General features: G+C 40.9%; 8 protein-coding genes across 17 annotated transcripts in view; 6 read left to right on the top strand and 2 right to left on the bottom strand.

Moving 5' to 3' along the window:
- Positions 1-9,306: 9,306 nt before the first annotated feature.
- Positions 9,307-42,528, top strand: HJURP (Holliday junction recognition protein). The gene is made up of 23 exons (XM_063393827.1): positions 9,307-9,524; positions 10,380-10,446; positions 13,251-13,312; positions 14,245-14,272; positions 17,127-17,182; positions 17,747-17,786; positions 20,748-20,806; positions 21,920-22,018; positions 22,753-22,813; positions 24,573-24,628; positions 25,189-25,228; positions 28,190-28,248; positions 29,361-29,459; positions 30,185-30,245; positions 32,021-32,076; positions 32,635-32,674; positions 35,634-35,692; positions 36,502-36,600; positions 36,912-36,972; positions 37,915-39,521; positions 40,036-40,099; positions 40,267-40,354; positions 42,392-42,528. The coding sequence occupies exons 1-23, from the start codon at positions 9,441-9,443 to the stop codon at positions 42,435-42,437; spliced, it is 2,991 nt and encodes a 996-aa protein (XP_063249897.1). The 5' UTR covers positions 9,307-9,440; the 3' UTR covers positions 42,438-42,528.
- A 3,557-nt stretch (positions 42,529-46,085) lies between these two features.
- LOC134548780 (T-cell receptor-associated transmembrane adapter 1) lies at positions 46,086-94,688 on the bottom strand. 2 transcript variants are annotated; one of them, XM_063393829.1, is made up of 6 exons: positions 94,503-94,688; positions 51,890-52,000; positions 50,288-50,324; positions 48,876-48,937; positions 47,504-47,562; positions 46,086-46,340 (listed from the first exon to the last, which is right to left on the bottom strand). In XM_063393829.1, the coding sequence occupies exons 2-6, from the start codon at positions 51,990-51,992 to the stop codon at positions 46,086-46,088; spliced, it is 516 nt and encodes a 171-aa protein (XP_063249899.1). In that variant the 5' UTR covers positions 51,993-52,000; positions 94,503-94,688. The 2 variants fall into 2 exon arrangements, with proteins under 2 accessions (XP_063249899.1, XP_063249898.1); XM_063393828.1 differs by lacking the exon at positions 94,503-94,688 and adding an exon at positions 57,225-57,490.
- Positions 94,689-111,134: 16,446 nt separating this feature from the next.
- Positions 111,135-121,222, top strand: SH2D1B (SH2 domain containing 1B). Its single transcript, XM_063393459.1, has 4 exons — positions 111,135-111,645; positions 114,876-114,939; positions 117,178-117,346; positions 120,495-121,222. Exons 1-4 carry the CDS (start codon positions 111,407-111,409, stop codon positions 120,533-120,535), a joined length of 513 nt encoding a protein of 170 aa, XP_063249529.1. The 5' UTR covers positions 111,135-111,406; the 3' UTR covers positions 120,536-121,222.
- A 1,160-nt stretch (positions 121,223-122,382) lies between these two features.
- CIP2A (cellular inhibitor of PP2A) lies at positions 122,383-148,834 on the top strand. 2 transcript variants are annotated; one of them, XM_063393826.1, is made up of 22 exons: positions 122,383-123,530; positions 124,527-124,674; positions 125,940-126,052; positions 127,946-128,040; positions 128,658-128,754; positions 129,693-129,815; positions 129,960-130,102; positions 130,816-130,891; positions 131,847-132,077; positions 132,566-132,725; positions 133,568-133,709; positions 134,438-134,537; positions 135,447-135,565; positions 138,072-138,264; positions 140,476-140,550; positions 140,633-140,743; positions 141,470-141,666; positions 143,537-143,650; positions 145,508-145,590; positions 146,085-146,224; positions 147,270-147,470; positions 148,457-148,834. In XM_063393826.1, the coding sequence occupies exons 1-21, from the start codon at positions 123,429-123,431 to the stop codon at positions 147,438-147,440; spliced, it is 2,733 nt and encodes a 910-aa protein (XP_063249896.1). In that variant the 5' UTR covers positions 122,383-123,428; the 3' UTR covers positions 147,441-147,470; positions 148,457-148,834. The 2 variants fall into 2 exon arrangements, with proteins under 2 accessions (XP_063249896.1, XP_063249895.1); XM_063393825.1 differs by having other exon boundaries at positions 147,270-148,834.
- A 22,563-nt stretch (positions 148,835-171,397) lies between these two features.
- On the top strand, positions 171,398-215,149 carry MYH15 (myosin heavy chain 15). 2 transcript variants are annotated; one of them, XM_063393821.1, is made up of 42 exons: positions 171,398-171,488; positions 172,544-172,647; positions 173,146-173,289; positions 174,735-174,891; positions 176,296-176,323; positions 177,189-177,292; positions 178,596-178,609; positions 179,162-179,254; positions 180,538-180,601; positions 180,694-180,792; positions 182,651-182,754; positions 183,169-183,307; positions 183,902-184,020; positions 185,085-185,234; positions 185,540-185,710; positions 186,813-186,992; positions 188,293-188,425; positions 190,219-190,286; positions 191,448-191,535; positions 191,761-191,878; positions 192,106-192,229; positions 192,904-193,040; positions 193,415-193,670; positions 194,101-194,343; positions 194,976-195,152; positions 195,663-195,808; positions 196,395-196,485; positions 197,495-197,884; positions 198,863-198,989; positions 200,116-200,234; positions 200,715-200,911; positions 201,943-202,292; positions 202,886-203,010; positions 205,769-205,884; positions 207,839-208,031; positions 208,705-208,908; positions 209,896-210,021; positions 210,408-210,578; positions 211,083-211,187; positions 212,471-212,566; positions 213,082-213,219; positions 215,019-215,149. In XM_063393821.1, the coding sequence occupies exons 1-42, from the start codon at positions 171,398-171,400 to the stop codon at positions 215,034-215,036; spliced, it is 5,817 nt and encodes a 1,938-aa protein (XP_063249891.1). In that variant the 3' UTR covers positions 215,037-215,149. The 2 variants fall into 2 exon arrangements, with proteins under 2 accessions (XP_063249891.1, XP_063249892.1); XM_063393822.1 differs by lacking the exons at positions 171,398-171,488; positions 172,544-172,647 and having other exon boundaries at positions 172,950-173,289; positions 177,189-177,282; positions 178,592-178,609.
- HHLA2 (HHLA2 member of B7 family) lies at positions 191,737-228,372 on the bottom strand. Its single transcript, XM_063393824.1, is given in 8 exon segments — positions 191,737-191,973; positions 195,032-195,080; positions 222,152-222,217; positions 222,220-222,360; positions 222,363-222,404; positions 222,849-223,166; positions 224,281-224,374; positions 228,217-228,372. Coding segments are annotated over 7 exon segments (654 nt in total). The 5' UTR covers positions 224,318-224,374; positions 228,217-228,372; the 3' UTR covers positions 191,737-191,972.
- IFT57 (intraflagellar transport 57) lies at positions 228,365-241,368 on the top strand. The gene is made up of 11 exons (XM_063393823.1): positions 228,365-228,567; positions 229,937-230,099; positions 231,205-231,323; positions 232,211-232,301; positions 234,066-234,134; positions 234,694-234,816; positions 236,890-236,961; positions 237,533-237,664; positions 238,562-238,624; positions 240,342-240,408; positions 240,935-241,368. Exons 1-11 carry the CDS (start codon positions 228,389-228,391, stop codon positions 241,111-241,113), a joined length of 1,257 nt encoding a protein of 418 aa, XP_063249893.1. The 5' UTR covers positions 228,365-228,388; the 3' UTR covers positions 241,114-241,368.
- Positions 241,369-258,546: 17,178 nt separating this feature from the next.
- CD47 (CD47 molecule) overlaps positions 258,547-264,034 on the top strand; it is a 21,943-nt gene continuing 16,455 nt past the window's right edge. For 2 of the 7 annotated variants that reach the window (XM_063393816.1, XM_063393813.1), the window contains exons 1-2: positions 258,551-259,281; positions 262,479-262,829. In XM_063393816.1, coding sequence (XP_063249886.1) covers positions 259,236-259,281; positions 262,479-262,829 — 397 coding nt within the window. In that variant the 5' untranslated portion in view covers positions 258,551-259,235. Of the gene's footprint in view, positions 259,282-262,478; positions 262,830-264,034 lie in introns of all 7 variants that reach the window. The other 5 variants (XM_063393814.1, XM_063393815.1, XM_063393819.1 and 2 more) reach the window with 5 other exon arrangements.

Here is a 264,034-nt window from a genome sequence, read left to right as displayed (position 1 = left end):
AGAGAACAGATAAAAATGGCTTTTTGGCATCTGGGGAGTAGCGTTGTGATGGAGAAAAAATTTTACTTACGTATGTGCTACTCATGCTGCTTGGTTTAATTTCTTTCATTTCTGCTTTGCATTAACATTCAAGGCAGACTAAGAAGAATAATCTTCCTTTTTACTGAAGAGATATAATCAAGCATCCTTTCCTACATGTCTAAAACAGAGACATCTGGAAATGAGAGCCATGGTGCAAGGGGGCCTTGTGACACTATTCCCATAACAAGACTCTTCTAATCACTGAGAAGCATTTCACACGTTGTGGTAATTTGCAGTAAAAACTGCCACAGATGGTGTTAGTTAACTTCTCTAGAGTTTGGGAGATTAGTATTTGGCTACAAGTTTATCTCTGCATGTTTCTGTGATACTGAAAAGAGCGCAGAGATGGAGCAGCCCAAATAAGCAAAATTTTTCCGAAAGGAAATTTTGTTGAGAGTCAATATCACTACAACCTCCATAGTAATATGGGGACCACATACAGTGAGCTGTATCAATCCAGCTCTAATTTCTCCTTTATAAATAATCCTACTATATAGCTGAAATTTATTCCTGATCAGCTGTTGTTTCTCCACACGCTGCTGATCCATGTAATCCTTTAAAACACATAAGCAAAACGTACAACTCCTTCACCAGCAGCTCCTTTGCTCTCTCCCAGCATCCATCTCCTTGCTGAGATGATCTCACCCCCCACTCCACCGTATAGGTCCGTGTTGACCTTACCAGACCTTATCTCTAATCACAGAGGAACATCTAAGAAAATAAATGTTAACCTCATGCATCATAAGAGTAAGGCAGAAAAAGCAATAATTTTGTTTTCATTCTGAATTATTTGATTTAATTGTGCCAAAAAGCAAGCTGTCTCTTTAACTGAGCATATTGGGTTAAGTTACAGGGAGCACAACATTCATCTTGTCAAACACACAGCTCAGAGTCACACAGCAGGCACTAGGGGTGCTGGATGATGCGAAGCACCATGGTGTAACAGTGTAGACTGGGAACATGTCCTCAAATGGGGCATTTCCAAGCACAGGTGCCATTAGGAAGCACTGTCCTGGCTTGTGTAGAGGGTGTACATCTGGAGTTAGGGGTGCTGGACTATGAATCCATGAATCCATCTCCATGAGTGTGAGATGCAGGGTTGGATAAGTGAATGTAGGCAAGGGGCCTCAGGACACCACAGCTCTGCAGAGCTCTGTGCTCTGGACTTGCTACTTTAACTGTTTCCTTCCCAGATAAATCATAAGAAGAATTAGTTTATATCTTCTTGGTTGCTTCTTGGTGTTGCTTATTGTTTTTTTCTCAAGTAGAAAGATGCTGTTCCTTCTTCTTGCCTTGAGAAAAGAGCTTCCATGCATCCACACTGTGTGCATCTGTTGATGATTCAAGACTTTCATGGCTTTCCCTGTTCCTCTTGACCTTTCTCCTAATTGTATCTACCTGCACCCAAGCTACCCTTACCAATGCATCACACGTTTTTATTTTCTACCCAGCACTTCCTGCTAGGTCTTTCATCCCTTTTCAATTTTTTTTGCACCCCAATTTTTCAGCCAATTTCACACAAACACTATCTTAATTTTTAGGTATTCACATATGAAATTTCCTTCCTTGAAGAGATCTCACAGAGGCAACTGAAGGGTGGGGGGCAGAAAGAAGGACAGAAAATCAGAACTCCACGTACCAATGCAACTGTCCTTTGCATCTCAGAAGTGACAGGCCAGACAGAGAAAATTGAAGCCTATGAGTGCAGACAGGTTGAACTCCTCATTTTGTGCTTCATAGTCATCAGGAGTCAGAGTACCAAGGCAAGCTATGTAAAGCTATGCCATGCACCGACCCTGTAGCCATGAACTCCTACAAGCTTTGCAAAGGGGAAGGATTCACAGCGCACCCTTTTTCAGGTAGGATATTGTCGAGCTGTTCATGGGTTTAAGGTCTTAAAAGCCAAGAGCAGTTTCAGGTTAATAAAAGGTTGTTTATTATATAGTCCCGAAGGCAGAGAGTTCTAAATGTGGTCTTACTAAAAGCTATGAGGCTTGAGGTCCCAGCAGGACCATGAGAACAGAGGCAGCTTCCCAGCCCACAGGAGAGAGAGAGAGAGGGAGTCCCTGCCGCAGAACAAAGGCAGTTTCCCGGTGCAGAGGGGGAGAGACCCACTCCCAAGCAGCGTTCTCAGCAGCAGCCACTGCAACAGCGAAAGCGCCGGCAGCAGCCCAAGAGATCTAGTGCCTGACAAAGTTCTGAGCCCCATTCTCTCTTGCTGTAAATGGTGAAGAGGGTGGACCGATTAATCGAAGCACCGATGAATCGATGCCACTGCCCCCGAAACAGGGGATTTTTATCCATAAACCATAAACGCATACTCATATCACTATCTATAGGTTACCCAATCGGCTAAGGACACAGCTCTAAAACATTCTTTCTATACCAATCTAAACCTAATTTTGAAAGAACGTAAAACTACAAAAAACTATGAAGGTTGGTATCAAACCTTACACAAAACCTAGGCATGTAGCATACCTATTAACGTAAAAAGCTCTATCATACACCATATCTATTAATGTAAAATGTTCTATCTCATTCACATAAAAATTGTACCTGCTATATCTACCACTGTGAGCGATGTTCTACCTTGTTTTTGTTATGTTTTGTTTAAGTTACCAGGCCTTAGGGCTCTGAGCCCTGTGCTGGCTGACTGATTCTTAAGGCACTTAGAGTATATTTACTTAAAACTAAACCCCAAACTTCTACTTCACATTTACATGACTTAATGCATTTTAATTTCCCTAAAGGTTGTAATTTAACCCCTGCATTTTCTCTCTCTCCCTGGAGAGCCCAGGGAGGGATCCAACAGAATATAAATCAATTTTACAACACACAGGTGTACATACCACATAACTCTGACTTAGCCAGGCACCTGCTATACAAAAAAACCTGAGAACACAGCAGCATGTTTGAGGACTTCCTGGTGTGTAGAGGTGTCCATGCCCTGTGTAACCCTGCCATCCTTGCTAATGCTGCAGTCTCAGTGGTTTGGCAGCCCGTGAGATACCACTGCCCTGGCTATATTTACATCTCCCTTTGCAGGACAGACCCAGCAACACCTGACTTCCACAAAGATTGCCTCAGATGTAAGAGAAGCAGAGGATTGAAAGGGGAAGGGAAATAGTAGCTCAGACACAGCTCTGTTTGGTTTTGTTCTCTACAGCAGTAGAGAACTTAGCTTAGAAAAGTGAAAGTCTTCACAACCAGTGCCCAGAAAAACAATTTCCTGTTTTCTTCTGGCAAACACCACTTCTGCTCTTTAACCCCATAGAGCCTCTATAACCAGACACTGCCACAGCACTTGTGCCATTCTGAACATGGCCTTTCACTCCCTGCATACAGTAGTTCTCTCAGCCAACTGTAAATGTTTACGAACAGTTTTCTAATTAAGACATAGTCACATCCTTGTAATGAAACCAGTCTTTTCTAGCTGAGGAATCATTGGAAATTCATCTGATTTTCGGGACCAGGCAGATGTTGTTCAATCATGAAGACCAAATATTTATTCTGGCCACTCCAAAAGTACCTTGTGGGCTAACACTGGCTTGCCCAGCTCCCTGTTAAACAATTGCAAATGAGAAACATTCATGAAATCACAGCTTGTTTGTGGGTAATTTGTACACTTGGTGCAGAAAGCACCATGTATCTCAGCTAAATCATTTGCAATGAATAATTCCACCATTCAGTGCAGATGCTAAGCATTGGAAGCCTATAGAACATTATGGAAATGCATCTTCCATCCTCAGGAGATGGGAGAATTTTAATTCCTGGCACTGAAGGCAGGCTTGAATGAGAATATGATTAAACTTTTACAACTGCTCAATGTTTTCTTGGCTCAATCAATATTCTTTTCAATAAGTCCTTGGCCCATTTCGGAAACACAGCCAATATTTGTTGTTCAGTAAATGGGGTTTTATTCTTCATTCCCACTGATCTGATCAACAGAATGACATTGATCACAATAAGTGCTGTGTTCAAACATTTTATAACTATTTAATGGGCTCGTGCAGGACAGAGGTTAGGTTGCAGTGATGATTACAGCACATCTCTTAGTGGTCTCTGTTACAGATGAATGTGCTTTTATATCACCTCCAATGCACCCGACTGCAATCATCCATTTGTGCAAGCTGGCAGGCAGGAATGGGGTCACACGCAGTGGTTGCCTCCTTTCCTTCAAAGGGAGATAGAAAGGGACATGACAAGCAGCCACACATGCCTTAGGAGGATCAGCATCCAGGGGGGAGATCCTGAGCCTTCCGTTCTGACGTGTGTGGGAGCACCCAGGGGAATTGGCTATAATTAGTTAGATGTTAATACGGTCAAGCAGGGAGATGTTAGCCCAGAATTTAGGGTGCACTTACAGCCTACTCACCGATGTGCCAACAGCATGTGCACAACCCTGGGCAAATCATGTAACTCTGGGCCTTGGGTTTTCTGTCTATCAAGGCAAGGTTAATAATTCTTGCCATGTTTTGTGAAGCAGTTTGAATCTGTGCAAGAGAGGTATGATGTTATGGCATTTGTTCAGCACGTTAGTGACACTCAGTTCTTTGCCAACCCAAGCAAGATCTACAGAGCTACTTCTACAAAACACCAGGGAGAGTGAAGAGTCTGGAGCAAAAGTCAATTCTGACAGTTTCAACAGATGCTGAAAACTGAGGACAGTGGTGAGTAGTGAATGGGACAAGAATTGCTCATTCCTTTAAAGGAAATTCTCACCCTTTGCTCTAATGGTAATACAATTCTATTAGATCAGATTCCTGAGCTTTGTACCCTGAGTCCTAAATGATTAAAAATTACTTTTGTTCTCACTTCTGCATTCCCACATAAGATGGAAAAGGATTGACCATTTCATAGTGATTGTTGTCCTAGTGATGGCTTATTCCTCTATCCACAGCCAGAGTAGTTGAATTCAGGGCCTGTATTTATAAATGAGCTGGCAGTCAGACATATTTCAGTGGTCAGAAGGCTTCAGAAATAACCAGGCTATAAAGCAGAAATAACCTGGTGTAGGTTGAGTCCTGTCAGTAGCCAAGCATCCACATGCACGCCAGGACAGAGAGAACTGATAGAGAAAACCTAAGAAAACTGAGGAGTCAAGATAAAGACAAGTAAGTAAGTGACAGAAGGGGGAAAACAATCCTGTGAGAACTAAGTGATGAAAAGCAGTGACTCACTATTTCCCACAAGAGAATTCTCCAAGTAATGGCCAACAGGAAAGAAAAAAATCCTCATCTTCTTCTTCTTCCTCTACCCCAGGTTTTATTGCTAAGCATAACGTTGTGCCACATGGAACATCCCTTTGCTCAGTTCTGGTCAGATGTCTTATTAGGTCTCCTAATTTCTTGCACAGGTTCAGCCTACTCATACTCACTGGAGTGGGGGAGGAGCAGCACAGTGGGGAAAAAAGCAAAAGCCTTGTGGTTGCAATCACTGTTCAGCAATAGCCACACAACACACAATTATTGTTTTACCAACACCACCTCCTTCAGCCACAAACCCAAAACCTAACACCAAAGGGCTGCTATGAAGAGTTAGCTACATCCCAGCCACATCAGAACCAAAAAATGAAAATAGTGAAGTCCCATTCTGGCAGAGGAATGATTAGACTGGAACTAATAAAATTACTCCCAAACAAAATTACACATGCTCTTGACGACTGGGGACAGTACAAAGCCTTCAGAAAACAAGCGATCCAGCAAGTGCAGCCTTAGAGCCTGCTCCAAATGTGCTTCCAGAAGCACTGCACACGATTTTCAGAAACAGGGACCTAAATAATGTTACTCATCCCAGGACTGTGATTGGAAGCTCAGCAACATTTTTGACTTGACAAGCAAGATTTTTGATGCCTTCCTGATGGCCAAGTGTGGTTGTTTTTTTGTTTTCTTTTCTTTCATGCTTTATATAAGCAGTTATGGAGTGCTTGGGTGTGTTTAATTATGATAAGGTTTGGAAACATTTGTCTGTGTAGCAGACACTCATGCAGGGACTGCCTTATGTGAAGAAACTAATTTATGACTTTGGATGGAGTTGAAAGTAAGGAGGAATAAAATAACGCTTTCCCTCCCACCTCTCAGAGAGCAGGGAAGGCAAGGCTCCTTGTAGAGGGAATGATACAAAGTGCCTGCTGCAGCACCTGGCCTGTGCTTTTACTGTGGTGTTTTCCTGGGATGCTCACGCTTCCCTTTTCCACAGCTCTCCTGCATGCCTACAGCTGCTCCCCCCTCCACACTCCTCAGTGTTTTTTTACAGTCTCTGAATCTCTAATTATATTCACTGGCTTGACGCAAGCTGAGCTGTTCAAGGCTTTCTGGAAAAGAGCAGTTATTTTATGCTTTCATCCTCCCTTGTACAAAGACAGAGAGCAGCATGCAATCCAGAAGAAATACACTGAAGAGAGAGGTGCTTGTCATTTCAAAAGTCAATATGAAGTTTTGGCTGTATCTGAGGATCAACATTTACAGAAAATAGATGTGTAAATTCCCTTTTATATGGTTCTTCAGAGGTTGCTTTCAGAAAATTATTTTTTATTCCAGATGCCTAGGTAGTCAAGGATACTGACTGACTGGAGAGAGTTCAGAGCAGATGTTTCATTTTTTTTAAGTTATGAATGGATTAAAGGGATGAAATACAGCTTGACAATGGACTAAATGATGAGCTGGGGAGGACACAGGCCTCTCCACACATGAATAAACAACATGAATAAAATCATTACACATAGCAGTATACCACAGGGTGAACAATGACATACTCAACTCAGAGCCACAAATTATTCTTCTACAAGTCAAACTAATCAAAGAATAGTTGAAGTTAAAGCTTCTGTCGAACATTTCTGTACAGACTTACTCAACAGAAAGGCAGATGTAGTGCTGGCACAGAACAGAGGGTGAGCCTCTGGTGCTATGTAGGCACCGAAGAAGTTTTCTTCTTGAAATATCCTGTCCTGTATCATATTAATACTTTCTCTTTTCTAGCAAATAATGGCACAATGTTCACTGTTTACTTATTACTAAATAAACAGTGAAAATTGTGCCATTTTCTTTACCTTGTCAACAGTTTGAACCACAGTCTTGCTTTGCACTCTACATAGACTCACTCAAGCATTAGCTAAGTTGACTTTGTGGTCCTCAAAGTCATGCAGTTTGAATTTTTTTGGTTATACCTTATCAAATATATCAGTTACTGCTGGTTTAGGACAGTTTTCATGCACAGCTGCTGAATGTCAATCTCATTTTCTTGTAGGGGTGGTAGAAGAAACTTTGTGCACTTGAGTGCTCCTCTCACTTTACTGAGGTGTACATGAATTCAAAACAGGCAAAAGTAACTTCTGGATAAAACTGAAATAACTGGATCATACCCTTGTTTTCCTAGCTTTGTGATTACCTCAAATATAAAATAAGTCAGGGGCTACTTCTATTCTTTCTAGTACAAATTTACATATTAAGGAATTAAAAGACATTAAGGCTGTAAAGTGCGTGAGTCCTAAGCTAGGAAATGTCAGAGGAAAGTAATTAATCTCATCCTGTGCACACACTGTATTTCAATCTTAAGTTATCAAAGCACTTCAAGAGGACCACAGAACTCCACCATGAAGGCCACCAGTGAAAAACAGAGATATTCTTATGCTTCTTTTCCCCCCACAAGCAATGTAATGATCCTTTTTTTTTCCCCCACATGATTAGCACTTTGAAAATCAGAAGTATGGAATAGTTAGTTATCTCTTATTTGCTTTTATCCTTCTCTAAATGTGGGGCTCCAGGTCTCATTCTCTGCACCTCATGTAAAGCTTGCCCTGAGTATGTATAGATTTCCTTGTCTACTAAGAAATCCCTTCTACTATTCCAAATTATCCCAATAGCTGACCATGTTGAAAGTTTCACAGAAATTATATTTCATCTATTCAAGGGAGTGAAATTAGTAGTATATTTTACTGATGGGAAAGGAAAGATTATAGGGGCTTGCTTCAAACTACTAAGTGCCCATCAATTTTGTCAATCAGCAATATAGAGGTTCTAATTTATTCAGGGTAGGTACACTTTCCCCCGTATTTTTAACTCTTAGGAAGTTTATACAAGCTTTGATACATTCAAAGCACAGCTTCCATCAAAGTGAATATAAAGAGAAAGCATTGAGAGCTTTGGCAAATCTACTCCCAGGTGCGTATCAAGAAAATGAAGCCTACAGAATTAAGACATTCCTCAGTGAGATTCTGGGTTTTCTAAGATGATTTGTCCTGCAGTCATCCTGGTGGAAATACAGTGACAAATGTAGGAGTGGGACCTGTTGGGTCACCTTGAAATTACCGCATTTATCTTATCTTTTCCTGCAAGCTGAAATCAACACTTCTGTACTCTTCTAGCTGGCTTGCTCAGCACACACATGTGATTTAACCACTGAGTGCAGTACTTCATGCAGCGGTGGCAGAAAAATCATACCCTGAAAAATGGTAAGGCCTTAATGAAGAGCCAGAAAAAGGGCAAGACCTGCCAGAAACAGGGTAACGCCTTAGTACAGAACTTGTCAGGTGTGAAAACTTCACATTCACATACTAGTAAGAATGCTTAATTGTGGATGAAATTATGTATTTTTCTGAAGTCCTACCACTTAAAAAAAAAAAATTAATACAACTGAATAATAGGTAACTAAATAAAGATCAGCTTTAAACAATAAAGGATTGGGAAATTGCATCTGCCTTACTTGAAGAATAGTGGGAAGGAATGGAATGGCATCCAAAATACCAGTGCCAGTGGGCAGTAGCGCTTTGGCTTTGGCAGCTCCACTGGCCGCCAGAGGCCTCCAGCCCACAGCCTTAGGGGACCAGCTGGAGGGGACTGGGGAGGGCGTCACTGCCCGCCACCGAGCACCAAGCCGCGCAGCGCCTACTCCTCCGGCCGTCCGCGCCGCATGCCACACACACGCCACGCCCTGCAATCTCCGCCGGGAGCTGCGCAGGCCGGAGGCCCGAGGCCCCTCCTCCCCCGGGGGCGAGTCCTGCCAGCGGCACACGCGACCCAAGGGGAGCCCGGGGCCGGCCGAGCCTCCGGCCCCGCAGCCAAAGGAGGGCCCGCGGGCAGCCGCTGTTGCCAGGTAGACCAGCGACCCCGCGCCCGCCTGGCTTGGCGCCCAAAGACGGGACTTGGAGGAGGGGAGATCGGCACTCCGCAGCCCCAGCAGCCAATCAGGATACAAAGCCCGCCCACCCTGCGTCTGGATTGGCTGCAGCGCCAGAACTGATTTGAGGAAGAGCCAATCGGAGGCGGCGAGTGGGGCGGTGACCCGCTGTTTGAATCGGGGCGGGAGCGGCCGGTCGCGCCGGGGCGAGAGAGGGGCGCCCGGCGGCCGGAGCGGCCCGCGGCATGGAGCGGGATGAGGCGGTGCAGGAGGGGCTGCGGCGCAGCAACGCCCGCTTCGTGGCCTCCATGAACCGCATCCTGGAGCGGGTGAGCTATGGGGCCGGGGTGGCCGCGGGTTCGGGCGTGGAAGCGAGGACTGAGAGCGGCGGTGCCGTCTGTGCTGAGCCGCGCACTCCTGAGCCTTGGCAGCGGCGGGCCGGCAAGAGCCGGCTCCGGGAATACAGCCGCAGAGCGGACCCCTGGGACTGCCAGTGCTGGATTCGCGACCGAGCCACAACTGCGAGCCGACTCGATAGCGTCCTTCACCCCGATTAGCTTGCTTTAGACGGGGGCTTTCAATGAAACTGCAGGGAGTGGGGGACTCCTTCTGTGACTCCCTCTCCCTTGAGGGCCATTTCGTGTTTAAGGTGTGGGAATGGGCCTCCTCCGTGCACAGACGCACGCGTCTATCCAGGGATACGGGCTTTTCCATTCGGGGGATGTTTTGTGCTGCCACCGGGCTAAATCTGGCTCTAGAAGCTTTTTCTCGACTAGTGGCACATTGGCTATTTCTACGTGTTGCTGACGTAGCTCTTGACAGTTGACGTGTTGTCTACGTAGCTGTTGGTCTTAGGTGGGGGCTGCTTTTAGTTTCTACAGTGGAAGTTTGGGTGAAACTGTACGAAAGCGGCTTAGCTGCTTTTGGAAACTCTGGAGCCCTGTTTTGGCACTGGCTGGCTGACGCGTTGAGGCTGGATGGCTTGCACACAGGCTTAAAATACACCGGTGTCCTCTAGGAGTTAATATTTCCTGATTGCTGACCTCTAGCTTTAGCCAATAAAATAACATACTGATAACCTCATGTTTAGGATAAAACAAAAATTGTACTAAACTGCGTAAAACAGACTTTAAAGATGTTTCTTTGATCGTTTGTTCTACTATTTAATGCTTCTTTTTATTTAGTATAATCGTCCTTTTGAAGATGATGCACTTGTTTCCATGGCTACTCTCACTTATGATACACCTGACGGTAAGAACTCCTTAAAGATACAACGTTTACGTGCTGTCTGTTGAGACTTACTAAAAAGCATGCAAGTGTTGGCAGCTACAGAATATTTAGGTGTGACAGATATGGAATTTTGTTCACTAAGGTATGGTATTTGGTATAATGCCAAGAGTTTATTCCTATGTGCACTTTTAATCTATTGCATGCTCCGCTTTAGACAGCAGTTATTAGCAAAGTTCAGGATAAAAATGGGTAATGTGTGGGTGACTTGTAAGGAGACGAATCAAAATGGAGAAGACTGAAAGGAAGCAAAGGTATGGAGGCATTAGCAGGAGTTGATATGCATGAATGGATTGTGTATTTTCATCTCCACTTAGTATTCTGAACACTGCTCTGATAAATTCCTGCTATGCCAAACATCAGGGTGGAGTAGGTAGACAGTCTCTTTAACTTTTCACTGAATGTTCCCATATGGTTAGCAGAAATCTAACCCCTGTGGGCCAGTGACAATATTTATCCAGTTTTTCATTGTAATGGTTGATCCATTACAGAGCAATAATGCTTATGGAAAGCTCCTTGAGAAAAAAACCCTATTGTTTTAAAATACATTGCTCAAAGGTTTAGTTGGGCTTGTGACTTAGTATCCTGGTGGCTTTTCTGGGAAATGAAGTGTTTCTGGCTGGTTTTATTATCACTGAAGTGAGGATTATGATACCTTGTGGTGGCTGATGCTGGCTAATTGCCAGCACACCTATGGAAAAAAATCATTCTCCTCTGCTACAGCTGAGGAGGGGGAAAGAACAATTAAAAAGCTGATGGCGTTAGATAAGGATTAGGAGAAAACCACTTTAAAAGGTATGAAGGAGTATTTATTAATAGGATTATCAAAAAGATGATAATGAGAATTAAAACCTTTAGAATACTTTTCTTCCCCCTGCTCCTCCCCACCCCAGCTTTTTTTTCTTTCTCACTGACAGCATAGGAGGATGAAAACATGGGGGTTTTGGTCAGTGTGTCACTTTTAAAATCTGTTTTCTCAGCTCGTTTAGGGAGAGGAATCTCTTTTGCTGTGCCATGGGGTCCTTTCTTTGGGAGAGAGTTTTCTGTGAACTTTTCAAATGTAGTTTTAATTTTTACGAGTCATAGTCTCACCTGAAACCTGCTTCAACATTGGTAAATGGGCAAAGCAGTCTTCTCACATCTGCTTTTCTCCCCTGGGCCATTAGTTCATGGGGCGCAATTTTTACTGATGAGTTCTAATATAAAACAAAGGTCCTCTGTCTCTGGAAGCAAGGGTTCTGTCTCTGTTCGAGCCTCTCACAACATCACAGCTTCTCAGCATTTACACGTTTAAGTGTGAGCACTTGTTTTTTTCATGGGCTGTGAGTGAATTCTCCATTCTTCTATGCCCTTCATAAATTACAGGGGAATAATTTGTAATATTATAGTTTTCACCACAGCTTGTAGAAGAATTTCAGCTCAGAGGCCCAGAGCACTTCTTCCTCCCCCTCCCTCCTCTGAAGCAGCTTTAGTGTGACTATGGTGTTTTCTTCACCTTTCCCTTTTTTCTGATTCGGGAGAGAATTGGTGTCTGTAGGTTCATCTGTTCTCAAGTTCTATCAATTGAAAAGATTTTATAGATATCTGCAATGTTAAAAGGTGGATCCCGTCCGGGCTCCGCGTCGGAGAATTGCTGGTTGTCTCTCGCCGCTGATCTCGGGGTCCCCGCCAGCTCCATTTCACGCCCTCTCTTCATGCGGGGCACCGGAAAGGAAAAGCTGCTGCCGCCCTTGCCCTTTTGTCCACAGCATGGCTGGCTAAAAGTGAATAAAGTTGTCATTGCAAGCCATGCCGAGGTGGCACAGGCCGTCTGCCGCCGCCCCGGTCCTGCCCATGTCGGTGCCCCTGCCCCGGGGCCGCTCCCGGCGCTGCTCCCGGGCCGGGATGGCACCGGTCGGCCCCCTCACCGCTGCTTGGAGACCGTAGAGAAAGAAAGCTTTATTCAGGGTTTTTTGCTCCTTCGGTGTATTGTCACAGAAACATTACCAGCTTCTCTAATTGCCTTAGCAGCATGCCTATTCTTAGAGCCAGCCAGCGATTAGTTTTGCCAGGCACAGAAGAAGCTTTTAGAGCTCTTGCCAGAAAAGCACTTCTGTGACAGCTTTTTCTCTCTTCACCAAAAATCAAGCCCTATAAAAACTACCACATACATAAATTGCCATATTAGTTCTTGTAACTAACTGGACAGACCTGGGAAGTACCAGCCGTGCACCAAAGGGTTTTACAGACTGGCATGCTTACATTTTGTATATATTATCCCTTGGGAGAGGGAGGAAACATTCATGGAGTACTGTAATAGACAGCGTTGGATTTCTAAAAGTTTGGTTATGGTTTTGGGCTAGTGACCTCTGTTCAATATGGAATGAATATGGATCTCGGTCATGTAGAGCCTTAATTTAAGCTTTAACTAACCTCGGCTACCAGGTAGTCTGCATTCATCATCTAAAAACTAAAATCACTTGCCCTTTTTTCCCCTCTTCATAGCACATGGGGCTGTAATGCTCTTTGGATTTTAGCTCAGTCCTGTTAGACTCAGTATGTGGTTATTTTTTGCCATGCCTGACTTCTCTGTTAACTTGAGTTGCCATATTCTCCTGGTTTGTTTTCCTCTAAATTTTTATTTCAGCAAATGTGATGGAGACTGTTCAGATTTGATAATGCTTTGTTATTCTGTAATATGTTCTTAAGTATTTGTTTGGAATGATAGCCAGTGTAGATGGTGTTATAAGAAAAGATGTGTTAATATTGTTACTTTTTGTTTTTTCTAGGACCAAAACCATGGGGGCAAGTGTCAAGGAAGGATGTTAAAGAATGGAAGAAAATATTTAAGGTATTTATTAATACAGTCCTACCATGTAGCCAAAAATGCAGTAATATTCCTTCATGTATGTATAGATAAATAGGATTATATTCTAATCTTGCTGTGCCTTATAATCTTTTCAGAGATATTAATGAGGTCAACATCTGCCTTAAAATAGGATTTTAGCACAGTTTAAGATTTTCAGATGTATTAGACTAAAATAGATGACCATTTATCAGTGGTTTGCAGCACTTGTAAACCAGGAGAATTTATTTTATTAATTGCTGTCTGTTTGGAATGTGTATTTTTGGAACCCATCAGAATGTTTTCAGGGAAGTTAATGCATTGAATCAGTGTATCTTGGTTCAGGTAATCAGCTCTTCAATTCCACAGAGCTTCCTGGTTTCATCTTTAGTTTCTTTTTTTTTTTTCCCTGTGAAATAATGCCAAAGTAATTAAAGAATCTTTTGCAGTCTCACCAGTCAGTGTGTCAGGTAAACCCTGTATGGTGTGCCTTCATAGTTAACACAGAAGCTGTTCTCAACCCCACAGTGAGGGCATGAGGAATGAAATTCAGTCCAAGGCAACAAGAGTGGATTTATTGGAGACCAAAAAAGGCTGTATTTATGGTTCCTTTGCACTCCTGGTAGTACCTGGCGCACAGTCTACTAACTATTGCTGCACAAATTTCCCAACTCGATCCATTAGAGACTAAGGGAAATTCCCTGTCCTAGCCTCTTATGTGGACCAAGGTATGTTTTTGCAGTGATTTTAGCAGAAACAGTAAGGGTAAAAGTGAATGATAGGTAAGTTTCACTAGATACTTGTGGCTTTTCTGGTCAGGCCATGGGAAACCTGAGGAAGTGAAATGGTTGTGTGATGTGGGCTATACCAAAGTAAATAAAGGCAATGGTTAAAACTATTTTGCTAATCTTAAAATATTCTATTTTTTTTTATTACAGCATAAGAAACGAAGTCAAAGGAATAGAGGTAAAGTATTTGAAAAAAACCTGCTGTAAATTAAGAGTCTTGACTTAAAGGAAGATATTCAGGTTCATACTAAACCCTTTAGGATACTCAGTTTTGGGTGAGAAACCATCTAATAAATCAGTAATACTTATGTAAATAAAGATTCAGAAATGTAATTTCAAATATTTAAGATGAGTAAATACATTATAATCCATGGAGCTGTCATAACCAGTTGACTAAAATAAGCATCCCTTATCAATTAATCAAAGAATTCTTTGTTGTATTTGTCAATTTTGTCTGATAATCAGTAAGTCTTAAAAATTCCAACCCTGATGTAAATGCACATAGTGGAGAAATGAATGTTAGCTTGTTGAAAATTACTGGCTAAGTGGGCTTATAAAAAAATATGTACTAATAGAATCTCATGAAGTTGCATAATGGGCTGATTATTCAGCATACTCAGTGAATCAGGATGCCTCCAGGAAAAAGTAGCATACAGTTACTTCATTGGAAATCAAGATCCAGGATAGAAATCAAAACCAGTCTGTACACCAAAGAGTCAAATGATACTACTTAGGGGAGTGTGTGACATCTGAACATTTTTCTGAAAAGGAGCTGTATGATCCACTAAAATGTATATTTCTACTGGGAGAAATGATGGGTGGGGTGGTTTCCAGTGTAGTACTGAGAAAGGGATGTTGGGCTCTGTTCTCTCAATGTTTTGAAGTAGAGGGTTTTTGGTGTTATTTTATGACATTGATTGGAGTAACTTTTATTTGGAGCACCAGAGGACAAAGCACTGCCTAGCACCTCTTTTCCTCCAGAACACTCCCAAAAACTCTGTCCATACGGGAGTCAGGTACAGGCTTTGAATCAGCCCAAGAAATGTAAATGCAGAGCTGGGAGAGATGGGTCTGGTAGAAAAAGTTTCAGATGGTCTAGACCTTTACCTCTTGCTCCATTTAGCTGATGGGGCCAAGTGGTGCAACAGTTTGCCTATAAACTGTGGTAAAGCTATTTTGTGAAAGATAGGATATTTGGAGTCTTTTAGAAGAAATATTTTGCTAGTCTTTGCTAATCACATTCAGGGTTTGAATGTCTCAGAAGCTCTTAAAGAAAGGAGTTTGCTTGGAGTTCTTTAATGCTACAAAGTCTTGATCTTATTTATTTGAAATTTAGTGTGCTCCATTTCAGATGACACAGAGAAGCAGAAAAATGGGTAATAGGTATTTTTGCAACTTCTCGTGTAACTTGAGAATAATATTATTTGATTTTATTTTAATTTATCCTATGGGAGAAATATCCAAGTAAACAGGAAAGTTAATTGAACAGCTTTTCTTGCAAGAAAACAAGCCTGCATAGATTTGTATTTATATGTACTCCATAAAAAATAGAACCTCATCCATTTTATCCAGCCACATCTTGCTCTGTCTTTTATGTGAAGCAAAAAGACACATTTGTTAATATGTGTGCTGTCTGGTTGTGGTTGCTGTTAACCTTAAAAAAAACCCAACCCACACACCTAAAACCTTCAACCCAAAAAAAGATTGTTCTGACTTTAGGTTATTAAAACTAATGCACTAATTACTCATTTACCATTAAGTAGACCTAAGTGTTTTTTAATTAAGATACATAAAGTTTTGTGCTATTAAGTGTAAACATTGAACATCAAACCAGATACCTATTAATGAAGCTCTCCCCTTGGAATATAACTTGTGTTGTTTTTCGAACTCCTACTTTGGTATTTTGTTAGATTCCAGTTTTACTATTTCGATAGATTGTCCAGCACTCTAATCAAGTTTTACTGATTAAAATGATGATCCTTGACTGGTGGGCTTTATGCTTTTTATCTGTGGCAGCTCTCAGTAAGGGAGGACTAGGTATGTTAATTTTCACCCTCCAAGAGAAGTGATATTTCTGTGATATATTAGCCACTTAAAATGGTTTCTTTCCTTGAATTTTTTTTTTGTAACTAAACATCCTTTGTGGTGTTTCCTAGACCTTGCTCAGTAAGGGATTTCAGCTGGACACTACTGTGTTCTTGTGATTTCCTGTGTTACAAATCCAGATATGTTTGGAAAATACACTATTCAGCTTCTGAAAAAATATATTGTATAGGAAGTATTACAGTAGTGTGTTTTGCAAAACAATGAAGATTAATTTCCAGGGATTGTTACAACCTTAAGCCACAGCCTTTTAGTTATGTGCTTGATGAATTTTATGAGAATATAGTTTTATAGCCACTGGTTGGAAAACTGTGCTTAGAATAATTATCAGTGGTCTGAGTTCAGACTTGAGGGAAACCTGGGGGATTTTTTTACAGGATTTCTCCTGTGCACTTTGTTGGTTTATACTTTATTTAAAAAAATGACAGAACAGAGGGTGCTCTTGCTTAACTCTCAGATGATACCAGGTAGGGTTGAGCACTGAGAAAGCTGTCTGACAAGTTTGGGCTCAAACTTGAAGTAAAATTTGTTCAATTTCATACAAAAAACTTCAGAGTAATAGACTCCTTTTGCAATAATGAAATGCTGAAGAGACAATTTTGAAACCTGCTTGAGCCAACCAAGTATATCACACTGTGCTGTAGAAATAGCACACACCATGCTAGAAGATATGCACAGGTGCCTTGAGCATAAAGCACACAAAACAGGTTTTCTACAGTGACAGAAAGTGTGCTGGAGTGCTTTGGTTTGTGTTTCACAGTCATGTGATTGGCCAGAGTGAGTCAGAAGAAGTAACCAATTACTGGAGGCGCTGGTGATAGGACACAAATAGAGGGGGAAAAAAAGACTTTTAAAACAAAGCTAACAAGAGAGGCTAAGAATTATAAAAATAATAGAACTTTCATTTTTTTCCTCCCATTCATGCTAAGAAATACCAGAGCAATGCAGCAGTGATTTTGAAGATGAACATTCAACAGAACATCAGGTATGTGCGCCGCGTTGCATCTGTTTCTAGGGAGTGTTCCAGGCCAGGCTGGATGAGGCTTGGAGCAATGTGGCCATCACAGAGGGGCTGGTACCAGATGATCCTTAAGGTCCCTTCCAACGCCAGCCATGCTGTGACAGCCTCTTTGGGAAAATGTATTTATGTAGTCAAAAGCAAAGAAAATCTTTTTGAGCAGCTGGTCCTGTAGCACCATATGAGTCGTGGATTTCAGCTGAATTATTGGAAGGGGCAGAGAGAGCAGTTGGATATAGGCTTCAAGTGCCTTTTTAGTTAGGCAATATGTGGGTCTTAACATTTTAAATTATTATTTGTAAAATCTGTGGTCTAGAATGGTGTCTTTTGAGTCAAAGTAAGTTTGTGTATAGATTTGTTAATAAAGATGGAGTGGAGTGATTGAGACAGAATTTGTGGAATACAACTGTGTTTGTTTCACCCCCCCTTCCCCCAAAAGAATATTTAGCAAGTAGAGAAAGCAGAAAATTCTAGGCTAGTTAATAGAGCTTAAGCTACCAGGTATTAAAATTCCTTCTGTGTGTGTTTAAGGAATCTTCTGAGAACACTGCTGTGGATACATCAGATTCAGGTGGGCTTTTTAAATACTGCTTATCTACCCTCTTTATAGCTTTTTCAGAAAATTGCAAATAAACTTTTCGTCACTTTCTGATACAGTAAAATCAGTTTTTATACATGTTCTGTAGCCTTTCAGAAGGTAGAGACTAGGAATAGCAAGAGTTGGAGGTATGGGTAGTTCTAGGAAATCCATATTCATCTTCCTCTTTGAAATTTCAGTCCTGATTCCCTGCTACATTGGAAAGTCAGTGTGGAATATGTTCTTAATAAAGAAAGGAATGGAGAAATAAAAACCTTGGCCTTTTAGGTGTCAGGAGAAGTTTTACGAGTAGTTTAAACAGACACATGTAATACTGGGGGAGAGGTAAGCAGGTTTGCAGTCAGTTGCAACAGTTTTCCAGTAGTGTTCGTAAATGTTTTGACATCAGTCTTGGGAAGTTTTTTGGGGAAGTCTTGACCTTACATTCCCCAGTAATTATTTGATTTTGATTACATTAATTAGTGGCAACAGTCTTTGACTGGGTTTTTTTTTTCTTTTTCAAATATTTAAAGCTGGTATTGCTCAATATTTTTGATTCCTGAGCAAATAAAACCTTCTACTGTTTTTCATAAATCAAGCTACATCTGGACAATAGCCAGTAGTTAATGGCTGAAAGAGCAGTTGCAGTACAGTATGATTAGCTTGGAGCTGAAGTTCATCTTGGGGCTTGGGGTATGGATAGCTTGGGGTTTGTTCATTTGCACAGCGGCCTCTAAGGCTGACAATTCCCTCTCTGTTGAGGGAAATGTTTCCTACTATCGTTTGAGGGGATAATTTCAAGTAATGTTTGAATGAGAAAATAATTTCTGCCAGTTTAAAAAGCATGACTTTTTTTCTCAACCTGCTCAATGAAAGATGGGGAAACTATTTCAGTGGCATCTGTAGCTTGGCTTCTCTACGTGTCCTGTGTCTTTTGCACTTGTGGGATAAATGAGTGAAGTGCTTCAGACCCAGGTAGTTTATAGCTGCATACAATAAATTATCCACTTCTCCTCCTCCTCCTATGAACAGTCTATGAAGAGACTGGAGAGGATTTGTGGAAAAGTCCGTGAGTTCCAGCTGGCTCCAAATACTGTAAGATGTAGAAATTAGATTCTTTGGGATATGGGATTGGATTTCTCACATTAAAAATGGAGTGCACCGTGGTGTTTGGGATGTGTAGTTTTTTGGCTTGTGGTTGTTTTGGTGGATTTTTGGGGGGCTTTTCTTCTTGCTACGGTTTTGGTGGTATTTTTCATATATCAGAGGTTACCAGTAGAGCGTAGGAGCTTAGGAGAAAAATCCATCTTTAGCTGGTTCAGCTACAGTTTTTGTTTTGGCAGGTGTTTTCCATTTTGAGTGCTCAGGCACTACTTTACACTTTTCAGTGAAGGCAGAGTTTCTTCCAGGTTTTATACACTGTTTTTGAGTTGGAAGTATGCAAAGCCTGTCTACAGCAGGTAGGAGCCAAGTGGAGCAGCTCTAACCTGGACCTGCAAGTGTTAGTCTGTCCTTAGCAGGGAAGGCAATCAGGGCTACCCTCTTTGCTTTCGTGGCAAGTGGCATGGCAGAGTAGATCTGAACCATTACTTGTATCTAGCAGGATATTATCCCAGAAAAATGACTGTGTGGAGAAAGGGATAAGTGAGTTGTAATGTGGGTAATAATAGTGTTTGGATGCATCTCCTGTGAAATAGCTTTCTGTGTTATGGGTCATATTTCTGAGAGAGAAAGGTGCAAGGTTTCTTTTTTTCCTCCCTGTTCTGCCTTTGAGGTGCAAAGGTGTTGCTGAATTTCCCTTTTGGCTTTTAGAAACACATTTAGATTCCGTGGAGGGAATATTTTATTTTTTCCTTTCTGTGCCATGGCCCTCTGCTAAAAACTGAAGATCCAGTGATTTGAATGTATGATTGCCAGTACATTGAAGATGGACTAATGTTAGTTTTCTGAGGATTCACCTTTAGAAGGAATATTGCCCCTGTGTACAAATCAAGTGATTCTTTGATACAAGCTGTTTTCTAACAATCTATAATTGGCATGATGGAGTGAGCCATTGCTGGACACAGGAGTTGTTCCCTTTATCTCAAGAATTGCCCATTTTTGCAGCAGTCGAGTCTGTTCATCTTGATGAACATTTAGGAAGCAATCTGACAGGTTTGTGCCCAGTTCTACTGGAGGAAGAAGATTGTGTGGCAGAAAGAGTAACAGCGATTTCAGAATAGTCTGACGAGGCAGTGCTGAGTAGGCATCATAACCAGGATCTTTTTCACTCAGGGTTGTTCTCCTTTCCTTTTGCCTTTCCTCTGGTGAGTCCAGAGAAATTCAGAAATCATGGTTTAAATTGCAGTCATATATTTTATGCTCATGCATGACTCATTTAAGCTACTAAGCAATTGGAAGGTCTGGCTACATCTAGAAAAGAAGTATTTTGTTGCTTTTCCTTCACAAAATTATCCATAGAATAACTAAAAACTGAGTTTGAAAGATTTGGACTTGTTTTTTCATACTCCCAAGTGTGCCTTATTTCTCACTTTGTGCGTTCTAAGGTGGTCTTGACATTAGGAAGCTGCTAAGAGAAGGTGTGATAGAAAGTCCTTGCTGTCTTTGTTGGGACATTTAGGAAAATAGCGTTACTGAATAATGAATCTTACAGAGCGAGAAAAGGAGCTTTAAAAATATTTTGCTCTCTGAAATGTTTAATGTAAATCTTAAAGAAGGGATTGCAAAGAAGTTTTCTTTACCCTGCTTTGCTCCACTCAAGTCATTTATGAACCCACCAACCATGCTTTTCCATTGGAATTGAAATAGAAATGTAGTACAGCTAAACTCTTTGTAGGGTAGAAAACCATTTCCTAGAATGAAAACAGTGTAGTCAATAACTTGCACAGTGTGTGTTTAAACACATCTGTTTTGAATTCAACTATATTTTATTTCATGTTTTCCTTCAAATTGCAGGTGAAGAAAGAGAGGAGGTAGGCTCAGTAAGAAGAAAATTTAAAGACATTCAGCTTCAGGTAAAAATTTGGGCTTCCTTCTATATTGTAATGCTTTTGTGTTCAATAGAAACTATTAACTATTTAAATAGTTTACACATGCCTGATGAGTTGATACAGTCAGCAGAAGACTTGATGTGGTCTGCATCTTCATGGCTGTTTTTAGCAAAGGGGGGTTCAATAAGTAGTGTCAGAAAGAGCAATGGCAAGTGAAATTGTTATCTTGGTAATACCAATGTGCCAGGGAAAGCCATACAACGTACTGCATCAACAGGCAACCCTGGTTAAGGCTTTTAGAGGTGAGGACAAAGGGAAACCAGTTGGGCCATAAAGTGGAAACACTTACAAAAGGTATGGTCATTCAGCTGAGAGTCTAGCATAAATAGGAAATGGTCCATGTGAAGTAATGGCTGCTGGAACAAAAGCAGGCTGCAATCTTGTGCTGTTGGTTCCCCAGCTAGACTATGGCCAGGACTCCGCAGAGCATTTACAGTGTTGAAGAACAATCTAACAGTCTGGGTGTGCAGCCCTTTTAATCCTGTGTTCTGCTTGCTCAAATAGCATTGCCAGAAATGGGATTTACTTTCCTTACCTGTTTAGCATTGTGCTGCTGGCCTGTGTCTGACACCAGCTGATCCAATCTGCTTAAGAGTGTGACAGTTTACCTAATGAATTGCCTTGTCTCAAAGTTCTCCTAGATTTTATGTAGAGAGTCATTGCAGAGTAGACCTCAATTTGCGTATGACTTCTCACGGGATGTTAAGAGTATGTGTAAAGATTTGCAGCTGTAATTATCAGAGCTTTGTAACCATTTTCCTGTTTTTCCTTTATTTGGGTGACTTGTTGCTTTGTTTTTGTCAGTGGACCTTGAAGCAGTGTGTGCTCTTGCCTGAATAAACTTGTTAATTATTCCTTTTTTTATCTAGCTTCACATCTAGTTCCTTCTTGGGATTTGTGAGGGTTTTAGGGATTGGGGAGAGGGCTTTGCATAAAATGTATACATGAAAAATAAGTTGCTGCTGGTGCCATATCCTCATTTGAAGAATACTGGCTTGCAGTAAATCTGAATGATGAGTTTGGAGTTGTCTGTGCCAATAGTTTCTATGTGTTTTCATCATTTTATTTCCCTCTAAGAGTGTGAATGTAGATGAGGAACAAAGCCTGGTGAAGGAAAGAGTTCAAGTGGATGTGATCGTACAAGGTGATGAGAGAAGAATTCCCAAATGGATAACGGTAACATATTTCTCCTATTCTGAGTTATTAGCTAGTTAGAATAAAATAAGGGCTCTGTAACTGAGTGGCACAATGAAGTGTAACACAACTTCTCTGTTGTTCTCTCATGGTTCTTGTGCTTGGTGTCAGTGTAAATATTAGAGGGTCTTGGGGTTTTGACAGCTTTGATACATAAGGAACAGAGCAAATGATGTACACATTTATTTTCACTTTCTTTTACTTTTAAACTTTGTTCTTTGAACCTTGATGTGCAGGTTGGTCTCTGACCTGTAAGTTTTCCCAAAAGTCTAAATCTGAGCTTTGTAGAGAGAGACAAGAATTGGCTTTGTTTAATTTGAGGTGAGGAAGATGAGAGGTGAAGTGTTGTGATACAGGGTGCAGCTCCTCTTTGCTGCTGTAGCTGCCAGAGATGTCTAGATTATTCAGGGGGGTGTGTGTATCTATATCCATGCAGAGATTGTTGTATCTGGAAAAGGGATCAATACCTAATGTAAAAGTTGAAAGAATGATGAATAGCTTTCCTAATTAAACTAGTAATTCCTACAAGTTGTTACTGAAGTCTTGGACTCAGTGTTTTCCATTTTGTCTGAACTTGGCCCAGCCCCTAAAGGCCCTAACTGTACAAGGCCCAGAACAGCAAGAGGAGAGGGAGTCACAAGTGAGGTTTGGATGTTACCTTTAACATGCAAAAAATTCCCAGCGTTAGATTGGTTTTTTCTTTATTTGTCTTTCAGATAACAACTCCAAAGTCCTCCAAAGATCATCGTTTAACTTCTCCAGTGCAAGAAGAGTTTGGTACAATTAAGTCTTTTGTGTGTTGGTCAGAGATATTAGTTGCAAAATGTGATTTTATTAAAATTCATTAGAAAAAAGAATCTCATTTCTTGTAAACACAAAGGCATTATTTATCCAGCCAAAAAGTTCAATAGGCTGAATTTCACAGGGAGGTTAGAGATGATTTTGCTTACAGCAAAATGTATTTGAAAAACAGAAAATGAGTAACTTGTGTACGTAAAAACAGTTTTTCTTACATAACCTAAGAAACAAATATACATAGTTAAACAATTCAGCAGCATTAAGCTCCCTGAAAGCAATATTTCTTAGTTCTGCTTACTGTAAATTCAAGGAATGTTATACAGTGGCTTTGGGTCAGCTGTTAACTTGTAGTCAACATGCTACTTGCTAGTAAACTTTCTTCAGAAGCTTTCCAGACTTAGTGCAAGCCTAAGAGTTTTGGTGTATAATATTTTTGGCTTAACAACTACAAAAATAAGCACCCCTTATCAGTTAATCAAAGAATTCTTTGTTGTATTTGCCAGTTTTGTCTGATAATCAGTAAGTCTTAAAAATTCCAGCCCTGATGTAAATGCACATAGTGGAGAAATGAATGTTAGCTTGTTGAAAATTACTGGCTAAGTGGGCTTATAAAAAAATATGTACTAATGGAATCTCATGAAGTTACATAATGGGTTGATTATTCAGCATACTCAGTGAATCAGGATGCCTCCAGGAAAAAGTAGCATACAGTTACTTCATTGGAAATCAAGTTCCAGGATAGAAATCAAAACCAGTCTGTACACCAAAGAGTCAAATGATACTACTTAAGGGAGTGTGTGACATCTGAACATTTTTCTGAAAAGGAGCTGTATGATCCACTAAAATGTGTATTTCTACTGGGAGAAATGATGGGTGGGGTGGTTTCCAGTGTAGTACTGAGAAAGGGATGTTGGGCTCTGTTCTCTCAATGTTTTGAAGTAGAGGGTTTTTGGTGTTATTTTATGACATTGATTGGAGTAACTTTTATTTGGAGCACCAGAGGACAAAGCACTGCCTTAGCATCTCTTTTCCTCCAGAACACTCCCAAAAACTCTGTCCATACGGGAGTCAGGTACAGGCTTTGAATCAGCCCAAGAAATGTAAATGCAGAGCTGGGAGAGATGGGTCTGGTAGAAAAAGTTTCAGATGGTCTAGACCTTTACCTCTTGCTCCATTTAGCTGATGGGGCCAAGTGGTGAAAGAGTTTGCCTATAGTCTGTGGTAAAGCTTTGAAAGAAAGTAAGTATTTTGTGAAAGATAGGATATTTGGAGTCTTTTTAAAGAAGTATTTTGCTTATCAAATTCAGGTTTTGAATGCCTAAGAACCTCTTAAAAAGGAGTTTACTTGGAGTTCTTTAAACTACAAATTCTTGATCTTTTTTATTTTAAATTTAGTGTACCGCATTACAGATGACGCAGAGAAGCAGAAAAATGTATATATAGCACACAGTGCTTTAGAAATGGCACACACCATGCTAGAAGAGATGCACAGGTGCCTTGAGCCTAAAGCACACAAAACAGGTTTTCTACAGTGACAGAAAGTGTGCTGGAGTGCTTTGGGTTGTGTTTCACAGTCGTGTGATTGGCCAGAGTGAGTCAGAAGAAGTAACCAATTACTAGAGGCACTGGTGATAAGACATGAATAGATGGGGAAAGACTTTTAAAACAAAACTAACAAGAGAGGCTAAGAATTATAAAAATAATAGAACTTTCATTTTTTCCTCCCATTCATGCTAAGAAATACCAGAGCAATGCAGCAGTGATTTTGAAGATGAACATTCAACAGAACATCAGGTATGTGCGCCGCGTTGCATCTGTTTCTAGGGAGTGTTCCAGGCCAGGCTGGATAAGGCTTGGAGCAATGTGGCCATCACAGAGGGGCTGGTACCAGATGATCCTTAAGGTCCCTTCCAACCAGCCATGCTGTGACAGCCTCTTTGGGAAAATGTATTTATGTAGTCAAAAGCAAAGAAAATCTTTTTGAGCAGCTGGTCCTGTAGCACCATATGAGTCGTGGATTTCAGCTGAATTATTGGAAGGGGCAGAGAGAGCAGTTGGATATAGGCTTCAAGTGCCTTTTTAGTTAGGCAATATGTGGGTCTTAACATTTTAAATTATTATTTGTAAAATCTGTGGTCTAGAATGGTGTCTTTTGAGTCAAAGTAAGTTTGTGTATAGATTTGTTAATAAAGATGGAGGGATTCAGACAGAATTTGTGGAATACAACTGTGTTTGTTTCACCCCCCCCTTCCCCCAAAAGAATATTTAGCAAGTAGAGAAAGCAGAAAATTCTACAGGCTAGTTAATAGAGCTTAAGCTACCAGGTATTAAAATTCCTTCTGTGTGTGTTTAAGGAATCTTCTGAGAACACTGCTGTGGATACATCAGATTCAGGTGGGCTTTTTAAATACTGCTTATCTATCCTCTTTATAGCTTTTTCAGAAAATTGCAAATAAACTTTTCATCACTTTCTGATACAGTAAAATCAGTTTTTATACATGTTCTGTAGCCTTTCAGAAGGTAGAGACTAGGAATAGCAAGAGTTGGAGGTATGGGTAGTTCTAGGAAATCCATATTCATCTTCCTCTTTGAAATTTCAGTCCTGATTCCCTGCTACATTGGAAAGTCAGTGTGGAATATGTTCTTAATAAAGAAAGGAATGGAGAAATAAAAACCTTGGCCTTTTAGGTGTCAGGAGAAGTTTTACGAGTAGTTTAAACAGACACGTGTAATATTGGGGGAGAGGTAAGCAGGTTTGCAGTCAGTTGCAACAGTTTTCCAGTAGTGTTCGTAAATGTTTTGACATCAGTCTTGGGAAGTTTTTTGGGGAAGTCTTGACCTTACATTCCCCAGTAATTATTTGATTTTGATTGCGTTAATTAGTGGCAACAGTCTTTGACTGGGTTTTTTTTTTTCTTTTTCAAATATTTAAAGCTGGTATTGCTCAATATTTTTGATTCCTGAGCAAATAAAACCTTCTACTGTTTTTCATAAATCAAGCTACATCTGGACAATAGCCAGTAGTTAATGGCTGAAAGAGCAGTTGCAGTACAGTATGATTAGCTTGGAGCTGAAGTTCATCTTGGGGCTTGGGGTATGGATAGCTTGGGGTTTGTTCATTTGCACAGCGGCCTCTAAGGCTGACAATTCCCTCTCTGTTGAGGGAAATGTTTCCTACTATCGTTTGAGGGGATAATATCAAGTAAGTGTTTGAATGAGAAAATAATTTCTGCCAGTTTAAAAAGCATGACTTTTTTTCTCAACCTGCTCAGTGAAAGATGGGGAAACTATTTCAGTGGCATCTGTAGCTTGGCTTCTCTACGTGTCCTGTGTCTTTTGCACTTGTGGGATAAATGAGTGAAGTGCTTCAGACCCAGGTAGTTTATAGCTGCATACAATAAATTATCCACTTCTCCTCCTCCTCCTATGAACAGTCTATGAAGAGACTGGAGAGGATTTGTGGAAAGGTCCGTGAGTTCCAGCTGGCTCCAAATACTGTAAGATGTAGAAATTAGATTCTTTGGGATATGGGATTGGATTTCTCACATTAAAAATGGAGTGCACCGTGGTGTTTGGGATGTGTAGTTTTTTGGCTTGTGGTTGTTTTGGTGGATTTTTGGGGGGCTTTTCTTCTTGCTACGGTTTTGGTGGTATTTTTCATATATCAGAGGTTACCAGTAGAGCGTAGGAGCTTAGGAGAAAAATCCATCTTTAGCTGGTTCAGCTACAGTTTTTGTTTTGGCAGGTGTTTTCCATTTTGAGTGCTCAGGCACTACTTTACACTTTTCAGTGAAGGCAGAGTTTCTTCCAGGTTTTATACACTGTTTTTGAGTTGGAAGTATGCAAAGCCTGTCTACAGCAGGTAGGAGCCAAGTGGAGCAGCTCTAACCTGGACCTGCAAGTGTTAGTCTGTCCTTAGCAGGGAAGGCAATCAGGGCTACCCTCTTTGCTTTCGTGGCAAGTGGCATGGCAGAGTAGATCTGAACCATTACTTGTATCTAGCAGGATATTATCCCAGAAAAATGACTGTGTGGAGAAAGGGATAAGTGAGTTGTAATGTGGGTAATAATAGTGTTTGGATGCATCTCCTGTGAAATAGCTTTCTGTGTTATGGGTCATATTTCTGAGAGAGAAAGGTGCAAGGTTTCTTTTTTTCCTCCCTGTTCTGCCTTTGAGGTGCAAAGGTGCTGCTGAATTTCCCTTTTGGCTTTTAGAAACGCATTTAGATTCCGTGGAGGGAATATTTTATTTTTCCTTTCTGTGCCATGGCCCTCTGCTAAAAACTGAAGATCCAGTGATTTGAATGTATGATTGCCAGTACATTGAAGATGGACTAATGTTAGTTTTCTGAGGATTCACCTTTAGAAGGAATATTGCCCCTGTGTACAAATCAAGTGATTCTTTGATACAAGCTGTTTTCTAACAATCTATAATTGGCATGATGGAGTGAGCCATTGCTGGACACAGGAGTTGTTCCCTTTATCTCAAGAATTGCCCATTTTTGCAGCAGTCGAGTCTGTTCATCTTGATGAACATTTAGGAAGCAATCTGACAGGTTTGTGCCCAGTTCTACTGGAGGAAGAAGATTGTGTGGCAGAAAGAGTAACAGCGATTTCAGAATAGTCTGACGAGGCAGTGCTGAGTAGGCATCATAACCAGGATCTTTTTCACTCAGGGTTGTTCTCCTTTCCTTTTGCCTTTCCTCTGGTGAGTCCAGAGAAATTCAGAAATCATGGTTTAAATTGCAGTCATATATTTTATGCTCATGCATGACTCATTTAAGCTACTAAGCAATTGGAAGGTCTGGCTACATCTAGAAAAGAAGTATTTTGTTGCGTTTCCTTCACAAAATTACCCATAGAATAATTAAAACTGAGTTTGAAAGATTTGGACTTGTTTTTTCATACTCCCAAGTGTGCCTTATTTCTCACTTTGTGAGTTCTAAGGTGGTCTTGACATTAGGAAGCTGCTAAGAGAAGGTGTGATAGAAAGTCCTTGCTGTCTTTGTTGGGACATTTAGGAAAATAGCGTTACTGAATAATGAATCTTACAGAGCGAGAAAAGGAGCTTTAAAAATATTTTGCTCTCTGAAATGTTTAATGTAAATCTTAAAGAAGGGATTGCAAAGAAGTTTTCTTTACCCTGCTTTGCTCCACTCAAGTCATTTATGAACCCACCAACCATGCTTTTCCATTGGAATTGAAATAGAAATGTAGTACAGCTAAACTCTTTGTAGGGTAGAAAACCATTTCCTAGAATGAAAACAGTGTAGTCAATAACTTGCACAGTGTGTGTTTAAACACATTTGTTTTGAATTCAACTATATTTTATTTCATGTTTTCCTTCAAATTGCAGGTGAAGAAAGAGAGGAGGTAGGCTCAGTAAGAAGAAAATTTAAAGACATTCAGCTTCAGGTAAAAATTTGGGCTTCCTTCTATATTGTAATGCTTTTGTGTTCAATAGAAACTATTAACTATTTAAATAGTTTACACATGCCTGATGAGTTGATACAGTCAGCAGAAGACTTGATGTGGTCTGCATCTTCATGGCTGTTTTTAGCAATGGGGCGTTCAATAAGTAGTGTCAGAAAGAGCAATGGCAAGTGAAATTGTTATCTTGGTAATACCAATGTGCCAGGGAAAGCCATACAACGTACTGCATCAACAGGCAACCCTGGTTAAGGCTTTTAGAGGTGAGGACAAAGGGAAACCAGTTGGGCCATAAAGTGGAAACACTTACAAAAGGTATGGTCATTCAGCTGAGAGTCTAGCATAAATAGGAAATGGTCCATGTGAAGTAATGGCTGCTGGAACAAAAGCAGGCTGCAATCTTGTGCTGTTGGTTCCCCAGCTAGACTATGGCCAGGACTCCGCAGAGCATTTACAGTGTTGAAGAACAATCTAACAGTCTGGGTGTGCAGCCCTTTTAATCCTGTGTTCTGCTTGCTCAAATAGCATTGCCAGAAATGGGATTTACTTTCCTTACCTGTTTAGCATTGTGCTGCTGGCCTGTGTCTGACACCAGCTGATCCAATCTGCTTAAGAGTGTGACAGTTTACCTAATGAATTGCCTTGTCTCAAAGTTCTCCTAGATTTTATGTAGAGAGTCATTGCAGAGTAGACCTCAATTTGTGTATGACTTCTCACGGGATGTTAAGAGTATGTGTAAAGATTTGCAGCTGTAATTATCAGAGCTTTGTAACCATTTTCCTGTTTTCCTTTATTTGGGTGACTTGTTGCTTTGTTTTTGTCAGTGGACCTTGAAGCAGTGTGTGCTCTTGCCTGAATAAACTTGTTAATTATTCCTTTTTTTATCTAGCTTCACATCTAGTTCCTTCTTGGGATTTGTGAGGGTTTTAGGGATTGGGGAGAGGGCTTTGCATAAAATGTATACATGAAAAATAAGTTGCTGCTGGTGCCATATCCTCATTTGAAGAATACTGGCTTGCAGTAAATCTGAATGATGAGTTTGGAGTTGTCTGTGCCAATAGTTTCTATGTGTTTTCATCATTTTATTTCCCTCTAAGAGTGTGAATGTAGATGAGGAACAAAGCCTGGTGAAGGAAAGAGTTCAAGTGGATGTGATCGTACAAGGTGATGAGAGAAGAATTCCCAAATGGATAACGGTAACATATTTCTCCTATTCTGAGTTATTAGCTAGTTAGAATAAAATAAGGGCTCTGTAACTGAGTGGCACAATGAAGTGTAACACAACTTCTCTGTTGTTCTCTCATGGTTCTTGTGCTTGGTGTCAGTGTAAATATTAGAGGGTCTTGGGGTTTTGACAGCTTTGATACATAAGGAACAGAGCAAATGATGTACAAATTTATTTTCACTTTCTTTTAATTTTAAACTTTGTTCTTTGAACCTTGATGTGCAGGTTGGTCTCTGACCTGTAAGTTTTCCCAAAAGTCTAAATCTGAGCTTTGCAGAGAGAGACCAGAATTGGCTTTGTTTTGATTTGGTGGTGAGGAAGATGAGAGGTGAAGTGTTGTGATACAGGTTGCAGCTCCTCTTTGCTGCTGGAGCTGCCAGAGATGTCTAGATTATTCAGGGGGGTGTGTGTATCTATATCCATGCAGAGATTGTTGTATCTGGAAAAGGGATCAATACATAATGTAAAAGTTGAAAGAATGATGAATAGCTTTCCTAATTAAACTAGTAATTCCTACAAGCTGTTACTGAAGTCTTGGACTCAGTGTTTTCCATTTTGCCCAGCCCCTAAAGGCCCTAACTGTACAAGGCCCAGAACAGCAAGAGGAGAGGGAGTCACAAGTAAGGTTTGGATGTTACCTTTAACATGCAAAAAATTCCCAGCGTTAGATTGGTTTTTTCTTTATTTGTTTTTCAGATAACAACTCCAAAGTCCTCCAAAGATCATCGTTTAACTTCTCCAGTGCAAGAAGAGTTTGGTACAATTAAGTCTTTTGTGTGTTGGTCAGAGATATTAGTTGCAAAATGTGATTTTATTAAAATTCATTAGAAAAAAGAATCTCATTTCTTGTAAACACAAAGGCATTATTCATCCAGCCAAAAAGTTCAATAGGCTGGATTTCACAGGGAGGTTTAGAGATGATTTTGCTTACAGCAAAATGTATTTGAAAAACAGAAAATGAGTAACTTGTGTACGTAAAAACAGTTTTTCTTACATAACCTAAGAAACAAATATACATAGTTAAACAATTCAGCAGCATTAAGCTCCCTGAAAGCAATATTTCTTAGTTCTGCTTACTGTAAATTCAAGGAATGTTATACAGTGGCTTTGGGTCAGCTGTTGACTTGTAGTCAACATGCTACTTGCTAGTAAACTTTCTTCAGAAGCTTTCCAGACTTAGTGCAAGCCTAAGAGTTTTGGTGTATAATATTTTTGGCTTAACAACTACAAAAATAAGCACCCCTTATCAGTTAATCAAAGAATTCTTTGTTGTATTTGCCAGTTTTGTCTGATAATCAGTAAGTCTTAAAAATTCCATCCCTGATGTAAATGCACATAGTGGAGAAATGAATGTTAGCTTGTTGAGAATTACTGGCTAAGTGGGCTTATAAAAAAATATGTACTAATGGAATCTCATGAAGTTACATAATGGGCTGTCAGAAATTGAGCTGATTATTCAGTATACTCAATGAATCAGGATGCCTCCAGGAAAAGGTAGCATACAGTTACTTCATTGGAAATCAGGTTCCAGGATAGAAATCAAAACCAGTCTGTACACCAAAGAGTCAAATGATACTACTTAGGGGAGTGTGTGACATCTGAACATTTTTCTGAAAAGGAGCTGTATGATCCACTAAAATGTATATTTCTACTGGGAGGAATGATGGGTGGGGTGGTTTCCAGTGTAGTACTGAGAAAGGGATGTTGGGCTCTGTTCTCTCAATGTTTTGAAGTAGAGGGTTTTTGGTGTTATTTTATGACATTGATTGGAGTAACTTTTATTTGGAGCACCAGAGGACAAAGCACTGCCTTAGCATCTCTTTTCCTCCAGAACACTCCCAAAAACTCTGTCCATACGGGAGTCAGGTACAGGCTTTGAATCAGCCCAAGAAATGTAAATGCAGAGCTGGGAGAGATGGGTCTGGTAGAAAAAGTTTCAGATGGTCTAGACCTTTACCTCTTGCTCCATTTAGCTGATGGGGCCAAGTGGTGAAAGAGTTTGCCTATAGTCTGTGGTAAAGCTTTGAAAGAAAGTAAGTATTTTGTGAAAGATAGGATATTTGGAGTCTTTTTAAAGAAGTATTTTGCTTATCAAATTCAGGTTTTGAATGCCTAAGAACCTCTTAAAAAGGAGTTTACTTGGAGTTCTTTAAACTACAAATTCTTGATCTTTTTTATTTTAAATTTAGTGTACCGCATTACAGATGACGCAGAGAAGCAGAAAAATGTATATATAGCACACAGTGCTTTAGAAATGGCACACACCATGCTAGAAGAGATGCACAGGTGCCTTGAGCCTAAAGCACACAAAACAGGTTTTCTACAGTGACAGAAAGTGTGCTGGAGTGCTTTGGGTTGTGTTTCACAGTCGTGTGATTGGCCAGAGTGAGTCAGAAGAAGTAACCGATTACTGGAGGCACTGGTGATAAGACATGAATAGATGGGGAAAGACTTTTAAAACAAAACTAACAAGAGAGGCTAAGAATTATAAAAATAATAGAACTTTCATTTTTTCCTCCCATTCATGCTAAGAAATACCAGAGCAATGCAGCAGTGATTTTGAAGACGAACATTCAACAGAACATCAGGTATGTGCGCCGCGTTGCATCTGTTTCTAGGGAGTGTTCCAGGCCAGGCTGGATAAGGCTTGGAGCAATGTGGCCATCACAGAGGGGCTGGTACCAGATGATCTTTAAGGTCCCTTCCAACCAGCCATGCTGTGACAGCCTCTTTGGGAAAATGTATTTATGTAGTCAAAAGCAAAGAAAATCTTTTTGAGTAGCTGGTCCTGTAACACCATATGAGTCGTGGATTTCAGCTGAATTATTGGAAGGGGCAGAGAGAGCAGTTGGATATAGGCTTCAAGTGCCTTTTTAGTTAGGCAATATGTGGGTCTTAACATTTTAAATTATTATTTGTAAAATCTGTGGTCTAGAATGGTGTCTTTTGAGTCAAAGTAAGTTTGTGTATAGATTTGTTAATAAAGATGGAGGGATTCGGACAGAATTTGTGGAATACAACTGTGTTTGTTTCACCCCCCCCTTCCCCCAAAAGAATATTTAGCAAGTAGAGAAAGCAGAAAATTCTAGGCTAGTTAATAGAGCTTAAGCTACCAGGTATTAAAATTCCTTCTGTGTGTGTTTAAGGAATCTTCTGAGAACACTGCTGTGGATACATCAGATTCAGGTGGGCTTTTTAAATACTGCTTATCTACCCTCTTTATAGGTTTTTCAGAAAATTGCAAATAAACTTTTCATCACTTTCTGATACAGTAAAATCAGTTTTTATACATGTTCTGTAGCCTTTCAGAAGGTAGAGACTAGGAATAGCAAGAGTTGGAGGTATGGGTAGTTCTAGGAAATCCATATTCATCTTCCTCTTTGAAATTTCAGTCCTGATTCCCTGCTACATTGGAAAGTCAGTGTGGAATATGTTCTTAATAAAGAAAGGAATGGAGAAATAAAAACCTTGGCCTTTTAGGTGTCAGGAGAAGTTTTACGAGTAGTTTAAACAGACACGTGTAATATTGGGGGAGAGGTAAGCAGGTTTGCAGTCAGTTGCAACAGTTTTCCAGTAGTGTTCGTAAATGTTTTGACATCAGTCTTGGGAAGTTTTTTGGGGAAGTCTTGACCTTACATTCCCCAGTAATTATTTGATTTTGATTGCGTTAATTAGTGGCAACAGTCTTTGACTGGGTTTTTTTTTTCTTTTTCAAATATTTAAAGCTGGTATTGCTCAATATTTTTGATTCCTGAGCAAATAAAACCTTCTACTGTTTTTCATAAATCAAGCTACAGCTGGGCAATAGCCAGTAGTTAATGGCTGAAAGAGCAGTTGCAGTACAGTATGATTAGCTTGGAGCTGAAGTTCATCTTGGGGCTTGGGGTATGGATAGCTTGGGGTTTGTTCATTTGCACAGCGGCCTCTAAGGCTGACAATTCCCTCTCTGTTGAGGGAAATGTTTCCTACTATCGTTTGAGGGGATAATATCAAGTAAGTGTTTGAATGAGAAAATAATTTCTGCCAGTTTAAAAAGCATGACTTTTTTTCTCAACCTGCTCAGTGAAAGATGGGGAAACTATTTCAGTGGCATCTGTAGCTTGGCTTCTCTACGTGTCCTGTGTCTTTTGCACTTGTGGGATAAATGAGTGAAGTGCTTCAGACCCAGGTAGTTTATAGCTGCATACAATAAATTATCCACTTCTCCTCCTCCTCCTATGAACAGTCTATGAAGAGACTGGAGAGGATTTGTGGAAAAGTCCGTGAGTTCCAGCTGGCTCCAAATACTGTAAGATGTAGAAATTAGATTCTTTGGGATATGGGATTGGATTTCTCACATTAAAAATGGAGTGCACCGTGGTGTTTGGGATGTGTAGTTTTTTGGCTTGTGGTTGTTTTGGTGGATTTTTGGGGGGCTTTTCTTCTTGCTACGGTTTTGGTGGTATTTTTCATATATCAGAGGTTACCAGTAGAGCGTAGGAGCTTAGGAAAAATCCATCTTTAGCTGGTTCAGCTACAGTTTTTGTTTTGGCAGGTGTTTTCCATTTTGAGTGCTCAGGCACTACTTTACACTTTTCAGTGAAGGCAGAGTTTCTTCCAGGTTTTATACACTGTTTTTGAGTTGGAAGTATGCAAAGCCTGTCTACAGCAGGTAGGAGCCAAGTGGAGCAGCTCTAACCTGGACCTGCAAGTGTTAGTCTGTCCTTAGCAGGGAAGGCAATCAGGGCTACCCTCTTTGCTTTCGTGGCAAGTGGCATGGCAGAGTAGATCTGAACCATTACTTGTATCTAGCAGGATATTATCCCAGAAAAATGACTGTGTGGAGAAAGGGATAAGTGAGTTGTAATGTGGGTAATAATAGTGTTTGGATGCATCTCCTGTGAAATAGCTTTCTGTGTTATGGGTCATATTTTTGAGAGAGAAAGGTGCAAGGTTTCTTTTTTTCCTCCCTGTTCTGCCTTTGAGGTGCAAAGGTGTTGCTGAATTTCCCTTTTGGCTTTTAGAAACACATTTAGATTCCGTGGAGGGAATATTTTATTTTTCCTTTCTGTGCCATGGCCCTCTGCTAAAAACTGAAGATCCAGTGATTTGAATGTATGATTGCCAGTACATTGAAGATGGACTAATGTTAGTTTTCTGAGGATTCACCTTTAGAAGGAATATTGCCCCTGTGTACAAATCAAGTGATTCTTTGATACAAGCTGTTTTCTAACAATCTATAATTGGCATGATGGAGTGAGCCATTGCTGGACACAGGAGTTGTTCCCTTTATCTCAAGAATTGCCCATTTTTGCAGCAGTCGAGTCTGTTCATCTTGATGAACATTTAGGAAGCAATCTGACAGGTTTGTGCCCAGTTCTACTGGAGGAAGAAGATTGTGTGGCAGAAAGAGTAACAGCGATTTCAGAATAGTCTGACGAGGCAGTGCTGAGTAGGCATCATAACCAGGATCTTTTTCACTCAGGGTTGTTCTCCTTTCCTTTTGCCTTTCCTCTGGTGAGTCCAGAGAAATTCAGAAATCATGGTTTAAATTGCAGTCATATATTTTATGCTCATGCATGACTCATTTAAGCTACTAAGCAATTGGAAGGTCTGGCTACATCTAGAAAAGAAGTATTTTGTTGCGTTTCCTTCACAAAATTACCCATAGAATAACTAAAAACTGAGTTTGAAAGATTTGGACTTGTTTTTTCATACTCCCAAGTGTGCCTTATTTCTCACTTTGTGAGTTCTAAGGTGGTCTTGACATTAGGAAGCTGCTAAGAGAAGGTGTGATAGAAAGTCCTTGCTGTCTTTGTTGGGACATTTAGGAAAATAGTGTTACTGAATAATGAATCTTACAGAGCGAGAAAAGGAGCTTTAAAAATATTTTGCTCTCTGAAATGTTTAATGTAAATCTTAAAGAAGGGATTGCAAAGAAGTTTTCTTTACCCTGCTTTGCTCCACTCAAGTCATTTATGAACCCACCAACCATGCTTTTCCATTGGAATTGAAATAGAAATGTAGTACAGCTAAACTCTTTGTAGGGTAGAAAACCATTTTCTAGAATGAAAATAGTGTAGTCAATAACTTGCACAGTGTGTGTTTAAACACATTTGTTTTGAATTCAACTATATTTTATTTCATGTTTTCCTTCAAATTGCAGGTGAAGAAAGAGAGGAGGTAGGCTCAGTAAGAAGAAAATTTAAAGACATTCAGCTTCAGGTAAAAATTTGGGCTTCCTTCTATATTGTAATGCTTTTGTGTTCAATAGAAACTATTAACTATTTAAATAGTTTACACATGCCTGATGAGTTGATACAGTCAGCAGAAGACTTGATGTGGTCTGCATCTTCATGGCTGTTTTTAGCAATGGGGCGTTCAATAAGTAGTGTCAGAAAGAGCAATGGCAAGTGAAATTAGTTTTTTAATCCTGTGTTCTGCTTGCTCAAATAGCATTGCCAGAAATGGGATTTACTTTCCTTACCTGTTTAGCATTGTGCTGCTGGCCTGTGTCTGACACCAGCTGATCCAATCTGCTTAAGAGAGTGACAGTTTACCTAATGAATTGCCTTGTCTCAAAGTTCTCCTAGATTTTATGTAGAGAGTCATTGCAGAGTAGACTTCAATTTGCGTATGACTTCTCACGGGATGTTAAGAGCATGTGTAAAGATTTGCAGCTGTAATTATCAGAGCTTTGTAACCATTTTCCTGTTTTTCCTTTATTTGGGTGGCTTGTTGCTTTGTTTGTTTTTGTCAGTGGACCTTGAAGCAGTGTGTGCTCTTGCCTGAATAAACTTGTTAATTATTCCTTTTTTTATCTAGCTTCACATCTAGTTCCTTCTTGGGATTTGTGAGGGTTTTAGGGATTGGGGAGAGGGCTTTGCATAAAATGTCTACATGAAAAATAAGTTGCTGCTGGTGCCATATCCTCATTTGAAGAATACTGGCTTGCAGTAAATCTGAATGATGAGTTTGGAGTTGTCTGTGCCAATAGTTTCTATGTGTTTTCATCATTTTATTTCCCCTCTAAGAGTGTGAATGTAGATGAGGAACAAAGCCTGGTGAAGGAAAGAGTTCAAGTGGATGTGATCGTACAAGATGATGAGAGAAGAATTCCCAAATGGATAACGGTAACATATTACTCCTATTCTGAGTTATTAGCTATATCCATGGAGAAATTGTATCTGGAAAAGGGATCAATACCTAATGTAAAAGTTGAAAGAATGATGAATAGCTTTCCTAATTAAACTAGTAATTTCTACAAGTTGTTACTGAAGTCTTGGACTCAGTGTTTTCCATTTTGCCCAGCCCCTAAAGGCCCTAACTGTACAAGGCCCAGAACAGCAAGAGGAGAGGGAGTCACAAGTAAGGTTTGGATGTTACCTTTAACATGCAAAAAATTCCCAGCATTAGATTGGTTTTTTCTTTATTTGTTTTTCAGATAACAACTCCAAAGTCCTCCAAAGATCATCGTTTAACTTCTCCAGTGCAAGAAGAGTTTGGTACAATTAAGTCTTTTGTGTGTTGGTCAGAGATATTAGTTGCAAAATGTGATTTTATTAAAATTCATTAGAAAAAAGAATCTCATTTCTTGTAAACACAAAGGCATTATTCATCCAGCCAAAAAGTTCAATAGGCTGGATTTCACAGGGAGGTTAGAGATGATTTTGCTTACAGCAAAATGTATTTGAAAAACAGAAAATGAGTAACTTGTGTACGTAAAAACAGTTTTTCTTACATAACCTAAGAAACAAATATACATAGTTAAACAATTCAGCAGCATTAAGCTCCCTGAAAGCAATATTTCTTAGTTCTGCTTACTATAAATTCAAGGAATGTTATACAGTGGCTTTGGGTCTGCTGTTGACTTGTAGTCAACATGCTACTTGCTAGTAAACTTTCTTCAGAAGCTTTCCAGACTTAGTGCAAGCCTAAGAGTTTTGGTGTATAATATTTTAGGCTTAACAATTACAAAAGTCATTATTTTCATCATGATTTTTGAAAGCAAAATCTGCAGTTGTACTAGCCAAGTACAAAGCTTTCAAGGAACACGGATTAAATGTAGCAGAGCCTTCTGGATAAGGCTGTTACTTTTGACCAGGAGTCATGATGGGCTACAAAGTCTTCCTCTGCTATGAAAATCTGTATATTATGCTGCTTTGAATAGTGGGGTTTTTTCCAATACATTTATTTTTTTTCCTCTATAAGATGTGAATTCCATACAGTTAGGAAGTCTATTAATTTTTTTCCTAATTGATTGCAAGTTCATCATCCATTTAGCCTGATACTAAAGCCTAATGAAATATACTATTACTGTAAGGCTATCTGGATCATATGCAGTTGTTTTTACATTATAGAGTATATTACTGGAAGTGCCTTAATAGCTTTGGATTTTTTTCTGACTTCTGTTTTTTGACTCGTGGTTTTTGGTTTTTTATGAATAGGCAGTCAAGCTGCTGTTTGCAGAAAGAAGCTGGAGTTGTCAAATGAACATTCTTCATCCAAATACCAACAGTTACAACATTCTGGTGTTCCCATTTCATCAAATAGAATAGCCTCACTCAGGCAGCGACCTTATCCAGGACTGAGCACGACTTCATATGATAGTATCCATGGAGAATACCAGCCTGCACATGAGGGATGCTCCTGGAGCAATACAACCCTTGCAGACTTGTATCCAGCAATGTTAGAGACATTTACACAGCACATGGCAAAGCACTTTCAGAGAAAATGGCTCAAATACATGTTTGGACACTTAAGGTCCAAGAGACGGCGTTCTAGAAGACCAAAGCTCAATGTCACTGTAGACAAAATGGGAGGGTCCAGAGCCTGTAAACTAGAGAAAGCACTTCACAGCATACATAGCTCTAGAAGTGAAGACAACCAGAATACAACTTCTGTAAATGAGAGCAGAGAATTCTGTGGTGACAATTGCCTCATTAGTAATTCTTCTGGTCTGGTGCCTTATGCTTACACTGATAGAAATGAAGGCAAAATGGGCTACTCTAACTCAGATTTAGAACAACATTTGGTATCTGGAAAGGGCCAAGAAGTCTGCAAATACACTGCTTTTCCTGATGTTATGGATAGAATGGGAGAGACATTTATAGTTGAAGATGAATTACAGACTACTGCCTCACCAAAGAATTCAGAATACACAGAAAGTGAAAATCTGGCCTACAGACGTTTCTCAGAACCCAGTTTAATAACATCTACTGGCAGTTCAGATTCAAGAGCGTTTCATCTTGGAAAAGAGAAGAAGACTCAGAAAACTGATTTTTGTGTTGGTACCTCAGAATTGTGTTCAAGTGCTTGCAGTTCCCATGGCAATAGTAACAATTCTTTACCTATCACAAATTGTTCTCCTGCAAGATCATCAAATACTGTGTTTAGAAATCTTGAAAAAAGAATTCCTGAGAGACAAACTTTTTTCCAGCACAAAGACTCATTTTCCTCCTGTTTTATGAAGCAGAGTCCTTCAAAGAAGCCCGATAAATACGAAGATGCATTTGAGGAGCTCTACTACAAAGTGTGTTCTGAAGAATTCCAAAAGTCTTTGACATTGACAAGACCTCTTTTAAACACACAGAACCTTGAAGAGAAAGGAAGATTAGTGAAGAGTAATCTAAGTGATTTTGGGAGGTCCATTAAACAGAGTGATGCAAGATTTGACAGGGTCTATGACAAATTGTCTGTTCAAGGGAACAGGAGGGAGTCTGTTCCAAATTTTCCTTGGTTTCAGACAGTTTCAAATTTCAGGAAATATGAAGAAATACAGATCCCAGAAACTGTAAATGCTCTTGTTAATTCTCCTGTCCGAAGTTACTCTGCAATTTTCAGAGTTAAGAGAGCAGGAAATTGTGAGAACAATCTTCCTTGTTCACCAGTAAAGCGACTGAAAGTTACACCAGGACCTTGTTTTTCTTCAAGGAAATGTCAGGAGATTTCCCACAGTAAAAAGGGTAATCCTCAGACAGCTGGCATGGATTTTTTGAGCACCTACAACTGTAGCAACCTCAGGTTTTTTGCAGACCACAACTGTCATTGTCAGGTATTTAAGAACCTTGGGGAAAAAAATTGTGCACCTTTAGATATTTGGAGAAGGGCTTAAGAGTGGATTAGAGCTACAAGCTGTTGGATAGCATAGTGATAGTGTTAGTGATAGCATATTTGTGGTACTTTTTGGTCAGCAGGGGTGTGTGACAGCTCTGGGAGCTTGGGGATATCGGGTCTTCTGGATCATGTGAGGACGCTCTCTATACCTAATAAATTTGAAATGGTTCTAAATTAAAGATTTGATTCCATTTTAGTAGACAATGTCACTGGTTAAAAGGGTCTCAAGTAGTGACTCAGTTATGGTGTTGTCCTTCTGAAATGATGACATGATTTTATGGATGGACAAGGTGAAGCAAACCTTTTCATCTTTATAGGGTTTCACAGGAATCCTTGAACTTGTTGATTTAAATCAGACACTTATTTCCAAATTCACAGTTTTCTCTTCGGAGGCAAACTGTGAAATAGTATATTTTTTTCATTAATGTTACAGGTTGCTGCTTTATTTTCAGGGCTCTGGATCTCATGGTTCTTCAGATAAAAGTTTTCATGGTATTGCTGGCACTTCCCTGCAAGGTTAGTTTTGGACACTGTATTAATTTGCACAAGAGTATTTTCTTAAGGAAATTTGCCCATTGAAGTATTTCCAATGTTTAAATAGGCTGATCTTTAAACAGCATTCTGTAATGTTTGTGCTACTCAACATTGTTCTTGCCTTTTTCATCCCCTGTTCTCCTCACCAGAATCTAGGACTGCTGGTTCGTGCTCTGATTGGCCTGGGACAATGGGGAATTGCAGCTGTCTCAGCAATGTGAGGAAGCATCAGCCAAGGTAATAATACTAGCTTCTTTAAAAAGAGATTTCAAAATGAATTCTTACTCCTCTATGCCTGCATTAAAGATATGGAGGTGACATGCATACTTGTAAAATGAAGATGAGTGTGGGAGAGCCCAAGCTCATCACACCTGCAGAGCTGAACACTGAGAGGCAAGTGTCTGTGGGCAAAACTAGCCAGACTCCAGCAATGGGAGCTGCTGAGCACAAGGCAGTAAGAAGACCTGACTGAATACCTACTGTAGTCCCTATCGGGTGTTCATTGTAGAGGCATTTGTTATTTTAGATATGCTATGAAATTGTTTTGATTGTGGCTGTGTGAGCTGACAAGTCCTCTCAGAGGAGTGCAGCATATTGTCCTTTTAAAGGACTTGCAAAAGTTTGCCTCTGCAGTTGGACATCGTTACCTGCATTTTGGCTCTGTAGACAAGCAGTGGCTCTGCTTGGAATGTATCTGAGATCCTCTCTTCCTGCTATTGTCACTACTGGCAGTGTTTCGATCTCTGGAAGCAGGACACTCTTTCCAGGCCCTGAATACTGGCCTAATAAGTCTGTTTTTCTTAGAAAATATGTAACTTTTAAAGGATTGGAAAGCTTCAGATCTCTTGGATTTTTACTTACTAAATTTAATATTCTAAGGATTTAAAAATCATTAAAAGCTCTCTAAAAAATTCCTAATTTTATTTATCGAAACATTTTTGATGTGCTTTTTTGCCATAAGTGTAACTTGTCACCACAAGTTATGCTGGCTTTCCAAACAGTCAAGAAATGCTGTGATTATGCTTGAGATGATCATACAGCTGATACCAACATTTTCTGACAATGTTTGAATTAGAAGTTCAAAGGGAGGCAGAAAGCACTTTTAAACTACCTCTGTGGAGAATTTAACAAGAAGCTTGAAGATGTGAAAAACAGTTCGAGTTTAAGCAAAGATGGAATTGAAATTTAGAGGCATGTATTACAAATGCGTATAATATTGATAAAGACTATATTTGGATTATTTTTGATCTAATGGAAGATTGGAGGCAAGCTGATGAGTATGCAAGGACATTTCTGTGATGTTGAGTATGCCCACTTAGCTGAGCAAAATACTCCTCAGTTCGTGGATTGCCTTTTGTTTTTCTCACTACGTTATCCTGTCTCCCCATACAAAATAGCCATTCCTGTAATATTTGTATTGTTCTGAAGGAAAAGGTTTTTCTTTCTTTAATGCCTATAAGTGGAGAAATCAAGATTTCAGAGTTTTCTTCCAAGTCATCTGGAATAAAATCTATTTCGTTATTCTTTAATTACACAAGGACATGTTTGCTGATTTGTAGCCAAAATGGACTCTCAGCTGGAAAGCTTCCCCGAGGCCTGTGGTGTGATATTTTTAGCTTTGTATGGTTCCCAGCAGTGAAGCTTTTTAATGGCTTCAGATCCCTCAGAAGTTCAGTGGTAAAACCATGTGGCAAAATGCTGTATGTTATAATAAATGGTTGTGAAAAGAAAAGGAATATTGTTTTTCTGTCTGGAACCAGATTGCCTTTATCTAGAAGATGATTATGAGAGAGATTTCTGAAAAGGAAATGTTCTTAACTAATGCACTTTTCTTCAGCTCTTGTGTGCATGCTGTCCTACAGCTTTAGTGCTCTACTTAATTGTCAGATGTAAACCAAAATAGTTCAAGATATGAGAGAAAATTTAAGCAATTTCTTAAGTAATATGCAAGGTTCTCACTTGTGTCTTTAACTTTTAACTAGTTGTGAATATATTCCAATATTGCATCTCAAAGTTTAATAGATATACATAACCTAGATTAATGTAGTAGCACTACTGAAGCATTAAAATGACACAGCATGAAAAGCTTCCTCTCCATCTGAAAGCACAGAGGAAATCAGACAATCCTGCTGCTGCTCACAGTCAACATGGTCAGATACCTTGCTTTGATAATTTGTTTCAATTTCATCCTGTTCATTGGAGTTTCAGCAAATACAGTGGTTTTGTGTAATTTACTTCATAATCTAAACAGAGGTTTTGGGGTTTTTTCTTTAGGGTATACAGAAAACTAAGCTACACTGATGGGAGAGACCAATTATAGGAATCCCTTGGATGATTCACTGGTTAAAGCTCACCAAGAAGCATTCATGGACTGCTACACATAAAACAGTTTTATTTCGGTTGGGTTTTATTCCATGTTGTTTCTTCAAGAATCAAGCATTTATAATTATATGTAAGCATATAGTTCTGGCTTTCTTGTAACATAAATCTTTGGGAAAGGGTTTGTCCCTTTTGACAGGGCACTTCTTACTCAATTTATGGGTAAGTTGGAATTTTATGTTTGACAGTATTTGTAATAACAGAATGTGATCTGCATTCTTTTTGTTTGCTAATAAGCGTTGGTTCTTACTGTATTAATAATAACAAACAAGTTCATTTACCTAAACTGCTGCCTATTCATGCTTTTAGGATGTATCAATACAGACCCAAAATCACTGCTATATGCTATGACTTAAATCTGCTATGCAATGTTACTGTTAAATTTTCCAAAGTTGATTGTTCAATAAAATTTTATATGTTTTAGTAGATTTGATAATTGTATTCTGTGTTTTGACAAAGTTCTACTTGGCACAGTATATGTTCTAAATAAAAAAACTTCTGAACAAATATCTGCCTTCAACATTTTTTATTTCACCTATGTGAATTCTCAGGAGGAGTTTTTATTACCTGCATGAGCAAATCCATGAGAATGAGCATGAGGGTCCCACAGGTTTTCACTGCTGTGGCCTTTATTGACAAGAGGATTGTCTTAGTGATAAGTGTCAGATCAGGTACTTGCTGTTTTGTCAGCACTACCCCTTGTTAGATTTCTGAGCTTCAGACAAAGAAGAAATTGGTTCCCTTTGGCTTTGCTTTATTTCCAGACACACAGGAGGGTTTTATTTTAGTTCTTAAAACAAAAATCTTGTTATCCCAAGTATTGTTCTTAAATAGGACTAGAAGTCAGGTATAGTGAGGTTTTCTCTGCAATAAGAACTTCTGCACACACATTCCATCCTTTGTAGTTTGGATATTATGTTTCTTTGCATGACAGCAACAAAATATAGTCTTCTAGAAATGCTCTTAGGGCTCTTTTTTCTTCTTTTCCCAGAAATGGATGCGCTGTAGGGAATATGTTTTACAGAATATTTTCCTGTTTGATTTGTTGAGGTAATCATTTTGCAGTATTTCTTGATACACCAGTACTGGGAGATTGCATAATTCATTGTTTTCTGTTCTAAAGTAACTTGGAAGTCAACTGAAATTGGGTTTTGGACCTGTTCTGAATCTAGATATGACTTCTACACAGCAACTTTAATGCAGCTCACACAGGTAAGGAAGGTAGGTTTGTTTATTGAACATAGCAAAATCGCCTCCGTGAAGATTACTTTGAAATAAAGAGCTGATTTTGGAAAATCTTTAAGTGTTGGAAGATAAGATCATGCCAATGGCATGTTTTGGGTGCTAGCAGTAGCAAAACAGGGAGAAAGAGTTCCTATTTTTAGAGTTGATCTTCCTCCACTATGTGAGTCAGCAGACCCATAAAAGTATGATGTAAGCAAAAGTCTATTGTTTTCCCTAAGGATATTGTTTAGCCAGGTACATCTGCCATGATTATCAAATGCTATAATTACAGCTGGAATACATCTGTCTCAACTTACAAAGATGTCAATGGTGCTACCTGATCTCTTTTGAGTTCCATTCTGCCCTTCCAAACAGTTTTGCTTTTTCCATCATATTTCGTCTTATTTATTGATTCTTTACTGTTCCTTTGAAATAGTACTTGAATGCTAGGCTTGTTGTTAATAAAACAAGCTTTACACTGCTTCTCTTTGCTGTAAATTTTTCATTAAGGAACAGTGGAAATACAGATGAGGTTACTGAGACAGTCTAAACCTAGAACCTAGCACTTTGTCCTATGTTGTAATTAGTTGAAACTTGCTTTATACATAAAGAATTTACTTAGTATATGATTGTTTATGTAGGTTTTTCTCTAATGTCATGAAGATGGAACAATATTGAACATGTTTTTTCATGTCAGGATTCAGTAGTCACTTGAAAACTGCCCCAAAACTCCTTAAAAAAATTAAGTTGTTCAATTGCTTATTTAAGCAGATGGAGGGTAAAGAGCTAAAAGAATAAAGCTAAATTTGAATGTGGCAGCATTACAAATGCCTTGGAAATAGTTGAGAGGCTGTTAAGGATCATCCTGTCTGAGAGCCACAATCAATAATTTATTGGAGGCAGTGATTAAATGTGGAAAGGAAGTGTGTGTGTGTATATATGGAGAATATTTACAAAAATGCCCTACTCTTTGAACAAACTGTTGCAAGGGAAAGCAGCTGACGAAAATTAGCATGAACACACAGCTGGACTAAACAATAAAGACAGAATAGAAAGGAAAGTAAATGTACGTAAATTCCATGAAGTGAACTTACTGTTATATGTACACTCAATGAGAGGAATGGGTACCTCATTTCCATTAAATTAGTTATCAGATGGAAATGACAGATTGAATTTAACCATTGATTCTTTTAATTTTTTTTCATAAATCGGTCTCATTCCTTGATATGTCCATCCATATCTGCTGTTAGAAGGTGATTTATTTACCAGAGGTTCTTCGACATGCTTTTTTGGCTCTCTGTACTATGGGCCTTTTGTTTCCAGGTCTATCTCTTTCAGGACTTGACACAGTTTTAGGGCTCTGTGTGCTTCAGTTTTAAGCTCCTTGGCACTGCTCTGTGTGGATTTTAAAGGCTCCAATATCCTGATTTTTTGAGAAAGCAGAAGCGTCTGACACCTAGAGGCAGACATATTACATGAACTTGCTTTATTATTTCCTGCTGCAACTACTTAATGACTCCCAGAATATAAAAATAGATACCCACTCTATAAAACTTTCCATTTAGTCTTCAAATGAATGTGCACACGGTAAGTGAAGGGTTTGGGGAAATAAAAAGCCCAACAGGAATGTAAACATAACATAGAGTATTAGAAGGAAGAAATCTTCCCTAGATTTATTGTTGCAGATGGTTTGATAATATCTCTGTGGACCCTTGAATACAGCTGTGTATAATATTACACTAGTAGAGGAGTTGAGATTTGAGATATATTCTAATATTGTTAGAGGAAACTAAAGATATATAAAGATACTGCTAAGTCTCATGAGATGTACAATTACTCCTTTACATCAGCAGTTAAATTACTCTCCAGTCATTGCCACAGACCAGTCACAGTCAGAAAGTTCACAGTGTGGAACAGCAGACCAGTTCTTAATGGGTAAAACTAATCACCAAGTGTGTGAGTACAGAACAATCTCATTTCAGAAGTATTGAAGTTATTATAGAGTAGTTGTACTCTGCTAGAGCTCTGTAGACAATGAAGGGGTCTTTTAGGACTGCTTGAAAGCTGATGATTGTTTAAAACAAGATCGATTCTTACTGGAATCACTACCATGTGAATGCTGAGCTGCCAGCTTCTGCAGCTCTTTCGAAGTGTCTTCAGAAGGGCAGATCCATCTGAGTGGCAGTCTGGACCTATGTGTTGCTTAGTCTATAAGAATGCTTGGCAGACAGTTTGGAACACTTACCCATTCATACCACTGCTTAGTATGTCAGCTTTGTAGAATATTTTCTCTAATCGTTCATTGTTCCTCCAGAATGAAAAAGCCAATGTCACTTTATGGTTACATATTTGGTTCATTACATATTCAGTTCTCCCCTTTTGCTTTATGAATCAAGCCCATTAATCTGATGGGATCATCATGAATGGCTTCTACTTTTGCCGTGTTTTCGGCAGCCAGCTGCTCACTGTTGAGGTAAATGCTAACTTTGGAAGCCACCACGGGGTTAGATCTTTCTTCATCCTCCTCTAATGAAGGATCTTTCTTTCTCCTTGGTTTTCTGCATTTTCCCTTGACACTGTGATTAAGTGAGGCATAACACATCTGGTTGGCAGGCTCCACCTAAAAGAAAATTCACTTTATCTTCACTAGTTATCTTTGCTTTACATTTATACCTAAGACTTGAAGTATGTCTACACTCTAACCATAATTCTGCCTGAAATTTGCCTAACCTAGCTGTAAAACAGCTCATTAAAAGTAAAAATTATTAAACTGTGGGAGAATGGAAAACAGATCAATATAATAATATAAAATATAATAAGCTAATGATAAATGACTCAGAGTGGCAATATGGAAAAATTCATCAAGGTATCATTGGAAAGATTCTCTGGGAAGGAGGGAAGCTTATGTAATAAGTCCGGGTTCTTCGGGATGCAAGACATTATTTGATCTGGTTTTCTTCTCACTTTTTTTATTTTTTGGTTAGAATCCAGTTATTAACAACATTATTAACAGGCTTTGTCTATGTGGAAAACCAAAAATGGATGATTCTTGTCAGTATCTACTATCCCATTTCCAGTGCAAAATGTATTTTTGTGTCTTTTCCCTGGTTTTTTGTGCTTTTCAAGCCAGACCGTCAATGACAATTGATATTGGAATGTCTAAATTAAAAAAGTTGTTATTTACCTGCTGGAAATATTCTGTGAAAGAGTCTGAAAATCAGTCCTTATGAAATACATAGCAATCAATTCAGGAAATTGATGCTAGGAATGCTTCAATTACAGGCAAATTTCGTTTGAAGCTTGCATGCTTTTAGGCATACAGGTATCTCAACAAAGCACAAATCAATAGAAAACAATCTTTCCCTGGTTAAGGCAGATAGATTTTGCACTGGACGGGAGACAGCCAGTCATGAGTATCATGTGATGCAGCTTCTGTTTCCACTTGTTTGATAACTAAACCAAGTAAAATTAATTCTTTGCATAAGCCATTGGCATGGATGCAAATTTAGTTCCACATGATCTGCCTGCCTATAGCTGAGCTTTATTATGCTGTATTGCATGGAACCGAACTGTATAATTATGCTTCCTTATTAATGACTAAGACTGAATGGAAGGTCAAGTTTGTACTGAAATACCTTGATGAACTGAGACACTAATGCATGGTAATTTTTGTGAGAGTGTGAATATTTTTTTTAATATATCGTTATAGGATAAATAAAGGAACTCTGAGATAGACCATGTTATTACCCTAATTCAGAAATCCAGAACTAAAATTAAAGATACCTGTAGCTGGTTAACTGGTCTTTGAGGTTGGGACTTCATCTGCTCGTAACAACATTCTTCTGTAATTCATCAAAGTAGAAAAATCTTTTTATTAAGATATGCTACTGAGTCTTAAAAGATCAGACCAACAGATTCTCCCTGTTAGAGAGTGCACCCCTCCCCCCCCCCCCCAGTTTGCTTTGGTAGGATGTTTGTGTTTGTTTTGAAATCACACACAGATCTCTCAAATTATAGAGAGGTAAATAGCTAAGAAATTCAAACACATACTGTGAAAATTAAAAACCTTTTGTGTTCACATGAAGGAGAGGTTTGTCATTATTCACTGTACAGGAGTCATTTTAGAGTGGTGGGAGGACTTCTTGCAGTTAAGAGGTAGCCACATACTGATGTATTTTTCAGCACAGGCAGCCTTTTCTTTGGCTGAGAAAGACATTGTGAGTTGCAGCAGCTGGTGATTAAATTCTATTCCTGAGTCTACTTGAATTTTGTGTAAATTTGGTTCTAGTTATTTTCTCATGTTATATCTCACTTTAGCCACCAGTAAAACAGATTACTTCCTTACAGTTTTCAGACTTTACAATGCCACTGCATTTGAGTGTTGACTTGATTAAATTCATGCAAACTGTGTATGAAGAAGTTGGGATTGTTTGGACTTTTTTTCCCTGCAGTTCAAGTGCTTTAGTTTTGCTTAGCCTCAGTTAAGGCTCACAGAAAAAGTTGCATTCTCGTTGCTTAAATACTGCTTTAACTATAAAAGGGCTTCAATAGACAAACCCTCGGCACATCTGGCTCTCGCTGCAGTTACCTGATTACAAAGTTACAGCCTTTAACGTGGTGTCTCTCTGCCAAGGGTTGCTAACTTGGGCACAGTAAAGCAAAGCCAGGCTGTCTGCCCACCATTCAGCTGCTGGGCTTCAGCACATTTGTCACTGGTGCTGGTGACATGTGGATAGCCAGGTAGAGAGCTGGTGTGTGTTTGTTTCTGCCTGCTTCTGTGGGAGCACTGACCTTGGACCGTGAGTAATGTGTGTTTTAGATTGCTTTGATAGGCATGGATCAAGCTGTTGTTTCAGTTAGTGCAGCTTTACATTTAGACAAGTTCTTTGTTTTGAGATACGTGGCTGAACAGGACCATATGGACTGTAAAAAATCAAATTTGGTGTGAGATCTGTTCTTAGAAGTAGTAGTGCAGTATGAAGGTTTGCACTTCCATCCCAAGTATATTTTAATAATTTCAATTATATCAAGAGTTGAGAAGATGTAGATTCTCAAGTTTGCCATTAGAGAAATGCAAAATATGACAGTTTGTAATTTTTAAATCATACATGCTTATAGCCACTGAATAGACACATCTTCCTAAAATGAAGCTTACCTAAAGTATCTTGATTGAGATTGCCATAAACTGGATAATCTTCTGAGTGATAGCCATCATAGCTACAAGGGGAATGAAAAAATACTTTTAATTCCCAAAATATGCTTTATTTAGCACCTCAATACTCTATTTCTGTAAATATTTTATGCACATATGCAGATGGTGTGTGTATATCTATATATAGCAGATTGTTTATGATCTTATAAACAAGATCAAAAATATCAGAGGGGCAGAAATGGCAGTGTGGATATTCTCAGGAGAGACTGGTTACCTAGCCCAGAACTGAACTCTCCTTTCCTGTAACATCATTAAGCAGAAAGCTAATCTCAAGACTAGTAAGCTACAGTTTGAGGTAGGCTAAGAAATATTAATGTTTAGTGAAAGGAACCCAGTTCATGTCCTCTGAGACCACTCTCCAATACAAACTAAAGCACCATGTGTGTCTTTTGGGGTGATGTTCTTAAAAGGAACAATCTTGATTCAACTAAAATACTTCTGTCAACAGAAACAGAGAAGACTGAAGCTAAGTTCATTTGCATTTTTAATTGTATGTTGCATTTTATTACCTGGCATTACATTAAAATGTTTCTAAGTGGGTTTGTAAAATGGGAATTTTTATTGGGAAGTGCTGTGTAACCTTTCTATGCGCCCCTATACAGCATCTCATCAAGGGGGTGAAGTCATGGTCTAACACCACAGTTAGTGGCATTTTCCATCTGAACAGGCAGTAATAGACAAATAGAGACTTCTGTTTCAATTTGAGGAAAATTTGTAATTGAGCATTGCTTTTGAATAACAGGTGCAGGCTTTTATTTTTGTTTCAAGAATGTTTTCTGTTTGGGTTGAGGTGAGACTCTATCCATCCCTGTTTTCTAAACTTTGGGCTTGGTTTGGGGTTTTTTTTTGTATGACATAAGAGAGAGACTTGAAGCAGATTTGTGTGATAGATCATGAGGTATCCTGCAGCTGTAAACAGACTGAGTGCTTTTGGATGCCATGTGTAAAAGATGGTTATGAAATGTAAATACATGTAAATTATTGCTCCACAATTATTAACTATCAGACTATAATTTGTCGCTGTTTTGTGAGAGCTGAGAGTTCTTTTAAATTGTTATGGAATTATTGACTTTCAGTGAAAGGGTAATGGTGGTTTAGTTCAACATCTTGCACTTTCAGATAAAATTATATTATTAGCATGCAATTATTTCATTGTTGATAAAATGACTGGAGGATGTATCTCACACGTGAATTTTTTTCCCCTGGGTTTTTTTTGAAAATTTTTTCCACAATCGACATTTCTAGGCAGACTGCATGAGACTGAATTTTCCTCTATGTCATCCCTCCAAAGCCATCTGTCATTATTTATTACATATGTTACCATTGCCAGAAAGAAACTTTTTTATACATCTTACCTTGGATTGTTCTCTTCATAGACTTTATGCATTTTAGCTGGAAAATTAGTTTTAAAAAACAATTAAGAGAAAATTAAATTATATTTTAGAACACTTCAGATAATTGTCTCAACAGACATGCTTTTGATTTTGTTTTAGAGAATACAGCTGAAAGCTCTGGCTGTCAGGATCTTCAGTTGTCTCTCTACTTTTCTCAAATACTTCTGTCAAATACAAGAAATATTTCTTACGCCTCTCTGCTGTGGCTGCAAAGTCTCCATCAGTTTACAGTACCCAAAAAATGTATTGTAACACATGTGATTCATTCTTGTTTTCCTCCACCTTCTGCTCCTCCCTCAACTTTTTCTCTCAGATTTTCTCTGTCTAGGGGGGTGAATCGTGTTAATATTACAAAGTGATGGGTTTATTTATTTTAATAGTTCTGCTGGTGTGTCTGAAAAAGAGTTCCGGTGATCCACACAGAGAAATAAACTGAAGCAGAGAGGCAATGGCTACAAAGAGATTTCGTGCTGGAGCTTGATTAATAATTCAGGAATGCATGACTTCCTCAACTCTGCTCCAGGACTCCAGAATTTACCACAGTAAACTCCAGTTCAATGATTAAAGCAGCATGAGCTACTCTGACCTAAGCCTTGGTCAGGTTAGTTTTGTAAATGACTGATTCTTTCTCATAGAAATATCTGCCTAGTAGCCCTAAAACACAAAATAAACCTAAAAGCTCAACCCACACCCATCCCAAAACATTCCAGCAACTCTCTTAATATCCTGTGAAAATCTGATTTTCTAATACTTGGTGAGCTCAGTTTATAAGCACAGGCCCTCTGTTTGTGTAGATTAAACACACAGGTGTATTCAGCCTTGTTGAAGTCACCAGTGTGCGCCTGCCCACCCCTATGTGTACAGCACAGGTGAAATTTTCCCTGTGTGAAGGGAATGGTGAGGACTGTACAACTTCCTGACCACAGAATTACACTCATAACATGGGTTGCACTGGCACAAGATGTCAACAAGTAAAAGTTAATTTCAACCAGAGTATGACCGTAGTCATATGAGAGACACATTGGTTTAAGAAATCCCATTATGAAAAGCAATTAGAATGGGTTTTTTTCCAAAATACACTGATAAGGTATAAAATATGTATGAAATCTGAAATTAAAATGAGTGTTCAGGAGTTTGGGGAGGGGAAAATTTTCTCAAATGTATTTTGTATCAATGCACCTACTTAAAATGTAGGATTAAAATTTTAAATGGAAACATAAATAATAATCAGGTATAGGAAAAGTTTACTCCCTAGGAAAGGAAATTGCAGGTATAAAAAATGTACTTTAAAAATAAAAATTTAGTCAGAACTAAATTCTTGTTCTGCGGGTTTGCCTTCAGAGAATGGATTTGGGTAGCTGTTTTTAGCAGTGGATTGGGCTGTTAGCAATCATTGTGTAATTATACGTGACTCTCCCAAAATTTCCAAAAGTTAAATCTTCTCTAGTAAAATCATCCTTGCCAAAATATAACTTCAAGATTCAGAAGAATCAATTTGTTGACTTGGTATATCAGAATCTTTAAACACTGAAACTCGATTCCTTACAAAGAGACATTACTTACCTTGCCTCTTTTTCATACAATGGGAAATATTCAGTGTCAATGAAAGAAGTAGAGCCAAACTCAGAAAGGCCAAAACTCCCCAGATAGAAAAATGGCATTCCATTCCTGTAACTGAAAGAAAATTGACTATTTGTGTTGTCTTACAATTTTACTGTGTTCTTGGTGCTTGGCTGATTTTTGCTTTCTGTAATCGAAGCTACTATTTTGTTGTTTACTCTCTGACAGCTATTGTTATACAAGCTAAATAATTAATATCAAAACCAGATGATAAATAATAAGAAAGCAACTTTAATAAACTGTTAGCAGAAATACTGTTTTATAGGAATTCAGCCAAAGATTAAGCTATTTGGTTTGTTTGTAAGATGCAGTAAAAATCAGAAGTTAATAAAGAAAAAAATTTACTCAATAGCTTTGAAATTATTTTTGCAGTTGTCTTTAAGTTAGCACTTGCAGTAAATTAAGTAAATTCTTAGCTAAATCCTACAGATGATGAAAGTAGTTCTGAATTTAGTCCAAACAAATTTTCTGGATGTGTCTCTGAATAATAGCTAAGACTAACATTTTAGCAAACCTTGCAAAAAAGTCAAATTTGATTATGGGGGTTTTTTTTGCATTGTTTTCCAGCTATTAAAGCCGCTAACTTGTACTTATTTTCTTGCCTGAGAAACCAGAGGAAGTGATGGTAAAGGATAGGCATCGGCTGGGAACCAGTGAAGCCCCAAATACTACTGCAAGGAAAAGTTCAAACAGCTCCTGGAAAATCATTTGGTGAAAGATTTACTTGAACAAAGTCTTCTTTTGCTCTAAACTTCCCTCTCTTTGCAATAAGAAAGACAGGAAAGAACTCTCCCCCATAAAATCTATTTATTTCATTTAATTAATTCTTTGACTCACCTAGATTATACCAATTTTCCATCACAAACCATGTTGAAGAAAAAAGCCTATTTGTGGCTGTCCAGTGGCCAAAATTACCAGCACTGATGTTGGTGGTTTGCAAAAGCCTTCCATGGGAGAGGAAACAGCCAAATAAAGGAGTGAATGGAGCTTGCAGCTTGATAACTTTCCCCAGAGGCATGTTTCACATTCTCCGAGATTTGGAGTGTTTGAAATAAAGTCTGGTGCCCAAAACTAATGAGCTCTTCTAACAGTGCATAAACAGAAATGTGTGGCTGGAGCAGAGCAGTCAAGGGCTGGGTTGGATAATGCTGATCCTTAAGGCACTCCGCTGTTTTTTGACGTACCTGGATTCCCTCAGGAAGCTGACATTTTGTTTGTTTCTTACGTAAATCTGAGTTCAAGGAGTACAGGAATGCACTTTTCTGTGTTCCTGGCCAGGGGAGGGGGGCAATGTCTTTGCTCCTGCTGAGAACACAAGGCTTTGCTCCTTGACTGACCGGCTCCAGCTCAAAACCTTCTCGCAAGTTTTGCCCCCTCGTTGTGCTGTGTTGCCAAAGCTCTTTTTGTTTTGTTGTACTCCAACCCCCAGGTGTTTTTATAATGACAAAACAAGATAAAAAAAGCTCTGGTAGTAAAGAATCACAAATCATCTGGCTTCTGGGATGCAGGTTTCTTTCCTGATCAGAACTCTCTTTTAAAAGGAACAGTAAAGCAGATAACCTATAATTTTCTGACAGACTTCTAACTTTTTTTTTTTTTTTTTTGGCACATGGTACTTTCAGTGACCATTTATTCTTTTTAAACTAAATATCCTGGTTCCCTTCCTTTCTACCACTTGAGTTCTCCCAAAGGTGTTTGAGAGTTCTTTATCACTGCAATACTCCTTTTCATGTTGAAAGGCACTTTTTTGCAATGACATACAGACATTCATGAGGAGAGACAGCATCCCCATGAAGCAGCTACACATCATTCCAATTTGTCAGGGAAAGAAATAAAAGAATGGGAGATCCTACACTGAGAAGACGTTATCAGGTTTCATCAAGAGTCACCAGTCCTTGGAACCTGGTTACTGTGCAATTAGTCACTCAATATTGCATTCCATATACCCTGTCCAAAACTACAAGTCTGCCCAGGATAAAGAATTTCAAGTTACACTGTTGTGCCTAAATAATCAGAATAATCTCTCATTCTTCTCCTAACTTTTTATCTTTTCTGATGTGACTGGTTTCTTCTCATCTTCATTTTATATTTCTTTTCCTACGAACATTTTTTTCCAGGGAGCAAAAGCAGTGTTTTGGCCTATGAGAAGGGAAGCATATGTGACTGTGATAGAGTCACAGAATCATCTGCGTTGGAAAAGTTCTCTGAGATCAGTAAGTCCAGCCTGAGACTGAACAACAACAAGCAGCTCCCTGGGCAGCCCATCCTACAAGCCACAGCACTGCAATTCATTAGAATTAAAAAAGTGAGCAGGTACCTGTAGTACAGTTATGATCTAACGTTGTTCCTTTTTTTCTTTTTTTTTTCATATAGAATGTTGTTGTTTATCTCTCTGATTCAGGAATCTAATTTTTCCCCAGTGCTTCCAGAGTATGAAGGAAAACTCCTAATTTCAATTTGACTATTTTCAGCCCTTAACCGGCCCACATTTTGTTGACAAGTATTGTTTTCCTGTTTCAGCTTTTGATTTAAACTGAAATTATTATCTGGAAAACAGTAAGGGTTGGATAATTTTTTTTTTTCTTTTTAGTTTTCAAGTTTAAATTCTATAGTATTTGAGCAATCCCACTTCTCAAGAACTTTAAAAACATTCTAGGGGAAAAAAAAGATATGAAACTTGGATTTCTCATAAAACATACTAGTGTTTTAAATCTTACAATTGTACAGCTCTTTCTTAAGCATGATTTAGGAAATTTCATGGGTGTAAATAGATTAAGGAAAGAACATTTGAATTTCTTCCTGGATGAACATTACTTAGTTTATTTTTAAGTTTATTTTCCACAACGCTGACTTAAACATCTGCTTGTGTTTCAGTAGAATGTATACAAACATATGTGTGGCTTCAGTATATTTTTGTTTGTTTGTTTTTGCAATACTAGCTACTTCTTCGTCAAACAATACTTATATGGGAGAAGCAACAGCAGTTTTTACTTAAACCATAAAACCATAGTAAACACCTTGGTCAGATATGTACTGGTGCTGTTCTGAGAGCTTTATGCCATTCTAACATTAGTTTCAAGCTAATTGTATTACCCAGATATAAAATATGAGAAATTCCAATTTTATATCCTAGCTTTACAGATGCAACTCCCAGATCTTTCCCATGTCTTCTTATATTTGTTTCTGATGTGCTGCCTACATTTATAACTGAATTATTTCAACAATAACTACTTTGACAACAGCAGCATTAGAAGGGAAGCTGATTAACTGTGTGAAGAACAATTTGTCTCCACAGATAACCACACTGCTCTCCCTAAATGCACAACAGCAGATGCAACCTCTCCCAGGTGACAGGTTGTGCTAAAGACGAAAATAAGGAGACTGTAGATGGTGAGTGAGGAATAAACAGCAAGACTATTAGACTAATTAATATTCCATTTTGAAATGGTGTCTTTTGTTCTATTCTCGAATTTTAATTCTCATTCAAGTCACCTATTCTTAAATGGAACAAAAGTATTTAAATTTTTTATGTAACATATAGTTAATCCAAAGAACCCATGACACTGTATTCAGGTACATTCTCATTCACACCATTAAACTGAATTTTTAAAATAAAATTTGTTGTATCCTTTGAAAAAAGTCATATGGAATAATTAGGCCGCTTGGGAATAGGACAGTATCATTTTAAAATGATAAGCTCAAATTCTATCAGGGTTCTTTATGATTGTCTGCAATAGGAAATCTTTATGGTCGTAGTAGATTGTTACAAGAAATAGTATTGAAGTTGTCTTAAAGTAATGTGCTTCTTTGTGAAAGGAAAAAGATCATTATATACCTAAAGGTTTCATGAGAAGGACAACAATTTTGGTTATATTGTTAGAAGACTTTGGGATGTGTGAGTGGAGAAGTAGTATATTAATAATTATAAGGATGAGAATATTTTTATTAACTAATATCAGATTCTCTGGTATTAATGATACATTCTTATGCTGATGCTCTTCCATTTCCCTTTGAAAACAGGTTAAACTTGGAGTAGCATCCAAGTAGAACATCTGTCGTAGGTAAGTTACTTCATTTGGATAATGTTTTCATTTTTCTAACTTTAGGGATGGGATTAGTCCCCAACTCTTAGTATATTTTACAGTGTTATAAACTGAAGGGACCATATTCACAGCACAAAATACAGGCAAACAAAAGACCTTCTAAATACGTAGTTAACTGTGCTTTTTCTCCTTAAAAGTCTCTTGACAATTTTCTCCACCAACAGAGACAACACATGGGAATAAATAGAGCTTTGGTTATTTGTTCTTAGGTTTTCTTTTTACCAGGTTCATTATACTGTCACTGGAGGGCTGTGAGGGAAAAGAAAAAAAAAAGGACCAAAAAACCAAAAGCCCCCAAAACATCCTAATCTTTCCTGGATGAATTTCTGCTATTCATTTTATTGAAACTCGAAGGAGTGGACACAATCCTGTACTTACCTGCAGGGAGCGGAGCCAGATTTAACAATTCATATTGGATATTTGTCGTCTTAACAACATAAGAATAGGTAGCAGCAGTGCTGCATTTTGTTCCTCCTTGCTCTAATGTATTTTGTTTAGAGAATCCATCACAAAGGATAACAGGGAGATAGCATACCTCTACAAGGTTTTTGTACTGAAAAGGAATGTGAGGTGAGGAACATAGGTACCATCTAGCTGGACATGCCATCTGTGGTATCAATGAGTTATCCACAGAGGCAGATTAATTGCTACCAGATTTATGGTGATGATCTGGAGCACAAAATGGTTTCTTTCCTTTCTTTCCTCTTGTTTTTGTCTACAAATTTGTTAATGATTAGATAAAACTGTCTTTCCTCCCCCCTTCCAATTAAATGTTGATATAAATAATATTTTGTACTAATGGCCCTTAGAAAAAGAAACCCATTAAGAGACTGATGAATGTTAAATTAGCATTAAAAATGCTTCCACCTGTGTGAGCTTTTAATACAGGATTAATTCTCTGAAAAAGATTCCTTAAACTGCAATTAATTAGTGCACAACTAATTGCTTTTTAAGATACCAGCTTCACACTTCAGAAGGGAAACAGCGCATTGTAAAATAAGAAGGCCCACAGCACAGTATTTTCAGCATAATGCTAAAGCCAGTGCTTAACCTTGGTTACCAAACCTTAATTAACAAAGGTTTAGCATCCTGAGCCACCTTCTTGGAACACTGCTAATCTACCATAGTGTGGTTCTACTGCTCCTATGTTTACAAGTTTAAAAGATCAGGCTTACCTAGTTTTGATGTTTCTAGGAATACTCCTCTCCCCTCTATCCAACAGGAAATCCAGCTGTGTTGGCAGATGCTGGAAACCCTTTTGTTTTGAACCTGGCAGCAGGAACCTGTCTTTAGAGTTGCTGTTGATCTCAAATCCCTCCAGTCTGTTTTATTCACCTTCTTTCTTACAAACAGGAAGTGTGGTTCAGCTTTTACATGCAAACACACATTCTCCTTCAGTGTTTGCCTCCAAGAGAGAAATGAAGTATTTATGTGTATCCTTGTATTTATTATCCACCTGTCCTGCCTCAGAAGAACATGTGCAGGACCATAAGTTTCATTTATGTGATACGAACTTAATTTTTAACATTCATGTTCACACTCAAAGTTGTCTGATATCGTAATAAGTTAGCTGAGACTCCATTGCTTTCATGTGGGAAAAGCCCATGCTTTATTCACATCACTTATTTGATACAGCTCTCACAGACCTCGTGTGCAGCACCTATTGGCTGGTAGTTTTCTTACCACTTCGTTTATTAGTCAGAAGGTGATTTGGGTGTACGTGCTAAGATTCAGGTTGTATGCTTTTTTCCTTTATCGGTCCTCATGGAACAGATCTTACTGTTTATACAGAGGCACTTCTTTTTCAGCCCAAGAACAGGTGATTGTGCTAACAAGTTTTCATACCAAGATTGTTTTTGCATGGGAACTTGCAAATTACTTAGAAGTGATGGGCTAACTTTGGCAATTTAGCAGAGCAGGCCTGATTTTATGAGGCCTTTCTTTTATAATTCTTTTACTTGTCATACTAGTCTTGGGTTTAATGTTATATTGAATTCAACAAAAGTCTTTAGATACTTAAACTAAATTACAGAACTATTTTACCTAGAAGTGCTCTGTGGCTCTTCCTCTCTTGAAGTTTCTAAACCAATTCTGAAATTATTGCTGAGAGCCTACAGTTTAGCAACAACAGGATTCAGAGGTGTGATGAAGGAATTATGACACTGCCAGCTCTTGAAAGTCAGGTTAGAATAACATAATGTCATTGCTCCATTCTTTAGAGTTTATGAATCTGGGGCCACAGTCCAGTACATTTGTGGAAAGAAAGGATAAATCAGCATAGGTCTTACTGTGTGTATTTGTCTTTAGAATTTAATGAAACATGTCTGTGTTTGGAGAGAGAAGCCACTTTATTCTCAGAATCCGAGCAGCTTCTTCCAGAGGAAGCTTGCACGCTGAGCACTCTCAAAGAAACCTTCTGTTAACTTCTGATGTTTTGGGTGTAGTTTGGATTTTGGGGTTTTTCTTCAGAGCAAATGGTTTTATTTCCTACGATGTATAATGTAGAAGTAGGAGGTACTTTTTGTTGCCCTGGTTTTTCTGAGATTTTTTAAAGCCTTCTACTTGCTTGTAAGATGGAGTCAGTTCTTTAGCTACTGTTGCAATATTAAGGGTCAGTCTTTCACTTTCTCACGCTTTGGAACATAAACAACCTTTCTTGTTTTTGTTCACTGTCCTTTGCTTACATATTTCCAGCCTGAAAACAATGTTGGTTGACAGCTGGCATGGCCAGTGGGGTGAAGGGGTAGTAACCCCAAGAGCCAATGTGCTTTCAGACCCACAAAATTATAAAAGGAAAGAAATAAAGAGGCTGGCCCTCTTTTTCTTGGTGGGGAGCAGCTTTCACTGAAGACCTCTGCCTCTGTGTGGTTGATTATTGCATTCCGGGCAACAATTTTTCAGGAAAAAAATGTGAATCACATGACCTTGTTTGTCCTTTTGGAATACATAAACTGAAATAGCCCTCAGTGTTGCCTAAGGAGCAATGTCAAGTTCTTCAAGAAAGACTCTAATGTGAGAAAATATCCTCTGCAATCTGTGTTTACTTGGGATGTATTATTTTGGATTATTTTTTTGGTAGTAACTGCCTTGGATCAATGCTTAAGAAATAATTTACTGGATTAGCATCCTCTTTGAATATGAAGGAACAGATTAGTCTTGATTAATATGATATATCCCATTCAAGTCTTAGGGTGATACAGATTCAACTACTCAGAGCTTTATCATGATGAAGTGAATAGAGCAGGAGGAATTAATCTGAAAATACTCAAACTGGTGGGAATTCTTATAGAAGGATATTAAACTGAGAGAGAAACTGGAGAGGGTGGAAGATGTGCATTGTGAAAACAAAGATGGTGGCTTAGTTTCTCAGCTAAGAGCATGAGGAGTAAATCTGAGATCTGCAGAGGATTCAGAATTCAGCCTGAACAAGAAGCTTACAAGAAATAAACTCCTTTGGAGATAATTAGGAGCATAATGGAAAGGTGAATACTGAGAATGCAGCAGGGGCTTTCTGTGTTTGTAGTCCTGCTGGTGTGTTAATAAATCTGCTCTCCAAGAGCAAACCATTGCTGTACTGTATCAGCTTCAAAAGGCTGCAAAAGCAAAGTCTATTGGAATAAATGTGAACTTGGTATGCTATTTTGGGCAACCTGCAAGAGACAGAAGGCTCTGTTAGATAGCAAGAAAATATTCGCTCCAGGCAGTAAAATCCATTGTGAATAGGAGGCTTCTTTTTTCCTTTCCTTTGTACCAGTGCTATGTTAAAAGCTTTGGGAGCCAGTAGTCTGCCTAAAGGGCTGTTATTCAGGGTAATAGAGACAAGGACAAATCATGACTATATTTGGAAAGACAGGACATAAGGTAATGCTACTTCATCCCCATCTATTGCATACAAAGTCATTTTCTCCTCTTTTTTAGGTCCCCAAGCTATAAATTCCTGGGTGCATATTCTGGGAAAGTATCTCTGCCTGCTTAACTACTTATGTGATCTTTGGTAAACATATGATGCTGGTATCTGGAGAAAAGAGTCTGTCTCAGGCAGACATCTGCCCTGGCTGGGAACAGCTCTTGCTGCTGAAGTTCTTGGAGCATGTAAATGGAGCACGATTAAAGACTGATGTGCACAGATGTATAGGAAGGAGGAGTCTGTGCTGAAATGGAGTCAAACAAACATACATAAGCACATTTTGTAATGTATGCAAGTTACCAGCAAGTTGTGGTTTTCTAAGACTGCGGAACGCATGTTTATTTTGGTGTCCTGAAGGTGAAATAAGTTGCACAACTGACAGCACCATCAGGTCTGAAATGCCTACTTTCTCTGTTACTATTCAAATTACAACCTTTCTTTGAAATATTGTGTCATTTTCTAAGTGTTCTTCTAAGTGTTGTAGTGGAAATCCCCTTGCAAAGGATGTAAGAGACAAGGTTTGTAGTAGGAACCTTGAAAAGAATAGGTATTCCTGCAAGATGCAAATTATATTTCTGTTTGAAATGGAAATCTATTTTTAAAAATGAAATTTCAAAATTTTCTGGGTGAACTAACTACAGCAAAAGTGGTTTTAGTTGGGTTTATTCTGAAGTGGAGTCTGCTCTGGTTCTAGTTTCACATACTGGTGAAGTAGAACTGTTCTTTTAAGCTGAGCATGTGATTCTTTGCTTCGATGTTGGGTGCAGACCTGGTGCTCCTTGTGCACTGAACACAAATGAGCAACAGTGCTACAGGAGAGAGGCTGGTTTAAAATAGCTGCCAGAAAGAGGGAGGCCTTTCAAGTGAGCTTCAAATGCTGCAGAGAGCTCTTCCATCTCTTACAGTGAATTTTGGACTTAATGATAAAATTAAAAAACTAATCAGGGTGCTTTGTAGACAAGCATGTCTTCAATCACCTCTCTTTAATTTACTTAAAACCAGTGTTAAGCAGAATGCTATCTCATTAACTGCCCCTGAAATTGTGGCTCCTATTAAAAGCAGTATTGTGGGTTTCCTGTGGGGAAACCACTGGGTGGGATTTTTTTCTGAATGCTACAAAACCTTATTATCAAGGACTATAAAGAGAAAAAATCCTTATCTTGATAATTCTGCACTGAAAATTTTCCATTGAAATCTAACACTGCATGCTTGTGCAGCCTTGGGTGGGGTTTTCTGTGCTGCACGCTTGGAGATAGCAGAGCAGTCCCTGTGTACTTAGCAGAGCAAACAGAACAGATGCCACTTCATTCAGAATCTGCAGAAATAAAGTGTTGCTTTTCCATCAACTTCACTAGATTTTATTTTCTATTCAGAGAGAGACACTGTATCCTGAGAGATATAATCTCTAGTGATTTTTCTTTCAATAGCCACAAGAATGAATTTCCTATTAAAATGCTATAATCCATTTACCCAGTTCTAGGATTTTTTAGTTCCCTGTTGACACGCTTATACAAGAGCGTGGGGAAATACTTTCCCCTGGGCAGCCAAAGGCCTGGCCCTGCAACTCTTCCTCACGTGAGACATCCTTGTAAAGCCAGCAGGCTCCACTCCGTGCTTGGTAGCATGTTTACAACTCTATCAACTTTGATCAAAGTGCAAGAAGAATTTGTGAGCCAGACAATGGCCCTAAAACACTGAGCTTGTTCTTTTAAAAGTTTCTCTGCAACACCACAACCATGTGGCTCTGTTGGAGCCAGCGTAGAAAACCCAAACTCGTGTAGCTGTAGCCTGAAGCCTTGTGGATTATCACCCTGAGCAGTCCAGGTCCCTTGCTGTGGCCTGAGCTGATAAACTGACTCCCCCTTGTCCTCACTACTGAAGTGGTGAAGCTGACTCCTGCTCTGCAGTGTGTCCTTAACCAGCTTAGCCTTCATAGTGGACTTTCTCATCATGGCTAAGAGAATGTCAGAAGCTTGTCCTCTGTGTCCCAGTGAGTTAAAGCTGCTTTACCTTGAATGAAGTGTTCCCAGCCACAATTCTGAATTAAAATAGTCCTTACTTTGGGCAGAATGACTCCTGTGCTCTACTGAGTGACTGGTACTGCAGGTAATGAGTTCTTGTAAATCAGGATGCTGTCTCTGCATTTGAACAGTCTCATCCACCACTTTTTGAAGCCTGTATTATCACAGCATGGTTCATGTTGGCCTGTCCTTCTGGGCACAAGAAAAGTTCTGAGCTCTTAAAAATCTGATGGAGACCTAGTCTGGGCTGTCTTGTTGAGGATTCTTGTTAGAAGTCAGACTCTGGTGTACGTGTAAATGCTCCCACCTCACTTTGCCATGACATTGCAGGTGAAAGCACTTGAAGTGCAGGGTTTTCTCCTCTGAAATCCTTCCTGCATTTTATCCAGAGGGATGCTATTTCCCTCACAGGACACAGTTGCCAGGGGGCAGTAGGAGAACCACTGAACTGGAAGTAATCTGCAGGTCATGCACACGTCTGACAAGTCACAAGCAGTGACAAAGAAATGAAAAAAGGTATGAGCCTGCCTCAACTTAATATGTGATGGCAAATATTTACCAGTTTGCCAAGGCATCTCTGCAGTGCAGCTTAATGACTGCTTAGATCTAATTAGTGTGTGCAGGTTAACAGAAAGATTTGAAATAATAACTGTGAAGCTAAGCTAAGCCTTATAAAGTGGTCAGTGATGCATTGGAGTAATGAATTTGAAGTGAATCACGTAACTACTGAACCTTTCAGCTTAACAGTGTTGTGGTTGCATCTCTATTTAAAGAAGCTTCTGGTAAGCAGATAAAAGTGCTCATCTTGCCACATTCACAGCTGTTAAAACATTGTTTTTTTACTCCTTCCTGTTGAGCGGCACATTTGGGCACAGCAAAGCGTGTGCTGCTTCTCTTGTAGTTTAAACTGTCAGAGACTTGTTAGCATTTACAGAAAATAAGAACACAGGTGCATGGAAAATGGCTGCCTTGTCCCACAAAATGTTGAAAGCCTGTGAAGTGACTCTCCTACATTGGCACAAACATTTTGGCATTTCTCAGAGGCCAAAGTAGGTACCATTCCAGGAGTTGGGCATGAGAGTCTTGGATTAAATTGTCTGTGTGAAGGAGCTAAAGCATAGGCAGAACTTCTGTCTCCGTGTGAGAGACGAAAACTGCAGTCATGGACCCCTTTAAGTATCGTGGGTGACCTTACTCTGCCATGCACAAATGCTGCAGCTGCAAAGGGAGGACTTCAGTTTAGAACTAGATGATCCTTAATGTTCCTTCCAAACCGAACCATTGCACTATTTTGTGACAAATTTTTCCAAGAGAATTTTCCCAAGAGAAATGTCATGGCACATTTCACTAAGCTTCCTGGTTAGCAAGACCATATTCTTTCAAAAGTCTGGCAGTGCCAAAATACTGATAAGGCTCTAAACAAGCTCTGTTGTGGCTACCTTGAAATAGCAAAATAATCCCATGACTTCAGTTTTTGTTTTGTTTACAAACTAGGTTACTGAAGTTCTTTTTATTCATGTTCTGTCCTTAATAACTCTTATTTTGAGTTGGGTTAAGAAAGGTGCTTTTCTCTTTTATGAAACATGCTCCTCAGGAGTATTTTCTGTCTTCTTTATTGTGTGTGTGCAGCTCCCACTTCCATAGCTGATGACTAAGAAAGAGTTGCTCTGTGTGCTGTTATTGGTGCCAACAAATTCTTGCTGGGTTGCTTAGTCAGTGTGTTATTTGTAGCACTATCCAGGGAAGAAATGTTTGCACGAGTGGATTTTCTCTTTCTATAATCTAAAGAACAAAAGTACTTAGTATTTAAAAGTGATATCCAATTGTGTGGTTTGGGTGCTATTTAGAGATTTCTGTTCAGATACTGAGGTAACTGATGCATCAAATAAGATGCACATCCTTCTACATCACTGCTGATGTGCACGTGTGTGCAGGTTCGGTTCTCCGTGTCGGACATGGCCAGGGGGAGCAAAGATGTTGTGCCTGAGATGGGAGTTGGATGAATTCAAAGCAGCCAGCAGTGCTATCACCCTGTGTGAGCACTGCAGAAAAAGATGGCCTTTCCATCTTGAAAACTGGCTGTCATTTCAGCAGAAAGTGTGCCAGAGCTCTGTAGTTCATAGAATACTCCTTAGGTCACACTTAGGTCACCTGCTGCTGAAAAGATTCTTCTCAGCAGAGCTCAGGAACTTGATGGCAATCCCTTCCAGCAGAGGAGGCAGGTAGATAAACCATTTTCCAACCTTTCCTACACCTCCCTAATACAGAGGTAACATGGTTTTAAGTAGTATAGGGGGGTAGAGAGGGAAAAGGGAGGTGGATTACTTGCTGTACCCACACCTCAGTGAGGGAATAAAAAAACTACCAGCATGCCTGACACTTGAAAGCAAAGTGAAACAAGCAAGAGAATCGTGTTAGTGTTGGTATTTGATCTTTGTGCACTGAGCTTTTTTCTTCCCAGTACAGAAATAAATGTATGCTTAAAACTGTTCATCTTTGCTGCCACTCAAGCATAGGTTTCAAACTTTGCTCTACCCTTTACTTGAAACATTCTTTAGGAGTTGGAGCACCATGCTAAAATTGAGAGAAGAGTGTAAATTATTTTCTGTCAGTTTTGAAAACAATAATCCATTTTAGCTGAAAAGTCACAGGCTGGGTTTTTCAGCTACTTGGGGAGAAAAAAAATGTAAAAGCTGACCATTCTGGTTTGTGGCTTTCTCCTACTGAATGTTTTTACTCTATGTTTGAAACCACGCACATCGTGACTTTACATCATAGGACAGACAGTTCACAGAGGGTCACTGGGTCACACAGAGATGTGTGATGTTCTGATGTGCTTTGCACTAGTTTCCCTGGAGTCACGCTTAGCTCAGTACCAATAGCAAAACTGTGGCGTGCAAAGAAAAGCTGGAATCTTCTCCATCTGTACATGACTGGTTTCCTTTTAACCATTGTAAACTTCCAGTGTACATCAAAAGCTTGCACTGATAGCACTGGTGAACAAACCTGCAATTTTGACATCAAAACCCAGAGTTTCTTTCTCCAGAACTGGAGGCTAAGGAGGTTCTTTTAAAGAAACTGTTGATATCTTCTCTTTTTTGTTGTTCAGTTGGGAGGAAAAAGCTCTGAGGCCTCACTAAGTTTTCTGTGTCACTGGTTAAATGTATAATTTGGTGCATGATTCATACTCTAACGCTGTGGCTTGAAGCTAACTTTTTTCCCTGCTATCATATAATGGGATTCTGTATTTTAAAGTGCCTGCTTATTTTAGGCGTTGAAATCCAGAGACAAGCCATACAAAAAAGAATCTGTACTGAAGTGATTTTTAAAACCTGGTATTATTACAGGACTGTTTGTCTTTGAAACGTACCAAAACTCTTCATAAAGTGGAACCAATAAATACTGTGTAGCATACAGAGCATGACCATAAACCCAGCCTTGAATTAGGATGCACACCTTACCCAGCAGCAGTGCTCTGAGGTTGTTTAAAGCCATGATGGAAGGGGGATACCCAGTGAGAAATGTAGGTAACTACACACAGTTTCCTTCACGCGCTAGAGTAACTCTTTTCTCTTTGTGCAAACAGATCTGTGGTATATATGCAGTCTTGGCTCTGTATTTCCTTTGAGCATTACTCTATTTGCAAGTTCAGGTCTCCAATGGCTTGCTGAGAGCATTAGTTCACATCTAATTTAGCACTAGAGAAATCTGGAGATTTAATGCATTTATAGATAAATGTGTGCAAGTTTTCAGGAAGGGCATTGTACTGGTACTTCTACAATTCCTGGGGTGAGGTAGTTCCTCCTCTACCTAGCAAGTTTGTAGTTTTTAACATGACTTACTGTATCAACTCAGTTATATTTCCCTGTAGAGCACACTGAGGCTGCTGTAGAGAGCCTGACAAAGTAACTATGAAATACTAGCAGTACTTCTCACTTCGATGCCTGTGTTTTTAAAGATGTCTTTATATAACATGGATGATTTAGATGGTTAAATTTCAGGTTTGGAGAGGCAAAGGAGGGAGCAGAGCATTGTTATCAGGTATCTCTCTAATGCGTGGCTGGCAGTACTTACAGTACAATCCTTTTATGTGTCTGGTTTTCTGCTGTGACACCTGCTGCTTTGAGCATCCTGGTCCTGGTGGGTGAGGGTGTCCTCCTGGGCTGAGCAGCTGGCACTTTGCTGTGGGCAGGCTACATTTTGAGCAATGTCTTTGCTGACATGGCTTGTTTCCCTTGCTGTAGGGCACAGCTGGAGTGTCTCTCCTGCACTGGTTCACAAAGGAAAGCTCTGATGACAGTGCAGCATGTGATGGAACACTGTTGGGCAAGGTTGTCTTACCTCAGATGAGAGGCCTGACAGCCTTAATGGGGAAAAGAACAGAGGCTTGGCTGCATGCACAAGTCTTCAGCAGCATGTCTCTTTTGTCTCCTAATAGAGGGCAAAGGGGAGTGCAGGCAAATCTTTTAAACTTCGAGAATGCTGACCACGTTGGGAGGTGTCACCTATGAAACTAGCATTTCTTAGGATCTCTTTGACCACTCAGGAAACTAGTTGGCTCTGTCTCACTTCAGTGTTATTTTGCTCAGATCAGCCACATCCTTCCCTTCCCTCACCAGCACATGAGGCTGCTGATTAATTGGCAGCTGCCTTGCTGTAGCTCAGAGATGAAGATGTTTGTTATCCTGAAGTGAATCAATACCTGTGTTGCTTTATATCCAATGCCTGTGATTTCTGGCAAGCATAATGACTTTTCTGCTAGTTTAACCCTAACTAAGATTTAATTAGAGGATTTAAAATTATAAATACATCCATCTGTCCTGTGCAAAGACTTTCTTATGATTATAAGCTGGGCAGCCAGAGCATCGGATCCTTCCAGCAGACATCTGTGTTAATTTGGAGAGCTTTTCAAGCTCCTTTCTTTCAAGTCAGCTCTGTTCTGTACTTATCTTTCTACCTTTAAGAATAGAACCTGTTCCATACCCTCAGCAGGAGCTAGAATCTTCCCAGTGCCAGTAAATTCTCATACTCTTTTGTTACCATTTCCTCTTCCCTTCTTTGTTCAAAGTGTGTCTTATCTAGAGAGAGCAGAGCATGGAGTGAAAACAAACAAACTTATACGTTCAGTAAACATCAGGTCAAGATGCATAATTCAGTTTACCACAGCAGGGTGGTATTTCTGAGAGTGGTGTTTAAGGTACAGAAAGGGATTTTCTAGGCTATCAGATACTTGGGTTCTGTCAGGAGAAAAATACTGGGGTTTGTGTTCCTTCATTAGAATGACAAATGAAAAAGCAGAGTGCACTGAGTGCCAAAGTGGTATTTATCTTCATGCCATATTCAGCGCTTTCTCAAGGCAAATATTCTAGCTCAGAAAGAAATTGTGAAAATATAGACTGAGACAGCAAGTTCCAAAGTCTCTGTGCTTGCTTTTTGGCACCACATTTTGAAGCTGAATTTCTTTGCTCTCAGGAAATTCCTCGGGTTATGGATACCTGAGTTTAACTGAGTATGACTCTGTTATATCAAAGGTTGAATGGGATCATGAGTCTTACTGGAAAGGAGAACTGGGCAATACTGCAGGGAAAAGAAAGGCAATATTCAAGATGAGGAAGAGGTAAAAAATAAAGATATGTTGGTATAAAGCACAGAGCAGAACTCTAACCATTTCAGTAAAGGATACATAACAAAGGCCCCATGATGTGAGCCATAGTTCATTAAAGCAGCCAGAGGCATTGAGCCTCAGATGATGGTGCTAAGATCTGTGCTGGAGCTCTTGGACAGAATCCTTCCTGAAATCTTTGGGAGCACTGCTGCAAGACCAAAACTGAGCCCTTACGTTAGGACTGTGCCAGATCAGGGGCAATAGGCAATGGAGATGTAATCCATTATGTGAAATGGATTACCCATTTATGAGAAAAAATCTGTGGAAGTGTTGAATCTTGCCACTACACCTTCTTCCCCTCACCTACTCTAAGGAAATACAGTGGCTCCTACCAAGGACAAAGAGCAGGCTCTACACAAAGGCAAAAGAGTAACAACAAACAAACAAACAAGAGGGGCTTTTCTGGGCTTAAAAAGGGAGCAGCTGTGGAGGAGTTAATTCTTGAGGAAGTCTTAATTCTCTCTTGCTGTGGGTTACCTTCAGTGCCAGAGATTTAAAGACTCAACCTCAGGCCTCTGAGGAATAACACCTCCTGACCAGGAATTAAGGCAGCAGTACAGGTCACAAATACCCCCTTGAGATTTGGGGAATTTTTTGGGTGGGGGTGAAATTTTTGGCTCATTTTGTTTATTAGTTCATTTCCCCTCTGGTGGTGAAACTCATGGACAAGTACTGCAGTGTATTGCTACTCAGTGGTGTCAGTGCCACTGTTTGTGGTCTTATCCCTGTTGTTGTGGACTGGCTGCATTTTGCAATATTCTTAATAGATTTATGTCATTTCATACAACATATTGTCTTTAGAGCAACTTCTAGAGCCAGACTCAGAAGGAAGCCATAAAGAAGAAAAATGCTGTTTATAGAAGTCTACAGAGTGAAAAGGCAACTCAGAAAGGACAGTACTGCATCATTTATAGCACTTTCATGTAAGTGTGCCAGCTTCCTTGATTTATGTGTATGTATATTTGGAGTTATTTTCTTCCTGTTATCCCAGAAATTGATTCTCTTTCGTCATGCCTCTGAGCCTCTTTACAGCCTGCGTGCTATTCCATCACCTGCCTGAGTTACAGTGAATGCAGTGGAACAAATGCCCAGGTGCTCCATTCCCAGAGTGAGGAGAGGGCATTTGTGCCTGCCTGTGGGGATGAGCACAGCTGGTTTGCTGCTGGATAGATCGTGCATGTCTCTGGTTTGGGTGTCAGAAAATGGGATGCTATTTGTGCTGCTTTCCTAGGATGTGTCCTCTCTCATTCTGCACTTGGATATTTTATCTGAATGTGACTGTTTGCAGTGTTTAGAATTCTGAGAAGCCTGATAGGAGTAAGTGGTGTTACAGAGGTGTGCAGGGCTGTTTTCATGCACCTCCAATGTGTTAAATTTATATGCTGGCTGTAAACACTGTGCACCCGGAGAGGTGACATCACTCTGCTGCTCAGGACAACCACGGACAGAAGGCTGGTGAGACACCTTCAGGAACACTTACAAAAGAAGGATCACATTAGTATTTCCAGAGCGGCAGCCTTCCCAAAAGGCACAGAAATCCTACATGTTCTCTGCCTCCTTTGGTTATATACTATGACAGATAATTCTAAAGTTCCTGACTGAATCCAATGAGCACTAATATGATTTTTGTCCAGCCACTTCAGAGGGAAGAAGGTCTGGCAATTTAAGGAGATGAAGAAGGGTGTGTGGAAAAAGCACTTAGAGGTTTCAGCCCCGGGCATAAAAGCACTGAGCTTAGAAGTAACCTCTGAGAGAATATGAAGAGCACCATCTACTGATGCAGATTTTTAACCATTTGTATATAAAGCTTTTCTTTTTCTTTTCCTTCTCCTTAGACAAATTGTTGGTGGCTTTCTGAATGCAGACTTTAATCTGGATTTTGATTGTCACTGGCAAGATATTTTAACTATTGACTCCCCTTGCTAATGGTGCTGATGCAGAAGAGGGTGTTTTGTACATGGTCTGTTCTGACCCTCAGCAAACCCAGCAAAGAATGGGCCTCTTTAGCACCCTTGATATGCATAGATATTCATGCCAAATGTATCAGCTGCCTGCCTAATCCTTATTGTCATGGCAGTCGCTTTCAGTATCAGCTTAGAAGAGCATGTTGAGCTGCCACAGACCGTCATGGTCTCTTTCCAGTGCCAACTCTCCTCAGCTTCCTAGCTGAGAGCTGAATGATTTGAGACAACCTTACCTGACAGCTTTATGTGCTCCCTGCTTGGAACATTCCACAACCTTTAGGCACTTGACACTGTCCTGGTTTGTTGTGCATGGGAATGGATCATGAAGGTCCTGTTGCTGTCAGCTCCTAGGCAGACCGTGCTATGCTCACCTGAGAAATCTGGAATCATCTTAAAATGAAAATGCACTTTTTGTTCCTCTGGATCTCAGTCAGCCTGACCTGCCCCCTCTGCTAGGGAAGACTGACTCTATATTCAGTCTTGTTTCCTCGTCACTCACTAGTGCTCCATCATCAGGGCCTCTTTTTCAGTGTTAGATTGGGCATGAAGTTGCATCATTCAGAATCTCAAGTTGTTAATTTCAGTTTGCCTTAAGGGAGTTCTGACAGGGGCGATTAGAGCTGCACAGATATCTGTGTCTCAGATGTTGTAATCTTTCTGTCCTGTTACTGCCTGATGATGTATGAAGGGGGAGCACAGCCTTGCTTCCTATTTCACAGAAGCACAAGGCTCCCTCTTTTGTTGTACACCAGCACCACTTAGTGCTGAGATATTCCACAGGTCACTAATAGAAAAACATGTTTATATTTGATCATATGGAATTTCTAAGTGAAGCCCTTGTTTGTGAGGCTTTGTATTAGCACTTAACAGTTTTTTGCTCTGTCTTTGCTTTTTCTTCCCTGCCTACCTCCATTTCACAGAAATTACAGCATCTCTTCCTAGTAGAGCAGTGTATTTGCAAGTACACAGTTTATTCACTGGAGTCTAGGGTACAACTCATGTCTTGGGCCACCCCTTCCAAGCCATCAGCCAGTCAGTTCTAAAATATAGATGCAGAAACTGTTGCACTTATAAATTTTAAGATTCTGGATGTTCTGCATTTCTAAGTTTCATAAAATCTAGTAGATATCAATAGATTGAATAAAATCAGAATATTAACAAGGGAGACAGAATCTTAGAACTGGTTATTCTGTTTGGTGAAAAAAAACCACAAAAGTGATCTTCAGGATAGTGAAGTGCTACCAGCTTGGAGTTGGTTTTATTTTGGTGGGGTTTTTTCCCATCCATTAATCAGCTGATTTAGTAGAGAGATTTTCATCTTACCTTGTTTTACAGAAACAGTCTGGTGAGTTTAGTGCAGGTGATTACAGAGAGGGGCAAGGATCTTTTTACCTGCTTGTGTCCATTATCTCTGGACTGAATAAAAAAACATATCTGGAACCATAGTAGCATCTCATTTCATAGGAGGGAAAGGGGCAAGTAAACCATTCAGCTCTTCTGAACACATTCTTCCTGATGTCAGAGGAATGTAAGACTTGGATCAAGCTACTGCTGCCTTACCTTGCTCCAGGATATAAACAAACATGAGCAAAAAGAATATGTAAGACTTTTATGCACCATAGGCTTATACCAAATGATACCTCTGGCACCTTACACATATTTAAATGTGACACTTTGAATACAGGCTTGAGATGTAGCAAATTATTTCTTTCATTATGATGGAGAGCATTTGGTGGTCACTTTCTGGACAAGAAAACACCAGCCAATGCTTGTTTGCAAACAGCAGTGCCTAAGGCAAGCCGGGAGAGGGAGCACAGGACATCTGAGCAGAACCCCCCTGCACAATAGGCAGCAGAAATTGTTGTTTGAGGCACACCAGGTTCTAAATGTTTGGACAAGGACAGCATCCCAGTGCTTTGATGGTGGTTTCGTGAGTGCTAATAATTTCCATTGTCCTCTCCAAAAGGCTCTTTGGCCTGGTACCCGTGTGTAGTAGAAAACAACAAAGTACAGAGGTGACAGCTGCAGAAGGACAGCCAGATCTTTGGGATGAGGACACAAGGGAAAGGAGACTCCTCTCAGCATGCCCAGCAGTCATGCATCAGTGAGGGACTAGGGCTTAAACACCTTCACCTAGCATGAATATGCATCAAGCTGAGGAAAGCACTGGCTCTTTTATTTCACTGTGAAGGGAAATGTGTTCAAAACTACTGAATAACTTACTATGGAACAGGTCTTATGCTTATATAGTTACTTATTTCCACCTGGTTTTGACTATCATCATACCCTGTTTTTCATACAAGAGTGGAGGAGTGTGGAGATACAACAGTGTAAAGTTTCTAAGTTTGTCACAGTTATCTGGCAAAACCTGCTAGACAAAAGCATCATTTACTTGCTCTATGCTTTACTCAGGCCATTTTCTTATTTTATTGTGAGACTTTATTGCAGATTCCTGTTAACTCAGCAAGTGAACTGAAACAACTTTGTTGTTTCTTTTTTTCTGTAGTAAATAATTTGGTGGTGTAACTGATTTGTCTAGCAAAGAAAATCAAATGGACAAATGGTGACAGTTTCCACAGCTAGTAGAATTTAATATTTCATAACAAAATATATTTAGGACCAGAAACTGATCTTCAGATTGGATAGATGATTTTGTGATCTGTATTGTTTTTTACAATGAGTAGTGCAGCTATTGTATCTTTGCATATTGTATAGGAAAAATTAGTGATATAGTTACATTTTTAAAACTGTTTCACGATCCTAAAAAATGTGTGTAGATTTACCAAAAAGCACATTGGGGCATGCTTTTTTTACTTTGTATCTCTTTCTTCAGGTTTGAAGCTCAAGCAGATCTTGCAGCAAAGATGATGTTTCAGGCACAGCAGTGAGAATTTCATGACACTTCTCATCTGTAAAATTCAAGGGCTTGGTCTTAAACTGCAAGGAAAGATTTTACCTGTAAGATTTAACACTCCAACAAAGTAAGGCTAAACAGAAATACAAAAGTGTTTAGCTGTGTATTTGTCATTTGTTCCATGCCAATGGCTTGCAAAACTTAAATTTGATCTTGAACTTGAACTTTCTCTAGGAATTACTTTTCTTTTATTATAATCTACTCCGGTGAAGTTTGGGGAACGAGTAGGATAGTGAGATCTTATGTGTCGTCTTGGTTTTGATGTTGCTTCTTTGTTTAGAAGTAATTCTAGTACTTCCAGGGATATTTTCCTTTGTATCTAGGGCCAAAAATGTCTAGATAAAAAAGAGCCCTATCTCCAGGAATTCCCAGTTGCTGCCACACATGAAGGAAGACTCTCTGCACTGCCGATGCAGGCACAAAGGTAGGAGGGGGAGCAGAGGGTGCCCGGGGAGGCAAGGCAGAGATGAAATCCTGCACTTGGAGTTAATAACTGAGCCAACAGCTGATCACCAGCAGCAGGGCAGGTCCCCAGTGCCTGCCCATGGTTTGCATCAGCGCTGCTGCCTTACTGAGCCCCTGTAATCCACTGGGTGTTCATCACTGCCAGCTCCTCCTGAGCCCCTGTGAGGCACAGCCCTGAGCTCTGCCCCGTGTGTGCCCTGTGGGGACAGTCTGACCTTTCCTGGGCCTGAGCTGGCACTCCAGGGCTGGCTGGCAGCACGGGTGCTGCAGGGGGCACAGCAGGGCCCTGCCAGAGCCCACGGCGCCGTTTGCATCTCGTGTCCAGCACTAGTGACCTTCACAGATGGGTGTACCCAAGACAAAGCCATTCTCTTGTGGTGTCAAATTTGACAGTAGCCAATTTTATGTTTACCCAATGGCTACATGAATGGCAATATGCAATTTTTCTGTTTGAGTAGCTCATCTAGAAAGCTCACAGTTGGAGATGTTAACATTCACTGCATGAGTTTTTCTCCAAAACGTTACCTTAAATGAGATCAAAATTTTTAATAAAAATTGTTTTGATCTTTCATTTTGGAATTGCTTGAGCAAGTATTTCTTGAACACTTTCTTGAATCTCCTGTTTCAGAACCATGTCACCATATATTTCTTCCCTTTAAAATTGTGGTTATATAGCGTGTAGTTTTCAGAAACTCATTTTAAATGGTTGACTTTTTGTCCCCTTTGGGGTCAAAACTTTTTGAAACCTTGGACTCCTTCAAAGGACAAAGTGTATTGTAGCTATGACTAGTCAGACTAATGTGTCACCACAGTGTAACATGTTCCTCTGAGTTTATTATCAATAGAACTTTTATTACTTTGAGTGAGTCTATAGAGGAAAATGAGAACACTAAATGGAAAAAGGACTGAAGAGACGGGAAGCTATGAAACAAAAATAATATATATGTATATATATGTAAGGGAAGTGGAAAAATATGTGGCAAACAGCAGTAATTAGGGCAACAAAAGACATATAGCTAAACAATAATAATAGATCTGAAGACACCTGAATGAAAGGGGACACTTTTATGAAAAAAGAACATCCTAAAGCAAAAGGCAAGAGGAGTTTTTTATCACTGTTGAAATGAGATGTGGAGAGATGAAGAGAGAGAGAACTGTGGAGAGATGAAGAGAGATGAAGAGGAAAGGAAGATGAGTGGAAGAAGGTAGAATCTTCTCTTGATGCTTTAAGCAGGTCCATGCCAGGTCTTCAGGGGCTGGAATGTTTCCATCCCTTACTGCAGCAAGCAAGTAGGGAGCTGGTTAGCACCTAGGAGATGTGAAGTGACTTGCTGAGGCCTTCAGTCAGCTGGTGTCAGCTGCCTCTCCACTGTCCAAGATGCTGCCCACCTCTGGATGCTAATAAATCTCAACAAGCCTGAGGTCCCCCCAGTGGAAAATGCTTTTATGGGGACATTAAGTAATTCATGTAGCAGTCAGCTCCCAGAGAAAAGCTCTGGGACTCTCTGTGGGCAAGAACGGCGTCTTGGACAGCACAAAGGGATTGCTGAACACAACCAGGCAAATTAGAGGATTAGACAGTGGTTTTAGAAGATGAGTGCCAGAGGTACAACCAAAGGTCACTGACCTTTTGTGATGTGCAGCCCTTGCTAGCAGCACTGCCGCACAGTGAATTATCCTTTCTTCACGTTGCTTGCCTGACTGGCTGATAAACCCATTTGAACCTTTGCAGTTCAACCCAATAAAATTCACTACACCCTCTTCAAATCCTTATTCTGTTCCCTACTCCTACCCCTTATGTCAGCTGCATAAGAAGTGAGGCTAAAGCCTGTATTTAATTGTCATGCACAAATTAAAGATTAGGTGATTATACTGTGCCAATTCCTTGTACTGGTAGCTGAACTGTCCTTCTGATAGTGAAAGCAGGAAAGCAGTGTGTGGCTGAAGATGTGGTGTCCTGGAAATTTAATTTCCTTGGGAGGGTCTTGGCAGCAGGGTTCCAGGCTCCATATTGTTGGAGCTCTAAGTGTCCTGGACCTTAGTTTTTCTCCTTTTAATTCCTGAGTAATTTAGGTGAAGGAAGACAGTAAGAAATCAGCTCCTTTCTGAAGGTCAGGAAGAAAACAACTGCAATAGCTCCAAGTAAATCCAGATCAAATTCATTTAGCAGCAGCTACACAAAAGATGTAGGGAGTTGCTTGGTGGGTCCATTAACTGCTGGAGCAAATACTAGCAACAACTATACAGAGAAGGGATACAATGGCAGTTCTAGGCTAAAAAAAGGGATCAAATTCACAAGTCCTTCACTACTGGGACTCTGAGAAGATATGAATCCTGTTTCCTCTTTCACCCACACTTTTATTTTGAATGACAATTTGTAAGGAAGGAGTGAACTGGTTTGTGGTAAGAGAGCAGGCTCCAGGAGGTCTGGTAGCAGGATACTCCAAATGGCCAGAGCAGGCTATAGCAGAGCAAACAATTTCCCCCTTCAGTGAGCTATTTTGAATTGAGGAAAGGTGGGATGTGATCCTCTGAAATACTAAATATTGAATTCAGGGCAAGTGGTACACTTTAAGATTAACTCAGCCATTATGGTACAATTTAAGATTAACTCACCTGTCATCTTTTGGTCAGTACTGGCAACCCAGGACTTAAATATTCTTAAAATAGTTCTGTATGTTCTTTGCAGCTCCATTCCAGCTCTGCTGTTCTTGGCTGCTGTAAGAGGAAGCATGAAGAGCAAACATGCTTTTATTAAGTGAACCTGAAATGCTGCTGCAGTTTGAGAACCCTTGGGTTTGCTGCTAGAGTTTGTCTGAAGCCTACAGGTACATGCCAAAGGGTTGGGGGATGCATAAAAATCCCATGAATACCACAAACCTACGTAAATCCTAGGGTTTGCACAAATTTATTACCCAAGAAGTGACAAAGTTTGTAAGTTCTCTGACTAAAGGAAATAGCTGGCTTATCAATTTTGCTCTCTTTTGGCTTTGCAAGAAACAGCTGTCTTGTAATTGGGAATATAAGGAGGTAACACAAGCAGTTTCCTCCTGTGTCTTCTTTTATTCCTCTTCGTGCAAGGTTGTCCGAAGAAAAATTGGAAACCTGGATTACTACTCAGTATGCACATATACCTACTTTTTTGAACATCTAGTTTTTGGATGCTGCTTCAACACACAAGTAGCTTGAAAATCTACCTTAAAACAGAAATTAGCTTACAAGCCAGACAAATGTGTCTATGGGTTTGGGGTTTCTGTTTTTTTCTTACTTCTGGCAAAACTACTGCAAACTGGAGAATGCCACTATATTGAAAAAGACTGAAAAATACTTAGTTTTGATGGTCATCTGTCTCCAAAATGAAAAAATCCCATTTCGATATGTTTGCTTACATTTTAAGCTTTGGTGCAAAATAACTTTATTTCAGAGTTTTTGTGTGCTATGGACTAAAAGTTATTAATGTTTTGGGGAAGCTTCCTTGGACTGAAAAACAACATGAATATTTTCTTCATATTTACTTACATTTTTGTGGCACTTGTGTTTTTTGAAAGTCTTCCTCCTTAATTGTAGAATTATAAATCATTTGAGTTGGAAGGAACTGGGTTGAAAGGTCACCTAATCTACCCCTCCTGCAGTAATCAGGCACATCTTCAGCTAGATCAGATTGCTCAGAGCTTCATCCCACATGACTGTGGACAGGGATGGGGCATCTATCACTCCTCTGGGCAACTTTCTCCAGTGTTTTACACACAGTTCCATGCAGAGCTTTCTTTTCAGCCCTTTGTTCATGCCAGCAACACAAGGTTGTTTTACCTGTTAACTTCAAATCTTCACACATGAGGGAATCATAACTCCTGGTACCTTGTATGGGCAGTAATTAAAGAGATCCACAGGGACTGTTTGTCTCTTGGTCTATTAGTTGTTTTCCTGCTAGATGCTGTGTAATGTCTCGAGGCTCTCATGACTCCTGGTCAAGCAGCTGAGGACATCCAAGAGCAAGCTTGCTTGGAAAACAGCAGTGTGGAGCACAGTCTGTGCTGTGGACACGGCAAGGTGGCTCCACCAAGGTCAGGTAAGTATGCAAATTCTTGGCTGCTTTTACAAATGCTGGCTGATATAAAACTATCAGGAATTACAGGAGCTGCTAGCCACTTTTGGTGCTAGTGAACACATTATTTCAGCAGAAGGGGGAAGAAAAAGTCACGATTTGTGGTGCTCAGTAATTCCTGCATGCTAATGGTGTCATGGTTTAACCCGGGCTGGTAACTAAGTACCACACAAAGTGTGGTAAGTATGAGCTTGGTCAGTGGTCACCGAGAATTTCTCTTGGGTTTTTAGCTGTCTCTAAGAGCACTGATACTTTCTCAGAGTAAGTAAATATTGTTTGAAATCCAACGAAAAAACCCAGCAACTAATCAAGAGTGTGAATGAATGAAGGCATACTGAAAGCCAGCATCCAGATAGTCCTTGACATGAATGGTAAGTCTGAAAAACATACTGCTGTGAAAAGTGTCCACTGGATCAGCTGAGTGGTCAGTACAGCATGCAAATAATATTTGCTTGAGGCTCTCATCTTAGGATTTCATTATTTTCATTGAAAAGAAGAATTATTGGTGGCTTGTTAAGATAATTTGTATTAAAGCACTTAAAGGGAAAGACAATTTATTTTTTCTTCAGGCCAAAGAATAAAAACTGTGAGATATACAAAAAACTTCTAGGGATATCAACATCTGGAATGAAGTTAGGCCTTTTACATTCATAAGTCTTGGGGATTGCCTTTATTCCAGGCAACTGAAATACTCTGTTGGCTCTGAGACTGTCTTGCGAGTTGCTACAGGAAATTAAGTTTTAAAGCTCTCAAGAAAAAAAAACAAGCCAGGCTTATGCTACTTGCATGCTGTGCTAAACCAGTAAGTTTTCCAAAGTAAAATGCACCGTGTCTTTAACTTTGCTGGCAAGTACAGGATGAATACGAGTAGAACATTTTTGGTTTTTAGTTCAGGTTCATTCATCTTTCATTCTAATATTCATATCCATTTATAATAAGGAATCTCTTGGTGCCTGTAAATGTGATCGGGCAGATGATTTTCTTTGAAGCTGGAAAGAACATGAAGGAAAACTGCAGGTACTTCATGCATTATTTTATAGTTGCATTGGTAAATGTACATATTAAAAGACTGGAGTTAGATTTCCTTGTAATTAAGTTGTTATGTGTATATTTTAGGCAAGGATGTTAAAATTCCTGAGACGCCAGAAAGACTAATGCTGTCTCAAAAACTAGATGTATACATAAGTAACTATCAGTATTACCCTGCTTGCCAAACATTACTACAAAAACATGAAAATAGGAATAAAGGGCAAATCTTTTATATATTCTAAATATTGCACAAACTACCCATGTAACTACTTTGTACTTAGTGTTCTGGACTAATATTCCTTTGCAAATACACTTACATGTATACGTGTGTGTAAACATTGCTTCATGTCCCAGTTCTCACTGTCAGGCCCCCAGAATAATTCAGCAGTTTACAGGCATACTTACTACAATATTTATGTAAGATCTTGCCATTGCTACAATTTATTGCTTTTTCTGCCCAGTAGGCTCCTTTCTTTGAGGGCAGAAAGGATCCTGGAGGAGGGACTATATTTATCTGTGGTTGCAAAGTGTCAGACACATAGCAGGTAGAACTAAAAATGAACTGATAACAGCTAAGTCCTTTGTCTTCTGGCCTGAACTAAATAAAGGTTTGGGCCTCATGCAGATCGTAGGCAATAACTGCTAATCAATTTTCAAGTGATCTTCTTTCAGGAAAGCACTCAGCTGAAGTACCTTTTACTTACCTTTGTCTTCTTCAGCAGCATAGCTACCTAGCCTATAAATGGTACCTCTTATCCCCCTCATGTTTAAACATTTCCTCAAGTTTCAATAACACTAATTTCCAGACCTGTTCATCTGAGTCGTTGTTCCCTCTCCAGCACTTAGAATGCAAATGCTGTGGAATAGTGCTGCATTAGAAAGTGCTAATTAGCTCGACAAGAAACATGAAAATGAGGAGAGTGTAGGTAGGTTATCTCCATCAACCTACTAGATTTTTTCCTAATAACTTTCTCATTAATTTAGAAATACATTTTCTAGTCTCTCATGGCTGTTGAATGAGTCCTACAATAGTTAAATAATATGAAAAGACTGAATGCTTTGCAGCTCTCTAAATGGCCACTTGAAGTTATTTAAATCTTACAGCTGCTTTTCTTAGATAATATCTTCTGATAATTAAACTATGTCTTTTGAAAGCTCATCTTTCTTCCTTTTGAATATAAAAGGAGATCAAAACAGAGTATTGCATGGGAACACAGAAAGATATTAAATGATGGAAAGTTCCTGCCTCCCATGAATAAACCAGAGATTGCAACAGGCTCAGAGGGAAGCGAGTTGAGTTTTGTAGTTGCTAGTAAGACCCTTGCTGCTTCAGTGGCAGGAAGGAAAGGATGATTCAGAACCATTCTGCTTAGCCTCACAGCAAAAGGGAATTTCTTCCCTCATTTCCAGCATCAGCAGTCAATAGAAAACATTCCCACTTGGACATTTTAGGATTTGATATGTGCTTAAACCTTTCCAACTGTTTTCCTAAAGCTGTCTTGAAATACTGGTTCACATCTTAGTAGAACTTTAGAATAACAGGATAAACAGAAGGAACTTGAATCACAGAGAAACTTGAGGCAATGTATTGTTACCAGCTCAGGATTGTGTGGTTTATAATGATAAACTGCTGGGACTTTCTTCAAGTTTCCCTGTTTTCAGACTAAAGAAGCTCTGCAGAGCAGCTTTGTCACACTGAAGTTTAGGAGTAAACTTTAATTATATAGCATACTTGCTTTGCATTTGGGTAACGAGGACAGCAAGTAAGAACACAGCATGATGTCCTGCAAGAGCATTGCTGGGGTGTCTCTTCGTTCAGATTATGAGGATTTTGGCAAAGCAACAGGACAGGAAATGTGACAAATCCAGAAAAACTGAAGGAACCTGTAGGAAGAACTGGAGCAACGGAAATTTTGAGCTAGTTCATCAAATCTGGCAATGCTGGCAACCAGTCACCTTTGTTCATTAAATCAAATTTTCCTTAATTGACACCTGAGAGACACATTTAAGAGGTATTTAAAAACATACTTTAGAGAGAAAAAATAAAAAAAATAAAATCAGCAGCTACTTAGTCATATTTGACTTAACGTCCTCAGAAATACTTTATTGAAGACTCTCTGCTTCATCTCAACCTTTATTTTTCAGATTATGTTGGGACAAAGTAGGAAACATGCATTTTGTCATGACTCAGAGCAGCTGTTGCAGGTGTTGTGCCTTGGAATTTGTGGGATCTTACACTGATTATGGCATGAGAAAATAATTGCTCAGGAAATCAAGTTACATATGTCCATATTCAGAAAGCCATTGCTCAATTTCAATTGGTTAGGATTACAAGTGAAAAATGGCCTCCATTAACATAATGTTATTTTCAGGTTACTGGCAGGGATTAGGAGTTTCTCCAGAGAACAAGCAGACCACATTCATCAACAGAAAGCAACAGCAACTCTCACTTCAAGAAAAACTGGTTTACATAACTAGCCTTGAGTCACGATGCAAGTTTTATAAATGACTTTGTCAATCTAAAAGATACTTGCTATTCAAATTATGAAGCCCCTGTGAGTACAGGCCCATTTCTCTGAGTAGAGAGACCATGAAAACATCAGTAATTCTGGCATAAAACTGATGTATTGTGTAATAATGTTTCACACAGAAATTAAGCACGTGGTGCTGCATTTATCACCAGTGTCTGTAGCTAGGTTTGGTACAGGTTACAAATGAAACCCTGAATGCTTCAGTCTCATCACAGATGTTAATAAGGGAGCATATAGAGAGGTTGAGCAAGATGAATTTGGGATATAATGACTCCTTCAAGCCAAATGCTCATGAAGATTATAGGAGGAGGATGGATGGGAATTTGTGCTTTAGAATTATGCTGAGCATCTTCCTACCAATAGCAAATTGATCAATCTGCTGTGGAAGAAGTAAATAGATATAAGGCAGGTTTCTTACCTGTGTACTTGCATAATTCAGCTCATTTTAGCAGCTTTGACACATCGCTTGTGGCTGGTTTTGAACATTAACTTTCCCTATGTGCAGATCAGAATCACAGGGAAAAGTAGGAGTTAAAATCCAGCAGAATGCAGATTTGGTAGGAAAGATGAAATGGGGTAGAGAACAGGGTAGGAAAGAACGGGTGAAAGAGACAGGATTCAGGAAAGTCTAGGGATAAATTCAAAGCTTAAATGCAAATCTGCTCATATACCTGAAAGCTGGGGTGCTTTTTTTTTCCTCTTTCAGTAATACATGTGTGAATTAACAGTGTGTGACTTAGAGAGTAAAGAGTTAAGCCTCCTTCACCACAACCTGGATCTGGAATTCCACTGACCAAGCCCTAGAGATCCGGTTTTATTTCCTTAAGAGCTCTTGGCAGGTGTCTGCAGCATGGGAATAAGGCTGCTTGCTGATAGCACAGGCTGGTGCCATGTGTGAGCAGGTAGATGTGACGAGAGACTCTTGTCTAAACAGCCAAGGCTGTTTAAGTTGCTAGTCAGGGTGAAAGCCGACTGCAGCCAGGCCACTGGCCTCAGCTAATGTACTCTGCTTTGTATCTGAAAGCAGCTGAGACAAAATTAAACTAAGCAATGCCTCCTGTGGAGCATAACTGCTCTTGCCTTTATGTATCCTTCAATATTCCACTCCCTGATCCTTCTTCCTTGCTAGATGTTCTGCTTGTGGAAGGGACAAAGGCTTTCAGGGGTGTCCATTACAGCATTATATCCTTACGTAGAACAAAACGTTATATCTGCCAGTGTTCATGTTGCAGTCAGACACAGGAACATCAGCAAGGCTGTAACAGGACTTTTAGGTGATGTATCTGAATTTCCATAGGGGGTTGTGTAGGCACATCTATGGGTTCCTGTGCTGTACACTTCTAATTAACTGTTGGGCAGGGGGCTTTCTTAATATCTCACCATTCCACTTGTTAGAAAATGTTTATTTATAGAAAAAAAGAGGAAGTGTCTCTATAAACTGCAGGATTCTAGCAAATATGTCAGGTTCCTTTTGAATTGCTTCTGAGATGCAATGATAAATCTTACCTGACGCTTTATGCCACTCTCTTTCTAAGGAGAAAACTACTTTTAACAAGAACGTAGAAGAGCATGCAGTTTCATTATTTCTTTCCTGAAATCTCAGATTATAGTTAATCCTGTGCTTTTCAGATTTGCAGTTTTGATTCCCACAGGACTACGGATCTGCTTCTGAAAGCTTTTTTCTCCCACCTCTCTCATCTTGATCCCACATGCTGTTTCTCAAGGTGACACACCACTCTTCAAACATAGGAGGAGGTGGGGAAGGAGGGGAGGGGGGAAAATCTTTCCATTTTAAATTGGTGCAAAATGAAATAAGACTTTAAAATGTTACAAAAAACCCATTTAATCTCCCAAAGTATTACAGGGCCAGCACATCCCCAGCTTCTGCATCCCCCTAATCCTATTAGATAACACCAGGAATAAGCAACTGGCACAATAAAAAATGCCAAATAAATGATTTTGAACTGCTTGAAAGTGTGAGCAAAAAAAGAAGCAAGACAGATAAAAAGCACTGGGAACGTGACAAGAATATGAGAGTATTGGGCCCCTAGTCTTGTGCATAATGGCTGTCACTCAAGTGTGCCTAGCTCAGGCTTGGGAAGGTATTCATTCCACTGGAGGCTTTCTGATCTGGTATCATCTTGCATGGAAGTGTTCCTGAATTGTTTCTTTTCTTTCAGTAGTCTGATGATATTTCTTTCTCAGCTAAATGAAGAGAAGTATTTATGAGAGCCCTGCAATTTGAAAATGTTTCCAAGGAATATGGTCATCTGCGTGCCTGTCTCTGCTTTTCAACCCATTAGGCAGGAATGAGGAGGTGGTGAGGTGCCCCTGTTCCTTCAGATACTCCTCGCAGCAGAATGCTCTGGTGAAGGTCCTGGTAATTGCTGGGGGTTTGTTTTTTTTTTTTTTAATCTGATGCCTCTCCATTCATGAAGTGCAAAGTATTTACATAGCTGTCACTTCTGCCTCTCATTCTGCAGAGGAAACTAAAGCGGAGCAGAGAGGAATGACTTGGAATGACTGGCACTCAAGGAGACAATGCAGAAATACAGTTTAGGTGTTAGTCTCTGTTTTCTCTGGTGATGAGTTCCTGTCCAGCAGAGCAGAGTTACTCACTCCCTAACAAAGGGAAGTTGAGCCCATACAATGTTCCTTTCAGATGCAAACTGTAAAAAGCTTCCAAGTATCTAACCCCAAGCCAGTGAACCTACCTTTGTAAATCACATTTGTACCTACACAGATTTTCCAAAATTCAATTAATTTGTGAAGTTTGACTTTTAAAAAGTCAGATGTAACTGTAGACCTCTTACATTCTTATTTCACTGTGGCAATATGGATAAACTGCATCGAAAATTTCTTAATGCCGTCCCTTTTTAAGGTGAATCAAGGCCTTGGATGAGGTGATTGGGTTTTTCCACCCCATTTAGGACATACATGACTGTAAAGCAAAACAATTACCCATGACTACCCATGGCTGTGACCATGCCAGTGCACAAGTTGCCACAATTGTAAGGCAGACAAGAGACTTTGCATCTGATGTCCCAGAAGAGGCTTGTGATGTCTTTTACTCCTAAACAGAAAGTAGCACAACTTTTTGGATTGAGATCCAGTCGTGGTAACTTTTTGCACACTTTCTTAAAATTAGGTCAAAGTATTAGTTCCAACTACAAGCAGAGGCCAAATTCAGGAAATAGGGAGGAAAGGGAAGGACAGGTGAAAAGATTTCATTGTAATAAACCAGATCTACAGATTAGAAGGAGGTGAGAACACATACCTGTGACAGGAATGTTTTAAAAAAGTAAATGTGTCTAAATAGCAAATGTACACATCTTTTCTTTATAAATCCTTTTTGCTTCAGATCACTTTATTAAAGTTGAATATTAGTAAACAGGGAAGACACTGGCAGAGACTGACACCTTGGCAAGCTCTAAACCAACGTCCATACATGTGCCATCACTGTTTGCTGATTGCATGGCATAAGTGTGGCAATGAATACAGGATTTCATTTCCAAGATGTAAACTTTTGAAACTCCAATAAATGAGAAGTCACTTTGAGTGAACTGATATGTGAAACACATGATCTGTCCCCCACATTGCTACTTCCAGGATTTCTAGCAGCCACAGGTCTCTTACGTGCTCCAAGCCCATAACTGGAGCACGCTTCATGCCAAAACAGGAGTGATGTATAGGACTGTAAGGAAACTTGGGAATTATTCATGGTCACACAGGGTCTCAGCCTGTGGATAAGCACAGGCTTTCAGTATCCATGACTGCTGTTGTAGATTTGAGGCTTTAAGGTCATTGTGAGTTTAAGATTCTTTCATTGCCAGATTGTGGGGTTTTTTCTATTTTCTTTGCTAGAGAGTCTTCACTTACCAAGGTTTCCACTCAGAAGATTGCCTTCAAACTTGTTTTCCCCATCATGTTCAGAGATGCTGTCTTTAATTTCAGCCTGTGCGTGTTCAGAAAACAGGGTTAGTTTCTTCTGGATATTGTTTAGGAGCTGCCTGTTCCAGTAGACTTCAAATGCAGCATCAGACAGAGACTTGAATAAAAACAAGTACGGCTAGTGATGTGCCATATTTAACATTGGCTGTGCAGGGAAATCAACCTTAAAAGATGTGTGTTCTGCTCCTTCTCTAGTTCTTCAGTTAATGTTTCAAAATTATTCCTAGGTCTTCATGGTGGCTTAAAGAATCATTTATATCCTGGTGTAATGGCTTATTAACATTTCTGTACTTAAAAACAGCCTCTACTGTAAGCCTAAACCCCCTGCTAAGATTGTGGAAGCAGCCCTGTTAGCATTGTACAGCAGGTTTTTTTGTCATCTACACAGCCTTGGAGTGGGGAGCTGCCCAGCTCTTGTCCTACAACAGCCAGTTGAACATCCCTGGTTTGTATGCAGGCAGTGGGAGAATCCTGTTCATTTTTTAAGTCACTCAATTCATTCTGTAAAGAGTTTTTTAGGGGAACCTACATAAACTAAAGCTCTCTCATCCAAAAATGGCCTAGCTTTGATTAAGCACCAGGGCTGGATACCCAAAGTCCTGTTCTATCCGGGTGTAACTGAAGCAGGTTTGTGTGATCTGCCTCTGTACAGAGCCAAGTGCCTCACTGCCACTGGAGCACTTCCAGTAGCACTGGAGGCACAGCAGCAGGCACTGCTCTGTGCCCTCACTGAGATGGATTTATGCATGTGCACGTTACACTGAGCTCAGGAAACTAGGAAACCCTGCTCAAATTTCAGTGAGTGTCAAAGCACTGCAGAAACCTAACTCCAAACCAGAGCATCTTTGTGGGAAAGTCCTTTGGCTGGTTCTTGGTTTCTTCTGAGGGTAAGAGAGCTATTGCATTTTTCCAAGCTATTCAAGGGCTTGGAGATTTCAAAATGAAATATTTCAAAGCAAGCTAACGTTGTACTTAGTTTAATGTGGAGCTGCAAGGAATACTTCTAATTACCAGGCAGTGCTTCTGCTACACAAACAGTGAAATATTTTACAGCAGCAAAATACTGACTTGACAAAGAAGTCAACACATCTTTGTGCTCCTAAGGCTCTAGACCATTTCTGAAAATGTTAAATTCAGACTCACCTCTTCAAATGTTATAGTCAGAAACAGCCCTACCCACATTAGTTTCTTGATTCAAGAAAATTGTACCTTTTTCTGCATGTATTTTAGGAAAAAAAAAAAAAAAAAAAAAAAGCTAGACATTTCTTCCCCAAAAGCTGAGAGCCTGTAGAACTGTCTTAAAGGTGACTAATTCATGGATCCTGGGGGGACACACAACTAAGAAAAGTGATGCAAATAATTTTTTTTTTCAAATTTATGTGTAATAGTCACTGCAATGAGTGAAAAGCAATTTTTAGGTTAGCAATGGGAAGCAGTTGGCTGCATGTAGAACAGACCAAAGAACATACTAATACTTCTGCAGAACAGATAAAATTCAATTTACCCTTTTAATGCTCATAGCCAGAACAATCACCACATTCTTGTGCAAGAGGCATGGAAGAAGAAGCAGGTGGAGGAAAAAAAGGAGCATTTCAACCAGCTCTTGAGAACTGAGGTTTTAGAGTAAACTCTTGGGTTTTTATTCAAGACAGGTATATTTTCTATGAGGAAAACATTATTTCTTTCCATTTCCCTTTAATCAGTACAATTCTCCCAAATTTAGCATAGTAATTAATGTGAAAGCTTAATAGAATAATAAACATAAACTTTTATCATATTATATTTAATTACATATGTCATACTTCCATTTAATATTTACCTTTCATTTATAAGGTTGTGAAGATCACTTTAATGACTTTTCAATTGTTTTGCAATTACTTGGTTTTAATTTCTATGCTCCTTTATTAGGGATGTCTGCAAATTACATTGTGGATGAATGAGGAGGAGTGTTGCAGAAGGTTCTGCTTCTGTTTCTTTTCCTGAAAAACAAGCTGGTGAAGTAGAGTCAAGCATTCAGCATAAATTAAAAGCTCACACACAACATTTGGAAAACAGTTTATAACTATAATTTTAGATGTGATGATAGAACTGAATTGATGGCCTAGACACAATACCCTTGGTGAGTACTTGAAGCTTATAGATATTGCCTTGCTGAATGGCTTGAAGCATAGGAGCTCCAGATCTAGACCAAGAATCCCACCTAGCTCCTGATTAAATCCCACTCTCATTATTAAATCAGAATGTGTTTTATTCTTGGTGTTAGGAAAATAACCTCACAACCACCAACAAAAAAAACCACCACAGTGTAAATGTGATTTTTAAAATATTTGAGACAAAGAATTCAGATAGAGGTAAAGCACTTTCATTTGCTTCAGCTCTAAATTTGTTTAATAGAAAAAGTATGGCCTGTCATAGCAGCAGGAACACAGTGTGCAGTTATACAGTAGAAGTTGCTTGTGATGCTGCTTCTCCTTTTAAACTGATAAACTAAGTTTTTAATTACTGGAATGCTGTGTCTGAAGGCAGCCAATATCTGATGTTTCAAGGGCTGATTAACATTTCCTGTGACCCATAAAACTGTGCATTTTCTCTTATGTTGCAAACATCCTGTGAAAAAAAAAAAAAAAAAAAGCTGCTATTTCTTTTCCCAGATGGTGAGAAGGAATCTGCATCCCACTGGCAATCAGTAAACCATTGACTTTGATTATTTCTGGTGTTTGGATTCCTCCATCGCACTGCATCAGTCCTACATGGAATAACAACGCTCACCTGAACTAGAGGAAAGTAAATAGCAGATGCGAAGGGGCAGCAGTTCAACAGTCTATAAAATAAGTATGAAAATGATCAAAATTCTCAACAATTATTAAGACTTTCTGAAATAACTGGAGGTTTACTAAGCCGAACCACAAGCTGTGACCTGAAAGAGACACTCTTACACTCAGCTTCAGAGGCAGACAGACCAAAAGCCAAGCTCATTAAATGGACTCCAAAGACAACAAGAAGTCATGTTTTGGCACGTGAAACTATGGAAGTGTTGCAAATTAGAGATTTTTATGACAAAACTGAATGTCTGGTTAAGAACATGAGCTTTTTGCATAATTGGGACAAATACAGGTGGGCAGGAATTCATGACGTTTAAACGTGCCTCATCCTCAGAATATAAATGTATCATAATTGCAGCTGTTTTTACAAAGAAATACCAGACTTTCCTATTACAAAAAAACAAACAAAAAACCAAAAAACCAGAGTCATACTCAGATTTGGGTCATAGTTGAGAATGAAGAGTTTTAAGAAAGCAAAGCTAATGCAGAGATTATTTCAAATTCTGATGAAAAAAAGTCACTGTAATTTTGTAATTTTGTATATGAAGTAGAAAGACAATTTGGGGGGCGGAGGAGATAGGAGTGAGTGAGACAGTCAGTTGAAGATTAATACATCCCACGTTTCACTAATTCAAGGAGCTGAAGGAGCAATCTGGTGTGGACTTAAAGCACTGCCTGCATACAGCAGGCAGCCCAGCCTCAGGAGAAGCCTCGCTGTTCCTCACTGATGGAGATGGTTCAGGAACCTGCCAGCAGCTCTTATGCAGACTGAGTAAAAAGGAGAGCCTGCAGTCCATGAAGGAAGCAGGTTGCCCCCCAAGTACTACAGTTTTACACATAACAAGGTCTGTCTTTGGTCTGTTTTCACTGCATATCCAGGTGTAAAAGTGCATATATAGTCATGATGTTCTTATGACACGGAGACGAGCCAGCACCGCTGTTTTAGAGATAGAAACTGAAATGCAGAATAGTTCTCTGCTCAATCCTGTGCTAACAAACACTGAAGTTCCACCCTTTGGCAGGTTCTTTGTGTATATGAGAAAATGTGGGAGGATTTTTAGATTTTTTTAGTTATTCTACCTGTGGCTGGAAGGAAGTTCTAAAATATAGGTAGACTGGGCTGTTTGAGGGGTTTGGAGTAACTCCGTGAAAGCTGCAGGGAGGAAGAGTCTGATTTATCCCTCCTCTAATTTCACCTCTACTCCTTCCTGCCTAAATCTTGCTCAGCTTCTTCCCATCTGCCCCAACAGATAAATTTCTCTACTGCACTCCTGTGAAAGCCCATAAGAGAAAAACAAAGGTAATGTGTAAGCAGTAGAGGCCCTCAGAACATGTAAGGGATGAAAAAGGTATTGGAAAATTGAGGGATAGCCTGAACCAAACAAATTTGGTTTAATTTTGCAAAATTTCTGAAGACTGTTGTTATCCTACAACTGAATACAAAAGTATATCCTGACTCCCACTGGTGCTCTGCAAATAGTTGCACATGTAAAAACATTTCCCATCAGTGAGGTAGTTGTAATTATGGTTTTGTCTTCTGAGTAGAGCCATAAAAAGTACTTCAGATTAAGGCCCATCCTAGACTGTATCCATGGAGATTGACTTGCTATTTATTGAATCTCACGGATCCAGAGATAGGCTGTTTGTGGGGAATGTGCTTGTTCCAGCTGTGGAAAGGGGAGGCATGACCCTGGCCATGTCAAGGTCTTGCTTTTAGCCCTCTGTGTCAAAGTTCTATAATGTACGACCTGCAATAGATGCTCTTATCAAAAAAAAATGGCTGGTTTTTTAAATCAAGTAAAAGAATTTAAACTATGCTAATTCTTTAAAGATCACCAAAAGAAAAACAAAAAAGGTTCCAGTTGGAAAGAAGAGTATCCTTCTACATTTAAAAGTAATTTTCTGTCTGGGATTCTTGTTCTAAACTGTAAAATCCCACTTTGTCTAGGTATGATTCCTAGTGTCAAACATGCAATATGCACTCTGAAATTTTAAATTGCTTACTTTCACAGACCCAGCTGTTCTGCTTTCCAGCCTCTATTAGCCTTAAAAGTGATATCCCCATAAATATGGGTGTGAGTATCAAGGACAATGGAAATAAGCCCTGTGTGATGCAATCCTGCAGGTTTTGTGCGTTCTGGTCATGGTTCACCCAAGCACTGAGTAGCATATATTTTGTCTTATATGCACCTATTGAACTCAGCAGGGATATTTGCATAGTTAAAGGTAAGGATGCATTTGAACACTCAGCTGGATTACATTCAGAGCAATTCTCAGCTGTCAAGAACTTGTTTACTGCAAAAATAAAGTAGCAGAACTTGCCAGAGAGAAACACTGATGTGTCACTGTCAAGCACTGCTTTCCTCTTTAGAAACACCAATAATTAGTTACATACAACCACAGTTAGTTATGAGCCTTCCTCCCAGGCCATAAATATTTATTTAACAGACAGGAGAGTGTTAACGTACAAGAACAGTGCAAGAACAGTGCAATGCAACTAAGTAGTTAAATTTTCAGTCTTGAATGCTGATAAGATAAATTTTCAAAGGAAAGACACAGAAATCCAGCTGGTGTTGAGAACACAGACAATTATTCTAAATAAATGTATGTGTATGGTCAGATTTGGACCAGTTTCTTGAGAGCTGGATCACTGTTACCCAAATGAAGATGTCTCTACCACCAGCTCACCTCACTTACATCTTGCTGGATTTTTTCTGTTGGCACACCACTACTAATCCGTGAACTTCTCTTAAAGAACCCATTTTGCCCTTTGTTTTTTGAGTCAGAAAAGTTTACTTTTAGATCTTTTATTCTTGACTTGCATGCAATTCATAGCAAAATCTTTCCTTCATTCTAAAATCATTCTCTTCCTTAAAATGGAGGTTTCAGGCAAAACATTAGGCAAATCTTTTTAATCAACTACTGTATCGGGTCTTGGGTTTGTTTTTTTGGTTTAGTTTTGGGTTTTTAAATGTTGTTTAGGTCTAATATTATTTTTATATGATAGATCCCATGAAAAATCAAATATTTTAAGTCAATCTATTGTTCTCAAAGTTTAAATATACCACATTGAACAGGAACATTCAAATAGCCCAATGACTGCTAGTAATAAATAAACAAATGTGTGGTATAAGAATCCTGAAAATCTGCCCTTTCACTGAAGAACAGCTGCAAATATACTTAAGAAGAAAAGAATGCAAGTTAAGTTTGCCCCTATCCATTAGTAATATAAAAAAACTCACTAATTATACTAATTTCTTTATTAGAATCAACATAACAATGATCAAATAAGAATTCAGCCAGTGCCAACAGGAAAAAATTATAAATTTGTAAAACAAGTATATCAGTCCATACCTTCACACTGGACATGTAAGTTCTTCCAATGAGTGTTAGTTACACAAAGTACAACAATTCAAAAACAGACGGTGAATACATTGTTTAACGTGGCTCCCAAGTTACAAAAGTGGCACCTCCCATAAAAAGCACAAAGTGTAACTTAGCTTTTTTCCTATCACTGTTGGTTATGCAGAAAGTACACATTTTTCAGTTGCTTATGCAGAGATTCTCAGTGGAAAAATAAAGTGCTAACCACAGAGGCAATGTAAAGTTAAACCATTCTTAGAGAGCCTGGTAAGAGATGGCAGTGATGGGAAAACTTAACAAAATAAGTAATGAAGTAATGAAATAAGTCCGTGGATACCATCAATCTTCAGTAAATAATTTTAAAACAAACTTTAGCCTTAGGGAGATCATGTTTCATTTAGACATAGAATGAGCCAGCTGCATCAGCAAATCCATCTCTCAAGGGTTACCATTTATTCTGATGTTGAATGTTAGAGCTGCAGGCAATGAAAATTACTGATCAAAATCTGTATTTTAAAAATGTTTGCACTGGGGTGATAAACTTCAGTGAGCTGTAGTTGATGTTTCTTGGGGTAAGGAAACATCCAAGTATTATAATGGTCATGGTTTTAGTTGGGTGAGAACCTCTCTGACTTGATCACAACTCACCCAGCAGATCTGTCCTTCATGTTGAAATAACATTTTGTGGTCTAGCATGTAACCAAAGGCCATGCTCTGATTCTTTGCTTGTGTTTTTTTGTTTGTTTGTTTGTTTGTTTGTTTGTTTGTTTGTTTTTGGGTTGGTGGTTTTTTGGGTTCAAGGGTTCAAGGGCTCGGCCAACAGAGCTTCCCCCTATTTGCTCCCAGGTTTCAGCAGTCCAGAAGGGCTGTCTGTCTGTCTGCAAGCCCCTTGCAATGGGACCATCAGCACGGCTGCAGTAAGAATACTGCATGGCCCAAAGGGAAATGCCAGGGGAGTGTTAAACACAGAGAAAACTGCCCAACGTTTTGCAACAATAACCTTTTGCAACCCATACAAGCTAAGAAGAGCTCTCAAGTGCAAATCATCTAATCCTCATTCATCCCAGCCACTGCCTATTTATTGGAAGCAGTTCCTTCTGAAATTTGGAATGATTGAATTTATAGGGGATTGGTAACAAAAAATGACCTGTTCATCAAAGGTAAGAGATATAATCTCCAATTCCATTAATGCTGTGTGTTGTCTCTTTTGGATCTCTTGTTCCTCCTTTGAAAAGAAGTTTTAAACTCCGAGTTGTAAAACGTTCTCATTCTAAGTGTTGAGAAATATTTTACTTCTGTAGCCTAACTCTGAGCTGCCTTAGCATTTACGACAGACTCTTTGAATGCTTAATCCCCTGAGTTTTGGCAATGATTGTAATAGTTGTCCCATTACAGTGAGTCCCAAAACAGGGAATAAAGAGTCCAAATGGTCCTTTATTGAGGACGCTTTACTATTGGGCTTGCCTGTGCCAATTCAAACCCAAGCAATTACTCTGAAACATGAACTGCTTGAGCAGGATCTGTGTGTCTAAGGAGAAGGACACAGTGCAATGTAGACCTAGGGAATTCTTTCTGATGCAAAGGGCTGCCCACTGTCTCTGTCACCAAGCTGTTCCTTCAACCAATACATAGATATGAAGCATAAGCAACACTTAGATCTGATCCTGGTCAGATCCAGAAAGATGATCAGATCCAGAAAGGTGCCAGAAAGATGATGGTTTGGAACTTCCATTCCAAAAACAAAAATAGGGGACAATTCCAAGAATTCCAAGCCATGCTTGGACATGTAACTGCTTGACTTCTCTTAGCACATTCCCCAACATCGATCTGCCTTTTTTTTTTTCTTTTTCTTTTGTACTATAATTGAACATGTTTTATTAAAAAGCAAGGGTAAGTTGTGTCTTGAAAAGGTCTTGAAAACCCTTAACTATTGTGTAGAAATGTTTTTTCACCATATTTCTCTGTTTTGCTCTATCTGAACTAGAATTTATTTCTGGAGTCAGCGTTTGTGTGCAGTGGGCAGCCTGATAGGCCACGTGAAGAGTAAATGCTGCACATTGGACCAGAAAGCCCCAATTCTTCCATACTGATCTGGAGCACATCATCCTGGTCAGCCCATGAAGGCCTTCTGGGCAGCCGGGGAAAGGTTAGGACACCAACAGGGAACACATTTTTGAAGCTACCGGAACAGGACTGTTAGGAAAGTGTCATGCTAAAACACCGACATAAAGAGGAAACCTTTTGAAAAGAACTGGCTCTGTGCCCCAAGCTTGTCAGAGAAATTTCCAAGAAGCAGCTGTGCCTGTTCCCCCAATCACTCTTTTGCCTGAATGGTGTATGCCAAGATGACCCTTGTATAACACACGTAAGGGCTAAATTTATTAACCAGCCACACTGCCTGAAAGCTTTTTCTTTGCCTCAGAGCACGAGGGTGGTATAATTCATGAAATTCAAGACTGACAGATGGAATTACTTTGACCTTGGTTACACAAGCAAGGTTATGTGTGGTAGTCCAATTTTTAAGTACAAAGAACATATCTGAAATGCTGGGTAGGGGTACAGAGGTCAAAGGCATTATGAACCATATAAAGAAGTCACTTTAAAATGGGCAGCAGTGCTTAGCTTGACAAATCAGAAAGATTCCTAATTTCAGCTCCTTATTTTCAGCCATATGCTGTTGAATCCTGTGCCTACAAAGCAAATTGAGCACTAAATAATTTGCTCAAAATGGTTTAAGAATAGCATTTTAGCTTTTCTAGCCAGCATCCTCAGTTTGATGCATAATTTTTCACTTCTTTAAGGAAATACTGTGATTGCTTAAAAGAGGTTCTGCATACAAAACAGCTTGATTTGAAACCTGAAACAGAAGCTGTCTCTGTCCCTCAAAAATTGGTTTTCCCCCTGAACGCCCTGTACAACACACCCAGAATATGCTGCAATCTGAACAGTCCATTTAAACAGAGCTTTTGGGTTTCATCCTTACTGCAGCTGGAAACAATACCATTCTACAGGTTCTAGGCTTTTACTCCAGACCAAATATTATTCAGAAATAAAGATTTATAATTAAGTAATAGAAAATGTATGAGACTGGCTAGTATATAGGTGGCACTCAATTGTAGCTGTCTAAAATAGGCTTAATATTATAAAATTTGTTAAATGTAAAATAATAATTACCTTGTAACAGCAGAAAATTACTGAGAACAAATGGTTTAGGGCTTGAGTCTCTTAGTTTATGCAACTTTGCACCATTATTTTAATACTACAGATCACCTCCTGACTTGCAATGGAATAAAAGGAAAATTTAATTTCCCTCTCCATTTAGCAGTGACTAACATTATGACTGGATTAGAACTGGTAGAGATCTTATGCCTAAATTACAGATTGTCAGATTTGGCAGTCACAAGACTTTTCCTCTGTTTCTTGATACAACCAAAGCTGATATTTTTGTCCAAATGATTTGATATAACAGCTCAGAAAGCAAAGCAGTATCTGACTGCTACTCCAGCAGTGTTTCACACAGCAGTACAAAATCAGAAAAAACATTTTTTGACTTCGTCCTCTCTAAGAGCAGGATATAATAGTTGATCAAACAGGATTCCCTTGTGTTTCTGCAAATCTCTGAAGCCTTGAAGTAAAGGTCAGGAACTGATAAACATGCTTTATACATATTTATGACTTACACTTCTATATCAAAGTGCAAAATAGTCATGTCCTACCTGGGGGCTGCACCTGGGATGTGATTACTGCTTCTGCTGGTGTTGGCCTCCACCAGAACTCAGTCAGGACTCTTGTGGCCAGCTGGGAGCTGCATTTGGTGCAGGAAGCAAGAGCCACAGGCAGCTCTGGGTCAGCTCATGTAATCTTCAGCAGACTGAGGTTCAGGCCTGAAACACCAAAGCACAAAGGAGATGACACCACATTAGAAGCAACACTAAAAAGCACATTTAGGGAACAAAACAGCTATTGGCAACCAGCTAATAAAAAAAAAAGTTACCACAACAGTTTCAAGTGATACTAGAGAGCAGAGCTCCAGTTTCAAAAAGCTAGAATTGCACAAACACACTCTAATCCACTTTAATTCTGTCATGTGAGAAACATCACTCCAAGCTAATGGCTTGGGTGTTTTGTTGTGTTTACTTTCAAATGAATAAGTGTAAAACCTATATTAAGAAAGTAAACAAGCAAAGGTGAGCCTTGTTTTTCTGTGAACACCTGCAGCAGAGATTTAAAAAGATTGATGTAAAACAAAGCACAAGAAAAAATGCGTCAGAAGCATTTGAATAACAAGGAAACTGAAGGAGGTGTAGCAAAAGGAATTGGTGATTCAATAACATTCATTGAGATTTGTACTTCTACAGATAAACAGGGAGACACGTGGACAGAAAAAGAACCAAGAATAATTGCTGAGACTCTCAGGCACAGCAAATAGGTTGGAACTACAAGAGAGACGGTTGACTGGCAGTAACTACTTGCACTCAACTAATTCCTTCATATCATAAGCAAAGAAAGGAAAAATTATATTCAAGTAAAATCAAGGGAAGCCCCAGGGAAATTCCAAGTTAAAATGCTGAAGGCTTGTACTAAGTGCCTTGATTTTAAGAAGCTTTACACAGCCTAAGCCTATGAAGAGTGTCCTGACAAAATAGAATAAAATGCAGATTTTTCCCTTAGGGAAATAAATCAATAGTTGAATTAATAACAAATATTCCATTATAACAAATCTAAATTACTTGAAACTGATCAATCAGAGGAAGGAGGAAAATATTCGGGCCCCATATTCAGAAGCATAGGAGTGCTTCATCAGATGGCTGGGGCAAACATTGCCAATGCTCTGCTGTCAGCTAGGAGGGATTACTGCACCCCTATCCAAATTATCCCAGCTGGTACACAAAGGCTGCTCTCTGTGTGAACCCCCAGGCTCATTTTGCAGGAGGAAAGCCTAGGTAACTTTTCCAGGACAGCCAAAGTGCAGGTAGTGATTTATAACATCAGGCAGGTATCAGAGAAGCTTCTCAAAGAAGGTATTTAACTGTTTCCTTGTCTCTGTGCTTGGGATGTGTGATGAAGTGCATGCAAAGAAAAAGAAAGAAGGAAATTACAGTTCAAATTAGGACATTTAAAAATTTGAATTTCCAGTATGAAAATTGGCTAAAAGATGGTATATTTTACTGTGAAACAGGGCAATGGTTAAATCATCATTGCTTCTCACAGTGAAGTTCTGAAATATTCAAATCCCAAACCTTGAAAAGAAAAATATTTTCAGATCTTTCATTTGAAACAAAACGTTTATGTTGGGGGTTTTTTTCAGTCAAAATCATGACAGAATCATAAATCTGAACCCTTTAAATAAGAAATTTTGAATCAAAATCTGTACTCCCTTAAACAGGTGGGTTACAATCAAAAGTGGAACTTCATGGCACAAATAGACAAGAAATAAGGCTTCCCCCCTTCAAATCGTCCTCAAAACAATTTTTAGCTTTCATAATGACCTTTTATGTTTTCCACTGCTTTGGAAGCCAGATTTGTGCACTGTCTTTGAATGTTACTTCTGTTCCCTAGATAAAATATACTTCTCATCTTGGCATAGAACAAGCTGGGGTTTTATTTTCTGTAGTTTAACAAGAAGACAGGTGTGAGTTGATGTTCTGGAACCAGGAGTATTAAAATGGCATTAAATCTGTAAGTAAATGGCATTTGAGAACCAGACACAGGTAGACCTTACTGTTAAGTCATCTGTTGAAGCTTTCCAGTACAGATAAAACGAATAGATCTTCAGATTTCCAAGGAGCACAGTATAAATTGACAAATGAGATGCAGAATTCTTGAAGTGCCATATTTACTGTAAGGTGCACCATCAGTTGCTTTATTCCTGTGTTTGAATGAAGATGTGGGAATGGGAGATAGGACCAAAAAAATGCAACAGCTGTTTCATTAACAAAAACTGCTTTCGCTTTGGTTCTTCTCTGGATATGGACAGTAAAAATATGGTATTCATTCTGCAAAACAGAAACTCGATTACTTCAGATTAACTTCTCATTTATATCAAATTTCTAGTTAAATGTAGGTCAGAACAGAGTTTCATTGACACTGAGGCAGGAAGCAGATATAAACTGATTCATTGCTGTAATTCTATGCCTGCCTTGGTCCATCCATTTCCATAAGCCCTGAGACAGCTGAAGTGGACATGATGCCTGGTTGTTGGGGAGGATTTGTGATTTTCAGAACTCAATCAGTTGTAATTGCTATTTCCACCATGCTGGTGCTTGTATAGCAGCATATTTACACAACAACAACAACAATAACAACAACAAAAGACACTTGTTGATGTAAAACATTCCTCTCCAGGCTGTTTGGGGCCACAGTCCAAGACTGACAGATATATATACTGGCAGATATATATATATACATACCTGTATATATATATATACACATATCTGTATGTATATATACACATATATATATACACAGATATGTATATATATATATACAGATATGTATACACTGCACCAGCAGCAGCTGGAGCCTGATCATTTTCATCCTGCAGAACGGGACCCCAAAAGGCCATTGCTTCTCTCCCACCTTGCCTTGGCACCAAGTAACACGAGTTTGCTCCAGGGAATGTTCAAGCCCACTTCTGAGGGCAAAAGTAAAGTTCTGGTAAAGTTCCTTGTTGCTATGAAAATTGTCCAAAACAGGGAAGTTCTTGGAGGAACTTTAGGGATATTAGAAAAATGAAACCTAGCACTTGAAACTAACTTTAAAAGTTTAAAGTTTCCTCACTTCATCTATTCATGAATTTACTAAATGTATCTTACAGTTGTGCCTCATTTTCCCACTGAGATCTGAGATACAAAATTATGAGCCAGCATTATTTATTGGCAATATTTGTGTGGAACATCCTTACACCATAATGCTCTCTGGTCCCTGATGGATATTATAAAGAAATTTGCTGCATGGAGAGATTTATCTAGGACTTAATGGAATTCAGTGGTGATCTTCATTTCTCCCAGTTCTCTTGCCATCTTTGTTGATGGCTGTGCTAAGAATCACTGACACCTAGTCTGAACACTGCCTGTAGGACAGGAACTGAACCAATTGACTGTCCTAGGCCCTGTGGCCTTGGCTGAGGCTTCTGATTGTGTTTATAGCAGTGAAATCACCTTTGTGCAAATCTGAGATATTTGACTTGAATTTAGGAAAGATGCATACCTTTCCATTCCAGAGGTGAGGGTAAAACACCTTAGGCCTCTTTGGTATGTGGCCATAAAGAATTCTGTCATTTTCTCTTGATAACTTTATTTCAACTGTTGTGCCTCCATTATAACATTTATTTATATCTCCTTTTGAAATATAGTGTGGTCACATAATGATAACATATACCACTATTTTAAAGCATTTATTACAAATAAGAAAGGATTATACAATGCACTGGACTTCTCAGTGGGAACAGATTAAGCTTCTTTGTAAAACTCTGCTCTTCCCTCATCCTAATTCTGTAGCACTCTCAGAGACACTATCCAACTAAAACCCAAATATACACAATGCTCATACAAAATGTTAAGCCTGATCTTTCATCATGACAGCTATCATGCTGCTTTCCATTAAGGACATCATGTTAGAGGCTTTTATCATTTTGAATCAGGAGGTGACTAAATGCCAGTCTCTGATAATACAAAAGATCCCCGTGGTCTTGAACCTGCTCTTGGTTTGTTTGTAGCCCCACCACCTACACTTGTGTTTCTGCAAGTGGCTATTCTGAATAGTAATGTAGACTGGAAAGTTGATTTATATTTGAAAACTTTTAAATTATATTTATTTCCTGTGTAGAAGCAGGAAAAATTCTCTCTCTATTGATTTAAGACTTCAGATAATATATCTCTCCATGCCTTTAATAACATAATGGCTAGCAGCAAATTCACCAGCACTGATTGATCACACTGATACCCTGCAACAGTGAACAGCTGATTAACTCTTCAGTTATGTGCTTCTAATCAGACATAACAACCTGGCTATAGGTGCTGCTACATCCAGAGCACAGGGACTGCATGGTGGGGATGGGAATCTCTAACTGGATAATTCAGATTACTTAAGAAAGAACACATGAGTTAAACAGCACCAGCTGGCTGTATGTGTGCTATTAACTGTGAACACACTGAGGGAGGTATTTCATGAAGCACAAGCTTGTGCTGTGACCCAAGAAGTAAATAGGCACTATAAACACAGCTATTATGGCATGTCTGATATATAAAGGATGGAAGATAGTCACTTGGCAGCTGTGACTTCTTACTCAATTGGCAATGCACTTTTTTACAAGGGTTAGTCATTTTAGATTAATCATTATAAAGAGTCACAGTGCCATCTAGAGACTGCAGACAGCTTTCAGAACTGATACTAGAGGAACAGAGAGGGCTTTGTTGTCTTACTTAGGTTTAATCCATTATGCCTTGAGAACACTGCTTTTCACTGAAACAGCTTGCTTTGTGGTTATTAATATCCCGTTTTAATCACGAGCCTATCTCTTGTCTTCATGGGTTTTTTTTTAAATCCAATCTTCAATGTGAAAATGCAAAGAAGACTGGGGACTGGTGGAGGAAGGCTTAAGCACACCTAACCTGACAACCAACCCGAGACCCTGAAGTATTTTTGTCTCAAGTGCAGCTGTGGTGTGATGCACCAGAAGGCACTATGCACTCACGAGATAATCTGAGGGAACTTCAGAGTGAATGCAGTGACACACGCTTTCCCTCGCTCTGTTTACTGGGGCAAGGCAAGGCTCCCACAGGAAGTATTGTGCATTTCCAGCCCTGCTGGGTAGGGTTGTGTTGGGAAGCCTGTGTGCTCAGTGTTGGCTGTGAAAACACAACCTTCACACCTATAGGAAGGAAGGCAGGCAGGCAGAGTGGCATGAGTGTTTGAAGAGCATTGCCTCTCTCTGCTCATTATGTGTGGGGGGAAAAAAACACTTGGCAAAAGCCACTTACCAAAAAGACCAAGGTAAACAATCTGGAATTAGCAAAGGAGAAAAGCAAAACATTCTGATTTTTTTTGTTGTTGTTTTAATTAAATCAGAGAGATTTAGTTAATGTCTTCTAATGACAAGAAGCCACTCAGAATTTTCCTGAGACCTGAAGCAGGACTTGCAATCTGCCCCTGTAAACAGTCTCCTGCATCTGTGTCAGACAATTTGGGATTCAGATGGCCCAAGAGGAAAGAGCCAGTTTTGGGAGTTGAGTGACATGGTTCATGGCCATAGTTTGTATAATTCAATCAGGTGTCCAAAATCAGTTGGGTTATATCTCCTGTCTCTGTGGAGAAGATTCAAACATTCATTTAATCCTCAATTCTGGGGATTTGGAAACCCAGGGCCCACAGAGGTGCTGTAATTCATGCTTATATTTCATATTCTTGGTGCCTTAAGGAGAAGGGAGGGAAGATTTGGAGGCCTGGAGGCTTTGCAGGCTATTTGGAAAGCCCAGCAATTCCCCAGAACTGGCCATGCCCCATCCCACCCTTCTCGGTGTCCGTAAAGCCATTTCAGAGCTGGGAAAACAGCTGCCCACAGCCTTCACTCTGGATGCTGTCCCACAACCCAATGGGAACTTGGGGAAGAGTTTATCAGGGAGAGCCTCTTGCTGAGTCACAAGGAGCAGGATGTATCATCATGCTTCCTAAACTCCTTCTCAGAAAGGAAGTGGATCCAGAGCAGCTGGATCCTGTCCCCAGACTTGGTGATTAATGTCTAAAGAATTGCATAGGTGAAATAGAATCTCTATGCAAGTTTGTCCTGCAGGATATGCAGATATTCAATATAATAAAATGAATGAATTTTTTTCTAATTGTTAATGATTAGGTAAAAATGTAAAAATTGAAAAAATTAAAAATGGAAAAGGACAAAAGGTCAAAAAGACAAAAGACTTTAATCAGAATTATTTAATACGCAATAAAAATAAAAATACAGTGGACTTCCTAATAAATCAATAATATCAGAGCTAGCTTATCAAATATATATTGATGTTCCTCACCCATTCCAATGCCCTTGGACAATCACTTTCACCCAGCCCTGAGGGGTATCCTTTGGGGGCATTGCATTGCAAGAGAAGGATCTTCACACACCTTAGAGAGATATGCTAGAAATCCCCTCCGAGGAAATGTTGGACTGGTCTTTGATAGTATAAAATGATCGACTGTGATCAATCATATACAATTATGTGTTGTTGTGCCCACTGTGGTGAGCTGACCTTGGCTGGGTGCCAGATGCCCATCAAGCACTCAACTCCACCACTCCCCTTCCCAGATGGACAGGGCAGAGAGAATAAGATGGAAGACAACTCATAGATTGAGACAAGGCAATTTACTAAAGCAAAAGTGAAAGTATGGGAGTGTATAGGCAAAGAGAAAAAATTATAAGTTTATTCTCTATTTCCCATCCACAAGAGATGTTCAGCCACTTCCTGGGAAGCAGGGCTTCAGCAGGTGGAGTGGCTGCTCCAGAAGGCAAACACTGTAAACAGCAAAAGTCACTCACCCTGTTCTTCCTCCTTTCCTTAACTTTCATACCTGAGCTGATGCCCTGTGATATGGAACACCCCTTTGGTTAATTTGGGTCAGCTCTCCTGGTTGTGTCCCCTCCCAGGACCCTGCCCACCCTCAGCCCCTTGATGGGGTGGGGTAACGTGGAGAGGCAGCACTGATGCTGTGCCAGGGCTGCTCAGCAGGAACCAAGAAACTCCTGTGTTATCAACACCCTTCCAGCTACCCATGCAGAGCACAGCACTGAGAGAGCTCCTGAGGGAAAATGAACTCCAGCTCAGCCAGACCCAATACACCTACTCAGCAAAATATGCTTTATTCTTGAGAGACAGATTACCATCTCTCATGTTTCTCCTACTCAACACCTCGGGCTCTCACACTCCTGCACGGCCGTGCTGGTGCTAGCCTCAGCCAGGAAGCATCTGTCTGCCACCTGCTCGTGACAGGTCTAAATTGAGATCGTTTGGCAAGATGGTCTCAGCACTCTCCAATACCAAAAATCCTCTTTGCTGAGTCCATCACTGCCAGCTAGTAAATGAGGCAAAGTTTGAGCTGCTGTACCCTAGCCTAGGCAGAGTGTCCTGCCACAGATGCTTGAATACCTGACTTCTTTGCATACTGTGCAAACTTCAAATCTTCATTTTTCCCTTTTAAGCAGAGTGAAAATGGAGTTTGGGTAACTGAATGATAATAATAACATACTGTGTGTGTTAAGGAAAAATTACTGGCAGACCTATTGGACCCTCATTTCTCCCAAAAGTACATCTTGTTGAAGAATTACTCCTCCCCTGGCAGAGGGAGACAGACCCTTTTTGTTGCTTCAGGAATGAGCACATGAGGATGTTTAGCTATCATAACCTCATCTCACTATTTTGTTTTTGCCTCATGAAAGGGTTTTTTCTCTTTGAGCAATGAAGATAGAAGGGTACTAGAAGCTGGATGGCTACCACAGCCAAGCCAGGATTATGCCCCTGCAGGAAGAGCCATTGTGCATATCTGCATCCAGTGACCCTCACACAGGGTAAGTCTCAGCCCTCCCTGAGGGCTGGTAGAATGACTGTGTCGGGGCACCAAGGGTGTTAGAGCCAAAGTCAGCCCTGCCACTGCTTTTTTTGCTCCTGCAGTTGCTGTGTGGCCCACGGGGCAGCCCTGCTCCTCCTGCACCACCACAGTGCTGTCTCTGAAGAAACCAGGGCAGCCCCATGAGGAGGTGGGTGTGTAAACCCCTGCCTGCTCTCTTCTGTACCTGCTGTTTAACATGTAAGAGCATTTTTTTCCACCTTATGCAAGGGTGGAATTGGTTCATGAAAATGGGACATATCAAAATTTGAGGCTGGCCTCAGCATCCTGCTGTAGCCCTCAATCTGGGAAGAAAAGTCAAAGCAAAAGGAATGCAATGTACTAGGAGTTATCAATCACCACCAGACACACAGTGACCATATACCCACCTGCCTCACTCTTTCCTGAGATGACAAAATGAACCTTTCTTTTCTTTTCTCTTTCTTAACTCAGCTGTGTGAAATGTAAAAAAGAGGGAAAAATGACAGTATGTTTCAACCAAAAATATTGATACAAGGGAGCGCCAAGGAAGCTTCTTGAAACTGTCTCAATTATGGGTCCCATCCTTTCACAGAGTTCCTCTAATGGTGGTAAAAGCCCTCTCTGCTGCTCTTTACATAGATGTAGAGAGATGTGTATTGCCTAAATACTCTGTGCTAATACAGAAATGAGATCTCTCTGTTTTGGTGATTTATATCAGTTACCTTGTTGGTTCCTTCTTAGTTTCTATACATAATTTAATTGCACTTTAAAACACATAACTGAACAAATTCTATAACAGTATCCAGAAATCTGTTTTCTCTCTCGCCATGACAGGAATTTCTCACTTGTTTTGGAGATTTAAAGTTTAACAACTGAGTACCTTTCTAAAGCCAAAGTCTACTCTACCTGCTGTTAGCCCAGTATTAGATATAACCATTGCATATTTGTCTGTAACAAGCTGAGTGAGATGTTATTTTATAAAGGATGTTGAGGAAACCTACAGAGCAGCTCTCAGTTTGAGAAGGTAATTCAATGGATCATGAAGCGACAAACCAGCATGACAGACCTTCCATATTTTTCAGCAGTAAAACTGCTGAAAAAACTCCTCAATAAAACAAAAAGCCCAGCATGTAGTAAAGAGCAAGGGCTGCAGAGCAGAAGACCCTAATAGGGCTCTCAGAGGGTGTGCAAGAAAACAGATCTGCTTGATAGTCTGCTGAAGGCTCTGCTGTTAAAAATTGCCTTTTAGTATGAGACTAATAATCTCCAATTTTGCACTGGAACTTGTGGATAAAATCTAGTTTTGCTATAAAACCAGATGTTCCACTTGGACAGTTTCACAATCATGTTCAGGGCTTTCTCCATGGGGCTGGGGAGAGGCTGGCACCAAGGGCTGGGAGCAGGCAGTCATCCCTGGGTTGCCAGTCTCCTGGTGGACCCTGACTGGAAGCAGCTCCTGGGTCAGGTCACTGTCCCCTGGGAGCATCCAGGACACCCCACAGCCATGCCAGTCATCCCTTGGGGCTGCATTCAGGGCTCTTGAAGTTGGTATGTAAAGGGCTTCTGCACTGTAGCTTCTCTCTTTTGGAGTTGCAGAATATTTGAAATTTTTTGCATATATATTAAGTGATGTCTCATAACAAGTCTTTTCATCACAGGTGAGCAATAAGATCCTGGTGAATTCATACCCAAACATGGATGTATTCTCTAGATCACAGATGTGGGGTGTTGAGCTGCAAGTAGGACAGACTCAACAAAACAAAACAGCAAGGGCTAGCCACACTTACACTTCCAGTGAGTCAGGCTCCAGAGCTGAGCTGAACCACAAATTATTGCATAGTAAGATGTATTTTCCTCCTTATTAATGGAGTATAACTATACAGATAGATTATAACAGTCTTTATGTAAGCACAAATTCTTTCCTCTCTCTCCTCTACAGGAGTTAAGTAAGCTTTGTTGATAAACTCCCAGATTTCCAAGGAAAAATTGAAGCGTTCATGCCGTTAATTTTAATTTCTGCTTCCTTCTTCATGATTATTTTCACCAGTGGAGTTATTTTCAGAGGCACCAAGCCAGAGAATCATTGCACCCAGCTTCCATGCTGTGAGATGGAACATTTGGGTTTGAATATGAATTTGATAGTGGCAACAGTAGCAGTAGGAAGCTTTATCTGTGAAAGGGAGTCAAAATGGAGCAGATCTGAGAACTCCATCAGCAAGAGTGTCTGTTATAGCTGTGCTGCAGTAGTTCAAGTCCTTTCTTTTTCCCCTCTTAATCTTAAGTGATTACAGGCAGAAAACATGTTCCTGCCTGACTCAGCATTTCTAATCTAGGCATGCTGTAAAAACACAAAACCCTTGATAAATGTTGGCCTCTACTAATTTGGGTCAAAAAGAACAAAGGTTCTCTAACTAGTATGGGCGTCTATAAGCACTGATTTGAGCTGAAATGCTAAACTATAATCTAATTTCCTAAATCTTCATCTAATTATTTGCAAAATAATGAAAACCAGCACAAGACCAGCTAAGGGTTAGGGAGAATGTTTCTCATGGAGAGAGGCAGGTGCCTTTGCAGGCAAATAGTGAGCTGTCAAAGTGAAGCTCTAAGGCTCTGAAATCCACAAGAAAGCTGGGAATCCTCACATGGTTTCCGCTCAGGTCACTTTTATAAACTGTCCTTGAAAAAGAGAAAAGTTCACCTGCTCAAATACAACTGTGCTGGAGAAGATCAAAATTAATTTGATCAGAGAAGCTGAAGCTGTGTGGGAAAACCATCCTGCAGTGCAGTTCATGGGCTATTTTCACATGAAAGTTGTGGTACCTGCACTTCATAGTGCCCTAATGAATCACCAGTCATGATCAGTGCTCGCTGATACGTCTTTAAACAAAATTAAGTCAAACGGTCTTTAGATGTTTCCCCCTTTTTATTATTCTCATCAGCCTTTGGCTGTTTTTAAGGAAAATCAGGTTTTGTTTCATTCATTAATCTTTTTTTTTTCCTAGTTCCCTACCTTTCCCTCCTTTGTTGCCTTGCCTCTGCCTTTGCCTTCCTGTGAGGCTGACCTCAGCCACTGACCCGCTGGTGAGTGTAACTGGCCTTGAGACACCTGCCCCTCTTCCCAAGGTTTTAGTGACCCTCACTTTAAGGACTCCTTACAGGATCCCACTTCTGCTCCTTATTGCCTGCTGCTCATTCTGTGCCCCTTTCATCTGCCTCCCTCCCTTCTATCCTATGATCTGCTCTGTTGTGATTTCCACTCTATTGAGGAATTCCTTTTGCTGCTTTCTGGCTTTCCTTTGAGGAATCACAGAAGATTTTGACTGAGACAATGGGCTGACAGACCCCTTTAATTTAATTGATGCATTCTCTTGGAATCTAGGGCTACCAAGCCAGTTTTCCCTAAAACCATTCTTCCATTATGTTCTCTACCACAGAGCACAACTCAAGCTGAATGTCAACTTTTCTGGGGCATCTGTAGGTTCCCATATTCAGCCTTCATCTGAACTTTGCAGCTTCTGTACAGCAGGACATGTTTTTTCCTGATTTTTACAGAAAAGGTTCTTATCCTAGCTGTCCTTTTACAGTATTTATCCTCTTTTGTACCAGAACTGTACTCATTTTTGAACAAAAAAGTGTCTCTCTCTTACTTGTTCTTTCTCTATATATCCGCTAGTAACCATTTTTGGATATAAAAATTACTTTTGGCTTAAACCTGAAGGGCAGCCTAAGTGCTTTCTTTGCTTTTGATACGCTCCACAAATTCTGCTTTAATCAGTTCTCCTAGTCTGTTCTTTTGATCCCATTTTTATATCTATGATTTAAACTCCCATTTAGCCTTTAGCTTTGGAAAGTTGATACTTTCAAGCATAAGCTTCTACATTAGGATTCATGTCTGTCTTGACAAGATATGAATACAAGCTCTGTGTGAATTTGTCTGTAAACTCTTGAGAGCTGGGACCATCATTCTGCCCTGTGCATGCCCTGCATGTACTTGGAGAGCCTGGTTCTCTGGTCACCTCTCAGTAGTGCTGCCCAGACCACCAGTAAAGGAAGAGGATTACGTGAAGGAAGGAAGTTTGGTACTTGTGGGATAAAAATTAAATGTTGGCACAAAGGTGGTTTAGGAAATGATGCAAGAGCCTTCTGAAGTTTATATGTCGTCATCCTGTTTTTCTTTACATTATTCAGTGCCTAATTACTACAAGGGGAGGGGGTAATAAGTGTTGTTTTCAATATTATACAAGGATGGTATAATGTGGCAAGCTGTAGTTGCCATGTACACAACATTCTGAACAGGACACTGTAAGTTAATGACTAGCAAAATATTAGTAGATCTACTAGTAAGAGAAAATTCACAAGGTAAAAAATGATGACATAGTTAATAGGACTCTAGGTCTCAAGGACAGATAAACACTCTGGTCAGTCTTGTCAAATATTAAGACAAAAGCTCCAACTTTTATAGTGCAGTTATATTTGATGGAGTACGTGTGTAGTGGAAAGTGTAAGTGAGGTTTGTCACTTCCTACAGCTTTATTTGCACATTTCTTAACAGGAAGGCAAGTACTTTGGGGCATTATGATGTGAACTAACTCCTTACTCCATTTCATTAACTGATTTATGTGATATTTGAGACCAATGAATGATGTCTTAGAAGCTGAATTTTCAGGATACATTATTTTTATTTTCATAGAAAAAAACCAAAAATGGCTACACTCCTTCTTTCTGCTGCAATTAAAATGTTTTAAAATAAGTATGCTTCATATATACTTTTATAATTCAGTATTGTTTCAATCTAATTCACTCCAAGGGATCTATTAACAAGAGCCTCAGTTACCCAGCCTCAGAGGCAGATTATAACACTTAAATACAAACATTGCAGCTCAGGGAGTAATTGAATATGGATCACTCTGAACCCTGACAATGTGGTTGCCAATGAGAAGGAAATTACTGTTTTATGCCTCTATCCTGTAAGTTAACTTTTAAGCAAAATTCTAGATAATTTTAAGACCAAAACCCATTACTTAGACATATTCATGTATCTTGTAAACCTTTTTTAATTGTTTGGCCCTGATACTTTTTAATTCAAATTTTAGCACAGACAAGTTTGAACTACCATTCTCAGTTCATTTTAAACACCACTTTTATTTTGAACTACTGTTTTCTTTTTACTTGCATTTTAAAACACAGGCAGTATGTTAAGAGGGTTATAAAACAGGCTTTTCCTCGTAGGTTTATATTTTATTAGAAAGCTAATGGCAGAGCTCTGAGGCCTTGGGGCTCCACAGACAGCTGTAGCAGCAATCTCTAATATACACACTAGTTCAATTTTCTTCTTGAATTTACATCATAATGATTTTTCTTTCAGTCTCAAGTAAATCTAGCCATCAACAGACACCACAAAAAAAAATCCCTTTGTATCCAGGCATAGTAAATTGCAAAAGTATAGTCTGGTGTAGATATCATGCTAAAGTTTTTAACTGAAATTAAATGTAATTTTTGCTGTAACAGTTCTTGCAAAAGCATTATTGCTTCTGTTGCTAGAGTAAGCCACAGGACTGGGACTGCCCATCGACACAGCTCTACGAGAATTCATTTTGAAGAGATTTAGCTAGAACTCAACTTACTTTCTCTTTTCTTACATTGTGGCTGTTTTTTTTATTTCTGGCCACACAATAAATGACCCTTCAGCTCCTTGCTTTACTCTCAACAGTTCAAGCACACTGGTTTTGCTCTTGATCACAGCTTTTAGCCCTGATATCCCACACTCTGCCTGATGATTCACTGAATGTGTGACCCTCAGTGTTGTCAAGCAGCCTAGCTTCTCCCCAGATCTCCTGTTCTTACAGAAGGCACTGTCAAGAGCTTTGCTGTGCTGGAGCTGCAGCCAGGAGATATTGCAGAACCAGAACTCCAACTGTGCTTGTTAACGTGAGGTGTCACTGTGAAATGGCCTTGCTAAGTTTTACAATAACAAGAGAGAAAAAAAAGAAAATTAGTCCAGGCAGCCGAATGGCAGAAACCCAGTTAGCTGTACAGTCAACGAGGGCTTGGCACTGCTGCCAGAATGTTGCAGGTCTTGTTTCTTTAGCAGCTACTCTGCGAAGGGAAGCGTGCCTAACTATCCTGCTCTTCTAATCAAAAGACTCTGCTTATTTATAGGCATCCAATTTTATAGAAGTAGTAGCCAAAGTGGTGTCAGAGAAAAGTAAAGAGAACAATTGCAAGAAAAGGTGGCTTGTGGAAAAAGACTGAAGGAAGTGATTGCATTAAGTTCAGAAAACATAAGATTGACTAAAGGATGTAATTGTTTTGACATACAGAAGATTTTTGGGAAGTGAAACTCTACCTGTTTTTTTTTCCCCGTGCCATGGTAAAAGCAGGCCAAGAGGCAATCTCTCAGGAAAAAGGACTGTTTTTCCCCTGTTCTCTGCCATCTGAAAGGATACTCACTGCAGGAGGCTATCCTAGGAACTGTGAAATCTCCTTAAGTGGATGAGAAATAAAAAACAACCCAATTCTATTGTGGAATCGAGTAAAATGACTTTGAGCACAGATTCACAGCAGCTATTGCTTGGTATGGTGTAACTAAGATTCTCAGAGGCTCAGCCTGGTGCAACTGCATCAACCACCCAAGCCCCACTGCCTTGGGCCATCACTGCCATTCCAGCTCCCAGGGTCCCTTGTCACACATTTAATCAGACTTGATATCGTCAGGTCAAATTTCTTACCACTCTTCAGACTTGGCTGAGAAGGCAGCCTGGGTATGCAGGTTTGTGGAAGCCAAAAATACTTGCGGGATTTGTTAAGTTAGAGGTGTTTGTATTACAAAATATTTGCTCAGAGTTTACAGCTACATTAGGCCCATGGAAATATGTTGTTATGTGATCCCTACATGCAGAGAAAATATTTAATGCTGTGTGGTACAAGTTGTGGTGAGGCTCACGGTGCAGCTCTGTGGTGACTGACAAGGAAATCTCCCACCTTCCAGATGTTACACAGCATCCATCAATAGGCATCCCAGGCTAGCATCTGCAACTCCTGTTGTGTTTTTGACAGAAGCTGTGTGGTTTTGCCCTGGATTAGCCCTCAAACACATCCACACCCATCCACACACCCACACACACACATTTAGCAACTGAGCAGACTACATTTACAGCCTCTCTCCTTTCTGCCTCCCAGACCCCTTTATCTGGTATATTTCAATGATTTCTCATTCCTCCTATTCTCAGGTCCATTTGAACACTACAGACAGGTACGGTGAGGTAAAAGGACAATGTTAATTCCTGAGTGCTAATTCCTGAATGCTCTCAGGGAGCTATGGAGACAGCTGAGGAGGAAGGTGATCGGGCCAGTGGGTGCTGACTGCTGCTGGAAGGAGACCCAGCCCCATTTTTCCTCAAGCACTTTCTCCTTCCTAAGGTGGTTTTTTTTCGGGTTTGTTTTTTTTGGGGGGGGGGGGTTGTTGGTTTTGTTTGTTTGTTTGTTTGTTTGGGGGTTTTTGTGTTTGTTTGTTTGTTTGTTTTGTTTTATTAGACAAACACTCTGCTAAGCCATCAGCAGCTAGCACGTGGTAGTTTAAGTAACTTCTGCATTCATATCCACAAGATCTACTGAAACTACCATCTTATACTTCTGCACCTAGGTAACAAGATCTTCAGGGAAAATTGTAAAGATACTCTATTTATTACCTTCTTGAAGGAGGAATTTGCAGTTGTTTCCTATCTACCTTCCTCTCAATGCAAGGAGAGAACCTGCCTGAAGCAGGACAGTGCTGAGCAGCTGCTGCTCTTCATTTGCAGAGCTGGGGTCTGGGTGAAAAGCCATTCACCAATACCTCATGAAAATTGTTTATTTATACAAGGTGTGGAAAAAAAGCCATGAACAGTTTTAACCCGAGGAAAATACAAGTGCATTTGATAAGAAGGAAAATCTTTGTCACATGTTCTCAAGGATGCTTACAAGACTGAGGTATTTCCCCCAAAAAATCACGATCCCCATCCCATTGGAGGATAAAAGAAAACTTATTCCAAATGCAGCTGTCTGCAGACAGCTGAACCTGGAGGAGCTAAGTACATCAACAACTTCATCCCCTTGGTGTTCAGGATTTTTTTTATCAGTAACCTGTGGTCACTGCAGACGGACCTCAGCAACAGCATCCCCTTGGTCTTGCCGTTTCTTGGTTTCTCTTTAGGATATCTTTTTTCCTTAAGTCTCTACATTTCTTTGAGACAAAACAGTACCTTTTTAGAGGTACTTTATTCCTGAACTAAGATAGCATCTGGAAATGGCCTTAGTGTGATGCACAATCAACTTGCAGTTAAACACGACAAATGTTAATGTAAGACTTTTGTCTGGATAAAGTTGTCAGAGAAAAAACATGAATGTAACAGCTGTATGTAACACGTAGTTGTTTTTGCTTACAGTGTTCCATCATTATTTACCTTGGTTTTTTCACACATTTTTCTCTGTGATCAAGATGACAGCAGTGTCTGCATCTCACACTGTTCCTCTATTAAACACCTTGTGTCATTCTACAGCTTATTTTGATCAAATTTGTTTAAATCTCTGTATGAACAGAGAATTGCCAAGTTTTTTCTGGCACTTTCTATGGCTTCATGACAGAGGCTGATTAAAACACCACAAACACTTATTTTCTCTTCTCAAAATCATCTGAAAAATGACAAGAGTGCTTTTAGATTATTTTATCTTCCTCTGTACAGTCTTGACTTATTCCTGAAGCATAGGACCCTATTTGCTGGGCTTTGAGCCGCTTTAAACATAAAAGTTTACTTAAAAATGTAACTATACCTCAGTGTTGACTTAGTGATTCCATAGCTTAGAGGTCTGATGCATAACCCAAAAGTCTGCTGGTATAACGTGACAAAAGTGTGTTCCTTTTTGATGTGGACTGTGACCAGTGTAAACCAACCCTTTCCTGTCTCAACAGAGGTCAAGAGCTGTCAGGCTGCAGAGTAACCCACCTCACCGGGGATGGTTCAGTAAACAACACTGATGAACTCCTGTGCATCCTTGGCACCTCCAGCTTCAGATGTCTGCAGGAAGCTGCCTTTGGAATAAGTCTTCTTTTCATGACAGGCCTCTGACTTGCTCCAGAATTGCTTTGAAAGGCAGGATACCTTGTTTTCTTTTGTCCATGGAACTCCCATTTTTTCATGGAAAGATAACACGAGGAACCTGTGAAGAGCTGCTGAAGAAGAAGAAAAAGAATGGCAGCTATTTAATACGGGAGAGTGAGAGTGTGGAAGGAGCCTTGTGTCTCTGTGTTTTGTAAGTACACTAATACTGATTTTTTATGAGTTTTCAGTTGGATCCTAGGACAACAATCATCTTCCATAACATTAATAGCTCTTCCCTGATATTAACTCCAAGGGAGTGTGTCTATGTATTCAAGTTGTGCTGGTTGCTTTAGGTTTCCTTTATAGTGACTAGTGAGAGGGTAGCACTTCCAAAAAAACATTTTATGCAACAGATGATAAATGAACTATAATCTGGTGATGCTGGTCTCTCTCTGCAGACAATACGGGGAGCCCAGAGAAAATAGCTCAGCCTGCCAAAAGATGCTAAGAACCTTACTCAAAGTAACTGCCTCTATAATGATGAGTAAACAGCATTTTAGCACTGTTGAGACACTGGAAAGTCTCATGGAGTATTACAAAACACTTCCTTCTTTGTAGAAGTTCTGTCTGATGAAAACTCAACCTTGGGTTTCAAAGGAATTTTACCTGATATAAGAACGCAGTCTGAGGCTGAAAATTACACATTTCTGTTTCAATTCATGTGACAGATCCACAGGCAAGATAGGCATAGAAAACTGCTGTTTCTGTCTGAAGCTTTAATTAGTACAGTTAAAATTTTATTATTTTCTTTTTCTGTAGGCAATAGCACTTTTATTTCCCTTTTTACAGTTTTCATATATAGTTGATCTGTTCATAATGCATTCAAAGTTTAAAAACTAAAATCTAGGTCTTTGAACCTATGAGGTTTTGCACTCTTGTAGCGGATATGTTTGAGTGTGACTTTAAAAGGTGAAAACCTTTTACCACATCTAATTAATTAAAAAATATGAGAAGCTATTTTTATCAATCACTAAAAATTAATTTATTATTAAAAAATCAATGGAGATGGGAGAAAAAGGGAGATAAATGGAGTACTACTGGGTTGGTGCGTAGAAGGAGGTCTGTAAAATACCAGAACTAGAAGAAGAGAAATAGGAAGTGGAAGACAAAGAGAGCCCCCAGCAAGGGAGCTACAAGAACCTGCTTTCAGTATGGTGTGCAATGAGACAATGCAGGAGGTGAGGGGATGGCAGGGAGACGAGAGGGAATGCGCATCCATACCCTGTCAGAAGGGACAAATGGGGAACATGACACAGAGGAAGAATGACAATGTTAGCTAGAACTTGGGCTAAGCTTTGTGCCACACCAACACAGTTGCTTTTCCTTTTGTCTTTTTTTTTTTTTTTTTTTAAGGGCAAAGCACATTTGCCATGTGATGTCTTGCAGACATACTTTGGCCTGTCACACCTGCCTGCCACAATATTCTGTGCAGGCATAAGAAAAATCATGTGACTTCCAGTTTGCCTCTGTGGATTTTAGTGTTAAAAGCTGATAAAAACTGAAGTGTTTAGTGGATGAGACTATAATCCCGACATGAAAAAATGCCTCAGTTAAACTGCAGAGTGGCAGCAGCGGTGCACAGATAGATGGTGGCTTGCACAGGTCAGAGCAAGGCTTGTGTTCAGACAGCACATGGGATGGTATTAGTGCACTGGCTGAGAACTGCCTCAGAAACTGGGTTGCCTGGCAGTGCTTCATGGCCCTAAAACTGTGGGCAATCAACACTGAAGCTCTTAGTGATGTTCAAAGGCAACTTTTGAATTAGCATTGAATCTTAACACCTTGTCTAGCATCTAAGATGGCTCATGTACAAACTGGTAAACCCTTCTCAAATTAATTGATCTGTGGGCAGAGACACTGATCCACTTGCTGCAGCAAACAAGCATTCTTGTCCTTTTTTACTGGGATATGGGAGGGGTACTCCCATGGAGTACCTGGGAGTCAGAATGGTGGGACCAGTTCAAATGCATCTCTCCTCTAACTGGGCAAGGTGCATGGCTCTGCTGATACACCTTCCTCCACAGCACACTGTCTCCTTCATCCAGAATTATTCCAGGTCTCTGACAGTGCCTCAGTTCAGACCTACTGTTTATGCTACTGTTCTTCTTACTGTTCAACTTGCCATTCTCCCTCTCACCTTGCTTTTCTTCCAAACCTAACATTTTATTTGTACCCTATTACTAGCTTTTGGTAAGCTTCCTCATTAGTAGTTCATGAGGAAACAGAAGTTTCCATTTTAATGGTAGTTTCATGTTCATTTAGTAAAAATTACAGTAGCTGAATAATATCCAGGCAGTAATGTTTTAAAATTTCATTGATCAGTAAAGAACAAGTTTCAAAAATGATCAGTTCCTGATATTTCTTTTTCTCACTCCTCTGTCTGTGTGCAAAGAATGAGCACTCACATTTATAAAAGTACTCTTCAGCAAGGAACATGTAGATTTCCACAGGTATCTCAAGAAGGCAAAAACCAAATATGCATCCCTGATACCACTCTTTGAATTAAAATAAATCTGTTATAACTAGAAGCCTTATTCTGATCTCAGTTCATAGTGACTTTTTTTGCTGAACAAAGTACTTTATTTTCAGAGTGACCCTTCATTTCTGTGCAAGTCCCCTGAGCCAGATTTTTGCCCCAAGTTTCTCCTTCTCATGACAGTTCAGATAGCCACATAGGTACAGCTGAAATCCTCCTGATGAACAGGCACCAAAAAAACTTGCTTTCAGATGCTGCTCCTCTCTCTCCCCAACCTCCTCACTTATTTGTGATGTATGTTTTCTTGCAACTCTGCTACCTTTTTTAACCTCAGTCATGATCTCCAGTTCACCTCCTGAATTGCTGCTACTGTGGTATCTGATTTCTGTTGTCAAAATATATCCAAAGACATCAGTAACCTCAGTGTTCAAACACCTGCATATTATCAAAAATACCAATAACTAAAACCCTGGGAAATGCAAAGGAAGAACATTATTCTTAGAAGTAAGGGCCATACAGTAATTTTCTGGGGTGCTGGTGACTGGAGGCCATTTTCTGCCAACATCTCTCCGAGAATTCAACAGCCTTCTTGGGGCAGAAATGCAAAATGAAGGTTAGAGCAGTGAGGAAGATGAGAGAGATGAGGTGATGTCTGTGGAATCAAATTATGCTTATTAAGGGCCTGTTTTAGGATTAGTTCATATGTTCTTTGAAACCCCTGGTTAGAGTAATTTTGTATTTCAAGATAATAAATCTTCACTCATTTTGTGATCTCTAAGATCTCTTCTCTTTTGCTTTTGTCTCTGCCTCATTCAATTTTACTGCATTTCTCATGTCTCTAATACTGTTTGCAGATATGTCCACTTTGTTAATGTGATGTATTATGTATACAATGTTTTTCACAGCTTTGAGAACTTTATCTACACTTACCGTATCTTCAGGGAACACCAAGGATATTTTAGAATACAGGTGAGTAACTCTCATTACATCTCTAAAGACTGTATTAAGGATCACAGATTTTTAAAAAATCATAAATTAAAAGATCTTATATTCATCTATGAGTAATGATCATTTTAATCTAGTCATTTTAGTTTATGATCTTAGATTTTTTAAAAAATCCATAAATACAATACTATAGAAAATATTTCCAAGTTTGCTCTTTAGTCAATTCATATTATATATGACCACAAAAAGTAGCTCTTGTGTTTGTGGACTAAGTGGCTGTTATTTATTAACTAGCTGCTTTCTCATTTGACTATTTCTTTTTGATAGCACTGATGAAATATCTATATTACTTTTCTTATTTTTCCTGTTCCTAATGACCTTTTTCTACTTGAAAGTGCTGCTATTGCATGCAGCATCTCACAGGGATCTGGGATATTGCAATGATCTTTTTGACTTAAAGAATCTATAATTCTGTGCGATTGTGAGGCACCTGAAGTGACAATGCCAAATAACGCTGCTTATTCAAGTAAAGCAAGTCTTAGAGAGACTAATGCATCAATCAAATCCCCAGGCAATGTGAAAGGACACCTAAAAGCTGTCTCACTCCCCTGCTTGTAGTAGCATAGCCAAGAGGACTGCCAATATTCAGCAGCATTTACGTGGAATGAGGAAATCACTTCATAAAGAACACTCCAAGCTCTCATATGCTGGTAATTTATTGCTTATCAGTGGTTTTGCCTATGTATGAAAGACACAATTTCCCATGAAGAAGAATGGTTTGCTGACAAAAAATACTCCGTTTTGGACCTTAGCCCCTCTATTGGAGTTATGCTTTCCTTCCTGTCAGCAGGTAACTCAGATATTTTTAGACTTTTCAAACCCATTCTTCCTTATAAAGTTTTGTCAATAATGTGAAAGAATTCAGTTCTTAAAAAATTTAAGTCAGATCATTTTGGCTTACTAAAATAATTGACTGAAATAATGTATTGATGGTGGAGGAGAGGTTGTTTGTATTTTTTTGTTTTTCAAAGCCAGATTCAGCCATGAGCTTTCTAGAGTGCACAAGGCTGGCCCAAACCAGCTAAGCATTCCCACAACTGTTCACTCCCTCCCTCCTTAGCAGGGCAGGGTGGGGGAAGAGAACACAAGGAACAAAAGTGAGGGAACTCCTGGACCAGATAAAAAAGGTAAATAGGTAAAGCAAAGTTGTGCACACAAGAAAAGCAAAGAAGTTTAGCAACTCCTCACCATCAGGAGGCAGATATTTAGCGACCTCCAGGAAAGTGAGGTCTCAGCACACACAACCACAAACGTCCTCCCTTCCCCTAAGCTTTTATTGCTGGTACAGTGTCAGATGGGGTGAGATGGGAAAGCCAGCACCTTGCACACCCCCAGCCTGCTCCCCAGGGGAACCAAGTGCAAGAAAGAGACATCCTTAAAGCTGCACAAGCACTGTCCAGCAACAGCCAAAATGTGGCTCTGTTATCAGCACTGTTTCTGTCACAAATTCAGAGCATAGCACTACGTAGGCTGCTATGAAGAAAGTTAACTCCTCCCAGCCAGACCCAGTACACAGAGGCATCAGCATCCAGTCCATCCAGGGCTGAATGGAAGATGAAGGATGCAGAAAACCACAGAATATAAATACATATTTCTTTGTTAGCTATCAGATTAAGTGAAACCAAAGCCCTGTTCTCTTCTAATGACTACTAGTAGGCTGCTCACTGTCTGTCACTGCCCTGAAGTCACAGCACTGTAAAATCCATGCACAGATCGCTGCAGGGCTGAGCTGCAGGAGCAATTCAGTCCTGTCATATGAACCCACGCTTAAAGAACAGTTTTTTGCACATGACCTTTGCTTGATAATGCTGATATTTTGTAAAAGTTTGGGTTCTGTTTGTCACCTAGTTACTTAAAGGCAACATTTTAAGTGAGTATTAAGTACGTTATCCCTAAGCTTTTGTTGTCAGACCAGTGTGTGATGCTGTCGCTCTTCAACACTCTGCTCTAGTGGATCACTGCAGCACACATCTACACCAATAATTTAACTGATGTTCTTTTTGAAATAAAAAGATGGTGAGAAAGGTTACTTTTAGTGCCATAACCATGGCTTCAAACAAGTGTCCCTAGTGTTTTAAGGGCAGTGCAGTATTCTGTCACCTGTTTACAAAACAGTTCCTTGGTAAATAAGAAACAACTTATCATTCTTTTCATTTAGAGGAAGGGAACTCGCAAGCATATTTTGTTATCCTTTCCTTACAGACTTCTGAAGGTGTTCCAGAGAGGACCTTCAAAACATTAACAGACTTAATATACGCTTTTGAAAAGCCAAATCAAGGACTAATAACAAACCTCCGCTACCCAGTGAAGAAACCAAACGCCTCGCGAAGAAGCCAGAGGTTCCGGTCAGAAAGGGACAACATTTATGATGGTGAGAAACTTAGCTCTGCCTTTGTGGTTTTTTAAAGATGACAGCATTGACAGGTTGGTGGTGAATACTTGCTCAATGTCTTCTTGCATGAACAGAAGTTTTACATTCTCCCTTCTCTCCTGTGTTTGCTGAAATGATTATTCTTAGCTCACAGGTTACTTACCCTCACCCACTACAAATTAAAATTGCTAGAGATACACAATGATGAAAAAAGCTGCCTACAGCCTTCTCATTCATGGATGTTGATGCTTCTAGGCTGGAGAAGGCTGAGAACCAGTTTTACCCAAAGTGCTTCTGCCAAGGTACCAGGCCCTTTCACTTCACTGGACGTTGAGGCTGTCCTTTACCTTTAATGTCCAGGTTCTAAGATATTTTTATATCAAAACCTTACTCAGTTCTAAGATGGGCAGGTAAGCAAGCCAGCTTGTGATTTCTATTCAAACATGATTAATTGATAACAAACATATAGTCTTGTGCTCAGGATCACAGCCTTGGAACCAGAGTTCAGCTTCTCATTGCTCTTCCTCTGTTAATTTGTGCTCACCAGTCCCAGGTGTAGGGTGAGGATATGATGCTTCTACCTGACAGAATTATGCAAATGGATACAATAAAGACAGAGGTTCTCATAAAGCTTTAGACTGTGCTGTATAGCCCCATGTCATCCTCACATCCTTGTTTTGAAAAGCATGACTGGAGGTACTGTTGGTAACTTGCTGGTATCCCTCACACCATTCCTCATGTTCCTGCTGTACAACACTCAGCTGCAGCATCCATCAGGCCGTAGGCTGCAAAATAACCTGAGACTTCGATGACCTCCAGCAGAGTGTGCTGAGAGCCCCAGCCAGGGCACACGTGAGCAAGGGAAATCCTTTTGTTAAGTACAGATATCATAAAGAAAACAAAACTTTGGAGTCTCCACCCTGCCCTGTGGAGCTCATGCCCAACAGCAGCTCAGCATGGTGGTGTGGGGCAGTGTTGTGATCCGGTTATTAAAGTTATTTGAAATGCCTCTGCCCGAATTAATGTGCAAATGAGACCATATGCCAGTGCCAATAGCATGGGGTTTATTTGATAGTAAATATGAGAGGGAGAGAGAGACAAAGCAGAGTAAAAAGAAGAGAAAGGAGAAAGGGGTCAGGGGGAAAGAAAGAGAGTGACAGAAATCACTCTCCATTCCATAGATCCCAATAATGTTCCATTGATCCTCTCCAGCTGGTCTTCTTGGCAGTGAAGGCTGTCCCAGAAAGCACAGAATTCAGTGGGTTAATATACACTCAGGCTAGGTAGGAAAACCCAGGCCCCTCCCTGGGGCAAGAAGGGAGTTTGCCATTGTCTCTTACAACAGACTCTGGGTTTGTTGCATCACATGCAGTCCTGTGGTCCAAGGCATCAGGAATTACTCTGGGGGACACTTTGGGGGGTTGTTGATGGATTATGATACTCCCTCAGCTGCCTCTCACATGAGTGGCCCGTGGATGTGGCCTTCCCAAGGTTGGAGGTTCCATAGATAGTTTGTGTAAAGGAGGATGGGCTCACTGCCCCTGAGACACGCCGAAACTTCCTCCCCTCACCTCATTTCAGGAGGGAAACCTGTGCAAACCTGCCCCCAGCAAAGGAGTCTGTGGGCTACAGCCTCCCCCACCCCGAAGCAAGGCGGGGATGATTCTTAGCATGGCTGCTGGGTTTGGCTCACATTCTTTTCCTTATTTCCCTCTCGGTTTCAGGTGACTAAAGAATGGGTTTTCCCTTTATCTAATCTCAGCAGTTTGACTTGCAGTCCAAAGTTCCTGTCAGGCATCTTCAAGGAGGCTTCCTTGGTTGTATCTTCCTTACACAGTTTTTGTTATAATGAGCAGAACTTTATATCAAAGTCTGAGGCATGAACTATTTCAGTCTCTGACAGGCGGCCCCTCTGTGCTGCAGTCACTGCGGTTTCACACACAAGAGCAGTGCAACCACTCTGGGCAAGCTCCCCCAGCACTAACGTGCACTAAGCTGCAGTTTTGGGGCTGGAGCCCCAGCAACCTTGCTGAGGGGAAGTCTCAGAGACACATTTCCCATGTCTTCAGCACTACCTTGTCACCTGTATCACAAGGCAAATATGCCATTTTGCTCTAAAAATGTTTTTTAGGGTTTCTTATCATTGCTGTTCCAGGGAGATGGAAAATCCTGCAGTAGCATGGATATGTTTTTAGGAAGAATCAGGTGTAATATGAATTTTATTTTTAGTCCTGCAGCAGGAAGTTTTCTAGAAGATGCACAATGTCCTCATCTGGACTCACACGGAGGAAAACAAATCCTTTCATTTCAGTGTCAAAATACGTGTAGTCTTCCATAAAAATGGAGACTTTTTAGAAATAATCAAACTACTTTGGAATTGTTTTTTATTAAATTATGATTCAATTTCACTTATACAGCATTCCAAACTTCCCTCTCAGACTGCATTATTACATGCCCACAGCAGGGGCTTTATGTTAATGTCACGATGCTTCTCTCTGAGACACAGGCACTGCTCAAAGCACGGCAGTGCTCCCTAAGGCAAGCACCCTGCTTCCCTGTCCCGCCCCTCATGTGCCACCAGCAGCTGGCTTTGCTGCACATGTGGGACTGAGCGCTCCAGTGCAACCAGTGCAACACCTCAGGGGACTGGGGTCACAGTCCTGGGGGTTGCAGATATCTCAGCTTTGTTTTCAAGCCTAGGAACAGCTTTTCTGAGGGCAGCTGCTTGAGGAGCAATAGGCTTTCATACTGGAGCTTTGAGTTCCAAGCACCAAATTTCTTCCTTTTCCCTGGGTTCTCAAAAACTGCAGCCAATCTGACAAAGTGTAAGTGAGAACAGGATTTCTCAGGCTCTCCTTTAGCTGGGATGGGTGATTTCTGACATTTGACTGTTCCTCAGGAAGGAGGGGGTCTCATGTGGATGCAACTGTTTACAACAGTGCTTGCTGGCTCAGAATGCAGGCTTTGCCTGCAAGTGTGTTCCTGGAGAATCCAGTCTGTGGGACAGGGGCCCTAAATGTTGGCCCTGCGACAGCAGAGAGAAACCACACTGAGCTGTTGCCACCTGCCCTGCCACAGCCGTGCTGCTGGCCTTTCAGAAGAGCGCCTTGCAATGACATCTTTTCTGTTTGTATGGATCACTTCACAGAGGCTGATGACGACGGTGATTACGTCACTGTCCTACCCTGAAGGATCTGCACCTGACAGCCCGGGAAGCTGCCGTCCCAGGATGTGCCCGGCGTCCCAGGATGTGCCCGGCGTCCCAGGATGTGCCCGGCGCAGTGCCTCAGCTGGGGAGAGCTTCCAGCTGGGTGTCCTCTGCTCTGCATCTGGAATTACCCTCCTCCTTTGGCAGACTGTCCAAGTAGCTGCATCTTCTACCAGATCCAGTACAAGCTATTATGCACGTTTGCTCAGCAATAAAAGAAATACTTTCTGTTACAGACACACACATAGGGGGGGGGGAGGTATCTTGTGTCCGTGTGTGTGTCTTCTCGTGGTTTTTAGCCAGCAAATTCTCCACCATGTTGACTGCTAGAGTGAACACACTGTTAGAAGGCAGCAATATAAACACATTAAATGAATGGGCATAAGTAATTTATGATAGAATTGAGAGGTGTTGATAAAAACCATTATGACAAAACTATTGGTATTGTAAGATGCTTTTAAACCCCCAACTTTGTTGTTTTGCACATGATTCATGTTACCTAATTGTTGCAGGAGTGAATAGCATTTCAGCAATGTCAAGGAATGCTAGTAGTCTGTAGTTTGAATAATACAAATTAAAACAAAAATACTGTGTTAAATCCATGCTATAAAAAATTAACCAACCAGAGGAAAATGGCTGGAAATACTTTTAATGTTGGGGAAGGGTTCTGGCAGATTTCAAGAGGACTGCAAGTTCTACCTGCATGTCAGCATCAACACATCCTTTTTTTAATAGGTTCTGTAGATATGGGAATGCTTACTCCATTTCATTTTCTACTGCCATTAGTTCTGTACTATGTATATGTCTTTTGTTGTGGTTTCTTTAACGTAAGAATTTGCTTTAATATTACCCCCAACTTAAAATATTTAATAAATACTTTAGTTCTGAAGGTGGCCTGCAACTAGCAGCCACAGCCAGAACTTGAATGTATGTCCTGAGTCTTCCAGTGACTACTAGAGACTCCCTCACCATTTGAGACTGTGAGGAAGACGTTAGCATTGGTTGTATGTTTAAGACTCTTCACAAATGTTTTATGTATTTTAATGGATAACACTAGTTAGTTTTTTTTCTATTATGTTTCTCTCACACCATTATTTTTCAAAGGAATTTTACACCTCTCAGTGCTTTGGACTTCATTATGAATTTAACAGTACTGCAAGTTTTTAGTTTTTGGCTCCAGGCTCAACTAATATTTGTAGCATGAAAGAGACAAAAAAAAAAAAAAAAAAAAAAAAAAGAGAGAGAGAGAGAGAGAGAATTAATTAACCCTGGCAATGCCAAGAAGTACTACAATATGTGTCCAAAACTTCCTTAACTGAAAAGAAAGAAGTTGTCCATGAAAACTGGTACTATGGGACAGAAACACCCCAGCCCCTGCCCTGCAGAAGCACATAACTGATGTGTCTCTACTTGCACAATCCAGCAGCCTGTCTGATAGCTGGTTATCACAGGCAGCAGACTGAGGAACTGCTGTGCTCAGACACCCCACCTGCAGCAGCACGGACCTTAACAAAGCACAACGCTGTAGTTTTCCTGAAATTACAGTCTCAGCAGTCCCCCAGGTGCTCACTCAGTCACACTGATGTTCAGCCCTGGGAAAAGGCTGAGTGCTCTGATGGCTGAGCAGGGGACAGGGGCTGGGCTGCGGTGCCTTTCAGGTGGCACTTGGCAGCGTGTTTTGGTCTCAGATTTACAGCAGTCGTGGGGGCTGCAGCTCCTCAAAAGGCATCCAAGACTGAGGGTGATTCCCAAGCCCACAGTCCAGTCACTTCTCCAGTGTTCCCTTGCAGCAGTCATGTGAAGCAGGGGACACGAGAAGGATCAAGGACTTAAGAGAAGAAAAAGAGACACTATGACATTTACATTTACATTGCTCACCTGTGCCTTATGGCAATGATTCCTTTTAACAGTATAAGAAAATACAGAGGCAAATATAGACATTCCTACTTATATTTGCAGGCCTAATGTGACAGAAAACAATCCGTGCACGAGCTGAGAAAACATGTTCAAAAGCTTCACAGAGCAGCATCTACCTGCCCACGTCCAAAAGGTGGGGCGGGTGAGTGCGTGTGTGTCCATGTCCAGGGGCTAAGCAGTGAAGGGGCGGACCCTCTTGTGCCTCTTGTACACTCGAAAGGTTTGAGCACATGGTGAAGGAAGAACATGCCCAAGAAGGGCACGATCCCGGTGTTCCGGGGCGCTCCAGCTGCACGGGGTACGCGGAAAGGATTCCAGCTGCAGCGCAGGCAGCGGGGCCGGGCGCGGTGCCCGCAGCGGCCTGCGGGGGTCGCTGTGTGAGGCGGACGAGCGGTGGGATCGCGGGACCGCGGGTTCGATCCCCGCCAGGACACCGCCACACCTTCCCCTTGCCACGGGAGGCCAGGGAACCACAGGCGGGAGGGGAGGGTGGCTTCTGGCCGGGCTTAAGTCCTCCCCAGTCGGAGAGGAAAGGATAAGGGGGACTAGAAAGACAGCAGGAAGGCGAGGCCGGGCTGCGGGCACCAGGTGGGAACCGACGGCAGCTCCAACCGGACGCGGCCCTACAGAGGTTGGACGGCTGAAAGACTCAGCTCACCCCGACCACACAGAGCTCCGCTTAGGGAAAGCATCCCTCTGGACCGCCCCGAGGGCACGGCAGCCCTAAAGCCGCTGTCACCGATCCAAGCACCCGCATCCCCCGGCTCCCCCGGCTCTCGCCACCTCCCCCACGCCGTGGCTGCTGCCCGCCCCTGCCTCCCTCAAGCAAGATGGCGGCGGCGGCGTCTCCCGTGGTGCCGCGCGGCGGCCGCTCGCGCTCAGTGGTCGCTGCGTCACGATGGCGGCGGCGGCGGGAAATGCGAGTGAGGGCGGCGCGCGGAGCGCCTGAGGGCCGCCATGGACGCCCCGCGCTGCATGAAGGCGCTGCTGCTGGCAGCCGCCGAGTACCGCGCCGCCAGGACAGCGCACAACGCCGCGGTCCTCCAGCGCAGCCTGCAGGTGGGAGCGGCGCCCGTCCCGGGGGCCGGGGGGAGCGGGGCGGGGTGGTGGCCGTGGCGTCCGTGAATGTTATGTTTTATGGCGTGTTTGTGTGTTTACAGAGGTGTGCTGTGAGTCCTTATGTACCCAGGGCAAGCAGATAGTATGCGTTACAAGGGACTTGGTTTTTTTATTTAGCCCCAAAATTCTGGCCGGCATGAAACATTTCAAAGCTTAAAAAATAGCGTGTGAATGACGAACTGGTCTTATATCTGGAGTTTTCCAGTTCCGTTCAACACTATTCAAACATCTTTCCTGCTAAGGAGGTGGGCCAGTGCATGTCCCTGATCTTCAGGTACAGCTTTGTATACAACTTATACCGTAGCCTTTGAATTAATCTCCATTTTGGCTTTTTCATGTACAGATTTATTTTAATTGCTAGAACGTTTAAACGAGAGTTAATATCTCACTTTGCTCTCCTCTCTATATCGCTTGTAAAGAGACACAGGGGGTGATACACAAAACCAACATTATGTGTCTCCATTATGCAAAATATGAATAGTGTCTCCCTGTATTGGTGGAAGGTGTATAATTTTTGGCCTCTTCTTATACAGGGTTCCCCGGGCTCAGGTTCCCCTTTTTCATCCCAGTTACGGAGCGCTCCCGAAGCAGCGCTGGCTGCCGCTGCAGATCCTCCCCACCGACTGCCACCCTTGGGTCCCTCGGAGGGCAGGCTGATTGCTACGTGTTAGTGTTGAGCAATCTGCTGCGTTGTTCTTTCAAAGTAAATAAATTTTGTACTTTCCAAGCATAAAGGAATGAAAAACAGATTTTTTCCATTACTGGTTTGGGTTTTTTTCCCCAGCAGATGTGAACATAAATGTCCCATTAGAATGGCATGTACATTCTCAGTTTGTCTAGTAGGACAAAATTTATTTCATACAACTCTGTGCTTCCACTTCTGTGTCAATTACATTGTTACAGTTGGTTAAGTAAGGTTGGTTTTCTCCTTTCCAGGTCATCTCTGGGCTGAAGCTTACCCGTTTTTTTGCTTCAAATCAGATTCTACCAAGTGAATGTCTCAGTTGCCTTGTAGAGCTCCTGGAGGACACTAATATAAACCCTTCTCTGGCCTCATCTGTGGTTACTTTGCTGTCACAGCTAGGTAAGGCTTGCATCTGAACTTTCCATCTTTTGTCTGGGCAAGCGAAGATAAGACAGATGCTGATTCTGTGGCGTGGGTGATGAATGTCTCAGAAGAAGCGAAAGGTGTGAAAGATGGAATATTTTCATTGTAGTGGAGTGCTTGGCTAAGCCACCTGTTAAGAAATTTTGCAGTGAGAAGGGGATTTAAAGTCATCCCTGTGAATGACAGTGATCATGCTTCTCAGAATTTGTTTATCCACTGGGTAGGGTGAGAAATTATTCTCTTGTCCTTATCTGTCAGTGGAATTTTGGAGCTGGAAAAGACTACTTTTTGAATCAACTGAGGCAAGGGCATGCAAGGGTAGGGAGCAGTCGTGTCACATCCTCAACTGTCATCACTTCAGTTTACCTCTCCCACTGCAGTATTTGCTGGCAGTGTGGGCTCTCCAATAGCCTGACCTGTGTGCATCAAGTTTCCCAATTGCAAAACAGGTTCTACTGCCTTTTGCTTCTGTCTTTTTTGTTTTTTTTTCCCCTCTCTACTTCATGGAAATGGGACTTCATTGTCCAGGGAGCTCTGTGCTCAGAGCACAACCTACAGATACAGGGAAAGGTTATCCCATCACTGCTTAGTTTCTCACCATATATGAGTAGTTATTCAAGATTTGAGTCCTTTATGATGCTCCCTCGTTTATCTTCTCTGATTCGTGAAGTTTAAGCTTATCTGAACTTCTTTTATGTTTTTGGAACAATTACTATAAAATTATAGTTGTTGCTGGGGTTCGGGACAGAAAATTTTAAGAATTAAGTCCTCTTCCAAATGATCTATTGCTCTGCCTGTTTTGCTCTACATCTCTTTGAGGTGGCCGAAGCAGAACTGGCTTCTATTTATTTATTTAACTAATGCTAGATAACCCTATCAAGATACCAGTTTGAGTCTACCTTTCCACCACAGCATGAGGCAAGCAACTGAGCTCACTGAGTTAAAGATCTAAGCCTTTGAAGTGCAGGTTTCAAGATCTCAGAACTAAAACTTGCTAGGTAGGAGGTAGACTATTCTTTCAGTGTCCAAGCATCTTAAGGTAGATTAGTGTTATAGTTAACTGTATGTCCAGAAGTGAGGTAGAGAGGCAAGTGTGTAGGAGCTGTCATTTATTTGTAGTTACCTTTAAAACATACATGAAGAGCTGGTCAGAGACTTTGGCTTCTGCTTAAACTGGTAGCTAATACAACAGTTTCTTTTGCTATTAGATGGGGGGTTTGCTAATAATTCCTAAATTCCAGCTTCAGACACAGAGACTAGAGAAGCTCTGCAGGACACCTACAATCTGACCAGCGTGCTGGCAGGAGTGGTTCATCGAAGTTCTACTAATCTGAGTGACCCAGTCGTATTACAGGTAAAGGAACTAATGCTTAATAATGTTTGGCTACTGTTGCCTAATAAACATTATACTGTATGCATATAATAACCCTTCAAAAGCTCTATTGGAAATAATGTGTCAAGGGAAAGTTGATATTAGCTGTGTGCTTTATTTGCTGTATGAGGTGGGTATGACAGGAATTTAACAATTTATGGAGTTCTTTGTATTCTCTTTATTCTTACTCTGTTTCTCACCTGCTCTAAATCAAAAAAAAAAAAATCCCACAAAGCAAAATTAACAACCAACCAAAGAAAAAAGTTGCTTTTCAAAAATTATTTCAAAATGTCACTGCTTGAGAGCTCAGAAGATTGATTTCCAGTTGAGGTATTTGGCTGTTTCTCCTGACACAAGCCTGGAGATCATTTTGTGTAATCAGTACCTTGACAGGTAACTGTGAAGGAGTGAAAGGAAAGCTGTGGCTGCCTGTTGCCATGGGAGGTTTGCAGAGCATATGTGGCCTCCTTTTTTCTGGTCAGTGCTACCTGCTAGTGAATGCCAGGTGCTGTGCTATCTGAAGCTTACAGTGAATGGCTGACATCTACCAGTTTGAACTCACCAATTTTAATGTGTCCTTAAAGTTTTCTTTATGTTTTTTCAAATATGCCCAAGTTTTTGTCTAAGCTTTCAGCAAGTACTTGCTGGTTGCCTATTGTCACTTGTCTTTTTCTGAAAAGCAGAAAATTAATTTACTAGTTGTCCTGTGGCTCTTCTTCTGTGGAAAATGTCAGGCATCCAGGAAAGATCCCTTTTCTTGTGGTTTGCATATTTCTCAAAGCACTGGGAGCACCACAAGATCTAAGGATCCAAGTGGCTGTCCAGTCAATGGCAGAGATCTTGTAGTCACCAGATAGAGCCAGTCTGAAGAGCTTGGAGCCCTTGGATACCTAAATGGTGAGGTTTTGTTTTAACTGCTAGCCTCCTCTGTGATTTTTGTCATGCTTGAGTGTATTGACTTCAGTTATGTGTCAGAAGAGGGTTGTATGAAGGACTTTGCTGCCCTTAGATCTGCTGGCAGTCTTTAAAGCAAACCTGTTTTCCTGTAAGCATCCTTTCTTCAAGAGCTTGCAAAGTGGTTTTTGGATTTTGATGAGACTTCCAGACCTTTCAATAGGACAGAATGCAGAACTTGCTGGTGAGGCAAAGATGGAGAATTGAATGTGATGCCTTGAGAGGCTGACCTGGAACAGAGACTAGACATAGCTAAAAAATAAAGTAGGTGTTTGCTAAAAGGCCTTAAAAGGATACACCCTGGGCACTACAAGAGCCTGGCCAGGGCTACCCCCAAGATGGACCCAAAAGGGTCACAAAAATGATAACTGATCATGAGGTTTCATACTTTTGTAAGTTTAGGTCCATTTACATATTGGGGTTAGTTGTGGAATTACAGCTTCAGGTTATGAAGCCCCATCCTCCTTATTTGCTCTCTTCAATTTGCCAATGTTTATACTTTTTGGGCTTGAAGCTTGTAATGGTTGTCCTAGCTTCTCAAGCTGGAAAAGAGTTGTTTTGTCTAACTAAACTGTGAAGAGAACTTGCTAACACCTAATGTGAAGCTCAGAGTTACACACCAAGGCAGTACAAAATCTGAAAAATATGGAAGCTAAAACTTAAGGTATCAAATGGGCTGAAAAGGTAACTCCTCTGTCAAAATAAAATCTTAATAATCTTTTTGGACCTTTACTAAGTGCATCGGTATGTTAGGACATTACAATTTGCTTGCAGCGGCTTGTGTAATTGTTATGTTAATGTTAGAGCCTGAAAATTCATTCAGTTGTGGTGTCTTGATACTTGTCCTTTCAGTTTCATCTTTTGTAACATGCCTCCTCAGGCGGTGTAGGCAGGCATGTGGACAGCTTTCTGTTTCCTCAGGGTATTCAGCTGCTGCAGAGACTAACCTACAACGTTCCCATCTTTTGTGCTGGTGCCAACATCGATGGATTAATTTTGTTTCTAATGCATCGTGTGTAAGTGTGTACTCAATGTCTTTTCTTACGGGAAACAGCGAGCCAAGTTTCTAAATTTTGTGAAGGCCATTAGAGTACTGTACTAACATCCAGAGTGAGCTGTGCTCTGAAGTTAGCAGACTTTCCTTTGAAAACCATGTACTTGTTACAGACTGTCAAATGCAGTGATTGTGGAACTTTGGCTGATGGAATATTAATTGGCCTCAGCCCACCTCCACTCCTCTGGGAGCAGGGAGCTAACAAAGAGAAAAGCCCAGAGAAAATTCATGCTTGTCACTAGGAGCAGGCTTGTTAGATTACTAAAAATTTGATTCAAGTGCTGTTGTAAGAAATCTTAGAAGTATATGTAATAAATGACCTCTGATAGCAGTGATCTCTGATACTTTGGCATTTTTTTCAGATGTACTCAGTTAAAAGCTGCCCACACTGCATGGATTACAATCTGAATTTTGCTTTGCATGGTGGAATGGTGTCTCACTAAAAACAAGCTCCCACCAAGACACAAAACAAAATAAAAGTCCCCCAACCACCCAGCTCTCCTAGCCCCCACCCTACAATTTCTTGTAATTAAATTCAGGATGCTTCAATGAAAACATCTTTTGGACTTTTCTTTCAAGTCAAGCCACTGAAGATGAGTTAACAATCCCGTGTTTAGGACTCCTGGCAAACGTCTGTCGTCACAACTTGTCCATTCAAAGTCAGATAAAGTCTTCGGTAAGAGCTTTGCTTTTGTGTCACGATTCTCAAACTTATGGGTAAGAGTTAATTGACTCTAGGTAATTACTTCTTAAACACTTTCTTTCAGCAGTGATAACCCTGACCTGCTGCTTGTGCCGAATGGGCAGTTGTTTCTCCCATGCTGGAGAAAATAACCAGTAAAACAGGAAGTTGGGTATTCTCTTTCCCTTGGTACATTGCTGTGTTGTTGCCCTGGCTTATGTGTTTAGTTTTTGCAACTGTTCTCTGCAGCTGAAAGGTGAATTTAAAATTTGATCATTCTTCCATAGAACAACTAAATGTCATTAAAACATAAAGATTGTAGGTGGATTTTTGGTAAGCAAGAAGGAGATTTGCCTTTCAAAAGAGAAATCAATAAAATAGCACTGATCTTCATGTCAGGGCCCTTGAATCCTCAAATACATTTACATATCTGAACTGCTTGGTTCCTGTGTCTTCATAAATCAATGCAAACATTTTTTAGTTCAGAAAGAGAAATTAATCTACATAAAAGCAAATGTTGTTCTGTTCACCTTGAAAGAGAAGCAGAGGGCAAAAAAAAAAGGAGAAACTATTGTCAGATCTGATCGTTAATCAGAGAAGGGATGGGAGTCAATTTTCAGCAATTATTTTCTCTTACAGGCTTTAGCAAAATGACTTTCTCATCTTTCTTTAAAGTAATGATGGAATTTCTTCCTTGGTTGGTTCTCTGTTGTTTTCTGGTGTTTTTTATCATTCTTCTTACACAGGCTGGAAAGAGAACATTACATCAATGCCAGTATTGTGCAGTAGAACAATGAACCAGCTTTCCTAGAGAACTCTTACCATACTAACTTATCTTTATATTACTCATTACTTGTATGTCTCATGTATAAATATGCAAACCTGTAAATTTGGTGGGTTTATAATACCTTTGTTTCTCCTTTTTGCTATAGAATAATGTGAAGAGTTTCTATCGTACCTTAATAAGTTTCTTGGCCCATAGCAGTTTGACCATGGTTGTGTTTGCACTTTCGGTATTATCAAGCCTTACCCTAAATGAAGAAGTAGGAGAAAAAGTAAGTGAATCTTTGAAGTTGTTTCTATTGTTAACTTGTAGCAATTGTCACACTGACCAAATAAAATTCTAATTCTTGCTAGTTTTAATAAGCAAGACAAGCAGCAAAGTACGTGCCTATACATAACTTTCTTCTTTCTTTCAGCTCTTTCATGCTCGAAATATCCATCAGACATTTCAGTTAATATTCAATATTGTTGTAAATGGAGATATTCTAACAAGAAAATATTCTGTTGATCTACTCGTGGATCTTATGAAGAACCCCAAAGTTGCAGATTATCTTACCAGGTATGGCTTCATTTCCTAAAAGTACTTTTCCTGAGCTCTAATTCAGTTTCTTTGCTGTATGCTATTTGAATTCTAAACCAAACCCTGGGAAAAAAACATCCCAAGATGCTTTTTGAACACTGCTAGTTGATTATAGTTATAACTGCTATATCTGAACCTAAAGAGTTGCTGGGTTACTAGTTTGACACAGATGTGTGACTCAAAACCTGATTTTTTTCATTGGCACTGAAGGAATATTGAACACCCTGTTCTGTGATTTTTTTTGTCTGGACAGTGTTGGTAGTCAGACAACAAGATGAGTAGCTATTCTGCCTTTTACAGTGCTATGTAATCTTGCAGTGGAATAGTATGGTTGAAGTTGTAAGAAGTAATAATTTACAGGGAGAGGTGTATTAGAGTTGTTCTGTGGAGAGCTTGACTAGCAGTTCTGCAAATTCTGCTAGCAGAATTTAGGTGCTGATTTTCAATCTAAATCAAGCAGTAAGAATAGCTGAAAATCAGAGCTTATTTTAAGGAATTTGCGTTCATTCTTAAAATATTTTTAATGCTTGTGCTGTTTCAAATAGAAATTAAATTATCAGAACTATCACTGTACTTGAAGGGTTTGAGGGTAAAAAGGAGTATAGGGCACTTTCATCACTTGGTGTAAATGTCTAAATGTGTTGAAATTTCAATTTTATTCATAATTTTTTTCTTCTCTATGCATGCTCTAGATACAAGCACCTCAGCTCTTGCCTTGCTCAAGTATTAGATCTTCTTCATGGAAGGGATCCTGAATCATCATCTAAGGTATTTACACTTTTTCACTTAAAGGCTAAGAGGCTACAGTCCTAATCTAGTTTCTCTTTTGTTGTTATAAATAGGTTCCTTGTGTACAAGGGTTGGTAATGAAATACACTGACTTCAGAGGCAAAAAGCCAACATAAACACCTTTAGTGCTTTGGCTAATAAGAAATTCTGGGATCTGCCAGAAATGCAGTGTATCCCACTTTGCTCTCTAAACCTTGAATTAATACTACTCCAACTTCAACTGGTGATCAGGGAACCCTGATGGGAATTTCAAACATGTAGGAATAAGTGTTCTTACCTTAGCTGAACAAATAGATACTTCTGTTCAAGCAGCGAACTGTCACCTTCAACTTTGTCTCACTGCCACCTTATGTTAATGAGGCTATCTGTCACTAAAGGCTAAAATATGAAATGTGAAAATGTTGGGGCTAAATGTATCTGTGAAACAGATTTGGAGATTTTTTTCTATGAATGTGTTACACATCCTAGTTAATAATAGATGCTACTGTTCCTCTCTGTGTGATTTTTGTTGTTGCTTATTGGGTTTATTTAGAGATGCATGTTGACAAGGAGCTTTCCAGGGTTGTTTTCCCTTTGTGGATGCTCAGAGAATGGATGTGCATCCATTCCTGTCTCAGAATGTTTTCTCTTCGATGGCTTCCTTCATGCTGAGTGTATGCATGTTTGTACTTTTTACTGTATCACTAGCCAGCAGTCATGCCCAAAGAAAGGAAAGCAATACACTAAATGCTGTCACAAGCCTTCACTAGTCCAATGAACTCTTTCTGCTGCTGACTTGGCTTTAAAGAAAGAAAACTATTCCTCAGAAAACTTTCAAGTGCTAAAAGGAGTTGCACAGAACTTGCCTATCTCTTTAGAGCTGTGTTATGGGAGTTGCAGTTTCTGTATAAGTTCTTGTTCTAAAGGCATTTGAACTCTTCTTCACTTCACACAGATCCTAGAGCTGCTGCTTGCCTTCTGCTGCGTGCCGGAGCTGCGTCACAGCCTGCGGCAGGCAATACTGGAACCAGCTGCCTTGCCAGTCTCTGCAAACACCAGACTTGTGACTCGACCAAAGAGTTTTGAGCCATCTGTCGTTGCATTGGTGCACTTGTCAAACCAGCCCTTGGAAGGCTCTGAAGACTGTTCAGGTTTAGCATTGCAACTATTCAGAGAGATTTTTGAGGTACCAAGACTGATAACTGAGTTTAAAGAGCTTCTTATAGCTCTTATTTTTAAATTATTTTTAAACCACTATTATAATCTGACTTGAAAAACAGCACATACAAAAAATACCTGTAATAAAGTTCATTATAAAATAGTTATGTTGAAATAAACATAGTTCATAAAACAACCAGTCTTTTAAAGACATGCAGTATTTTAGAAATGTCTGTGTTGTAAGTGGAAGACATGGCAGTTTATGAAGTCATGAGATAGGTAGAAAACTGTCAGAATTCCTTTCCAGAACTTACAGAAATGAGGAAATTCCTATTGTTTCTGTTCCCTGTAAACTTCCTGCTCCAGTATGATCCTGGTCAGCCATCTTAAAGCTGAAACAGCAAGAGCCTGAGAAAGCAGGAACATAGACTGATGCAGGAAAGGGGGTAAAGTAAGCTTGGCTTCCCTGTTCTGTAGTTTTAAATATTGACATAAAATAAAATGTCTTTATTACAGGATGTCATTAACAATAAGAATGGTGAATCAGCTGAACACTTTATGGATCTTCTGCTGCCTGTTCTTCTTGATCATCTTCAGATGCCAGAACAGACTGTGGATGAGCTATTAGTGAAGAAAAAGTGTGAAAGAATGGTCAAGGCTATTAATGTCCTGACAAATATCCTTTTTATGTGCTTATTGACAGCTGATTTATTATTCCTCCACCATTATCTGCTCTAAGATGTGAAAAGACACATCCACCTTGGGTCACTTTAATAGCTTCTAATGACAATAACTGCTCTAATTTTAATTAGGACTGTCGTCTTGCAAGATCTAAAGTAGCTTTCTGATTGCTCTGAAATTATTTTGTAATTCAGTGGTGCAGGATAAAATGTTGTGGCTGTACAACAGAACAAAAGCACTTTGCAGATCAAAAATGAAGATGAGTGTTTTCTGTTGAAATTTTGTGTGGAATTTGGGCAGCCATCTTCTTGATCCACATAGTTGACTAGCTAAGTCAAATGCAGCTCCCAGCCAAACACAATACAAATTTAAATCACAGAAACAAGGAAAAATAATGTGGAATGATACAGTTTTACACTCCTCACTGAGTCCTTATTGTCCACAGTCAGTTTGGCAAGGAGGACATGACTGCAGGGTGTAGTCCTGCATCTCAGCTGAGTTCTGTGGAGTAGTCTTTGCTGGTTCACTTCTAGGTAACTGGTTCTTGTATTAGGGACTGCCTGGCCCCTGCCTTTTGTTCACTGTGTTTCTTTATGCCACCCGTTTTGTTGAGGTTTCCCTTGCCTGTCTGTTTCCTGTGTGTATTTTAACTGAAAAGTGGAACTTATTTGACCTGTGAGTTAGGCATGATTTAAGTGCTTTATGTTGTAAAAGCCTTTTTAGAGGCTCTTGTGCTTTGATGCCCTAGCTTTTGTGTCCCTTATTAACAGAAAATGTTGCCTTTTGGTGCCCATACCTAGGCATAGGTATATTGAATTTATTCTTGACTCTGCCTACTGCTCTGCAGAGATGACACACTGAAAATGCGTGTCTCGAAGGTGCTGACTGCCAGCCAATGCACGTGTCTGATAGAACACCAGTTTCCCTATAGCGGGATTGATACTGGTTTTGGGACAAAACTGGTGGACTCTAAAATGTGGTGAGCACACATATTTATCTAAAATCTAATTAAGCATGACTGGTGTGGGAGTTGCAGTGAAAAGAATATAGTAGTTGAAAGTACCATTTAAATGCCTATAAATCAATATTGGTATTGAATCAAACTTAGTATTTTGTAGAATAACAAGTAATCTTGCTGGTCCGTTCATTCAGATAATTTTTTTGGCATAAGCTGTAGATTCACTTCTGTGGAACAGAGACGTTAAACCTCATGCAGTACTTCAGGCTGATCCAAGTTAAAGCTTACTTAGAACTGCTCATGGCATGTAATTTCTCATTTTGATTTTATGCAGAGTTCCAAAATATCACACATCACTATGGAGGGCAGTGGTTGCACTGAAAATCAAATACACATTCCTTCAGCTCAGTGTCATAGCTAAAAGTCAATATAACTATAAGTTACATGGCCAAAATCCAGTGACATGTAACTGGCCCTATAATTAAACCCTCCTCACTTTCGACCTGTAAGTGGTGTTTTTGATCTTCATTGTTGCTGTCCTTGGCATGCTGGAGAAGCTCAGGCATGCATCCAGGGAACTCAATATGATCTCTTTGGTTCTAGCATTGTTGCCTTGCTAGATATATTTATTTTCTTTGTGAAGGTATTTATTTTTTTTTTTTCAGTTGACTGAATTTGTCAGTTCTGATTTGACATATCTTACCTTTTTTTTTTCACCCATTTTGCTTTTCTACTTGGATGTTTAAAAGCAAACTTGCTGCTGATATTATTTTGAAAATGCTTGATCTAATGAGCAGATTGCAGCAGGATGTACCTGATATGAAGGATAGCTTCTACAAAATGTTACAGGTATGATTTTAAAATGTTTTATGAAGTGTATCTGTGAAATAATAAAGTGTCACTGAACTACGGTAGTTTTAGCTAAAAATGTTTTGCAAGCTTACCTCTGAAGTGGTAAAGCTGCTAGGAAATACAGTCCCTTATGCACAATTCCTAAAGGTTGTTTCACTATTAATTCTTCTAAAATAACAATTAGTTTGCTTTTACTGCAGTCATTGTTTTGGTAATGCATATGAAATCATATCTTAGCTGCCTGGTAAGAATTGTCCTTTTAAGACTGCATTTTGATTGCAGTTTAAAAGTAGCAAACTAGAAAACAATTACCACTACACTGTAATTATTTGTGGGGTTGGTTACTGTTAGGTATGTACATCTAATTTGGAACTTAGCATGGCCAAAAGAGTTTCTGGTACCTATTGGTCAGATGATACCTTAATAATTTATCTATAATTTATCTATTTTATTTAGATGGAAAAGCAGTCCAGACAGTCAAACACTTCTTGCTGTTTTAGAGATTTTTGATTCTAAAATGGGAATTGTGTAATTTAATGGGGAACAATGGGTTTTACAGTCCATGATTAATCTTAATAACTTCAGCTAGTGACCTTTTATGTTGAGTATCAAGCACTTGAAAACTAGCAGGAATTAACCTCTTTACCTGTTGTGTTGCCTTTAATGTAAAACATTATTTCAAATATTCTGAAGCATAGACTATTTTTAAAATCACCTGTCCTCCATGGACTTCAGGCTCAGAAACTTAGAAGGGCAAACCTTAAGAAGGTAATTGAAGTTTTGAATAAAGCATTTCTGTGCTCATGGGCCTTGATATTGTGATGTTTTGGTAGTTTGCGTTTCATGGAGTTTGTTGTTGTTGTTGTCTGCTGTGTCTTGTTTTGACCAAACTAATTTCTTTTTTAGGATCAGCGCTTGATTACACCTTTGACATTTGCTTTAACATCAAACCATGGAGAGCAAGTCCAGCTGGGGCTTAAAATACTGTTTGAGGCTGCACCCTTGCCAGACTTTCCTGCTGTAGTGTAAGTATTTTTGTGATACTCTGGTCAGCTTTGTCCTTTTTATGGGCTTATTGATATTCATGTTTTTTGGAGGACTATTTTGAGCTCACCAGAGACAGAAACTTTAGGAAAATTGTCTTATTGCTGCTTTATTTGCACTTATGAGACAGCAGTGATTATGGAGGCCAGAGGAAGCCATCACAATGCTGATGGTGTTCATTTTATGTCAGATCCTAGAGAGCAGAGGAGCAATTGACTCCTGTCCCTAAGTGCTCATTTGTCTGGAGCCTGTGCTTGGAACTTAGGGTGCATCTAATATTCTGACTGTCAGATTTCTCTCTAATAAACTCTCAGATGTGTCATTCTTCCGTTCCTAAAGCTTTGCTCACCCTTTTGCAGTAGCTTCCAAGAAAGAACAGATTAGGAGAAGACACAGGCAGATGGCAGTTCAGGTAGTATTTAAGGTGGTTTAAACAATGGAAAAAGTATTGAGAAACTCTGTTTGATAGAGTCCTTGTTTCTGTAGATGTAATAAAATACAAAAAAAAAAAAAAAGATTTTAAATTATATCACAACCTGGAGTTGAACCTGGCAGTTGTCAAGGCAACAAGAAAGACCATCACATCAGCAGCAAAAGCCAGATATGAAAATGTCTGCCTTTCTGCTGAGTGGGGCAGGGGAGCTTTGACAAAGGACATGGAAAAGGTTGACATACTGAATGCCTTGCTTGATCTTCACTGATAGGGGTTCCCAAAGGCAGAGCAATTTCCCTGAGAGCAATGGGAAGGCCTAGAGGAGGCAGGACATACTCTGGGTGGCACAGGGTCAGGTTATGGAACATCTGAACAAACTGGGTATACAGAAGTCCAGAAGACCTGACAGGATGCACCCTTGAGTGCTTAGGGAGTTGCCTGTTTCATTCCAAGGCCACTCCAGAATGTCATGGAAAATTCATGGTGACTGGGAGAGGTTCCTGAAGACTAGAAGAAAACAAATGTAACTTCTGTCTTCAAGAATGGCAGAGATGGTCAGTAGCACCCTGAGCTGCACTTGGAAGAGTCTTGATGACAGGGCAGAGGAGGTGATCGTTCCCCTCTGCTCAGCTGGGGTGAGACCACTCCTCTGGTGTTGTGTCCAGCCTGGGCTCTCTAGTGCAAGATCCTAGAGTGAGCCTAGTGAAGAGTTTGAGGTATGAGCATGTATTACACAAGGTGAGACTGCAAGGGCTGAGCTTGCTTACTTTAGGGACGACTTGCAGCGCTCTTATCAGTGTGTTGAAATGTCTGATAGAAAGGAACAAAAGAGATGGAGCCAGGCATCTCAGTGGTATCTACTGACAGGATAGATATAGGCACAAACTGAAATGTAAGAAAAAACCTTTTCGATTTCTTTAAATATAGAAAAGAAACCCTTTTTCTGTAATGGGAGGTCAAACTGGAAAATGTTGCCCATAGAACTTGTGGAGTCTTCATCCTTGGAGAGTCAAAATTACAAGGCATAGTCCTGGGCAGCCTGCTAAGAGCAGGAGAGTTGAACAAGGTAGTCTGTAGATGGGTCCCTTTCAACCTTAATTATTCTATAATTATATGGGTTTGTGAATATAAGAAAAATTTTTATAATGGCCAGTAATGAATAGTCTGGCTGAAAGAATGAAGGTTATGTACAATCAAATATGTCTGGAATTGTACAATGGAACAGCAAAATAACATGTCTATAAATGCAATTTAAAAATAGGCTGTGCTCGCTTAGGAAACAATTGAGACAGCACTTCAGGGAAATGCTTGGGATAGCTTGGTAATTAAGGAATTTAAAAAGAGCAAAAAATTTATAACTGGTGCCTCTAAAATCAGCTCTTTCGGTTTATCATTCTTGTTTGAAATATGCTGTTGGTACCTGCCTGGAAAATACCAGCCACAAATTACATACAGACACTGGAATACAGGTGCTGAAAGTACTTTCTTCTAAGCTTTTGAGTTCTCTTCCCTATACAAATTTAAACAGATTGCACTTTTATCTGCATACTTAAATTTTGGTTAAAACTTACAAAACCAAATATGCTGTATGCAATACAGTGTTGTATAATGGAATTGCAGACAAGGAAAAACTGAGGATTATTGGTTGCACTCTGCCTTTTCTTGATTCAATCTTACTTTTATGCCTAATAAAAATTCTTACAAAATACTTTCTCAGTCTTCTTTGAGACAGTGGCCTAGTTAAGTTGAATAATAACAGGTGAAATAACCTGTTGTTTTTCAGGTTCATAAGAGACATGATCCGTTGCTCAGAAAGAGCTGAGCACTATGGCCTTTCTGAGGAGATTCTGTATTTGTCTCTAAAGGTTAGCCATGATAATTTTTCCCTTTCTCCTGTATCTCTGGCCAGTTTGAGCACATGCCCAACACACATCTTCATAATGTGTGGCAATGCAAATGTGACTGTAAATTTTGTTAAGAAATTGTTCTCCTGTTCAATCCTTGCAATGCTCTTTGTAGCAGGTTGTGTCGTTAATAGCTTTATGTTTATACAGGCTGGGTGAAAGCATTACAGCAAATAATGCCTACAGACAACAAGAAATGCAGCACACAGCAAAGAGAATCCACATGCAGTCACCTGTGACCAACACTACTTCAGTGAGGTGTTCTTCATCCTGTCCTTCAAGTAATGAATCCAAAGCTTCAAATATTGAGGAATTAATACAAAAACTTCATTCTGGACTAGAGGTTAGTAGAATTTATATAACCTGGTGAAACATTTGACACTTTTTTTACTGGGAGGGGTGGAAATTAAAATCCAGGTGTCAGACTACTGTGTGTATAGCAGTTTAGTTTGGTTTAGATTCCTGTCTGTTTGGAATGTGTTTTTTTTACTGAGCTCCTGAGCGGAATTCAGAGATTCTGTCTATGTTGAGCTATACCTGAAGATAGGGCTCCTTGCTGAGGGCCTCTCCAGTGGGTTTGCCCACAATCATCCTGGCTGTCAGGTGTGGAGGCAGGAGCAAGGTACAGTCCAACTGCCTAGACTTGCTGGAACACATAGAAGGAACCTCCTCCCTCTGTTTCCTTAGAAATAGCCTGGAATAAAATAGAGGTGCTGGGCTGCTTTAGAAAAGTGTGGTGCATCTCTTGTGTGCCTAAACACACATATTGACATTCTCCTTTTTTTGGCTGTAGCCGACTGTAGCATTTGCAGTTCCGCTTTTGTGGCCTTCTTGGGAAGGTGCTGCTCCTGTTTCAGAAGGCAGTTTTTACTTCCCTCTGCAGCAGCTTGCATTGTGGATGAGGCACCCAACCATGTGCTGCTTTGTGGGCCATCCTGGCAGATACTGAATATGTCTCCTCTTTCCCTTTTCTGTTCAAAACAAGTTAGCGGCTCTGTAGCTGCCTTAGACTGAGAGATGGATTGTTCATTCTATTTTCTTTTGGCTTTAAGAAACAGTATACAAATTGGGAAAAGGTATAGAAAGTTTCTTAATAACAGCTTGATATCTGTATTAGTGGTATTGCCTCCAGCCTTAGCTTTGCAACTCTTATCACTTTGTCGTAACTGATTAAAGTGAAACTCCGAGAGCTACCAGTTCCAGTCAGATGCCAGAATAACCGTGATAAAGGTCAGGTGAGTCTTCCTTGGCTTACTTTTTACTCTGCCACTGGATGCTCCCGTTGATCATCCTTTTCAGGACTGCATGCCACAGTCTTTTGATGTGTTTATGTTAATTATATAATATATAATTCAAAATCAAAGCAACCACAGGTGCCAACACAACACCAATGAAGCAGCTTCCAGTAATCTGACAGATTGTAAACCTGCTTCGATTTTTTTCTTTTTAGGGGAGAAAGTTCTTGATGAATTTTTGAGTGATTCTTTTCTTAGACCTTCTAATTAGTAATTCAAAAGCAATAGACACAGTCACTTAAAATATCCAGTGCTTGAGTGCTGTCTGTATATTATGTGAAGCTCAAAGTCTTGTGAAAACATAATTGAGAAAACAATTTTCGTAGTATCCCTGTTCAGAGAGCAGGAAGGGAATTTCATTCTTAGAGCTTTTCTTAGAGTCATTGCTATGTCCTGTAGATATTTTAAGTTTGCAAACAGGAAAATAATCTGCTTGTTTCACACTTTAGGGACAAAAATGAGCTGAGAACTGGAGCTACACAGGGTCTCCAGTTAATGTGCAAAAAGCATTATTACATAGTGGTTCAGGATGGTGCAGTGGCTTTTCTGTAGGTGTTCAGTGTGTGAGCAGCTGGCATAGTTTGCACTTGGTCACACATCAGCATCTGTGAACAGCTGCTCAGAACTGCTGTTACAGCAGCACTGCCTAAGAGAAAATACCCTGAAATCACTAAAGCAGCATTTTCACTTGATTCGGGCATATACTTTAATAAACACTTAGGACTTGTTGTGCCATACATGGTGCATTTCCTCTAGCAAGTCACTGAGTTAACACATTAGATTCTGGAGGGCTTCAGTAGTATCCTTTCCAGTATCCTAGAAAAAATGTCCTGGGCTTTTTCTCTTAATTTGTTTGCTGAGAAGGCCACGGAGTATGAACAAGGAGTTTTAACCATATGCATTTTATGCTGTTAATGTTAGGGCAGATTATTTTAGGTGTCCTATGAAAGGCCTGCTAATTCTCCAGCAAAGATTAGACCAAGGGGAATGATTTTAGAATGGTGATTTTACCTTTTGATATGCTGGACTGAAGTCTTCTGCAGATGACTCCTATTCAGCCTAACCAGTTCAATTGCTCACAAACTTTTCTCAAGGGTCAGATGCATATCCTTGAGTAGATAGGCTCAGATACAAAAATGAGAATTCAAAAAGCCTAATGGCAGGTGGAATTCACAAAACTCCTGAGCTCTTTAGGCACACGTTACCTGTGCAAGTAAATAGAAGTTTCCAGTATTAGTAACTGGAAAACGTTTCCACAGATGAAGGAGCCCTTGGCTGATGTGAGGATATCTGATATAATGGATGTCTATGAGCAGAAGCTGTCGGCGTTAGCGGTGAGTACAGCCTGATGTGCAGGGGGTGCTGCAGTGGGGACTTTCAGAAAATGTTAATGAGAAATGTTCTCCCTATGTGCAGTCTAAAGAAACGAGGCTGCAGGATCTTCTGGAAGTAAAGGCATTAGCTCTGGCTCAGGCTGAGAGGCTGATGGCTCAGTACCGGTGTCAGAGAGCCCAGGCTGAGTCTGAGGTAAGTAGAGGAGCTTTGAGGTGGGACTGAGTAATGCTTGTCTGGGTAGCTTTCACTGTGATCACATGTGGAGACTATACTGCTTATCTGTGAGCTGTGCCTGCAAGTTAGGGCAGTCTTAATTTTCACCATGAACATCCTGTTTTCCTCTGGATTGTTCTTTGGCACAGTTTTCTTTAATGTCCTTTCCCTTACAGGAAGTCAGCAAAACCAGCCTACTCATTATAATTTGTTAACCATTAGTGTTAATTCAGCAATATTCAAAAAGGAATAAACCCACTTACTAGAATTCTCTGTAGAGTTTTGCTGGTATATAAAGAACTGTTTCCTGTTTGTGCCTTTTGAATCACTGGTCAGAGGTGAACTTTCAAATAAAGCTTGCTTTTGTGGGTTCTGTATTGGAGCTGCACATTGCAAAGTGAGAATAATTTCTATTCTTTAAAGGTTATATTAAAGATTGTGCTACTGGTTACTAAATCCACAGCTAAAATACATCATCTTTTACTTTGTTCTTCCCTCTTCCCTCACATTGTCTAGAAATGGAGCTAAAGGAATTTCATGAAGCAATTAATTTGTAGTTAATAAAAAATCTCCTCATGTAGATGGTGACATTGTGGTGTTAGATCTATGGCCTTAAGCATGCCTCATACAACTTGAGAAACAGAATTCCCTTTAATATCTATGGGTTTTTTTCTTGTTATTTGGGGGGTGTCTTTCCACTCAAAGGCAAGAACTCTTGCTGCAATGCTGAAGGATGCAGAACGAAAAAATGAAGAGCTTAACGATTTGCTGAAAGCTCAACAGGTAGAATCTGAAAGAGCACAGACTGATATTGAACAGCTCTTTCAGCACAACAGGAAATTGCAGGCAGTTGCTGAAGAACATGAAATACTAAAAAAATCTTCTCTTGATCTTCTTCAGAGGTAAGACATGTAGGATCTCTAAACAAATATTTCATATGAAAAGAGTTACGATGTCCTTTACTGGGCTAGGTGCTTTAGAAGAGCAACATTACATGCTGTGTCAAGTTTTTACATGAAAAGTTCTTTTTTTTTCTTCTGTATGCTTGTCAATAAGGTTAACTTAAGTCATTCAGGAACTCAAATTTATGTTACATTTAACATAATTAAATTTATTAATATATTAACGTTCAGCTTTCTCTGGAGTGAGAACTGAATTGTGAGTGCTGAAGGTCCAGTTCAGGAAATAGCACAAGCTTTGTATAAAAAGGAAGCACTGTTCTCTAAGACACAGAACTGACAATGCTTAGTTTCTGTTAGCATTATACCATGTCCTCAGTGTCTGTCTTTGATCTTGCATGCTGTCTTGATGACATGCTTGCAAAAGTTCTGGAGAAACAGACAATATCAGTATGTTTGCATAAGGTTGGATTTGGCATCATTGGCCAAATTATGACTTAAATTAGGTAAAAGTAAGGTATGGAGGAAGGAGGCACATTGTCTGTCCTGAGTTATTTATAAGCCTTATTTCTTTTGGATCTTAAGCTAAAAAGAATATGTGAGACACACAAAGTACTTATAGATAGCAAATACTTGAAAATAGAATGTGCTTTGGAAGAATAAAGGCTTAGAAGAGCTTTGACTTTTCAACTCACATGAGCTGGTCTGGTCACTAGGTGTCAGCAAGGCGAAGAAACTGATAACACTGAGATCAAATTTCTTGCTTAATAACGGCAGCAAGCATTAATAGACAATTTTGAAACCATACTGCTGCCAATAAAGGAGTCATTGAGGGAAGAAAATGCATAAAACTTTTCCATTACTAGATTTCTTGAATAAGTGTTCAGTATGGTCATTGTGGAAGTGCCTCCATTTTTGCTTGAATTCTATGCAGTTACACACTTTGTGAACATGTATTGTCTAATTCATGGGAAACAAATCACCTTCAAGCTAGTATCTAACCGTTTTAAATTCTCCAAACTAGGAACAAAACTTTCTAATCCTTCCAATGTGTTTCTAAAACAAAAACTTACTTTTTAAAACAACCTTCATACTTCAAATATGCTGTTTCTTAAAAATGATCAATTAATTGACATCAGGGGATAGAATTTGCCAGTTGGAAGGAAGGTAGGAAAATGTTTGCTTAGAGTATGAAATCTGCCTCCAGTCTGTATTAATTACACACTGCATTGCCTTCAGTATGTTCAGCTTTTAGTATCAGCAGACAAGTCAGAGAAGGTCATAGACAAACTTAAAAAGATGACTGACATACACAAACTGTATAGATTAGCTCTTTGCAGATTTCTAAAGGTATTTATAGTTTTGTCAATTCCTAAAATTTCTACTGGAGGGAGATTGCTTCCTGATCATTATTACTTCAGGACGTGTAAGGGATCTCCTGAAGCTTGGCTGGTTTATTTGTCTGTTTTCTTCTTCCAAGTCAAGCACTGGAACAGGCTGCTCAGGGAAGTGGCTGAGTCACCCCCCCCCGGGGGTATCTAAAAGATGTGCAGATGGGGCATTTACAGACATGGTTTAGTGGTGGACTTGGCAGCGCTGGATTAATACTTGACTCAATGATCTAAAGGGTCTTTTCCAACCTAAATGATTCTGTGATTCTAAGTATGTTCATTTAAAAAAAAACAAACTCACAAAATCTAACGCACTAACAGCCAGCTGTCACCAGAACACGCTCAGCCGAACAACCCTCCCTTCCAAAAACACCTTGCTTGTTGCTTGAGTGGGATGATTGCACAGATCATGTCAAGTATTTTTATTTGGCAAACTATTAAAGTAAAAGCTCTCTTCAAAAGCAATTATATTTCATTTGTAGGTATGAAACAACTGAAAGACAATATAAAAGTCTACAGATTACATGCAATTCACTAAATAAACAAGTGGAAGCAATGACAAAACTAAATGAATCACTCAAGCAGCAGAATGACAGGTAAGTTCAGTTCAGTCTTTTTAAAGCAAGTCAAACAGTAAAACTAAATACCACTTCAGTCTCATTTTTTCAACTGTGCTTTAAGTAACATCTGAAAAGTGAAGTTAGAGAAAGCCAGAGATGCTCCAGGGTACGTTTATATTTATGTTGGATAAGAATCTGTAGTACTGACTTGTTGGTTTATTTTATTTGCTCCTTAATTGGTTAGAGGTGTTGAGGGAATAGTGACAGACTTCAGCAACAGTAGGAAGAGAAAGATGATGACCCAATTCTTAGGTGCACTTGGCAGAGCGTGAAGGTGTTATTTTAGCTGTTGTTGAATTCTTAAATGCTTTTATCACCCAAAGATTTTTATGTATTCTCTTTTAGCCTGCAGGTTTTCTCTTAAAATGTCGTCAAATTGAGAAAAAAAACCAAAACAAAACAACCAGCCTTACTAAATGAACACATTTGAAAGTTGTATTAGAAGTCATGATGAGTGGTATTCTGCATGTGGTATAAAACATCTTTTTCAACTATAAAACTAGCATTACTAGCATTTTCTTGAGGAGTAATTGTAATTTTTCCTTTTTGATGGCTTAAAATAGAGGTCTGATATACCTCTCACCAGTGTAACTAAGGGAATATAGGGCTCTTCTTCGACAGATTTTATTTCATACAGAACTTTTCAGAAGATGTCTTTAAAATGTGTTCATAGGCAGGCCTTGTATTCAGTTGAGAAATAAAATGCTATTCTTGGTTTTACTTGCAAAGTTCACTTCACCCTTCCAGGCTCTTGCCTTGTCAGTAATCAGAGCAGTCCACATCACTGCCTTGAGTTCTGATTCAGATGGAAAATTTTCATACTGATACATTAGTTTGTTACTGAATCAATTTGGTTACTTACATCGAATGGTGCAATATGCAGCTTAGGGTATTTGGGGAGATATTCTGATGAAAGTTGACCCTTGTTAATGTTAGTCTGGAGGAGCAGTTTATTATGTAGACACTCTTGACTGCAACAGAAATGGAGACTGTGGAAATACACATCCCTCCCTCCCTCTTGCTAGAGGCTGCAGCTTAGAAACTGGTAGAGAGGGAGTGGATAAACAAGTAAACAAAAGTGACAGCAGATGCCATCTAGGCAAGGCAAGTGGCAAGTAGAATATGCCTGAAAAATTAGTCTGGCTGGTAATGGAAAAAGCAGATTAGCTTCAGAGAGTGTAAAATGCTCATGTTAGAGCTGTACTGCAGGTAGAGGTTAACTTAATACAGGAGCTCTGTATTTAATGGGTGTGGAAACTGAGCATTACCTGAACCAGTGAGAATTGAGGCAGGCCTGTGACAAGCTATGGCACTGTCTTATGGTGTGGTTGCTTTTGAGTGTTGTGTGACAATCCAGGAGATGTTCAGAATGGTATTGTTTGTGTCTAGATGGCCTTGCAGGGATAATACCTGAAACAGGTTTTACTAATTGGCATTGTCTCTTCAGGAGCATGGTAAGAGCTAAAACCCCAGCATCCTTAATCACTAATGGCAGGAAATTTCTACTTGTATTGAATGACAATTTTAGTTCTTCCACAGTATTTTGAATTATTTCTGGCTGTGATCAAAGGCACCAGTTTCTGGGCTTTGTGCTGCAGGTATCAGCTTTTTCAGTAGTTCCTCCCATGATCAGAAAAGGGCAGTGACTGTGCCATGGTGACAGGAAGGAAACAAGATCTATCTCTGCTCATACCATGCACATTCCTAGGTTTGATGATTTGAAGCTCTTGACAGCAGTTGGAAATAATACAAAAATCATTTTAGCTTCTTAGGACAGGGAAATGGTGGCATATCTCATTTTAATCATTAAAATTTATTTCTCTTCACTTTTAGGACTGCTGCACAGTTAATAGAAAGTGAAGATCACAGAAATGAATTACAGCAACAGCTACAGGAGAGAGACAGCACAGTAGCAAGTAAGTCGCCTACCTAAAGGTCACTGAAGCTAGGAAACTAACTGTATTAAATAGATGTTGTTATTATGGGCTCTAGATAAGCTGCTGCATCTTACTGAGCAACTTGTAAACCTTGACAGTTGGCCACAGATACATAATTTAAGAGTGGAATGAAAGACATTTTAACTTTTTAGAAAGGATGCATGAAGTTGATTTTCCAGACTTCACTGAATCTCTGCATAGTTGTGTCCCTTCAGGACCTTCTTGCAACATGTCCATTAGAACTATTTTCTGTAGCAACTGCAAATTAGAAGAGCTTAATTTAACTCTCTCTGCAAATGACTGGAAGCAACCACTAAAGTTTAGCAGTAGGTGGCACTACTCAGTAATTCAATTAGCAGCCATATTAAGTCTAAAAAAAAAATTAATAAAAAAAGCACTTTGTTTCCCAGGCCAATGCAGTATCTGTTTTCTAAGTTTGGCATCTAATCTTCTAATGTGTTCATTTTCTTAAGCCTTGCAACAGACTATAAATGTTCTGGAAGAAAAAATAAAAACTCAACAGAAAGAAAAAATAGATATGGAACAAACTATCAAAACTCTTAGAAAGGAATTAAGTGAGACACAGCAAGCAAGGGAAGAACTGAATGTCAAGGTAAGGAATTACTTGTGCTTGCATTCCTGAGACTGGAATTTTTGGTAGAATTGGTAAATCAGTATTTTGGTGGTTACCTACCTAAAGACTCTGGAGTAGCTGATGTAGTGGACAAGAACAAATTCTCTCAACTTTGTGTACCTATTGAGTTTTAAGTCAGGATCAAGTTCTAAGGAGACTCTGTGAGGCATGGTGTGTGAGTATGTAATGTTGGGAAGGGAAAAAACCCCACCAAGCCTGTGGCATAATGTTAAATAACAGAGTGTTACAAATTCCTCTGCAGTAGTTTTGTCTACTGAAAATGTAGGTCAGCTTGCTTTCCCTCCCTTTCTCACATTGAATTAAGGTACATGTGAGTGCACCAAAATGCACCTAGGGTTCTTTTGATCATTGAAATTCTAAGAAAAAACCATTTTTATCTCCAAGAAAATGTCTTTTTTTCAAAGAGAGACCACTTTGGCTATACCAAGTTAACAGGATAACGTGAACAAAACAACAAAACAAAAACCCAAACAAACTAAAAGAAAAAACTAAATACTCCAAGCTTCAGTACAGCCTACATGTCCTTAACTGCCGGTAAGGCTTCCTCTAAAATCACAAGTCAGAGATTCATTTTACATGCAAACTGATCAGCACATGCAAAGTGTGCAGTCTGACAAACACATTTACTGTGTTTCCATTTCCTGGAAGCAAAAGCTTAATCTCTTCAGGCAGTATTACCCAGTATATAGCAAATATTTTTTTGTTGTTCTCAATAAATATTTACTTGTGTGGTGCTTGAAATGAAATGTAGATGGTAGCACAATGCTAACACAGGGATTGGTGCTTCCCCATGGTATCCAACATTTTGCAGTGTGGCAGTAGCTGGAATCACTCCTGTGCACCAGCTGTGCAGCTGAGGGAGATTTCTGAAACAAGCTTGTAAATTCAAAACTGCTTTTTAATTACTTGCTTAAGTTCACCACCAGGCCACACAGCTTTCACTGTATTGTGTGTTTTTCAGTTGGTAGTGGAGGAAACTATAACATTTTGTTTGTTTCTGCAGGCATCTTCTCTGGAAGTTCAAAAATCCCAGCTGGAAGGATGCTTGGCAGAAAAAGAAGCGCTTGTAAATCTGCAGAAGGAAGAATTGGACAAACATGCCAGCATGATCGCAATAATTCACAAACTAAGTGGTGGCAAGCTAAGTGCAGAAACAGTGAACCTCAGTTTGTAGGGCTCTGTTTCCTGGGCTTTGTGTGTTCTGGTAAGTGAGCTAAAGTACAGGGGTGACTGCCAGCTTTGTCCACAACACGTGCAATTAGGTTGCCTTTTTGCATAATGCAATTATTGCTTAGAAAGGTCAGCAACGAGAAAATGTTGTCAGAGCTGCTGAACTAAGGGGTTTAATTGGGAGTTTTGCAAACTCAGTTGGGAAAGGAACTGTCAGTGTAATGGGTTAAAAACTTTTAGTGTCAAAGTAAATTTGCAGACATGAGTTCTTTACCTTTAAATCTCTTGGTCATGGGAAAGGGGTAATTAAATGTTGGGAGGGGTTTTGTTGTTTAGGTTTTTTTCCTCCTTTTCTACCAGAAAGTGCTTGAGTAAACAAATTCTCATAGGAAATGCCAAGCATGTTAATAACTAAATTGATAAATGCCAGTTTGACTTTGTTAAATGGTAGAACGGGAGGAAAAAACCACCAAGCTGCTCACCAGAGTAAGGTGGTAACAGGGCACATGTCTGCAGAAGATGGGAAATTAATCTTTAGTGTTTATGTGACAGAATCCAGAGTATATAAATATTGATTTTTTATTTTCTCTCACTGAAAAAAATGTACTGTTTCAGCTACACTTGGCTATTCTAAGCCAAGTGTAGCTGAACTCTGGGTTGCATAGCAAATAAATGCATGGACGCATCAAGACATTTTGACAGCATTTCTGTGTTCTTTTGTGGCAGTGTTTTTCCAAATGGTAAATGAATAGCAGCTAATGGAACTAGCAAATAAATTGATGTCTGTTTAAAATTTTGTTTAAAACATATGTCTCTCTTTACTGTTAAAAAACCTGGAGATTTTTGTACTTAATCCATGCAAAGAAATACCGGTGTAAGGGGTTTTGCTTTTAGGCATCTTGATATTACCAGTTCTGTAATCAGAATAGTTCTGTAATAAAGTTCCCTCTGCTGTTTTCATATTCATCTTATGTGCCAATATCCACTGTGCTATTGGACTTTTTTTCCCTTTCCCCACAGGCTCTCTCATTTAGTGCAGGGAGTAGCTGGCACCAGCACAGAAAATAGCACTGCAGTCGTCGATTTTTAATTATCTGTGTCATGTCAGGTTGTCAATTGCATGTTTTACATGCACAGACTTTTGTGCTGTCTTCATTCCGAGCACCCTCACGTCTCAATACTGAGCACTCCAGTACTTCCTATCTGGAACTAACTGCCTTTTATTCTATATAATCTGGAGAAGGTTTTCCATTTACCATGGGGCTTTGTATGTTATTTCATTTATGCCTAAAAATGCCTTAGATGTGTATTTATTTTTCTGTACTATGTGTTTTTCTGTGCTTTCTATTTCACTTTTGGTGTACTTACTGGTAATAATGACACAATAAAGGGTTTGGAGTTGATGGTCTTCAATTCATCACCTGTTGAGTGTTGTCTTCATTTTAGCACTCCCCTTTAGTCTCGATTCTGCATCCTTTGATCTTTTTCTATTTCCCTGCTAGGGGTTTATTTTAGGCTTTCCCTTTCCCCTTCTTCTCCATCTCTTCACCTCCCTTTCACCACTGATTCCAACCGACAGTGCCTACCATTTGCTTTTCCCTGGGGAAATCTCTTTTATTGAAGTTAGGAAGCTTTCCTTGTGTGCTGTTTGCATCTATTTAGTGGAGTCTTTCCCACCTCTGGGATAAAACAGGCTGTGGAATGGCACTCTCACCTTTGAATTAAGTGCAATTGATCATCCTCACCTACATGCAAGATAGAATGGGAAGCTTTACCTGAACTAATTCCCAGCTTTCATTGTCCCCCTCACCCCATACTTACCTCTTTTAGCAGAGCTTTTTATTAGTACCAGTAGTGGTGTGGCTAAAATATTTGTGCTAGCACATGCAACTTGATTTAGACAAAAAACCTTTTCCTCCCAACCTTGTGAAAGTTCTGCTGGAATTTTCTTAACTTCAGGATAATGTTAATATCCTGCACAAACAGTAGGAATTCAGAGCTTTACACGCTGAAAGCATGGTCTTGCTGTAGGAAGTAGAAAGTGATCCTAAATGTGAGGGCTGGTAAGGAGGCCTGTTTAAAACAACCAATCTAAGGGCAGCTGCTGTGATCTTGGACAGATTTTCCAGGAATTACTTAGTGCTCATGGTGACCAGTAGGATTTATTTAGTGATGGTGTAAATAAAACATAAAATTCTGAATAAGGAATCTAGAAACCACTTATGCTATGGATTCAGCACTGCCAAACGTTTTAGCTGCTGGTCAGGATTTATGCCAGCTCTCTTCTGTGCTTACAGTTTTCCTGATTCAGAGGGACATGTCTAGAATTATCTAGCAGTGCACTTTTCTGGAATAAGTGCAGGCCAAAAATGGGACAGACTCCACTGAAATTGTGACACTCAGCTTTATAGGTTTGGTTCAGCATTCTTGTGAAAATGGTAGAAGAGGTTCTCTGCTACTTTCTCTTAGAGTTTATTGTTAGTAGCCAAAGATGAAGTATTTATAGGCAAGTACTTATTTCTCAAAAAATGCTTTCAACCTTGCAAAGTTGATTTATATATAAATAAACTCCTCCATGCATTCCCATCTGGTTACTTTTGAAATCTTCAGATTCGTTCACTGAAGCATGCTTCCTTTCCATCTCCCTCAACAATTTCCCTTCTGCAGAGCAATGAAATTGGGAACAGTCTGCTAGCTTTATGTCCCCAGTGACACATCTTTTTCTCTCCCACCCCAGTCCAATCCAAACTGGATCATTTCCTAGGAGTACAGAGAAATGAGGGGTAAATAGTCTGATGCCACACTGGAAGCTGTATAGCTGTTGATGTAAATATCCTGGGATATTTACACGCCTGACAACAAAGGGCAGGTACTTCCCTGCCTCCTGAATGGCAGTCTGGGTTGTCCTGCTCAACTGTACCCAAGAGGGCATCCATGTCAGAGCAGATGCAACAAGGTTGCAAACGAGCCTCATTTTTATTCCCAGCTTCTATTTGAATCTGCTGTGCCTGAGGTTTTCATGGTTGGAATACGTTAAACCTTTCCTAAGGAACAACCTCATGTCCCTTCCGGCGTGTTACTCTTTGACCTGAGATTGCCTGATGACCTTGGCTGAAGAGCTGCCAGAAGATTTTGTCTTGCTATGAATGAATCCTGTACAGGGCAGTTGCTAAGAGCCAGCTGGGTCTGTGTATGTGTTTCGTGCTCAGCATTACAGTTGAACCTCTCTGTGTTTCCTCTTATGCCTGCATGACTGTCCTAGGGTGACTTTATGATACTTGTATCCCCAGTCATCTGTTCTGTTTGTTGGATATCATGTTCTGTGGCTTTCAGACTGGTTCTGAGAGCGAAGCAGGGAGAAGGAGAAGCATGGAGTTTGTTTTGAGAAACTGCTCTGCCTCCTACACATTCCTTCTCTGGATGGTGTTCTGAAGCACAGACTGGCAGCAGGACATACACCTCCTGTGCTTTTAGTTAGTTTTAGCTAGCTGAGGCAGAGAAGCTCCCTGGACTGTTTTTTTTTTCTTCTTTTTTTGGGGACTGTTTAAACCTGCTCTGCACTGAGAAACCCAGAGGAGCACCAGGAGCCTGTGGCCCACTGAGGCCTGGACCTCTGGAGGGACTGAGTGAGCTGAGCTACCCATGGCAGGGACTTTCTGAATCTACCGTCTCACTTCAGAGCAACGAAAGGTTTTATTGTTTCATATTCACACTTTGTGCAAAGTGTGGGCACTTTGTTTGTTAAATAAATAGCTTTTTCCACTTTCCTCTAAGGAGTTTTCCCAGACGTATCAGGGGAGCCGGCCATTTGGGTTTGCTTCTACAGAGGAACCCCATTTGGAGGTTTCCTCCCAAATTTACCCTAAACCAAGACAATGACCACATGACTTTTTAACTGAGCTTTCAGTGCAAGTTTGAGTGCAGAAGGTGGAGTTTGGTTTGGGTTGGGATTTTTTTATGGCCATTAGCTTTTTGTCTAAAAATGGGAACTCAGGAGTTACGGGATCCTTTATGGGAAATGTTGCATACTCTGTCTTCCTGACCCATTATTTTTGGGCTGTGTTGGGTGTTGAGCAAACACTGCAGCCACTTTGCACTTTGTCAATAATAGATTTGGTTTGGTTATGGAGGATGTCTTTGCAAATGGAAATATGCAAACTCCTGGTGCTTAACTATTAAAACTTTTGTGGTGTTCTCCCCACTGTCCCATCTTTCCAGGAGAGCTGTGTAACAGCATCACTGCAGACTGCATTCCTCTACCAATATCTTTCCTTCTGAACAGAAGGTTTGTGGAGAAACCCCTAAAAAGGGAAAGGAATTTAACAAAACTATTGGGATACAACTTTCTCCTTTAGTTAGCCTCATGTATTTTCAATGCTGACTAGGGAGACAAAGAAACAAAAAAGACACTGTTGGGGGTAAGGCACCTGGCCATGAGGAAAGGCCTGCAGGGACAAAAGGGACCACAGGATAGGCAAGAAGTCTCAATGGCAATAGGAAGTATTCAACCTCTTTGTATCAACTGTGCATCACTGTAAAATTGAATCCAAAGCTGCTGGGACAATTGCTGAGCCTTGGCATGATCTTGAAAGCAGGTAGTGAAACATTTTATTTGGTGTATGGAGGCAGGAAGGAAGTAGGTCCAAGGATCTTGAAGTGTATTTGGGAGTGATCTGAAGTATCTTTTCAGCCAGTACCCAATCTCAGTCCTGAACACAGAATACTGTGCTCATGTGTGATGAAAGCTCCAGGCTTTCTCCTTAAAGAAAGGAGTGACAAGCCAAGGACAATATGTTACTCGGGAGAGGGCATTGTACTCTTGTTGCTTAGATGGACTTTGAAAGCACTGGTTGGTTGCAGGGCATTAAAGCATCTTTTCATTCTAAAGCTCTGCACCAGAAATGATCTGTGTTTGAGAAATGTGATGGAGGTGGCTTGCACATTCCTCCTTGCAACATGGCAAGCCTAGGGAGACAGCAGAGTTTTGTTTGTTTGTTTTTCTGAGACATTTCCAGCATTGCTTGTACTCTGAGATAAGGAAAGAAGACAGTAGACAGAAAGGGGAGCTTGTGTCACCAGATCCTCCTAAGACAGGAGGGAAAAACTCCCAGATTTCTTTGGCTAAGCTACTGGAGTATCATAGTTGACTGCAGTTTTCTTTGGAAGCAGTTGGCTCATGTTACAGAGACTCTAGTCCAGCCTGTGAGTTGTCACTGAATAGGCACTGATTAAATTCCAAAGGATCTTGTACATGTTTGAAAAGGTTATCTCTGCATGCAGAACAAGCACCTCATACTGCTGGGATCCCCCTCATAGCAGGGGTGGCCAGCCCTTCATTTACCCATATGGAGCTAAGCCTTTATATGAGAGAACAAATACTGAACTGGTTAAATGTTTCTTCAGAGTAACTGAGCTAGCAATCTTGTTTAGGTTTTTTACACTGTATTAAGTTATTAAAAACTAATTTTGTAGCAAGCATCTCTTGTTTTGACTCAGTTTTACTTCAGAACAATCTATCCATGTGTATTATTTGCATATATACCAAATATTGAGTTTCAGCTATGTTTTACGGCACAGACAGGAAATATAAGGCTATTATAATTTTAAAAGCCAGAGGCTACTGGTAAGCCTGATATTAAAAGGAAAAAAAAACCCAGTGGTGATCAGTTACAATATATTTTGTTTAATCTTGGTTGGAGTGTGAGGACCATCTCTGCTTGCTCATGTGTCATGGTGAGCGCCTTAATTGTTCCTCTTTTATCCTTTTGAGGCTAAAACTCAGGAAAATATCTTTATTTTTGTCATGTATCTAGTAATTGGAAGTGAATCTAGTTTTAAAAGAAGCATTTAATTTTCTTGCTTATATTCAGGATGAGATGAAACAATGTAAGTTCTTTGTTGTGGCTTTCTAAGGCAGTAGGAGATCGCAGTTATTGTGTTCATTTCAGGATCAGTTGAGGGGTTTGCATCAACACCAAAAAACTCAGAGTATGCTTTGGGGCATTGTGGTATTGCATTAGTTGTGTTCTCCAAAGACCAGGTAAATGTCTTCATGCCTTTCAGTATCCAGGGCAGAAGTAGTTTGTGTTGGGGAGGAGTGTGTCTGAATATGCTGGCAAACAGCATCCTCTCTGCTTAGTGTCTGGCCAAAGTGCTCTGCAGTTTTAGGCAGGGTTAGATTGCACAGTCTCTGGGCTGGCTGATGCATGCCACCCTCCCAGAAGACTGCTCTCCCCAGAGAGGTTAACAGGCTGCTCTGTTCTGCTCTGCTCTGCTCTGTTCTGCTCTGCTCTGCTCTGTTCTGCTCTGCTCTGCTCTGGACTGCCGTGACAGAGGCTGCTCCTGCCTCTCCCTGCATGAGCAGAACAGGGCTGCAGCACATAACTGCTCAAAGGCTGCTGCTGCTCAGACAGCGCTCAAAGCCTCCCGAAGGAATGGCATGAGGCTGTGACAGGGGAGGTTTGGGTGGGCTATCAGAAAAATGTTCTTCCCCCAGAGAGTGGCTGGGTGCTGGAACAGGCTCCTCAGGGCAGTGGTTGCAGCACCAGCCTGCCAGAGCTCAAGAAGCGTTTGGGCAATGCTGACAGGCACATGGTGTGGCTCCTGGGGTCAGGGCCAGGAGTTGGACTCAGCGATCCTTGAGGTCCCTTCCAACAGAGCATATTCTGTAGTTATGTATGTGCGAAGATCTGTCTGCCTGTAGCCACTAAACCCTCAGGTGGAGTATGTAATGTGCAGCCTTTCTCAGTCCCTCATTTCTGTGGGTGCCTACTGTTACAGAGTCCACATACAATTGCCTGCATAGTTCCAAGATGCACTGGGGTAAACTGCTGATTTGGGGCTCCCTACGTGAAAAGTTGAAAACCTCTATTTGTTAGTCCCTAGCACTTCACACCTGCATGCACAAGTGTGCTTTCCATCGCTCCACAGGCTGGTCCTGGTGGCTTTGGCTGCAGCCCTGGCATGCTGTTCTTTCACATGCTTCCACTCAGCATTTCCATGCAAATCAGGAGTTTCAACCTCTAGTTATGTAGGAAATACAAGCAGTTACACTATTTGTCTGTCTAAAAATTGGTGTAAATGTCTTGCGTGCCATCACACAGGTACTTTGTAGTGAAGCCTCCTGGCATACTAATTCAGCAAGCAATTACTTGAATCTTAAAATCATCTTTCCCACTTCTGACTCATACAGAAGGCAGCTTCTGCAGCAGAGTGGAAAGGCACAGGCAGACAGCAGAGTCTCCTTCGCCACCTGACTCTGCCTTCCTCCCCACGCAGACCTATCTCATATGCAGAATGAGCAGAGCCCCCAGGGGAAAAATAGCATCTAATCACAGCACCGGGAGCAGAGCGCTTATGCACGCAGGTGCTGGAGCGAGGTCACACAGCCTCCAATTTGCGTTCTATTTCGGCAGCCTAGAGTACTCAAATGACATTTTTCCTTCCCTCCTGCTCCCAAACCTTGTTTATTATACATCTAACTACTCAAGGCCTGATGATTCTGTCGTGTTTATTCATAAGCTGGTGAGAAGAAAGGCTAGAAGCTAGACCTAAGCTACAGTCAGGATTTTATTAGCTTACCAAGTCTGCTTCCAAGGGAGGATTGCAAGGGACCATTGCTAGAGGGTGAGAAGCCTTTTGGCTGAGCCCAAGTGAGTGCAAGTCCTGAGCTGCAGTTCTCCTGGTGGTAACTTTGCTGTTTGTTGGAGGGTAATACTTGTTAGGTCCCCTCTATCTTGACTTATTATCCTGTTGAGATAAAGCTGATGTTTCATGTAAATATGTCTAAGAGGGATAGTGTTTAAAAGTAAAGTATTAGTGTTTAAATCTGTAAGAGTTTACCACTGTGTGTGATGCGTGTAATTTTAAAAACTATTACACTACAGCCATGAGTAGAAGGATGTAAGAGTGGGAGTTGCCCCACAACCTAAGAAGCATGGGCTTGTCTTACACAAATCAGTGTGTCCCCTACACAATCATCTCCCCAGAGTTCTTCTGTTTCTCAGAACTTAAGGTTGAAAGTAATTAGAGGAGAGATAGAAGGAATGGTCCTAATCTTTGGGAAGTATTTTCCATTCGTTGAAGCGTGATAACAATTTTAGATCAGGTAGCTGAAGTCTGGCATTAGTCTCTGTCTGTTGTTCAGTGATAACATTTTCCTGGGTTTCTCCCAGACTCATTAAACATCATCAGTCCCAGGAAAGTCTAACAAGGACGTGTGCTTGGATGAGAACTCTGCTGGACTGAAATATTAAACAGTGACCATTCATAGCACTGATGGAAACTGGTAATTTTTTGTTGCATAGTTACACTGTTGCCTCATAGCTCAGGGATTCCACGAGCTACTGACGCCAGCTGGCCTCTGGTAAGTTCTGGACTCAGGCATTTAGGTCAAACCTGTTTTACTGCTGCCTAAAATAGTTGTTTTCGACAGTTCATGGGTATGGCTAGCTTCCCTTTCATTAAGTAAAGTACACATAGCAATTAAAAATATCACAATAGCTCTAGGCTTTTTCTTCATCTCTGCATATTATTCCTCTATGCAAAGGTGTCTGTAACCTCTTTAGGGCTTTCTGGGGAAAAAAGTGAGATTTTTTTACAGGTCTGTAGTCTAAGCTGCCATATGAATCTTTATTTTATATATAAACATCACTATTTGCCATAAGGAGCTCAACAACTAAAGTAGTATTTGCTGCATGCCCTTTTGAGGTAATCTTTGCTGTTTGGCTCAGTTCTTCAGAATACATGTGTTCTTCTTTCTTTGCAGTGTTTTTGTGTCCATAAAGGGCAAGAAAGGATGTATTTATTTTTACCCATTTAGAAAGGGATAAAGCTTAGATCAGATCTGGGACTTGAGTTCAGCACTTGAGTAGCAACACTTACAAAGACTGATCGAGACAAGTGAAATTGGATTTTGTTATCTTGTGTTAAAGGCTCTGGCATGCTCATATCTTTAAAGCATTAAAAGCTAAATGTCCTCAGATTCAATATCCTTTAGGCAGGAGAAATGCTAATGTGAATGTTAGCTGCAAGCCTATTTTGCTATGAAACTCCATGAATTCGTTGAAAATGTTTTTCCAACACCTTAAAACTATTAATATCTTGACTAATAAATTTGTTTGGTGATATCACTGCACATTGATGTTGCATTTTTAATAACTCTGCCTCGGAAACAGAATATTGGCCGGTTTATACAGACTCAAGTGGGTTGATAAGTGGGTAACAGATGCGTGTGACATGTTGGAAAACCACTTTCAGAACAATAGCCAAGGTCACCCCTTGTCATGTCTGCAGCGTGTGGCAGAACTACAGAGCCAGAACTCCCTCTCTTGCTCTTCCAGACAGGAGAAATGTGAAATCCTCTTCATAGAGCCACGCATGGATTGCTTTCAGAAGAGGAGGACTTGGTGGCAGGAGCTGGTTACTATGGCTATATGCATTGCTCACTCTGAATGGAGGTATCAAGCCAACAATCACTGTATATATTATACACTATTTTTGTATATGAAGGAAGCTCATTGCCAGCAGCTGTGTGAAGGTGTCCTGATGAAAATCCAGCTTGCCTCATGCCAGTCAGTTGGTGATTTTCATGCCTTTAAAGCACCGCAGACTGAAAGCAGCAAAATCTAGGCACTGTGGGATCAGGTCCTTTGTCCTCCTTAAGCCTTCGGCTCTGCAGAAAAGTTTCTTCTTTTCTGTGTCCCTAGTGATGACAGAACAGCCCAAGTAGGAAGGGACCTGGAAAGGTCATCTGGTCCACCCTTTCATGAGAAAGGGAGCCTAGGTGGGATTGTACAGCAGCTGGTCCAATCACATCCTACAGTTTCCAGCAATGAGGTCTCTCCTCTGTCCCTGGGGGGGTTGTTCTACTGGGGTGGAATGGACAAGTCATGATGCTGGCTTGGAAATTATGGATGTGCAAGCAAGCCTGGGCTCTGGGGTACAGACTATGACACAAACAACTCCTAACTCTGTTGGCTTCATGGTCCAACATGCAGCCAGCTGCTGACTTGTTGGCTGTCATCAGAGACATCCCCTTTGTCAAATGACATTAGAAATCACCAGTGAAGACAAAAGTAGCTGTGGGTGGTGAGACATCTGTAGCACAACCACAGCCTTATTTTTGTTGCCTACAAATTTAAAGTCCTTTGCCTTTCCTTTTTGAAGCTAACCACTGAAGCTAGAGGTTCTGTGGGGTACCTAGCAAATTTTGTTGCAGGGTGGCTGTTGGTCAGAAGGGGCCATTGGTTTCCCCGTTTATCCAGTGCTGCACAAACAGGTAAGTATTTGATAGGTGAGGGGTTAAGCCAAGGCTGTTACCACCAAAGGTTTGCTGAAGCTCTTTTTCCTGTCTCCAGTGCCAGATTTTCATGCAAGTGGGAGCAGTGAACTTGGGTATGCTCAGGAGGGGGTTTGTAGCACACAGCCCAAGCCGATGGAGCACTTCAATTACCTGCTGTCACTTGTAATTCCACTGTTAGGGCTGAAGAAGGTTTTGCACTTCAAATAGGGGCTGGATTAAATGGATCTTTAATCCCAGTGGAAAATAGAACATATTTGCTGCAGATGTGAAAGCTTGCCTTTTAAAAATGAATTAGGTTGTTGCAGTCTACAAATATTTTAATTAGCCTGAGTTCAAATTAATTAAAAACTGTCATTTAAAGAATTAAGCGCTTGCAGGTTTTACAGAGTTTTGAATTATCTTAATGGAATAAAAAAGACACTTGGAACTTTCCACATAATTAAAAATAATTGAAATCTTCTGCCTGCACGTATGTGAGTAAATCAGCTAATAATTAAACTAAGTTATTAGCAGTGGCTGTATTTAATGTTACATCTAAAGTATAGCCTAAAATATTTTAACTAGTTCCACCATGAAATTGGAAATAATGCAATTTACCATCAGTCTTCTGCAGTGGCTAGAATGTCACTCTTATGAGGGAGACAGAGAACACACAGAGTTTCACTGGTGGATTAGCTGTGTCACTTAGCTTTAGTCTTTAAAGGTTAAATGGCTTAATGGTTGAATGGCTTGCATGTTTCTGCTTGAAATGTCCTCCATACCACTGAGACCTTGCCTGCTGCTGAGAACAAGGGAGAACACAGAGAACATTTGGTGCTGGTAGGATTCCTCCAGCATTTCTTTGTACGTGTTCTCCTTTCAGAGAAAAAAAATGCCCCAACCCATATTAAAAGCCAAACCCATGTGGAATGGGCTGCTTTGTGTGGGGTTTCAGTCAGGCAAACCAGGTGCCAGCCTCTTTAGGGGTTGGTGACTGCTGGTTGTCTTATGCTTCTCCAGTGGCTCTGCCCTTAAAATAGCACTCTGCTCCTCCAGAAGGACAGAAATCTTGTACAGGAGCCCCAGCTGGTGGCTCTCCTTCAGTCTCCACACAGACATTTTGAAAGAGGAACTTCCTGAAGGGGAGGGGTGGAAAAAGCCTGATAAAATGAATGAATCCTAGTGATTACTCATTCAGTGAATCCAGAAAGGTGGAATCAGCTCTAAAAAGGCTTGTAGGAATACAAACAGATGCCTTAGTCACAATCTGTCCTCACTGTACCACAACACGAAGACTTTTGAAGACTGTAGCTGCATGTTTATTATTTCAATTCAGTTGGGTTTCTTTTTATCTCATCTCTTAATTTCCTGGATTAGTGACGCTTGGTTGGAGGCTATTGGCAACATCATTGTCATGTTCCTAACTGTTATTCTGTCCTTAATATTTTACTTCAAGCTGAGTACATAAATGCTGGGCTGGATTTACTGAGACTGGCTGATCAGAAATACCATTGGTGTGGGAGGATGGTATATATCTTCTCTGTATTTGCATTTTTAATATTAATGATCTGTTCTTATCATCAGTTCACACAGGATTTTCAGCTTTTCTTTTATTTAAAGACTCTAATCCTTTATGGCTAGGAAGATATTCTCTTAGCAAGTACTGGATTCCTTTTTTTATATATTTGAGATCTCCAAAGAAACTCTGATAAACGTGGCAAATGCTGAATCTTGTGACTGATGTCAGTGCTTAGTATTTTTTGTCAGGTTGCAGTAGCAACCAAGGTGAAATATCCACACTGTTGTTTCAGTAATGGGTTTATTTGGGGGAGGAAGGGGATATTTTTCAAGACATTAATGAATAAAGGATGAATAAGATTGAAACCAATCTCTGCTGGCTGTTATTTTTGCCCATATCTGGTTGTCTTGGTTTGTAAAATGGAGCCACAAGCAATGAGGTCTGTTGTGTTCTCATTCTGCTGTGTGCTTTCCCAAAGTCCGAGAAGAGAAAGGTGTGGAGGGATCACAGATCACCTCCTAGACCATCTTATCCTCAGGTGAGGGCAGGGAGAGAAAGGAGGTGACACTAAGGAGAACCAAATGCTCTGAATTTGCTCAGGTATGGCTGAATGACTGACTTGGATTCCCTCTGAACGCCCCCATTCCGAGCGGCCGGCGTGGCTGGGCCGCCCTCGCCCCCACACACACACACGTGCTGGGCTGGACAGTGGGACACAGACAGGAACCCATCCAGTGAGGGGGCACAGTGCAAAAATACCCTTCTATTGCTAAAACCTCTTCACTTCTGGTTCTGATAACAGTGGTAGGAGACACTTAAAGGAGATAACAGGATTGTGGCTGGTGTTGCTGAGCCCCAGAGCTTGGCTGTTGTGAAGGCACTCAGGCTGCCTTTTTTCCATGTCACAACTTTATCAGTGATTCAGGGTCAGGGGTGTGAGCTCATCTCAGCAGAGCCCCATGTGACATGTCACACATTGTCACTGCTAACAAACAGGCTGTGGTATCTGGAATAGGGAGAGTGTGGAAGGTTCTGTTTCATTTGTCCTTTTGGAACCTCCTCCCATAAGCTTCATACTTTTTTAAAACTCTCATTAAAACACATCTTGAATCTTTCATCTGAAAGACTGTGTCCTTTCTGGTTAACAAAGTATTTGGGTTTGAACTTTGAACTTCATACATATGCTATGAAAAAATCAGTAAGAACTGTCTGCATTGCATGAGAATGGGACAGAATGGTGCCTACTGTTGGACTTGGTCTTAAATGTCATTTGGTTTATTATTTCTGGGGAATGGATCTATACATCTGCTTTCTGATTAGTTCTCTTGTTGAAATAAATTCTGCTTATTAGTGTTGTACTTTAATGGGCATGCTTTTTACCTGAGAAGGAGCAGACATCCTGTGTGGCACTAGAAAATAGTAAGCAGTTCAGGTGTATTCAGGATAGTTTTCCAGTTGTTGCAAATAGCTAAAACTTAAGTCTGTGTGGCCAGTGAAGAGTAAGCCAAATCTTCCTTCAGTGCAACTGGAAGTATAACAGGCATTGCTATTCCCTTTGAATGTATCTACCTATTCTGTTGTGAATAACTGTGCTAATTTGTGCATTGCTCCTTACACAGGCAGCATCTAAAATCTGCTCCTCTCATTCTTGATTCAGAATAAACTGCTTGGATAACAAACAACTTGCCATTCGCTTTTACACAGGTAAAATTCCTACTTTTAAAACCAAGTGTGATGAAGATGACCCGTGTGGTGAGAAGCCTGTCTCCCCATGGAAAAGGGTGAGACTTGCTCTGAGGGCATTGCCAAATTCTTACAGCCCTATTGCCTGGACATTTCTCCTGGTCCAACACTATGACCATGAACACACTGCCACAGAGAAAGCAGTGGGAATTAAATGCCTTATTTTTTATGTGGATGTAGCCCCTACCTTTGCCTCAGTTCCCCTTTCCCTGAAAGGTGTCAATAATTGGGGCACCACACCATTTATTTAATTTGATTTTCCTTCTGATCATGAATGCCTTGCATATCTTGAAGCATGAAGGTGTGTCAATAATGGATAAAGGCAGGCTTCAGGGCATGCTGGCAATCCAGTGGAAATCACCTGGACTTTATATCTGCAGTTCCTTCCCTGTGCTCCTGGTGCACATTTGGGTGATGACAACAGGAGAGATTTTTCTGCTCTGGAAAATCCCTATTCATCAACTGCAGTACAAGAAGAAGCAGAGATTCTACCAGGATCATATTGCTTGACAGGCAAGAGGCAGAATGATCCAACTCAAAAAATACAGCTCCCTTTTCTTTTTTTTATATAGCATATTTTTACACTCAAAAGTAGCCTATATTTTTCTCAAAGTTCTGTATTAAATTTTTTAGTTAGCCTCCTGCTGTAAATTTGGATCCTCAGAAAAATATCAGGTTGATTTTTAAAATATGATATACATTTTTCTATGGCTTTATAAAAAAAATGTTATTTTGTTGCCCTTGTTGCAGGAGTTATTGTTAGGGTCTCACTCTTCTCTAGCAGAAGCAGGGCACAGCCACCAGACATGAGAAGGGCATCTGAAAAGGTAAGATGAATAACAGTGTACACCCACAGAGTGGTAAACAGACTTTCAACTAAGGCTGTTCCCAAATGCCCTGCTGGTGAAGAGATTTGAATAGATGAACCTGCTGGTGAGAAGTTACCATGGGACAGACTGCATAGATCCAAATCCAAGGTTTTCTTTTGAGTGAGTTTTGATGAAAATGAGTCACTCAACTGGGCTGGTGATCGCGTCAAATGAGTTCTTTAGTGTTTTCATGCTGCTGAGCTACAGGTATTTAAAGTGAAGCTTCAGAGGGGCCCACTGAGGGAGGGCATGTGTTCCATTCCTGTGCAGCGTTTTTGCAGCAGTCTAGCTTTGCATCATCATACTGGATATGCTAATATTTTCTTTCCCTTTTCTTTTCTGGACCATTGATTGAGGCCAAACTGCCTAAAACTACATACATAGCAGATAATTTGGCTTTGTGCAAGAAGCCTCAAGTATATGATCTGATATGTTTTTGGTTCCATCTCCTTCATTATTTTTTTCCTGTAAAGGCAAAGGGCCTATTTCAGTTACAAATATATACATATACACATATACATATATATATATAATTTTTTTAAAAATCAAGTCCAGTCAATGGTGTTACAACAGGATTGACTGCTGCTGGGGATCCAGTGTGACTCTGAAGAGAGTTGTGCCTGTAGCCTCACGGGAAATCTCAGCTGCTGCTCACTGTTGTGATAAAATGGACTGTCCTCCTCCAGGCAATGCCTGGCTGGTCTTGGTGATGGTGTCTCCATGTGTTTTGGTCTAGGCAGATAGTGCAACTTTTTTCCAGTGGGATCCGTAGATTCCCACTGGAGAAAAAAAAAAAAAGCACAGCCTTTTCTCACCAGCCCTCTGTTCTGCAACTCCTGTCATCTCATGCCTCCTGGCTCTGCCCTCCCCAAACAGCTCACCCCTTTCCCATCTTGCCTGCTGTGCCTCTCCAGGAATTACCCTGGGGTCAGACATGATGTGCTCACCGCACAAAATGGGAGCGCCCTGTGCAGAGGAGAGGCTGAGCCCGAAGCGCTTCGGGGGGGTTTGCTGGGGGCAGGATTTCAGCTCCAGCATCAGGGGAGCACAGCAGGATACAACAGCACTGGCAGGGTCAGTTCTGCACATCTCCAAAGGAAAAGGCTGCTTTTTCTAGTACTGAGCTGTAAGTGTGCAGCATCACAGCTGGAAGGGGAAAGGTTAGAAAATAAACTTGTTTTCACATTGATAACTCTATATATGTGTATAGATATGTTTAGATATACGCACAGATACATAAATATATATGTGTGTCTCTCCTATATATACACTTACATGCACACACCAGCCAGTCACTCCAGAATATTGCTGTTGGAGAAAAGGAAGTCATGCCCATTTTTGGAGGTGTTTAAATTCAGCTGACAAAAAGGATCAAATCATTAGGCCATGTGAGAAGCACAGACTTGTGCTTTTTCAGGCAGAACGTAATACTCCTGGAAATAGACATTCTTTAAAAACTGCCCTTAATATTTCAAGAAGCTTTGCTGACTGAATTTTCAGCAAAGGTGACCAGACCAGTGTATCTGTATTTGGAAAGAAATAATGTTTTGTTGTTGCTTACAGAATGAAAAGCTGAAAAACTCACACAGTCTCTTTCCTGCAGTGTTTTCCTGCTATTTAGCATAATGCCAATCACATTTGGTTTATTCCATCAGCACTTCCAAAGTTATTAAAGTATCCCCAAGACAATTGTTTCACTAATTAAACTGTCTCTGTATGTTTTAGTGTAGTTTGCAGTCGGCGTAAGGTAAACAAAAGACAGCAAACAATCCTTGACTGAAAGTCGAGTTATGACTCATAGAGTTACAGCAGCGAAAAATTGAAAAATCACAAAACCTCCAGTGTCTAAAAGGGCATGAATATTTTACTTACTTTCTCCCTCATCTCCTCTGAAAAATAAGCCTCCACAGCAGCAAAGCCAGGCAATCAGCATGGGCTGTACCCACCCCTATCTATACCTGAAGGGCAGGTTCTGAGTCCTTGAAGCTGAAATATAAAAAAGGCCAAAAAAAGGCAAGTTGTCTTGCAGGAGCTTGGCAGCAGGAGCTAGAATATGTTGTGTCTGAAGACCTAAGAGTATTTTAGGACAGTGCTGCCTATTGAAATGGAAATGTGGTTTTCAGGCTGCTTGAGCAGACAGAGTGCATCATAGTCAGAGGCTGAAGCAGGCTAATGAAGTACCCTGTCTTTGAAGTCAGATTGTGTAATACAAACCCCAGAGAGATGCTTAGAAGATTTCTTTTTTTCTTTGCATTGATCAAGACTAAAATACTTCTGCTATTAGCTTCAGAAGGGTTTAATGGAATTGGTGGTGCGACTACAGTAATTCCAATGACGTGCTATGCAAACAAATGATTCGTTAATGAATACTCAAAAGATTAACCTGAACTGCCTACATGCATTATTAGTGCTTTTAACCCCCTGCCTTCTCCCAGTGGTTATGGATAATGCAGAGTAGTTTAAGGGGGGGGGAACCCAAAATTCCCTAATGGCAATTAGGCTATGTGATAGTTTGGAAAAGGATGCACAGCAGTTCTGAAAACATGCCATTAATCTCTGACCTGATGGGCAGGGCGGGATGCTCAAGATCATTGGAGACAGAAAACTTCCCACAGAGGGCATTGGTGGAGTGGGGGATGTGGTCAGATTGGAGAAAGAAGAGTGACGAGGCACATAACAAAAGCCTTCTTTCCCTCCCCCGGTACATCTCCAGAGCTGAAGAACTGAAACCATTTATTTAAGGAGGCTCCCTTTTCATCTTCTTTTTCTTATGGCTGTGAGTCAGTCTGAGATTGATTTATCAGTGCTGTTAATCTGCTCTCTAAAGGCTGTCAGTCTCACTCCCAGAAGCCAAGCTCTCCCATTAAAAACCTGACCTATTTAAACGTTCTTAAGATACCGTAATGATTGAATGTCAGCAGGGGAGAGGCAGCAGTGACAGCTCTGAAATGTTTCTTGTCCCAGGCCGGGCCAGGAGGGAAGCGTGCCGCTGCAGCCCGGAGCTCTGCGCTTGGCATGGCATGAGAGGCTGAGGGACGGGCGCTGCCGAGCTGGCAAGATCGGCTACACTCTTGTGCTTTAGAGGGTTAATGCTCCGCAGTCCCTGCTGACCCCACGCTGTTCCAAACGGGAAGAGGTGTTAGGGGTCTGCATGTTGACAGCAATAGATCACGGATTACTGTGGCTTAAAAGGCACTTAAAACATTTTTGGTGGCTTAGGAATTATTCCGCCAGGCATTTTGTATGAAAGCAGATGCTTTCCATAGAGAGATTTAAATTTCTGTTCTACTGTCACACCACGCAGTAGCTGTCAGCTAAGAATTAATTGAGGGAAAGTATTTTAAATGATGATGCTGAAAGGAAGGTAAAGAGATGCTCCCAATACCTCTCCAGGCTGCAGGTGTGTGCATCCGTGGCCAAGCACAGGCACTGCAGCAGGGGGAGCACAAAGGCTGGCAGAGACCTGAAAATCTCCATTCTAATAATGGGAATCTAGCTGTCATAAACACACTTTCAGTGTACTGTTCAGTGCCAATTCCCTCATACTTAAGAGATGTAGCAGGGTGCAACTATTTTTAAATCTAAGTTTCTCTCCCCCTCCCATTTCTCTTTGGGCCATCAACGGCTTGAGGAATTAAACCATAATTCTTCACAAGACAAAACATATCACTCGTACAGGATGGGCCTGGTTTTGCTCCAGGATACGATGTTAGCACCTTTCTTCTCCTGAAACTATTCCCAGATGGATGAACTTTCTGTTTTCTGAAAGTCATTTCTGTTCTTTCCCATTTGTTTTTTAAACAGAGACTGCAACACCATCAGAGACCAGTGACCAAAAAAAGCCCCTGAGGTAAACAATAGGTTCTCAGACTCTTTAGATGCACCTTGTGGAGCATCAAAAGTCTTTTTGCTTTTTTATAGAGCAACCCAGAGGATCCTGCCTCCAAAGTTGTTTTCTCCAAGCATCCGCATCTTGAACATGTGTCCTTCTCTCTCATTGATCTTGCTTTTCATGAGTGCCAAGTTATTGCAGTAAACATTTTATTAAGAGTAGTCTAAAGGCCAGCTTTTGTCAAAACCCAGCTGGCTGGTTGATCTTTTTGTCTAAGAAAATAGAGAGGGTTCATAACTGAGCTTTTACAGATCCAAGATGTCAACTTTTCTATATTAGACCACAATATTGACACTATCTTCTGTCTAGAGCTGATAAATGTTATTGCATTCCTTTCCAATATGTAATGTTATTAAAAATAGTTTAGTCACAAGAGCTCCTTATCAAAGACCCTTGTTTCCCTAGAAACAGTGACCAGCATTAACCTTTCTAAAAGTAGCCCCTGCAAAAGACAAATGTCTTTGGTTGTCCCTGTTACAAATTTAATCTAGGGAAAATGAGCTGCAATTTCTGTTCCATATTAAGAGAAAGCAAATAAACTCCATAAAAGCAGGATTAATGTGCAGTATCCATTCACATCAGGCTAGTAAAGAAAATAAATTGATTATGTTTGAACCAGTTATCTGTGTCCCTTTCTAAGCAACACAAGCATTGAAATTGCCTCAGAATTAGCTATGGAAACAGTTGTTTGCAACCCCAAAAAAGAAAAGGGAGGCGTGGGAGCAAGCTTGTAGTGTTCATGCAGGACTGATGAAAGCTGAATATTTGCAGAACAGAAAAGATGTAAGTGATAACAGTGTATTTGTGAAATGACTTCTTCCAAGCAACGCAGGTAGTAAATGGGAATATTGTGTTTAGAAGTAAAGCTCCTGGCTATGTGAGAGAGGAGCAAGAGGGAGAGAGCATCAGCATTTTATATCCTCATGGCTTGAAATAATCATATCCTCAGTCTTCGCAGCAGATTAACCATGTCCATAAATCTTGGTGATGCTTGTGATTTGCCTTGTTTCAAATTATGTGATCAGGAGCATCTGCTTGAGTTTACACAACCACGCACCTCAGCACCCAAAATCACCACCTCTTTTCTTTTTTGTCAGATATAAAGAAAAAATATGGTGATTTAGATCCAACACTGACACACATCTGTGCTGCAGAGCACCGAACACCTCTAAAGCAGCAATTCTGGTGTGAGTGTGACAGCCAGTCAAACTCTAGAACACGACACAAGCTGCTTGTGTTCAACTCGAGTGCAGGTTCCTTTCACAGATGAATCCAGACCAGGATGGAAAGCTTCATCCCTAGCTCCTATCCCTATCTCTGCTCCCTAGCAGAGCACTCTCTTCTCCAGACTGTCTGGAGGTGAGCATGCCTCTAGCACAGCAATAGTGATTTTCTGTCTCTTGGTTGCATTCCCCAAATGCTAAAAATACCAAGTTAATAAAGTGCTCAAATCCTCAGAGCTGCCACATCAGTCTCCTGTCTTTGAGCCTTTGAGCACTTCCAGAAATTCCTGTTTCTTAAACCAACTTTGTCTGTACAACCTGTCCCTGTCCAGTCATCAGCATACCAGCTTCAAAAATAGCAGACTCACTATGCAGACATTTTCTTTCTTGCCTGGTCACAAACCAAGCCACTTGTTCCTGTGGGTATCTAGGAATTCAATGAGGTTGTGGATAAGCTCCCTCCTTGCTTCCTTGGAATTGAGTTTTGTAGAGCACAAATATATTGTCTTCCCTTGTGGCCAACGTGCATTATCCACAGTATTTCTTTTCCTTTCTGCTTTTATATTCAGCTTATGCTAGAACCAAAGGAAACCTATATATCTGCCTATTCTGGTGAAAGCAAACCAATCTGGCAGTGTCATTTATTTTGTTATTCATGGGTTGCAATGAAATGAGACCTGAGTTACTCACGGTAACTTTTTCACTGCTTTTTTCACTGGAAAAATGAGTTTACAACAAAAAGGCCAGACATTGCCTAAATTTGGACTCATAAATTAGTTTCCTGAAGCAAAGGACCCGCTAAAATTGATGCTTACTTTATTCTTTATCTGTGATTCACTTTCCAGACAGAAACAATACATTCTTAGATTTCTTCCCTGTCTTGCCTTGTTCATAAGCTGGGGAGCACCTGTGTATCCCAAACCTGAGCCTATATTCTTGTCTTTGAAAGACAAAAACCAGACAAAAATCATGGGGCTCAAAAAGAGATTGAAAGCCCTTGGATGGGATGTGAAAACCCTCATCCTAGCCTTGCTGCTTGAAGGGAATTTGGCTCATGTAACCAAGATCCCATAATAATCCCACCATTCCTGGTGCAAAAAGCTTTGATTTTCATATTCCAGAGGAGTTATGTCTGAATAGTCCTAATGTACACACACACACCCCCTGCAATTACCCCCATGGTAATTAAGTTCTGAAGCACTTGGAAAAGCAATACTTGCCCTAGTGAAAACACAGAAGCAGGAAAGGCTTCTTCCATGAAGTCATGGAGCAAGAATGGTGTGGCCAGGGGTGGCCAGGACCGAGAGTGCCGCTCCCCACTGACATTCCTGCCCCCCTTCGTCAGGGCACAGCCACACATGTCCCCTCCTCGGGCATTGTCTCCTCAGCTGGGATCCAGCGGACAAATATAGGCATGGGGGAAACTGCTGATGCCTTTAAACAGTTATCAGCAGTGACCTTGAGAGAGGGGCATATAAACTCTGGACCAGGCAGAGTCTTGACACTTTCTGTGTGCTCTCCAGGGTGAGTACCAACCTCTCTCACTTTTAAGTGCGGGTGCTGTGCTCTAACACTGTACCGTGGGTTTGATATGATTAAGGTTTTCATGTGGCTTAAAGTTTTAGCAGTAGTATCAGTAAACATCCAGCCTGTGGTAGTCACTGTAGGATGCTGCTCGAATGGTAGAATAGCAAATACATGTTTCTTCTCTAACATCAGTACATTCGTTTAACCAGCTGGAATAACCACTTAAGGAAGTGTCAGGTCCCTTGTAATTATGCATCTGAGTGAAATGATTAGCCAGTGCCTGCGAGTCATCTTTTGCCTCTCTGTCATCTGCAAGAGATGATGGCTTATGCAATTTGCAATTTTAAGCAGCTTGTTGATCCAAGGCATTCTTTAATCCAGCCTGAGTTCCAACCCCTGGAGCATTACTGGGGCCCCTTTCCAGGCCAGGCGGTGCCACCGCAGTTGCTATTGCATTATCCCTGCCTGCCCTTAGTGCTACAGGCACTTCCAACAGCCCCAGTAAAGACAGACAAGGTCCCTTTTTTCCAAGTCTGGATGCACCAACAAATGGTTTGTCCTGGGCATGCCACTTCACTTTGTGTAACAATATTGGCTTTCCACAGGGAGCAGGCATTTTCAAGGATCTCCCACAGCTGATCTACAAGGGCTGGCACTTTTTGTTGTTAGCTACAGCAGGCTGAAAGGGCACACCTTTAGCTTTACCTTATCTTTCCTGACTATTCTGCATTTTAAAAATAATCTCGCATCCATAACAAAACAAGATTTCCCACTTCTTGTATCTGCCGATGGATTTGCCTCACAGAGCTCTCTGCACCTCAAGGGTTGTGCTGCCTGGGCTCCAGCCTCTGCTGTAACTCCAAACAGCCACACTGCTGAAGGAAAAGGGATTCTCTCCCAGCCAGAATGCTGCTTTACACCATAACATGCTGCAGTGGTCCACACTGAACATGAGGGAGAAGAAGGAAGAGATAAGGAGGTGATAGCTGAGGAACTGTCCCTAGGAGGTCTGCAAATGGAGCCAGGTTGCACAAAAGTGATTCAGAGCACTTTAGTGTATTCTAGGGCTGGTGGGAACCTGCCCTGGGTCCTAGAGATTAACACTGGAGGGGCCCCTCTGGCATTTGCACGTTTAATGTGAAATGACACTTATGTGCTCTAATGCTGCTCTGTTTAAATGTCTGAACTGATGTAATTTCATTGCTCCACTAGAGCTGAGACACACAGAGAGAGAGAGAGAGAGAGAGGCTCTGCCATGGAGCTGTGTCTCCAGCTGGGAATTCTGGTCAGTTCAGAGAAGTTAAAATAATTCGCAATACTTGTGCTTATGTAGGTGTTTAATCCGTAAAAATATTAAGGTTTAAAAAATTGCTTAAAATCTAGAAAAAATTAAGGCTAGTTCTGAGAAAGAAAATTTTTGCTCTACAGCAACAAGACAGACGGTATCAAGCTTTTACTGCAGCAGTGGGAGAGGGCTGGATGTAACGCTTTGGCAACTCTGCTGTCTTAAGGCTTTACATTCCCTAGGGGGAACATGTTGCAAAAAAAGCTGCCTTGGTTGACAAGGAGTTCTTATCTCTACCAGGATTTTGTTAGAAATAAATTGAATAAAATTTTGAAAGACTGCAGTGTCTGTCTTGATAGGGGTCTTGAAAATTTATCCAGCTGCCCTGGATATTGCACAGTAAATACAATAAGGGAACCCGAGGTCACCTATACAGCTTTAAATAGTAGTCCAATGGTGTCCTGACTTAAAAAAAAAAAAAAACAACTGAAATTCTAAAATTGGGTGTGTACATCTTTTAGCAGTGGAATTTCTTTTAGACATTCTCTGGACAACAGGCTGAGTAGTTTATGTATGTGTAAGTATTTATGTCTGTCTCTGTAAAAAATCCCAAACCTAAATAAAACAAAAAATCCCGACATATCTGTTTGATCATTTTAGAGAGTACAAAACAAACTAATTACTTGGCAGTACAAACGCAGCAAATAAGTCTCACTGAGACCCAGACCCCTGCCCTCTCTTTCATCAAAAAGACTCATAAACATTGTGCCCTTGTCATTTGTGAAAAGAAGTGTAGGTATTAAGCTAGACTGATAAAGCAATCTGAAAACATGAAGCCCTTGCCCCAGTTCTGCAGATACGCTTGCCTTTAGCCACGCTCTGCTGCAGGGGGATGCTCAGCCTGGTGAAATCAGAGGGAGCAGCAACCTGGGAAGCTGCACCAGCACAGGACCTCCTGGAGCCGTGTTACTCCTGTTTTTATTGGCATGCCAATTCCTGAGCCAGAGAAGTGCAGAGAGCAGAGCTGTTTCCAGCTCCATTGCTGACTTTTTGCAGTGAGAGTATGGGCACACATCCCTGCAGCTTTGCAGCAGTGAAGTCTTGCTCCTTGTTTCCCAGAAAATGCCTGCCTGAGATGGTGCTTGACTCGGCTGAGTGGCACAGCCCCAGGGAGACCTGCGGGAGAGCACACCTTTGCTCCAGGCGATTTTGAAAGGGGCCAGAAGAGGCCCCTGCTAAGTGGTTTTAAAAAATACAGCTTCAAGTGGATCCTCCTACTCTTAAGCACCATTTGTGCCACAAAAAAGAGACAAAATCCTCCTATGGAGATAACTGTGACCAATGCGGAGGTTAAGAACCATTCAAGACATGTCTTTTAATAAACTGAGCCAAGGAAGGGTTTAACTAAGACTGTAGTATAGTCCCAAATCTGTGTTAGGCATTTGTGTCTAACATTAATCATCCCTTTCATCAGCCACCTACCATGCTGAGCACTTTATATTGCCTGATGTTGTTCACAAAATAGAAAATTGTTTTGGTTTTTTTCCTCTCTTTCTCTGGTAGAGTGGGTGCCTTTCTTTTTCCTCTGTGAGCTGTGCCACCTTGAACCCTTGCCAAGATGATGGTCGATATGTCAGAGTTTGGGGAGGCTGCTCCCTACCTCCGAAAGAGCGAGAAGGAGCTGATGATGGCTCAGACTGTCGCCTTCGATGGTGAGTTGCAGACTCACAACCCTTTGTGCTGCCAGGGGCCGGTTAAGAGGGGCAAGGGTTACTTACAAATGTAGCCAAAGAAACGCAGAACAAAGCAGAATGCAAAGCCTTCGTTGTCACTGCTGTGCTGCTGCTGTTGAGGGAGCTGGTTCAACCAAATTTGGGTCCCTTTATTCTGCAAAGCTGTTAAAAACTCCCAGATAGTAAAAAATAAAAATAATCTATGGCAAGTAAGTGTTTATCTAGATTTGGAAGCAAGGTGTATTGGTACTGCTCTGCTAAAAGAGGAATCATCTCTGTCAGTTTTAGAGAAAAACAACACTAATGTTTCTGTGTCTTGAGTAGATGTCTTATTTTCTTGGCAGCATGTATAATAATGTGATGTTAGCTTTTAGTTTCCCATAATTTATTTTCATTAAATGGGTTTCTATGAGCCCTGAGGTTTAGTAGTAAGTGTGAATACATCAATAACTGGGGCCTTTCACTATTCACAACAGTTGCTGTAACTAAAGACCTAAAGTCTTGTGCAGCTGCTCCAAACTCTAAAAAGGCACATACATAACTAAATGGGAGTTATTGATATTGGTATTTTTCAACACAAATCTCGGAAGAATGTGAAGGAATAAGGTTAAATCTGATGGCTGGCAGTCAAATGATGTGGGCTGGATTCCTTGAGCAGCTTGAAATTCTCTGTGTGACTTTTTAGCAAACGCCTTAATTTGGGCTTGGATCTCACTCCCTCCATCTGCACACTGGTGATAATGATTATGGATTTCCCATGGAGGCTGGGGCTTAGCCAGCATTAGTGAAATATTTTGACACCTTGTGCTAGAAGGATCTAGAGGAAGGTGAACAGTAGTTTCAAAGGAGGACAACATTTGGGAGCTCTATGCATTCTGCTTCATCACGCAGCTTCCCAGCACTGCCAATCTGCTGCAATCTCAGAGGTTTTGTGTCACTTCTACAGAAAAAGCAATCCAGCAGCCTCACTTAGCTAGGCATGGTGTTGCTGTTGGATGCAAGGCTGTGAACCCTCAGTCTTCTTAATTTCACAGGGAAGAAGAAATGTTGGGTTCCTGATGAAAAGAAAGCTTACGTTGAAGCTGAAATTACAGAATCCAGCGAAGGCAAAGTGACCGTGCAGACAACAGATGGAAGGGTACAAAAGTGTTTTTGTCTGATCTCTCACTAACAAGGCCAGAGCTGCGAGCTACAGAACTGTCCTGGTTTCAGCTTGGTTGCCTGTTTCATGAAATGGGCTGTGAATGGGAAGCCTCAGTAACTGATGCCAACTCAGGATAGGATAACTCACGAAAAACCAAGGAAAAACCAGCAATGCAGTGACGGGTGGGTGAGCATCAGCCACCGCACAGCTGGGGGTGGGCTGTGACTGGTCCCCAGAGCTAAAAACCCAGTTTCTAGCCAAATTTCTTGGCTTCTTTCAAAGCCATAGCATCATGCTTCTTCCTTTTACCATCTTAGCCTTCCCCCATTCTTCTGATACCTGTGGAAACACACAATACAGCACACATAGGCAGGGACTGACCTGGAGAACTTCCCTCTGCTGGGGGAAAAATGTATTTTCTTCCATAAGGTGTATGAAGCAACAGAGAATCCCAGTGTCTCCCAGTGTTGCTGCATTTGTTTGTCTTTCCAGACCATGACTGTAAAAGAAGATGACGTGCAGACAATGAACCCTCCCAAATTCGACATGATCGAGGACATGTCCATGCTGACCCACCTGAATGAGGCATCTGTGCTGTACAACCTGAGGAAGCGCTACAGCAACTGGATGATCTATGTAAGGGCCACTGCACGGGTAGACCTAGCAGCCTGCTTTCCAAGTGCTGATATAGTGTGTGAACATGTTGGGTTCTTTGTGTTCGTTTTACAACTCTGATAAATCACAAAAGTGAGGGTTTTGCTCTTCACCTCAAGAAAGATGCTGCTTGGAGCTGGCTGAATACAGACACAAAACTGAATGAGGAAGACGGTGCCTGGGTCCTTAGTTTTGCTTGCTTGCCTAGGAAAGGGGTGAGGGTGACATTTTTCTTAAATCAAGGTGCTGAGGAGAACCAGTTTATTTTCCATCTTCCCATATTAATCCATTTCAATGCCAACCATAGGGATTTGTTTTGCTCTCAGTTAGCTGCATTCAGCTGGGGTTTAAATCAGTCAAAGGAATCCATTGATTTTCCAGCCAATCCTAGCTCTGTTTTTTGGTATTAATCGGAAGAGCAAATCCAACATTACCCATTTAAATTCTGATTGTCAAACATTTTCTGTGTTTCTCTAATAATACCTGTATGGACATGTAGGGCCTAAAGCGTAGCTTTGTTTACAGATTAGTATAGTTAGGCAACTAAACTGGCATCTTGCCTTAATCCATTTACTGGTAGGGGTATACTCTTTTTCTTTCTAAAAACATGACTGAGCATTCATGCCAAGGCCATTCAGGAGCATGTCCTAATGCTATATTTAGGGGAAGGGACCTGGATTTCACCTGAAACTTTTATAACTTAATTGAGCTCATTAATCTCTGTGCATATAGTGATTGTGTCCATACGATAACTGGGTTTCTTTGAAGATACTGCCCCAAGCTGGGCTAAGTACTTGAAAAGTTACCAGCTGACACCACTTGCCTGGGGTTATAACTCAAAACTCACTCTTTCTCAGAGTGACCAGGCCCCAGAGATCTGATGTATATCATCCAGAGAACAACTATAAAGAGATTTTTACCAATCTGGCGTCTCCAAAAGCTGAAAAAGGTTCCACAGCTTTGGGGCCCAACACTATGAAGTGGTTTTCTCTTTGAACGCCCACCAGAAATTGTCTTGAGGTTCTTGCATAAAATTAATAATGGGAGGTTGTTTCTCCTCCTAAAAAATGGGAAGCTGTAACTTTCCATTGCAATGTCTGTTTTCACCAATGGAGCAGCAAGGCACAAAATCAGACACAAGTCTATTTGCTGTTCCTTTGTTTTACTGAAGGGAATGTTTCCATTTCAGGTTGACCTTTTTCCACTTTCCTCCTTTGAAAACTGTTCAATATCTGTAGCTTTGTTATGAACTGCAATTAGGAAGTCACTTAGCAAACCAGTAGCTTCCAAAATTCAGAAAGTCTGAAATTCAAGTCAGAATTCAAGCCTAAATCAGCAGCTAGCAATACATCCTGCTTGATTAACCGAGACTTTTTGCCTTACTGCTTGAGTGAGCTTTTTCACCCTGGCTTTGTGTTACTCCCTAGACATACTCCGGTTTATTCTGTGTGACCATAAACCCCTACAAGTGGTTGCCGGTCTACAAGTCGGAGGTTGTGGCCGCCTACAAAGGCAAGCGGCGCTCGGAGGCGCCTCCGCACATCTTCTCCATCGCTGACAACGCGTACCACGACATGCTGCGCAGTGAGTGCCCCGCGCCGGCCTGGCCTCGCCGGGCTGCTGTGACCGGGCCACAGGGAAGGGTGCGAGGGCTTCTGCAGCACGTAGCAAACGTGAAAATAGTCCTCAAGCACCAGGGGCCTGGCAGTCTGTGATGATTTTATATTTGTGTGTGTATCCGCGTACTTGTTTCGTTTCTAAACCGCCCGGCCGTTCCTGTGGCACCTCTGCTCTGCCAGGTGCACAGATTGAGCTGTCTGAGCTGAGCGAAGCCGTCAGTTCGCGACAGAAATGGGGCCAGGTCCCGAAGGTCTGCCAGTGCCTTCCCCAGCTCAAAAATAGCCCTGCGCTCGGTTTTCGCTGCGTGTCACGGCGCTGACAAGGCTGCCTTCGGAGGCCCGTGCAGGCCGGCCCCGGGCGGTGTTGTGGGCACGCACCGGCCCCAACCCGCCCCGCGGCGCTGCCCAGCGGCGGCCCTGGCTCCGGGCACCGGCCCTGGCTCCGGGCACCGGCCCTGGGCAGCGAAGTCCACATTTCCCCGGGAAATGTCCTCGCCCTGACCCTCGCGTTACCGGGAAAAAAAGAGTTTATTATCAGCAGAGGGCAGCAGCGATATGCTCCCACCGGGTCTGCGGGGCCGAAGGGTAAATCCAAGCGAGGCTTGGCCGGAACACATCGTGCTGACGCTTGGTTTTAATAAGAGGAAGAAGCGCCTTATCTGTGAGAGGACAAAAAGCACCGGGCAGAGGCGATGTGTGTGTGGCTGCAACTGTTGTATCAGATAAGGCTGCTCAGTATCTAGCCTGCCATGACGACTGGAATTATAAAAAGAAAAGAGAATATTAGGCTCAATGACTTGGGAAACTGCCACGATTTAGCGTTTGCTGAACTTGATTAATAATATATTAGGGTTGCAGAGTGTTCTAATAAATGCTTGTTTCTGATCAGGCAATTAGGCGTGGACAATAGGCTGCTTAGTTCCAGCAGCACGGCCAGCTGAAGAGGAATACACACGTATTTTGAGGGACAGCCTGTGAAAAAAGAGAAAAATTACTTGGGTTGGTCTACTATTGCGGGAGCAGAAAGGTCAGACATGAGCAAAGACAAACTCAGGAGTAAGAATAAATGCTTTCAGAACAGGAAATTACTTTCTTTATTATAGTTTCCCAGACACAGATGAATGTGTACAACTGACAGGTATTTAATACCAATTTGAGCAAAACACAAGAGCAAGATTCAGGGCAGGGCTGGAACCTGCACTTCTGGAAATCATTCTAAATTATAACAGTTTTTATCTTTCTGTCTTTGCTTCATGTGATCCTGTCCTGTCCTTGCATGACGGATTCTGGTACTCATTTGCAATTATAATAAGCGATTCGTTCACCCTACTAAGTTGCTCTCTCTTTTTTCTTTTCTCCCCCTTCACAGATCGGGAGAATCAGTCTATGCTGATCACGTAAGTTCTTCTGTTTTGACTGATTTGAGACTCTGTTGCTGTGAAAAACTTCGAGAAAAAAAAATAACCTGATGAAAAACAAGTTGACTCTTAAAATCTCAGCTAAATTGCCTGGAACCATGTAACTGTCAATTTGGCCATCTGATGGTTAACTTGACCTCCATGAGAAAGGAGTAGCTAAAGGTTTGATGGAGCCTTGCCCATTTCTGATCCCCATCTGAGGAACATTCCATGTAGGCATGAAAACAACTCAACAGGCAATTAAAACTGCTCCTTGCAGAATTAGCCTTTCTGTGGCTGTCCTCTTTGGACACAGAGGACTCCTTCTGTTCAGTGTGGTTACTCTTGCTGAACGTTATACTTCAGAGGGTTGTGTAGATGAATCAAAAGAGGGGGAGATGACCAAGGTAGAAAAGATGAGTTATGATGTTTACTGGCAAGCATGAAAGGATGGAGACTTGGGTGTCTCTGCAAAGTTGCAGGTGCCCTTGCGTAATGCTGGCAAATTACTGCAGCTTTCCTCTGCTTTTTGTAGCTCATTAATTGTATATGTGCATACCCCAGAGAGTTAGTCTGGATGTTTGTAATTGAACTTCATGCCCCTAAAAGAAGCTCAGTGTAGCATGGGTTTGTACGGGACTGCTGAGCTCAGTTGTATGAAAAACGTGTTACTGCTGTCACAGGACTGCACCTCTTCATTCAGTCAATTTGATGTATTTCCACGGAAATGGCTGAGCAACAGGCTGCAGATACCAGAGTCAGTGAGTCTGAGAACAGCCTTGAGGGGAGGAGCTGGCTGGACAGGGTTTAAAAGGATGAGTTGCAGCTATTTGAGCAATGTTTGTTTTCTTCCCTGCTCCTCTAGCGGAGAATCCGGCGCTGGCAAGACTGTCAACACAAAACGAGTCATCCAGTACTTTGCCACAGTGGCAGCCCTGGGTGAAACTGGCAAAAAGAATGTAAGTGCTGGTGGCTGACTCAGTTCAAGGTTCCTCTCTTGTGCACAACTAACCTCATGAGTCTGCAGTACTGAGGGCAGGCTGTTCTGATGGGAGAAAGGCACACATGAACTTACCACACTCCAGATGGAGCAGAAACAGCATCTCTGGTTCTGGACAGATGCTTGTTGCTGCCACTTTTTTTTTTTTTTTTTTTTTCCTCTCAGGAGTTTCAGTTTTTGTGTGTGCTAAATATCCTTCTGAATATGTTAAAACTGGTCAAAAGATGGGAAGACTGTAAAGAGTAAGAAATTTTTTTTCAAATGGAAAATAGTCTTCAAAGAGACTAGGATTATAACTTCTCATCAAAATGTCTGTTTCGCTGAAAGCTTTTTTGTCAACAAAAAAAGGATTGTTTTGACAAAAGATATTTTTTCAATCAGCTTTTCTGTATTTCTGTTTGGATAAGTGCTGTTCTGCTTATAAGTGCTCTCTAAGGCTAAAAGTGAATGCTGTATTCATGCTGCTTTTTACTTTGCGTTGCTATGAGCTTATTTGCTATCAGCTTCATTGCACTTGAAGGGTTCAGTGCACTTTTGTGGTGAATTAACTGATTCCCATATCTGTATTTATAAGGCCAAAATTTCAGCCATGCTTCAAGTCTGTGCGCAGAGCTCAAGTCATCAAACTCTAACATACTTTCTCCTGAGGGCTGTAAGGCTTTCTTAACAAATGGTTGAGTTGACCAGAGCCAGCTTCCTGCATGCAATGAGGCTGGTGCTCATCATGGTGTCTAAAACCTGCTGTGCTCGTGCAACAACAGTGCTCCTACCCCGAGCTTATGGTTTGAACTTCCACTGCAGAAATCTACCTGGTTTTGCTCTGGAGATGTCCTATGATAGAGCAAAACACCAACTAAGTGAACAGAGAAAAGACACTGCGGCTAGGTGGCAAGAATAAAAGAGTGTAAATGCAAACAGACAAGTTCTAGGCAATAAGATTGTGCTGTGCCTGAACTTAAGGATAATTTAGTGGGGGGAAAGGGTGATGGTAATGAAATTGAAATGCAGCCTGGACTGATAAACTTCATGAAGCATCTTCCAGCTGCAATATCTGTTTTTGCACCATTGTGATGTATGGTGAATGCAAAGTAACAGCCACACATGCTTTTTGAAGGCTTCAAAAAGCTCTGCTGGTGTGCTGGTGCCCACGAGACAGCTAGTCTTGCTAATTGTTATATTTAGTATTGTTCTCTGTGTTGGTATTCATATTCTCTCTATTCATATTCTCTCTCTTTTTTATCTCCATTGTGTTCCTGTTTTTTAAACAGCCAGCTACCAAAACTGGGGTAAGTCATCAGCTCTGCTATTTTATTTTTGCCTCGCAGAATTGATGCTGGGCTCTGTCAGATCGCCACGAGTCTCAGCATCTCGCTTTGTGTGTTTCCCAGGTGAATGATGAATGATCCCAGGAGCCCCAGCAGGAAAAGTCATTCACTTGCCAAACTGAACTCTTTGCAAGAAACAGTTAAAGCTTTTCTCATCTCCAAAAATCCCAAATGTTACAAGCTCCGAGTGCTTTTAAATCAGTGCTTGTCACTGAATTCAGTAGCCCCTCTACTACACACGTTCCTGGTGATTTCTTTCTCATGCAGATGGCACAAGATATAAATCTAGAAACAGTAGGGAGCAGCAGAACGTTGGGTGCCTTTTAAGCGCTCATAATTGACTGATGGTCTCTATGTTCTGCCATTCACACTGTGCCACCCCTGGGGTGAAGCTTAATAAATCACTTTGCTACAGAGGCTCCACTCTGTAAGTGAATGCATGGCTGAGCTAGAGCTGACAGCTGAGTCTGTGGCTTGTAGGTTTCTCAACAGTATTTCAACCTTGATTTCTAGGGAACCTTGGAGGATCAAATCATTCAAGCAAACCCAGCCCTGGAAGCTTTTGGAAATGCCAAAACCCTGAGAAATGACAATTCCTCACGTTTTGTAAGTCTGCAGCATAATCTAGTGATGTCTTATTCAATAATGGCCGGTTAATAACACCTATGTCATAATCCCTTCAGCGACTGCATTTTGCCCACTAAAATTATTTGATTTCCACAGAGTGGAAAAATAACATAGTAGGATCTAACAAAAACTTGAAGAGAAACAAAAAAAGATCAAGCTTGACTAATTGTTTAATCTGTTTAAACTGTTTGAAATGGACAGAAGACAAGCAAAGCCCAGTTTTAGGAAGCCCTTTGAACAGCAGTGTAGGTCTGCCTCTGCAGTATTTTACTACCCCTTTTTCCACTGGCCTGTCCTTCACCCTTCAAATAGCAGCTATACATTCCCACTAAGTGTTGGAAGTACACCACAGTCCCTGTTCCCTTCCACATCCTCCCCTGTGCAGACCCACCCTGCAGCAGTACTCCTACCCTTGAGCCACTACATTTACTTTTTGGCTCAGGAAGCTGTCCCTGCTTGTCCCTCCGTGCTGCCATCGCCTTGGGGCTCTCCTCCTTTCCCATTGGGTTTGCAGGAGTGCAATCCTCTTGGGATCTCTGCCTCTGCCACGTTCGGTTGACATTGTCTGGGAGATCCGACAGGAGTGGCATGAGGATGACAAGCCTGAGTTTGGAGCCCATGCTTCCCTAAAAAATCCTGTTAAAAATTAAATTGGAAGGGGTGGAGAGGACCAGAGGTTGTAAGGATCTGTGACGCTACACAGTTGTATAAGGAGCTTGTCAGCTGGAACGGAAATTAATTATTTTTAAACTTCATGTGTTTGAATACGAGAGACTAAATGAAAACTACTAATTTTTTATGAATTGGGAGAGATGGATATGTAAATTTAATGGGCGAAGCTGTGTAAAATCACAGCCCTCTTCTGACATAAGTGGGTGCATGTAACTTAGGACTGCAGATGAGGAGAAGCCAAAAAAGGAGCCTACGTGTCTTAAGCCCAGGCTTAATGCTCTGAGTCCTGCATTACAGTAAACCTGCATCATGCAACTGGAAGCCATGTGCTTTGCCATATCTTAGCCTGGCAGATAAGTACACTGTTATCCTTTCTCCACAAGCAGATTACATAGCTCTATGTACAGACTTAGGCTTGGAAGACAGTAATATCATTGTTTGAAATTTTTCATTGAAAATATGCCTGTGCAGAGCCAAGGAGTTTGTATAAATTGATTCTTTGGGCCAAATGATTGCCTTCAAGCTGTGTTCTTTGTTTCCCTCTGTGTATACTATATGCACTAATTAGAATATTCTTCTGTGTGAATTAGGGTAAATTTATCCGAATCCATTTTGGAACTACAGGCAAGCTGTCATCTGCTGATATTGAGATTTGTAAGCAGCAAACTCTCTCCTTTTAAAAAATACAATTGCTCATCTGAAAGCTGCGAGATCCTTTCTCACTGAATTTTTCTTTATGCGACTAGATTTATTAGAGAAATCCCGAGTGATTTTCCAGCAACCTGGTGAAAGAGACTATCACATCTTCTACCAAATCCTGTCAGGAAAGAAGCCAGAGTTACTAGGTAAGCATTATGTGGATCCACAGCTTTTAAGAACCTAAAACTGAATAGACAGTGCATAAGGGGTTAGGGGGCAAACCCATGTGCAGAAAGGCCTTTATGCTTCCACTTGATGAAACTGAACTTCCATTGTCAAATACAGTCTTTTAGAGCTGTTGTTCCAGTGGCAGCAGCAGAGACCATTTTTCTCATATTACAGATTAATCTAGTGGGAGCAAGACTCAGGCAGGACTTTTAAAACATAGCACTATTATGCCAAAAACTGTCATACTGAGTTTGTGTAATCCAAGGTCTCAAAACATCTGGAAAATGCTATGCCTCCAAAGCATTTGTGGTGATAAAACTTTAATTATCCAGATTTTCACATATGAGAAGATTTGCTTATAGGTCCATGAAGAAAAGCTAGTTTCTTCTTTCTGCCCCAAGTGACAAAACTGACATCCCAGCATGTTGTGTAGCAGGAGAGAGTATTCAAAGCTGCCTGCTGCTGATGATGTGGTGATTACCCCTTTCAAGCTTCCCCTGGCTCTGTGTGGTCCTACAGACCTGCGGGCAGAGAGGGGCCACGAGGCTTTGAATGAAACCTTCGCTAGTTATTTAAGTGATGTGCTTTGCTGACTTCAGTTTGTGCTCTGAAGGAACACATTTTCTGAGCTATGTTGGAGAGTCACTTTATTGCTCTTCTAAACTCCCACTAAGCCAGAGCAATCATAATCTCTTTTGAAGTCTTATTATCCTGACAGTGCGTGGTCAAGTCCCTAACACCCTAAGCTTTACATGGCCTAATTAATGACAATTACAGAAAAGATTTCAAGGAAGCCTTACAATGAGATTCCTGTGAGAATCCCTGTGCTGGGAAAATGCTCTGTTTCTCACAAACTCTCTGTGTGCTCCACAACAGCACACGCCTTTCTGGCCAGCAGGAACATGTCTGCAGGCTCTTGAAGAGGCTGAAACCAACAGGGGCTTGTAGTTTGTAGAGGAGAAATGTATGTGCTTCTATATAAACACATCCACATCCAAATATGGATAAGTATAAATATAAATAAGTATGGATGAACATAACTATAGATAAAGTAATATATATCAGAGTGACTACATAGCAAAGTAAGACAGGCTTATAGATAATAAGATTTCATACAAACATACATTGATAGCCATGTATTTACATACATACATATTTAGATATATAGGGATGTGTGTCTGCATATAAAAGATTGAAATCTAGACCAAACCTCGGTCTGGTGAATGTGGGTGAAACTTTCAGTTGGTTCAAGGAAAAAGGACTCTGCCTGTACTTTTAGAGCCAGCTAGCTTTGTAGAAAATAACTCTGCTTTTTTGGGTTTTGATATGAAGGAATGACAATGGAGCAAGCCATATTCTGACTTCTGTTTATCAAAAACCAAGTGTCCTCTGCAAAGAGTGCTGGAAGTCACTATTCTCTGAGTCTGTTATAAAAAAGGGGAGCCATGCCCATACTCCCTGTCTTGGATCATACTAAAATCTATTTTTCTCCTTTCTATTTTCTTTCTAAAATCCTAAAAGCATGCGAGGCAGAAAGTAGGACTATACAGGAAATGATGAACTCAATATACTGCAGTGCAAGCTCAATAGACGTGTATGCACAGTAGATGTTAATATGCAGTATTTCCATATTCTTTTTATTCACACTTTCTCTACATCTTCAGATGAACATAGTAGAATAAGAGAGCTGGTTTCTGCCCTGCAGTTATTAAAATAAAAACAACAAAACAACTGAGTAGTGCAGAGACAAATGTAGGTTACAGCTGATTTTTCCACCTCCATTTTTGAGGCTAACCTGAATGGATAGCAGTTTTGACCTTGGCAGTTCTTTTACAGACATGCTCCTGATCTCTACCAACCCATATGACTACCACTTCTGCTCACAAGGAGTAGTTACTGTGGACAACTTGGATGATGGAGAAGAATTGTTGGCAACAGATGTAAGTCTGTATGGATTTGACTTTGGGTTTCCTCGATCAGGAGAGGAAGACTGCTAGGAGGAGCCTAACTTCTGTCCCTGAAACTACTGGACTAAAGGAAAAGCTAAGAATTGGGTCTTAACATCATTTAGACTGTGAATGCACAAGGCCTTAAACTGTTATGCTTTTGTATCTGGCCTTGCTCCATGTAATGTCACCTTTTATAATTTTTATATATAAAATGCCAGATGAAGAGAGCTCTCCCTTGGCTCCCCTGCCACTTCCGGGTCTTCAGGGTGTTCCAATGGCTGCTTTGGGTGAGAACACCCCTTGGCAGGATAGTAATATCTGCCATGCAAAGGTAGATTGTGGGGCTGCAAGCACCACTGCTTTTGAGCAGGGAAGTGACAACATACCTGTATTTCCTTTTCACAGCAAGCCATGGACATCTTGGGATTTGTGCCCGATGAGAAGACTGGTTCCTACAAGCTCACAGGTGCCATCATGCACTTTGGGAATATGAAATTCAAGCAAAGACCCCGAGAAGAGCAGGCAGAGGCTGATGGCACTGAAAGTAAGAATAACACCTAAAATTACTCCTCAGCTTCAAAAGTCTGGCATGTACCAGGCACTGTGCAGAGGAGGCAGCAGCCTGTTTGCTTTGTTCTTGCACACTGTAGCTCCTGATCAGCCAAGAGTGCTGTATTTGTAACAGGCTTTTCAGTGGTGGATAACCTTACTCAGCAGGAGATGAACAGACACAGTCAAACGGGATCAAATTCCATCTTTGAGACCATTTGCTCAAAATGGTTGTGAAATCCTGCTGCCTTAACTTTTTCTTTCATGATATCAGGTCCTGCTTGTTTTATTTTCTCTTGCACCCGAAACTGGCTATAACTCATGTGGAGATATGTTCTTTTCCCTAAACTTGAGGAGTTTATTAAGTGAGATTCTTGCAGCAACTGGGGTATAAAGTAGCCAATGACCTCCCATGACAGTACAGGCATACCTAACACAAATCATTAAGAGACCAAGGCCTTTATCCAATTTGTCTTTTGAAGTGAATGTACTTTTTTTTTTTTTTTTTTTTTTTTTTTTTTTTTTTTAAGCGGGTCACGTTTCCATGTAGACGTTTAAAGCCAATGGAAACCTTGTTTCTCCTGACCAGGTGCTGACAAAGCTGCCTACCTGATGGGAATCAACTCCTCTGATTTGATTAAGGGTTTGCTGCACCCTAGAGTGAAAGTTGGCAACGAGTATGTGACCAAAGGTCAAAGTGTTGAACAGGTAAGGAGACACTTTCAGGACATTTGGATATGTGTCGTGCAAGCCTTGAGGATTTGTCTGTAACATCTCAGAGAGACAGACAGCTGTTAGAGATATTAACATGAGCCTCTAGTACCTGTTCTCATTTTGTATCCCCAAACTTGGTGAAATACATGGTGAAATTGAGGGAAACTGAGGAGGAGACTGACAAAGGAATATTGGCCAGCACTTCCTCAGATAGAATTGTTTTTCTGATGTGTTAGTAGCAGCCACTCCAGGAAACCAGGTGCAGTAAAACCACATGGGGACTGATAGCTAATTCTGGATGAGAATAGTTACCTAGAAGATTTGAGCCATGGATTATTTATTCACTCATCACTCATTCATTATTCATGTAATTTTAATCTCTGTGTGACCTCAATCAGCTAAAGGCAATATCCACTTAAAGTTATCTCCTCATTTAAGGGAAAAAGAGTCTTTGGGTTGCTATGCTCCAGCTGTAGCAATATTGTAGAAAATGCTGCAGTGTTTTGGTTCCAATAAAAGTTGCTGTTTGAAGATGGCCTGTGGTACAGGCTCAGAAACTCAAAATCCACTAGAAAGAGGTGTATCCTAATGATGCAGATGGGCACAGGCTAAAGAAGAGACTTAAGACAGACTTTTCCTATTGGCTGTTCATTTAATAGCATCCCTCAAAAATTAGAAGGAAATGTCAATGAACAACTTGAGCATAAACCTCCACCCTGCTCTGGCAGTAGCTCTGGACATCTGCTACCTTACTTCCACAGAAATATAATGGATTAAAACATTTGGAACTTGCTGTCCAGCTGTTTCCCAAGATGTACTTCGTGAGCACTTTACATATGTGTTAGTAAACGTCCATATATTTAGCAATGATTTGAAGGAAGTTCAGCAGAGATAATAGGAGAGACTGCTGTATTAACTATGCCTTGGTGATTATACAGACCATTGGGAAAATTCATTTAAACTGTAAACAGATATTGAAATAGTCTACTGCACCAAAATCTTTGTGTTCCACAGTGAATTTTGTTTCACACTGCAGTATCCTAAAACATATATTTTAGGTTCTGTATGCTGTTGGGGCCTTATCTAAGGCAGTGTACGACCGAATGTTCAAATGGCTGGTGGTCCGTATCAACAAGACCTTGGACACTAAGCTGCCAAGACAGTTCTTCATTGGAGTCCTGGATATTGCTGGGTTTGAAATCTTTGATGTGAGTATTAATGTGTGAGGACTGGGTGGAAGGACATAAAAGATGCCAACAGATAGCTCTTGGTTGGGTGCTTCTTTTTCTAAATGAACAGAAGGCAAAGTGCTGAGAAAGCCATAAGGCAAATAATGTGTTTAATTTTACATGGGGTTTTTTTTCCATTAATAAATATAAAAACCATTTGGCTGGACATGCCAGTAGTTCCTGGGAACAACATCTCATATACTTTGGGCTGTAAACAGTTTCCTTCTTGCTGTTCCACCAAGTTAACTGCAATGCAAATGCTTCTTTTTTATCTCTTTCTGCAGTTTAACAGCTTTGAGCAGCTGTGCATTAATTACACTAATGAGAAACTGCAACAGTTTTTCAATCATCACATGTTTGTCCTGGAGCAAGAAGAGTATAAGAAGGAAGGCATTGACTGGGTATTCATTGACTTTGGCATGGACCTGCAGGCCTGCATTGATCTAATTGAGAAGGTATGTACATGCCAAGGAGTATTCACAGAACTGGTTTTATTCATGATGCTCCCTTGGGTGTGTCCTCATGGCCCAGTGAACAGAGTAGGATAAACACCATGACAAGTTCCTTGCCTTTCTACCTGCAATACAGAATCAAAGGCAAGTCAGTATTTTTGGCTACTCAGCTTTGCCTTTGGAATTCTGCCTAACAAAGCCAACAGCAGCCAACAAGCTGTAACTGGTAATTTGTATGGCTGTATCATCTTCCCTGGTTTGCACTTTTTATCTTTTTCTGTCCCTGCTGTTCCTCCATTTGGTCTGTACCACATATGTTTAACATCAAACCCGTCAGCTTTTCAGGGCAAATGCAATGTTTCAGTCTTATGCCCTGTACATCTCCTGTGAGGCTCCTCTTTCTCACATTACATGCTGATGTGCAAAGTCTTTGGTGTTCTTTCTACCCTGAAAAGGAAAGAAACCTCTCACCACTTCCTCAGCATGGGATATTCCTTTCCTTTTCCCTTCTTTGGGAGTATAATGTGCTCCTGGTGGGGACAGCTGTCCCCTGCTGTATAACCTCTCTTTGTATCTCTCCTTCTTCCATGTTTTATGGCACAGCATCTAACCCTGCTGATGTATGAGGAAATACGAAATTTTGCATCTTGCATAAGCAGGACATTCGTTACAGCAGAAGCAGAAAGTCTGATTAATAACTAGTCTTCTGTCTGATCACTTTCTTGTCCAAGGGCAGGATATCTGTGCATGATCCTAATCCCTCAAAACCAGTCTGCCCAGTGCTATGAGGTTCGTTCATCTCTTCCTCAGACATGAATGTTAAAATGCTAGTTGGTCCAGCTGCCCTGAAAGATAAATCAAACTCCTTCTGGAAGTCATTGTAAAGCCTCCTAAGGCAGAAGTGACATACTGAATAGTCAAAGGTGACATTCTGAATAGGCAACGGGGTGGTTACTGTTTTAACAGAATAGTCAAAGTCTTCCTCCTCAGGTTGAGAAGAAATTTTGTAGGCGTAAAATTCCATCAGATAAAACTTACAGGCTGCACACCCACTGAAACCAAGTAGCCTAAATATTTCCCAACAAAGATGCTCTTAAATCCACAGCCACTGGGAATCCTGTCTATCCTTGAAGAGGAGTGCATGTTCCCAAAAGCTACGGATATGACATTCAAATCCAAACTCTATGACAACCATCTTGGCAAGTCACCCAACTTACAGAAGCCCAGGCCTGATAAGAAAAGGAAATATGAAGCTCACTTTGAACTCCTTCATTATGCTGGTGCAGTAAGTTCCTCTGCTGGCAGGTAGACTTTGTATCAGAGGTCTTCCAGGTGTGATTTGGCTGTAGCGAACAACAAGGGAGGGTGGAAAGGATGAAGAGGGGAAGAAAAGTGAGGAGTAAAAGCAAATATCTACTCTCTCTCCACAAGTGCTGCAGCAGAGTAAGATGCCACCAGACTCCAGGACATCTGCTCCTTAGATGCACAAATAGAATGAAATAAACCAAGGAGGGCTAATAGTGCTTTTGCTGGAAGTATGCCTTGCTTTGCCTTTATTACTTTTCCTCCAATCCAAGTAAGACTAGTAATTAAACAGCAGCAGCATCTAATTCTCACCTCGGTTTCCTGGAAAAATGAACTAATTTCTGCTTTTAGTCAAGGGACGGTTAAAAAAAAAAAAAGAAATATATCACTTTTTACTCATTTTAGGACCAACGTGTCAAAATAGCAAAAGGAAGTGTGTGGTTAGCCCTGATGTGGTGGTTCAGTTTACAAGTTCAAGGGTGATGAGGTGAAGGAGAACATAATCCAGTACTGTGATACCTGAGCCAAAACTTGTCCACTTTTGAAGTTTTATTTTCAGACCAGATAGGCAGAAAGAATTTGAGAGGGTCATGGGAATTTTTAATCAAACTACAATTGATAAGAAGCCCCAGCATAGCAGAGCAGGAATTTACCTGATGCTGTTAATTTCAAATTATAATTGAGCATGAAGCTAATTTTGTAATTATTAAAAGAAATAATGCTGATCTTGGTACTTATCTGTAATGGTTAATGCATTCAGCATAGATAATTAGAATTTCTATTCCCTTGTGGTACTGATAATGGAACATATTTTCCCACCAAACAGAGCTGTGGCAAAGTCCTAGAGTTAGTTATGTGAGTTAATCATTAAGATTCTACAAGAAAACTCTAATTATTCCATTGTAGCATGTTATTTTGCAGTTAAATTATTATTTGTGTGATTTATACTTCAGCACTTTCTAATAGGGTTCCTGGGACACCAATGCCACTTGATATCTCCACAGATAACCACATGGAATCCATGAGATGATGTGGGGACCAGATAGTTTGGAAGGGATGTGTGGGATTCACATGCTAACTATTAGGAAGAGAGGTTTGGGAATTTGGAAGCAGAGAACTGGAGGGGAAATGATGAAAACCACTGCTGGTTCTACAGCAGCTGGTACTACTCTGAGCACAGCTCTTCACAAAAAGTCACTGGCCTCAAGCCAACCTGCAAAGAGCTGGCTGCTCTGAGGAACATTTGCAACCTCTGGCTTGTTTGCAATGCCTTGCTGTAGGTTCCCTACAACATCATCGGGTGGCTTGAGAAGAACAAGGACCCGCTTAATGAAACCGTAGTAGGCATTTTCCAGAAATCATCCAACAAACTCCTGGCAAGCTTGTTTGAAAGCTACGTTGGTGCTGACAGTGGTAAGCAGAACCAGCTCACATGGGCTTTCTTTGGGTTTTGGGATGTGTGCTTGGGAAAGAATTTCAGAAACTAAGCAATTCTCTCAACTGCAATTGCCTCAATGCTAGATGAGGCAGTGACTAATTGTTTAGATATACACAGCAGCTGTAGAAGTTTGCCAGTTCCAGGAAGGAGACCATTAACTCAGCTGGACTGGATGTATAGTACCTCTGAGTGACTGCGGCAAGGAGAGCCGTGTTGTGAACAGCCTAGTGGGAGTTTGAGCATGGAAGTGTTCGGCCAAGTGTTGTACAAAAGACTGTGTACATAAACGCCAACAAAAAAGAACAGCTCTTGTTTCTCATGCTGTAGTACTCTTTGCTAGCCCCCCTAAAAAAACCAAGAAATACCAAGTTTAAGAGAGAGTTTGGGAATATTTTATTGGATTAGTGGCAAGTACACACTGAAGGTACTGGAACACCATGTCACATCGGCCACAGTAGAAGGCTTTGCCAATATGTCTTCCTTTTTGCTTGCTGCTGTTTTTTTATTTGACAATGTACATTGTACTAATGTACAATGTAATAATGTATGTCTGAAGGCATATTTAATCTCTATTGTTTACATAGAACCCTTATTTGTGAGAAGACAATTGGCAAACATTCAGAAAATTTATCTTAAGTAAATAACTGGTATTCATTACAAAGATGTAGCTCTTATGTCCTGAAGTTGCAATCACTTATAGCCTGTTTATTAGAAGCCTCATTTCAAGAGATGCTCTTGTGATTAATCACATGACACTTTCCAAGGAAGCAAGCAGGCTGTAGAGTTTGTAATGAGAATGAAATGAAGCTGAATGGAAATAACAAACATTCTGCCACAGGCAAATCTGTGCAAGTTACTAACTGCCTATTTGCCTGTGGATATTCCTGTCTGTCTGAATACTACCTTGCGTTTCTTTGGTGTCAGGAGAGAGGAACAGCCTGTCCAGATTAGCCTTTTCCAGTCTCAGCAGTGTCACTTTCTGAAGGGGGAAAGGCTGTGGATAATTGCATCAACCACACTGCACTCTTCACATCCCCTTTTATGTTGAAAGGTGACATGATGACAGATCTGCTGGGAATGATCTAATGGCCCACTTCTTAGAAAGCTGCAGCAACTGCTGTACATTTTTGGGTCATGTCAGGAACCTGTGAAATTCCGTAAAGGTCTTGTCAGAAACTAGCATTCCATGGGAGAATCTGAGTGATTTTGAGTCCAAAGCTTTAAGCAAAATTCAGGTAATGCAAAGTTAATATATCTAAAATTAAAAATATTTATTTTCCTCTATTCTAGACAATTCTTACTTGCACAAGTTCAGTGTCTTGCATAGAAGAGAATGAGGGTTTTTTACAGTACAATGTGCAGTAAAAATTTTGTGTAAGCATTATGTTTCTTTAAGTTTTTCTTTTTCTACATCATCTCACCCTATGAAGCTTTTAATGAACTACAAATTACTTTTGTTAAAAGCTATTTTTCTGCCATATTCATATTTATGGGCTTTTCTGCATAAGAAGCGATGCAGTATAGATCTGAAATGCAAATGCAATCCAGAAAGTATACAGTGGTCTTTGACAAAATTTCTAACTATGGACAGAGAGCTGCAAATGTGTGATGTATCACACATCATTTGCAGAACGTCTTGTATCAGATTTTAGCAATCAGACCCTGTTCATCAAATAGAGCAGCACCATTTAAACGGTCTGTTTTCCACACTCTACTTGCACCCCTTACTGAGATACAGATTGGTTTATGCTTCTTTTTTCCTCCTTAGGTGACCAGGGTGGAGAAAAGAAACGCAAGAAAGGTGCTTCTTTCCAAACAGTGTCCTCATTGCACAAGGTTTGTTACCTCTCCACACCTGGTGATTTAAGACAATGCATTGAAGGAGAATGTTAAGAATTGTAATGGACAGGAAAAAATTGAAATCCAACATTGAAATTTGAGTTGTGGAAAGGGTTATTGACCTTGGCTAAGGAAATACACTGCTATTAAAACAGCATGCTCCATTTCATCATCTTGGAGCAGTCAAGAAATTGTTCTTTTTACTGTGTTTGAGAAAGTATCACAAAATGGTGCCAAAAACCTATATCAGTTATTTTGTTGCTTACAGTTTCACGCTTGTCTTTGGATGGAACTGATTACAATTTGCTAGTCCCTGTCTGATTACTGTTTGTAATTGGATCCTAGGGTTAGAGCAGTCATGGAAAACAAAAGTTGTTGAATGAAGTGGCATAAAGCCTCTTGTTTCCTCAGTTATTCCCTTCTTCTGGGACTGGCATGTGCTCCTGGTGGAAGCTGTCACTAGGATCATGCCTGAGGGAAAATGGGGCTATTAACCATTTTTAAACTGTTACTACCATTTCTGTGGGTAACATGGAAGAAGCTGTAATGTAGGTAAACCTCAGGTTTGGAAGTGTCATTTTATCTTGTTTGGAGATCATCCCCATGAAGGAAAATCACAGGAAATGGAGACCTGTATCTTACCAAAACATTTTCCCCAGAGCCTGGTGATCACTGAATGGTTGGTTTCTTCTGAGTTAGCTTGCTGTCTACCTGGAACATGTCTGATTAAGACCAATAAAGGGAAAATGTTTGGCCATGAGACAAACCCAGTCTTTATGAGAAACAGTTGGGAAAGGTGAGCTCTCCCCACTGAGTGGGAAAGTGACTGGCAAAGATTCAGTTTGCTTTACAGAAATGCTCCACTGGATGATGCTGAGTCTTGCTTGCTGTTCATCTGGGGTTTTGACTTTCTGGGGTTGTAAGTAAAACATGTATCTCCTTTGCTCAGCCTGATGTGGAATCCTATAGTAATGTTAAATCATACTTTGGTTTATTTGAACACATTTCTCTCTAGTATTTTTGGTAAGCATAAAATTTTGTTGGAGAATTTTTAGAAAAATGAGCTTCTTAAATTAACAACCAGCAAACCAAAGAAATAGTAGTTGGAATTCCACTAAACCACTAAAGCTAATAATGTTTTTAATGTGTCTGTTCTAGGAAAATTTAAATAAGCTGATGACTAATCTAAAATCTACAGCCCCTCACTTTGTACGGTGCATTATCCCCAATGAATCAAAAACTCCAGGTATGAAAAAGATAAGTCTTAAAATTTTAGAATATTTAACTCTGTCATTCTATTGCTTACTTCTGAGTCACCAGATTGTACTTAAATAGTCTGTTCTTTTTACCTTATCCAATCGCGTTGCTCTCTCAGGAGATGACATCTCACATTTTCCAATTTCTTTGGGGAAATGAAGATGAAGCCCTGTGGAGAAACTGTTTTTAATTTAGCCTTGTTTTTCCCCTGCAGGCGAAATGGATGCATTCCTTGTCTTGCATCAGCTCCGCTGTAATGGTGTCCTGGAAGGCATCCGCATTTGCCGGAAGGGTTTCCCAAACAGGGTGCTTTATGCTGACTTCAAACAAAGGTAATGCAGAGCTGTGATTGTCTCCTGTTCCATTCAAGTTTATCTTCCATTCAGTTTGCCTCACATGGAAGGCAGAATTCTGCTCTTCCTTGGGTCTGTGTAGATACAAAGCAGATGATTACCTTGGGTGTTTTGGTTTTTTAGTTTTTTAAGTTTTTGGGGCAAGAGGAAAAAAACTAAAACAGAATCTTAGCCAATTTTACACATTTTTCATTTGTTATTAACAGGTACCGCATCCTGAATCCAGGAGCAATCCCAGAGGATAAGTTTGTGGATAGCAGAAAAGCTGCTGAAAAACTGATGGCATCTTTAGATGTTGACCATAACCAATATCGTTTTGGACACACCAAGGTAACTGGAAGAGACTGTCATTGCTTATGTAAAGAGAAAAGTGGTAGATCTGGTATTTAATTTGCAGAATAGAACACTGGGATTTCTGGTGGTGGTGTTTAATGAAGATTTAATAACACAAGAAACCAGCAAAATAGCAGCAAAGTGATGGTAGGTTCTAGGGTGTGCTATAGGGAATTGAACTCTCTGGTTCAAGTTCCCACAAAGCTTTTGTTAGAGCAACTCTAAAAGCAGACACAGCAGCAGCTAGTGCTCCATGCCCCCCAGTAAAACAATAGCTTATTTAGTGTAATATAGGTGCATTCAAACATAGATGGACCACAAGATCAGCTGCATCTTTTGAAAAGAGGCCATGTGCAATTCTCACATGATCCCATTAGCAGGGATTTCTGGGAGTCAGGAGTTGTGGTTCAGCTGACCCACTTGGAACCCTGCCACAGCTGAAAGGTATTGTGGCGATAAAACTGTTCGGCCTATTCAGAACTGGGGAGATAAAACCCAGTTTTAAAACAACTCTGGAACTGTACAGTGAAGTCCCTTATGCAAAAGTAGTATTTGGCCCTCTGTACTCCCCTAGTTTATAATGTGTCAATAGGAATACCATTTCAGCAAGGTCATTGTAGCTCTGATATAAATCCTTCTTTGTGGTGAACTGACATCTGTGCATGCTTCAGGTGTTCTTCAAGGCTGGTCTCTTGGGCCATCTAGAAGAAATGAGGGATGAGAGACTTGCAAAAATCTTAACAATGATCCAGGCAAGAGCACGCGGCAGACTGATGCGGATTGAGTTTCAGAAGATAGTGGAGCGCAGGTATGAAGGCACCCCCTTAAATCTTAGCAGATAATAGTAATTACAATTTAATTATTAGTTGAATAGAGCCATTAATTACAGTCCCTAAGGCTATAGATAACCCTAAATTAAAAGTTTTAAGTGTATGTGTGATAAAAATAATAGCAACTGTATATTAGTTGCCTGCAGCTTTGGTGAAAATTAGATTTGGAAATTTTTTGTGTCCCCAAAAATAAAGAGATCTGGAGGAAGTTTCTTGTATCTCTTGGAAATTAATACAGGTTCCTAATACTGCTCAGAAAAAAAATATGATACTGTCTGAGAATGAAAAAAACCCTCACTTTTTCAATTCAGGCTAAGATTTACGGAATTTTATTTGTTTTCTATTAAACCAGGGACGCCCTTCTTGTAATTCAGTGGAACATCCGTGCTTTTATGGCTGTCAAGAACTGGCCTTGGATGAAGCTTTTCTTTAAGATCAAGCCTCTCCTGAAGAGTGCAGAAACTGAAAAGGAAATGGCCAATATGAAGGAAGAGTTCTTGAAACTGAAGGAGGCCCTGGAAAAATCCGAAGCCCGGAGAAAGGAACTTGAGGAAAAGCAAGTCTCTTTAGTTCAGGAGAAAAATGATTTGCTTCTCCAGCTTCAAGCTGTGAGTAGACACATAGATTGATTCGATGTTCTTTGAAACTCAAAGGTTTACAGACTAGAGTATTAATGGAATTTAATAAAAATAAGCTGTTGATCTTGTCAGAGCCTTGCTAAAATTCAGAGTGGATAGAAGTTCTCACATTTTAGCATATAACCAGGTGGGCTAACAATGCAAATCTTAACAGATTTTGTTCAAGGCAACGTCCACAGCAGTAACACATGCAAGTAGTCTTGTATGTGACTAGTCATGCTCACCATTATCTCATCCTGCTCTGTTAATTACTTGTCTTCAGAAATCAGGAGTAGGAAATTTTCATCATATTGCTTTGTTGCTTTGTATCAGGCTCCCTGACCAGTTACAGGCTAGGGGACAAGTAAGGTAGAAAAAAGGCCAGGCAGTCATTGCTGTCCTCTTCCTTCTGCCCCACCAGGAGCAAGACACTCTGGCAGATGCCGAAGAACGTTGTGACTTGTTGATTAAATCCAAGATTCAGCTGGAAGCCAAAGTCAAAGAACTGACAGAGAGGGTTGAGGATGAGGAAGAGATGAATTCCGAGCTGACTTCTAAGAAGAGAAAATTGGAAGATGAGTGCTCTGAGCTCAAGAAGGATATCGATGATCTTGAAATAACACTTGCAAAAGTGGAGAAAGAGAAACATGCTACTGAAAACAAGGTACATTCAGAACTCCACCATGTATTCAAAAGAGGCTGGGCATGGATTACCTTTACAAGTGCTATGGGTCTTCTGATTCTTCTGATGGTTTTACACTGTTTGTTACACAGGCCACACTGAAGGGTCAGTAGATACAGTAATTTGACTTTAGGAGGTAAAAATTTTACCTCTGAGTCTACATTTCCTTTTTTTTTTTTTTTTTTTTTTTTTTTTAGTGAGTCTTACTGCACTTCAGCTAAACAATTATACCTATTTGGGGCATTTTAAAGCAAACAATCTTCTGCTGTAACCATTAATTCCTCTAGCTCTCCTCCTTAAAAGCTGTAAATGTAAAAAGCTCATCTTCTACTCCTCCCAGAGATAATCAGAAGCTGGAGTCCATCACAATAGGAGTGACTCTGAAAAGAATTTAGTATGTTTGAAATAATGTATTTCCTACACCAAAAACTGGCAGACATTAACTCCATTGATGGCAAATTTGCTTAAAAAGCCATGAGGTGCTGGGAGGGGAGAGACCCCTTCCTTTCCTCTTATTTTCCTGCTTACAAGTTCAGACCAGATAGTCATTTGAGACATGTTATGATAATCCCTTCCTTCAAGGTCTTACAAACATATCTTCCTTTCTCACACAGGTCAAAAATCTGACAGAAGAAATGGCAACACTTGATGAGAATATCAGCAAACTTACCAAGGAGAAAAAGTCTTTGCAGGAATCTCATCAGCAAGTTCTGGATGACCTACAAGCAGAAGAGGACAAGGTCAACACACTGAGCAAAGCTAAAGTGAAACTGGAGCAGCAAGTGGATGATGTAAGCTGGCTCTTCCTTTATGTTTCATGAGGCTTGTTTGACCACCACTTACAGTGGACCTTTCATGAGACTGAAAGGTTGCAAAACTTTGAAATACATGCCTCTCCTTTTAAAAATGTACTCCTTGTACTGTCCGTAAAAGGTATAATTACAGGAACACCACAAAAACTGATCTGTGTTCAAGCCTTTCAAAGGATTGCAATGACAAGGGAAAATCCTCCCAACTTGCACTTGCAGTGTAACTGGCATGAAGTCAAACAGAACTTTGCCACTAAGAGAACTGTAATGCTTGCTCAAATGTAAAGCATAGACTAAGCCTTGTGGTCTGTTTCTTTAGCCCATGTGCGCACTGGCTGCTAGAAAACAAACCCTGTAAACTAGTATGCTTATGTTTAAGTGCTTCTGCTTCCCAGCTCACTAGAACTCAGCACAAAAATGGGTGCAGCCTGCATCTGACTGTTGTAAACAATCTGTGTTCAATATATTTATTAAGTGACTTTGCTCCTAAAGCTCGAGGGATCACTGGAACAAGAGAAGAAAGTGAGAATGGATTTAGAAAGGGCAAAACGCAAACTGGAAGGGGATTTGAAGCTGACCCAAGAGAGTGTCATGGACTTGGAGAATGATAAGCTGCAGATGGAAGAAAAGTTGAAAAAGTAAGTTGATTCTGTTGTACCAAATAAAGCAACACAGTTACAGTGTCATTTAAGAGCCTTCAGGTGTGTCATCCTGCTCTAATGGTGGCTGAAAGAAAATTCCATTATGAAAATTGTGTAGTCAAGGAGGGAGGCGAAATTACTCTTGGGTACAAGATACCTGAAATATTAGAATTCATTAAACTTTCCTGCATTAAAAAAGCAACCCAGAAACTTACTAATGTTTTTCATTGCTTAGAGGAGAAGACTGAACAAATTCTCTAAAGTTGTTAATCCTAACTAGCTGTGGTAGTATTGTTAGGAGACCTGACTCTGTTAAATATGTTTTTTCCACTGAGTCCAAAAATAGCGCTGTTTTTGTGTGACAGAAAGAACCAGAAATATAATTGCACAAATGCATGCAGAGGCTTGACTGGAAACTGCTGCCCAGAGGGAAATGTGTTTTCATGCAAATTGCAATACATGAGAATTGTTTTCGTTTTTAGATACGTTAGAAGTTTTGTTGAGCAACTTTTTAAAAATTTCAAAATCCTAACTTGAAGCTTCAAGGCAAATTGTCACAGTAGGATTTTCCTTTTTGTGCCAGGAAAGAATTTGAAATGAGCCAGCTGAATTCCAAGATAGAAGATGAACAAGCTATAGTGATGCAGCTGCAGAAGAAGATCAAGGAGCTTCAGGTCAGCTTGCTTTTTTATTGTATATCTTAGGAGGAGTTTCTCTTTGTGCCTCACCGAAAGACCTTGCAGAAACTTTTCACGGCTAGCTGCAGCTCCTCTTTGAGACACAAAGTGGTACATCTCCACAGCTTCCCAGACAGATCTCTTTTTTCCCTCAGAATGGTCGCACTACAGTGTTTCCTCACAGTAGCAGGACAGATGACCACAGAATGGCAGTGGTTTCAGGCAAGGCAGAAAGGCTTTGGTGTTTTGTTTTAAGCAAATAATATTGTTCCAGACCATGGAGGTGAGGGTAGTTGCTGGAGAGGAGTTCAGCAGTGATAAGCATGGATTTGAAATTTAGAGAAAAGGTTAAAACACACAGGAAGTTTTCAACGGAAATTAAAAGGCTAAGGAAATTCAGCACAGTCCAAACACAATGTCTAGACCCAAAAATAACAGCTCTACCTTTTTTTGTTAATAAAGAATATTTGTATAATTTGTATTTTTTGTTAATAAAGAATATTTGTATAACTTGGAGGTAAAGTGCAGATTGGTGAAAATAATCCTTTAATAAAAAAGAGCGCTTCCAATAAATATTCGTTATCCAGGCAGTTCTACATACTGCTGTATTGGAACCCTGTCTTGACACTTCTAGAGAGAAATTACTGCAGTCATGGAGGTCTTAAAATGAGAATTGGTTGCTGTCACTCCTACTGGCATGTAACTCCTCACATGTACTTTGGCTGAATGTCAAACCCATGAACATAAGGTCAATGCACTGGACCTGTATGTCTTGGACTAGAACTTGCAGATCAATCTGTTGCAAGCAAGATGTGACCCGTCATCATTAATGTAGCTCAGGATCTGATTTACTGGCACAAATGGGCAAGTCCTTCAACTGCTGAGCTTCTGCCAGTGAGGTAAAATGTGGGCTAACAGAGGGTTTAACAGTTTGTAAGGTGCCTCATGGTCTTCTGATGGGGATCACCATAAAACTGACCCAAAAGTGTTTGTGTTTCTGTGGCAGGCTCGTATAGAAGAACTAGAAGAGGAGCTGGAAGCAGAAAGAGCTGCTCGAGCCAAGGTGGAAAAGCAGAGATCGGATTTGGCCCGAGAGCTGGAGGAGCTGAGTGAGCGGCTCGAGGAGGCTGGGGGAGCCACAGCTGCCCAGCTGGAGATGAACAAGAAGCGCGAGGCGGAGTTCCTGAAGCTGCGGCGGGACCTGGAGGAGGCCACGCTGCACTACGAGGCCACGGCCGCCACGCTGAGGAAGAAGCATGCAGACAGTGTGGCCGAGATGGGGGAGCAGCTGGACAATCTGCAGAGGGTCAAGCAGAAACTGGAGAAGGAGAAAAGCGAGCTGAAGATGGAAGTGGATGATCTGTCATCCAACATGGAGCAGATGGCCAAGGGAAAGGTAAGACTCCTGAGGATTCCCAAAGCCCCTGAAAGTAATGGGTAGCTAAGGCTGGTCTGAAGGTTTCCCAGGACACCTGGTATGACTGAAATGTTTTAGAAGGTGGTGTCTTGCACCATTTCTCCTTTACCCAGCTGGTGGTACAACCCTTCTTCCCTAGAGATGGGACAGCAGTTAAGATAGCCTGTCTGAAGAGCATCCTCAGTCCCAGGCATATTGATTATCCATGTATCTCAGGGCACAAAAACATGTCAAGTAAATTAGGCTCCTCCAGGCTGGTGACAACTGGAGTGATGCCATCCAAGTCAGGATATCTCTTACCCTAAGCAGACTCCTTTCAGGTCCTTCCCTTGGTTCACAGTTTTGATCCATGTTAGCACAGAGTGCAAAGCCAAGGCTTGCATGATCATACTGTGTATTTTCACTTCCTACAGCTGAATTGTGGATTTTGTTTCCTGAGTAGATAAGCTCCGTAGCTTTCAAAGCACTCAAAATAGATTTCTTTCAGTGCAAGTGAGGAAAAGAAATGTCAGTATTCTCAGAGTTAGAAAGCTGTCATCAAACCCAATTTATGATAAATGGCAATTAAAGCAGAATCAGAAGAGCAATTTTCATTGGAGGTGATTTTCCCATCTAGCAATTATGAGGCGGCTGTGCCTGAACTTCACAGGCACGTGACTGCTGCTGAAGTTCTTGCAGTCATTTTACACAGAGTCTTTTTACACTGGTGCTTACGTTCAGAACACAAATCAGGGAAAACAGACGGGGAATGTGGTCTGAGGGGAGTCCCACAGCCTGGGGTCATAGACATGGGGCTGCTCTTCCCTGCTCTACTGCTGTGATATTTGTGCCTTTGCCATCTGCCATTCCTCTGAAAGACAAACACACAGAAAAAAGGATACATTTTGAAGGCTACAGCTTCCAAATGTTTGCCTGGAGGCTACAACTTTCTTTGTCTTTTCTCTTGATTCCCATTAGGCCAATGCAGAGAAGCTTTGTCGCACTTATGAAGACCATCTGAATGAGACAAAAACAAAACTGGAGGAAATGACCCGCCTCATGAACGACCTCACTACTCAGAAGACTAAACTCCAGAGTGAGAATGGTATGTGCATGTTTGGCCCAGATAGACTGTTTCCCAGGAATATATCAGGGGCACTTCTGCACTCTCCATCAGTGAGATGTGTTCTGCAATGGCATCTGCTCTGAAGGTGGCAGGGCTGATATTGCTGAATGGAACAATAGCTTTGTGTCTTTTGACACTTCTATCTTCAGTATTCTTATGACCTTGGTGGGGAAACGTTGCCTTGGACTGGCTTTTAAAACAAACCTATACTCACATTTATGAGCACACAGTGGTACTATCTCATGAGCCAAATTGGGTGAGCCAGCTCAGAACCCAGGATGTGCCAGGCTGCCTCTGTACCTATTGTTTCAGGAACAAGGATATGTACTTCTAGAAATGCTAGAGGGAAAGAGCAGTTGGGCCTGTGTGAATCCCATCTTCCTCAGCTTGGCCTTGAGCATTGCATCCTAGAAGATGTTTGCATATCCTCCAAATGCCACATATGCCCTAACTTCTTGCTACATTTCTGGCCAGAGCGGTATTATTAAATTTCTGCATTCTCATCAGACATCACTGTTCTATGTATTTCCAAAGACATATTTTTCATTTCCTGTTCGTTGTAACTTCTGTGTCTCCTGTAAGACTGTGGGTTTTGCCCTGCAGTGACACACTTCCTGTGCCCAATGAAGTTTTTCTTATGTATTCATCTGTTCAGTATGCTGGTTGTTGTGAGGTTCTCAGGGTGCTTTGCAGCCCTCTGAAAAGAAGCCTGTGGAAAAGCAATGTAACTTAGTGAAAAAAAGTAAAACCAGCTATAACTGGCCATGAAAGTAGGCATCAGTCTAGTCTGATCCACAAACTGAAGTCAAATTAATGAATCAAGCTATTGGCAGTACAAAAAAACACCAACCAACCAACCAGGAAAACTCAAGTCACTAAACCCACCCAAAAAAGAAAGAAAAAAGAAAATCTAAGAAAAACTATTCTGGTGAGTTATCTGACGGTTACAACTTTGCAAGAAGCTTCCCAACAGGTCAGTCACAATTGCTGTGGGTTCTTTTCCTCAGCAGAATTGGACAGGTGTGACTATGATTTTTGACTGCAACTTTGTCATTTCAGCATCTTACTCTTTTTTTTTTTTTCTGTTTGTCAAATCTTGTGGCAGGTGAGTTTACTAGACAACTTGAAGAGAAGGAGTCACTGATAAGTCAGCTGTCCCGGGGAAAAACATCTTTCACACAACAGATTGAAGAACTTAAGAGACAGCTAGAAGAGGAAACCAAGGTAATGCTTTGTGTCCCATCCCTTGAAATGGAATGGCGAAAAGTGTTTGTGTTCAATTGTAGCCTAGATAAAACTTGAAATGAGACATAGGAGTGCCAATGATTCCTACTAATTGTACTGATAGAAGTTCCTGCCCATGACTGAGGCAAGTCACAAGAGTTTGGGAAAATCATCGGCATACATAAATGCTAAATAAAACTTACCCAATAGGATAGCCAAAAATCTCAGATCCTACATCTTAAAAGTTTGGGTTGTTTCTCTGAAGTTGTTAAATTATCCTCAGTCTAGGTAGTTCTTCCTCATGTCACCAGTTAGGGATGACGTCAAACAATTTTCACCTCACTTGACCTGGACTGTCAAAATCCAGAGACAAGAAAAAGAAAAAAAGAAGCTTAAGCCTCCATTTGAATTTCTAGGGGCTGTTTGTTTTGGTTCTGCTGTAGGTAACCTTGCAGTGTTGTGACCTTTCTATCCCTGCAGTCCAAAAACGCCCTGGCTCATGCCCTGCAAGCGGCCAGGCACGACTGTGATCTCTTGCGGGAGCAGTACGAGGAGGAGCAGGAAGCCAAGGCAGAGTTGCAGCGAGCTCTCTCCAAGGGAAATGCAGAAGTGGCACAGTGGAGAACAAAGTATGAGACTGATGCCATTCAGAGAACTGAGGAGCTGGAAGATGCCAAGTGAGTTACATGGGCTTCAGCGTGCCCTTGACTGGCAGGACTGTGCTTGCCGGGTCCTGTTGTGTGCCAAAGAAATAGGGTAGGAAACTTTCCTGGTTGGAAAGTCCCTCTGACTCAAAGCTGTAATTTGGGGCTGTCCTTCTTCTGTTCTTCATATTGCCTGGGCAGGTCAATGTTTCTGCTGAGTGCTTGTCTCTGGAGCAGTGGCTGTGGATACTGGGGTTTATTTGAGAGCTAACAAAATTAGATAGTCCTACTTACATCACACTCTTTTACTTCGCCCCAGCACAGTACTATGTTTCCTTGGTCTTCACTTCCCTTTCCCACTGGGAGATGATGGCTGCCCTAGGAAAGCAGGGCAGAAAGTCATGTTGACTCACACTGTACAGCTGCTCCCAGTTACCAGGCTCAGGTTTCTGGGCAAGGTCTCTGAACATCTTCAACTTCTGCCTCTGCACACCTCCAATCTGCAGGATCTTACCACACTCTCAGCATATTTTCTTCGTCCATTATCTCCATGATTCTCTTTCTACGCCATCCTTTCCTTCCAGCACCTCGTCTTAGCAGGACTGCCTGTTTTCCCAGTCTAAATAGTCTATGAACAAAAGCCCAGGCATGACCAGCCTCCTAACTGGTGGTTGTCTCATATCTCTTAATTGGAGGAAAATGACACTGTCATTTAGAGCAGGTCTTATAAAAAATTTACAACCAGCCCATACTGGTTTCAGCTAGTAAGTAGCTAGCTGGTGCCTGAGAGTTCAGAAGTTCAATTTCAAATATTCACAGTCACACAAAATGTTTTGCCACTACCATTATTCATAATTTAAGTTGGTTTTTTCCATCACAGCTACTTCTCTCTATAGGCTCAACTTTCCTCTCTGTTCCTCTTCCCCTTGCCCCATTCTCATCCTACCCTCTCCCTGTTTTCCCTTTCAGAATTGGTTTGCTGAGTTCTTGCTTTGGTGTCAGTTTTTCTGGATAATACAGCAGCAGTGACACTTGGTCGTTTCACTGTGTCTTCCCATTGGTAGGAAGAAGCTCGCTGCTCGCCTGCAAGAAGCTGAGGAAGCCATTGAGGCAGCCAATGCCAAGTGCTCTTCTCTGGAAAAGACAAAGCACAGGCTGCAGAATGAGCTGGAAGACATGATGATTGACCTGGAGAAGGCCAACTCAGCAGCTGCCTCGCTGGACAAGAAGCAGCGTGGTTTTGACAAGATCATCAGTGACTGGAAGCAGAAGTATGAGGAGTCACAGGCAGAGCTGGAGGCTTCCCAGAAGGAGGCCCGTGGCCTCAGCACTGAGCTCTTCAAGCTGAAGAATGCCTATGAGGAGACACTGGACCACCTGGAGACTTTGAAAAGGGAAAACAAGAACCTCCAAGGTAGGCTTCATTCAGGTCCTGCAGCCAGTGCAAGAGCCACATCAGCAGATGGCTGGAGGGGTGCAGGTGCCCTGCAGCAGCTGTGGGGAAAGATGTTTATCTCATCCTGAGGTGAGCTTTCCGATGTCGTTTGAGACACTGATGCTGCCAGTGAATGTCTTGAACATGGAGCCAGGTATGGCCAGAGCAGAGAAGGCTTCCCTTTGCCCCCCTGTCAGTGAAACTCACTGGCAGAGGAGGCAGTCTCAAGGGAAGAACAAGAAAGATGATAGAGGTGCAGTGGATGAAGCCTAAATAGCAGAGCATGGTGTTCCTAGCTTGCAGATCAGCTAAAAACTAGATCACTATAACCACTTCAAAAAGCATTCACAAGAAAAGCTGTGCCTTCAAGTTGTTCAGGTAAAAAATCTTGCTGTAAGTTCTTTATTAATAAAGTGTAAGTGAAAAATCCTGCTGAAAGTAGGGCAGGGCTCTTGTACGGAAGAGCCCTTGAGGTAGCAGTTTGAGACATGAGTCCCCTATTCACACTCCATGAATTGCAGGATGTTCCAAACTCTCTCTTTGCTAAATCCATCCATCCTCTTTTGTTTCAGAGGAGATTTCTGATCTGACCAATCAGATTAGTGAAGGAAACAAGAGCCTCCATGAAATAGAAAAAATCAAGAAGCAGGTTGAGCAAGAGAAGTCGGAAGTTCAGCTGGCTCTGGAAGAAGCAGAGGTAAGGAAAGAAAACTCAAGGGAAAAGGAAGAGGGTGTCTTTATCAGAATTTTCCATCCTTTTTATCTTCTCAGGAAAACAGCCAATGTGTTGATTTCTAGCATGTGCAACTTCTCTGCACTCAGCTCCTCCAGCCTTGCTAGCCAGTGTCTTCAAGAGTAATTAGGGACTTTTGGAGATGTCAGCCCTATGATCATCAGTGGAGGCCTTTTGCAAGGAAGTGCCTTGTAGCCTTTGGGTTTTTGTTAGAATCATGGAATCATCAAGGTTGGAAGAGACCTTTGAGATCATCCAGTCCAACCGTCCACCCAGCACTACCCCTGAAATCCCATAACCACTAAACCACATTGCCCAGAACCAGATCCAGTTTTTCCTTGAATACCTCAAGGTATGAAGACTGCACCACCTCCTTGGACAGCCTATTATAAGGCCTGAACAGTGAAATACAGTAAATTTTTTTTTCCTTTAATATCTAATCTGAATCTCCCCTGTCTGAGCTTTATGCCATTTCCCCTAGTCCCCTCACTGTAGGCTGAAGAGACCAGCTCCCACCTCACTATAATCTCCTTCCAGGGAATTGTAGAGTGATGAGGTCTCCCTGAATCTTCTCTTGTGACTAAACAAACCCAACTGCCTCAGCTGTTCCTCATAAGACACATTTTCTAGACCCTTCACTAGCCTTGTTGCCCTCTTCTGGTTGGTTTGTTTGGTGTTTGGGTTGTTTTTCATTTTCTGGAAGCTCAGAAATCTTCTGCCCATTGCCTCAAAATTCAGTTCTTGCTCACTTTGGTGTAGAACATTTCAGTCTTTCAGAAAATAGAAATGCAGAGAATTGTGGTCTTACCCTCTTTTATCAGACATTTCTACCATCTAGTTTCCAACAGCAAATTCACCATTTCCAGCTTATGAGAATGAGAAAACAAGTCTCCTGATGACTTTTGCTTTTATAAGGTCTCAGATATTGTGTTGGATACTGCAGCCTGCTTCAGAAAATGTAGTAGTCTTGGAAGACAAATGAAAACAGTCCTGTAGGAATTTGGTAAAGACATTTGGCCTCACTGCTTTAATTTCTACAGTGCCAAGTAGGCACATACACAAGAGGGTTGCCTCATCCCAGTTTCCAGAAACAAACCAATATGGAACAATCCAACTGAAAATCCTTGTTATTCACTTAAAGGGCTTGGCAGAGAGGGTTAATTTTTTTTGGAAGTGAGGTGCATTACAAGACTAAGAAGGGGTGTACATGGTACTGGCAGAAGCATCCCAGCCCATAGCAAGGGATTTTTAGTGAAGGCTACATTTCTTTTGAATTGCACTTCAAAAATATCTGCTAAACCAAAGGTCACCCAGCGAAAGGAATCTGTTAATAACTTCAATGCTGTCCAACTTCTTTTGTCTGTTATAGAATGCTTTATACATTGCAGGGATTTCACAGCCAGAAAAATAGGTGTTATAATCAGAGCAGAGGAAAGAGCATGTCTTCCTTCCACAGCTCTGAGATGTGGAGAATGATTATGTACTCTGACAAAAAGCTTCCCTAGCTAGGAAGAGTACCTCTGTTCTTGAGGGATCTAAGGGGCACAGTTTATTTTCCTGGACTGTGTGGAATGGCTTTCTAAATCTCAGGGGTATTAGGAACAAACAAAAGTAATGTGGTGATGTATCTTACTCTAAATACGAAATAAATGGGTTAATGCAGATCTTCTCTCTTTTTGGTGAATTTGGGCCTCTGGCACTCACTGGTGATGACAAAGAATTTCCAGGTGCTGTTCCTGTTAATATGTTGTGGCTCCTGGTCAGGATGTGTGTATTTGACTGACCTGCTGCTTGTTGGCTGGAGATCAGCAGGGATTTTGTACAGCTTTGTTTTCACAATCCTCATTCTGTTTCCTCATTCTCTTGGGGGAAGCATAGCTAAGCTTGTGCAGTTCCATCCTTCAGAGAGCCCCTCCCAAAATATGACGTACAGTTCTGTGCTTTGTTCCTGTTCAGTGAGAGCAGCAGGGAGACAGAAGGACACTGAGCCTGGCTTATGCAAGACCTGAAAGTCAGAGGCCTTGTTATTTCTTTATGGGCTTAGCCTGCTTAGTTCTTCACTTCTATGCATGAGAGAAATGTGGGAATAAAGACGTAGGAAGAAATCACCCCTGTTTCACAGACTTGTCTTCATGTTAATTGGAAAGAACGGACAGCAAATCTTTGCATTTTGTCACACAGAGCTGATGTCTGTTGTTTCTTTCCTTGAAGTCATCTTGCCTAATAAGATTATGTAATTGTGAAGTTTCTAACACTCTGTGATTTGGAGAGATTTTTCTGAGCAGGAGGGGATGGATGTGTGGACCCCATCACTCTCCCGAAAACAATCTTGTTTTAACTTATCCCTGTCTCTTACAAGCCTGCGAATTTACAGAGGATGTCTGTACAGAGGTGTGGAGCAGGGAACATCTGTTGATGTCAAAACCATGCAGGCAGGGCTGAAGGTGTTGGTGTGCTGCTTGGGTAGTTTTTGTGAGCTGTGGACTGTTTGACAATTTGTCCTCTGAGGAGCTTGCTGCTCGGTTTTCCAGCTGTCAGGTTGCATTAGAAGGCAAATTAATGTGTTGTTTTGCCATGTAAGCTATTTGTGTCCTTGCTTAGAGAGAGAGACGGAAGGAGGAAACAGGAAGAGAAGTGTGAAGGGATCATGTTTGTGCAGCTGTTTGTAGTTCTGAAAAAAATCAATTCCTGGTTTGCAAGCTCTTGGTGTTTTCTATTTCAGGGAGCTTTGGAGCATGAGGAAAGTAAGACCCTTCGTTTTCAGCTTGAACTTTCTCAGGTTAAAGCAGAGTTTGAAAGGAAACTGACAGAAAAGGAGGAAGAAATGGAAAATATAAGGTACTGTGCAGGAAGCAGCATGTTTCTTAAGGGAAAAGTCTGAAAAGACTGGAACTATTCTCAAGACCCAAGGCAGTTAAATGCACCGCAGGTAGTTATGGCACATACTGTCCATACCAGAAACCACGACAGCTCTGACTATTTGCCAAAGGGTAGCCCTGCCACATTCCCCTTGCTCAGTTCAATTATTCCTGTCAGATCAGTCTCTCACTGTGTACAATTAAAACCATCATGCATAACACACTGCAGCTGTAAAAGAACTGGCTGGCATAAACAATTCACAGCAGACTAGGTCCATTAACTCTATATGTTGATAGTGTGGAGGCTAGTAGGTCTAGAGAGCTGCCATCCCCTAATCCAGTGTGGGATGGCTGCCTCCCAAGGGGATCCCCAGGCAAAATCTGCAGTACTTGCCTCAGTGGTGCTCAAACCGATGTTATCTGAAGGCATTTAGGTAATGTATGCAATTACAGCTACAGTGAGGATGGGAGGATGTGAGGAGCTGGTGATGTGTGCACCATTTGGGTGAGCAGTGAGAACTGCAGACATGCAGAAAGTGTGAATGGAACGGGAGAGGAACTTGCAGGTACGAGGATAAATAGGAAAAAAATGGAAAGCAGTTCGGTAAGAGCAGGATGGTGTCTTTTGTCTCTCCCCTCTCACCCAGCAAAAAGCAAGTCTGAAGAGTTACACCCTTGTGTAGCTAGCATGTGTATCCATGCAGTTATTCAGAAAACTTTGCCCTTGAATTAATCAGTGTTTTAATGTCATTAATTTAAGAATCATGTCATTGGTCATTGATAGGCTACAGGGTAGGGAAGGGGAAGTCCAAGGCCCACCCTAGCTAGCATACTCATAACATAGGTTATTTTCTCAAAACCAAGAATATTTTGGCCATTTCACCTTCCGGTGTCCTGCAGATGTCTGGATTGCAGAGATCCCAGGACAAGCTGTGCTAATCAGTGCTTTCTGCTTCAGCTTCACAATGAGTGTTCAGCAGACATTCTGTGTTGTTTTCTGGGAGTCTAGGGCGTAGTTCAGTATCTTGCTGAAGCAATAAAGATCCCAATTTTTTTTCTTGTTGACTTGGTGATTTCCTAGAACTCCTACTTCCAGCAGAACTTGGCCAGCAGTGAAATAAATGTTTCCATGTGTGTCATATTCTGTGCTTTGAGCTACTTTCTGGTTGTAAGAGAGCAAAACTTCTGTTGCAGGACTTCTCTGTTACAGAATCAAGAAAATTAGGCTGTTTGTATCTCTTTTGTCTTTAAATTGATATTAATTTAATAATTAATAATTAATTAATAATTAATAATTAATATCCCAGGGGACCAGGCTGTCAACTGGCTGGGTTTAATCACATCTAAATTTAGATGCCTGTAACACAGATTTGTATTAATGAATCACTCCCCTTATAATTAGCACAAGAAAAGTTATTTTCAACATCTATTTTAAGACACAATAAATTGTAGCTTACACATACCATTTTCTATAAAGAGCACCTAGAGCTTAGAACGTAGCAACCTACCTTCAGTTTGATTAATCCCCTCCACTAATGTCTTCAGCAAAAGGCTGAGATGTAAACAGTTCCAGGAAATTAATCAGTAAATATTTTACTGACTGTTAGGCTGGAAGTGCTTCTTGTCTGGTTCAAATCCATACTGGCTTGTGTTTACAAGGAGAGCTCTGAGAGCACTCCTTGCTCCAGTGCTGACAAAGGAAACACAGAAGAAGGATGCTAGAGATTCTTACAGATCAGGAGTTAGCTGAGGGTGTGAAGCACACCAGCCAGTTAGACAGCAGTGAGGCACTGGAAACTATGTGTGCTACCTGTGTGTGCTACCTATGTCAGTCAGAAATACACTATTTCTGGAAGGGAGACACTGCTGCAAATACTTCAGTGTCCCTGCACAGAGAGGAAAATCATTCCTCTCCTCCTTCATGTCCTTTCCAGGAGAAACCAGCAACGTGCCATAGATTCACTGCAGTCCACCCTGGATTCTGAAGCGCGCAGCAGAAACGAGGCCATCCGCCTTAAGAAGAAGATGGAGGGGGACCTCAATGAGATGGAAATCCAGCTCAGCCATGCTAACAGGCATGCTGCAGAAGCAACCAAGTCAGCACGTGTCTTGCAGACACAAATAAAGGTACTGGTGCCCCCCAAGCACCCAGCTGTACTCATGGGCTGGGTTTCCTCAGTACAGACCAAACCAGCAGTGGTGATCGCAATTAAGAGGGAAGATACTCCCAACAATGTGAAGAGAAAGCCTTGGTGATCACATCTGGTGTAAGAGAATACTGAGATGTGGATCTCTTCTCAGACTTGCATACAAGCTGGATGAGATCCAGTCATAAAACCCTTGCTGGCTGCAGCCTCTTGCAGGGGCAGAAAGCTACAGCATGAGCAACTGAAAACCTGTGATTTTCTTGTGAGCTTGCAAGGCTTTTAAAAGAAGCAGGGAGCAAGTGAGCTGTCTGGAGTACAGGGAGTGTGTGTATATTCAGCTTTGTTGTTTGCATCAACATTTGTAATAGCTTAAAAAAAACAAAGAGAAGTGTTTCTTGCCAAGGCACCTCTTCTGTTGTCTTCTCTCCCAGAACCACCAGCTCTGAGAGATTTGAGCACACAGATTTTTTTTTCCTCTGTTGCACCACGTACCACAAAAGCTATTCATCTTACAGTTTGGAAACAAAATAAAAATATAATAAATTTTAAAAGGCACTAAAACTCTTGAGGTTGGTCCCGGGTAGCTGCTGTGAGCTGGGTTTCTCTGATACAAGGATGGAGGCTTGAAATGGGGTTGTGTTGCTTTATTTTAGGAGCTTCAGGTACAGCTGGATGACTCAGGACATGTGAATGAAGATCTGAAGGAGCAGCTGGCGGTCTCTGACAGGAGGAACAACCTTCTCCAGTCAGAGCTGGATGAACTGAGGGCTTTGCTGGACCAGACTGAGCGGGCAAGGAAGCTGGCAGAGCACGAACTGCTGGAAGCCACTGAACGAGTGAACCTGCTTCACAGCCAGGTTGGCTTTTTCTGTGCCCTCTCCCTCCCTGGTTAACCTGAGCCTTCTCTGTTGATCACTGACACTGTTTGTCCATGGCCATCACAAATCAGACACACCCTGGCATCCCTCCAGAGGAAAAATGGGGCAGAGGAGTTAAGTCACTCTGGAGATGTGCCACCTGACTCCAAGTTAGCTGGAACTGATGATTCATCCAACTGCTTTAAACAGCTTCCAGAAAAAAACACTGATGGAAAATAAAAATAGTAAATTTGATTTCTTCCGTTCTTCCCTGCTGTAAAACCTGCTTCCTGTTTTAGTTAGGCCATGCCCTGGACAGTGAGGCATTTCTCTAGAGAGCAATGCAGATGCTGCTTTTGTGATGTTACTCAGCAGTGAAAGCCACAGGGCTGGGCTCTCACGACAGGGAGATGATGCAGGGCAGGAACCCACCTGCAGCAAAGTGCTCTCTGTGCCTGCAGAGATCCATTGAGATCAGCCTTTGGGTGTTCAGGTGGACAATGCCATTTCTAGGGTCCCACGCAGGGGCATGTCCTGACTCCACAGCATTTTTTCCAAAACCCAAAGCTTCTCTTCACCAAATAATAGTCACAAAGAAATGAAAATGTGCTACAGGCTGGTGATGTTTTGCAGTGTTTTCTCCAGCCCATTGGTGACATTGTTTTAATCACCTCACTGGCTGATAAAGGGTCATTAATTTACCAAAATGAACAGCCTTATTCATTATTCTATTTCAGCCTATTGCTTATTATTTTATCTGAATCAAAATCTGAATATTTACAGAGTATTTTTAATATTTCTTCAGTCTGAAGCTACCTATGCAGCCAGCCCTTACCACATACCTGGGCCTCCATTCCCAAATGTTGCTCTGAGTAATCCAGAAGTAGCAAAAATCAGGAAGCCTGTGCTGTGGTATTTGGAGGAATTGTCTCTAATCATCAGTTTTTCTCCTTTTCCACTATTCATTTGGGGAAAACTTAATAAAAGAACACAAGCCTGATCAATCAAAAGAAGAAGCTGGAGGGTGACATTTCCCAGATGCAGAATGAAGTGGAAGAATCACTCCAGGAGTGCCGGAATGCAGAAGAAAAAGCCAAGAAAGCAATCACAGATGTAAGTAGGCTGGTTCCTTGCTCACTTCTTTTCATGCCACAGCATTTAAGGACACTGTAGTGTAGTGAATGTCACAGCTTACTTGTAGGCATTGTAAATGAGAACCTTAGTGGTATAGCACAGGTATAAAGAGAACAAGAAAAATGGAGAGGTGAAATCTTAAATAAAAGCATTGGAACAGAGAGGGGGGAAAAGGCCTCCAAGGTTTTTCTGTCCTTGTGTTTTCTCTGTCCAGGCAAGATATGCACACAGAAGGTATTCTGTGCAGCTGCGGCTGCAGTGAATTATCCAAATAAGAGATAGTTCAGGACTGCTCTTCCACCATTTATTCTGAAACATAATCCAACTGCATACGGGACTTCCTGTACAATGTGGTTGTTTTTCAGGCAGCAATGATGGCTGAGGAGCTCAAAAAGGAGCAGGATACTAGTGCTCATTTGGAGAGAATGAAGAAGAACATGGAGCAAACCATTAAAGACCTCCAGAAGCGACTGGATGAAGCAGAACAAATAGCTCTGAAAGGTGGCAAGAAGCAGATCCAAAAACTGGAATCCAGGGTAAGTTTGTGATCCAACTGCAGACCACTGCCTGCTGCTTACAGAGTTGGCACCAGATCGATAGCCTAGTGCTGCCTGCTAAGTTCACAGAGGCTGAGAAGGGGTAGTAGGGACACTTTTGTCTGTTTCCCAAAATGCAGGTGAGCAGCTCTTGGAGCCATGCTTCCCCTTCATTACACATCTACGAGCTGCTGACCAGCAGGTGAACAAGGCCCTTGTTTAAAAAGAATTAAAAGCTCCATCACCTAAAATCAGCAAAAGCCTCTCCCAGTGCTTGCTTTGGTTAAGCTTTTTTGGCCTTTGCACATGTCTGCACCTCTAACTGATGGTACAGCTGGAATACTTCTATGAAAAAACAGAGTGGAAAGGTGATATTTTGATCTCTTCCTGAAATTTGACTCTATGGAGATACCTAGCAAGTCAGCATTTCTTGAACTGTGAACCAAATTATCTGCTGCTTTACATATATGTAGCATAATGGCAAGGGTTTTTCCTCGTTTGCAGGTTCGTGAGCTGGAGAATGAACTTGAGACTGAGCTCCGTCGCAATTCGGATGCCCAGAAAGGAGCCCGCAAGTTTGAGAGACGCATAAAGGAGCTGACTTACCAGGTGTGCAGTAACACCACTGACCACCATTGCACTGGCAAGAAATGTTGTAAATAGCCTCAGCATTACAGTGAAGGATGAAGGATGGCCTTAGTCAGAGCTTCCTGATTGCAGGAAGCTTTAGGCTCAGGAGGAACATCTGCCTAGGGCTTCCATCACAGAGTGCTTTGGGTTGGAAGGGATCTTGGACATCATCTGATTCCAGCCCCCCTGCCATGTGCTGGGACACCTTCCACTAGACCAGGCTGCCCAGAGCCCCATCCAGCCTGGCCTTGAACACTGCCAGGGATGGAGCATCCACAGCTTCTCTGGGCAACCTGTGCCAGTGATCATCCTCCTCTTGCCTGATTTGCTGTAACTAATGTTAGCAAGCCTCTGTTGCTGGGATTTGGACATTTTTAGCATGGTATTAATATGGAACAGGCTCCAATGACTATTTACAATGCGAAGGAAGAAGGAGCCCAGCTCCCTCTCAGCTGTGCTGCTGTTGCTAAAAGGAGCCAGAAGGACTCAGGTGACTCTAACACCCTGCTCAGCGTAGGGTTGCTGAGTCCCAGAGCTGTGTCACCTATTATTGAGCAGCAGGGTCTAGTCTTGAGCCTCCTGCAGGTTTGCTAACAGCTGCTCATGCTGCCTGCTCTTCAAAAAAGGCCTGCAGCACAGAGCTCTTATCCTTTCGCTTTGAACAGCATTAAGAGGATAAACCCATCCATCTGCCATAGGAGATTATTTAGCCTCCTACCTGTTGGTTTACTTCGACTTTTGCATGCAGAAGCTGAAGATTGTTTTCTCTGAATACGGTGTGCAGGCAGAATTAGCTGGTCCCTCTGCTTATGGAGCATGACTGCTTAAAGTAGGCTTTTTTTTTACCAGGAATGCCTGCAAATCAAACTTCCAATTATGCAAATTAAATAGTTCTAGGCTCACCCATATCTGCTTCAATATATAATGACACGCTTTACAGTGACAAGCATGCTCCTCACCCTGAGCAAGGATGTCAGCCTGTATCTGCACACCTCTGAAAGTGTGTGCAGATATATATCTTTCTTCAGATCCATTTATATTTACACGTCTATACATGGGAAGGGTGCTCTCAACCTTTGCTCTCCCCCCTTACACACATCTTCAATGATGATGTAGAATTTTTTCTCATATATACACAGGACATGGCTAGTTTGTGCTTTGAGCTATAAGTTTCTAAAATATGTGTGGCATCCATAATTATTGTACTGTGGGAGATGCTTTAATCCTTTTTACTCAACCCAATTAATGGTATTTTGATACAGTCAGAAGAAGATAAGAAGAATCTTGCCAGGATGCAGGATCTGATTGACAAGCTACAATTAAAAGTTAAGAGTTACAAGCACCAAGCAGAGGAAGCTGTAAGTAACTATTTTGGGCCTTTTTACCTTTGAGAGGTACATTTTTAAACTCACAATGTTTTAACCATAGAAACTTCTAGTACAAATACACTTTTTATGTCCATAAATATTCATTTTCATGTCTATATAAGTCGTGCACATAAAACTGTATTTATATTACATAAAAGTAAAATAAATAGCATATGTGTTGATTATATTTAAGAAAAAGTATTCCATTTTATCCTAAGACTGCAGTATAATTTGCAAGAGAAAGGGAGGAAGGGAAGAACAGGAAGGACTTTTTTCCTCCTAGCCCCTCAGAAGACATATTGAGAGCCTCTCAGTTCACTTAACATGGAAAATGTCACTAGAAATATCAACTCTGTAAAACAACAACAACCTCAGTTCTGCAGGAGGCAAGTGGTGCCCACACAGCTATTACCTACTCATGCTGAGCACTTTCCATCCCACTTGAAATTAAAAGCTTTGTTTCATGTGGACAGGAGGAAATCAGCTGCACTCTTTTTTCTCACCAGGAAGCTCAAGCCAATCTGTACCTCTCGAAGTACAGAAAACAACAACATGATCTGGATGATGCTGAGGAAAGGGCTGAAATAGCTGAATCTCAAGTTAATAAGCTGAGGAGCAAGTCAAGAGATATTGGCATGAAAAAGGTATGGTCATACTGTATAGATGTGAGTGTTTAACACACAGTAGTGGCTGCTCTGTATCTGTTACATCTCTGAAAGTACTGTAGACTAGGATAAATTCTTGGGTTTCTACATTTTTTTTGTTTCACTCTGCCCTTTATTTTAATATTAAGGTATCCCTGTAGGACAGCAATCTGACACTTAGACAAAATATATTCTCAGTATTTTTGATGCCATTTAACCTCTGTCTTCAGCAGCAGAAGCAGAGCTGCTGATTTGGTGCATTGGTTTTGGGGGTTTCTTTTGGCAAGGGATATTAGAAGACTCCACCTTTTTCTCTTCCCGATGATTTCTAGATTCTATGTATGTATTTCATAGATTTCTATGTATGTAGGACAGCCTGAGTATTACCACCCCAGTATATATTTTACCTTTGCTCTTTCAATGAACTTGTATTGATTTGAAGAGCCGGATGAAAAGAAAATATTGGTGATTAATCACGTAGGTGCTGGGAAGTCATTAGTGATTAGACATATATTTGTGGTGTTTTGCACTTGAACTAAGTGGTAGCAGAATAATGCTGGTGAAACTAGAAGGCACTTAAGAACTTTGTCTGGAACAGAAAGCAAACTTATCTATGCTTGTCTTATGGCAACCAGGGCAAATAAGAGTGGGGTTGCTACTTTTAGGAATGATAGAAAGAAGAGCTGGGCCATTGCTAAATCTATTTCATTTGCAAGTGAAACAACTTCCAGGCTTAACATCACGTAAGCTTTATGGAGTTGATAGCTCCCAAGCTAAGAAAGGGCAGAAAACCCCTTTACACTTTGAATTAATGTTTTTGTGTTGGCCTAATGAATTCGTATTTGACTGATATAAATGATTGTTGCTCCACCATCTAGAGCAAAGCCACATTAAAATTACCTGAATATCTGGTTTCTCACACATTTATGTACAATGGAAGAGGTACTGTAAGTGAACCTCAAAAGATTTGCAGCTTTTAAGGATAAAAAATTTCTACAGATTTTTCTAATTTATTTTACCCTGAAAAAAAATCACAACTAATATAGATTCATTTAAAGATTCACAAAGCTATGGCATCACATAAACACTGAAATAGGCCCACCATGAGAATAATTTAGTTTTTAAAATACTGTTAAGGTTGCTGTTAATTTCCTGCACCTTACTGGTTACCCTCTTTCTGCCTCAAATATGCAGAAATCACAGAAAAATGCCTGTTTTTACCAGTCAGATGCTGTTTGCCAACACCGATGGCAGCTCTGGCAATGTAGCAAAGGTTGCACTGCCAAAGGATGAGCTCAGTTGTGCACGCAGAGGTGGCAGCTCCACAAGAAGAGTCTTGTGGCAGTGACCCCAGGAGCTGCCAGGAAACACATTTAGGTGGAGACTACTGTCCCAAAAATCACACCATCTCTTCTGGGGAGAGAAGGCACTGTAGAGACTACTTTAATCCTGTAGCATTAGAAATACCTTGTGTACTCCTACCAGTCTACTCCTATCTATTTCCTGGATGCTCTGGGGAGTGTGTCCATCAGAGCAGTACCATCTATTGAAAAATGGTTGTAGAAGTCCTCTGCCATCAAAAGGATCTATATAATCTAGAACGACGACAGGATATCTGCACTGTTAGCTGGAATGAGAGGGCAAATGTTGGCTAGATTGCTGCTAGTCTATTTCAGATACAAACTGGTAATACCAGGGAGCAGAAGCATTAGTGAGGCTTTTGTCACTTGTGAACTTACACTGAAACCCCTCGACACTTCTGTTGTTAATAGTTGCATGCTATCTCAATTGCATTTCAGGTTCATGAAGAGGAATAAAAAAGTCCAAGCTGACAGATACAAGAAAATACTTGACATAATCAGGCACAACTGAAAACAGATGTAGAAAAATATAAGCACTTACAGAAATAAACATCAAGTGAAAATCCAAACAGACTGTATAGCGTATTTCATTCATTTATTTGTGTTTCTATTTTGCCAAGCCTCAGGGATCAATAGAAGATTACATCTCGCCAACAGCCGACTTCATTATGTCGGAACAAATCCTAATTGGCAGATCTCTGACAAAATCAAAACTAAGGGCAAATCCAGTCACGCTGCACAGCCTCACGTATTTCATATGCAGATTGTTAAAGCAGCTGTCCTGATTTATGAGCAGTACTTCTGAGTTTACTCTCTAACACCACACTGCCACTCTCTTGCTCTCCCTTCCCTTCCCCCTTCCCACTCCCACAATGGAGTTGGAAGTTGAAAGCACAAAAGGTGAAAGATCACAGGCTAAGAAAAATTTCTTATTTCTGGAAACAGCAACGAGATAAGAAAATGAATAGTAACAGTAACAATATTAATAAAAATGTACAAAAGAGAGGGTGATGCACATGCAGAAATGCTCACTGTGGACCCCTCCTTGAAGGAAGCCCTTTTACCCCAAAGAGAATCCCTCTCCCCATCCCCACCCCCCAATGAAGTGGGGTGGTATCAAATTAGGGTTCTGGTCATGGTCCCTCATGGCTATTGCAAAAAAATAACTCTGTCCTGGCTGGAATCAGGACAGCAGCACAGATTATACCTGTGGAAGGGGACAGCCCTTAAAGCTGAGATAACCCAGCTTCCATTTGTCCTGCCTGTAGGACCCTGAGTTTTGGAGGAGAAGCGAAAGTAAAGCTTATCATATGAACAGTCAATTTATAAGCTTCCACTACCACCAGTCAAGGGACTTCTCTCTGCCAGCTGCAGGACAGGCACAGGAGGCAGTGTCAAGGACACTTCCCTGTGGCTCAGAAATGGAGAATTCTCTTAAATCCTTTCTGCCTTCAAACAGGGAACTGGTCCATGGTGGTTTAACACCATCCAGAAAATTACACTCCAAATAAGCCACTCCTAAACTTGAACTCCAAATAAGCCACCTCCCTTCCCCACACCCCTTTCAGGTATGAGAGAGACACAAGCAGAGACTGTGGGTTGAGATAATTTACTGAAAGCAAAGAGCAACAACATTAATAACAAGAGTATACAAAAAGAGATGCTTTACCCACAAAAAGGTGTTCACCACCTCAACTTAGCTCCATGTGGCCACTGGGATAAAGACAAGACTGCAGCCATTCCAGTGCTGCCAGCTCCATGTGTTTTTCCAGACAGAGACAAGGTGGCAACCATTCCCACACACCATGAGGCCCCCAGGATAAAAGCAAGACGGTAGGGGAGGCTCTCACAGCTAACATTTCCTATCCCTGAGCCCAAGACCATGGAAAGCAATGATGGACAGACCCCCAAAAGCTGGATTGTCCCTGTCACACCGCCCGTTCTCCAGACGGCTGTGCCAGGCTGTGCTTGGCAGCATTCACACCTCAGTCTGCCACCAGTTTGTTTCCACAGCTGTTCCCACTCTGGCACTGCTCTGCTCCCCCATCGCTGCCAGCCCAGTGCACTCTGCTGGGCTCGGACTCGCCGCTTCCCACAGCAGAGATGGTCTTTGCTGTGAAATAAAATACTAAAGGAAATGAAAACCAGTAAGCTCTCTTTTCCTCATCCTGAAGAAAAAAAAGATCCTTCAAAATTTAGGGATTTCTTCTTCTCTGGAAACTTCTTTGTCCCTTTAGGAAATCCAATTTTGCATGCTGACTTGTCACAGGATGAGTGGGAGCTTCAGACAAGCCCTGTTTTAGCCTCAGATTTTTGGCAACAACTTAAATTTAAGAAATCGCTGCAGCCCGCAAGTTCTAAGGATGACAGATCAGGTCTATTTATAAAATGAATTATTTACCGAAAAGACAGGTGGTAACACGAAAGGTCTTTAATCACAGTTACGACACAGTATAAAACAAAATAACTACCAGCAGATTACATAAAACAGTGCATGAAGGTAAATCTCTCCATGGATAGGGTAAGGCACAGGAAGATGAACTAAGAACTAAAGTTTGGATTTTTAAGGATACTCACTTCAATTGTAGACGAAATAGAAAGACTATACTAAGCCAGAGGCAGCCCATTACAAACACATGAGAATAAATGCATCCACTGAAGATGCTGGACTCCAATAAGGAGGAGAGGTGTGCAGACAGGTGAGGTCAGAGACCATATGGTTGTAATGATCCCCTACACAAAGCAATTTAGTATCACTTTTCAAACTGAAGTTTTGATAAGCTTTGAAACTGGATACAATTAGAGTAGTTGGAGCCCTAATGAAGACCAGGTATGAGCACTGTTAGAAAAACTTCAAGTTTTATTTTGAATTCTTTTTGGTCCTAAAGACAAGTGAGACAATTCAGCAATTCTCTCTTTAAGCAAATTACTGGAAAATATCTGTGAGGGGTGACCAACTCTTTCATCCTTTTATAAAGCACAGAAGAGCATCTGATAAAAGGAAGGGCTTGTTGACATTGTTACAAACAAAAACTATTGCATAGATACACCCTAGAGAACCTTCAGATCTAGAAAATAGCAAGAATGAGGACAATTTACTTATGCTGAAACTCACCTTCCTACATTTTTCAGTCTGTTTTGTATGCTTTAATCCATGAAAATCAAATTTATGTTTTGGTCAAACATTCAAGGTCTGGATTTAGGTACTTCCCTTCAATTTGAGTTGGGGATCCATTTTGAGGAGGTGGTCCATGGTTTGAATCTCCCACTGCCAGACTCACCTTTTCCCCCTTACTGCTCAGTTCTTTTGACATCACTCCTGGTGGCCCTTGTTATGAAAGCCCATTTACATTGGGATTGTCTTCCCTTTTTCTTAAAACAAAAGATCAGCCTAGCAAACAATGGTAACAGTGCAGTTGTTTAATCGTAACTGTCTGGCTAAAACTATTGATTACCTATTTTTTTAAAGTTGCAAAGTTTGGCTCAAACCCTCATTCAAATCTTGAGGGGCTTGGTATCAACAGTACCTTAACAAATAAGTACTCTAATGATTGTACAGACCTTGAGATAGCAAAGTACCACTGTTGCCACTGCTGCCACTGCACCAAGCACTTCTAGCACAATTATCCAGGTGTTACCTGAATTTTCCTTAAAAAATAAAATACGAAACAGAAGTGATTTGTATTGTAAATATTCACAATTGTTCAATAAATATATCAAGGCTATGATTCTTTCTTCTTTATAATCCAAGAGGTCTCATTTAGGGAGAAAGAAACATTAAAAGGAAACTGAGACAAGCACAACAATGTTCAAGTTACTTGCCTCATAATGTAAGACTTTGAAGTGATACTTTACTGACTTAAGTGTGAATAGCCAAAAGCAGGTTATTTTACTTAATTGTGCAGATAGCAAATTCCATGTGTGCTCACGGGATAGGATTTGACAACTTCTTCACACAAGTCCCATTTAAAACCAACCAACTGTCTGGTGTGCTAAACTCTGTCTCCAGGCACGGTGCTCAGTGCCATTAACAGCGCTGCTGATTTACAGGGGAGCAGCTCTGTAAATGTTATCCAGCCTGGATCATGAATTTCATGACTCCTGCTGCAAAATCTTTGCAACTTTAATCTGAAACATTGCCCAGCTTCATAGTGCAACCATGCAATCCAGGTGGACACAACAAATCCTGAGATGAGTCATAACCATGGAATCACAGGAGATCAAAGCCTGACTAGAAGAAACCTCTGCATAGCACCAAACTGTCAGAAGAACTGTATGGTTCTTCCACCTCAGGCTATCTTTCCCCGGCTGTGTCTTCTCCAAAGAATTTGAAAAAATCCGCATTCCTCTGGAAACTTCCTATGGATGTCTGGAAAACAGCTAAAAATAAGAACTACTAAGACAGAGCATTTAATCTAGTGATTGCCTTTAGCTTGACTCTGTAACCACATGCAGACCTATGCTTAAATCTTGTCAATTCCTTTAGAAGAGCAGCTTTAAGCTGCAACCCTCCCTTATGCAGGAAAGATGATTGTAAATTTGTCTCTTTTTTCCCCTCAAAAGCCTTTCCAGTGGCCCTAGGAAACCCTTCAGATGGCTCAGCAGCTGCTGTGCCATGACAGCCATCCAACATGGTCTAGCCCATACCCTACTGTCTCCAGCCACTTATCTGCTTTCAGGCTGTGCTGAAAGCTACAAAGGTGCTCATCTGTAGCTATTATCACTTAATCTACCCCCTTTTCTGTTATGTTGCCTCTGTTTTTCATGTCTTACTGGCTTGCTTCAAGTTCTTTCTTTAGAAGAGGTGCCCTGTATTCTCAATCTTTTAGGTGATTGTATTTAATTGTGTGCAATGTCTGTGTGCTACTGTTGTATGTGCTACTGACAGTGAAATAACTGTAACTAAGATTTCACAGCTGGGAATTTACTATAGCTCATAAAAGCACAGGCATGCCTTTAAACATATATATCCCCAGGCCTAAAAAAGGCCTGCTGTGTAGAATTAAAGCTTTGAAAATAACAACTGTGTGTTCTCAACAAGCTTTCTTCTGCAGCCAAACTTACACCACATGCTTTGGGATTCCCATCATCTCTCTGCTACATTTAAAGCTGTGTCTGCTATCAGCGGAGCCTTTATGACAGAATTCTGAGAGCCCTTCTGTGTCCTCAGCTATGAGAGCAGTTGGTGGCAACTGAAGGCAGCCACTGATTTTGTAACCTTTGCCACAGTAAGCTGCTGACTGAAAAAAATAAACTTCTACTATTTAAATAAACACATCTTAGGTAATTTTTTCCCCTAAGTCAACAAAAATAAAATATGTATCTCTTCCCCCAACTGTACTAATCACACAAAGATGGTTTATCTCAGCATTTTATAGATTTCTGATTGACTCTTTGGCTCTGCATTGTCCTAACTGGTGCTCATCCTCTGAAATGGAAGGAGCAGCAACTTACCAAAGTGCAAAATTCTCACAGTAAGTGTAGAGAGGTGTTGAAATATTAGAGATGCTGTGCACTGACGCCTGCAGTAAGATGATCCAATATCAGTGAAAAGTCATTTTCCTTAACCTGAGCTACTCAAGGCTGGTGAGAGTGAGATGTGCCATTGAAGGAGGCCAGGACTGAGGTCACTGCATTTCTGTGTAATGTCCAGACAACGCTGAAACTGTCAGTGCTTGCAGTGTCACTGCCGTGTTCACAAGGAATTACAGTGCTACCTCCTTCCACATTAAACAGGTAAAGAACTCTCTGCACTTCTTTTGGAAAATACTGTGAAGGTTATTTAGACATTTTCTGATTTTTTTCTGAGGTTTGATACTACCATGAACAACTACAAAAACATATTTCACTACTTTGATATGGTATTCAAATATCACAGTATGCTTCTAGAAGCATCTGAAGATTTTAAAAGCAAACCTATATCACACTAAAAAATCTAATTGGTGTTGGCAATATTTATGAAAATCCTTTTTTGTTGTTGTTGTTTTTACTATTTTTCCTCTAATTGAGAGGCTCATTAATAGAAGTGATTCAGTCTTGTCTAGGTTACTGTGTAAAACAGCAGGAAATTCTACATGCTGGGAGCAGAGAGAAAATGCAATTGATCAGATAGTTGCACATCTGAAGGAAAAGGGTAAAACACAAGGTAATTTAACTAAAAGAATTAAAAGATTGTATGTAGTTAGAAATAACTTTCAGATATGGGGAACTTAAGTACTTTACTTGTCTATGTTGAACATTAACAATGAATAGCTTTAAAAAACAGGAAAGGGAAGGAGAAGGCAGGTAAGTGGAATAAACATCTAATATATAAAATACTAATACAAAACAAATAACGTCATAGCACAACTATTGATTTGACAGCAGGGATTTCATAGCAGTGGTGGCTGGGAGTCAGCTGGAAAGGAAGATAATCTATTATTTTGACATGGTATAACTACAATTGATTTCTCTTTAATGAACAGAGGTGTGGGGCTGAAAAATCATGGAGACAAAAAACCAAAATTGTACCCCACACTACCATTAAAGAAACAAAAGGAAGGCAGTTTGTTTTCAAAATATTCTACTGAGAGGTTAGATGGATGCGGGGAAATGCAAATACATGTGTAATGAAATGTACCTTTTTCTCTTATGGACCAGAGGCAGAGATAACAAAACAGACACTTACAGTGCACTTGTTAGCTACTCTGATGCCATACTTGAAACCTTCCATATTGTAAGCTATTCCATGTAAATTAAACTCTTGTTCTGGAGCTTATGCAGTGGGTTAGGAACTGAGAGTGTCTGGGTACACTTTAGGGGGTAATCAGGGTGATGAAAGCATCCATGCACATCTCACAAGGGAACTGCTCTTGCATTGCTCTTCCTTCAATTAAAAATATTTCCTAAGAAACAGGAGAGGTTGAAAAGCACTAGTTGTTTACTCCAACTGAATTGCCAATGACATTCAGGAGGAAGACAAAGCAGAGTTGAATTTTCATGGTTCTGCTTTTTCTTAACTAACAAAATGAGCAGCTGTTTGCTTAAATGCAAACTGTTTGCTGCTCTCCATTCCTATGCAACCCAGCACTCAGACTGGTACTTGAGGATGCATGTGAAGAGAAGTACAATGAAAGGATCAAACAGTATCAATAGAAGTCTGGCAAAAGATGGGAAAGGGACAGAGTAAAGATCATACACAGCTAGAGCAGCAGGCAAACTTTCACCTCCTTCACAGAACCCACATATTCTCTAAGGTTTCCACGGATTTTGTCCAATTGGTAAAATTCTTCTATTGATAGAGGGTAAAGTTTGTTTATTAGGCACCTCTTAAACTGTGAAACTGATGTAGAAAAGATGTTAAGAGTAAAGGTAACTTACAGAAGGGTGAGCTAGCCCCCCTCATCCCTACTTCTTGTAAGTAACTTGTAATGCTGCCTTGTAATCCTAACAAATGCATTTCAAAGAGAAAGGTATATCCTTTTGTACTGTCCCGTATCCATGTTGCCCCACTGCAGAAAGATTGTCTTTAGTTTGACTCTGAAGCCAGCTGTGAAATTCAGTAACAATGCAGGAAGAGATTTCATTCCTACCTTGCATCTTCCATTCATCTGCCCACACTTTATGATGGAAATGAATATGACAGTGGTATCTGTCATGTTTATAATGTCCTTGTCACTTCTAAGAGAACAGAGAACTCCATTCCCGGTTTCCTCATGGTCTGTCTCTTGGATGGATATATTGCCTTGTCCCCAAGATATATTTGGTGCTGGATAAGAGAGAAAGGCATAGCACTTCAGTCTCCTTTCTTTGTCTTTTGGTATTCCAGCGCATAAGAAGAAGGAGCTGTAGTTGGAAAAAAAAAATTTTAAAAAATCCCACTACTTACAAAACAGTTTTTAACTTGCAGTGATTGCTCTTTCGAAATACCACCGGGAAGTATAAATATAGCTGAGAACAAAACTTAATCTGTACTTGATTTCAGAAGAAAGCACTGCTACTTACAATGCCAGGATCTGTACTGTTCTGAGAAGCCACATTATGTGCACTACATAATTACCCCTTAAAAATCAGGGAGCGGTAGGTTATGGAAACAAGTGCTGCACTAAAATTTTCCACTCCATGTTATAACATTTCACCAGAGAAACAAAATTGCTTTGCAACACCATCGGGCCCAAAAGGTGCTTTGCTGGGTTGATTTTGATTCCATGGGAGAAACAACACCAGGAAATTTGTTGGTGCCATCCCATTCGCGGTGGTGCAGTCCAAGGGGTTTTGATGTTTACTGACCTCTTATGTGTAGCAGCACTTCCACTTCTGTTCGACCTGGTGCTGTTCCCACACTGCAGGTATAAGAGCCCTCATCAGTCATGGGCAGGTTAATACGTTTCAAGGAGGCATTTCCACTAGGGATGTCCTCCTGGAAAAGGTGTGTTCTGAGTCTGTAATGTGGATCTTGTTCTTCCACCTGATCGTTCTGCTGGTAATAACTGTGCACTTTTTTGTTCTCTTTGCTCCAGTGAATTACTTCATCATGACCAGGGAAATGACAAGGGAGGATGCAATCTATGGAAAACAGCCCTGTTACTTCTTCCTGTTCTGCAACACCTACAGCCCAGAAGTACAAATAAATAAGTTTAATCCAGTCTACAAGTACATTTCTGCCCTTCTTCATCCTTGACAAAAAAAATGCTCTTGCAGGTGTGCCACTGTCTCTTTCATGGCTTTTCTGTCACCTGAGTCTCTTGGGACAGCAAGGGTGTCCATTCAGTTTAATCAGGATTATAAAACAGAGCTCTGCTCTTTGAACTTCTAATCAGTTTGCATAGAAATCACAAGCAAGCACCTACGTATTCAAATCAGCACACTGCCAAACTACCACCTGAGCTTCAAATGTGTTTCCACAACTTGAACCACATCTTTTCCACCTCAGACTTTAAAAGCCTTTTGAGCTGCAGCTCCCTGCATGTTCAAACATTCACACTGCCACGCTGCAATACCCCACATTACCAACCACCCTCACAAAGTGCCAAGCAGTTGTACCATCACAGGAAAAAAGGACATGGCACTGCAACTGACAGGAAGGGCAGAACTTCTTGAAACAGCTTTGCCAGCACAGACAGCATCAGGAAGCTCTGTCCCAGCCCCTTGAAATAATTAAGGTGTGCGTTCCACAAATTCACACAAGTGGTGGCATCTCATTTCTGTCAACATTTAACTTAGGCCTTACTGGCATATAAGAGCAGTTTAAATTTAATGTTTTAAAAAACTGACTGCATTGGCTTAGCATTGTCACGTCGACCTTCCTGGCCAAGGTCAGATAACCTGTTAGGCTGGTAGTTAGTGCCCAGGGGCAGCTGCCTTCTCAGACATTCTGATGCTCCCTCCAGCTCATCTGGCAGAACAATCCAAATTACTTCTCCTCAGTCTTCTCAAAGCAAAGTCAGCCAATTTGCTGCAAATCGTTTTCAGCCTGAACTGAAAAGCATTGCCTGCTGAGCCATGGGGGCAGAGACACTGGCAGGTAACAGTCTGGGGGCTCAGCGTGCGCAATGGCCACAGCCATCCCTGCAGCCACCTGACAAACAGTCTTTTGCTTCAGAAGTGTTTTACATTACCCAAAATCGATTCTTTACCATTAATAAACAGTATTTGAATTCATTAAGTCTCCTTAATAAAAATTAGTAATAATGGTCTTTATTATTTTTCAGCTAAAACCTACCCCAAAGTGTATCACTGATGTGAAGTAAACAGATCATAACAGCTGGTGTGTTCTGTCATTTCACTTCTTCATTGGTTTGTAGATTCATGTCAAACTGGCAAAATAAAAGCAAGGTAGAAAACATCTGCATCTGTTTAAATGCAGATCAAAGACATGCCCATATAACATAATTTCCTTTCTACAGCTTGCTAAGGACTGTAGGCCTTTGCATCACATTTCTTGTTTGCAACAGACTTGGTCCAGATTTTTGGCATTAAAGTCATTCATTTTGTGACTGTATGCATTACACAATGGTGGAGGTCCTCTCATTACCTTGTAGCCCCTTGCAGATTGGTACTTTATTTTTAATAAATAGAAAGTATTTACTCCCACTGTTGTTGCAGGGCTAGGGAATATTAATCTTCATCATTCCTGAACAGGACATCAAGGAAAACTGATCAAGTAGAATTTATATAAGGATGTAACATGTTCCTTGTCAAGCCTGATTTTCTTTACTTCTTGAAGTACTTTTCTGAATACTGCAACGTTTGACTTTCTGGGGTAGGAAATTTGACTGCATTTGCAAATACTGCAGATACAGAGAACTTTTCACGCTTTTTACACTTTCAAAAACATGTGCATGGAAATCTAGGGTAGGAATGCAAAGGAGGATGAGACTCTCTCTTCTGTTTTATCAGACAGCAACGAGCTGGAATATCTCATGCATAACAGAAAAAGAATAACCTTACTGAAACTATTACCTGAGTGGAAGAAGAATGCAGTCTTACTATCGTAAAATACAGCATACCCCAGTGGAGAAATTACCTCATGAATCAAGTAACTTGGAAAGACTTTGAAGGATTTACCCTAGTCCTTTTTTTCTTCCCCAAATGCAGCTATAGGTACGATTTCTAACTGACACAGGACACAGGTTACGCCAGGCTTGCTAGCCAGACCTTTTAGTATTATAAATAATTTTGACTGGTGTGTGAGACTGTATTTGTGGTGGATGTGAATCTTAAATCCCAAAGATTTTTGAGTATTATTTCTTTTGAAAAGCTAGTGTGATTGTTTTATGTATTCTATTTTTTAGGAGAAAGAAACCAGAACAAAACACAAAAAAAACAGAGGCACCAAAACATTAAATCTGAAACAGAACTAGATGCAATGGTAAAATAAACATTTATGATATATAATTTTGTTCCACGTCAGCAGCAATTGCCAATATCTACCTTCTTTACCCCTTGCGTTGGCAAGTGGGGTACATCATGTTTTACTGGATTTTTTGCTTATTTACCTGTTACTTCCAACTTGATCAGCCAAATATACTGTGCTTGATGTGTGAATTTCAGAAACTGCAATCAGTGCTGTCCTTCCCTTAGTGAGGGATCTGCCATGTTTAACTGACAGTCACCTTTCATTGGCAGTGATGCTCTGAGAGTAGCATGGTTCCAGTGTACCCCTGAGATGCCTTTGGGGGCTGCAGAGACAGTGCACACTGCCTCCCACCTTCCAGCTGGGCCCCGTGACCCTGCTCCAAAATACACAGCCAGAACTACTGAGCTGAAAATGTCCATGTTCAGCACAAACCCTGGCTTTGGATCTTCCCATCAGAGAAAAATGTATGCTAGTCTGTAGAAAAATCGGAGGAGTGTAGGTTCTGGCCAGTCTTTTCTGCAAGTTCTGGGGTCTTACAGGAATAAACTGTGTGCATGCTGATAATTAGAGTCACACTGCAAAGTACTGAACAAAACTGCTTTTCCTGTTTGTCACGGATGCAAATGGCATGACCAAGAAATCATGCCCTAAGGCTTTGCAGTGAAATATCAATATGAAATTATGTACACAGACAGTGCACAACAAGAATTAAGATCACTGTAGTAATGTTAGTTGCTGATGCCCTAGTTTTCAGAATTATTTCATACAGAGTCACCACAGGCTCAACTGGAAAGCAGCTCAGCCAGGGTTTCTGAAAGCAAGGCAAGGTGCTAAAATGCATCTCCAAAGACAAACTGAACAGATCCAATAATGGTAGGGAGAACGCTGCATTTGCTTTGGCCACTATAGGAAAAGAACACAGGCTTTCTTTTTCTTCTGTTGATCTGTGACCAAACTGTATCCAAATATTTTCTCATCTTTGAGCTCTGCATTCAAGCTGAAACCTGATCTGAACACTCCTGCAGCAAACAGCCATCAGGATTGGTGGCTTCTCAGTGTACTTTCCTCTGTGACCTCTTTGAGAGCAGAGATGCATATTGCAATATCCTCCCTTCATATAAAATTTATTTATTCTTAGTACAAAGGATTCTGATTCATTTCTTTTCAATGCAATTTAACAACAACACATTTCAAGCATACACACTTCTGAGGACTGGGAAATACCAGAAGATTTTAATTTTTACCAATAAGCAAACGAGAAAAACAAACGTGCAAAATTCTCAAAAACACATGTTATTCACATACTGCTAAAATCTCCTATCAGCTTTCTAGAATTTCCTCACTGAACCTTCAGAGGATTTCCTGTAGTAAAACAGAGAAGTAATTCTCTGCCTCCCTACAATGAAACCTTTACAACTGAAATGCCAACTTCATGCTTCAGTTGTTGAGAAATGCTCCCAATGGAAGAAAGTTCCCACATTCTAAACATCTCTCCCTGCTGATCTTTGCCTCTGTCCAGCTGCACTCTGAGTGCCCCACTCACATGGCACAGGGCTCAAATAACCAACATCCAAGTTTGTGTGCCATTAAGGGAAGCAGCTGTTCCTGCAGTGATCCTACGATTCAACACACGCGGAGATTTCACGCCTTTTGTGTTCCCTTCTTTGGGCTTAACAAACTTTTCCTCTTAACCATTTCTTTTGCCTGGCAAACCCAAAGCTCCTGCAAGCTGTGCCAGAGGAAATGAGTGAGCAATACGATGCTCACAGCAGTCACAAACGCGCTCGGCAGCGCCAGCGGCAATTCTCCATCGGGGTAAGAGCGCAGGAACTGGGCATGGGGAGCAAGGGCAGATCTCTAAATCATGACACTCTTCTCAAAAAGCTGGTCACCTGAAACAAGAAGTAGCTGCCTAGGGCTGCCTGCAGAGTTAGGTAGTTATTTTCTAACAATATTTTAACAGTGACTTATTCCCTCTGGACAATTCAAGACTTGTGTGTGCCATCTGGTTTCCAGCAGAACAGAACGACTCAAATATTTTCGGGAAGAGGGCTTACAAACTCCCGCCCCCGCTCCAAAAAACAAACAAACAAACAAAAAATTGCAGAAAGAAGTGGCAATAAGGGGTGTCTCCCCCCAAAGACCTTGGCTGGTACTAGGAGTACACAGGTGAGGTGTGTCGTGTGTTCACAGAATCATTTTGGTTGGAAAAGGCCTCTGGGAGCATCGAGTCCAACCTTTGACTGGTGAACTTCTCAGCTAGACCATGGCATTAAGTGACACGTCCAGTTATTTCAACACTTTCAGGGATGGTGACACGCCTGGGCAGATCATTGCAATGCCTGAAAACCCCTTCAGTGAGGAAATTCCTCCCAATATCCAATCTAAACGTCCCCTGGCGCAGCTTAAGGCTATGTCCTCTTGTCCTGTTACTAGTCAACTGCGAGAACAGACTGACCCCCACCTAGCTACAACTTCCTTTCAGGGAGTTACAAGAGAGTGGCCTTTCTTGAGCGGCTCCCCATGGGAACTGTACTTCACACCCTTCACCAGCTCCGCTGCCCTTCTCTGGACACGCCCCAGCACCTCAAAGTCTGTGTGGCAGTGAGGTGTCCAAAGCTGGACCAGCACTCGAGCTGCCCCACCAGCGCCAAGGACATTCCTGCGAGACGGAGCTTTCCCGCCCGCTGCCTTCCCCAGCGCGCCCCAGGGCGCTTCCAGCCGGCGCCCGCGGCTAACGCTATAGCTCTGGCCTGCCGAGCCTCGCTTTCCCACAGCCCCGGCTGCACAGCACCGCACCTCAGCCGCACGCAGCGCGGCGTTCCGAAGCTTGGCTTCCGGAAGGGAAAAAAGTTTAAAAGCTGACAGGTCCGTGAAGTCCCTCCTGGGTTGGCCGTGGGCCCCGCCGGCGCCGCCCCGAGCGCTGTGAGGCGGCGCGGGCCCGCCCCTGTCGCCGTGGTTACCACGGAAGATGGCGGAAGAGGGCGCGCCGGGCCGGCGCGGGGAGCGCAGCGAGGAGGAGCCGGCGGAGCGCGGCCCCGGCGCGGCTTTTCACATGTTCGTGCTCATGGAGGACCTGCTGGACAAGCTGAAGCTGCTGAGCTACGAGGAGGAGGCGCTGCGGCGCCACAACATGCGGCCGCTGTCCAGGTGCTCCTGGGCCGCGCCTCCTCCTCGCTCCGGCGGGGCCGCGGACGGGGGCGGCGGGAGGGAATCCCTGCGGGCCTCAGAGCTGCGAAGGGAGGCAGGGCCCGCGTGGCAGGATGCCTGCCTCGAGGGAAAAGCAGCAATGCAAAGCTGCCCGTGGGAGCTGGGAGCTTTCAAAACGCGAGGCCCCGCGGAAGGCTGAGATGCCATGAGTAAATAGTCCTTTGACCTTCCCTGACCCCGGCAGGTGCTGAGTATCTGCATGCCAGGGTACCTCTGCAAAAAATAATTCTACCTAACTTCTACCTGTTCCACAGAGAAGAGCTCTGCCTAAATTCTAAGTTATTCTAAACGACTCTAAATATCTTGAATTCAGAATAACTATTTGTGGGGTGTGTATATTTTTTGACTCTTTAACCCTTTACAAAGAGGGTCTTGGACCTGTTGTTGGTAAGGCTGGCGTTTCGTATCCAGTACATTTGTTTCACATGTAACATTTTTTATGTTTTTTTTTTTAATTATGGGAGATAGGAAGCCTGGGAAACAGGACCAATGTGCTCTGACCAACATCCACCTGCCCAAATAACTTTTAAACCCATCTGTCAATTACAGCCTGGCTCCACAGCAGGGTGGAGAATTAAGGGTCACAGAATTAAGCTTTTTATAAGCAAGAGTGTGGTAAGGTTGTCCAAGTTATTTCCTTTTTGGGAAGGAGGCTCAAGTATGAGCACAGTGGCCGTAAGTTGGTTCTAGCCTGCTGTTGAGCCACTGGAGTGCTTGGAGCAGGGCAGCAAACCTTTGTGTACTTTAGTGAGTAGCTGTGTCGGTAAAGACAAGCATTTCCAGCAGTTCTCAGTATCCAGTGTGCATGTAATTTACACTTTGGGGGGATAACTGACCGTGGTCTGATTTAATGGACTGAATTCTAGTTAGGTCCACGTATTTGAATTTGGTGTGATCCAAATCAGATCCAGTTTTCATTACTCTCCAAAGCAACCCAAAGCACAGTAGGTAACGACAGGTGGAAGGATCACTTCAAAACATGCTTGTGAGCTGAGCTGAATTTGCAGATGTGGGAATACCATCCCCTTGCATCTCTTGAGGAAAGTGTGAAGGGGCGGTGATTTGGGGAACTTGGCAGCCAAGTCTGGTGTTGACTAATAACTTACTCAAAGCTGGAAATAAGCAAGCTGAGTGTCGAAAACTTGGTCTTCGGTGGTTATGTGTGAAACGAGGCATCCTGAATTTAGTTCAGATGGGTTGCTCACGGAGAAAGCTGGGCAAAGGAACTGCTGTGTAGCCCGTGCTTACCTCTAACGTTGTAAGAGCTCCCGAAGCTCACAGTATGTACCCCTGTCCCCTTTTGGAGCAGGCACTACTTTGCGCTGCCCACCAATCCCGGAGAGCAGTTCTTCATGTTCTGCACGCTGGCCGCGTGGCTGATCAGCAAGGCGGGGCGTCCCTTCGAGCAGCCGCAGGAGTGCGACGACCCCAACGCCGTCATCTCCAGCGTGCTCGCGGAGCTGCGCTCCTTCGTGAGTGTCACACGGGCCCTCTGCAAACACCCTCAGCCCCTTCAGAAATAACAGCAGGCACACCCTGCTCTCCTGCTGGGGCTGGCCCAAGGTCTGCACAGACTTTTCCTAGCTGTAGGCTTGTACTGTCTTACTTAGTTAATTAGAAGTTTACGTAGGCTGTACCTACTTGCTTTTTTTTTTAGCACTACAAAAATGGTCTTATAAATGATTCCAGTTAGTTTTGTTCTACAGTCTGTACAATGGATTAAACCAGGTTTACGTTTTGTAGTGCCACATATGTTGCTCATTTATAGTAACGTAATTTTCAGAGATTTTATTTGGAAGGTTTACATAGCTTGTGATCCTGCTCCTGCCAAAGTCAATGACTTAATTGGTAGTGTAGGAAGTGATTTAGAATAGTGGTTTGGTTTGGTGTGGTTGGTGGTGAGTAATGGTTGTACAAACTGCCAAGAACTGTACTGGGATTGTTTTGTTTTTTCAAATTAAAAAAAAAAAAAAAAAAAAAAAAAAAAAAAACCACCCAAACAAAACAACAAACAAACAAACAAAACCCCCAAAGGTCAGGAGATTATATCCACTGACAAGAAGTATGAGTTTATGGAAGATTATACTCTAGTGCAGCTGTGAATCATGTTAAGGACACTGTTCTCTAAAGGAGTTAAACCATAACAAACCACTATGTTTATTCTGTATGATAGCAATAAATTAAAATATATTATAAATAAAATCTGGAGCAAGCAGGCCACTGTTGAAAAGTTGCTAGTTCAGTCTCAATTCTTGAGTTTCTCTGCAGCTGTTCTTACCTTGCCTTGTCACTTGTGTGCTTGACCATCCAGATCCCTTGTGGCTTCTGCTTCTTCTGCTCCCTGGGAGTATCCTCCTACCACGTGCTTAAAGATTTCTGCACTCCATCTGTCACTTGGCTTTGTCTGCTTTTCCTTCTGTTGCCTCACTGGAGCTGCATAGGAGAAGAATGTAAATTGTCATTAATAAAATCTTCATACACAAGGGACTCTTCAGTTTTAGTGTACAAAATTTTATCTCCCTACAAGGAAATTTGGGTTGTTAGGCCATTAGTAACCAGCCTGTCTCTTTATTTCAGGGAAGGCCTGTGGATTTTCCTCCCTCAAAATTAAAGACAGGCTGTGGAGAGCAGGTGTGCTATGTTCTTGATTGTTTAGCTGAAGAAGCCTTGAAACACACTGGGTTCAGCTGGAAAAGGTACAGTACACTTCTAAGCATCCTCCCTTATGTGTTGTTTTCCAGCAAACAGATGTAAGTTGTAGTGGTAAGATAAAACATAGGAATGACTAAAAATGTTTTACTTGATGTTTCATGAGATGGAAAATTCAGCTAGGCTTAAAGCAGGTGACCAATTAATTCCTAATGTAATTTCACACAACTGGCCTGTTACCAGCAAGGCTGACTTTGCACCATTATAGATTTAGGTTACTTAAGGTTTAACTGATGACTTTTTTTTGTTATTTCCCTATATGTAACTCCTTGTTAATCTGATACTTGAGTTGAAACATTTAGTCCTTTTAGAGTCTATCAATCAATAATAAATTCCTGGAGTTATGCACAGTATGAACATGTTACAAGTAGACTGGAGTAATTTTATTTAATCTGAAGGAAATCTTAGGACAAATTAGATGACAGTTAAACTCCACTATATGAAAATGTCTTTAAAAGTGTTCTTTATTTAATTCTTTTCCTCTGATCAGTTTTGAAATGGGTATAGCAAAATAATTTTTACCTTGGAAATATTTTACTGTTACTTCTCATTAGTACACAAATTCCGCTCTAGGCTGGAAATAAGCCTGTGGTGTCTTGCACTTGAATTTTAAGAGCTTAGACCAATAGAGAAAAACCCTAAAATTTACTCCCTAGATGACTTTGTAGTGTGAATGTACTGTACTGCCTTTACTTCTAAGACAGTCTAAGATGAGCAAGACTTTCAAGGCTGAGTGCATATTTAAGTTGTGAAACACTTATCACTGTCTAGGTATGTTCCACATCATCCATTTTTCTCATGAAATATTTTGTTTGTAGAGGTATTTACAGTTTATTGTGTTTAAAAGCTCTGCTGTTCCTTGAATTAATTTCAGGCCAGTATACCCAACAGAAGAGCCAGAAGAAGAAGAAATAACAGAAGATGATGCAGAATTAACACTTAGTAAATTGGAAGAGGATGTTGCAGTAGGTTTATTTGACTGGTTTTGATTATATTAGTATTGGTCAACTATGAGGAGGTTTTTATTCACTGTTCATTTTGTTTGGCTTTAAGAAGTCTTTTCAATTAGCTGTTCCAAGTTTTTTCCTGCAGCTCCTTTCCTGCATTGTCAGATTCTCTGTAGAGTTTTGTTGCTTTTCAGATAAGATTAACTCTTCAAGACAGAGCTTATGTTCTTATATGAAGTGGAATCTAACTATGCATTAAAAACATCAAGATGCAGAATTATTTTCTACTTATAAGTCTACTCTTGCTGTTAAACTAAATGGTTAAAATAGGAAAACAGTCAGCTGTCTGCTCTTTTCTGTATCTTGTTAAAGTCTAAGCTGCTTAAATTGGGAAGTGAGGATGAAACAGTTAACTAAAACACAATTGAAATCCTTCAAAGAACCTCTGGGTTTCCTCTCAGGTGTTGTCCTAGGCCATGATTTTCACAACTGATGCGATTTGTTAGATCTGGAACGTGTGTGTGTTAATAAGACCACTGAGGTATTCCTTTGCTAGGTATTGCATTACCAGGCAGTTTATACCAAAAGGATACTCGCTTTTTAGAGTGCCTGGTGGTTCTGCAGGGATTAATTACATGCCAATGTAATTTTTTTGCCCAGTTCATTGTTGCTGGCAGTATATTGATATTATCTGTATCCACAATTGAATTTAGCAGTATTTCCAGCAATTAAATGCTAATGATTGATTGTTCTTTAGTTTTGATTCTTCTGAATAAAAATGATGAGGCTGACGGAGACAAGGCTAGTTCTATAAATCTTAGGCAGTGGCATAGCCTGTATTAGGTGGCCAGCAGCAGGCAGTGAGGCTGGGTGTGCAAGGAGATCTGCACAGTTTGGTTTCTCAGTTCTGATAACCAGTCTTCTTGTTCTGCTCTTCTTCATGCTCTTTTAAATGCTGCACAAATATGTGTTGTCCATTTAGCAAAAGATAGTCTCAATCTAGTCTTAATTTCTTGCAAGTATTCAGGGGACTCGGAGTTAAACATGCCAGAAGAAAATAATGGTTCCTGTTAGTTAAAAACTGGGTAAAGTATAGGAAAGAGGAATAAACTCCAAGGTTTTCACTGAGTCTTGAAGGATTTTACTCTAAGACCTATGTTATTGCAGCTTTTGTGATTTCTTATGGATGATGAGCTCTCAGCTAATCACAGTCATGGAAGAAGGGCATTTTGAGACTGTAACAGATTTATAGAGTACGTGAGCAGAGCATGTGGACTCATGGGCAAGAAAAAAAATCAAGTGCCTCAGTTTCAGTTGTGTTATTCTGCACACTGAAGGTGTGGCATCATTCTGTAACTCCAAATATATTGTGCAAACAAAATCTTGAAAACTGTGTTGAGAGCTGGTTGTGGTTTTTGTTTCGATGGGCTTTTATTTTTAAGGTAGAGCTTTAAGAAATACATTAAAAACAATTACCATGCAACAAATACAATTATCATACAATGATAATGGGCCCTTTGATGTCAGAGGCCTTAGGTTTAGGGTTTGGATTTTGTTGGTTGGTTGGTTTATTTTTGTCATACTGTGGCGCTCTGAAGGAAATCTTTCAGCTTCTCCCAGGTATTATGTCTCTTCATAAGGTCCATATCCTAAATTCTCCATGTCTTGTTTTGTTCAGAAATATGGAACTTGATACTCCTTGGTTTGTGCTCCTGCAAAATAAAATTATGGAGAAATATTGTGCAATACTTACTGAAGTCTTACTTTGAAACTTCTTTTAAGGAAGAAGAATCAGACAATGAAGAAAATTATATTGACCTGAATGTTTTAAAGGCACAAACGTCCAGATCAGTAAGTTGTAACCCATCAGTCCTCTCTTGAGAGATTTTTACATCTGTAGCAGCAATTTGTGTCCGTTGGATTTAAGTCTAAAAATCTCTGTATAGTCATTTCTTGAAATAACACCCCATCTGAAATTAATCTGATATTATATATTAATATTATTTTGAAAGAACAATGTGCAGCCAATTTCTAAACTGATATCACTGAAGAGCTGCCGGGAATATTTGCAAGAAATTTTTTGCAGAGACTTCTAGAGAAGCATGGTATTAGTTTAAGGGATATATTTTAATCCCACATACGTACACCATTTCTTAAATGTATCATAATTTCTTAAAATATACATTTAAATACTTCAGTTTTAAGTATGATGAGAAGATATACTTATTTTAATTCCAAATCTTCATGAATTCAGAGAAAGCTATTAAATCTGTTTCATCAGTAGTCTAGATCATTCTGGGTATAAATATTTTTCTAATATTAACACTGCAAGCCATTATAGTGATTTCTAACAGTTCTCATTATGCATAACAATGATATTTTGTGTATAAACTTTGTGATTTTTGCACAGAACATGAATGACACTGCAAAGCAAGAAGAGATTTTACAGTCCACAACAGATGCAGCAGAGTGGAATCTGGAAGTGGAACGTGTGCTTCCACAGCTGAAAGTCACAGTCAGGACTGACAATAAGGTATAGAAGAATGGATTTGCCTGTGTACACATGGTGATTAAAATGTGATTTCTGTCGATGCTGTTTACTTTCTGTTTGAAGTTGTTATCTTTTGTCATGCAAAGACCTGAGAGTAATGGGCTCTTCAGTGCTACCTAGAGTGATCCTTTGTCAGTTACTTTGTCCCTAGAAGCAATAATTTTCAGTAAGGTGTTTTTTCAGTATGATTTTTTTTTCTGCTGCTTAGAAGGCTCCTTATTTCTATACATTTATTCAGTGGGGATTTTTTTTCAGTCTTCTGACAGTTCCAATGTATTCACACTTCTAAAAAATTTTATCTTCAGTTTAACAACTATTAAAACATCTTCTTGGAAGACAACCGATGATCTTGCCTTTCAACTCTTCCATTTTTCAATCACATGAAAGGCTGATTGTATGGAATTCCTCTTTGTGAACTTTACATGAGAGTCAAGTTCGTCTGTACCCCAGTAGAGTTATCCTGAACTCTCCTTTCGTTTAGTGAACAGTGAGCACTTTTTCAGCTGCTTTGCTCACCATATCCTGGTAACTGCCTCAGGGTGAAATTCATCCTGTCTTAGAGCTGTGTATTTCTCTCCATAGTCATTTCAAGGAGTCTAGAACGAGCAGCTTAGAAGCAGGCATCCATCTTTGGTAAGTCCAAAGCTAGGACCTGCTCCTGGCAGTGCCATAAATATTCTTTCTAGGAGCTTGTATAGCACACACAGATCAGTGCAGTATGGGAACTGTTCATTTGCAGTGACCCAGGTAGCTGGAGCAATCTGCAGCACTGATACAGCAATACAATACACAGACATGAATACAATGGAAGATAACTATCTTGCCAAAAATAGGGGAAACCTTCAAGTGTCTGCTGAGCTGCTTGCCTGTCTTATGCCATACTGCATTTTTCTGTGTGAAGAATTGCCTGGCTCGAACCACTCTGCTGTGATCCTCAGCAAGCCCATCTGTTGCAGGGAACATGATGCTTGAGTCTCACAGTGAGGAATTAAAACTTAATAAAGACATACATGAAAAATTAAAGCCACTGTAGGATCTGAGGTTTACTAGCTTCCAGCTTAATGCACCATCTCTTGGCCCTAAGGAATATGTCAAAATGAACATGAAAAGAGGATTATTCTTCTTCTAGCTTCTTTCAGAAATAATGGGAGAGAATTGTTTGGTCTTCTTCCATTCTGCCAGAAAACATCGTACTATATTTCCTAAGCTGTGCATGTGAACATAGTACCAGGAGAGTATTAATGGTTTAATCAATGGCACTAGAAACTAGAACTTACTGTAAAGTCCTAGACAGAGGTGAGGGTGGGTTGGGTGCCTGTTGTTTTTATTTAAATGCCAAAGTTTGGCAAATTGTAAACGATGGTCACCAGACCAACAAGAGATCATGAGTCTCCTGCAACAGGAGACTGAAACACTACATAAGCACATTTTCTCTAGTGTTCATTACCTGGTGTGTAGTGCCAATTCACAGCACCTTTTCTCAGCCCCCACCTCAGTCCATGTATGTTTCCTATGATCTTGAAGCTGGAAATAATTTTCCCTCTTCTAATTGTATGCCATTATCAAAACCAAGTTTTGGTATTTCTGCCTCTTTCGTTTCTTTCCATTCTTCTGGTAACAGTAAGGACTAAAATAGAAAGGAAAGAACAGATAGTTCAGAATGGTAGGTATTGGGCATTAAAAGCACTCATTTTGTCTAAGAATAAGCAGAACTAGTGCAGCTACAATCCATATTTTTAGTATTTGTGCCCAGAGTGGTTTCTAGCAGAAATAGTTCCATGAAGATCAGACTCTAAAAAGCATAGCTACTATGGTATCAGTGAGGATGTCAGTGTTTGTTTATGGATCTGAGTGTCACATGTGACATTTAGGAGATTTATAAATTGTGTCACATTGAGCCAGTGCCCCTGGCTATGAACATGGCAGTGGCAGGATGATCCATGGCAATAGTATAAAAGAAACTGACCCTGCTTTGCATACCCGCCGTTGTTAAGTAACCAGAAAAGGATAAATGTTGTACTTACCTGTGTTCTAATTTGTGATGTCTTTTTTTAGGATTGGAGAATTCATGCAGATCAAATGCATCAGCATAAGGATGGAATTGATACTTCTTTAACAAAAGCTAGGGTATGTCTTGTATGTACAGAATATTTTACTAACCTGTCAGCATTTTTTCTCTTTTATTTTACATGCATTAAGAACTAAATTGATCTCTTTTTTCTTCATTTTGTTTGTGCTAGTGCTGTAAAATTAAACAGGAAAGATATGACAATGATCATTAAAGACAGAACTAGTGCCAAAATACCTTGTGGGAAAGAGTTTTATGTGTGAGGATTAACAGGGCTATCAGGGTCCAATAATGAATGTATTACTGTAAGTACATCCTGACTACAGAGGACAAAATAGAATAAAACCACCCAAATACTCTCAAATACTGTAGCTGGAGTAATTTACTGATGTTGACATTTGTAATTAATTAAGGAGGGGAGAGCAATGAAGCAGTAAAGACTGAAATATGTGTTTTGGAGATGGATAAACCAGAACACATTGGGAATCATTTTTGTTGGCTAAACACAGTATTTCTGTACTATTTTTTCTCTCTCTGTAGGCTTCCATAGCCTTTCTTAACTACAGCACCATTTTGATACTTTTTGCATACTGCCTGTATCCTGTCAACCCACAGAATGTGATTTTCTAGGGTTACCTTGACAAACTCCATGATGAAATCAGCAGAACACTGGAAAAGATCAATAGCAGGGAAAAGTACATCAACAATCAGCTGGAGCACTTGGTGCAAGAATACCGTTCAGCACGAGCCTTGTTGAGTGAGGTATTGCTGATTTTTGTTGTTCCCTTCTCCAGTATTAACTTGCTGTTAAATGAGGTTGAGGCAAAGATGGCATAGAGTGAGCTATCTATGAATTCTGCTGTTGGATATAAAGCAGGGGAAATGGTGATTGGCTGTCAAACTATATTCTTCCTAAGCTAAACTAGCAATTCTTATTTAACTGTTCTGCAGAGGAAAATAGATGGTTTTGCCTGAGTATTATGTATAGCTGTTGCCATTCTTGAGCAGATAGTGAATTGCTAGTTCTGCCTTCTCTGTGAAGTTCACACATCTGTCAGGAGTGGAATAACTACAGTCTCAGTCCTACATTCATCCCTTAGATTGAGTACTGGTGCTAACGTGCACAAAGCACTCTGATTACTTCTTTGCTTCATTGAGCTTTTATGCCAATAGAGAGAGTGCTGTCTGAGAAGCTTTTTGATCCCCTATTTAGGAGGTGTTACAGTCTGCCTTTTGGCAAGCCCTCCTGGTTGTGGCCATGCTGACAATAATTTGACCTCTGCACCTTCTGTTTGCCATGTTGTTAAGGTGTCTTTGAGAAAGTAATTTACTGTTGATGAAGTATTATTCTGGATTTCAGTATTCAATCCTTTCTGCATTATGGCAGATTTTCTTCATGTTTATTTCCTCATGTAAATGATTAGAAAGCATAGTTCTTACCAAGTGTGTATTTGGACTATTTACTGCTTTACATTTTTGAATGATAGTCATTGCAGAGGCTGATGTTTCAAGCCTGTCCTCATTTGTAAACCTCACTGGGGCTTTGTGGGAGAGTCTCTGGAATTGAAACATATGAGAGCAAGTCGTGAAGTTTTCTCTGAGCTATCTGCATACATCTCTTCAACTCTGTTATTACAGCAAAGACATGTTTCTTTCCAGGCTAAAGAGAAGTACCAGGAGGGAAGTGGAGGAGTAACTGAAAGGATTAGAGTGCTTTCTGAGGTAAAACACATCTTATTTTAAATCAGTCTTCAGAGAGTTCGCATTTAGTGGCTGCAGTTGAATGAAACCAGTTCTGCTTTGTTTGAGGGAGGTTATCTAGTGATCCAATCCCTACATTTTAAATCCAGGCTGCCATTGATTTTTAACTCGTGAAATGTGAGCTCAGTTTGTACATGAAGGTAAATGTTCTATATTTTATAACCTGTGTCATAGAATTATGGGGGATTAATAAATCATGCCCATAAATTCTTTGGAAGAAGAAAAGCTTAACTCTTACTTTAGTTAAAATTAACAATTTGAAATTTTTATCTTCCAGGCACTTAAAAGCAGTATTTAACTAAATAGTCATTTTTTCCATACATCAAATTATCTTATTGCCTAAATCTGGTTCTCTGTTGTGGATTTGCATTTTCACTTATATTGGTGCTCTGACAAATTTAAATAAACATCTCCTATCTCCTGACTCCCTCCCCATGTTGGATGTTTTGTGGCATTTCATTTAAAATTACAGTCTGACTTCCAAATGCTTCAACTCTTTATCGAATTCAGAATTTTTTTTAATGGCTCTGTTTGGGTTTTAGAAACCAACTGTTTATTAGACAATAAAGTCTCAGGAGTAGTTGCATAAAATAGGTCACACAATAAGAATGTGTTAGAAATTGTACAAGTTTGAGATGTTTCAGAACAGAATAGAACAGTTGAGTTGGAAGGGACCTACAGTGATCACCAAGTGCTGTAGGTAATACAGCAGTTTAATGTGAGTTTTCTAGCACAGATTTCTGAGTGTATGAATTCTGCAGAACTAGAGCTGTTTTCCATTCCACTCTCAAGGAAGTAAGTTTGAAAAAGTGTTTTGTGATGACCTGAGATTTCCAGTGCATGCTTTGGGAGCTGATTGACTGATAAGGGATGGTGAATATGTTACTAGCTGGCAGCCTTCAAACTACGTAGGTGCAGTGGCACGTGTCTGAGGTAAACCAGACACATTGTGTGTTAGTACTGATCTGTTCTGTGCAATCAGGCCTCAGCACACCTGGAATAACATTACCACTGTAGGTATGTGGGAACTATGCAGCAATGATTCCTTTTTGTTGCTGAAAGGGCTTATTGAAGCCTTAATGAAGGGCTATTTTCACATTATAGACAAAAATACTGAGTTATTACCTTGGCTATACTTTAGAATCGTATATTTGCTTTTTTTTTCATTGTCTACAAAGGCAAATTGGTTGCTAGACAGTGCTGAAATGCACTTTTGTTCTTCATATGTGGATTTTACATACCTGGACCTGTGCCAGTGCCAGCAGGCCAGACTGCTGCACCTTCTTTTGCTGCATCTCTCAGGTTTCCAGTGTAAAATGCTGAAGTCCTGATGCATCCAGAAGGGCAGTGAGCATGGTTATATAATGAGTCTTGATCTGTAGGGATATTCATTCCTTTGTTCTTCCACCCAGTGTCACACTGAAACACTTACATTGTTGTTTGTATTGGGGATGCACTGATTTTCAGTAATACCATAGTGTTTGGTCAAACTGTTACCCTTTTTCTGTAACTTTTTACATTAATTTAATTAAATTAAAAATTTCTGAATGTTTGAAAAATTGTTCCTCTTTATATAACAAGAAGGATTAGTTATTTTTTTAATAAAAGCAGTTATTCAACAGATTTTTTTTTTTAATTTCATGTTCATCTGGTATAATTAACAAAAATCTATTTTAAGGTTACAGAAGCATTGGAGAAAGTCAAGCAGGAAACGGAAGAGAAAGGAAGCAGTATGACTGATGGTGGTAAGCACATTTATGGTTTAGACAACACACCTTTTTTCTTGGTGACAGTTTCATGATATGTACTTCATTAAAATAAGAATAAGAGCAATTACAAGGAGAAAAATTATTCAGCAGCATCATATTGGTGGGAAGGAATCAAAATGTAGGGCACAAAACATTTTAATAGCTTTTCACAGGTAAGATTTTCAGATCCTCCTGAAGGTGTCTTCAGTTCTCTACCAAACCTCAAGTCAGGTATGGGGATAAGGCTTTCAGCTGAGCAAAACACATTGAAAGACCTGTCTTAATGTTGATGCACATTTTTGTGAAGCTCTTAGATGTCAAGAAGACGGCAAAATTGTCACTGCCTATTTCTGTCTTTAAAGTGTTTTGCATATTAAAAATGATGTATCAGTACAATCATGTCTTCAGAGTAGAACACCCTTCTGTTCATTCAACTCTTCAGTTTTAAGGAGTGAATTACAGCAAACAATGCTTTTGTGTTAGGTGGCTGACAGAGTTGTACTGTTTATCTTTTGTTGGACAGCTCCTCTAGTGAAGATTAAACAGGCCTTAACAAAATTGCGGCAAGAAACCATTCAGATGGACATACAGATTGGTGTGATGGAACACACATTGCTCCAGTCAAAGCTGAAAGAGAAATCCAATATGACTAGAGATATGCATGCAGCAGTGATTCCAGAAGCCACAGTAGGTGCCTATTAAGATTGGTTGTACCTGACTTGGTTTGCCCAAAATGCAGTTTTCTACTGTTTGCTTCTCTGTGAGTTCAGAGGTTTTGTTTTTGTTGGGGTAGGAGGGTGTTCTTTTTTCCTGTTCCTTTTGAACAACATGCTTGTTAAAACATGCACTTTTTTAACATGCACGCTTCAGACTCAAGAGGGAGCCATGTTTAGTTTTGTGTTGTAAAGATTTACTGCATATCTCTTCCAAATATACTAATAAATTCTTGTTAGCGAAGATGTCTCTGTTTCTTTGGAGAATGTTCCGTAGTGTGAAAGTCCATGGAATTATGCTGACAGCCTGTAATCTTGATACTCTGTAGTGCTGAAAGGAAATTGCTTGCAAAGGACTTGAAAGGAAGGTAAAATGTCTGTCATTGCCACTTACATACATTTAGGTAAAGTATCTAATTGATGATACTGAAATAATACAGCATTACCCTTTCTAACAGGCTGGGCCAAAACTGACATCAGCTGCAAGACTCCTTTACCAGCAGCAACAATATTAAAATCTATATAAGGCCAAAGAAGGTGAAAAATATTGTTTGGAAATTACTCTTGGCTTTCTAATTTTTTTCCATGTGCCATCACTGTTTCAGAATCACTTTATATTAGCATTGAGTCAAATGCTGCTTTCATTTATAGTATTCAGAAGAGCTCTGTGGACATAATTTGGATTATTCTTGTTTTCTGTTCTTGTGTCAGAACACCCACTTTTGATTTCTGTGAAGGAAAAATGTTGCCAAATCTAGTTGAGTAATACAGAATGAGAAAAATGTAGGAGGAGTGTAAGGTTGGGAATGTAATGGCAACAGGGAGCTTTCTTTGTCTTAGTAAATGTGTAGGTAGGGAGTGATTCTAGATGTTAGTGGTAATGAAGGAGTATGGAGCAAAGAAATAACCTTATTAAAGTACTAGTACGTCCTTATGGTTCTGGTTGTTCATGAGCCATGAATGATATTAGTACAATTCCAGTGGAATTAAAATCCTCACCTAACTTCTGCAGGCTATTCCATTCATCTGACAAATAATTTCTGTCACTTAAAGGTGGGCAGTATTTTGCAGAGTGAGTGGATCAGTTTTGTGTCTGAAAGTCAAGATACTTGATGCAGTCAGTACTACAAGCCAGTGTAAGTTTCTTGTGCTGCAGTATTTCATTTGCCAAAAAGAAAAAGCCCTAAACCTATTGGATTTTAATAAGTGAAAAGCTATCTGTAAATGTCGACGATTTCTTTACCTGTGCAAGCCACTGCTGAAAATCTCTATGAATCACACTGGAAATTGTTTTTCAGCTCCTTTTGCTGCCTACCTATATCCTCCCACATTCAGCTGAAATTAGAAAAGTTATTATTCATGTTCCCTTTGTTAGGTGCTGTTGCCACTGCATATTTACTTTAACAGTGGCTTTGCTTCAGCTTCAGCTATAGCAACTCCCTTTTCATTGCCTGCAGAGCAGCTCACTGATGCTTTTGGATTGCAATGTTGTATTGTACAAATGCTGTTTATGTAAATACTTTCCTCAAAAAAACTTCTCCTTCATGCTAATAGCAAACATGATTAATCAAAAACCTTTCCTTGTGAACTGAGCCTCTTATTATATTAGAAGTGAATCTGTTAAGACAAGCATGGCCAAAACCCTTCTAATGTGACAAAAATCTCCAGAAGAAAAGTCTCCTTTGTGCCAAAGTAATTCTAAAATAGCATGCTAATTGTCTGGAATGGATGTACATTATTTTTTACCATACTGTCTGAAACTGCCTTCATTTAAGTAGAACACTTCTGTTGTTATCTCAGGAGTGATACATGGCCCTTAATTGCCATCTGGCAGAGTGGCATTTTCCCCTTGAGGACAGAAAAAGAACTTGACCCTGCTTTGAAAGCAGCCTGACTGCTCCGGCAAGTGGCCACACCATCTTCCTTAAAAGCAGAGAGCAGTGAGGCCTGTCACAGCAGCCTGAAAGGCCCATCTCGAGAAGCAAAGATCTGCATAATTATTCCACTGCTGAATCAGTCCAGGAAGCAGAAGCCACATTAAAATTAAATCACTTGGTTAACATTACTTCCTGTGCTGCTCATTAGCTAATGCAGTGTCAGAACAGAAGACAAACAAAACAAAGATGTCCCTAAGTTAGTAGGATGCACGTAAAGCTGTTCTATAAAACAGTCTCTGTTCTTCTGCAGAGGATTTAGGAAAGAAGGACTATTTGCAAGAGTTAACTTTTGTGTACAGCTGTCCTCTTCCAAGGTCTCTTAACATTTTCAGTTTTCTGGAACGTCAGCATGGAGGCAGAGTGTCACTGTCAAGATTTTACCTAGAAGCCAAATAGAAGCTGCCAGTAGACAGACCTAGAAATTGTGCAGAGAGAGAAAGAAAGAGCTCTGTTTGCTCACCTTGGTTAGAGAGGCCATGGGCTTTGTCCTTGCCACGAGGACTGCAATAGTTCAGTCTTGTATGTGGTCCTAGTATGAGCTGTCGCTTAGCTCTTGGAAACTTGTTGTTGAGGATGGTTCATCAGTAGCCAGCTCCCTCTCTTGCATATACTCCTCCAAGTTCCAGGAAATGAACACTTGCAGCATATTGCTTGTTAGGGTTTCTCCAGCTCTGAAATACCTCTGAACCTCATAACGTGACCCAATGTCTTACTTCCCTGTTTTTTGTCTAGGCTAGGATGTAAGTGCCCTGCTGGGAACTGGAAATAGCCTTAGTGCTAGGTACTCTATTAGAGGTGCTGTTTATAGGCCATTTAGGATATCTGAGAGTGATTACAACCATTACCTTTTTACTTTAATAAATATAATACCTCACTCCCCATTCTCTTCTAATGTCAGCAGATAGCAGGAATTTCTGTGCTGATAAAAAGTGCAAAAGGCTGGTTTTTTACCTTTTAATCCATTTCTCTCACAAAGAACCTTCTACAGAGTTGGTGACTTAACACTGAAATTGCAAGAGTTTAAAAGTGGCTTTCAATCATAGGCCGAGAATTCATTGTTTCAGCACTGAGACATGTTAATCATTTGAACTTGCACTGCTGAGTGCTGTGCAGGAAGCTGAATGAGTTCACATGAATTTAAGAAACCACTGTTATAAACAACTCCCAGATATGCTCAAATTATTCTCACTCCTGTCTGCTGATGGCGTTAAAGGCCTTCCCCTCTTCACCCACCCAAAAGAGGAACTTCAGGGAAATGTTTTTCTTGAAAGGGAAAACCTTTATGTCTACCTACTAGTAAATTTTGCCACTTTTTTTTTGGAGTACAGCTCTACTGTGCACTACAACATACAAAAAATCACTGTATTACTAATTGTAAGTTACAGTAAGAGCAAGTAAGTCATCTGTGCGTGACCTATTAAAAAAACCAAGCATAAATGAGGAGCCTGTGTGTGAATATTTCCAGCTTCTGTGCTCTTTGAATTTTGCATCCAAATTTTGCATCCTGGGCTTCTCTCCAAGTCTGACAAATGTTAATTAGAAGAAGAAGGAGTTGGTTGATGCTGTGCTGCCACGCTGGCCGCGTGCCCGCGCGGGGATGTCAATGCTGCAGTGTACCCCCACCAGGCAGCTGCACGTGCATGCGCACAGGCCCGCGCGCACGCTGGCCTCTCCCGGGGCTGGAACCAGCAGCAGAACAACACGCCTGTGAAAACCCTGCCCTACTTCCTGCAGCTTCACTGCTTTCCATTTGCTTGTGGACGGATTCGTGTTTTAGGAAATGGTTGGGTGATACCTGGCAGAGGCGTGAAATAAAGCTCAGGAAAAGTTAATCAGTACCCGTGAGGTTAGAGTAAACAGAGCATTGTTTTTTCTGCATGAATACTGTTCATAGGCAGGGACTTTCCACAGAAGGCTTGGAGATAGCAAAGGTTATTTTCATCTGCCATTTCCTCCTTTCAATGTAGGTTTTCATTCAGCAAATGCCATTACCACGGCTCTCTCATGTATTAGCTAATACTTAGCCATTGCTCCGGGGCTTGGTGTTGGAAATGTCTGTCTTTCAGCCTCCTGGTAACAGCCCTGCCATTTTGCAATTATTCCCACGAAACACTGGAATGAGCAGGGTTGAGAGCTTTTTATTGAGAGTAAGTAACGATTTGAATAAATGCTAGTCTTTCACTTACTGCCTGGTTTTACTCTGTTCTTTTCACTCCTGGTCCTAGTAGTTAGGGTTGGCTGTATTTCAGTACTCCATCCCAGAAGCAGCAGAGATGTTTAGATGCATCCTGTTGTAAAAATCAACAAAGGTGAATATTTTAAAGTCAGAAGGTCTTGATAACGCACTAATTGCAATTGTTCATTCAAAAATATTTTGCTGTTTCTGTGGTTTTCAAAGGATGACAATACTTCAAATGACATGTTAGTGTTATTCATAGTAACACAAAGAATTAAACTGTGGAGTGTAGGCATCCCTTGCACAAAAAGTTTCCCATCCCTCCTCTAGTTTTAGGGCAGAAGTTTCTTGTTGGATCTTGGCAGGTGGCTTTTGTAAGAACTTGCTAGAGAGTTCTCCCTATCCTTCTTCAGCATGGATTGTCCATGAGCGTTTTCAAAATGGGTCCTTTCAAAGAATCCATTTGGGAAAGAATGCAAGCTGATAGTCAGACCGAAAGGGACAGGCTGTTTGTGAAATTTTCCTAGAAACTAGTGCCAAAAAAATGGTGCAGAAGGTTTCAAAAGGTTTGACAGCATCTGTTGAACACTGTTTCCTTTGTTACAGGAGGTGCACAAGTTCCTGGTATGATGGCAGGAAAACTTTCTGCCGAGTTTGTGAAATGCTGTCTAACAATAGAAAAACCATGAAAACTGTGATCTTAAAAGTGTCACTCATTAATTTTGTACTCATTTGTCCAGCAGCTATTTCATTACAGCCTCTACTTCTACACAGTAGAGTCCCTGTAAACTCAAGTAAAACATTCTTGAAGTTTCATCATCTTCAGCTATATAATATTGACAACAAAAAATAAAAAATACTGTTCTGAGAAGACTTTTCCTGGGACAGAAGAGTATACTCTAGGTGTGGCAAGGCGTGGCAGGTTTGGAGGGTTTTTTCTCTGAGTAGTCAGGTATGCTGTTTTGTTTGAATAAGGACATACCTGTTAGTATGTTTGGGTTTGTGAGAACTCCTATCAAAAAAAGGATAGCTTGGGAATGACTTTGCAGGTGACTGTGTAAGATAAGATAAACAACTGAAAGCCGGTGCAGTTTTCACTCAGTTGTGAACAGGATTGATAGGAGGGTAACAAATTCATATGGATGGAATGAAAGAGCTTCCTTTAAAAAGCTCTTCCACACTATCTTGGTTTAAACATACAAAACACGCCTTTGCTTAGTTATATTCTGTTTGTTGCTTCTAGTTAATCTTCACCTCTTTGAAGTGCACAGTGTACTCCTCCGTGATGATGTTTCCCTCCAAATAATTGGAAGTTTGACAACACTACCTGAATGTAGCGGATGTGGTCAGCCCATCTGAGCATCTGCTGAGCTGGATGGAACTGACTTGGTGTGTCTCTGTAAGTGCCACCTGTGAGCAGCCACGGTGACACCGACCCGGTGAGGTTGGCAGGAGATGAGAAGCAGGAGGCTACACCCACTTCCTGTCGGAAAAACCACAGCCTCTACGGCACTTGTCTCCTGTGGGAGACTGTAGAAGGCTGGACAGACTGAATTTGCTAGTACAGCTACATACAGAGGGAAGGTGAACACCATGGTGCTTGTCACCCTTCTGCTAAAAGCAGCTAATCAAAACTCACTGTGCCATTGATTACTCTAATCAGGGGCAGGAGGAAGTGGTGAAGCCAAGTGGTAACTTTTGTGCCTAGAATGAATCAAACAAACAGCAGAAAATAAAATACAGAGCCTGCTCACAAATTCAAGTATTCTTCTTGAATTCATCTCTTGACTAGTTTTTGGAGTCAGGCTAGACATTCTGAGTAAGCATGGGCTTTCCTACCTCGCCTGTGTTTTTTCAGATCTTCACCACCTCTCTCTTTTCTATATGCAATAACATTTATGCCTGAGGCTTCAGAATTTAGGCTGGATCATTTATCTCTGTCTGGTGGACAGACGTTTTTATGTTGTACCTTTCAAAACCACCTGCTTCTGGAAAAAACTTCCTTATTATCTTCACCACAAAGAGTTGTATTGATACCCAGAGTTTCAAAGCAGTTTAACTTGACCTCTGCCAGCATAAGGTTTGGCTAGGAGGATCAAAGCTTTCATTTGTGAAAAACAGTTGTTCTATTCAGTGGAGGAAGAAAAGAAACTGAAGAAGATATGGCCAGACAATGTATCTTCTAGAAAGCTGTAACATTCCCTGCAGGACCCAGATTTTTATACTGTGCCAACATATTGTGTCTCTAAACACCCAAATTTGCCATTCCTGATTTTAGCAGAGTGACCCCAACATAAAGCTTGAAGAATACAGCAATGAACAAGACCCATGGCATACAGAAAGATCTTTCAGTGCTCAACAGTAACTAGGTCTACATTTGACATGAAACTTGACATTTATTTTTTAGAGACCCAGAATACAAAATACCAGTTTATCAGTGTGAGGAACCTTCTGACAAGCAGCAGAAAAAGCTTTACTGTGATGCAGAAAATGCAGTAACAGTAAAGGGTTATTAAGTAATTTTATGACAATCCAGCCTATATTTCATCCTAGAAAAATGCTGATAGCTCCTTTTCATCGTGTCTTAAGTGTGCCATCTCTATTATACAGATCCCAATCTTCAAACCATGCTTTGGCAAATGTATCCTTTGTGGCACTTGCGTGATCGATTATGCTTTACTCTGTGCCGTGATTGTTTACAGCACACCACAGTCTTCCACTGCGTGAAGACACATTTATTACAGACAATGGTGCCAGTGCTGATCTGTTCTTATTGGCCATTTCAAAACAAAAGCCAGACAAAAAGGCATCTGTTTTCAGTGGCTGGTCAGGTTAGTACTGGAAGTCTCTTCTTGGTGCTTTTCACCCTATTTTGGAATACAGCTGCCAGTGCTCAGGGGCCCCTTTTACTGAGGGCCACCTCCCTAGAAGAGCTGCTGTGGACTTAGGCTAATTCTAGCACTGACCTGCCTTTCACAAGCTGTTCAGGCAAATCTTCACACTGAGTCATTAGAGCCCTACAAATGGTATACAGTTAAAACATCCAAGAGTGTCAAAATGAGTCATGTTTTTCAAGTGACAATTGCTATTTTGAGTGACTGTTCTGCATTACACTTACTAGGACATGCAGGAAACAGCAATGTTTAAGCTTTCCTGCTGCTCGTGGTTCCTAGCACGTGACCAGCCAGGGCAGTTATATCAGTGAGCCACACCTTACTCTTACCCAGAAATCATATTCCCAGACATACATGTCATCTTATCACAAGGAAGTGACTCGACTTATGCAAAAAGTTGTTTCAGGCAAAGAAGTGTGTTGCTTTCAGTGGCCAGCCTGACTTGCAGACCATACACCCTCTGCCTTGAAGAGAGCTGAAAATGAGACCCTACAAGTATCTACAACAGTACCGGCATGCAGAGGGAAGAAAGGCAAAGTCAAGGACATGGTAGTAGTGACCATTCCCATGGATTAAGACTTGGAAGAAAAAAGCTGGGGAACACAAAGGAATGATTGGACATGCCCATGCAGAGAAACTATCCTAAAAAGGAAATGGTAAGGCTGCAACATGGGAAAAGTCATCAGTAGGTGGAGGAGCATGTTTCTGTCATGCAGAGGGGCAGAAGGGATTTCTGCATTTGCAGAGAAAAGCCAGCAAGGAAGAAAATAGCACTGGAATGAGCATATTTGCTATGAGAGTGAAGAGTGAGAGAAAAGCACACAATATGAAAAAGGTGCAGCTCATTGAGAGAGGTAAAGAAGAGGTATGGAGGGTGAGGAGGACAGACTGATAAGAAATGGAAGTTCTCTACAGCCCTAACGTAAGCTAACACAAGTCATAGGACATTCCCACCAGCCTACGCACACACACAAACACCACAAACAAACAAACAAACAAACTTGTTTAGCATAGCTACCTTAGGTGTCCAAAAGCCACAAGAAGAAATGAAATAAAGAGAAGATAAAAAATAGGGGAGTTAAAAGGTTAGGTGAGGACAAGAGTCTAGGCCACTGCAGAAACAGATACACAAGCAAAGGAAATTCTAAATGGAAGAAGAGGAAGGGGGTCGGAGGAGGAAGACAGATACCAGTGAGCTGAGTATGCAGGAATAGTGTTGGTTTCCACATAAACCTCCTTTGTTAGCAGCTTTTCCAGTTCTGATCTGTGAATAGCTGGAGCAGTTCCCACTGTTCTGCAGGGAGATACTGCATTATTTGCTGCAGCCACAGTGGAACAGTTAAGCACAGTGTAAACTCTTGCAGTAGTATAAGCAAGGCCCTACCCATAACAGCTCCAAGCCTTGTTTGGCTACAGCCATGAGAAGGGGGAAAAATTAAGTAACCCTTTCCAGGACACTGTTTTCCCTATTGCCTTTTTTTTTTTTCCCTTTCTCTATGGAGATGGGCTGCATTTAACTGCTGCTAATTGGTAAATAAATTTATTATAGGATTTAATTATTTCATGTTGTATGTTTGATATAATTTTCACAAGTAATAGGGAAATTTCAAACAAAACTAAAGCTGTTTTACAGTTTTTTTCAGTTGACCAGTAGTACCTCCAGTGGAGTTCCTGTTGAACACTTCCCTTTTTTTTCCTGTTTGCAAGTCCAAATTTGGGCTCAAAGGGCAGAACCCACAACTATCACTTCAGGCAGATTTAAAGACAGTTACAGTTAAATAAAATTTAGTTGATAAAAGCATCTGCTGGAGACCTGCTCCTTGAGGAGAGCCATAAGCTAACTTTAAAGTTGCTTCATGTAACTCAAAAAATTAATTTCATCCTTGTTTCTTCTTTGTCCGTACTCCAAACTGAAGACTTGTGATGTCAGGTTGGTTGAAAACACTCAAATACTCATGCATAACTAAACTCAGGTGGAAAAATGTCCACATGAGAAGGCCAAAATTCTGTACAAACCAGTAGCAGAGTTCCAGCTAGGGTTCAGCTGGATCACTGCCTGTCCCTGGCATGCTGCCCCAGAGCCACAGACCAACCATATGTCTGTGTGCCCTGGGCCTGGGCCAGCCTGCCTGGGAAGACTCCTGGCCCCACAGGGATCCACCAAACTGGAGATGGCAGTGCCTTGTGTCTGCTTACGCTGGCTCTGAAAGCCTCGGCAGCCGTAGCTCTTCAGAGCTGCCCGGCTGGACAGGCAGGTGCTGGGGTGAAGCCTGTCCAGAGATGGAGCACTCTGCTGGACACGTACAGTAGGAAAAAGCAAACATGGCCCTGGGACTCCAGCTTTCCTGCTGGGATAAACAGAGCTAACGAGAAGCTGCTGTGGGTGTGTTCAGCTGCACATTTTGTTTCCTCCTCTGCACGTTTCTGTCGCTTCCCTGCAGGAGTTGCCGATGCACAGCAGTGTGATGAGCAGGAACAGCTCACAGGTCAGGCTGAAATTTAATCTGGTGGGATTAAATCTGCCCACCCACCCCATGCCGTTGGCTCAGCAGCCCCTTGCGAAGACAAAGAATGGGAAACAGGAAAGGAGAGCATTGGGGAATTTTCTGTTGGCAATGCACAACCAGCTTGCACCGGTGGTCTAGCCTGCAGTGCCAGTCTGAGACTCTCCATTAGCCATTTTTGGGTCGTACCAGTACTGAAGAGTTTCACCATGCAGGCAGGCAAACAGTACATAATAACTAAAACTAAAATATTCTGCTAATTATTCCAGTACATAGTTTTTCTTACATTTGAATTTATTCTTCTGTCAGAGAAACTATTAAATGATCCTACCTCCACCTTGCAAAAGCTTTTATTTTCCAGACAGAATTGCTGGTCACTCCCCTCTGGACTCTCATGAATATAAGTTTGAAAGACCTTAATGGCTAAATTAAATATTGGGGAAAAGAATGGCAGAATGCCAGCCACTTTATCTCATACTATTATAATAATAATGCCAGCCACTTTATCTCATGCTATTATAATAATAAAGATCTTGTATAATATTGTTACCCTTTTATATTCATTTTGGCCTTTTTCCTGTTGTGTTGGAACATCTCCTTTTTCATTTATTGATTTTATTCTTAGTAATAGTATTGCACTGAAGCACAGGGTAAGCTGAGGCTCAGGCACGTAACCATACAAGAAGTCAGAGCAATCACATTCATCCATGGTGCTTTTGAGTGTAGTATCTGTTGCCTTCAGTGCAAGTTGCATCTCTTCTCTCTCCGTTGTGGCCTCTAATATATGCAGAAAACAGGAGCTCAGGGAGTCTGAGCTAAAATAGACTGGAGGCTGAGGACCCAAGAAAGTAACGACTATTGCATGTTTGCCCTTGTCCCCAGGCACCCACATCTGAGCACTGTCATTACAGAAGATGGAGCCAAACTGCTTTTAGGGCAGACTCAGCACAGCCAGTTCATATATTCTACAGCACCTGAAATGGGCCCAAATCTCACGGAGTTCTTGCCATCAACTGAAGCTTTGTGGCTAGCAAACTACACAGCATCTCGAATCATGTTGCATACTCACTGGGGAAACATTCCTCAGTCAGTTCTGTCTCTCTGTTCAAACAGCTTCACATGTTACTCATAATGCTCTATAGAAGTAGCATACATGACATTACATGCACATAATAGGTCTCTAAAAAAATTAAACACTTGCTAATCTTGTGGGTACATTGTGCTGAAAGGGGTGTATCCATCAGAAGAAAACAAATTCCATTTCATGCAAGCTTATCAAGAAAACATACACAATATGCAACCATTTCACAGCTGCCAAAAGAGATCAGTCTAATTTCTTTTTTTAGCCAGAAGGGGAAATACAACCAGGCAAAGCTGTTGGAAGCCAAGAAGACTATCTAAAAAAAAAAAGTAGAAACCATCCACAATTTGATCCAAAGATGGAAGAGTTTGTGAAATCAAGCACTTGGCCAAGTGACATAGTTGTGACATTAATGTGGCTGCACATGAGGCATGTCTATTAGTGAATCTATTGATGGACTGTCTGTAATCCTGAAAACTAAACCTAGAGAAAACATTTTGTGCAGTTCTGTTTCTGGTATTTCTCTGTCCTCTCCCATCCTCCCTCTATTCCCTTCTCATCCCTCTCCCATACAACAACTGGTTGCATGCTAACAATATTTTTCTTTGTGTCTCTGCAAATACCATTAGATCCAAGCATGTCTCATGGAATTTGAGGCTATCATCTGTTCATATGTACTGGATAGTCAACAACTTCCACAAGAGAACCATTCTCCTCACCCAGATTTCATTTGCTTAAAAACATCTCAGGAATTCTTACGAATTGTTTAATTGTTTTAAATTAGCACTGAGAGAAGCCCTCACACTTGCCTCCCCAATTGCACTCAACCTGAATTTGGATGCATTAAGAATAAAATCAATGAATGCCAACCTGCATGCCATTAGAAACCATTCAGGCCAAAGAGCAGCCAGATCTTAAAATAATTTGCAAAAAATTACTACAGAAAAAAAAGAGACTTTGTGTCGGGTGGCTGGATTATCCTGCTTAGAGGTTGGCGACAGAACTGTTGAACCAAGATAGAGGGAGGACAAGGCTGAGAGTGTTGGGGTTGCCCAGCCTAGAGAAAAGAAGGCTCCAGGGAGCCCTTAGAGCAGCCTCCCAGTACCTAACGGGACCTGAAGAGAGCTGGAGAGGGACTATTGACAAGGGCAGGTGGTGATAGGACAAGGAGGAATGGCTTTAAACTGAAAGAGATTTACATTAGATACTGGGAAGAAATTATTAACTGTGAGGGTGGCGAGACACTGGAACAGGCTGCCCAGAGAAGCTGTGGATGTGCCATCCCTGGAAGGGTTGAAGGCCAGGTTGGATGGGATTTCGAGCAATATGGTCTAGTGGAAGCTGTCCCTGCATGTGGCAGAGATGTTGTGGGAACTAGAACTAGATTATCTTTAAGGTCCCTTCCAACCCAAACCATTCTGTGATTCTAAGGGCTGCGCAGTCCTTGCCTGGGCTCCACTAGGAAGCTGAGTGAAGATGGCACAGACTCCTTCTGGGGTTGGCATGTGACCTGCCACAGGAAAGATGGTTCCAGGAGATTGTGCTTCAGAGTGTAATGAATGAGCATGGTTCGTGCTAAATTGTAACTATATATATACTCAATATCACTTAATATCAATAGGTTAGTATTGTAACTTTAATCAATATTAGCAGAATTAGTAAAACTAACTTCAGATAAAGACATAGTGTTAGAAGAGCCCCCCCACCCTTTTTCCTTGGCAAAATACTATGAGAACAGGACATGAGACCAAGGACAGTTAGAGAGTAGTGTCCTTGAAGATGCTAAAAAAGGGATTGAGAAGAGTCCAGGAACACTGAGATAAGCCCAAATGTCCAGATGTTCATTTCTTTTTTTGTTATAATGGTACTTAACTATTTAGGCACATATATATAACTAGCAAGGTCATACGGAGGACATACAAGAAAGAGGAGTAGCCTTCATCACCTGCGACCACCATAAGGAGTTGAAGACCCTCAAATAACAACTGGAGCATGCGCAATGAAGAAGGTGACGCAGGCTTCAAGAAACAAAACTAGGAGGAGACAATCGAAGATGGGAAGAGATGGGGTGTTGGCTACAGTATAAAAGTACAGATGAAATAGGCTTTGATTCGTACATGGGGTAGGGTCCTGAACCCTGCACATGTACCCTGGCCTGGCCAGCCAGCCTTTTGCTCATGCTTTATTGATACCAGGTCCATTTACTGTTAAATTACTTTTATAAAGAATGTAATATTTGAATGTATTTTTTTATTTAATTATATTCATCTTAGTTAAAATTGCTGCTAAATTTTAATTCGGATGTTTTTGGGACCTCTTCATTTATAACAAGAGATATACCTAGGAATCAAAACTTTTCTGTTCTCTGGGAAAGGGTAGTTAATGACTTACTCCAGGAATAAGTGATCCATGTCCAGCAATGGATTCCCATGCAAGCAGCCCTATAGACACTATGTGAATAAGTTTATATTTTTCTATCTTTGTGGTGCAGTCACTCTTCAGGTCTTGTGGCTTAATTATCCTCTTGGGACCTCAGTTACTGCCTCTGAGTGGGTTGATATGTCCCCATCTAGTTATTCCTCAGATGAAAGCAGTGATATTATAATTACTACAGTACCATCACGCTGCAAATGAACTGTTTGTGCTTCGTTACCTACCACAGATTTAATCCATGGCATAACAGTCTTCTCTTTATTTTCACAGCCTGGATCTTCAAAGGAAGACCTTTTGTTTCCATCCAGGATGATAAATGGGTTTTAGCTTTATTTTCTCAGAGGGAAGCTTATGTGATTGTACTGTCTGTCATCTGTCTACACCGATAAGTTTTTAACTGCCACAGCCAATTATAATTATTTCTAAAGAGAAAAACTGCCAGAGGCAGACATCTCCATGATAATTATATTTCTATGGATTTTGTGAAAGACAGCAGAAGACTGGGTTGGGGCTAAGGAGGAGCAGGAGGGAGAGGACAAAGCACAAGACCACACTGAGAGTGTGCCATGTCAAGGAAGTCTGGGAGGCCTCAGCTGCTCCTCAGCCCATCCTGGCTGAAGGCAGCCAGCCAGTCTGCAGCACTGGAGAGTCAGTGGGCATGGGTGTCTCTGCGGCCATCTCACAAAATGTTCTGTTCTTGTCCATGGGTGTGGTTTCATAGGGGACATCACTGTGGCTGCAGCTGGTGCAGAGGGGGAGCAAGCACAGCCCTTCTTTCAGGATCTTGGTGTGTTGATGCAGGCAGTGGCATTGTGCTGCCCTGGGCCTGTACTTGCCAGCTGCAGAACCTGGGTGGTGGCTGGGCTAGGCTGGGCTGGGCTGGGCTGTGCTGGTTGGTGCTCCCAGGCAGGACAGATGGGCAAAGTGCAAGGCATGGTCAGCATACGCTCCAAGCTGTGACTAATTGAACATAATGGGCACACTGCTAACAAAGACTCGTGGTGTGCGGGACAGCGTGTTCTCCGTGCTCAGAGACCTGCCAGCCACTAATGAAAGCTGCTAAGGCCGGCTTTGTAAATGCGTTTAGGTGACTGAGCCAGATATTTGAGGACAGGTAGAGTCTAATTCTCTCTGACATCAAAAGGAACTCTGACTTGCACTGCATGGGAAGTCATGTCTTTAAACAGCTTCAAAGCTATGAACATTTCTCCTTAAATGTTTTAGAAGAATTGACCCTCTCTCTGAGTGAATCTTGTGTGAAATGAGAGAACCAAGTAACTTAGCTGAACCTTTCCCTGGAATGATACATAATGCTTCACCATTCCAGGACATTCTTGGAAGGAGCAAAATGCCTAAGGTGAAAGTGGATCACCATCTTCACTGCCTAGCTACCATGACATGTAGTTCCTCTTGGCTTGTCAATAACCTGATCCAGTTCTCCAGGTCTTACATCAGTGGAGGGCAGCTGCAGGTAACCCCAGGTTGCTCTACCCGGCTGTCTCAGCTGTGGCCTGCAGTGGGGATTCAGTGACCTGGAACACAAGTGTGATTCAGAAGCCCTCATGGCAGGAGAGTTTCACAGGCTGGAGTTTCACCCCTCCTTATCTTGCTGTTAGCTGAACCCTTCCCAGAGTGCTTTCTGTTGAGCAAGAGTGAACAGGATTTCTGTCTCCCACATCCCCCCACTAAGTCACTAACGTCACTAAGTTGCCTGATGAATCCCAACAGCTACAGCAGCAGCTGAAGAAAGAAAAATGCAAAAAAAGGCATTCAAATACACAACAAGAGTAGAAAGAGAGTAAGTAAAGAAGGGGTGGGTTGGGAGGATGAAAGAAGCACTGTTTCCCTAAAATAGTTTGTTTTGAAATGGAGGACAAATGACTGCATTTTAGCCCTACCAAACAGCTGTGAAAGGTTAACTTTTCTTTACAGCATTGCTTTATTTTTGCCTAGGTCTTCAGCAAGTATTACTCAAAGTTAATTCAGGCTTTGGCCCTTGGGAACTTATTTAATATGCTAGTGCTTAGAAGTCCATTAATATTTATAAATGTCACTTGAATTCCATTTTTACCTTCTTACCCAGGCAGGAGCACTCATAGAAAGAAAATATTGTTGCTCTTCCTTTTTTAAAATATTATTCCTCATGTTTTTGTTGGGTTTGGTTTTGGTTTGCTTGGGTTTTTTTTTTAGAACTGTAGTAAGTTCAGGGTTGAGCCTGTTCTAAAAATGTCATTTTCTGTAGAGCTGTGATACAGTTTTGCTAGCCTGCCTATGCCCCTAAGGAGGGCCTGAGAGTTAGATGTTAGGCCTGGAAAAATGGAGATGGTGTCTATTCTCAGCTCTGCCACTGGCTAATTATACAACCTTAGTCAGTTCATTTAACCTCGGCACGCTTAGGTTTCCAGATCAGAAGCAAAAGGGATAAAAGTCTCCTCTGTGAATCGTTTGTGGTGCCTGAGGGAGAACAAGGTATTACCCATCACACTGCTGCCCTGTGAGCTCTGGGTGTCAGTGGTTTCTGTGTTAGGCTTGGGTACCTGTGGTGAGTCCAGGAACACAGAGAGAGGCCTGGCCACTCCATTTCTTGCCAAGGGAGACAGCCCTCACTGTCGGTTTGACAAATCACAGCTACTGACACCCTTTGCTTTAGGCACTCAGGCTTTTATGTCACTCTTCAGCAGCTTCCTGCCAGCCACAGCAGTCGCTGCCTCCTGTACATTGGCTTTTGTATGTGACTCGTGCCTGTCACAGCTTGCTGACCCCAGAGAGTGATCAATGGCTCTCCAAAGAGCTGTAAACCAGTATAAAATGGCAGATCTGTGCCTCGTAGTGGTAATAAGTTGCCTAATTTAGAGACCAGGACTGTGCCTGTCTGTCATGAGAGAATTGGGCAGTTTTCAAAATATATGACCTCTCACTTTTGGAGCACTTGGACTTAAACATAAGTCAGCATTGGGAATGTGCTTTTCACAGCTGCTGAGATGTGTTTCTCTGTGAGCTTCTACAGCATCCACTGCTGGGCAAAACAAGAGTGATGTTAGTGGTTAAAAGCATGCAGCTCGTGTATTACAGCAGGTGTTGCTCTGTATTCTTGGTTCAGAACGGAAAGCAGAGCTGCCCAACCTTTCTTTCAGTGGGCATCTGAACGGCCCTGTGCTGCACAGTCCTTGTGCTGCACAGCCCCGAAACCATCTGCAAGCAGAGGCATTGCAGACATTTCTCGGTACAAGGTATTTCCAGGTGCACACCTAGCTGGATGGCACAGCAACCTCCAACACATGCCAAGAGTTACCTTTGAGGGATTTGTGAGACCTGGCTCATAGTCCAGGAGGCAGCAGCACCTGAGAGAGCAGTGCTCTCCCACGCGAGGCTCCTGGCTCTACGAAATTTCCCATGCGCGCTGTTTTGCTTCTAGGCCAGCGTGGGTGTGATATGTGTTACCTTAGCAACAGGGACAAGTGTGTGCTGCAGCTGCAGCCTTCTCCTCTTTGCAGCAGGAGAGAATCCCTGCTTTTCTTACCGAAAATGCTGTGCAGCTCCCCACAAAGGGGACTCCAGTGCCTGTGGCCACCAACGTGTTGGCACGCAGGGCACAGACACAGATATGAGCTACGGCTGATGTAGATATGTCTTCCCTGCTACCCTCTGCTCCAGCTCATCTCTTCTGGCCTCCAGAGAACATCATCTGAGTCAGTCTGGCAGGAGCAGGATCAGCAGCTTTGTGCCAGCCCCCTCCATCGTTTCTCGAGTCAGATGGCTCCCACAGCTCAAGGCTTTTTACTAAACTTGAATGCCAGAGGCTGTCTCAGTGCTTTATGAATATCTGGAGGAAACAAACCCAGCAGTCAAGGCATCGGTACCCACTAATCACTTAGGGAGGGCTGGGGGAGAATTGAAGAGACTACAGACTCAGGAAGCAGGGGGGTGTTTGTGGGGTAGACCCACCTAATAATAAGGCAATATAAATGTTGAGAAACCCTGTAAATCCAATAAAATCCACGTGAGACATAAAACCTGTGGAAATTCAGTTTCTCACAGAATTTTGATCCTGCCCTGGCTTTCATCCTCTGTTGAACTTTGGGACTTTTAACAACATCGTAAATATATATGTACCTATAAATGTGCATAAAGGTGCGTTCCCAAAATATATTTAACAGTCCTTTTTTTAATGCTTCACCAACATATATGTTGGAGAACTAAGTATGCATAGATTCAAAATTTTAAGACAACTCTACATTAATTTTCAAAAGAGCTACTCCTGGGGGAAAAAAAAATAATTCGTTGAAACATTTACTGAAATAGTCAAATGTATGTATTACTACAAACATAGGGGAAAAGGAGTATTTATTCTCGCTTTTAAATGAAGTGCAACAACCGATCACTTACAAGTTCTTCAGTGTTTTTGAACACCTTGTGTTTCACTTTCACTTACTATATATGACAGTAGCCAGGAGCCAAAGTAGCCCTGGCAAAAAAGTACCCCGCGCTTCCTCAGGCTTTAAACGGCCAGGGGGATGCGCTGAGCCCCGGCGTCAGCTGACTCAGAGGAAGGCACGGGGAAAACCAAGGCGCTCCCTCCGTCCCTTCCCGCCCCCGCCGGGCCGCGGCCCTGCCCACTCCAACCGGGGTTTTACCCTTCAAAAAATCCACATCTCTCGCAATCAATAAAGCGGTGGAGGAGTCACCCTGTCGATGCTTCCCCTGTTACTGGAGTCGGCACCTTCCCCTGGCAGCCATTTTACCGGGTCCTGAACGCGGCCCTCCGCGCTGTGCGTGGGGAAACGCGAACCACAACACCGCGGCTCCGGAGCTCGGGCGGGTGTGGGATACACGTCCTGCGGGCCACTTTAAAAACACACAAAACATCCCCCAAAGGAAGCGCTACGGCAGCTCAGCCCGCGGGCTGCCGCGCAGTTACCGGGGCAGCGGGGCCGGCCGTGAAGGCGAGCCCGCCCCGCGCGCCCACCCCCGCGCCAGCGGCGGCAGCCAATCAGCGGCGGGAGCGCCCCCTCCTCCTCCGCGCCGCCCGCTGCGGCGCCGCTCGAGCCGTTGTTGCGCCGGGCCGCGCCGCCGCCGCCGCTCCGCCATGTGGCTGCTGGCCGCCTCCGTGCTGCTCGGCGCCCTGCGCGCAGGTGAGTGCCCGCCGCGCCCGCCCTGCTGCCCTCTCTCCGCTGCCCTCTCTCCGCTGCCCTCTCTCCGCTGCCCTCTCTCCGCTGCCCTCGTCGTCCTGACTCCTCCGGCCGCGGCGATCGCCCCGAGGCGCATCGCGTGCGGTCCCGCGCAGGCACGCCCCAGGTCTCCGGCCGGGCTCCCGGGGTGCGAGGGAAGGGCTGAGCCGCCCCCCGAGCCGCGGGAAGGGGAGGGTCGGGTGGCGGCGGCGGCGGCGGCGGGCGGGGGCCGGTCCCGGGTCCGGCGGGGCGGAGCGCTCTCCGCCCGTCCTGCCGCCGCTCCCGCCGCCTGGCGAGGGGACTCGGGGCGCTCCTGCCCGGAGCTCCCGGCTGCTCCCGCGGGCGGCCGGCGCGTGTGGGACTGCGGTGCGTAGCGGTAGATCGCCATCCTTTGGGAAGGAGCGGGGACGCACGTTTAAACACGCACACACAAACAACACACGCCGTCACCCAGGCCCCGCCGCTCCTCGCGTCGTCCCCGGGGCCGGCGGTGGGCTGCTCCCCGCACAAGTTGCGGGGTAGATGAGAGAGAGCTTGCCCAGAGCTTTGCACTTCACCTCCCTGTGCATTAGGGCAGCTCCGCTCCGTGTGCTTTCCCGGAACAGCCGCACTGCTCCTGTGCTGCACAAGGTCTACCGTTGACAGGGTTTCTTGATCTTTAATACTAGGTTTGTGTGCCATCGAGGTGCAGTTGACATCGCACAATCTTAAATTCTTATTTTCTGTGCCTTGAGAAGAAACTCGGCGGGGGGACAGCGCTAACAAAATTTCACCGAGGTGCAGGTGCTGTAGTGTTGCTCTGTCAGTAAGAAGCACATCGAAACTTGCGTGTTTAAACCTCGTGTTGAAATTCTAGTCTGGATTCCGGGGTTGGCAGTAGGCTGAGTTAAATGTCAAGTGGCCCAGCGTGGTTAGTGTGAGAAGGTGCGAAGGGCCGGCTCCCGTGAGATGCAGTGCCCGGACCGAAACAGTTTGGTCAGCTGTGTGAATTCGCACCGCACGAACAGCAGCCTTGCTGGGGCCGCTGCGCAGCTGCCAGCGCTTCAGGAGCCCCGCGCTGCTCGGTGTAAGGCTCTGAAAGCGTCACCTTCGTGTGACACCTCTGAGATGGTAATCTGCGAGAGAGTCGGAGGCGAAGAGCCCCCCCAGTAATCCATTGCCTGCAGGATTTGGTAATTGTTCGGAGTGGGTTCTCCTGGGTGCCTCTTACCACCCGAATTATTGTGAAGTTGGTAGTGGAAGCACTGTCCTGCAGGAAGCCGTGGAGCTCCCTTTCGTGGGAGAGCAGCCGCACAACCCCTTCTGTGAAAGCAGCCGTGTCGCAGGACAGAGCCGGCAAAAATGTCATTGTGCCGCCTCTGAAAAAGAAGAAAAATCCCAGCGGTTATTATCATGATTTAGTGTGAAACAGGTGTGCAATTTGTTTCACGAAGAACAGTTGAAGATTTTAATTGTGTACGGTTGGTTTTTATTAGGGCATACGTTGAGGTCGGTGTATAATTTTCTCTTTGTTCTGCTTTTGTTGCTTTCATTAGTTAAAAAATGCAACACAATGAGTAAACCAGAGAATCCTTCCTCCTTCCTTGTGATGTGCTGTCATGCGTAACATATACAGCGGCAATATATTTTAATCTCTTGATATTCAGTAGTAATCCAGGAAACAGTGTTAGAATATTAAAGTGACATTTTAAGACAGGAGTGTTTTTTAAATATGATCTGAGACTCTTGATTTGACAGGAAAAAAAAATAAAGAGCTATTGCAAATAGTGACATAACTTTTTTTTTTCCCCCTTTCATTTTTTTTTTCTTTTTCCTGTTGCCCTAATTAAGTTTTGTCGTTAAATACATGTCATCATTCTGAGCTGGTTTTACACATGTGAGTATCAGTAGTTCCCTTGAAGTCCCTGGAGCTATTCCAGTTTGTAAGTCTCCGTGCTTACAGTATTAGGGGACTGTCATATCCTTTCCCATATTTGGTTTTATCAGATGGATGTAGTAAAGTATTTTGAATTATTAATGTCTCTGGGACTTTAGGGAGCAATTACTATGAAGAAAGCTATTAAACTTTGTCATGATTTCATACGAACAAGGAAAAATAGAGAAAACAAAATATTCAAAGCCTTCATGACTTACAGCCCAGCTAGTTTATTTAACCTCTTTTTTCTGGTTCCTGATGTAATTTATATACTGCTGTTACAATTTTTGATATTCTTAAGAAACTGATGAATGGATCTTCATTTCTGGTAAAATCTTGGCATAGGGTTTAGGTCTTTCTTGGAGCAGTGGTCAGTCAGTACTACTGTTCTAGAAGTGTGGTGCAGTGTGGGAGAGAGATGGGGCAAGCCAGCGGTGGGAACATAATCCTGTTTGGTCTTTATTTTTCCTTTCCTGCGTTGAGTGTGATTGTTAGAGACATTAGTAACAGTGATCAGTGATACAGATTGATCATTTTTACAAATTCTCCATTTTTAATTCTGTTGTGTATGCAGTCAAATACTAAGTAGTAATCTTATTTGAAGTACGGGATTGTGTGTGCACCATCTCCACTGGAAAGGAAAAGAGAGCGAATTTGCAAGAAATGATTTAAATCTATGGGCATTTGGCTCCACCTTCAGAGATAAGAAGGAACAAGTGACAAAGCTGTCTTGACTAAGCTGCCCTGCCTGCGTTCTCTCAGAAGTGTAACAGTGAGACTTTCTTCCCTGTGTCCTTGATGAACTGTAAAGGAAGCTTGTGTAGAGCTGATGTCTGGACCTCAGTTTCTAGATACTTGTGTGATCAGCAGCAAAAAACTGCACATCAGTGGGACAGCCTGTGGTTAGTGTTGTCTGTATGCTTTGCAGAAACCAGGCAGTATTTCCACATGTGAAATAGAAGTGTCCAAGTAGATAAATGGCAACCCCTTTTTTTTTTTTTAATGTATGATAGGTTATGGTATATATACATTGTGAGGGTGGCTGAGTTTGTGTAGAGGAGTAAGTAGAATTATAATCATAATTCAACAGGCCTTTTTTGGTCTTCTGTTGATCCCTTAAAGCATGCTTCTCTTTCACAGGAGAGTTTGTTTTGTTTTCCCAATTCACTTGTTGTAATTATTTCTTCTTTGTTCTTGAGTATTAAGAAATAATTCTGAATGTGTCCATTTTCATTTTTCTTTATAGGTTCTGCGCAGTTGACACTTGTTGGGACAAGTATAATAGAAAAAAATGACTGTAATGAAACTGTAGTTTTACCTTGTCAAGTGACTAATCTAGAGCAGAGAAATGAAAAGGTCATGTTTGTGACATGGAAAAAGCAAGGAGTTACATTTTTTTCTTATCGTGGAGAAAACAAGAAGTTTACTATTGATCCTGCGTTTTCATCTGCGAAATTTTTCTCCCAAGCGGATTTAATCACGGGTACGGCCTCGCTGGTGCTCAACAGTGCGCAAGCAACTGCTGGAAATTACAGCTGTGAAGTAATAGAATCCAACAGAGAAGGAGAAGTGAAAATGGAACTTAAAAACAGCACGGGTGAGTTGCCTGCTATTGTTTCAGAACCTGTTGGGAGGGAAAGCAAGCAAAATCTTAAGGGAAAGAGAAAAATACTGAACTATGTATTCCTTTAAAGTGAGATATGAAAAATGTAGCACCCAGGCCTTCTAACTTGTAAGCTGATATGGCTTATTTTGGTTTAAGTTAAAGGAGAGTGCTTCCATGGGAAAGATCTGAATATATTTTTTCAATCTGTAAAAATGTCTGAACGTGATTTAGGTCCCATGTAGGAAAATCTATGCTTTCCCACATATTTTTGATTATATAGGTGCTGATATATTCAGCAGTCTCATGTTATTGCGTGACATATTTCTGATCATCTTCATGGTACTGAAATGTATACATCCATCACAGTGGCTGCAGAGATCTTTTCTTGGAAGAATTGTTTCTTGCAACCTTTAACTCTGCTGGAAAACTACAGGTAGAACTAACAGAAATTCTCTTTTAAGAGCTCTAAAACTCAGTGTGAAGGTAGGCAGGTTTCTAGCAAGGCTGAAAATGCTACTGCTAGATGGCAACTTGCGGTTTTCTGGCATTAAATATCATCTTCAAAAGATGGTGTTTAAAGTGATGTTAAAAATGAATGAGATTCACTAAATGAATATCTCATCTAGGGAGCTATTTTACTTTATCTTGTCAGTCCCAGCCCATGTTCTCCAGCGCTTCAGCTGTTGGATAATGGATTCTGCTCTCCATGTGTTATCTGTCCAGTGCTGTGCAGATGTGACTGTTTCAATGGACATAGGTGTGCCCTGTTCATCTGTTTGGCACGAGAGTCTTGCCTCTGGAGAGCTGCTCAGAAGCGCCAAATGGGTTGCATATGTGTAGCACATGGAGCCTTACCCATGCACCCTGGAATTTTGTTTGGTTTTGCTACTAGTTTTTGCATTTCACAATAAAATATATGTGAAGCTCAAACTGATGTTACTTGTGTCCTGTTGCAGACATTTGTGTAATTTTCATTTGGGTCTAGTTGTTAACCATATACCCTGTAAAGCAGATGTGATCCTGCAATTGAGCAGGGCACAGCCACTGAAAGTGAAGATGCTAGAAAATCATTCATTTCTTAGAACACTGTAAAAACAGGGGAAGAGGTGTACACAGTTTCTTTCCTTTGTTCTCTTACAGCTTACTCAGCCTTTTTTGACTGTTTATGCAATTCACTGTTACATTCCAGAAGAGGA

Source organism: Prinia subflava, chromosome 3 (assembly GCF_021018805.1).
Source record: "Prinia subflava isolate CZ2003 ecotype Zambia chromosome 3, Cam_Psub_1.2, whole genome shotgun sequence".
NCBI lineage: Eukaryota > Metazoa > Chordata > Aves > Passeriformes > Cisticolidae > Prinia > Prinia subflava.
Note: the sequence above shows the minus strand (reverse complement) of the source record. Positions and strands in the feature narration are given on the sequence as shown.

What these genes read in the sequence shown, in the direction of transcription:
- HJURP (XM_063393827.1), top strand. Translation starts at nt 9,441, where the DNA reads ATGGAGCGGGATGAGGCGGTGCAGGAGGGGCTGCGGCGCAGCAACGCC. An exon ending in TGCTGGCACTTCCCTGCAAG is followed by an intron (nt 40,100 to 40,266) that starts GTTAGTTTTGGA and finishes TCTCCTCACCAG; the next exon opens with AATCTAGGACTGCTGGTTCG. An exon ending in GTGAGGAAGCATCAGCCAAG is followed by an intron (nt 40,355 to 42,391) that starts GTAATAATACTA and finishes TTTTTTCTTTAG; the next exon opens with GGTATACAGAAAACTAAGCT.
- LOC134548780 (XM_063393829.1), bottom strand. Translation starts at nt 51,992, where the DNA reads ATGGAATGCCATTTTTCTATCTGGGGAGTTTTGGCCTTTCTGAGTTTG. An exon ending in TTGTATGAAAAAGAGGCAAG is followed by an intron (nt 50,325 to 51,889) that starts GTAAGTAATGTC and finishes CTAATTTTCCAG; the next exon opens with CTAAAATGCATAAAGTCTAT. An exon ending in TATGAAGAGAACAATCCAAG is followed by an intron (nt 48,938 to 50,287) that starts GTAAGATGTATA and finishes TTCCCCTTGTAG; the next exon opens with CTATGATGGCTATCACTCAG.
- SH2D1B (XM_063393459.1), top strand. Translation starts at nt 111,407, where the DNA reads ATGTCTGCAGGAAGCTGCCTTTGGAATAAGTCTTCTTTTCATGACAGG. An exon ending in GCCTTGTGTCTCTGTGTTTT is followed by an intron (nt 111,646 to 114,875) that starts GTAAGTACACTA and finishes TGTTTTTCACAG; the next exon opens with CTTTGAGAACTTTATCTACA. An exon ending in AAGGATATTTTAGAATACAG is followed by an intron (nt 114,940 to 117,177) that starts GTGAGTAACTCT and finishes CTTTCCTTACAG; the next exon opens with ACTTCTGAAGGTGTTCCAGA.
- CIP2A (XM_063393826.1), top strand. Translation starts at nt 123,429, where the DNA reads ATGGACGCCCCGCGCTGCATGAAGGCGCTGCTGCTGGCAGCCGCCGAG. An exon ending in AAAGTCAGATAAAGTCTTCG is followed by an intron (nt 128,755 to 129,692) that starts GTAAGAGCTTTG and finishes TTTTTGCTATAG; the next exon opens with AATAATGTGAAGAGTTTCTA. An exon ending in GTTGCAGATTATCTTACCAG is followed by an intron (nt 130,103 to 130,815) that starts GTATGGCTTCAT and finishes TGCATGCTCTAG; the next exon opens with ATACAAGCACCTCAGCTCTT.
- MYH15 (XM_063393821.1), top strand. Translation starts at nt 171,398, where the DNA reads ATGGTCGATATGTCAGAGTTTGGGGAGGCTGCTCCCTACCTCCGAAAG. An exon ending in TGGCTCTGGAAGAAGCAGAG is followed by an intron (nt 203,011 to 205,768) that starts GTAAGGAAAGAA and finishes TTTCTATTTCAG; the next exon opens with GGAGCTTTGGAGCATGAGGA. An exon ending in AGCACCAAGCAGAGGAAGCT is followed by an intron (nt 212,567 to 213,081) that starts GTAAGTAACTAT and finishes TTTTCTCACCAG; the next exon opens with GAAGCTCAAGCCAATCTGTA.
- IFT57 (XM_063393823.1), top strand. Translation starts at nt 228,389, where the DNA reads ATGGCGGAAGAGGGCGCGCCGGGCCGGCGCGGGGAGCGCAGCGAGGAG. An exon ending in TCGCGGAGCTGCGCTCCTTC is followed by an intron (nt 230,100 to 231,204) that starts GTGAGTGTCACA and finishes TCTTTATTTCAG; the next exon opens with GGAAGGCCTGTGGATTTTCC. An exon ending in GGATTAGAGTGCTTTCTGAG is followed by an intron (nt 238,625 to 240,341) that starts GTAAAACACATC and finishes ATCTATTTTAAG; the next exon opens with GTTACAGAAGCATTGGAGAA.